General features: G+C 35.0%; 2 protein-coding genes and 5 long non-coding RNA genes across 15 annotated transcripts; 3 read left to right on the top strand and 4 right to left on the bottom strand.

The window, feature by feature from the left end:
- Nucleotides 1-23,566: 23,566 nt before the first annotated feature.
- On the bottom strand, nucleotides 23,567-29,887 carry LOC105830117. Of its 4 annotated transcripts, none has more exons than XR_003626513.2 (6): nucleotides 29,613-29,887; nucleotides 25,660-25,959; nucleotides 25,420-25,489; nucleotides 24,732-25,328; nucleotides 23,864-24,070; nucleotides 23,567-23,656 (listed from the first exon to the last, which is right to left on the bottom strand). It is a non-coding gene; the product is annotated as an uncharacterized LOC105830117 (long non-coding RNA). The 4 variants fall into 4 exon arrangements; XR_004962656.1 differs by having other exon boundaries at nucleotides 25,401-25,489; XR_004962655.1 differs by adding an exon at nucleotides 28,998-29,022 and having other exon boundaries at nucleotides 24,732-25,489.
- An 11,599-nt stretch (nucleotides 29,888-41,486) lies between these two features.
- LOC105830120 (homeotic protein Sex combs reduced) lies at nucleotides 41,487-66,315 on the bottom strand. Of its 3 annotated transcripts, none has more exons than XM_012669285.3 (3): nucleotides 65,925-66,315; nucleotides 63,112-64,187; nucleotides 41,487-44,988 (listed from the first exon to the last, which is right to left on the bottom strand). In XM_012669285.3, the coding sequence occupies exons 2-3, from the start codon at nucleotides 63,926-63,928 to the stop codon at nucleotides 44,684-44,686; spliced, it is 1,122 nt and encodes a 373-aa protein (XP_012524739.1). In that variant the 5' UTR covers nucleotides 63,929-64,187; nucleotides 65,925-66,315; the 3' UTR covers nucleotides 41,487-44,683. The 3 variants fall into 3 exon arrangements, with proteins under 3 accessions (XP_012524739.1, XP_012524738.1, XP_036140221.1); XM_012669284.3 differs by having other exon boundaries at nucleotides 65,895-66,315; XM_036284328.1 differs by lacking the exon at nucleotides 65,925-66,315 and having other exon boundaries at nucleotides 63,112-65,843.
- A 4,113-nt stretch (nucleotides 66,316-70,428) lies between these two features.
- Nucleotides 70,429-160,889, bottom strand: LOC105830123. 3 transcript variants are annotated; one of them, XR_004962558.1, is made up of 5 exons: nucleotides 160,545-160,889; nucleotides 160,199-160,464; nucleotides 155,362-156,453; nucleotides 154,892-154,970; nucleotides 100,914-102,878 (listed from the first exon to the last, which is right to left on the bottom strand). It is a non-coding gene; the product is annotated as a retinal homeobox protein Rax (long non-coding RNA). The 3 variants fall into 3 exon arrangements; XR_004962557.1 differs by lacking the exons at nucleotides 100,914-102,878; nucleotides 154,892-154,970; nucleotides 155,362-156,453; nucleotides 160,199-160,464; nucleotides 160,545-160,889 and adding exons at nucleotides 70,429-71,578; nucleotides 74,039-74,361; nucleotides 74,854-76,347; XR_004962556.1 differs by lacking the exons at nucleotides 100,914-102,878; nucleotides 154,892-154,970; nucleotides 155,362-156,453; nucleotides 160,199-160,464; nucleotides 160,545-160,889 and adding exons at nucleotides 73,792-74,361; nucleotides 74,854-76,346.
- LOC114254653 lies at nucleotides 102,876-105,244 on the top strand. The gene is made up of 2 exons (XR_003625956.1): nucleotides 102,876-104,041; nucleotides 104,644-105,244. It is a non-coding gene; the product is annotated as an uncharacterized LOC114254653 (long non-coding RNA).
- Nucleotides 160,890-161,809: 920 nt separating the features above from the next.
- Nucleotides 161,810-210,054, bottom strand: LOC105830119 (homeotic protein antennapedia). Of its 2 annotated transcripts, none has more exons than XM_012669282.3 (3): nucleotides 207,872-210,054; nucleotides 178,160-179,545; nucleotides 161,810-169,396 (listed from the first exon to the last, which is right to left on the bottom strand). In XM_012669282.3, exons 2-3 carry the CDS (start codon nucleotides 178,959-178,961, stop codon nucleotides 169,143-169,145), a joined length of 1,056 nt encoding a protein of 351 aa, XP_012524736.1. In that variant the 5' UTR covers nucleotides 178,962-179,545; nucleotides 207,872-210,054; the 3' UTR covers nucleotides 161,810-169,142. The 2 variants fall into 2 exon arrangements, with proteins under 2 accessions (XP_012524736.1, XP_036140730.1); XM_036284837.1 differs by lacking the exon at nucleotides 207,872-210,054 and adding an exon at nucleotides 197,464-198,198.
- LOC105830115 lies at nucleotides 198,338-201,671 on the top strand. The gene is made up of 3 exons (XR_003625612.2): nucleotides 198,338-200,210; nucleotides 200,651-200,819; nucleotides 200,889-201,671. It is a non-coding gene; the product is annotated as an uncharacterized LOC105830115 (long non-coding RNA).
- Nucleotides 210,055-243,615: 33,561 nt separating the features above from the next.
- LOC118644927 lies at nucleotides 243,616-249,725 on the top strand. The gene is made up of 4 exons (XR_004962708.1): nucleotides 243,616-244,640; nucleotides 245,139-245,276; nucleotides 246,870-247,011; nucleotides 247,354-249,725. It is a non-coding gene; the product is annotated as an uncharacterized LOC118644927 (long non-coding RNA).
- The last annotated feature ends 38,633 nt before the right edge of the window (nucleotides 249,726-288,358 follow it).

Genomic DNA, 288,358 nt, shown 5'->3' on the forward strand with positions numbered 1-288,358 from the left:
TGATACGACAATACAGCACGGTAAATTTAAGCTACATTGACTGTGTGCTGTATAAACGATCCAGGAAATAACAGTATATTGTAGAACGGTATTATAGAACAAAGGCAACGTGAGACCAAGATTTGTCTACATAAGGGTTAAATGAATTTTATTTTAAAATTCAAGCTTTTGATCGAAAAACTGTTTATTATTGAAAATACTCTAATTAATGTCAGTACGCATCACACGTAGAAGAAAATAGAAACGATTTAATATTGGACATTTTAGGAAGACACTGAAGACGCATCGTCCGTTTTTATGAGATCTCTCTCTTTCTCTCTTGAGTTAGTTCTTCGTTTACTTGGAAGCCGCGGCTTATTTCTATTTTTCTTATGGCCACTTCATGTCGCTCCAAGCAGGAGAGCGAAGCTTTGAGTGGAATCTGGAAGAGGTCCAGAGGGGTTGAAGGGGTCGCTGAATGACGTAGAGATGGCTAGAGGGGGTTGTCTCCTCGTTTTGCGACACAACCTCCTCGTCTTTATCAGCGACGACGCTCGGGAACTGCTGTCCTTCTCTCTTTCCTCATCCACCGCCATCTTACGCCATCTCTACTTTCGTCTCGCTCCTTTCCTCCGGTTCTGTCCCGAGTCTTCTGCTCTTGTCTTCCGACGAAACACGATCAATCACTTTTCCAGTCCGCCAGCATGACACCCCTTTTACACCCACGGCTATCCTCGAAGAGGGCCTGCTTCGTCAACGACGAGTCCTTTCGGCTACCGGACGAATGTGTGATCATCCAAGTGACGATTATCATGAGATCACACACGTAGGTCTGTCATATCGCTTCATGAATTTTGTTGTCTCGTAGGATTGTTGATGATTTGACATTTGAAACAAGTTGTATTCTTGAGAAGCTAGTATTAACACCTCATCAACCTTTCAAGTGATCAAATATTGTTAATATTAACAAATTTTTTAATTGTAGTTTTTGAATTTGTAGTAGGATAAAAAATTGATTTGTTGATTCCATAAATTCGACATATTAAACTATTTCGAAAAATCGTAATAAAAATGTAAAAATTGCAATGCGCTTTTTTAGTAATTGTAACGTGTAAATTATAACGTGTGCTACCTGTCTATAAAAACCCGCTTGGCAAGAATTCTTCGTGGATTCAAGATTTAAAGAGTTCAACGGACTTGCATCGTGATAATGATAAATGAGGACGAAACAGTTTACGATTTAATATCAATCTTGGCCAAGGCTGGTGCTTATTATTGCCCATTAGTAAAGTTTTAATAACGCAATACGGTGCTCGGACGGGGGTGGAACCGTTGCGATTTATCATTTTCATCGCTTTATTAACGGCGTTTCAGTTATATTCAACTTGTTGATCGCTTATGAAAGAGGAGCATCGTCTCTGATATTGAAACTGCGCGAATTTGCGTTTCCGGGATTATTTTTAGCGAGGTCCCAACTGATTAATCATCTCAACCAAAGGCAGATAACTGCAGTAATTTTTTGAGGGAAAATTGATATAATTAAACAACAATTGTAAAAATGTGATAATTATAGTTACATCTTTATAATTATCTTAAAATATGTATTTGTGAAAATAGGATACAAGAATATGTATAGTTGAATTATTACTTTTACTTCATAAAGTTAAAGAATAAGTCAGAAGCAAGAAAGTCACAATCTAATCTTTGTTATATTCTTCGGGGAATCATCGATCGACAATTTGTTCCAAATTCATACTATATTCAAAATATTTGTGAATCGCTATAATATTTTCTATGATTGAATCATGATCGATAGATCTTTTGGGGAAAATCATGCGCGATATATTTCATGCATAGCATTTCAGATTTTGAAATTTAGAAAATGTGAATGTTTTTTGCATTGGTTCTAGCTCAAGGTGTTGGCAGCGGATCTGTCCGAGGTGAGAAACATGAGTCTCTGGAGATTCGATTTCGCTGCTGAGTCACGGTCTCGAGCTTGCCGACATGAAAAGGGGTCCATGTCCCCTTGGGGACATCCAGTATACATCTGATGCCTTAGATGCCTTTCGAACGTTCTTCAAGACTGCTCCTTTTTCACGTACGCTCGATTAGACGGCATAAAAATATGCACGAGCATTTTGCAATTTTCTCTTGCACAAAGAGAAAAATTATAAGCAAAAAGTTTATTGTTTGAAAAAAAATTTGTAAGAAATTAGTCATATCATAATTTCTATTGATTAAATAAAAATATAAACGTTATAATCTTTATATATTATTTTAGACAATTTATTTACGAGTTGCATCTGAAAGACAATTTGTTGAAGGAAAAAATATTTCTATCAAAAAATGTAAAAAGCACCACGCAAGGCGACAATAACTTGACGAGCGGCATTGACGCAAAGTCACGTTGATGGCAATGAACATGACATCTTTCATCAGGCAACTGGACGAATACACCAAGTTCGATGTCTGAAGCAGCGTGTGAGTGAAAGTGTCAGCTGTAAGTCATTTCTTGGCCAACAGTAGCCCCACTTACAGGATGGGAGAAGATGAAGAGTCACTAGAGGCGCGATAATTATCGGCTGGGCATTGCAGTAAAGATGTTAACGCGACCTTCGATCCGTAACCTCGGACAATTACCACCTGACATCTTCGCTTGAAAGCAATTTGCATATACAACGCACTTTTCCAGCTTCCTTGAAAAGGTAGCGGAAAATAAAGAAGTGTCTGTAGCCGTTTATGTCGACGACGCATGAAGAGGTGCAAAAGTGGCTCGTTATCTTAGCAATTCGAAGCATCGTTAGCGCCAATCCCTCTTGACAATCTTGACACTCTTCCTCAAACAAATCCGGGGTCAGCCAACGCGAGGACATACGGAATGCGGGGCTTGCACAGACGTAGATAAAAGCATCAAAAACTGTGCTTGAGTGTTTTTAAAAACAATGCATATATTTTCAATACATGCGATAACAAACTTGTTGAGTAAATACTTGTAAATATTGTTGAAAACAAACTTGCTAAAAAATAAGACGTAGATGCATTGTCATTATACTAATTTATCGTAACTTCCTTTATGTATTATACATATATAGTTATATATATAATTGTATAATTTTACATACACATACACAATGTTGTAATTGTTTTAAATTTTATGGTGGCCTAAAAGTTTATAAATCAAATAAATTCTTAAATGTGTCATACACAATATTATGGATGGTGACGAGTGCATCTTGCGTTGGCATTGCTAGATGTTTTTATCTATAGCAGTAACAGCATCGCTTGCTGAAGAGGCGGCATTTACGGGAACATTTACACGTTCTGCAGGATGCTGTTGATTACTGCCTGAAGCAGAAGGAAAGAAGGAGGTAAGGAGGTTAAGGTCGTTTACTACCCATGACCTCGGCAATTATTCCCATTCGACACCCTCCGTTTCTCGTTTCAAAAGCAGTTTGCATACACTAAGAAATGTTTCAGCATTGTTCGGAAAGGATAGGTCGGGTTCTGATTGACAGATGATGACCTAAAATCTGTTTCACCCTAATTGTTTCCAAATGGTTTGTGTATACGAAATTTTATCTTTGCTTTGACGGATTTTTTGAATAAAGAGCATTAATACTATTGATTTGAATAATCTTGATGTTATTTTGGCCACAAAATATAAAGAAAAACTTTTTTATATTCTAACCATTTTTTTCTACGATAAAAAAGAAAAAAACGAAAATACAAATTGGATAAAAATTTTTAGTCTTTAAATTATGAAAACTAAATTCTGAAATTTTTGTACAAAAAACATTTCTATTATTATTTATATGTTTTGTATTATAAATTTAAAATTATATGATACTGAGGCAGCGAATTGGTTCAGCGGTCTTATGCTATACTTATGCAGTTTATGTCATTTTGTGTGTGATAGTTTTAATTCTTGTAGACGCTATTTAACACTATCGTCATTTACCGACGTTTTGTCGCTTTCGCAAATTTAATTTTGACTTGTCAATTTTCGAGAACCCAAAACAATTAGAGGACCACACATTGACGCACGGGTAACAAAAAATACGGTATGCAACACAAACGGTCTTTTGTGATCGAGTGAATGCATTCGACCACAAAAAATTGACTTTACGTTCTTATCACGTAATATACTATAATATAAATGCATAGTTTATAAATAATAAATTTATATGCACTTTGGACGGAATATATATATGCAGTTTTTTAATTTATTTATTGATAAGTTTAATTCTAGAATTAATATTCATTGCAAACCCCTTTCGAACACGATTGTGAATATCGCTTTTCTGAAAATCAAGAAACGGCACTCTGGAAAAGTGTTGTTGCAGAAGGTAAGTGCAAAGGGATGTCCCGAAGGCACGAAGGTTCCGAGGACGGGAGACGAAGAAAGAGCACGAGACAGCGCGAGGCCAAGATTAATGGATTCGTATTGTCGGCATTTTTTCAAGCGTTTTAGAAACACTTTTGAGACGAGGAGGGCATCTCATTTTTCAAAAATTCCAACATGCGTATGGGCCCCACAGAAGATCGCAATCGATTCGCCGCACACTATACTAATGGTTTCGAATTAAACCATGATTCTCTCGTACAAGTAAGTTACCAACACGTAATCCGTACATATTCATGCGTTAGATCATTTAAAAATAGGTATTGATAATCATGACGTCAATTTCTTGCGTACATGCAGCGTACAATGTTTACGGACTTACGTAATTTGCAATAGTAATTTAACCTTTATTAGATATTTTACACGGTACGCAATATGAAATGGCAGGCTTAGATTTCGTGCTTTACGTCCACACGCGGAAGAAAAGCTTATGTAGTTTAGGAGTTGGGGATTATCCTTCCAAATTTGCCGCAAGGGACCTATCTCAACGTCTATCTGCGCGTCAAAAACTTGCGAGATGAGCGATTTGTGCTACTTAGTAGTAATTTAAAGATTTATGACAAATCACGAAAACAGGATAGAATAGCCGATCGGCGTGAAAAGTGGCAAGAAACGCGACAAAAGCGGAATAGGATGAAGTTGGCGCCTTGGGACCTTCGATCCTTCTTACGAGAGGCGAAGATAGGAGTTACAGCAGCTGATGAGCCGTAACCGATGGACGCACAATAACCCTCCGTAAGCAGTACCGCTATCTTTCATTCCCCTTTTGATACTCCTAGCGACCTTTATCTTACCTCAACTACGCTTCCCAACTGTATAAGAAAATTCTCAACAACCCAATTGTGCGCCTTGCAATCTTACTATTCCCGATGCAATGTGTCAATCCGGCACACATACCCTACCTACATTCTTATACATATATTGTATATATTCGATCAATGAACCTTGGCATTCAGCGAGTTTGTTGCAATGTGCATATTTTTGCCGATAAAGTTCTTTGCCGCATTGATTGATATTATCACACATCTTGTACTTATTGTTGTGATGCAACGTTCTAAACACTATATCAGATAATAAGTCAATTTATATACATAAATAAATGTTTGAAGAAATGTTTAAAAAAATAGCATTGGTAAATTTTATTTTAATATTAGTTGCTTTGGATAAAAATATTTATCTGAGCACGTAATTTTGAACCGTTTGATGATAAAATTTGCACTTTAACAAAATATCTGCTTATTGGAACAATATCATTTGTAAATGTAAATATATCTATATATTTTATATAAGATATTTGAAAAGAGACATTCAAGTTTAATATTCTATGCTGCGGGAAAAGATTAAATATTTTACATTTTTGTTAAAATCTTTTTTAAAAAAGATCAGAAAAAGAAATTTTTTTCTTAAATAATAAAAATTTTACTTAAAAAAATATATTTAACTTGTAACTTGTTCTAAATGACATTTGTTTCGAGATGTTATAATACTTTGTAGAGTTTTTTTAAATTGTTGGATTAAACTTTTTGTATGTAATACATTTTAAATAAATTTAAAAATATTTTTTTTTATTGTTGGAGATATCATAACGTGTTTGTAGACTTTTAAAAGTTAATGACTCATCTTTCTTTGAATTTTATACAAAATCGATTTATCTCCAAAACTTTTGAATTTTTAGCATATTCTTTTGTAAGGAAAAAGGCATTTCATAATCATGATAAATTATTTTCACCTTTTTTATTTTTTTAACACCAAAGAATGCTGGACTCTTTCATTTCACGCAGCAGTATATTTGCCTACCACATAGTAACTGATTTGTTCTATTTTATTATATTTCTAATATGACAAGTATTCATTTTATGGTACAGTTATTTTTCAATTAATCTTTTTATTAAAAGGAAAATTTAAAGAAATTTGATGTCTGTTTAAAAGTTGCAAAGACTTTTATTGTGATTTTAATGATGTACCTTTCTTCTTTGACATGGATCTTTGACAGATTCCAACAAAACCTTTGGAAAACTAGTTTAATTTTCTTCGAAATATGACCACACAAGAAAATACGATAGAAATACAAATCCAAGAAATCATAGCTTTCATATGTGAGTCAATTAAAAAAAAATTGTTTAGTTAAAAAATTGTTTGTTCAAAAATTCTATTATTAAAATAATAGATTTATTTTAAAATATTTATCATAAAGCTTTGTTTTCACTGTGTACAATAAATTTATAATCCATCCATCCATAATAAAAAAAGGCCGTAGAAACACGAGAAGTTAGCTCGTGGTCGAGCGGTATTAATATTGCCGCTTTTCCGCGATACTGATTGGTTCTCTCGCTTGACTCACTTGTGTTGCGAGAGTTATAATTTGACAGTTTAGTTAATACAGGCGCGCGCGAGGCGCGTGCTGCATGCTAGTCCTGTTTTTTTTATCTTAAAAAAAAGATGGTTATCGATACTCAAAGTCTCGAAAGTATTGTTACCTATTTTCCGTGATGCTGATTGATTCACTCGTTTGGCTTATTTCGTGTTACAAAAGGTAAATGTGTAATTTGACAGCTCGTCTTGCAAGTGACAACAGTAAATAAATTTTGATTTATTTAAAAATAAAACTTTGAAAACATTATACATAAAATAGCAGTGAACAAAGAAAGACTTGTATTTTTACGGAAAGGAAAGAAAAGGAAAGAGAGAGAGAGAGAGAGAGAGAGAGAGAGAGAGAGAGAGAGAGAGAGAGAGAGAGAGAGACAGAGAAGATTAAAAATATTTAAGAAGAAATAAGAAAAAGAGTAAAATACAATAATTGATATTTACATGTAAAATTGTTATTGTCAAATTGTTTACAAATTTCTTAAATTTATATCTGACAGAGCATGAATATTATAAAATATAATGTTTATTTTTTTGCTAAAAAAGATCAAGAATATTATAAAGAAAAATTTGACTAGAAACAACAAGAGGAAAAAAAAGAGAGAAAGAAGGATTAAAAGAAAATTGATAGAAAAATAGAAAAAGGAAGAGGCTTCTGATAAAGGAAAGTTATAATGTGTGTGTGTATTTTATTTCTCTTTTTTTTCTTTGTATCTATAATGTTTTTCTATAGTATTTTACAATTAAAGTGTAATTCTAATTTATCTTGAAAGAGAGAAAAAGAAAGGAAAGAAAAAGGGAAAGGGGTATAATCAAGTAATTAATAGTATTAATATTAATATGTAAATCTAAAAATGAAAAAAGAATAGTTAATGTAAAAGAAAAAAAACACATTGTTTAAAGTTAAAAAATAACTAAAGCCAAATTAAGAAGTTGAGCGAGAAGAAAGAAAGAAATAGAGGAAGGAGGGAGAAGACCGAAAGAAAAAGGATTGCCCAGTAAGCAAAACGTTATTAATATAACATTATTACAATGATGTGATATTATAATATTTTACTTTTCTAAAAATGTATTTCTTAATTTTTTATACAACGTTATTATAAAAAACGTTTTTTTAAATTAAAAATTACAAAAGAGGAATAAAATCGATAGTCGCATCTATCGAAATGTTATCATCAATTTCCTGTAACCCTGATTGATAGTCTTACTGCGATAACTTTGTGAGAGCCTGTCATCACAGAGCTAGCAAATGATAATTTGTATAGATGATTATCTATGTAATCATTAATGCAATTTATTTTTAAAAAGTAAGAAGTTAAATAGCGCGCGCGTCTATAATGTTTTAGTATAATAAAAATATTTAAAAAAATATAAAACAATTATTTTGTAAACAAATAAGGAATTAAAATATAATGTAAAAATAAACACAAAACATTATTTAATTAAAAAATTCAATTTCTTGAAATAAATAATTACGACGTTCCATCCATTTGCTTTATTCAGAGAAAACTTTAATATTTTTCCTGAAAGTTTGATGAGTCTATCGAATGCTATGTTCACCTCCCCCCACTTTTCTGCCCTTTTTCGGCGTTCTTTAATCATTCAAAGTGAATCAATCACCTATCTAGAGGCTTGCAATCGCGCCAGTCACTCTCCAGCCGCCGTCACCCAGAAAACTTTGGTGTCCCTCATACCCAAGTTCACTCGTAGACCCGACACCAAATGACGTTATCAAAAGCGCACATTTTCCATCGCTCTTTCTTTCTTTTTTTTATTTCTTTAAGCTATAATAGTAAAAAAAAATGCAAGGTATAAAATAGGAAAATATTCTTTCTCATTATCTGAATCTCATAATGACATATAGGATTACTTTTTACTAAAAAAAAAATTTTGATCTTTGCTTAAAATCATTGACATTTGACAATAATTTAAATTTAATTTTATTAATTTTTAAACTTGTTGCTTACACTTTATATCATATAATTTATAGAATAACATTGATATTTATATAATATTTTATTGGATATTTCTTCATTACAAAAAACTGTTTTTATTTTTGTTAAAAAAGAATTTTAATACTTTACAGGATGGTTTACAGGATGCGTTATTTTGACATATTTTGAATTTCATTTAGGTTGACTTTTATTCGTTTAAGAACACGGGTGGCGTATGGAGTACGTCACGCGCTACAATTTTTGGTCTCCCGTCTTTGGTAATCTTTTTTTTAAGTTTATAGCCCTCATCTAACGTATATCTAGTTTATGTTTAGTTGTGTTAAAGCCATGGTACCAAACAAATTTTATCTCAGTGCTAAATTTCGCGATAATTGTGCACCTGTGTTGCGTGTGACGCAGTTCGTACGCCGCCCGTATTCTCACGTTATACTTTTTCCTCCCGTCATTTACCTCTTAGATTTATTGTCTAAGCTATAAAAATTTGAAAGTAAATGAATTTTCATTCAAAAATTATTAAAAATTTGTCATTTATATTTGTGAACAATGTGATTTTAATGCTTAAAACATTGTCTTGTCGGAATAAATCTCGTCAAAATATTTTAAAGAGTGTTATTTATGTTTATAGTATTATATTGTATTTCTTTTTATTAAAAATTTTTAATTATTTTAAGACTTAACTATTTTCTTATTATTTTATTTGTGTTAATTTTAAAAAGTTCTATTTATGTTCATACTATCCTATTTTTTTTACCACAAGTTCCTTACTATGTTAAGGTTTAACCATTTTTCGATTTTATTTATGTAAATTTTAAAAAATTCTACTTGTGTTCATAATATTTTTTATTACAAATTTCTAATTATTTTAAGACTTAACCATTTTTCCTCTTATTTTATTCATAAAATTATCTTTAAAATGTTCTGTATTTTTTAAAAATAAAGAAATATTCTAAACACATGCCTTTATTTATTAAATAAACATTTTGGGTATTTATTTTGAGCAATTATACATTTTTGGAATTGGCGTATACTATTAAAGGTTAATGAAACAAATATACATATATCAAAGATTTTATAGATAGAGTCCGTAAACTTAGTGTCAAGAATACAAAAAAAATGTGTTAAGAATATAAAAAATATTTAAAAATCCAGAAGTAAACAATTTTTGACAAATTAAAAAGTGTAAGAAATTAACTTAAGAATGCTTTGTCTCCACAATATCAGCTAAAAGTTACAGAAAATTAAAAAAGCTCTTCTAAAAGAGCTTCTTAATTTTATTTTTATTTTTTTCTTTTAAGTAAGCAAAAAATTAAACAACTTTTAAAATGCAATAAGAGAATTATGTCTAAATTTTACAGCGATATTTAGAAAAAATAACAGAACAGTCTGTAAAATTTTTTAATTTTTGATAATACTCTGAAATGTGACACATACATCCTTAAATTAAGTTTTTGTATATGTATAATACATTACTTAATTTATATTTATCATACATATAAATAAAGTATGTAAGGATATAGATCAAATATTGGGGATCGGTGAAAATTGTATTTCGGGTAATATCTACGCACGAGAACATTTGTGCATAAATGTGCATTTTATTAAAGGGCTATACTACTGAATAAGAGAATTGTGTATCCCTTTTGGATGAATAAGAAAGAGAAGGAGTCATGTACTTCGACGTTTTATCCCCATAGATCCCATGTTCACGAGGTTTCACATTCTCTCTCTTTCTCTCTCAGTCGATTTCGGTGGAGAGAACCAATCAGCGATCCCTCAAAACCCTCTTACACCCTGCAGCCCGCAGCCACGCCTGCCAATATAGGGTAGGTACCCTCGTCAGATCGACCCTTATCCTTTTTACCCGCCTTCCTTCTTTTCTCTTCTCTCGCTGGACCCAACTCATTTCGCAAAATGGATTCCGCCTGGTTGTTTTCAGTGGACCACCATGTTTGTAACATGATACTATAGGATGGACTTTATATGCAATAATAAGTTTATATTATTCAATATTATTAACTAAATAAAATTATGTTATTTATAACGAATAAATTGGCAACTTTAAATCAGACGAAACCAGTTGTTAATTTATAAAAATTTATAAAACTTGTGTAAATGTAATTGCTTTAATTACTGTTAATAGAGACATTTAAGCTAGCAAATCACATGTATGTACATAAACACTTTAATTATAAAATAACGTCATTTTACGTAAATGTACAATCATTTTCTTACTAATCGCAATATTTAATTATTTATAGAGTATAGATACAATTAAGTTGCAATAAAATTTTTTGTTACATTTAATGTAAAATTAGATAGCTTTTTATTCTCTATTTTTATTATAAATACTATACATTGCTTTACAAATATACTGATAGCATAGGACGTTAATGCACCGGTGTAATTATTGTACATAAATTTATATAAAAGATATCATACAATTTATTAAGTGTATATATGATGATAGTTTGGTCATGACTTTATAAGAGTTGACACAAATATATTTATAATAATAATTATCATCATTGTGTAAATAAAAAAGTATTCTAAAACACTTGTTTTTTCCAATTTCTACACTCAAAATTTTTGATAATAAATTTATTAAATTGTTATATATTTTTATATAAATATATGTACAATCTGAAAGCAACAACAAAGTTATTTCGTACGCATACTTGTTATTCGCTCTTGGAGAGTATAAAGTTAGGTCTCGAACCACCACGTAGATAAACGGACGTGACGATAACCGGTGACCATTTCGATGTCTACCGAACAGCCGATGAAGAAGGCAGATGAAACGTACGAGTTATAATAATCCGTGATAGCAACGGTGGCGATGTCGAGGAGCGGAGGAGCGGCTGTGCTGTCACAAAGGCATGCGCCACCCACCTCGACCTGGACGTTCACATCGTTAATCAACTGCAGCGGGACCCCGTAACTTTCGAGGTACCGATCCACAGGTATGGCTTCACCTCGTTCTTCCTCCGATCTCGATATCTCCACCCAAACGCAGTGTCAGATAGCTAAATATGATTTAGAGTTAAAGCGCGTTTTATTTCTGATTAAATTTCACTTGTTTCTGAAGGCAGACGATCAAGTTATTGCTTATATCATACTTAATCCATATGAAAATAAACTTTACCGCCACATTATAAAACCGTTTTCGTTCTTGTTTGATATGCAGATATGTGATGAGCAATGTAACAGACATTACGATGGCAGTTGCGATAAACGTGGCGTACGTGAAACGCCGCGTAGGATTAAAGGATTTACAATCTATTATTACGAAGAAAGCCTTCATAGAAAGCGCAGAAAGAAATGGCCCCAGTTGGCGTACAGTACTTTTAAGGGGCTAAGAAAAGTACGAAATACGAGGGTTTCCTTTTCTATAGTGGCACCCTTCCATGATATTCCCGTATAGCGGACCCTCTTCTTCTACGAAGGGGTGTACAGTGGGATCGAGCAAGATGGAAGCAGATTAGGGGACTGGGATGAGGGGTAAAAGCGAGCCAACCCCACCGCCGCTTAGCCAGCAACCCTCTTTCTTTCCCCCAGAAAGCTTCGAGGTTGGCTCAAGGAACGCGACGTAACAGGAACGAACCAGAGTGAAAAGGGGGAAGGGAAGCAGAGTGCACAGAGATGAGGGAGAAACAGAGAGAGAATATAAGAGGAATAAGGGGGAGAAAAGGGGAAGTGGGGGAGAGGAAAAGAGGGAGAAGGAAAGGGAGAGAGAGAGAGAGAGAGAGAGAGCCATGCCGACGCTGCTGCTAGTCAAACCAAAACTCGGCATGATTAATGATCGGTGAGAGGCAGAGCGCTGCTTCAAACAACAAACTTTTCCCAAGGAACGCTGGAGAATACAAGAAAAAATATATAAGAAAGAGGGAACTCTCTTTCTTCGCATCCACCCTTCAGACCGGCTAATACCCTCCTAGACCTCCGTCTCGCTCTCGTCTTCCAGTTTTCTCGCTCCCTTTCTGCAATCGCATCCTTTGCCCTTCTTCTCTCTCTTACTTTGCTCTCCGTAGCTCTGACAGCCTTTCATTTCTTTTCTCTTTTCTTTATTTCTTTCCTTTCCATCTAGATTTCTGTCCTTGTCTCCTCCATTTCTCGTCCTCGTCTCTTCTGCTGGCAACTCTCGAGAAATGGTCACCAGCGGCTCCACGTCTCCTTCCTTCTATTCGTATCTCCACTATTACGCGGCTCTGTGCGAATAGTTGAGATAATACCCAGTGATCTGGCTACCGTAGAATCACGTAGAGTCGTATAACGTGCTTGTCCCATACACACACACACACACATGCCCATTTCAATATGAGCACAAAGGAATAATATTGAGGAAATTTTTTCCATTGTGGTCATGGCAAATTTTCTATTATTTTCATATAAGGAACATTCTAATAATAGAATTACTATTCCATGTATTTTTGTATGCTTGGTACTTGGAACAATATGATACTTGGCAGTTACGAATACTCTTACATATAGGATTGCATGAAACCTACAATACCTCACACCAACGCCACGATGTTATGTCTATACAAATCGCCGTATATCGAACTTGCAATGATTAGAAATAGAATTTATTATTCGATTGGGCATAATAGTAGAAATTAATAACACTGGGTACATTCGAGCATCGTAGTGAAAAATCCAAATGCCGCACAGCGAAACTGGACAGCCAAAGCCGGCAATGTGCGTGGATAACCATTCAACCGTGGTTCAGGGCAACCTGGACTGTTGCATGACCAGCGGTCTGCCCGAGTCTAGACTTGGGCGCGAATATGCTTGGTCATCGGCGGCTGGACGAGGGAGTTCAGTGCCTAACAGTAACTTTCTCTCTCTTTCGTCCGTATCGACGTAACAGTACCTCCTTCTCTCATTTCTTCCTCTCCTCTTCCGTATTTACGTACCTAGTATCACGTGCATATAACCGTCACGGCAACGGAATAATAGCACTTATTAGCCCGCTACTATTTGCTGCTGATTCACTTGATGAGCGGCATCCTCAGTCGACACCTCTTATTGTGGTACCAATCATTTGCCTTTCCGCGGCGGCTAAGATGCAAGGTAAAGCCTCAATAATATTTTTTTTTTCGGTTCCTCTTGGTTACCCCTCTGCGATCTGAGTTTATAAACAAATAGCGAAGAGTGGTAGAAATGAGCACGCGAATGTATCGCTGGGTGGTCCAATTCTTTCTTGGTTAATTTTTACGGGTAAAAAAAAATTTTGCTTTTCTTAGTTTTTTTCTTTTACGTTAGTGTAGTTACTTATGTTAAAACGAGGAAAATATATGAGAGAAAATGAAAGAAATATAAATAATAACATTAGAATTTACTCGAATTGTCAATTGCTTGATCAGTAGCTAGTAAAAGATAACAACAATATATAACTTGGCTATTTACATACTATTCATTTGATGATGTTCATTCTTGCACAGTACCGAGAGCGATGTCGATCTAAGCGAAGTAAGAAGCTCCTTATTCCACTACTCATAGTTGATTCTTCGTGGAGACGCAGAGAGAAGAAGCCGACTATAAAGCGCGTACTGCACGATGACTAAGGGCAGGCACCGTAAGTCACTCACAAATTGAATTAAACGCAACTCTAAAACCGTGACATGGCGCAAACAATCAATGTCTATTCATTGTCGGTAGTCGGGAAAGCTAAATCACTGTCTCGCACGAAAATCGAGGACTGTGATTTATGCAATTTACCATGCTTAATAACTCGTCACCTCGAACATTTCGATATATATATCCTTCGTTTATTAATTATTAAGTATATTGTTATATTGATTACATCATTTTATCTCTTTTACTGTGTCCCATATTCAATATTTTTTTTAATATTTTGCTTTTACCATAATATAACAATATCAAGCAGATAAATTACAGTATTTAGAAAAAGATATAATACTATACTAACTTTATCCAATTTTGAAAAGCAAAGAATGCTATATGTAATCATAATAATTATAAAATTAATAATAAAACAAAAAATTATTCTAAATAATTTTTATTACAAAATCCTATTTTTATTTTAATAAATAATATTTTTAATAAATATATTATCTTATATTTAAATTTTGATTACTATTTATTATGTATAAAAATTTATTAATTTTATACAGTTTAAAATATTGTTAAAAATAGTACTAACAAATTATAATGCATGTTTATAAATACATCATTAAAATATTATAACTGTTAATAAAATATTTTTTATATATTTAAACAATATCTCATCTAAGAGTTATGTAAGAATTATAAAGACGCTGATAATATTTTAAGCCTTATTACAAGTAAACGAAGATATTCGGTTATCTTTTTTTGGATATGTTTTGCTTATTTATAATCGGATTTCTCTTATACTTAATCAAACGACTTAAAAAAACTTAAGATCTTTCTTTTTATAACATTTAAAATAATTTATAAAACATCAAAATTTTAAGTATTTTAGAATTTAAAGGACACGAATTAACTTTCTTTATAATCAATATCATTCTTTATAATCATATCCAATTTTAAGGCAACACAAGATTGAAATCCTTTAGCAATTTTTTCTATGCTGAAAAAGCATAACATTAATCATAAGAGCTTTCTGAGATTTGTGAAATAACTCACTTAAAGTTCTATCAAAACACATTCAATTGTCCCTTGCAAGCGGTTCTACAAATTTTCATAACTTTTAAGTGATCTCTAATTTTACAAAAAAAATATCCAGGTTTTTTAACTCTAGTATGTATGTACGTAAATTTTATGCAATCTCTGTATATTCTATTTTTTCACCTGTCTTAATCTATCTTAGTAAATGTTGTTTTTAAATGCTAAACCATTAGACATTGATACCTAATTTTTACGTTTTACGTAGAATTTTTGCAGTTCAACCCACACACACACACACACACGTGCGCGCGCGCGTGTACACAAAATAAGTTAATAATTAAATTATTTATGTTTATAAAGATGGAATTATTAATATTTTGTTAATAAAAGTGTAAAAATGTATAAACATTTTTGTTACATGGTTTATTTTTTAGACGTAAAATTTACATATACTATATACAATACTAATACTATATATCATTCAATAGCGTTAGCATTTTGAGATTAAGTAAAACTTCTGATTGAATAAAATCTGAGTAATGGGCGAGATATAATCAATAGAAAAAAATGTTTAGCTGGATTATTCAATTTCAATAAAATTGGCGGTAATTATTATATATACTTAATAATAATTATACTATTTTTTCTTATTTTTTAAATATCTCATACATACGCAACTGCTGTACGCAACATACATGATGTACGGATTGTTTCTCTGCCCAACCGGATGTTCCGGTATTGGTAACAGCATATACTGTCAATCTACTCTTTATTTTCGATCGATGATGTATTATATTAGACGACGATGTATAGTGTTTTAGTACACCTACAATGCTCGGCAGACGGGACGATCCATCGTCAATGAACATCGGGATTACATGGTTAAATGAGATTCTAGCGGCGGAATCAAAGAGGCAGCAGGTGGTCAGGGCCACAGCTATCTTTCCCCGCGGGATATGCTTTACCGTCTGTGGTCTATATTCTTCAAATTACTATGATCTTCCGCAATATTTAAAGAATGATACTGAGGATTAAAAAATTAAGTATTTTGTTAAAAATTACGTAAAAGGTAAAATTTTTGCGATAAAAAATTTTCTAAACTATTATGTTTATATAAAGAGTTTTATTTAAAAGCTGTTATTTGCAGAAATTATATTTTTTTTAATTATATAAATTTTATTTTAAATTGAAAAAGCTGTACATATCCGTACAGCTTTACGTATACGGCAATAAAAAAGTACAGAAGGAAAAAAATTTTTAAATAAAAAGTACATTACGTAAATTATATGAATAATTCGTAAAATTAATAGATTTTCCAGAAACTGCGAGCAGTAAGTAACCTTGTACATCGGTCTAATGTAATTTAAAATACAATTTGACAGATGGTATATGCAGAAAATATAATCAAGGAATTCGATTAACTAGTTATGTTAAAAGATAATTAATAAAAACCGGGAGCGCCATTGCATCGGGTACATATGTAAAAGAAAAAAATTCGGTACAAATTGTAAGTTTATCACAGCGTCAGACAAATTAATAGATGTATGTGCGTAAACCGATTATGAAGAAAGTGCATCCGTGCCTGAAGAAAAAGGACATTGCAGGACAGACCAAGTAGACAGCCTCTTCCAAGGGGCGAGCGAGTCATCATTAATATTATACTGCAGCGGCGCTCATCGCGGGCGTCAGATCTATGCCGACCTCTTTCTGTCCGCGTCCGATACAAGATGCACGACTGGACCGAAGGCCAGAGGCATCAAAGGCTGTCTTCCTCTTCACCGTACGTCTACCAGACTAGACCTACGCCACGGCGCGCCTTATCGACCACAGATTCGTTATACCCTCTAGATCACAATTTTGAATTGATGAACGTGCCAACCTTACAATTTTGTAATATCAGGTTCAAATAACTGCCACTCAAACGTACCATTCGTGATCTCAGGATGGAGGGCTATCTCAAATTTATTATTGATCGTGTCGTCAATAATTCTCTCGTGCGGAACGAGTTCTCACATACCTTGTATTAATCTGACAGCTTCGACGAGAGTCATGAACAAGATTATAGTAAACTCGGTGATACGGAACATTAATATGGAACAGTCGGTGTTCAATTGGGCGATGACCTTTGGTAATTTTGCGCGGGAATATTAAATCGACGGTTAATATGAAATGTATCGAACGTGCCTGTGCATATCTAATGTCTTTTTTTCATTTCCTGAGATGCAACGATGTTTGAAGCGCCGTCAAAGACCCCCCTCGTGATCGAGGAGATCTCATCAGTCATAGAGACATGAATCTGTCCGGGCAAATGCCCCACGTTTGCATTGTTTGTGCAAACGACTCGTTTAACCCCTTCCACATTTCTCCGTTTTGATTCCGCTAAAACCCGACTTGAAGATACTTAAGTACAGCTGGCGTCTACGACGTCCACGTTATCCTTTTCGTGTCAAGATTCCGGGAGTTGTAGGATTAACGCAACTTAGTGTTACTCAAAAAGGGAAGAATTTTGAGTAAAACAATGCAATTACTTAGGAGTGTGAATACTCTCGATCGTATCAAAGAGAAAACGCATTCGATCTATTGCTAATACAAGTTAAAGGTTCGTATTTTTATACACCGCACAATCCCGGCAGCTAATGAATGCCTCGTGTCAAGCTGGAATGTTAATCGGCTAGAATTCATCAATCACTACTACGAAGAAAATGTGGAACGATGTAATTTACGAAAACTAATCAGATAACCGTGCATTAGAAGCCGAAGAAGGATAGATATAACTCATAATTGACATAATTAGCATATTGCAAAAAGCGACGAAGATATTGTTTCCTCTGACGTTTTCTTGTTCTTATTCGTGTAATCGATAGGTCTGGCTTCCTCCAGCTGATGAAATTGGTAATTGCACCCGATATATATCTGACGTTTCAGGCGAACGCGAAAACGATTCCTTCACGTTATCTTAATCAGTATATCGTCTGAAAACGATTATCTCGTCGTTATAAATTGAATATTACGTATGCGCAGAGAGAGAGAGAGAGAGAGAGAGAGAGAGAGAGAGAGAGAGAGAGAGAGAGAGAGCAGAGTGCGTGCTTTCTCGTTAAAAATAAAAACTAATTGTTCCTGTACACGAAACGAGATAAGAACAGATCACATAAGATATATTTTAACTTTCCCGAGACCAATCAATCCCTCTCTCCCTCCGTCCACTATTCGATCAATCGAGGGACGTCGCTTCAAGTGGTGCGGAATTCATGGAATCGGGTCAATAGTTTCGTAATCCGCGGCTTGCTGCCGCGTGACGAAGAAATACGGACAATGCGCTGTGAGAAAAGCTATTGCCGCTTAGTTCACGTTCAGTTTTCTCGCGGTACCGCAGCTGTAGTTGCAGTTGCAGTCGCCGTCACCGCTGCCGCCGTCGCCGCCGCCGCCGTCGGCGAATGATCAGGCTGGCTGGCAGGCAGGCAGGCAGGCAGGCAGGCAAGCAGGAAGGCTGCTTGGCTGGATGGCTGGCTGGCTGGCGGTCTGCGCACCCTCTCCCTCCGTGTCACACAAAATCATTAATCTTGCTATGTTTTCTCGCACATTCGAATGTGGATTTAGACTCGAGACGAGACTCCGCACGAGGATCCCTAGAAACGTACGTAAACGTGTCCAACCGTATCTACGCCGTGCAGCCGTTTGTCTCCATCCGAGCGACTCCGAGGCACTCTGCCACTCGAACCAGAATGGCGAGTCTGGTGACGTGAATGTCCGGCGAACATCGCGATCCGATGTTTGCGGCGATAACTCTCGGTGCAGAGTATGCCTCGCATGTAGTTAAGTATACTGATACCGATGCTTCCTGCACCAGGAAGAATATGTAAGCGTGATTGGATCTTTCACATCAGCTCTATGTACATCGTGTTATTAGTAATTCTAAAGTAGAAGTTGCTAAAATGACGCTTAATTGAATATTTCTTAGTAGAAACAATTTGTTATATACATATGTAATTGAATTCGTTGAAAAAGAGATTAATTACAATAGTTGCTAATGTTATTTTAAAGCATTGTAATTGATTTATTATATGTTGTTTACAAAACTATGAAATTCTTTTCTACGAAAACCATTATTTTTATATAAAACATACATACACACACATACTTGTATATTAGGTTATAATAAAACAATTAATGAAATAATTATGAAAAGTTGTTAGAAAATGTAAATGACAAATTATCAATTAATTATCTTATATTATTAACATAATTGCTTTACCATAACTATATACGTTTTATTTGACATATTTTGAATTAAATTAAATATTAAAAAGTATTCCATATTGATTACATATTCAATGTATTTCAAATGAAGACAAACTTGTTTCGTAGAAAGTATTAAATGTGTTAACCTTAATATGTAGATGCTCTGTTAATTTGCACATTTTGATATACTTTTTACATAATTTTACAAACAATACTTACATATTTTAAATATCTCTCTTCTAATTTATTTGATTAAACACACACACACACACACACACACACACACACACACACACACACACACACACACACACACACACACAGATCAGTAAATAAAAAATTAAACATACTCTAAAGAGCTATATGAAGATAAAATTTTTTTATCTTATACATATAGTTACATTTTTTTATATTACACTATCATATTTAATTGTGTTTTACTATTAAATTATTTATATTTGCATGTTTGATAAAAATTTTAATTAATTAATTTCTAAGTATGGTATATATATTTTAATATATTCTTACATGTAAAAGTTCTTGTTTGAATTAAAAATTTTTTGAATTTTTACTGTAAATTATTAAAAACTAAAAATATAATAATTTTTTTTGTGTAAAAATATATATATTACGTACCATCTCAAAAACGTACAAAGATTTATGTTTATAATACTTATTGTTAGAGAAATTTTAATGAATATTTACCGAGAATCAGTTGGGAATCGCTGATTTACGTGAGGCGGTAGCGTTTTTCCTCGTCATATCATTATGAAACACTCTTTTTTTATCCACTAGATTATGCTAGGAGTGAAAAGTGGGCAGTCCACTCGATTGGTAATTACACCTGTGTATGCACTTCATTAGCACTTATGAGTAGTTGCGTAACGACTGGCATGTCGTTTTAATATGAACACGATCAGAGATTAATGGATTTGCTTCAGCCTTTACAAAAAGATTCAAGAAATCGTGCATCCGCATGTGATGTCTATTCAATGAATAGTCATTGCAAAGATATAAGATGATAAAATTATGTGATGTAAAAGTATAAAAGAAAATTGTGTCGCACTTTAGATTGGAATATTAAACGATATTTATGCCATATTTATCACAGAAGATTACAGTTGAAATTACAAAATAATGTGTAACTATTTAAATTTTATAAAAAATAAATTTTTTAAAATATTATATGACTTTAAATTATTCCGTTTAACTGTAACTTTACCGTTATTAACTGTATTAAAATTGCTTTTAACATAGAATATAGAATGTTAGAATTTAAATAATATATACGTTTGTGTTTCTATACATATTTTAAAATATAATTAAAAGTAAAAGGCAATGTTTCTATATGTAAATTACATTATTAAAATACATAATTATTTATAATAATTATAATTATACATATGTAATACATATATGTATATATAATAACTATAATAAGTAAAAAATATAAAATAAGTTAAAAATAACCTAAAAATGTAAATAATTAAAAGAGTAAAGTTACAAATGTAAAAGTAGTAAAGTTTGTTTAGTTATTAAATAAATTTTACTGAATAACATGTTTTTAAAGCAATATGACATAAATATCTAAACATAATTTTTATGAAATTACCTATTTCTAAATTTAAATTTTACACATACTGTACAAATATTTTACTTTATTTTAATATTATTTATCAATATTGTAGAATTTGAATCTATCTGTATAAAGGACGAAGAGAATGTACAGTTTAATATGATGGTGAGTGAACTTATGTGCAACAGGTCACGCTAGGTGTAGCAGTTCATCATCGACAGTACGCTACATGCAACCAAGTCGATGCGTAATAACGTTCATTAATTCTTTTTTACATTTGTCATTTTTCCGTCGTCATTAATAATTCGTTCGTGATACGCACGAGCGAATTCAAAAGTATCTTTTGTGACCTAATTGTAGCTATCTAATTATGTAGTCACGTAACATATATCTAAACTCGACATACGAATATATGTATAATTATAACGCTCTTATAATTTTTAATTAATTTATATTATAAATTCCGTTATAATTACTAATTAGATTTCATGTCTCATGCAAGCCTACATTATATACTCATTACATAGAAAAAATTCTTTGAGAACATAATAATATTGACCGTAATAAAATAAATTTAAAAATATTTATCCACAGTATTTCCGTATATACTGTGCCTAAATTAATAATTTTTTTTAAATTTATATATTTAATTTGAGTTAATATCCTCTCTCATTTAAAGATCACCGTTGCTTTGTATGCACCACACAAACCTCTCTAGAACCGAATTTGTCGCCTCTTATCAAACAAATTCGGATCTACAGGGTAGATGTAGAGCATTAACTGGGCTTTCTTGTACGGCACATTGTTATTTATCGGCACATGTTTATTTTCTTATATATTAAAAATACTTAACATATACGTGCCGGTCTTAACTTCTTTGTCCGCCCAGTATGTGATCTTCAGTAGACTTCGCAGGTACTATTTTATAGGAACCTGAAAATATTTTCCTATTAATATCAATTTCTACACTTTAACTGTGAAATATAGACTTAATAAATACAACAAATTTGGTTATTGGACAGATCTTCGACTTAATGATATAATTTGTGAATTACAAATACTATTGCTATAAAATTAATTTAAATTTTTTAAAAATTGTAGTACAAATTTTTATACTTTTTTGTATTTTCTGTGTCCGTTTCTATCCTAACTTCTATAACAACTTCTAATGTAAAATATTATTATAAAGACTTCAGTTCCGTTAGGAATGCATGTATATTATATTATGTATTTTTTCAATGTTCTAACGCAATCGATTATACATGTGAATGTACTTTTTTTTCAACAATCTATGTTGCGTTAGAGATGTTTACGTTTCTAGGATTGAATGTCATTGAAATTATAGAATATAGTTAATTTTAAATTAATGCTCGCAACGGTTTATGAAATGCGCAGTCGTACAGAAATAGATAACATATGCTAAGTCATTCTTCAAGAAAGCAAGACAGAGCCTGCTTTTAATGCTAATTGCGTAAATTCAAATAAATATCAAATTAACAAAATTTCTTTACTTTAATATAATATAATACACAATGTTCTTTTTAAATTAATATATTTAAATTAAAACTTCCTTTTTAAATTGATATATTTCAATTAAACAAAATTTAAAAAGTATTCAAATAAATACATATGAAAAATGTATACCAATCTCAATCGTAATTGTCACTGAAAGCAAATTTCTCATCAATTATGTATTTGGCTCTCTCTCTTGTATGATTTAGTTTCTGAAATTAATATATTAACAAGAGAAATAAATTTATTGTTTTTATATAATTTTTATATAATTTTAATTTTATTACCGTTTCATTTTAATATTACTAATGTTTAATAGTGCTAGTATTATTTCTATTTTTTCTTACGTTTTTTTCTTTTCCTCTTTTTCTTCTTCTTCTTATTATTATTATTAATGCTTATTATTAATGCTATTATTATAAATGCCATATTCTACGTTGTATGTAATTATAATACTGTTTTTGTAAAATGCAATTTTATGTAAGAAATAATTTACAGTTTATTTAATATCTATATCTAATATCCAAATGTTAGATATTGATATTAAATACGTAAATTAATTAACAGCATATAAATATATATAATCTCAAATTTGCAACGTGTAAGCAACTGGTTACGTGATAACTTTTATGTTTAAAGATTTAACGAATTTTATTTAGTCAAGGATTAAATATAGTAGCTATTTCTTTTAATATTTAGATACGCTGTTATAGATAAACTTTGTTATGTCATTTGACACGCTTCGTAAGTGAATATCGTACTGGGTTATCTCAGTGACAATGATCACATTACACCTGCACTACCAATGATGATTGATGCTCGTCCCTGGGATCGAAACCACCTGAGCGTTAACGGCTCAAGGATGACACAGCTGAATGTAGCAAGGTCGCGTTCTCCTTGGTTTTCTTCTTCTTCTCCTTCTTCTTCTTCTTCTTCTTCTTCTTAGCGGTACAGCTTCTTTTATTCCTGCACGCGTGTCGACGTACCTTTCATTTCCAGGTTACTTGGTCATGTTGCATACTGGTTGTTCGCACATGTAATTAACGAAAAAAAGAAAATATTGTAATATTTATGAAAGTATATAATGTTATAAAAAGTATATGCAAAATATAAAAGTATATATTAATATTAGTAAAATAATTAAGATGATATAGTATTTAAAAAATATATATTTTAGAATATTTTATAGTAAAAAAATAAAAATATTTAAATATCAAATATACATACATAGCAAAGAGTGTAAAAATAAGAAATGATCATATTATGGAGGAAATGTCACACGTCAAATGTCATTTTGACAAATTAGTTTTCCTATGTCAAAGAAAATGAAGGATGTTGAATCCTTAGAGATATATTAGGTATCCCAGTAAAATCGGTTGATGATGTTAATCCTTTTAAACGGCGATTTTCAGGTTTTGATCCGGATTAAGAAATCTGAAAATAACCCGAATTACTCAAAATATTTTGCACCCTTCAGCTTATAACACGAGCTTAGCTACTGTTAGCTTAGAAACTGTATCTCCTTTAAGGATTAAGTTATTAGTAGTCTCAAGTATAAAACATCGAAGGAATAGGAATACAAATTTGTCTCGAAAGAAAAATAATATTACACATACAAATTTTAATAACACAATCTTTTTACTAATATGTATCATGTTCTTAATAGAAATATATATTTAATTTAATATTAATGTGTCAAATCAAATATTATATTAAAAAGAAAACAATGTTGTAGAATAAAATTTATCAATCTTATCAATATCCTTAGATTTTACACAGTTTAATTTACAGTTAATTAAATTAATTTCAAAATATAAAATTCAACAAAGTTTTTAAAATCTTTTAAGAATTTATTTCAAATTTTGTATTTTAAACTGTTTTTATAAATAAATAGTTATTAATGATATGTCGTTCGTTATACGTTATAGTATTGCGACTGACTTTACCGACACATGACGTAATACAAGAATATTAAAATTCCCTAGCTGAAAACTGTTATTTTGTTATTTTATAATTCTCTTGTATTTCTTCTGTTTATTTTCATCTTTTACAAATGTTTGGGTCTAATTAAGAGTTTAAAATTGTATGCACTTACTTTCCACGGATATAATCAATTGTATTTCGAGTCATGTTGGTGACATCCCTGGGGATAAGCCACAGAAAAGTCCATTGTAAGTAGGGATCATCGACAATAAGACGAGAGTGTATTTGAGTTTCGTAGGCAAGCAACCTTCCTTCTATCGACCCGAGCATTTCGTCCGCCCCCAGGACGCCATTACTGAATATCATCTATATAACGCGTACATTTGCACCCCGCGGCAGAGCTCTCGCCCACCAAAATCGCTGTTATTCCCTTGCTATTGTGCATATTTTTGGTATAGAAAAATTTATTATACTAATTCCATTCAAAGTTTCTAATTAACTATTAAATAAATTAGGATAATAAAGAGTCAGATATTTTTAAAGATACATATACATGTTAGAAATAAGTTGCATAAATAAAGAAAAACAATATACTCTAAATTTATTCAAAATTTACTCAAAACAATTAATTATTTATTTTTCTTTGTTTCTTTAAATATATGAATGAAAAGAAGTTTTATGTTAAATTACTTTTATAATAAAATATTGCTTATGCACAATGGCAGCAAATGTAATGTGTGGAGAAGTATTTATTAGCATAATATTATTTCTGTAACAGATAGAAAAACAATAAAATATATGTTTAATAGGCACCAATTTGAAAGATTCTTTCATTACTTACAGAATTTATAGTCTTTTACCTCTTATAGATGTACAGTATATAAATTCATCACGTCAGAAACAATAACCGGTTGCGAAATTTCAAATAATCTGCAAAATAGTAAAGATTAGTTGGTGAAAAATATAGCGTTATCAATTATAAGGACTATAAAAACGTATAAATACAATAGTAAACATTTTCCACGTGAGCTTATTATCGAGAATAATTGTTGATTTTAAATCACGTTTATTATAACTTGTGTTGACGATTACTTACGTACCACGCGAATAAAAGTAGCTCGCGGATGCGTTTTAATAGGAATAGCAGTTGTAGCCTTGTTGCTTGATACTCTCTAACACAAGGAGAGTCTCCGGTTTATTTCATGGCCGGACGGAACGTCATGGCTGAATCAACGAATAAACCAATAAACGGGGCAACCATCTGCTTACCAGCCGGCATCTTTCCCTTCCTCCTCACTCCCTTGGCCGCTTCACAGCTCCATTCTTCTCCCCCTCGTGTTTCTTCCCCTGCGCCCCTTTCTCTCCTCCTCCTGCCCCCTTCAACACCATTTTATGCGATCCTGAAATGAAATCCACGTGAGGGCTTGCAGCATCCGTAAGAAACTCACGCGGCTTTTGTGCCGCGATAATATGCGAATCCACCTACAATAGCGGGTCTTTATCGGAGCAACTCGATACAGTTAAGAATAACAATATCAGAATAAGAACAATTTTTAATTAATGCAATAAAAATCTTTTTGAATATTACAATTACTACAAGTTTATAATTAATGCGGAAACTTGGAATAATATAAGCAGCATTTATTCTGCATTATAATAGTTATAAATCCAAAAAAATATTAATAAATTTTAGTAGTTTATTTTAAAACAGAAAATAATATGTAAATAAAATCAGAATTGTTTTACCTATCGTATTCAATAAAAATTGTTGTGGCTAATAGCAACAAAATAATTACATGCATTTTATTAATGTAAAAAATATTATAAATATTTTGACATTAAGATTATATAAAACATTAATTTTAATATCATCAAAATTATAAAATAATTACGGTGAAATTTGTCATATAATATAATGTAAGACTCGGATTAGGAAACACGTATTCAGCGTGCAGAAGTTATATAGAATCTTGAAGACAAAAACTTCGAAGAAGTTGGAAATACGCAGCAGGCGGGCTACGAAACCGAAGGTCAAATAGGTCGCCATTATCCAAGACCTATTACCTACAACGGACCGTGATACCTGTTCCGATACCGAAAAAAAGAAAAACGTCAGGAGAGCAGAACTGCTCCCTATAAAGAAATTTCAAATAACTCTTATGAGTCACACAACTTGAATGTACATTTTTGGAAGAATATAAAAATCATTTGCCTTTCTAATTCATAATGAAATAATAATGTTTGATATCCGTTTTACATGTATTAAAAAAAAAATTCAGTCATAATTATGCAACGCAATAAACGCACCCAGATGATGCGATATAATAATTTGAAGGAATGGAGTTGACTGCGTGGACGCCTGTAAAAAGATTAATAAGACCTTTGTTGTATCTTCCATGCACAGCATGACATCATTTCTTGCGGAAATGTGTTAATTTATGACATTGATGCTTTAATTTAATTGTACTAAGAGTTAGAAAATTGGTTGGACCGTTAATAAACTTATATTGAAAATTATACAATGTATATCAAGTGATTTTAATTTTTAAATTATCAATAAATCTTAATACATTACTTTTAAAGAGTTTTATATCAAATTTATATAAATTTTAAAATAATTTATTTGTTTATACATATATTTTAAGTTACATTTAATTATCATTGATTCTAATATACATTTGATTACATACTATTACAATTATTTTTGATAATATAGAATGATTAAGAAATTAATACGTGTGCCCGACACGTGTTGTTTGGCGATAACATCCCCATTAAATATATAACAATCATGGTGGCCATATTTTTCATAAGATAGACATCGATCACTTAACACTTGTCGTGTCACGCTATCTCTTGTTTCATTATGTGCCGCTTTATGATCACACAAACATATGCACATACATACACATTTTTTTTCTCGATATCTTATATCATACGTAATCTTACATATCTAAAGAATATTGTTTATTTTTAAAACTTTGTTTTTTTTACAAATTAATGTAAATAAATATAAGTAGAAAAGAAATGAAAACCTAAATTTAGTCTCTAATTAATACTTTAAGGTAGAAATGGTAATACTGAAGATAGAAAATTAAAAGAAACTAATTAATTTGTAATCACATATTTTATATTTGAATAATACGTTATTTCCTTAAAAATTGTTAGAAGATATAAACTGCTATGTTTTGGAGATGAACCTTTTTGGTAAGATACTCAACAAGTATTTAAAGATTGGAAGGTTAGATATGTGGAATGTGGACTCTGTAAGTCGTTGATTGGATTCACAGCCGGTTTATTCTCATGCACACATGCTCGCCTCAAATTTTACACGCTTTTGTGAGGAACTGTGAGAAAATATTCATCAAATGTATGTTCCGCGAAAAACTGTAAACACAATACTTACAAATTAGCATTTATATATAATTTATAAGTATGCAAAGGGAATTTTGATTTTATTTTCAAACTTTTTACTTTACAATTAATATTTAACAAAATTTTTAATAAACGTTTATTACACTGATGTGTAAATTAACATTCTTGTCGAAACAAAATGAAAACAGATGGTATATATTTATATTATATTAATAATATTAATAAATTTAGCAAAAACCGTGTAAAACTGATGTATTAAATCGATAATTTACTGATATCTATCGATATCTTCGAGCGTTTACACAGTGCATAGAATCTAAACGAGCAGATAGTAACGTACAGAGTAGTCCTTTCTCTTTAAATGACTAAGCCAGTTATAATCAATTCCATTAATTTTAAGCTTTTCTTATTCGGGGAAATAAGACAACATTCCTACTCCGAACCAGTTATAAATTTCGAGTGAAAGTCCACACGGATTTCTAATAATTTTCCTTTTGCAACTACGTGCATATTTGTACTATCATTGCGAGTTATGAAATGAACTGAAATGGAACCGTGTTGAGGGTGAGGAACACTGTGCAAATCGATCGGCATCCCGCCAGATTGCGAGGCTATATGGGAATCGTGAAATTCGCCACCGTCGGCGCCACCGCGGCGCGGCGGTGCCTTATACGTGCTGGAGTGTATTTCGTTGGCTATTGATATCACTCAAATGATATCTTTTTTCCCGTTTAAAATAATGCAAACGATATATCAAAATATCATATAAAAAGAAAAACTATAACTTATATCAGATTTTTTTTTGTAATCTCATACGATTGAGATTATTCTAAGCAAAGGCTAATGGAATAATTGTGAATTTGGTTTCTTTTATGAAACGTTTAAGCTATTGCTTTAATTAAACAGAATTACTTTTTTATAATATTAAATTATCTAATAGAAAAGTACATAATATACTATACAATTAATATAATATTGTATACTTTTAATAATATTTTAATATTTATCGTATATGAGTGCAAGAATAAAGATTATTCAGTTTGGATAAGAAAGTTCTAATTACCGGTTTTTTTTTCAAGAAGATGTACCTGAAAAAATATTTTTATTGTAAATATATTATGATAAACAAAACTAAGATGCTGTTATTTTTATATTAATTTGTAAAAGGACAATAACAAATTTGCTTGATTTTCATTTTTGGGTTTTTACAATAAATTTCATATTGCACGTATTAAAAATATTATGTAAAAACAGAAGAGAGAGAGAGAGAGAGAGAGAGAGAGAGAGAGAGAGAGTAAACTTCTTTTTACAAATTTTAGAAGAAATGCATCAAGCAAACAACATTCGTAATTATTGTCTACGATTTGTAATTTCGTGGGCCGTGTGAAGCAGATATGTAGCCATTTTTAGTTCTCGTTCGATAAAAATAGATAGTATCAAGAATATGTAGAATACCATAGATATATACATCTAAATCTTTTCTCTCCTCCTTTAATGCCGGAGTTAAACTGACATCTTCATAAGAAAATCAATAGATATCATATTTATTTTACAGATTTTAAGTCTGACTTTCTAGTATTCCTATACTTTACTACGACCTTAAGTTTGGACACGCTGTCTCTCTCACAGATAATAAAGATAGGTTCTAACAATAAAAGAAATCGAAACGAAAACTTACCAATAATTGCTTATAAAAGTATCCTCAACAGAACACTAATTTTATATTGATACACTGATTTATCACACAACAATTTTCATTCGATAAGCGCACAGGCGTCCATAGAAGAACGAATCTCCGAGCTGGGGATGAAAATGCGCACGAATCGACGCTGGGCGTCGCCATCGTAGGGATGGAACAGTCAGGAGGCGGCAAGGTGGTGAATTCAGGGTGAGTGGGGAGTATTCGAAAGTCGAGCAAAGAGCTTCGTGTCCGACCGCTGCTACGGCAACCTGCAGACTGTTCTGTCGAGCGACCTCGGCTCTCCTCGGTTACGAACAGTCATTAACATAAATTGTCTTCGGTGACAGTTACCACCACTACCTCTCTATAGTATCGGACAAAATATAGCAGATACAACCAAAATACTATAGCTATCATGAAGATGATCTATTCTGTATACATTTAATAATGTTTAGAAGAGTATATTCTAATCACTTTTTTATTCTAATTATATTAGTAGCAATATTTCTAAAGTAGTACCTTTTTAAATTATATATATTTTATACATGTAATCAAATTTTATTTTTATATACAAAACAGCCGTATTTAATATATTTGAAATAATAGTTTTAAAGGAAACAAATTGTATCATTTGACGATAAAAAGAAATTATGTTACTAAGTATATTTAGTTTTTGTATAGCAAACAAGCTTTATTTAATAAATTTAAACTTCTCATATTTTTTTATTATTTTATAATAATTAACTATTGTAAAATAAAATGTATTATAAAGTTTAGCGAATAAAATTTTACATTTGTTTGTATTTCTACCATTGTTATGAAAAAATATAATTTTTATAGTGTTCTTTTCACTATTATTCTCGAAAAGCTTTTTAAGATCTTTTTTAGATATGCTAGGTTGTGCGTTTTTTACTGTGAATCGGGTTTATGATGCGGTTCAGAAAAAAAAAAGTTTCATGCTGAGAGTTGGGTTGTACGCGTAACATAAAGAAATATATACCTGTATGTTTGTTAATAGTAATGATAATATTAGTGGTAAAATTAGTAATAGTGTCTTATTATAAAATTACTTCTAATATACTTGCTAAATTAAACTTTGCAAACTTACAATTGCAAATTTATATTATTAAAGATATTATTAGTTGTAAAATTACAAAGTTACTTGCTATTTAAAGGGAAGGTTACAAAATTTTTGTTGCTATTAATACATCTAAATAAAATAAATTTATATACCAATTAAATTTGGTAATACTATTGCTATATATTTAAAACTTAGTTAATATTTTTAATGCTAAAAACAAGTTATTTTAAGAAGCAAGGATAAAAGTCACAAAATACTTAATTCTATTCATTTATAACAGTTTATGTATAGCTTTGTTATTTATAATCTATAACTTTAAATTTAAGTGAATAATTACACATATGGGTAAGTAAAAGATATTTAAAAATTATAATGTTACAAATTACACACTTTAATAGAATTGTTCTCAAAAATAATTTTTTATTAAAATAAATAATATTTCTATACTTGATGCACATAATTAAACAACATGATTAAACAGGCTATAAATATATTAATAATACATTAATAAATAAATGATTTATATATAAAAGTTATCAGTTATACCTATTAAAATAAATTATATAGTTTAACAAATTTACATTATTCATACACAGATACGAAATATATACAATATAAAATTAACATTTTTTAATATTTAATTTTTTTAAACACAAGTTAATATAATTATATATGTATATCTAATATATATATGTATATACAAACAAATTTTATAATTTTAAAAATTTCTGAAAACAACTTTTAATACATCTTTACTTCTCGAAACCACCCTTTTATGGAAAAATGTAATAAAATAAAAATTGTAGTAATTAGATTTCATTCTTTTTGGCGTGAAAAAAAACAGTGTGGTTCAAAAACAATTAAAAAAATTTTTTTTTATTTTTTTGCATATTACTATTAGATTTATATTATTTTTAATTTAAAAAATGTGCAATTTAAAGATAAAGATTTAATGATAATGTGTATATACAGATTTATCTAAAGACTGCATGCATGCTTTAATATTAAAAACTATAAAGTCTACACAATTTGATGATTCAATTACTGGTTGCAGATATAGAAGAAAAAATTTATATCCAAAACAACATAAATATCTAAAATTATTATAACACGTCTGTTAGATTATTTCTGTGTCTTCAAGATGTTTTTTTATCAATTTTAGACTGTGTTATGAGATTACAGTAAAACTTTAAATTAATTCTTTTCATTTAAGACGATTACTTTACAATGATATATTATCGACATACTAAATTTAAGTTTTCCTTTGTTTATTAATAACAATTTTCAAGTTTAATTATAATATGTATATTATATGTAACTATTATATGTATAATATGAATTTGGTTAATTATATTAAAAGTTTATAATAAATTAATAAACATATATATTACATTAAGATAAATTACTTTATGTCGATATAATAGAATGCTCTGAGAAACATTGATTGAGCATCGGTATAATAAAGTCTCACTAAAATTTAACTTAATTACAAAGTCATTAAAATTAATTTATTATTATTAAATATTAAATTGTATGTGTATATAAATAATTAAATAAAATATTTATACTTTTTTCATTTTACAATATATGATTTAAATACAATTTACTAACATAATATATATTTTCGTTGTTGTTAATTTGTTGTTGCTCTCATGTTTAAATATATTATAGAATTATCACATCAGGTTTTATTTAAAAACTTTAAAAAAGAAATTATTTTTTATAAAATATACAAGTTTAGGAAAAAATAAAAATATTTAGTTGAATTAATTTTTAATTATTTAAGATAAAACTATAATTATTTTACAATAAAATTGATTATTTATAATTTTGTAATTAAAAATTAGCAGACTATACAAAAATTATATTCTAGACAGATGCATGCGTATATCTCTCCCTAGCAAAATAGTATATGGCAGTATATTGGCTAATATTGGTTAAATATTGGTTATATTGGGAATGCATTGGCCAATATTTTCCCAATGTTTCCCAATGTAACGCCGATATTGGTTATAAAATATTGGCTCCAAATTAAAATGCAATTAATGTCCAATATGAAAAATCGATTGGTTCAATATTGGCCCAATGCTGAACCAATATTGAACTAATATTTCTTTTTAGACAAATTGGCTAAATAAGATAAAGTGTCCACTTTACAATATTGGATCAATATTGAGAATATTGTCTTTATACTACTTTCCAAAATTGCGCTAATGTTTTTTGCTACTAGGGTTAGATCAGAACACAAGATTTACATAGTGTATTTTTAAATATTATTTGGTTTATTTGCGAAGAAAAATATTATTAATTGTTCTAAACGTGATTCATAAGTAAAATAAGTTTTCTAAAAAATATTAATAGACATGTAAAAATATTAATAGACATGTAAATTAAAGTAAGTGTATAAACGATATAAATGAAATAAACTTATGCCAAGTTGAAGATACATTTGGACAAAAAGATAAGAATGAATTAAATATGTATATACATATAATGTATATACATATTATTATTGTAATCAAATGCTACATAAACTTATGCTCTACGCCAATGCTGCAACTGCACGTAGGTTGCATGTGGCAAACTCCACCCTTTGAGTGGTAGGCTTAACCAACAAAGGACCACCTCTCGTCACCATCATCTCCCACTTCTGTTCGACACAATTTGATTCATGATGGCTGCGTTCAGCTCATATTGCCATCTTTGAGACACTCCGTGAACTATTGTGAGTTTTGTGGACTGGTACTAAAAGTAATATCTTCGAGAAATTGTTACCGACTATCTATTAGAGAAGTTTTAGAGGTAAACTGTTCAGCCTTTTATCGTAGATGGCACTATTTCTGATTTCTAGAAACAAAAACGAATCGTGATATCCGACGATCTAATCATACTTTTTAAACTTGATTCGAGATGATATTATTCATGACAATACACACATAACTGGCATACCAAAAAGAAGCTATAATAATTTTTTTCTACACACATGATCTACAAGCACAATGTATTACATAATAAAAATAATAAATAAAACATTCCTTTTTATATCATAATATATCCTGACTTTCTAGTGTCTCGAATGTCTGCATAGCGCATATCTACTAGATCGTATTATAATAATTCCTCTCGACCTACTGCGTGTAGACGTCACATCGCATTTGAAGGTGCTATGGCGCACAACCTCGCTGTCTGTCTTACATAACCGTTGAATTCCCATGAGTCCAGTATTCTGAAATATGAAACTGATATTGGTCAAAGAAAGACGGTTCTTTCTTTATGGAAGATGACATCAACTGAATTCACAACGTCTATATACAAAATGCCTAAAAAACGAATTTATGTAAAGAGGAAAAGTATTGATTTATTTTACTTTTATTTAAAAATTTATATTTATAAGTGTCTTACTTTATATTTTAAACACTTAGTACAATAAGTATAAAAATGGTATAAAAATGTATTACAAGAATTATTTATAACTTATTGTAAAACTTATTATTATAATAATTAGTATATACCAATGTAAGTAACTACGCGTTAATCTCATAGAGATAATAAGCATTCGTAAAAAAGAGAGCTCGTATTGATACGTTGATAGCTTGTGAATCAATAGTGAGCTTCTCAGAAAAATAATGATGGAATAGACGGAGTTGTTTGCGGGTAGAACTTCCCTCACTGCTACTCCTCAACTTGGAAGCTGCTACCAAATCTCAGCCCGTCACTACCCGTGTGATTGATATCTGCCTTCCTCTTTTCTTCATCTGTACAATTCGCATCACGAAGAGAGAAAACTATTTCGTTCGCGCTTTTTTCGCGATCAAATTCCCATTTTACTAGATCGTAAAATATTCAGTTATCTTACCTTTATTAAAAATAACTTATTTCAATTAAATATAATTAATAGAATGATAATAGCATTATGCAGTCAAAGCGTTTATGCATATGAGTAAAAATAAACTAATTACAATAATATTATTCGTCAATATGTTAAATGGTATCGTGACGAAACTGTTTTTGCAAGCGTTTTATAAGCATTTCGTGAAACGGCATCGCGAAAACTAGCACGCTTCAACGACCAACACCAGTTTCAGGTAGCGCAAGCAGCAACGTTGGCAGGTTAGGTGAGTAGGCGATGGAGTACCAGCCGAGTTCTGCGGCCGTCACGTCGGAGTGACGAGTGCCTTCCCCTCCAACCTACCAAACCCATCCACCCGTCGGCCGCCCAACGTCACCCAATACCACCGCCGCCAGCCACATACCCTCAGAGGGCTCTCCAGGTTCTCCGGAACCGCGGAGCACCCCCTTTCACTCTTTGCTTCTCTTCGGCCTCTCTTCCTTCAACTACGGCCGACTAGTAGTCGAGGAATTCGAGTTGCTATAAATCTCCCTTGACGGGCGCGATGCCAACATGGCGAGGAAGGGGCCGGGACATGGGTTGCGGGGAACTGCGAGAACGAAGAAGGGAGGTGGCGTAGATAGGCGGCGGGATGGGGATGCTAGAAAGGAGGGAAACGCGCTTCGCCATACCAGGAATTGTAATAGTTTTGCTAGTGGGGTTAACGCGATGTGCGAGTGCGCCCCCGCGAGAATAGAAAGAACCCCAAGATCGGATGATGTGGCTCTGTCTTGGTCCACACCATTCCGGACCAAGGGATACTTCTGCTTTTGTTAAGGCCTGTCACTCAAGATTCGCGTTATGCGGGGACGCGAACAAACCCTTCCGTCGCGGTTTGAAAACTGTGGAAGCAATTTTCCCTGCTCGTCGCGATATTTTCTTACAAAAAAGAAAACTATGCAAAAATGCTCGTTAAATTAAACAAAATTAAAATAATTATCTCTTAATCCTATTGTAAACAGCAATTCCTTTTGTTGTCAAAATGTATAATAATATAGAAATTGAGATCTCTCTTTGGAAAACTCAAGTAGTTATTCTTTTTTACTGAGCAATAAAATTTTAATACTTCTCTGCTATTTATGAAAAAGAATATTATTAATGACTTAGTAAAATTACTTTTTCTCAAATGAGTTCTTAATCTTGACGCAATAAAAGAAATAAAGCACAAACAAATTACGATAAAAGAAACTGGAAGTAGACATTCTTAGGAAGCAACAAAAAGATCTAAAACTTTTCAGGTGTCGACTGCATCGTCGTCGCACGTGAACTATGAACTCGTCGGTGAGTTCATCAAGTAAGTTGGATTGAGGCAAGTCTTGTTTTCTTTGCCGCGATTTAGAAGCACGATAAGACGCTCATGATTCGACTAGCGTTCTATATCTATCTCCTAATGATCCGTCGCGAATGGCGACCTTTAATTTACCGATGTTACATCGATAAAGATGTTATCAGCTACGTACATTAAGTAATGCTATATAATGCTATATAAAATTAGATTTTTTTTTTAAATTTTCTGTTTTATGTTTGCACTAGATTAAAGGAAGTAAAAATTATTTTTAATAGATTTTTAATATATGTAACGTAATATATACCTTTACATTCTTCTATATAAACGTAACTAATTAAAAAAATTGTCGTTGAATATTTACAAAGAAAAGAAGTTTAAATTTACGACGTGTGATATCCATTGCGAATTCCAACAATAAAAACGTTTATACCTCTTTTAAGTGATTGATGTATGAAAGAAACCCTTTTAAAGTTGTCACGATTATGTCAATATTCAAGGTTTAGGGCAAAAAGATGCATCCGTCTCACTGACAGTTTTTTGACGTCAAGGTCAACAGTTTTAGAAATGTCAATTTTACGTCACAAAAATCTGTACTCTAATAAATCTTACTTGAAACCCTTCTGGAAAAATATGTATTGCAATTGTAACACATGTACTGTATTAAAATACAATAAGTTGTTAAAAAGGCTATTTTTATTGTCGATTTTATTTAAGTTAAATTATTATTATATTACGGATTTTTATATTTTTAATATTTTATAGAAAGTTTGTAAAACAATGATTAAAACATATGGGGTATTCAGAATTAGAGACATGTTAGAAGGTTAACAATAATATGCAAAATATGACGGCAAATTGAATCTGCAATGAAACTATTATACGTCGATATATATACGTCGATGAATGAAATGATGCATTTCTCGAAAGCAGTGTCTCGAGACTGAGAGAAGCATGCTTGGGGGCATAAATCAATTAAATTATAAATTACTATACAGAAGTTGAGCAAAACGACCACCTGTTGAGGATAGGACAAGGAAAGTAGGATGAAGGGATGAAGTGGGGTAGCTATCTCGTAAATTCCGTGCTGCTACCACCCTGCATCTATGTATAGAAGCGCTTACTTCTTATTTTCGCTCACTTCTTTTATCATAACCTGTTTCTAAAATATAATTTCCAAGTTATCTCTCTATAATTAAATAAATATATCTGTATATTTAAATCTATTTGTCAAAGCATATTCTCTTGTAATTGTAACATAAGGCAATAAATTAAATCTTTAGAATAGGTGCAATATTTAATTTGTAAATACATAGATTCCTAACTTTGTGTGCGTTGTTCATAGGCGTAGTATTTAACATACTCATTAAATTGTTTTCAAAACTTTATTTTTACTGATTGCAGTTGTAAATTTATTTATATTATAATTTAATATAATTTTAAAAATATTAATCGATGTATCAGTTTTTATCATTATATGATACATCTTTTCTGTCTGGTTATTTTGTTATATAAAAATTAATAATACAAGACAGTAAACTTAATTTTTAAAATAGGTGCTACACTTAATTTATAAGTATGTAAAATAATAATTTCAATTATACTCTAATCACTAGTGATTCGTGGCAATCCACATCGTTTGCGAGAAAGTTGTTAATATTTCAGCTCTAAAGCGGATTTGGTAGATAAGCGTATAATTGGGAATGCGAAGAAAGTAGTAGGTAGGGACATTGAGAGCTGCCAGGGATGATTAATTCTTGTCGGAAAGCGCTAGACCCTTTGGAACTCGGTTGTAGCGTCCCCGCCACCCTCGCCTTTCCCATTCCACACTGGCCCTCCTCGCTCTTCATACAACCACCTCATTCCTCTCGCGCACTCAACCCTCTGAACCTCTCTTACCACCGGCAGACTTTCTCGTTTCGTTTGTTCTCCGCCCGTGTCATTCGTTATTACATCGTAGAAACTCGCGGATATTTGGAATTCCAAGTGACGTCTAAAGGGAGCCGGTGCTTTAACCGATAACTCGGTTTCTTACCTTAAAGAAAACTATGTCCGACGCTGTTTTTGTTAATATTCTTACATGGACACTAGCATATTGAAAAATTAATGTTGTAAAAAAATCAATCGGCATACTCGCTGTCTTAATTCTCTTTTATTAAGGAGAAACGTTCAATCAGCAATGTGACGCTATCAATGCATATATCCCGATATAATCGTGAAAAATACATATGTGAAATAATATTACAGAATACGTGCTACGCAAACGTTATACGAAAATTATACGAATCGTAAGTAATAATCAAGAGTTGTACTATACATATATCCATTGCAATCTTAAAAGTAGTTCCAGAATTCGATTCATCTCAAATTCGAACTCATCCGGTGGCCCCATCTTGCAAGGGCCAAGAAGCGCACGCGTCCGATATCGGTTGCATTTGCATAAGGCTATCGTCTTCCCTTTGTTGCGGACTCGCCTCCCACGTACGTGGCGAGGCTGTCACTCAGAGTTTCAGGACTCTCCTCAGTCTTCTCTCACATCAGCCGCGGATCAGTACTCCTCTCTATCTCCCTCGGTATTTCTTCCTCCTTTCTCCTTTTTTCTCGATTTCAAACCTCCCCACAGCACACAGCAAGCACCTACACCCTGTCTTCGCTACCTTGCCTGCATTCCTGCATACTATTACACACGGAGCTGCGCTTACATACATTTCGTTTGTAACGCATGTATTACTTGTTTCAAGTAAAACCATGCTGGATACTATTCCATAGACTTCTGAAGTGTGAAATTTTTCACAAGGTACCATTGACGGGCGTCGACAGCTATTTACGACGGGCTACGCAAATAGATTTCTGATATTAAAAAAAGACTTGTTAAAATGTCAAGCACTACAAATAATACGAAAATAATCGTCTCGTTAGTCATCAAGTTAATAAGATTCTAGCATTCAATTTGACTTTTTAATTTTTTCTTTCTTCTATTTTTATTTCTTCTCAAATATGTTATACTTTATATTTGTTTTGTATTTTAATATATTAAATTAATAATGCTGATAATATCTTACTTAAAAAAACTATTTTTTATGATTAAATAATTTCATAACTCAACAATTCAAAAATTTATAATTTGTAACTTCAACTTCAATAGTCACAATTCAACGTTTATCTCTTTTGTCTCATATTTGCCGCCGTGCCAATATCAGAGAATTTACTGGGTGTCAAGATGGGAATCTTGATATCGCAGCGCGATAGTCGACCAAAACATTTCGGACGGTCACGAACGGACAGCGAAGACAAAACGTATAAAACGCAAAGGCAGAGATCCCGAGGCCGGGGTGTTCCGCTAACGCGATACTCTGCACACTCTTCGAATAGTTCTCTTCTTGCCCACGAAGTGCGGAGGTCTTCGGTGGTTCCACCGAACCACCTAACTGAAGATGGGACGAAACGTACTTGGTGGATACGGGACGAGAATGGTAACCGCATTAATAAAACATTAAGGTTTTGTAGACGATGTATCGATGTAGTGTTTATATTATCTTCTTTGATGTCGACATGTGAATTGGACAGATTTGTTATTCAGACTCCGTACATAAAAGTGCTGAAGTCTTGCTCTGCTCCGTTTGTGGACAGGGCGGGTATCGACAACTCGGACATCGATGGACGGACGGACGGACGGACGGACGAACAGACGGAACGTACGAACGTGAGCGCAGATAGATAAACGTGAACGGCCTGTGTTTCAAGTTTGCGCTCTGGGTCCCTGCCCTGCTTGTCAGACGGCCAATACGTAGAAGAGGGGTCTTATCCATACGCAGATAGCTTACTGCTCTCTTAACTTGTTACTGTACGTATTTTCAAAGTTATTTCCCGGGCAGCTGATACGTTTTCCTATGAGAGAGGATATATTATAAAACAGACATAGAACAAAATTAATTTTTGTCATAAAGTGTCTCAAAATGCATTTTATCAGAATCGACACAACGTAAAGGCAGATATTTCGACGACAGGTCGCTTTTATGAATGGAAAGGGATAAATTCATATAAGCAACCGAGTTTTCTTTTATGATTATCTTCGACCAGGTCTTTCGTTACTAAACGTTTCCATGTCGAATTACACTCGACATGATTGCTCGATAAATCCCACACCTTGAACAAGACTTAATTTCACAATAGACGACCTACGCGCACTCATTTCTCGAAGCCGCGTGGTATCGACATTCTTCGCGATGTCGTGCCCGGGACTCCGCGCGGTCCCCCTCCACTCGCCACACGGTACTGTGATCCCGAACCTTGACTCTTCATTAATCACCCCGTGGTATCAATGACTGACTGAGTGACTGACGGCAGGCGAGAGGTATTATATACCTACGGTGTTCGCGCGAAAGCTGATGCTCGTCGTGGGGATCTTTCTCGTCTCTGATAGACTGACGAGAGCCTTGTCTGAAAACTTTCCTATGCTTTCCCCTTTCCATTTCGCATACAGCGTAATAGCTTATTCGAGAAAATTGCGTTTTCTTGTATAATTTTCTTTATATCAACTCACAATGCGAAACGATACACGCATATTGATATCGAGCGAGGATAAGATTGCTCTAATGCGATTGTTTAAATTTGTTGCCGTGTCCAATTATGTGCAAGGATAGGAGGCAAGTTAATTACCGCGATGCCGAAGAACATTCAACTCGGGAATTTCAGTCCATACTTATACTTTCCGATAGAAGAGCAGTCTGATTTAATGGAGGGGTCACGACCTTACGGTAGGCTGGCGCCATAGCGCCTCTTTATGGCAGTATTCCGTTACGGACTATACACCGAAAGTCACGGTTACCTTGCCGCAGTCCCTAACAAAGGTGCACCTACGAAGCCAATCGAATACGCGTCGTCATCGTCGGTAGCTTAGACGATCTTAGTCGTTTGAGTCTTGTGACGGATCGTGACTCGCGTGTAAGTCTTGTTTCTTCTCTTGTTTTCTTGTTACACGACTCCTGTCCGCTTCGGTAGTTTTCGAGGGTGTGACTCTGCTTTATCACACACGGCTCTCTGCTGCCGATACGCGATTCTTATCGGTGATCCTTTCAGGCTGAATAAAATGTGAACTGTCCGTGGCCGAGCGTGCATATACTTATGAATGTAAATTGATGATGGTTAAATTTTGCAATTAGCCCCGCAGGGCTAATTAATTTTATAATTAATACGATTTGAGGTCAGCACCGCTAATTGAAATTTGTCTAACAATCCGATTTACCGCGGACGATTTAGTCCAATATGTTTGCCTAATTAAAATAATGAGATGCGCTACTCTGTATCACGGTTAGATAACCTCGCCTGGTCATCGTGCAATTCTTCAACATGTACGTTATCATGTTTCACGTTTGAGCAATAAAGCGAACGCGTTTAAGTATCAGCAATTATAAACATAATAATTATCGTCGTGCGTCATAATTATAACATTGCCGTCGAATTCTTTTTATTACACATAGATGTTAATATGCTTAATTTATAAAATAATTACGTACTTAATAATTTTATGCACGCCTTATATCGAGAGCGCTATCGAAACGGCGGCATTAATTCTTCCGGTTTTATAGGTGCGAGAAAAGAAATGGACATCGATGATTTCTGTACGTCATACCATTTAATAATTACAATTTAAATTATATTTATAATTATACGGATCTTACACGTACGGTGCTCTAGGTTACGTAGATGTAATAAGTAAATATTTTTAGTTAGGCTATTTTACGTATATTACATGGAATGAAATAACATTTGAGTGACGCTACGCGAACGTAATACTTGAGCTTAATTTAACTTGGAGAGAACGCATTTCTTTGCACCTGACGAATAAATAGTAAATATCTGCAGTTTCCATTCCGTCTCTTATTTCGCCACACCGCGGGCATTGGCTACGAACGACTCTGAATCGATTTTCGATAAGCATCGAGATAGCACGTATCCCGCAATGGATCTCGTGTAAAAGAGTAATGCAAATCTTGCATTATTTGTGCACATCATTCATAGGTACGGGACGTGTTGTACGACACGTGGCGTAAACAACAAAAAAAATAATAATAACGAAACAAATAAAATACAATATTAACACTCGACCAAATCATAAGTAACAGATTCACTCTCAATACAATAATAAAGATAATATCAAGAATTTCAATAATGATAATGATCATAATAATAATATTAATAATAATAATATAATAATGCTCACTATGCTTTATTTAAATATCCATATAACGTACCAGGCGATAACGAAAAAGAATTACTCCTGACACAGCATTCTTGTAAGACACAAATAATTTTTTATATGTTCTATATGACAAATTCAAATATAGTTCCAAAGTTATTTTATTTATTTCAAATTAATTAAATGCAAAATGTATATTACCAGTCCGTGAGTGGTTTTGTTTAAATATAAATGTGTAACATTAGATAATGTAATTTATCAATTTATGAATCAATGCGACAAAAGAAAAGTTCTTTCGTTAACGCCTCGCACAATGATAACGTCTCGTTCGATATCGCGTTATATATTTAATAATTATGTACAATTCAATGCTAGCCTAGCTAGAAGGTCTCTTCTTTATTTGTTTCTTCTCTCGCTTGTACCGCTTAGAATCTCGAACAACATACACACATACTAAATTCCCTGTATTCTTCCGAATTTGCATCGCGTAACGCGCGGTTATGACAATTCAATTAAGCATTAGAGCGACTGCTTTTCTTCTTTGTCGTATCACAAGATAATTACTCGAATACTAGCTAATTAGTTTACACATTTGCGCTCGTTTCCCGGTTAACTAATCGATATCAAATCGTTTTTCTTGGATCCTTTTTATTGAGTCATGCGGGGTAATACGGTTTCTCTTGTAACATTCAACCACACATTTATGTATATCCTGCGCCGATAAATACGCGTAATCAGGCAGCACGTGCATGTAATTTTGCGTTAGATATTCAGCGCTACATGCACATACATTGCACCATCAAAGTCAGACATACTCATAATGCATCCGGGGTCACTTATCCCGTTCGACCGCACAAAACATTTCCTTTTCTTTTTTTCTTTTTATTTAATAGCTCGGACTTTTTAAAACTATGGTTATGGAAACTAATAAGTTCTTATGTGGATTAAAGTTATTATAGTCGATGCGCGAGAAACAATAGTAGTCCATTTGTTGTATCAATCTTCGCGATAAAATGCTTGATGCGGTAGAATAAAATGAATATAATAAGTTTTCGCGCGAGATTTTTCTACGTATCGACAATATAGGAACAACGTGGCTGCTCCAGAGAGACATTGGTTACATTATGCTGCAAATTATGTACAAAAAGATGCAGGGTCGTAGCTGTCCACCGTTTCATTAATAAAATAATATTCTAAAACAAAATGGATGCAACTCGCGTGACACGGAAAATTAATTTTCAGAAATGATTTACTTCACAGAATATCATCCTTTTCATTAATTTTTAGCATTGTGTAACGACATGGAATATAACAGGAACAAGAATGAAGATGAAATAATACGATATTCAGGCATTTGACAAAAAAAATATTACAATATTACAAAATGTCAATCATATTATATTATAATATTATAATATTTTTTTAATTTTATGAATATTTTATAAATACACAGATGTAAAAATTTTTCGCTACGATTAATTCTGTAGGTATCAACTACAATAATCGTACTATTTTCATCACATGCAAATTATGCTGTATGAATATCTCGTTGTTAATCTATTAATGTAGTTGCCGCGTCTCAACCATTTCTTATTTTCTAAGAATACTTCATAAAGCCAGCATAATTTATACGCAATCAACACGGATTTCTAAAGGTCACTTCTCCCTTCAAGACCAATGAAGAATAATTTGAGTATTAATAGGCATCTTACGAACTATGATACAGAGATTTTTTACGTGAAAATATGTTTCTTTTGAAATTACTTCGAGTCTTTCGCAAAGCCTTTTCCCTCGAATACGTTCGAAAAAGGGCCAAGTAAGAGAATGAGACGCACAGAAGAGGAAACAATAAATAAATACACAAGCGCATTCTCCAATTTCGTTTCTATTCAATCGGTGATCGATTTCACGTGAAACAGTGTGCAGCCAAGACAAGATAATTAATTCGTTATTTGATTAATTAATTACTTAGATCGTTGATTTCTACACCTTAAACTAGAGATTCGGTTTTATCTCACCCGCTGAGGTGGCCTCTCATCCGTATTATCATTAATATCTTATAAATCACGTACATGAGAGTCCCTCGGAGCGCGTCCAGTCTATTAAGTTGGGCATACGGCGCTATATATGCAGAAAATTTTGGCTTTTCTTCAACTTCGAAGTCGCGCAGTGACAGTATTTGCGTGTCCGCAGGCCGAAGGCGTGCGAGAACGGATTGTTTCTGCTTAGCTTCAGGAAGGAAACATTTTCTTCACGTGTGTGTGTGTGCCTCGATAGATTTTTCTCCTTCTGATAGCTAAGCTGAACGAACGCACGAACCGGCAACAAACGCGTAAATAATTTAAGTACGTTATCGACAAAGACGAAAGAAGGATGCGATCTTTCGCTCCTCCGGCGAACAATCCAAACCATCGGCACATTGCGGAATCAGCGGAACGCACCACGTGTCCTACTGGAAGTGAAGTCTCCCTCGACCCCGCCGAGTCCACAAGTGGACAGCGTCACGACGTGGCGCGGGGTCTAAGGCGGAAAAAGCCTTTTAGAAGTTCTGCTCGCCGTACATCCCGGGGAACCGGACAGCGTGTGCTCCGAGCTCGGCGGGCGAGAACTCGTCCTATGTGGCCAAGTGAGCGAACTGGCCGGGGTGGGGCGCGAACTGGTAAGGGTGCCCGTACGGCGACATGTGGTACGGCACGATATTCATGCTCGCCATCTTGTGCTCCTTCTTCCACTTCATACGCCGATTCTGGAACCAGATCTTTATCTGACGTTCCGTAAGACAGAGAGCATGCGCGATCTCAATGCGACGCCGCCTCGTCAGATAGCGGTTGAAGTGAAACTCTTTCTCCAGCTCCAACGTCTGATACCTGGTGTACGAGGTCCTTTGTCGTTTGGTCTCGCCATTCGCGTTTACCGTGCCTGAAAATCAAAAACTTTCGTTATTCCGTGAGAAGGACACAAATGCTGATGATACAAGTGATGTAAACTTTGTACCAGAAATTGATAAATCGATAAACTGTTACATTTATTTGTTGCATACGTTGCAGGTATCAAATATCTTTAAGTAGTAATTTGCATACATGGTATAAAATGTAAATTTTAAAATCAACCGCGTTTTTCCAACCGCGGATCTTATCGTGGACAGACTACGAATGGAAAAGTGCGGGGGGATTGAATAAAAAGCGCAGACGACGCATATGACTAAAGATCCAAGCGCGTATAACGCGTGACGATCTCGTTAATTATTTCAACGAGTTGTAGTTAATGCCTCCGCCAGCGCTACTGGATTGCGAACTGGTCAACTTGGCAGCTGTTTTACCTATTTGCTTTGCACGCCTCGGCCATAAATAATTTTGCAACGCTATTATTACGATACTCCGTCTGTTACACCTACTTCCTTTACAAAAATTGCCACTGACTGCACCGAACAACGCCAGAAATGAGCTTTGATTTAGCCTCAATGTCATTTGCAGTATAACCGCAACATGAATCATTATGCCAACTTGATGTACAGCCATCATATAATTTTATGTATTTACTTATATTTTATCGTTACGTAAATTATTTCTTCAATCTAAGATGGCGATTTATTATGTGTATTTTTTATTTAACGCAATGGCAAACACATAATATAATTAGCTTTAAAAATTAAAAAAAAATAAAGTAATAAATATATCTTACATATCACGATTTTTTAAAATTAAATGCAAAAAATATAGTTTTTAATTAATTGCCGTAAATGGTCCTTTATTACTTTACGATATTCTTGGAAATTTCGTGTAATTTGCGTGTAGCAAACGTATCATATTTGGATATGTATAATCGATAATTAGTAACTTCTACCCTTTCTACGCAGCATTAACATAAACTTCGGTTCGTTGCTTCAGCAGGTGTTACACGAGTAAGGGTGCTATATACTTTATACGTTTTTAGGTTCATTGTGAGCACGGGTCATTGCGGATATTAAAGAGTCGCCTCATTTACAACTATAATAGATAGTCATTAATAGCGCAGAACAAGAAGGAGAAATTGACGAGACGACCATACAAATACAGATACAATTAAGGAAGAAGTACGAGTAGCCATAATCGCGCAATAAATGAGCCACTTAAATAAATGTTGATTCGTACTCGTGTGTGCGTACGAGTAAAAATACACGATAATAAAAAGTATGATAAGTCGATGAAGAAGAAAAATATTCTTCATCTAAGAATAAATATTTTTCATTGTTCAGAAAGTATATAGTTCTTTTGCATGTGTGATTATCCAGTTCGAGCGTTTACGCATAACATTGATAACAGTACGTTTAAAGATTCGTTCCATGGCTCTGAACAGCATGGACTGGGCACTTTCACGAGAGTGAAAAGCATTTTCGCAGAGGACGGCAACCAGCGAGCGTTGAACAACGAATCTCCTACCGGGCTTAATGACAGGACCCTTCGTCCGGTGTTATCGCTTTCCTCCCGATGTAACACGTCGCTGGGTCGTGTGGCCTGACTTTTTAATAAATAGTGTTCTGGTTGTCTGGACACGGACTCGTTCAGGTCTGCATATCGTTTATCCGGCGTACCTACCCATTTTGTAACAGACAAACGGAATTCCTTTTTCGGTCACTCACATTATTATAGAATACTTTTGTTCGCGAACTAAAAATAACGCTAGTTAAAAAAAAAACGTTTTTTAAATTATATTCAATCAGACGGGATGTTATATAAATTTTTGAATGCTAAAAATGCACATGCCAATTTTCAACACATCAGATTTTTGAAATAATTAAGGTTTAATATGCCAAAAATAATTCTTGGTAATATTTAAATCCTTTTTTAAAATTAATATTATCATAAAATTCTGATTAAAAATTATAAATGTATTGTACCTTCTCTATAAGAAGATGCATTTTTCTTTATTTCGATTATTTCTTATTTTTTAGTTACGTTATTAAAAATTTACATGCTGGGATAAATTTTTTTTAGGACGATGAAATCATAATTTGTAATTAGTCATTATTGTAGCGTTCATAACTTCTGATAAAAAATTAATAATAACGTTAATTTTATTTACAAAAAAAGTTAAATAATTATTTGTTATACATTATATTTTATTTATTTGTAAAACCTGATGTGTGCTAAATTATGTGAAAAAATTTGGTTTGCGATATTATTTCAGCATTCCAGAAAATTATAGGTTCGTTTTTATTTCAGCACTAATGTACTAGTGTAATAAATTAGAATGAGAAAAAATATATTTGTCTTATTCTAACTTATTGCACCAGTGTAGTAGCGCAAACATAAAAAACAAACTTGATAAGAAACTATAATTCTTAAGAAGCAACTTGTCCGTTCAAAATAATTTTGATTGTAAATTTGTGTAGTCTAGCAACAAGAGTGCAATTTTTTCAGTTTTCTTATTTCTTTAAAATTCCTCAATTTTTCATATGTTTTTTTTATTAACTTTTATTAAGTTTATTATTATTACAGTTATTATAATTCTTGTAATTTATTTTATTGTCTTATTATATATTTCTGGATTCCGATAACGTTTTAAATAATTATTATCATTAATTAAATAATTGATTTACATAATAGTATATACTTATCTCTTTTTTTGTGTGTTTGTTGTATTTTTATTAAATAAAATTATTATAAAATTTTGTGAAAAATTATAAGAATAGATGCTTTTTTGAAACATGCATTCCTGTCTTTTCTGGTGATAAATTGTGCTATTGGTGTATCTCGCCGACATTCATATACAGTATACGTTGGTGTATAAAGGAATGTACTCGGTGAAGGTTGGTGAGAAAGCTCTCAACGATGCTTATATGCGATTGAAATATGTTTCTTAGGCGCGCCATGTTAATTCTCCCAACTAATACCACAAGAGAGATCTCGATACGCTCACAACGCGTTGCTTGATGTTTATAACAGGTTCGTAGTTTTTATCATCCCTAAAGAACATGCGCAGGAGTAATAATCTCAGAATGATATAATTGTGTGTGTGTGTATGTGTGTGTGTGTTAAATCACAGAATATTATTTTATCTTTGAAGTACTTATGATTTATTATTTTTAATGATCATACCTTTTAATGCATTAAAGTACCGCGATAATCGCTGACCCGATTAAATTTCACGCGTGTCAAGCACACCTGTTTAATTAGCATTTAGATTCTATCTGGCGCGATCTCAGTAGTTATTCTAGCACTATAAATTCTAAAGCATCAAGGGGAGTACGAGCCAATATGTTATTGTAACTTGAATTTCCGTAATCATACGCATGACTTGCTTTATATATCTCTTGGTAATAAATTTCGTAATCGCATTGAATCTTAAGCAGATGCAATGGGAACATTTCGTACATTTATTTGTCAATTCACTTCAATAAGGATGTGGAGAAGATTCTCTTATAATTTGTGTAAAAATTTTACTTTCTTTAGAAAATAATTAATTAGAAAAATAAGATACAATTATAAATACAGCCTTAATCAAAATTATTAGGCAATTATATATTTTATATTTATTCAGAATTCTTTTAGCCATATTATTTTCTATACGACTATATGTTTTAATTATAGAAAACAGTAATTAGATCTTAAATACCCAAATTTATACGATACACTAGAAGAAATAATACACACAAATATCACTGTAATAAAATAAACGTATCTTATATATTATCCATATGGCGATTAAGTTAATTATATGAAGCTTTCAAGTTTCTCATTGAGGCGCACAAGTAGCTATAGCAAACGGATAAAGATCGAAATAAAAACGTTTGGCGCGTCTATCACGCAATGAGAGATGTGTAGGCCAAAGAGGTGCGCATAGTTGACGTCGTTGTAAGACTGAGGCGGGCTAAGCGCAGGGCCGTGTCGTGTCACCCATCTCGATGTCACCTCGTGTCGTCTAGCCTTTTCGTGCTTCGCTCTTAATAGAACGCGGAGTGCGCGTGTATTTGCACCGAACCCTGTACCAAACGTGTCACCGACTGCCAGTCTGACGACTGCTCTGTCTGCCTGACTGACAGATCGGCTGGTTAAGGCTGAGTAACACGTGACTGGGATAAAATCCCGCGCGACTCCATAGCGTGTTCCCAGTACGTCTGATTTCGATCTTGGTTTTTAATATACACTCAAGCTCTTCTTTGTCGCGATTTCTCCGAATCTTGAATGCACAAGTTTTACTTACTAGGTAATATATAAATTCTTTCAAATAATGTAAAGAAATAATATGAAAGAAAAATGATGTATATGAAACAAATTTCTTGTTAATTGTAAAACATAAACACTTTTGAAAATATAATTACTTAAATATTCTATAATTGTATATATGTATATTAAGCTTGAGAGAATACACACTTGAAAAAATTAGGATATATTAACACACTATACATTTAAAAGTTTTTTTATTGCAAATAAGTTTTATATTTAAAAAATATATAATTAAATAAAAATAAAAAGTATTAGTTGAAGAGTTATATACATAAAAGTACTTTTTGTATTTTAAGCATCTATACTATATATTCTATATGTAATTCAGATAAAGAAATTTAGTTACCACTTTTCTTTTTGTCTATTTGCTTGTTTATAAAGTAAGGTGTGGGTATTTAATACGTCCTTAATTGTATAGATCAGAAGTATTATAATCTACCACTATTCTGTCTCTCTCTCTCTCGTGATAGATTATAGATTAGGTGCTGAGAAAGGAATCAAAATATCTCGTAATCGCAACTGCATTGTATTGCATTCCACAAGTATGAGTAGATAGGTATGTGACATGCATTTGTGTATACGTATCGATATACGTTCAGTATGTTGGTCGGGAGCAAGTTCCACGAAAGTATATATAGAACTCTTGTGCTACCCCCAACCCCCGGCATATATCTGAATGGTTATCTGATACGAGAGCTCAAGTACGGCCGTATCAATTCTTTCCATCTCTACGATCGATTTAAGAATCCCAAAGAAACCAATAAAAATTTGTAAGTTTCGCGACGTAATGAACAGCGGGAATTGTTTCAAATCTCGTTACCATTAGATATATCAGACGCCAGACATCTCACGATATTAATGAATCACCTTTAAGTGAGTTTAATCACGTACAAGTTCGATTGTCTATGCCTTACTTTGCACTCTCTAAATTTCTACGTGCAAGCGCATCCAAGGGAGTTTCAGAAATTTTCTAAAATTGTCTTATGTAATTCTCAGCATACTATTGCCTTTTCAATTCAAAATCATCAGAATTATCAGAATTAGTATTCGTGTGACTAATATAAGTATCGCTACTTTTAAAGCATCAATACGAGAGGATAGAATGCTTTTAAAAAAAATCTTTAAACTTTATTTAAATACTTTAAATAGAAATGTTAATTGAAAACGAAAACAAAATAATTCCATTTACAATGCAAATTGTGTGATAGAGCGTGCGATGTTTAAAATTACAATATCCAACACCGTCTGGATCCAAACAGCATCGACACTACTGACAAAAGAAAATGAGAGATTCATAAATAACCCGAGCAGTTCACCGCGGCTATTATGCAATTACGATTGCATCTCTATAGCATAGGTGGTCTAAGGCTTCAAGATCTCATGTTCGACCGTACGAGATAGTGTCCCCTTAAAAGTTGTCACTGTTTCAGCTGAGACATTCAGCTAGTGGTATCGCGTGGCTGGCACATCCTGTCTTCGTTTTCTGCTCTGTCCGAGTTCTGCGTTACTAATGACAGGCTTGTAGTCAGTGTTCTTTTTAATTCGTTTATTTCATTCTGCGAATTCTACAGAATAATAACCAGAAGAAAACTTGTTATTTGTATATTCCTGTTACATACACGTATATATATTTTTAAAATTTAATGTAACTCTACACAATTTCTCGTGACACAAGTTTTCATGGCACAAGTTTTACCTTTATTCTGCTGAAACTTTGAGATTTTCTAATCTGTTCCAACAAATTGTATGCAAAATGTTATTTATAAAATAATCTTTTACTTTATATAAAAATTGCAAACAAAAGAAATAAATTGTATTATTTAATTATATGATATAATAAAAAATTTAATGTCTTCACAAAAAATCGAGTCTTTGTAGTCGTATGTATGTACATACTACTGTCGGGTAATTAAAACTAAGATAAAATCTAAAATAAATATACAAATTCATTCTTGTAACAATTTGTTGCATAATTGTTATCTTATCTAGAACATAGATTCGTGCTGATTTATATAGGAGATAAAGACTCTAGTTATGTGTAAGGCCCACCAATGTCGGAGCAATGATAGGAGATTATCCGATACGCACGCCTCCGTCTGGCTTGCCGCCAGTATGAATAGCCAGTGGCGCTCATGAATTTTCGTCGAAACGTTGCGTCGAGTCAAGCAATATATAGCAAATGTAATCCACGCACAATTTAAATTTATCTACACGCGGCTCCGCGCGCTCTGTCAGTCAGCCTCTGTTCGGAGCTGATTTGTGACCCATCCGTACTTGCGCAGCTGACGACCAATCGCACGCCGAAGATCGGCCTTCCTCGAGCGGAATCAACGGTCCAACATTCCACAACGAGGAAGGCGACCGAGGAACGGCGTTAGATGATGGTGAGTTGATCGAGCTTCTAGGTGTCTACGATCCACCTGTTACCAAACGTTCGGACAGCGAGACCTGTCGCCTCGGAGCTCAGACCGGAATCCGCGGGATCTATTTCGATCGGTATACAGCTGACACGCCCGGACCACACCGCGGAAAGTTGCCGGTTATAAATCTCCGGCGATACACGAAGTTAGTCGCTCTTTCAAAAGGATCTATTAATTTCTGCTCTACTCGCGGAGCATGGAAATCCTTTTATTGGCGACTGTTACGCTCAATCATAGTTCCGGGGATTTCCTTCGTACGTTAATGAGGGTGTCACATGTTTGTTATTTTTACGTGGCGACGTTTTATAACTGTCGCTAAAATTAAAAGATAAACGCGCGATGTAAGTAGGTCGGGCGGACGTGCTCTGTCACGAAGAATAGCGATGATAGAACTGGTAGGAATTCTCTTACAGTGGAAAATTCATTTACAGAAAGAAGGATGCGATATTCGAATTGGGTCAACGGCGCCTTCCACAAGACGCATCCGTGTGTACGTATCAGACAGTTATAAATAGATTCAAAAACTATTGCTTTTCAATTCAAATGGGGGTAGCAAGTGGTTTTCAAGGGCTGGATTCAGTTGGAAGAGATCCTGGAAACGAGGTGACGAAAGAACGAAGGGTGTGAAAGTGGAGGAGGAAGGGGAATGCAGAAAAGGGGAGAAAGAGAGTGGCAGCCTTGCTGAAGCTTTTATGCCGAAGTTTGCGCAGCGGACGTTCCGCGGATCATTTGTTATCTTCCACGAGAAAGCTCTCTGACGCAAATAGGTTTGTTTCTGGCCGCTTTAAACGCTTCACAATAATCCGCGCGGACTCAAATTCAATTAACGCCTCGCCGTCCCCACCGTCGTGCACGTCTACCTCCCTTCCTTCATTTTGCACTTTGTACTCGCTGACAGCATACAAAAGCCAGTACAGTCTTTCTTTCGTCTCTTTTATACATAGCGCATGAACCATGAGAATATTGAGGTACGTGCCTCGAAGTCCTGATGACCTTGAACTCCGGAATGTCCTGCCGAATACGAAACAGCGAGTATTCATTGCGCGAACTCGATGCTGCACGGAGTGTCTAAGTCGAGGTGCGCGTACAAGGTTCCACTGGTTTAAATATTACTCAACGGCAGCCGAAAGTATGCTGATCTCTATCGTTTTTCGATAAATCTCTCGTATCAAAGCGTACTCTTCGCTAAACCGTCATTCGGCTAAATTTAGATCCTCCTCTTTCACACTAGGTCATCTCCGTGAGATTGATAGAACCGAGAATAACATATTATCCATTATCTCGCCGCATAGATTGAATCCGCGCATACATATTGCTGTTGGTGTATGTGTGTGCGTGTGTGTACGTGCGCGCGCGCGAGTCCACTCGCGCAAGAAACTGTCGTCTCTCCGAGGGGGTTACTTTATACACAGGCGAATGAAAGAGAGGCACAAGACGTGATCGCGCGCGTATATATCGGAGGAGGGACCGAGCCCTCGGATTGAGGAAGAATAGGGATAGAGGCTGCGCGTCTCCATCCATCAGGCGACGGTCCGACCGCCGCGTCCGACACACGCGACTCAAACCTACCGACAACCTTCCGAATGCATTATCTTCCTTCGAGGGTACACACGCATATCATTTGGACCGATGGTCCTCTTCTTGTCCGATTTCGGATAATCCCTCATGGACATTGTTTCATCTTACTGTCGCATTTGTCTGCGATACTACTATCTCTCTCACACAAAACACTCCGAAACACCGGAAACAAATTTCTTAAAATTATTTGAGATGCAGCTTTGATTAATAATAATTAAGAGAGGTAAGGATTCTCCATCAATCCCCCCTACCAACATGGACCGATAAAGGATCGAAGTTTAAAGTCGATAAAGGTCTTTTAAACTTCGATGGTCCCCTGAGACTTTAACAATAGGCCATCTTAAAGACTTTTAAACTGTTAATTGACAATAATCGTGCGCAGAAAGAGAGAGGAGCGCAATACACCGCTATCACCGCGCGAAGTAGGCATCGGCGTTCCATAAATATTTGTATGGCCATTCGGACACACGTACACGTGTGTCCGCGACGTACGTGTATTGGACCACGTAGAGCGTTCCTGCCGCTGAGAAAATTAATGACTTACCTTCAGCGGGAACAATACAGTCAGCTGCGACTCTCTACGTGTCTGAGTACAGTGCGTCGCGGTGATGCGAGCTGCCTAAGGTCGAACAGAAACACGCGCAAAGTCGCACACGCGTGTACGTGCGTGGATATACATGTATACGTATATTTTGTGCGTGTCACCTACACGCGAATTGATTTATTCTCATCGAGAGCTAGGAGAAAATGCAAATGTGTAATTTTCACTGACCCGTGTATTTATGTATTTCTTTCGATGACATGTCGAGTCTTTCATTTTACGCTGTAGGAAATCGCGAATAGAGTAAAAGCGGCAAATAATCAGACTATACCTCGACAATGATGCACTTATAACTTTTTTATCTTTTGATGATATACGTACGCAACATTATTATTTGCGCGGGTGTAACGTTTCGTCCACCAAAAGTGTCATAAAATCCAATCCCGATCATCGACAGCTGCGACAAACGCCATTTGTCCCTCGTTTCGCGTAACATTCGTCGTGTCGGGCGGATAAATCTCATCGGAAACGCGTGTCCCTTTTCGGACTCTGCACCACGTCCTCTATGAATCATGCAGTATCTATGCTCCTATGTTAGGTTGCTCCTCTTAGGAGGCTGTCCGTTCTGATCGTCCATGGCGTTCCTCCTAGTTACCCCACACGAGTGGTGCCGCAAGCCCTCAGAACGCCTCGTGCTAGTACATAAGCCTCGCGCAAGCATTTATTTATGGTCTCGAGTCGCTGGGGTGTACGTAGGACCGCCTCTACACCACCCAAACACGCTTTATCCAGTGCATCGCCGCGAAATAAAGCTGTTCCCGTCCAAAATCTATCTTCGCCCATTTCCTTACAACATAACATTGAAAAGAGATCGCAATTATTGCATTTTTAAGTAATAATCCCATTTCTTTCTCATAATTACAGATTTGTCAAAAAAAATGTCCCTCAGAAATATTTTTTTAACAGCGATAAATAGTCATATAAGTTATATATTTTTATTTTAAATTTTATTAACTGTTGTACACACAGTTTAATAACTATTAATCCAGCGTATTCTTTTTCTTTGAGAGACAAAGGATTGTAATTATTTATGTACATATTTACATAATTTTTTAAATAAACAGTTATTCAAATACTTTTTAGAAGAATGTATAATATGATGCAGTAAGAATTAAAGAAATTTATATACTATAGTAATACTAAAAATTAATTTATTATTAAAAATATTATGACTCAACGTGTGTAAAGAAGCTGGCAAAAAACAATGTATAGAGGGTTAAAACAAATTTAAATATATAGTTAATATTTTTTAGTTCAAATATATATAATATTAGAGATATTGATAGTTATATATATTTTAAGAGTCTAAGATTTTTCTATTAATTTTTTTTTAAAAAGCTTTTTAAGAAGAGGATATTTTTCCTCCGTGTTACTTTCGATGAGTTGAATGAGTCGGACCGAAATAGTTGCACCAGAAGCAAAAAAGGGAGTTGTGTGCTGAGCGTGATTCCGTGCAAGCCACTTGCCATGACAAAATACACATTTATACTTTCATGAATTGAAGCATCAGAGTAATTAAGTAATTAAGGCGTGGAAAAAGTCTGTGTTACTTCTTGAAAAAATAAATTTCAAGGGAAAGAAGTATATTAATGGTGGCGATGTTCCTATTCAACACAAAATGGTGTAATAATTATATATACCATTTTATGAAGAAATTACTCAACGTTAACTAATTTTTTAATAAGATTTTAATATAAAAGTTAATAGTACATTTGTAAAATTTACTAGGTAAAATATATTATGTGGCATCCGACATACAACAACAGATTATATGTATTATAATAAAAATATTATTCTAACTGATAAATAAAACTAGCATATTTCCAAAACAATGTAAAAATAAGTATGCCAAAGATTAAGCAAAAATTAAGAAGTTAAAAAATGAATTTTAACAAGAATATTAAATAGATGTTTTTTTATATTATTTTATTATAATTAATAATATATTAATTATATAATTTTTATTTTAATTTAAACTAAAATTATTTTTAACTATGACATAAAATTTTATGAATACAATCATATAAAACACGAAATAATTTTGAAAAAATTAAATAAATTTGTGTGTGTGTGTGTGTGTGTGTGTGTGTGTGTGTGTGTGTGTGGGTCGTATGATGTGCGTCCAAGGTCGAAACATACAGGCGTGCAAAGTTGTATGCGTAGATATATACATTTTATACGTGTCATCTATATGAATTAATTTATTCTCCGCGAAAGCTAGTAAATGTAAATACGTACACTGAGAAAAAAAGTTGTTAATTTGACTAAATTTTTCAGTTTGATTAAATTTCTTTAATTCATATATTTAACTGAAATATATAAATAGTTAAATTAAAGTTGAACTATTTTATGTATTTAAGTTAAATAGATAAATACTTGAACTGAAAAAATTTAATCAAGTTGAAAAATTTAGTCAAATTAATAACATTTTTTTTTCAGTGTAATTTTTATTTAAGAAGCTCGCGCATTTATGTATTTACTTTTAGTATGCTATATATAATACGTTGTTTATTTATTAAAAATGTAAAAATTATTTAGTTTAGATATAATTACTTGAACTTACTTCGTCACATGTATGTATAAAAGAGGGGACGTCTGAGTATCTTAACTAATAGCAACGAATGACAAATACCTACATCTGATTTACGTGGGATATATTTCACAGTAGAGTTTGTTTCACGGCGGTCAGAGCAAAACGGCCGAGAATTTGATTACATCACATTAGGCTGTACATTTTAAAAGGATGATGTAAGTGCACAGAACCGTTGATCTTCGCGTGATTTATTTATTACTGGCATGGTCGGTCTCTGTATATATGTGACTATTATACATTGCATGCAACTTGTGTGTATCTTCTAAATCGAGTTGTCGCGACGGACGATGACGCTTTCTGCACGATTCTTGCATTACCGCAGGCCGCAATAATCGCCCGTCGCTAAACGAGCGTTGTTAATAATCATTAGTGAAACTCATAAAAGGTGTGGAAATGTTATCGCGATATACATATATTAATAATGTATGTGGAAATGCATAAAATTATATTACTATAGATACGTGATGTTTAATGTAGTTACGTCTCGCTGTAATCTAATATAAAGAACAATCATGATATTAATTTTAAAGGCTAGTTAAATCAAATTTCATCGTTTTTAATTCATAACAATGCAATTCCGTTATCTAACAATGTTTCAAGTCCTCCATTCTTCTTCTACGCTCCCTACTAGCGTAAATATTAATGCGAATGTAATCAGTGCGATGTTAGGTAGCGTGAAATGTTCCTTTGAAATCTGGAAGAAATCTCGTGATATATGATGAAGAAAAACAAAATACTCTTGTGGTATTTTTGCAGGGCATTTTTGATTCACGCGTCGTGACAAAACCACGAAATGTGTGTACCGGCGGCATCGCCCTTTACTACGCCATTCAGCGTTAGCTCGTAAATTTTCAGAAGAGGGAATCTTCTCCTCGGGGAGGGATTGTCGGCCGAAAGGGCGACTGCAGGAGCATAAGGATCAAGGATCCCCGTGGCGACCGGGCCACGCAGCAACAGGCGGCCCACTTCGCCCCCGGCACACATCCATTACCCCATCGGCTCATCCCGTTTGCACTAGGCGCTTGCAATGAAAATTTATGTCCTAATAAGTGATTCGCGCTCTTCCCGCGGTTATACGCAAACTGCAGTACGGTGGTAACTTTCTTCTCTTTGTGCGACACATTTTGTTTTGATTGATTCTACACAGTTGTAATTGAGAACGAGGAATAACAGAATTATCAATGAGCGAAACTGTTAAATATATAGTATGATTCACTTTGATTTAAAGAGCATAACATTATATACTGTACTTGCAGTATTTATGTATAATAATTGTAAGAAACAAATTGTACTAATAATTTAATGTTCAATTATCATTATTTTTCAGGCCTCTATTCTACGTTGTAATGATTGTTTAGATCCCATCATTATAAGTTTAATAAAAATAAAAGTAACAAACGTAACATATTCTTTTTTTATATTATTCCTTATTGCTTATGTGTATTTTATTACATCTGTAAAATTAACAACTAACTTTACAAGCGATATTTATGTACGCAAGAAAAAATAAGTTAAACTTAAATTTTCTAAAGAAATATGATCGTGAAATTATTTTTAGATGATGATAATCCTAGATTTTGCTAATCTTAATGTCTTAGAACAGTCGTACGTATGGCGTGGATTGATTAAGCATCTCGGAATAAAAACATTTTCGTCGGCGTAAAAATGCAGTATGCTATGTGGTTAGTAAAACCAGTTCTTTGAAGCGCGTCTTCGTATCTCCCTCTTCGGTTAGTGCGTCGTAACCGTACATACATGCGTGCATATGTTTGCTTAAGGCACTACAGCACTTATTTTAGCTGCACCAATATCAAAATGCAGTACGTAGAATGCAATAAAAAGTGTTTTCTACTTCTTTCTTATTAGCATAAATATATAGAGGGACTTTAGCGCACGTAGAATTATGACAAATTAATCGAATAAAATGGCAATCAAGAAAGCTTGACATAATATCATGGTTCATTTAAATCATTTGTAGACGCCATTTCTCGACAGGAAAATTGTTCCGCCAACTATCACATATTTATGACGTGTAAATGTGCTAAGGGCATTAAGTGAGATCCAGTTCCACTGGTTCGACTGTCTACCCTTCCGGCGTGGGGGATTCGTACGTTGGGAATCACGTTGGTAGCCATCTATCAATCGGGACACAGAAACGTGCCTTTCCTCGCGGCGTTCCGCACATCCTTATTTATGGCGGAATGATCGGCCCATAATTACAGACTCCATGACGAAAACGACCTTCTGCTTATCTAAACAGGGGCTGCGGCACCCACTCACATGCACGCAGGTCGATATTTCGGAAATGAACTGCAGAACTGTTCATTTCACGCATCAATTGCATGTTTATTCGCGTTTGCTGTTTGTCAGATGATAGCTACTTATCTCGGGTGTATCTCGGACTTGCTACTTATCCCGAAGATGACCCACATGCTTATGTCTGTGTGATTTTGCCAATAGCAAGGACGGCAATTCCGGATAATTTTTACATCTGCCAAAATCTAATAATTTGTAAAAAATACAAAAAATTGTTTTAGTTTTATAAATATACTTTTCAATTTTTCAATTTTTATTTTAAAACCTTCTGATAATATTACTAATAACCACGTAATTTAATCAGACAGTGTAATTACTTTTTGCTATTATAATAAAATAATTTTACAAAGATATCTTTTTTTGACGACTCTCTTTTACATCAACTTTATTTATGGGAGAATATTTGTCTGTAATTATAAATCTCTATAATGTAAATTTGTCTTCTACTTGCCTAATATCATTCTTTGTACCTTTTAAAATATTCTTTCTTTTTTTCTCATTTTCCCTAAATTACTTACACGTTAGTCAACAATCCACAAATAATTATGCTGTCATTTGCGTAACGAGTAACGACAATCTTTTTAAATTTGGATTCTTCTAATACAATGTAAAAAACTTTACCTTACAGTACAAATGGGGATATTTTAACTCTGACAATTGTTTTATCCATTTAAAGAGTAAAAAACATTTTTTCTAATCCAATTCATAATCTAATTCATAATCTAAAAATTTATAAACGTACTTTTAATTACTTATTTACAGTTCTTTTAGAAAAGAAAGATCTTAAAGATACTTCTGAGCATTGATACTAGTAACTGTGTTTCAAGACAAAATTGTCTTGGGGCGCAATTTATATATAAGCTAAGAATTTTAAAGTAATAAAAAATATATACATATACAGAATTAAGATTCACTGCAGATCAAATAAGCATCTTAACTTTATCTTTATGTTTAAAACATTTATGGTTGAATAATTAATTTAACATACTTTTAAGTTTGTAGAATAAATGTTTGTACCTTATTTTAAAGAAAGATAAAATGTAGTATAATTTAATTACAAAAGTTTAATTAAAGACTGGATAAAAATATGGATACAAATATCCCTTGAAATATTTCCGTTTGTACGGAAAGGGTTAATTATCACAATCGTATACGCTCTAAATATATCATTTATAAAACTGTAAATAATATTTTATGTAAGTTTTGATGTTATTGAAACATTTGTGTCTAAATTTTACGTCATAATTTTATACTTAATTTTAGAAAAAGTGTTTTTTATTAAAATATTCTTATCGTGAAAAGAAAGGTTATAATAACAATATTTTACAAGAATATAATAAGTATATTATAATATAATAATATATTTATATTTTTTTTAATGATGTAAGAGAGAACAATGTCTTTTTCTCACGTAGAACAAAGTAGTAACATTATACATGAATTGATGATATATTATTTCTAGTAATCTAAATTCTCTTATTCGTTCTTTTGGCTATTAATAAAAGTTTATTTTTTCAACTTTAGTGTTTAAATGTTTATACATCAGAAAGAGCAGCCGGTTCAAAAGCGTCGGAACGGCTGGATAAAGTCTAAACGAAATGTCTTATGATAGTGAGTATTAAGCTCGACAAATTAATTATTTTCTTAATGTGCATATGAATTATTTATTTATTTTTATTTTTAACTAATCTTTATTAGTCCGTAATTTTGATTTCTATCTGTTTTTTTAAATAGTTTTCTCTTTCATACTTACGAGAAGTAATCATTAAATCTCTTATTTAACGTACAAATTTATAACAATAAGCTTTAATCTACTTTAAATTTAAAATAAGTTTTAGCAATTTTGTTTACAAAGGAAAATGTCCTTAGTTTTTATTTTAATCAAGATACAAATTAAAAAAGTTAATTTTGACATTAAATAAATGCTAAGAGTTTAAACAAAGGATTTGTATTGAAGATATATATTAAAAGACAGATTTAACAGGTCAATAATGTATTTGATAACTATTTCAAACGTGCTTCTCAAAACCACTGCATTCCACGCATTTGCAGAAGATTTATGATTTTACTTCACTGTTACTCTTTGTTACGCAGTAATTATTCTCGTGTTAGTAGAATTCATAATGGTTTTACTCTCACTATAGGCCATACTATTTACCTAATGTTTTTTACATTTTTTTAAAGTTGTTCTATTTGTTTAACATATGAATATTTTTTAATTATTTTTATAAATTATTAGTGTAAATTATAATTAACTGTCATCATAATTAATTATAATTTACCAGCAATCTTGGATTTTTACGTTACTATTAAACATATATCGCAGTTTAATCGTAGTTAAAATTATATTGAAGTTGAAAATTGTTCAGGGGTTGTTGAGAGTCATATCATGCTAAATATATACATACACATAAAACTTGGTTTTCACAATATGATATTACTATGACCGGTATAAGGTGGGTAGAGTCCACTCATATCTTCCGCGTCTCGCGAAGCACACGCGAAATAATCGCGCGGGAGACGTAAGCCGAGGTAAAAGGATGGTACATTAACCAGGCGGGCATGATACGAACGATTGGGAGAGGAAGCCGAAACTTGTACAAGAAAGATCTGAGCCGCGTATCCCGTTTGGGGGCCGAGCCGAACGATCTGAGGCCCTCGTTCGAGCTAACCCGAGAGAACTAGAAGGAGAAGGCAACCCCCCGCGCCTTACAATGCAGCCTGATTTATGGCCCGGGCGCACATACATAGAGTTACACACGATATCATAATACCATTAATTCTTCGTCAAATTCCCCGCTGACTGAATCATACTGGCCGCGCAGTAAATCACGCGGGGCGACTAATGTGAGCGCGACCAGCGCGCTGGGCTGTTTTATCTTCTTTGAACCACGGGGGCAGGTGAATCTAGTCTTGGTCCCCGCTGAATTACTGTTACCCGTTTTGACCGCACCCCCATACTGCTTTTCGTTCGTATCTCAAACCACGAGCTCATTTCCGCATATATAATATATATACTCGGCTGATCCTAGATAGAGAGCACGAGTCGCGATGTTTTGTGCCGGCGATTTTGATACGTTTATTGAGTATTTATTCTGAAGTTGCGTTTATGTATTCGCTTATTTGCCTGCTCGTATTATTAACTGTCTTTGCTTTTTTGCCTCTTCTCTTGTTTGTTTTCTATTGATATATAGAAAACTTTATATTTCGCACTTAGTGCTAATAGCTATTTTAATTTTGTTCAATTACAGTATTTATAACAATTGTACTTGAAGATGTAAATTATTTTTTATATTTCTCAATTAAAATTAGAAAGCTGTTAAAAAAATTCAATTTTTTAATGGAATAATGTCAAATTTGATTATATCTATTTTCCATTGATAACTTCATTTTTAGAACATATAAAAAATTTGCCAATTGTTAACAATTACATTATCCCATTAGTTAATGCTTTTTCAGATATTTCTTGCAGTATCCATGTTGATAAAATTTACACATTATTTTGAAGATATTTATACGGTAAGAAAGTTCATATGATATATGAAGTATAATATCTTTTTAATATGTATACATAATACGATGTATACATAATTTGTCTTTTGACGTCAGATACTGTAATTTATTGTCGTTTTACTATTTTTATGCAATACCTATTTAACTTTAAACATATTGAATACTAATTATTTGTAGAATCTATTTAACATAAGTTATTCGTAATGCAATATCTTTTCCCTAATCTTTTTTTAAGTTTCTTGCACAAAATTACATTACAGAAGACCGCATTAGGCAAATTAATGCGTTGTTACGTTTTAAAAAATGTTAAAAAATGATAAAAAGCAAGTAAGTATCTACAAATAAATGGATATTGACGTTTTAAATTAAGTGATATTTTCCGAATGACAAAATTTATATATTACTGTGTTTACCGTTAAAATACGAAAGATCGTTTGAGTAAAGATTGCTATCAAAATAAAATGTAGAAATTAAAAAATGTAGAATCATATATTTTACGTTTAATTTAGTATGTACACGTTTTTGACAGATAGATGGCATTTCAAAAGTAAAAAAAGATAGATATATGCGTTCATATATATTAATGTATGTTAAATAAAACATTAAATCGTATGTCACATTTAAACGTTTAATGTAAAACAATATACTCGGACTTTTTAATTCCTAGTTGTAATTCTTATGTATTAAATCAAATAATTTAATTATTAATAATTCTCCTTTCTCAATAAGATAAAAAACAAGGTCTGTGTGCCTTGAAAAATCGCACGATTTTTAGCGACAACAGGATTTAAAAGATACAATAGATGAACGACTTACTCTGACCAATGTGAACCCTTTTCATCCATGGATATATTTGAGGCGGATTAGAGCCAGAAGCGTTCCCCTTGTTGGACGAATTGTTACCCGTGCTAGAGGTGCTGGATGTGGAAGAAGCGGGCGACGAAGCGGAAGATGCTGTTGTCAGCGTTGAATTTCCCTCGCCGACGCCCCTCGAACTACCGCTGGGTGGTGAGGCAGCGGACGCAGCCACAGACGACCTTGACGAGCTACCAGGCGGTGAAGTCAATCCTGATGCGGCTTTACTAGTACCGGGTGCCACTAAGGGTGTTGGGCTATTTCTCGAAGTGGATGTGGTTAAATCTTGAGGGGACGCCACACTGGTGGACGACGTCGAATCAGCATATTTGCAGCTGGACGTTGAGGGTGCTGATGGTGCTGAGGCACCCTGTAGAAGAGGCGTCGTCGGATCCGCGTGAAGTTGTTGCTGAGGATGATGCGGTTGCTGATGATGTTGCGATTGTTGAGCGTGCATACCGTGTTGCTGCGACGTCGTGGTCGCATTTAGCCGAGGCTGCGGTTGCAGTTGAGTATAGTCTATCATCCCAGTGGGTGCTGCATGCTGCATACCCGACGCCGGTGTAGCATAAGGGTGCTGAGGATAATGTTGTTGAGGCGAGTAACAAGGCGCGGGGTAGCTGGTAGACGCTGCATTCGGATTGTAATAATCGCCACCGGCCGGCGATGCGGCCTGCATCGGTTCTCCAGGCGAATTCGCGGTTGGTCTTGGTTGTTGCTGTGGTTGTTGTCCCGCGTAGCATGATGCGAGCGAGTTTACAAACTGATAGGAACTCATTCTTCACGTACCTTCACCTGCCGTCAACGTCACTATAGCAATGATTTTGCACGTCTACGTTCCGTCATTCACGAAAACACTGACGTTGTGCTCGGTCAGCTGAGGCGGTTGAACAACGAGCGTCGTCATTAAGTATAGAAACCTGTCATCGTGCCGCAATGACGAGAATCGCAATGCCAAGAGTCACGCGACACACGTGCTCCGACTGCTCCGCGACAAGCTTCACCTTGTTCGTCGAACGATTCACAGCTATCACGACCTGTTACACGCGAGAGAAACACGTCTCTAAGCGATTCGATAATGAACGAGGGGTTCAGGACTAATAGAGAGAGATAGAGAGAGAGAGAGAGAGAGAGAGAGAGAAAGAGAGAGAGAGAGAGAGATAGAGATAGAGAGGCAGACGTCTGGCGGCAGGCGGCAGGTCGAGCCTGAATTCGAACCGACCTGCGAGTCAAGTTTATGAGGGCCACGTGGGCCTGGGCTATAAAACTGTCTTCTACTTCTTTACGACCTCAGGAGTCGCGATTACCTACAGAGAACTCGTGGGCCCACCGTGCAGTAGCGCGTAACGAACAGCTTATCGGGGTGCCCCATTGAAGATGACCTTGCGAAGTCTCTCCTCAATGAAATAACATGCGAGGTAACACATATGTGCGCGCATAAAAATTATTCACGCGGTGATTAATTGCGCTTAAACGTTGTCACAGGTGTTGCACTTAACAGACGGTGTTATATCGCGGCAACGGCAGAGACTCGAGCACGGCAAAGGGTGAAGAGTGTGAACCCGCGCGAGTTTGCCGTTCCTGTTGCGTGCGCGAAGGGTGGTTGGTATCGTACTGAAGGCCTCGCTGCGATCCAACGGAAGGCCGGTGTATGCGGTAGCTTGTCACGTGCCCGCGCTCTCTGCGTGTCAGAGGAGCGCTTCGACCAATCCCTGCCGTTCGTCAAACCTTGATTGGTCTCTCCGTCGGCGTACGATTCTTCAACCCCGTTCCTTGCGTCTCCGTCGAGTCTCCGCTGCCGCTGGCGCTCGTCGTGTGGTAGTGTTGCCCGGCTGCTACCCGACGTGACAGGAACCGATGAGAGGGGTGTGCGTAAGAGAGAGAGAGAGAAAGAGGGCGAGAGAGGGGTCAAGGAGAGGGGATAGCACCGTCAGGGGGGCTAATGGAGAGATATTCGGGAGCCCTGAAACCGTTGGTGGGGGAGAAGTATCTCGATCGCTCTCTCGTTCTCCTCTGCAGCCTTCTAGCCGCGACGTCACCAAGAAGCAGTCTTCCGTCCGCTTTGCGAGGGGGGCTACACGCGCACGCGCCCCCTACTGTATAACCTCGCGGTGAAGACAGATGAAAAAGAAAAGGGGTTGTACGGCACACGAAGGCGCGATTGTTCCTTACTGATCGACCGAAAACGATTCACCCATTAATATCACCGTATCTTCGCTGATTTCATCCGTCGCGAATCCATTTTAGCTCGATCATACGTATCGCATCTCCTCCTGATCAGAAGGCGGAAGAAAAGTATGTTTTACAAGTGCGAATTGCTGTACTGGCATATTGCATAACGCGGAATCGTGAGTCAAAGGTGCGATCGGGCTTCAGCTTCCGACCGATCTTTTCCTAATCCGCGGAGATCGTCCGTCTGATCTTTCGTTAAGAAGTTTGCGATGGGAGATCGCGTTTGTCGCGCGAGAGGTGCAGATTTAACCTGAAAGCGTGTGGTTCTCCAACCGCGGTTAAGGAAGGGGCGCGCATAAGTCAGCCCGGTGGCCGCGGCTGACAGTTTTATGAGAGTTTGATAGTCTTCGCTGCTCACTCCTCTTTTCACAACGAAAGGACAAGAGAGAAAGGGCGGCCTAGAGCAGGAAAGAAATGCGTAAAGGAAAGAAAAGAGAAAAAACCGAGAGGAAGAGAGAGAGAGAGAGAGAGAGAGAGAGAGAGAGAGAGAGAGAGACACGCGCACTACGCACCACACTCTTTATTGTCCCATAAATTCAAACCTGTTGCCTGTAGCTGAGAAAGACAAGGAGAGAAGAGCGTGCACGAGGTAGAATCCTCTCCCAATCGCAATTCGATTGACGCCCCCGTTATCGCTCGTACGGCGAACCCGGACGCAACTCGTAACTCACTGAGCCGGCCTGAGAGGAGAGCCTTCGGAGTTGGCGGCTCTAAGCAGAAGCATGTGTGACGTAGTAGCCAGTTGGTCAAACGGGGGGCATTCCGGGGTAGCATCAGGGCGGAGGGGACGGTTGAGGAGGCGGAGCTCTCTTTACTCGCAGATAAGATTTTAAACGAGTCCTTTATTTTTTATGCAAAATTTCTTCAATTTTTTGACAATATATTCGTTGTACCTTATTTGCATGTAATTAATTTATAAAGTGTATTGTTGAGTTTATTATTAGTTTTTCTCAATATATTTTTTTTTAATTTAAAATTTTTTTTACTCTCTTATTACAATCGGTTAAAATTTTTTCTTTTTATTAAAATAATGAAATTTAGTATATAAATTAAATTTAGTACACAAACAACAATTTTTAAGCTGTTACAATAAAATTATAAGGCTTAATTTTAGATTTGTGTCAATTATCTGTATGATATCTTTCATTTATTTTATGTATCTATCATATACAAGTCTACTTAACTCGTGGCATTAGTAATTCCAAAAGAAGAATAGAATTTTGAATATAGGCCGATAGTATGGCAGTTGCTCGCCAGATGTGGCGAGTGCGGCTGTTCTCGTTGAATTGTGGCGCGCGCCCGCCCCCGGTCGTCCTTCCCTTTCCTCTTCTTCTCCCCACTACTTAATCGTCTACCCCACTGCTCAGTCGCAAAACTGGCTATCTCTTCTACTTCGAGTCGTCGCATCTGTAGTATACGGTCGTGTATCCCCACTATTTCCATAGCATTCACCACTTCAGAATCGACTGTTTGTCCTACACCAACTATTACTTTAGGCCTCTTCTTTCACGTGGCTGATCAAAACTTGAGATCCAAAGACTGGTAAATAGTAGTTCAAAATTTTATTCTATCGCTTAATGAGCAATGCTTAATTAACTTTCCATTATTGCTGTTATTTTAAAGAAATTTAATTTACACATCAGAGATTTATTTTAATAACACAAATATATATAAATGTATTTTTGATCAAGTATGTCTGAAAAAAAGAGGAAGAAAGAGAGAAAAATACTTGAAAATTATTATGTGCATGCGTACGTGCGTGCATGCGTGTGTGTGTCTCTCTGTGTGTGTGTGTAGTGTGCGTGCGCGCGCGCGCACGTGTGTATATGTATGAGTACATACATACAATTTAGGATAAATAAATATAAATATAAATAATGATAGGATAAATATTATAAATGAAAATATAATATGCTTGTCGTCTAGATTATAGACCTAATAATCAGTTTAAAATTGTGAAGTTTAGAAATTTTATACACGCACACACACATTTCCTTATAATTTTGTTATTATTATTGCAGATTTATGATCGTTTTAGTCATTATATTATTAATATAAAAAAAGAAATGTGAATTGTAAATAATTATTATAAAAAAATTATGTGTAATGCAGTTCTTATTTAAATTTTTTTATATTTAATCGCCAAAAGATAATCTTATTCTTCGCTGGCGCACGCGTGCGCATGTCAACGGGTCAATGTATTTCAACTTAACGCAATTACCTGATGATGGCAAAATTTTATGGTAAGAAAAAAAATCTGACCGGCCTATTTTAGGTCTATCCAAGGTGCACTGCCTTGAGATCTCGTGTCACTCTTCACAGTGGACCCTCTCCATTAGAATTTCCAATAAAGCTGTTGCAGGTGTAAAAAACGTATCAAGACCCCTATGAATCATGTGTCGCAAAGCGGAGCCGCCAAGACACGTGTATCTGTAATGCTTTCTGTTAGTAATTCGCGGGATGGTTTATGCACCCGTTCGTCTGTTCCCTCTACTTCTCGTTCTACCCCGCTATAATCTACCATCCCATCATCTATCCAATGTCGACGGTTTGATGACTTCGCCAAAGCAATTATTATTATCATTGAAATTAAGTTTCAATCGTATATATAAAGAATGATTCAAGTCATCTGTAAATATTCAACCTCCGGCCAATTGCGAATCAATGGTATGACGTCATAAATAAATAATAAATTGAAGGGAGAGAGAGAGGGAGAGAAAGAGAGAGAGAGAGAGAGAGAGAGAGAGAGAGAGAGAGAGAATTCTAGTTAGCAATTCTAGTTGAGTGATATAATCACTGCGTTACTTTATATCAATGTGACGCATTGGTTTATTGAGGCTTTCCGTGTGGAAGACCTTTCCGTCGGAGAGCCCTATAATCAGTATCATCATCCATTTGACATGTACGAATTTTACAGATCACCATCAAATTAATTATAACTATCACGTTAAGATTGGATTTTCCGAAGTATTGTAACCGGTTTAAAAGTAGTTTTGAGTTAATGCGCTATATGAACTGATAAGTCGTTGTACTTCTAATATAGAGAGATGTAAATTATATCTTTAATTTTCATATAAACTAAAAAATGTTAAGAAATAATTGTTCATGGTTAGAGATTAGATTAATAAAAAAGTAATAGAAATTTTCGCTATTTTTAAAATGATCATTGTAAAAATGTGTTTAATACTAATTAAATTATAATTGATAAATTACATATTTCTATAGTTTCAAACTTTATGTTTTACGAATATAGTGTTTTATCAAATACTCAAATATTTTTATTACTTTTGGATCAATAACATAATAATGATAATATTTTAAAATAAAATATACCTATGCAATGCTATATAACTGTACACACACATTTATATGTGTGTGTAATATGTATTGTATAACTTGTATATATAATTATTTATTACATTAAAAATTATATTTATTTTATTATAAACATATAATATAACTAAAAATATCTTGTTTTTGTAAATTAAAACAAATAACATAATTGTGCTATTTATATGTTATAAATAATTAATATAAACTTACAAAATTTATATATTTATTTACACTAAAAAAATAACTATTTAAATTATTAAAGCATTTTTGAATATAATTAATTTATTTTGGATATTTAAATATTTTGGGTAATATATGTATGCCTGAAATCTCCTATTAAAAGTATGTAACAGGTTATGAATTTACGAATGAAATAAAATGCAAAATATTTTGTAACATTTTTCCAGAAAAAAAGTACACTTTTTATAAATTAAGATCTGTATGAAAATGTAAATAAATTTAGAATAAAGATTTTAATTATATACGTATATTTTTATATTATGTTAAACTTCCGCACTGCACGCAAAAACAAATTTTACGCAAGAGGATTGGCAGAGAAAAAAATATATTCAATTCGAGGTTCACAGCTAAGACGCGTTGCACAAAAACCAATACGTATCCGCGTGCCGGCCATGATGGATTGTTGGAGCTATGGGAAACTATCTGTCAAGCACAATATCGACCCTCGCCCTCTCTGTCCAACCCCTGCAAACTCAGGGTTCACTCTCGTTGCCGCCGTCCCTCCTGGGGGTGCGTTCTGCAATGTAGGTTTACCTACACATTGCCATACAAACCTTTCTCAGCCCCCTGTTTCCATCCTCTTCCCCTTCTTTTTCCGTTTTTGCCTAAATCTTCGACCATTTCGCGAACAACCTATCTCCTCTTTCATAGATTTTATTTGCCTGAAGATGCCTGAAGAATAACTTAATATATGCACATATATATATATTTTATTTTTATTCTGCTTTATACATATGTCTTTTTACATGAAGATACAAGTGATTAGTTACTAAAATATTAACAAAAATATATGATGTCTTAAAGTAATAGTTAAATATATTATAATTTTCTAATATACAAATCTTAAAAAAATACTGTCTTTACATTTTTAACTCTTACAGAATATGAATACCTTATATATCTTATATACATAAAATTAATATATAATATGTATGTTTATATACATTTTTTTATTCTAGATACAAGAGATGCATGTTTAATATTTTTATTTAATTATAATATTATCAATAAACATTACGATCACAATATTTATAATTAATTACATTTATTTTAGATTTGTCGGAGGTAAAAAAGATACATAATTTATAAGTATTTATATAATATTGTATCAATTATAATTATAATTTCTTAAAATAATTGTAAAATAAATAGTATAAATAAAAAATAATTATTTTTATATTTTAAACAGGATCTTAATTCTCTTTTTAGCATTTTTTTAAGTTACAAAATAATTTATGTTTGATAGATTAATTTTTTTACCTTAATAAATCGAGCAATAAATAAATAAAAAATTATTAATGTAATCTTTTACATTTATATTGTGTCACAAAAATAAATTAATGAATTATAATGAATTAATAAATTTATTTGAGTCCAGTGTCAATGTAAAACGTAAACGTCAATATAAACGATAAATATAGAAGAATAATAATGTTAACTTAACTTTATAATAAAATGTTTAATATAATATGTGTTTTTTTATTTTTTTACCTGTAAAGTATTATAAATAAATAATTAAGTATAAAAATGCAAAATATAAAAAAAAAGACACCAAATTTGAAACACCACTTTGTTTTTGGACAACATTTCTTAAATAATGATTAGAAACTCTTTTAAAAACACAAATTTAAATTTGAAAGTATCTTCTATCTATGAAATAATATAGCAATTTTTATAATACTGTTTCATATTTTTTAAATAATTAATGTTTTCATATCAAAAAGCACATCTGACGAAATAGGTGCCTAATTTGGAATCCGTATACAATCGAAATATTAATTTTGTATTTTATTGACTTATATATCTTACCTAAATTATGTAGTTCTACAGATTCTATGTTATTCTATTAGGTTCGCCTAAGAAGCATATTTTTTAATAGGCATGCTTTTTCGACTCGTCTATTGTCTCTTTATGTAAATTGTGAAATCTTGTCTTGAAACATTTAAGTTATTATATATGTATATAGATTATATATTAAAGTTACGGTCGCGGCCTAGCTATACTACAGTCACGCGTAACAGTTGTTATCATTAGACTTCTGATCTCACAGAGTGTTCCAATTTACGCACACATAGCAACTTTAAGTTTAAAACTGTACTACAAAATATACATAAGAGAGAAAAATAAAAAGAAACATTTTTAGGAACTTAAAAACATGTGAAATGATGTTATCGATAATACATTCACTATTGTTTAAATTGTGCAATTTGCAAAAGAAAATCGTGCAAATAAAACTCTTGCTTTTGTCGAATTTATTTTTAGCAGATTTTATATAGAGAAGGGCATGGTTGTATAAAATATTGGTTCTTATTTCTTTAATTAACCAAGTGAATCATGTTTTTATCGGTATTCATACGGTGCGATGTTTAGTTTATAAGAAATAAGGGGGTTCCAATTTAGGAAATTGTTGCAAATTTGGTATCTTTTTTCTATTAATTGTAAGTATAAAATTACTTCAATTCCTTTGTCTACAATTTTTTAAGCTATGAAACATAAAAAGATATAAAAAGTATCTGGCACAAATGTCTTAAAGAATATATAAGATGTAATATTAATATTTATATTCTTTGAAGGTCTTAAATGTTCTGTCATAAGTTTTATTGTTTATTCTTGATGATATTACCTAAAATTTTAATTTATGTGTTGTATTTATCAGAATTAAATTATTAAGCATAAACTATTTTATACAATTTAAAGAATACTAGAAAAAGTATAAAAATTATATTGTATTAAAATTTTATACATTTATATTGAATAAACGTATAAAAATTTTATTACATTATTTTATTAAAATGTTTAAATATTATCTTTGGTTATTTGAAGTTTAATTTACAATTATTCAGCCGTTTAAATATATATTTAATTTGGTAGAGAAATAAACTTCAATTAAAATTATATGTAATAAATTAAAATATATATAGTGTTTTACACAATAAAATTGTAGAATTTGAGAAATTTTTATATTTATAACTTCTCAGTCAGAAAATATTAGTAAATTTTATATACACAAATATTAATAAATTTTAATAATTAATTCTATTAATAATATAATAAATTTATTTATAATAAATTTTATAAAATTTTTTGTAACTATTTTTTACATTTTGATTAAATTACTGAAATTGATTTATTTGTTTATTTTTATTTATGAATTTATTTGTATTACTTAATTTAATAACTCTTTTTTATAACGTAACACATAAAAGTCACATTACAAAAGTTTTCTTTTATTATTAGACTATAAAATCTATACTGTCAACTTATAGCCGATGAAACTTAATGTCCACACTCACTTGTAATGTCTCATTATTTATTTTTTTAAAACACTGTATGTTAAAATTGAAGAAAAAAAATTTTTGCATTAAAAAACACTAAAAACGTTAAAAAATAAGAATAAAAGAAGAACACTCATTCACGCACGCTTATGCTTTCAACCATCTTGTTTCGTGTGAACAGCGCAGCTGCATACCTATCCTCCCCACTCTATCTAGTCATCCCCTAAATTCTAACGTTCTAAGCTTGTCAAATGGCTTCAAGTTAACACTGCTTATAACACGCTGTATAAATATACACAAATGCTTTCTTTTATAATTATGTGTATGATATAAACATTTTTTACAAATTTATTATGGAAGACTGTGAAAATAATAAAAGATAATATTTAAATTGTATAAGTTGTAAGTTTAATAAATGGTACTTACATTTATAAATGTAAGTTTTAATTTTTAATTTTCTTTCCTGTTTCGTAGACACAAAACAATGTGTATGTGTTCTCTCTCTCTCTCTCTCTCTCTCTCTCTCTCTGTCCCTCTCTTGCTCTTTAAACACACAGACACAAGCTTTATACATATATATGTATATATAAAGTTTTATATGTGTGTATATATTTATATATGTATGCCATTGCATAATTATTGTTGTGTGCAATATTAGAATATGTAGTCAAAGAAAGATATTATTCAATATAAAATGTTGTAAACAACTATGTAAATAATTATTACATAAACAACTATGTAAATAATTATTATTACAAATTAATTTTACTTTATATGTATCCTTATGAAATGTTAATAAAGTTAACTTAGAAAAAAATACAAATCTAGAAAATGTTAACAATGTTTTGACTAACAACATGTGCATACGTGCGTGAGTGCGTGCGTGAGTGCGTGCGTGAGTGCGTGCGCGTGTGAGTATGAATACTATCATTAATCAGATTGTATATGAATTTTGCTATGTATGTCAAAATATTTTTGGATGACGTTGCAATATTCATGGGCAAAATCTACTATCGAAACGCAAAGTTAGGAAAAGAATGTTCAGAAGAAAATGCGATGTGAACGGCCGAGCTTTCGTGTACCTGAGCTATAGGATGCTCGTTGTTTAGCTCGGCCATAAATCATAGTGGTTGCAAGGTCAGCTGCCCCGATCTCGGCCGTGGCGGCATTCTCTCTTTACAAACCAGCGTGAAGGACCAACTTTGTCCTGAGTTTGCTATAAGTTTGTTTCTTAAAACTATTTCGATTAATTTTAAAACGCCGATGTAGGTCTGATCTGAATGACGAGGCTAGGTAGATTAACATTCATCACATACACTTGTTAAGTTGTATATGTATATTTGCATTAAGTTTAATTAATATGCAAATAATTATAATTATCATTATAATATTAATTTTAATATCAATGTGCAAGATATTTAAAAATAATTAGATCATCCAAAAATATATCGACGTTTCTTAATTTTTTTCTTTACATTTCTTAATATCTTAATGATGGAAAGTATTAAAATTTCAGTATTAATGTTTTAATAACAAATACTACTTATTAAAGAATATAAATAAAAATTAATTAAAAATTTCACTTTTTGAAATATTTTCTAACAAACTTTACTCTCTGCAATATCTTTTGATGTTGTAGAACAATTGTAAATGGTATCAAAATCAGCAAATGAATACTGTCTTGCCATTGTATTTTCGTAATCATAAGTATTTTGAAAATTATTTAAATAATGCATTGGTGACATATTTTGATGATTATGTAAATGCAATTGTTGTTTGTAATATTGTTGTTGCGATTGTAATTGCACCTGTTCCTCTGGATTCAGTAAGTCTTGTCTTCCGTGACACATTATTTGGGTATTGGATTTTGGCATGACTGGTTCCGATGTTGTTGATGTGGTTGTGGTTAAGGAAGAGTCTTTTGATAACAAACTTTTTTCCTTTTTCTTCTTCATTCGTCGATTTTGAAACCAAATCTTAATTTGACGCTCAGTCAAAGCAATCTTCGTAGATAGTTCTTGACGTTGATTTCTTCCAATATATGGACATAAATGAAATTCTTTTTCCAGTTCCAATGTTTGGAATTTTGAATAGGTTTCTCTCTTGCGTTTGATTCCATCCTTTTGATTAGCTGTAATCAATAATTTTCTTATTAATAAACGATACATTATAATACATTAAAAGTTAATTTAGTAAATTTAAGAATTTACAGATTTTCTATTTATTTGATAAAACCATTATAACAATTAATACAATTAAATATGTATTATTTTTTATTACATAATGTATACCATCATGTATAGTTAATTATTTGTTAACATAACATGTAACTGTATATGAAATTAATTTGCAGGCGGCGAATTCTAGATTCGATCCTGATTATTTCATATATATCTTAATTTTATATAAAATAAATGGCTAACTAAAAACTGTCAGATATAATTACTTGTTAAAAATATTATAAATAATGTTAAATTATATGTGTGAAGTATTTATTAGTTAGCTATAAAAGATATAATGTGAATAAAAATGTCACATGTTTATTTGAATAATTCTTTAATTACTATTATATATATGTACATATACGTAATTCTACTATGATATATTAATTAAAATAACTAACCTTCCATCTTGTGAAGCCAATCTACAGTTATTTTATGTGCATAATGGACGTTGGAAGATTGACGTTTTGTAGTGCTACTTTCGTCAGACATTTTAATATACTTCTTTTGTTTTATGTTGTTTAAATTATAATTATTATAATTATTATTATTACTAATATTATTATTATTATTACTAATATAGTTACACATATTGTTACGCGATTGTTGTTGTATATCAAATATGGCTTGTTGCTTTGGTTTGTTCTGTTCACATTGCGTTGAAATATTGGACGGGCCAGGTTGAAGTAAAGCGTAACAATGCGATTGCACAATATATTCTTCGGTAGGTACGTAATTTTGCGATTGCACAGTGTGTTCTCCGGTGTGTGTGTAATTTTGCGATTGCACAATATGTTGTTCAGTGCGTGTATAATTTTTGTAATATTTATTGTATTCTTGTGATTGATATTGACTTGTGGGTGGATTCAATTGGTCCAAAATTTCCTGACATTCCTTCAGTTTAGTACAGTTTTCAGAAGAAAATAAATTATGCGAAACAATCGGACTGTTTGGTGCTGTTTGTTCTAGGTAAAGGATCATATCTGCGCTTTTGTGTAAACAGGTATATGCTGAATAATTTTGTTTCGCTATTTTCGTGCCATTTTGTAGAGCATCCTTCAATAAACTGGATTGAATTGAAGACATGTTGTATTTCTCAGGTAGCCGCGCCATCGAACATTCTAACGGGTAGCTTGATGATATATTCATTTGGCTACTCTGACAGTTATTTGGCCTCATATCCATATTACTATGATTCCATATCATATTATTACAAACTTATGTTTAGTTTATTATCACACACAGTCACTTCAAATAACTATATACAAATTGATTACATTATTGCGCGGTCAATCAACTGGCTATAAATTTACGTAAAATGTCGAATTTTCGCACTCGTATACGAATATAAGACATCACAACTCAACATAGCAGAACGTTCTTGATCGTTTCTGAGTATGAAATCAGAGCTTACAGTTGTAAGGCTAACGAAGTTACTGTGCTGTGAATTCCACATAGACTGCTTTTCCAATATTCTTCAAGGGTATCTTTTGGTATAATGGGAAGAGGGGGAAGAGAGGGAAGGGGAAAGCTTTCCTATTGAAAATCCTAACAGAGTTATTGGCACAGTATGTGACCAGAGGTCTTCGGAAAAGTGGAGGGGATGTGCCCTTAGCGAAATTTTCTATAGGCGCCTTTTGCTAAACCGAGGTACCGCAGGGGGGGCTCTGTCTTTGTCAGCTGCTCTCCATTCACTCTAAGGCCACCCCCGATATACATTCGATTTTTGATCTGCTGTTCGTGCCGCAGTCCCCTCCCACTATTAACACTACTGGCACAAACCCCATGCGATTTTCCCCCTTCTCTTTTCAACCCGACCTCACACAATACGCACCACCATGTGTACGTTACTACGGGGTATCTTTGCTACAAAATTGTTGACCATTTAATTCCTAATATAAATTTATTTGTAAAAGCAATATATTAAAACTATCATAATAAATTTAATTACGCAAGTTAAAGGAAAAATAAATGTTATTTTATTTGTTATTATTACAATTAATTAAGAACAGCAATGAGATATATTAATAATTATATAAAATATGACAACAATGCAATAAAAAACGATAAAACGTATATAATTTAAGAATAACGGAAGTTAATTTCTTTAAAAATTGATTAATGATTAATGGTTTTAAGTTCTTTTCTTTATTTTTTTTCTATTTAATGAATTCTAAAAAACATTAAACTTTTTTTTCAATTTTTATACTTTGTAATTTATTAAATTTTGTTTTTTAAGGAAAGATAAATAAAAACAAATAATGGAAAATTAAAATAATAAATTCCTTCTCAAGCGTCTTTTTTTCCTTCCTAATTTTTTTTTTTTAAATCTGGCTGATTACTTTTGTTATTAGTTTCTTATTAAGTAAGAATAGAATTAAATAAAAGTATATGTTTCTATTTATTGTGTGTATGTGTGTGTGTGTGTGTGTGTGTGTGTGTGTGTGTGTGTGTGTGTGTGTGTGTGTGTGTGTGTGGCTGGCGTATTAATTGGACAAAGTCGCAGAATAATCCATTCTCTTAGTACTACCAGTAAACATATTTACACGGTAATTTCCGTCGGGTAACTAACTGTTATCGATCACAAAAGAGAGCTAAGAGATGATCTTAAGTGAGACATAGTGATTAAACATGATGGACAAGGCGTCAACGATAGAGAGAGCTAGGGTTAAAAGAAAACAATTATCCTTAACAGAAGATAATTGACGGCCTTGCGGACAAACTATTAATAGTAAAACACGACCAAAAAAATGATTGATAGATGGGTTCAAAATGGTGACCAATCCTACGGGCGGAGATTCTAAACGGCTGATCGGGCCGATTCAAACGGACACGCGTCTGCATGCGTGCACACGCGCGCGCATACACACACACACGCGCGCGCGCGCGCGTGCGCATGTATATTCACGCGTGCGTAGCCAAATTTAGGTATATATGGTGAATCAAACGATGTTAGAAGAATGCTTCCACGCTCTCACGCGTGTGGATGTGAAATGCATTTTATGTTAGCTGACTGGCATGATAGCAATAAATAATAATCCTCGACGGGCGATACTTGTGGGAAGGGTCGAGGGTTCCGGAGTTGGGAGCATTTCGTTAATGATTTTTGCTACTGACTTTATTTGCGCAGGGTTGTATCGTTAACGTACAATATTACACTCTGGAAAAGAAATTTCTTTTGCGTTCTAAAAATTAAAAAAAAGCCTAATTATGCACACCGCATGTTAATAATTATTTAACTTCTCTCAATAGTTTTAAACAACTGCAATTATTTATTCTTTTGTTTATACGAGTGTATATTTAATTCTACATTTTTTTATTTTAGAAAAGATTACTTACTATGTCGTTTTACTACTGTACGGTGACATTTGTTTATGATTAATAAGTCATTAAGTTAACTAATAAAAGATTGTAAGTAATGTTTAGATTAAAATATTTTTAAAAAATTTGTTTTACAATTTTTTTAAATAATAACATTAAATTGTAATTAGTGTTATATAGTATATGTTTTTCTTTAATTCAACAAAAAATGTCTTTAATTTTTTTCAAATACTTTTTAAGCAAAATAATAGAAAACACAATGTCTTTGAAGTTTTGTTTTAGTAAATACACATAGAATCTAGAATAAAATTGAAAGAGAGACAGAGAGAGAGAGAGAGAGAGAGAGAGAGAGAGAGAGAGAGAGAGAGAGAGAGAGAGAGAGAGAAAGAGAAAGAGAAAAAGAAAGAGAAAGAAAAAGAGAAAGAAAAAGAGAAAGAGAAAGAAAAAGAGAGGGTCACTATTTTCATGAAATTTTTAAATAGCAATAAATTATAGAGTTGTTTCTAAGAAAAACAACTGTAACTGAGTAGAAGAATGAATACATTGAAATATTGCTGCAACTTTCACTTTTTTCCAACAATTAAACAAAGAAGAATGCTATTTTTCAGTCAAGACTGATATAGTGTCTCATATTTTTGTGTGAACTTTTACAATTTGTAGTTTATGCACTTTTATTTTTTTCTACCGTCTTGTCATCTATGTACAAGTCTGCAAGTAATTAAATTGATAAGTTATAAAATAGGCACGCTACTAATAATAAATTATAAGAATCTAGTGAAAAGTTATATGATTTGAAATGGACCACTTTTTAATCTTTAAATCGCTATATGTTACAAAAATATTACGTACAAAAATTTAATTTACGGAAACCGTACAAAATATGAAATATATATTAGACATACAAAATACATTTATATTTAATAATTAGTCAATGTAGCAGATTGTGTAGGTTCACGTTGTTAAAACGACGTAACATCTCATAGAGTAACATATGTGCCCATATAATCCCTATTCTGTGCCATGTGAGCGAAACTCGAAATAAAGAATTTTCGCAAAACCAGAGAGGGAGAGAAAAGAGAGAGGGAAATAAGGAGAGAGAAAGATATTTATAGCCATTTGGGAAAATTGGAAGAATCGAAATGAAGCCAGACGGTATCCATTGTTACTACATTTTATGAAAAGCAATTATTTTGTTATTTAGAGTATTTTATTAAAATTAAATGTATATATCTTAAGAAAAACATTAATAGAGTTAAATAACTTTATTTAATAATATTAAATCTAATTTCTTTATTATAAACCTTTAATTACGTTAGAAAAAAGACAGTATTTTACATACTTCTTCGTGTATAATTTTCCTTCCTTCGACTAGTAACTTCTAAAAAGTTGAATGATAGACCATGCTGAAATATGTTGGGACAGAACGTGCCTTTTCAGGCAAAAAATAGAAACTTTCCAATAGTTGCCCAACCTTGAACGTTCTTCGTAATTTTACGCAAAGGATGCCGAAAAATCTAGGAAGAAATATGTCTTTGTGTCTTCTGCTCTGTTATTCACACAGTTCTCCAAGAAAAATCTCGGAAATAGCAAAGAATACCTGATAAAATTATTTTGTCAAAAATGTTCAAAGTGTTATGACAAGAAATAATTAAAAATAATTCTATTGTTAAATTATATATAAATAAATTGTAAGAATTTGGTGATATTTGTTTTTTACGAAATGTTTAGTCAAGGCGTAAAAAAACATCAAATCAAGTGTGTAAGAACAGGATAATACAGATATTTTATGAAATATCTATACATATAGTTACATAATATATTTTCTATTATATATTTTGAAAAGCTATTTTTTATAAAAAATGATTTATTTTATAGCAATAAGTTTTTGTTACTTAATTCTTACAATATTATATACATATGTATGTTTTTTGAAAGTATCACACATTTTAATGTAGAAGAAATATAAAGATCTCAGGTTATCATGAGCATAAATTTTATGGCTCAAGAATACTTAGGACTTATTTTTTGTTTATCACAAAAAACGAGAAAACAAAATTATACCTCATAAAGTATTGAAAATGCAAATTATAAGCGCCTAATTTTTCAGATTTTACAGCGTACACTTGTATCGCTTAGTTCATTTCTACTAATGGAGATTAACTTTAATCTTGGTTTAACTTGCGTTTTATCTTTTTCTAATTTTTGAGATTAGAATAAGATAACAAGTAAGTTAATCAAAAATTATCTAATTTGGTAAATACAGCCTTGGTGTCCTAAAGGTTTTTGTACCGAAGAGTCCCGGAGAGCTGGTTAATCGAGAGTGGCTTTCAATAAAGAAAGAAATATTCGTGTCAGATATATTTTTAAAAATCTCATATATGAAGTGTACTTTGAAGAAGGGAGGGATTTATCGATCCAGCGTTTGTTTGCGTAACGTGTTTACTTCTCGCCGCGAATATCTTCCCTCCTCGCTACTCGGTCTGCTCGGTCGGGGCACCCTCGTGCCGAGCCGAACTCAGCGGGGATGGATCCGCAGTGGTACGAGGGAGGAAGGAGAGCGGGAGCGGGGGGGAGTAGGACGTTGGAAATATCATTTATCACGGCCAGGACTGTCAATCTCCGCCGCATTGATACGATGATAGTCCACCGACGTCACGATGCTTCGCTAGCTGTTCATCCGCCGTAGAATCGTCGACGTTTCTCATCGCGGCGTGCGTAGGATGCTCCGTCATAACGTTGTAAATTAAAGCGACACACGCTTGATCATTGGTATACGTGACGTTAACCTATTACATGTACATTAGCATAATTTTAATCGATAATTTATATCGCGGAGAAATCCATGAATTAGATTATACGTAGGAAATGAAAAAAATAAAACCGGATTTGTTTGCAATCAGTTATAAATGATACAACAGATCTTGAATTCAAATGACTTACCTACGACACTTGCTATTAATCTTTGAATACTTGCAAAACAGTAAACTTTATATTGACCTTTTATTGCAGCCACATTAACCTTTATTGTGCACAAATATATTCTTTGCCGGTTACCGTACTTTTCACTGTTTCTGGTCGATGAACAACAGTAGATCCATTTTAAAACGGGATAGTATATCGGGTGGCGAAAGTTAATGAGACTTTCGCGTGTACCGGAAACCAGTGGATTCTTCTGCTGCTGGGGAAGACAACTTCCACCCTCTCCTGTAAGCTGCGTATCGTGTGTAACGGCCACTCCCAAATTTTGCACGCACATTAAATACTTCATGCATTCAAGAAACTGCCATCTGACCGCCAAAAAATAATTTCACACGATTAAGATACTGATAATAATCTAATTACGATATTTAATTTTATTTTGTCAATATTTTCGGAACTCTTTACAAAAGATATTATCTTATTGTGTATAACAATATATTGTCTATAACAAACGAATCGACTATTGAGCCAAATACGTGGAAAAAAAGAATATAAAAAAAAATACTTTTATTTAAAAAATGTTAAAAATTGATATATAAGATTATATAACGTTAAATAGATGTAATGTGTTTATATAAAGAAATTGTATATAATTTCAACAAAAAGAATGTATTTTTATTCTTTAATAATAATTTTTATGAGTTGAGAAGAAAAAATATCTGATGAAAAATAATATCTTTAACTCAAGAATTAGAATTTTTTAATACTATTATTATCAAAATAACTGTGTATATGTTGTAATCTTTAAATAACTATTACAATATTAAAATAAAATATAATATTATGCTGAAATTTAATGTTATTGAATTCTTCAAACAAGATTAATTATATATATATCAAGATTATTATTGTTTCTTAATTAAGCAAGAACACAATTTCTTGTTTATATATAAAACAAAAATTGCCAAATAAAATATATTGAATATGATTTGCGTTAATGTTTAATATTATTTTTTCTGTGTAATATTATAAATGTTTTAGAATTTGATGACAAAGTATAATCTCTATTAAAACAATTGCTATAAATATGTTATATCAAAATAATTATCCAAAAATAATATTTATCACAATTTTATTTTTACCTTATGCTATTTATAACATTTTATCCACCGTTTTATGTGGCGTTTAAAGTTTCGTGTCAGAAAACTGCAGCGTAAATGAATGCAAAAATAACGCCTAAGGGAATATATGATGTAAGCGCGTTGGAAAAACCATTACATAAACCATACGCTTGAACGACCGGATATGGTCACTGAAGAATAATAGTGATCATTGATCGATATTTTTACACGAAATATATTCTCGTTAAATAAAGTCATTTTGACGTGCGCTCGCGGGATCAACTGTATCTAGATTGTCGTGACTTAGTACTTCAAGGTTGACGAAACATTCTATTAAACTTACTTACCTATGCCTGCGTTCGTAATTATCATTACACAGCTCGCTTACCTGAGCACCAAACGCTTGTTAACGGGGGCCCGATCAATCGGCGCGGACAGTCGCTCCGGGCTAAAATCCTGCGGGATCGACAAAACGATTTAATTGATCTGAATAAAACCCGCGCGCCAGGAAAGTCCTGGCTGCAACAGCTAGACGATGGCGTTCAATGTACCATTAGGTAGTTATTGCGATCACCGGGTGGAATGGCGTAGGTTGTACCGGCACGCCGACTACACCGGCTCGCACACGCGCGCGCAAATACGCATGTAGGTATACGCGGGTAAGCCATCGTTGGCTTCATTCACGTCAGATGTGAGGCGACCACGTCATTTATCTGCCAGCCAGTCGGGCTAACGATGCATTGCCGGTTTGTTGGCCGAAGTCATGGCATTACCATACAGACACCGCGAATGCATTCGTACGAAATGCAGATGCAAGTTCTTGAGGGTTGAAATAAGCGGTTTGCGCGAGCGGTACCGGCATTTAGCGAGTTATCATCACCGAACGGGCTCATTAACATCCCAATTCACGCATTCGGCTACGCGTTATACGACGATATACGACGTACGAGCTGTTCGATATTTACGTCCGAGATTAAGGCCGATTGACACCGGCCGCTCGTGACCGTTGTGACGTTCGTTATTATTACGCGTCTTCGTCGCGGTCATTACATATAATTATCCGATTATTTGTAGTCATATGTTATCGAGAAAAATAGTTTTACAAGACAATAAACATTGTCGGCATTGGTCGACAAATACGCGATAATTATAATCGGTTATTGACTGCAAAAAAAGCGTTACTTGTTTCATGCGATATAACATCAATGACACGACATTTGCTAAGACGAATGACGCATACGAACAAAAGTGGCACGATTATAAATCCAGACATGCATTATTGTTGTATCATTATACTCTGTTAAGGACACACATCCAATGCTAACATGTGCACAGATCTATACATCTATGTGTGGTTATCTCACGCCAGTTTACAATCACTTTTATTAAGTGTTCCAAGATAGCAAATTTTACAATGCTATCTGTTTGTCCGTTCATTTAAAAGATTTTTCAGAAAAAGGTTAATTTTTTCTAACTTTGATTTCGTCAAAAATACCTAAGAATCTTAGCTTTACCAAAAGAGTTTTACCATATAAATCAAATCAGCTGATATATAAAGATTAATGATACCTTTCTATCAAGTCTTTTTTTTTCAATTACAACAATTTTTAGCTGAATTAATTATTAATGCCCGTTATAAAGAATTTATTTAAATATTAAATAAACTCTAATATTTTAAATATTACATATAAATGTATATAATATATTATATATATTATATATTACATATAAATGTATATAATATATTATATGTATACAGCTAAATAAGTATACTGCTGGATCTACATATTTAATATCTTCTAATTTTTTGAAATGTATATATCGTTAAGTTTATGTAATTAAATATTAAAGACCAAAAGAGAGAAAATAGATAAATTATTACAAAATATTATTACTAATGTGAATGTATTAGAAAATATTTATACAAAGAACCAATAATTTTAAGAAATAACAATATTTTTGATATATAAAAAAATTTTCAAGTGTTTTATTCCTAATTTTTTAAAATAATTTTTTTCAATTTTATTTCACATTAATAAATACTTAATTTAACTGACGTAAAACCGGCGACAAAAAAGTTATATGATTATCAGTACTTGCATCGTGCATCTGTGCGGTGTCCATGAAGGTAATTAGACAGTTCCTGCCGAAGTCATTTATTATTACTCAGAGACAGTAAAAGAAGAATGACCCTATGTTGCTATTGCATGTGTAAAAAATTAAGAGGACCACCGTTGTCAAATCCGTTGTTATACAACTACTTTCACACTAAAGAGTTTGCCATTTGTAATTTATTTGAAATGTGATGCAAATAAATATTATACCTGTATAAAAAACCGTATATCAGATGCAATATTGTTTATTACCTATAAATTGTTTGCTGTTGTAAAAGAGACCGAGAAATCTGTCGTAGAGTATAGGCTGAAAAAGAATTAGACGTTAACGCTCGTGTGGAGAGGAGGGGGAAGGGGTACCTATAGCGGAGGGCTCGGTTACGTCCAAATAGAAATTCAATTGATCTTGTCCGGTAGTGTCAGGTAATCCATCTTGTTCCTTCCGCCATGTCTGGAGCCGTGTCTAAGTTGGACTGTGAGGAGGTTTCCGCGTTTCTCTTTCTCGTTCTCCACTTTTCGGTTGCTGCGACGTTCCGTCGGCTATACGATTCCCGTCCGTCGCCATAGAAAAAAGAGGACAGCTGTCCAGCCGACCGCCAAACTACCCATTAATTACGATCCTGGACACACTCACACTTATCCATTTGTTTGTCTTTCCATCTCGTTCCCCCCGCGGTTTTCTCAGTTACCACCACCCGTTGTGAATAAAAATCGCTCTGCCAAACTACAAGTCAAGCCCTGGTCCCTTCGTCCCGTGTGCCCTGAGTACTTCCGCATTCTTTTTTCGGGCTGCGACCGAGCGGCGCGATGAGTGAATTTTTGCGCCGGGATAGCCACTGTACAATTATTGCGCATCATTGTGCAACGAGGAAATTGGCCCCCGGTTTCCATTTAATATTCACGGTGACTAAGTTCGCGATTTGCATTCATCTGCCGATCGTGACGGCGCGGCGTGCACTTGCGTCCGAAACAAGTGCTCTGTTTCGCAAGATAACAATGATTACCCCCCTTTCAGATCGCCGATTTTATCCTTCTCGCGAGATCGAAACGAGGCAGCGCAACGATCGCAACTACGATAAGCTACCAACTATCGGCGCGAGCTGTTCATGCGCGTGCTTGTACGGGATGGGCTAATTGGTAATACAACTTTATTACTCTCCGTTAAGTAATGACGGTCTGTGTTAAGTATGCCCGGTCCGAAGGGCATGGAAGGGAATACGTATCGATACCGGATCGAGATATAAAGACGCGCTTGTACGAGAGATAAGCCATTGTAAAGTATAAAGTACGGGGAGTGCATCCTTTAATAAGGCGATAAGGGTCACCTACCAAACGATTTCTGACTGCCTTGAGCGAGTCTCAAGTCGGTGATCTAGCGCGAATCGGTGATCGGGGAGCAAACTGGAAATCTTCGGGACGCCTACATCCGCTAGTCGGATATACGCCGCGTTGCGTGCAAATTATTTTAATAATAATATTACATTGAAAAGAGAAAGATTCGTTCCAAGATTCATATATTATGTTTAAATTTTAATATTTCGCACAGAGATGCTTGAAGTGGATATATAATACGAGTAAGCATTAGGCTAGTTTAAATTAAATTAGCCAGAAATCAGCTGATGCCAATGAACCCGTCAAATCGGGGGTTTAGATGATTTACGAAATTCAGATGGACGGGAAAAGATCCGTACGTTCGCAGCTACTTGCGGATAATTAATAACGCTGAGATCAAAAGTGCGGCCATTGAATGTTCGCTCATTCACAAACGATCTCTCCGCCCAGATGAATGCGAACCAGATCGTTACAAGGGTATTCTACGGGCGTGCCACGTATGGGTGTCTTCAGGTCAATACTGGCGGTTTGGTGAATACAATTATTAATGCCATCATTAAGAGCATTTACCATTTTTTAATACCTGCGATCAGGAAGGAATATAATCCATTACTCAACCGTCGGTTGTTGGACGTCCGTTTTTTTACGCCCTTTTGGCCCGTTGCCAATAGAGTAGTAATGGAAAGTTGCATCCTTTTTTTGTATCGGCTATTTCATAAAGTTTATATTAAGCTTTGATGTCTGAATAACGTTTTTGTTAACGTTGTTTGCGAATTTCATCAGGAGGTTTCCAAAGTTTGTAAGTAAAATAAAACTCCACGTGTGTCTAATGTATAAATATATAGAAAAGTAGATGTGCAATAAATATTTAGTCTGTAAGATATGTCACTTTTATTTTTTACAAAAATTAATAATTAATAATTAAGCTTTTTTTCTATCATAAAATCGTTTAGATATTACATAAAAAAATATCCATAAAAACTTAAGCAACTAGATCGTTCTAGCCTCAAATATATTTTTTAATCGCAGTTAAGAGAGGGGAGTCACGAAGAAACAAAATATCCGACAGAGACACGTGTCAGCGTAATAAATCGTAAAGATGTCCGACATACGGGTTGTTTTAGATGGCAGATTCGAATATATGATTATGAATTGCACACGGATAGCGATTATGAAAATATTTATGTACCGTTAAAATTCTTTTCATCTAAAACTCTTTAACTCTTAAATTCTTAAAATATCAATTTCGCTTTGTTCAAATATAATTTAATTATCGATAAAAAGAAGTCTAAATATAAAGATATAAATTAGTAATACTAAAAATACGTTTGTCCACTACAAAATTTGTTAATAAAATTTTTATTTGTCGTAAAAATGTTACGCTGAATTATCATGACAATTTCTTATAAATTCTCTTGAATAAACTGTTTATAGACTTATAAATCCGTCTAATGTGGAAAAAATGTTTTTTTATGTCTATGAGATCTGTCCCACGTTTATGGAAATCACGTGCAACGAAACGCAATGACAGGCATTCGTAGCAGCATGAAAATGACTCCGCAACGCAGATCAAGGATGATATCTAAGGCGGGGAGAAGACTAGAGAAGCATCGTCGGGATTATATGGGGCGCGTCCACGTATACACTCTAAGCGCACTCAGAATATTTCCATCTCTTCCTGTCTCTTCCGATCTTCGCCTGCATCCATTCCCATCCTCTTTCCTTCTGCTATTTCTTTCTCCCCCCGTATGACGAGCGCGTCGCGCACAGTTTACATCCACACCTCCGACCGATTATTTGTTGCTTCCGTTCCGAAAGACTATTTTCAACCGACGACATTCGTATTCAAATCTGTTGTACGTTAAACGAAGCTGTCGAAAATGTAATACCTATTTTGTTCTTAAGAAGTACCTATCAGTTGTCGACAGAGACTAACAAATCGCATTATTTTTTAAAAGAGGCATATATTTATATTTTATTTTGCTTTTATATTAAGATCGTAGTAACTTTAATCCTTCAAAATGGAAACAGTTTTTGAAAGCATTTTTTAAGAGAAACATGGAAAAAAAACCATATCAAAAGACCAAAATTATCGTAATCATCCCTTTGTATTGCAAAATTTTCTTTCTTCATTTTCTTCATTTCACGCGTTTTAAACAAATATGTGTAATTAAATTTTTTGAGAAATTGCGAATATACATCTATTATTGCACGCTATAAATAATAGCTACATATAACTAGAAAGGAAGAGGTCGCACTTCCTATCTTCAAATTTTCATAGTTGAAAACCACACAGGCCTAGGTTCAAAAGAGTTAATAAACGTCTAAACGTTATAAACGTATATTTTTCTCTTCGAAATCTTAGAAAAATGTACCTTTGTGTAATTCGAATGTCCTTGTGTTTCATTCCGAGAATAATTTTGCGGCACGCGTGTTGCAGAGATAAAAAAAAAATAGCGTGAAAAAAGGGTTTGTTCCAGGTAGGCGGTCGTAGTTTCTTTAGCAACACGGTCGACTCTTCCTCTATACAGTTTTTCTAAAGCCGTAACGCGGCTTACAACTAGGGAGTTATGGCGCCGGCTGGTGGTACGCGAACAAGATTTGAGCTCGAAAGGGAGTTATCAGGCGACTTAATCGAACGATTAATGGTACGGCACGTGTAAAAGTCCTACCGAGACGAAGAAGCGCACGAAAGAGGAAAGGATAGGGACCAAGGGGGAAAGAATCAGCCAGTGATTCGGATCGGCCATGAAATCGCCTGTTAGATGCTGGATCTTAAACGTCGTTCTCCTGTACATTTAAATAAAATCCAGCGCTGAGTGATTAACTAATTATTTTGTGATCCAATGAGATCAATCGCTTTAATCACAACCCGTTCGGTCTGCGCACAAAATCCACTGTACTCTTCTCATAAGATAATATAAAAAACGGTATGTAGAAATGTTTAGTACATATTTCTATTGCTTCTATTAAGATGGATATCGCAGTTATAAAAGAATAGTGTCACGTATGTAGAGATATAAATTTTAGTATAAAATTATATGCAACAAATTTATTTCAAATTCAAAGGGGTATATATAGTTATGAAGCAAATATGTCTTTCAATCGATTTATGTGTCATCACACGAACAGCCGAAGTTTAAGATAACTGAAGATAAAGCTATCCAAACTTATGTCATGAGTCACATTAAAAAAATATAAATATGATTTCTCTTGAATTATTTGCAACTGGCAGGAAGCTTGCTTTTGGTACGTAACTTACAGCTGACTTTTAAAACCTGTTTACAAATACGATCTAATCCTCCCCGTCTCCGGATTGGAGAAATATCAGCGGTGATGGAACGATTCGAGACGCGTTAAATATTAAGCCGACCACGAGGCACACTCGAGGCTGCCTCATAATGAGGGCGTTTTCTGTATCTTGGAGATAAAACCTATGCATCTCTACTACTGATCAGGACCGCTCATTAGCGGTAGATTAATATGATCCGGTCGATGGAATGACCAAACAAATACACGGTAGCCATGTTCACGACAACGTCCCCATTCGTTTGGCTGCTTCAAGCGTTTGGATTTCAACACTTATGTACAGAGAGTAATCCAGCGTAAACCAGAGAGACTTCAATATGTGATAAATGTACACAGAAGAAAAAAAGTAATGTAGCCAATAACATATGTGATTGCGGGCTGCCAACTACATAAAGTACTCAATACAATAATATTTGCTATTAATGCAAGTACAATGTTGATACTGCAATAGCATATATTATTGTATAGAGTATATCTGTAGTTGGCAGCCCGCAACTACATACCTTATTGAATATATTAAAAGAAAGTAATATATACTTTATTGAATATATTACTTTCTTTTTCAGTGTAATAGAATTACCAATTTGAAATTGCATTAATAACAATTAGAGTACTTAATTACGAAAATGTCAACGAATTGAAAGATGTAACTAGGAAACGAAAGAAATGCAAGATGACCGGTCCGCACAAATATTTTCGAATTAATTGCTTGAGTTGAATCAAATATCATCATAAATCTCAGCAGTTACGCGTATTTTCTATCATCTTAATCTTTTAACTACGACAGCAGCATTACTTTACGGATCTCGGCAAAACCACATAAATATGTGAGACACATTTTTTACATTTTGTCGCGAGAGACGATCTGCAATAATATTGCAGCTCGTAGATTGAAAGTTACGAGGGAGTAAGTAAAGAAAACCGTAGCCTTACATGGAACTTCGCGCGAAATCAAGATCTCGGTTAAGGTGGGGACACGAGGGTAATGGCGTGTGCATTATTCTGATAAATCGCTCCGACTGGCGTCAATCCTGACTTCGAGCTGACTGGAAATCTTGCCCGGCAAAATCTATACCTACCTACACAGGATGCTTGAAGTCAAATCGTGGTATCATCGAACGAGTATGCCAGACGAAAAATATGTCGCGCGATTGACACCGTACGTTTTATCTCTGAAGAAAATTACATAAAATATCTTTATATCTTGTTTACACATAGTGACAAATGTACATATTATTATGTACAAATTATACTTAAGAGAACTCGTAGATAATGACTAATCCGACAATAATTTATTAGTACAAAAAAACTCATAACGTTTCGGCCAGACGCTTTCTGGCCCTTTTCAAGTGAATCTTATGTAAATTACAATAAATACATTGAATGTCTATCGAGTTAAATTCACAAACGAAAGATCAGTATTGTTTCGAGAGACATGTTAGAAAGCACGTCTGTACTCCGCAAGCTTTGTCAGTGGAAAAAGCCAAATTATATTTATACAAGAGAGGTGTAATTGGGACTATATTATAATAAACAGATTGTGTAAATTAAATATTTTTATAAAATAAATTTTTTCTTGAAACAAATTTAAAAATTCGGATAAACATAAAAATAAGAGTCAAAATTATGTACCTATAATAATATTGCACTTTACGTCGTAAGATAAAATTCTTGTAAAATTAGCGCAATGTAATGGTATTATTTATAGTTATTAAATTGATAATAATATAACTTAGTAATATTACAGTAAAATTTAATTTTTAACTCTTTTCAATATTATGTTTTACATTTAAACAGAATTATGTCTTAATATAAACTGTTTTATATATTTAAAAAATAATATAAATTTTTGTTCTTATTATTTAGATCATAAAAGAGATTTACAGCTTATTGCATAATATAATTTTAACGATATAACTATTACATTTGATTTATATTCCAGTACTTATAAGCCACATATTTATTACAATTACTGCATTGACGCTAATTACCAATTAACAGATAATAACCATAAAATTAATATTTTCGCGATAAGAAGCATCTTCCGTATTAATATATTAAACGAATATGTGTAAATAGTTAAGTGTATTAAACATAATTTTAAAAAGATAAAGATATTTAAGCAATTATTTCCTTTTAACTTAATTTATGATTTCTGTTAGCCTGAAACACATAGATGTTACTAGATTTAACAAATATAACGAATAGTAAATATCGCATATTTCATAAATTTAATATCATTCGACAGAATATATTTGAGAAGGTATCGATAAGCAAGTGACACGAATCTGCACCGTACCTGGAGACCTGAAAAGGGCCTTCTACCCTGACTGCCAAGATTTATCGTTTAAACGTGCACTTATGGGTTCAAGAGAGGGTATTGCGTCACATACGCGAGGCTATAAATCATCAAAATATGAGTCGATGATAGAACGCAAAGGAATAACGTTTAGTACCTGAATTAACGTCATCTAAGGCATTTATGTGAATAAATGATTGTGGATACAGCATCCATTTAAAACGACAAGTTCATCAATACTACAAGACTGAGAAAAAATTTAAGCCTTGAAAAAAAAAAAATTCATTGTTTTGTATGACATAACAGCGCCGAAGCCCGGATTTTGAAAGATAAAATTTAAGGATTGCACATGCGAAGGCGTAAAAAGATGCGGGCAAGTCAAGAAAAATCAAGTTCATCCCCGCATATGCTGCTACACTCGGCGAGATCTTCGCCCGAATGGAATTATAGCACGTGCTTTGAAACGTTGAACCCTCTCTCCGTTTATCTTCCAACTGTGTAAAAAGAACATCTTCTGATACTCGCCCGTCATTCATACGTACCGAGAATTAATGGCTTGTGCAGCCCTGGAATTCCGTTATTTACGTTCCAACATTGAATATTAATTTAATTAGTTTGTGAATGAAAAGAATAATTGTTTTTTTCTTCTTTATTATTATTGCCATTTAAATAATTTATTTCAAGTAAAAATAAATAGCATATCCGTTATATACGTGACAAACTAATTAAGATTCAAGTTATTTAAATCTCAGAATAATGCAATTAATAGTTTATATATATATATATATATATATATATATATATATAATCAATTTTACATATATACATATAACATTATTTTATTTAACGTATTACGTTAAATAATAAAACATAATAAAAATATTCGTATATCTATCTCTTTACAAGCTAATGATGCAGATATTTAGATAAAAAATATTTTCCTAATTACTGTAAAATGGAACATCTGCCGCTTGTAAACATATATAATTTAGTTATTAAGATTTACCGTGGAAACTTAATTCATAGCAATCATCATCGCTACTATCATCGTTCATTCCCGCGCTGACCCCAGGCATAACAAACGAACGAACCAACGAACGATTCGCAACGACGACGATATTATCTATTATATTTAATGCGAACCTCTTTAGCCTTCGCTAATTGATAGCTGGGCATTAGCGTAATTGTAATGAGTCAAAATTACGGCAATCATGCGGTCTAGCGCCTTGGGGGAGGAGTTAAAGTCTTTGGCTTTCGGTGGATCTTCAAAGAAATTCGCCGTCGTATTCTTCCACCAATCTGAGACCAACTATCTGAATATTTAATGCGTGAGAAAATAATATTTCTTTGTGTCGTATTAAAAAATAAAGTAGAATATCGACAAAGCATGTAACCGGTATATACATTTACTGAAATGTATTCTTCAAAGCGTATGTTTTCTCTCCACATAAGATTACGATAATATCAGAGAGTATTTAATCAACATCGAAGGCTTATTATCTTCGAAATAACCTTCAAACAAACTCAAACATGATCTTCATAGCACTAAAATGAAATTCGAAATAATACTACGTTACTCAGCAACTGTTTTGTCAAATGCAAACATTTGAATTTTTTAACGTTGAATATAGTACTGGAGATTATAATACCGAAATAATGGTCTTACGAAGATGTTCAAGAAACAGTATAAATAAATTCTAAGAAAATATGAATATTTATGCAAAGAAATAAGTTACAATGTCTTCTTTTTTTTATTATACAGTGTTATTATTCTAAATATATTATTACGATATTTTAATATTGGCGCAAGATATACGCAGCTATAAAATGATTACAGACACAAGTACGGATAAGATGTAAAAGCAGTGATGGGATTTTGAGTCCGGAAGCACACTTCACACATACGAAATGCTGTATGTACGTGATGATATATGTGTGTGTGGTGCTTGCGGATCCGAAATGCCATCATTGTGTAAGAACAAGTTGGATCGAAAAAAAAGCACTTCTCTCTGACAGTAATGGGAGGATAGAGGAGGCGTAATGTGGTACATGTTTATTTAGATGAGCAGCCATGAGGTTTATCCCCTCATCTTTGCGCCGCGTCGGTAATTCATCCAGCGCACGTCCAATTGAGACCCACAAGACAGGCCAGAGGAGAATGGTCCGTTACGAGGACGTAGCTTAGAGGGTTGAAACGACGATGGCCTAATCGATGGCCATCTGTCGGGCATAGCGTGAAACTGCTATCAAACGTTTCAGCATGTCCCGTGGCTGGTAAAACATTGTCACAGATTGTATATCGGTGGGTGGTTAATGAGAGTCATAGGATTACACGAGCGTTTGATAACGATCGATATACGGCATCTTTGTGTATACGTATTTATCGGATTGTTCGTTGACAACCCAACACGTTAGATTGAACACATGTTTAAGAGAGATCATTAATCATTTTTTACCATAAGATGACGTGTTCGAATAAATAAAAGAAATATTATACATAACTTTTATTGTTACCGTAAAGAAGAAATACAAAAGAGAGGGAACATATAGCGTAAGGGATGCTTAATCTTCATTGCAAGTCGAGCGAATTGTATGATACGAGGAATCTCGTAGTTTCATTCGACGGAATCGAGTTTGGTTCAATATAATCGGTTATAGTTGATGTCTATTTAATTAATATTCGTTAGAGAGCCGCGAAAGAGCGAATTTATTATAATGTCTGACGCTAGCGTGGCTGCCCGATCTTTCATCTCATAAGCACGCTCTGATTATTTATGAACGTGCAAACGCACGCGGTACAATCGATTTCACGGAGGCAAATTAGCCGGGGCCGGTCGGCAGACACGGACGTTAAAATAATAACGCTCATCGCTTTAATGGTCAATAATAATTAGGGAAATTCTTGCCGTCGGAAATTGGTCCTCATTGCAAGTAAGCTTCTCCCGTTGCCGATCTCGCTTTATTTCATCGAATTATGCGGCTTAACGCCGCTCGATGATGGCCAAAATTCTTGGATGTGAAACTTTGGAATTAAGGAAGAAACTCTGTTCCAATAGTTTTACGTATAATGTTTTCGTCGTAACGGTCAAAGTTTTTAAATATTCTCAGGAACACTCGAACATCTTAGCAACGAAGTTTTAATGACAATTCAAATGTTATTGATTGTGTTTTGTGTTATCATTTTCCAATTATAATTAAAACCTGTAAAACAAATAATTGTATAATACTTTACAACATTATTCATATTACTTTGAAGCGGATTTATTCCATTTTAATTGTACATTTGCGAGATCTACATTGCTAATGTATCTTCTTTGGAATCGATGATTAAGATTCTGGAAGAAGATTACCGAACAATTAGATATACAGCAAGGAACCAATAACCATGAACTATTGCAAGAAATGAGAGCACCTTTCTTGTCCGATTCTCCCATTATTGCGAGCCGGGAAAGTTCGCTTGGTCTTTGAGGTTTAGAAAGTTAGGACATTACAACCAAGATTAAGGCGAGAAAATTTGCGGGGAAGCGGCGGTAAACTCATGGTTTCAGGAGCGGAAGAAGGGCGTTTTAATGGGCCACGATTAGCAAAGCGAGGCGCCAGGGAGCCGTAGACAGCAGAATCTCGAGAAACCACTTTTCACATATCCTTCGCGGTTCTGTTTCTTGATCGAGCGACGTTACCAATACTCTTGGGAGTACAAAGTTTCCCCCGTAGATTCTTAGAATCTCTAATGTGCCAGCTTCCACTTGCTACGTTAATGATCAGTACTTCTTCTACTATGCGGAACATGTCAGTCAAATGCGCAATCTTCTTGAGAATTTTACATTACTGTACATATCTTTCATTAGATGTACGCATCAAAACATAATGTTGCAAAGTAACGTTACATGGATATTTCTAATTGCATAAATTTCTTCGTATAAAAGTATCTGTAATCATATGCCGTTATATGTATAGACAACTTTTATTTAATAAAACAGTTAAAATGTACAAATCTACGTTGGATATTTTTAAATATTATAATATAGTCTTTTGAAAAATTTTAATAAATATGTGTTATTAATCTTGTTTATTTCAGCCAAATCTATTATCAGATACATATTACTAGAAGTAGAATGTAAATGCGTATTAGCGCATTAATTTTCAACGGAATCAATGTAAAATATTCAACGTCGATTTAATTAAAACTTGATCACAGCTTGTCATACCGTGCGACTCTTTCCGTGGAGTCGAATCAAATCCAAACATGCGGTATCGTCGCTTGGGCCCGGTTAAAATTGCGCGGATTCACGATCGGTGATTACAAGTGGGACGCGAGAGCGCTCAGTTCAGTTCGCGCGGGCTGATACCATTTGCATTCTCGCGGGCTGATGCGGATCCTCGTACGTATTATTTCGCAGGACTGAGGGAAATGTGTAATTCAAATGAGTTACGAGCGGTATCGCACTCCTGGGAAGTAGGTGCTAAGCGGTCGGATATGTTGATAGAGCGCCAGTGATACGTCGGACCGGAGGTGGAATCGCGATGGGGTTGAAACACAGACCCGAACAAGTCGTGGTGCGACGGAGAAAGAGGGCACGGCGGAATTGGGTACGGCGGAGCGAGAGGGCGAGGTGCAAAAGGGAGCTCTGTTTGTAATAGTCCGCGATGGTGCGAGGCGATGAGATGTGATCGCTCGGCGATGAGCTGTGGGCGACCTGATGGTCCCGCAGCGGTACCATGCCCGCCTGAACTGTCTGCCCGACACTATACCGGATCCAGTTACCGCCTATGCTTATTCCGCGTTAACCTCCAGGATATCCGTCGCGCGTTCAAAGTGTTAAATTTCACGAATTTTAATAATGGCGAATAAAGCGAAAGATTGACGGAATAATATTATAGCGTTTGAGAAATTTTCCCTCTCATCGTCCTGCGGTTACTGCGATTTGATTTGATTAAAGCTCCATTGTTTTATCGGGTGCACGTCGCGCGGTAATGGAGTTATTATAAATCAGCATTGTTCTCGATTGCGGAATGGAACAGGTAAGAATATAAAGCGTATAATTAATATTCTTCAGATATTTAAAACTGTGTTCCGATCTACGTTTACGAGTAGCAAATCTTTATGGCCGTGATGGACGGTACCTTCAGCCGGTGCGGTAAAAGAACGGGCGATGCAAAGTGATAACATAATCAGGTGATAATGTGGCAGTCATATCTCAACGCGAGAAATGCAGCGCGTGGTACGAGGGAAAGAGACGGAGAACGGGAGGGAGAGAAAGAGAGGCGTAGCGCAGCGTAGGAGAAATTGCGGTGTAGGAGGAAGAAAGCGAGAAGTACCACGAGAGGGTCTCTCTCATTGGCTAGTTTACTTGGCATCTAGAGACCCTCTAGAAACTCAGACATCGGTGTAGGGAGTAAGCGACGAATGACAACACCATTCAAGGAGAGTGACTGTAGAGAACAGCTATCGTTATCTCTTAAATAAGGGGAATGTCAGGGAGATCCGACGGTGATAATACTTGTTGAGATGCACTCTCATTATTCTACTAGATAATCATCGCGGCCAAATTAATTGAATTTTAAGCGGGAGAATATAGCTTCGGCTACGAAGGTATTCTCGAGGCGTATCCGTGTTTCGATTCGCTCGAAGGAGAGCCGCTTACGCCCACGCGTTTTTCCAAATCGATCGGAATCACGTGTAAAAGATTCCATTTCGGGGATCAAAGGTATTCTAAGAATAACGAACGTTAAAATACAAGTTTAACCAAATGAAATCGACGTCTTTAACGTGAAAAATGATTACATGTTGCACTAGACTAGGAACAAGCGTTTTGCCTCGCGTGTACCGGAGTAACCTTAAGCTTCCTCTCGGAGATGAGGTATCGCGAGAATATGTAAGAAGTCGCGACTTACACGTGCCTTTGAAATCCGGCGTCTCGGGGAGATACATTGGCTTGTCTCGCAACATGTCGCGCGAAGGCTGGAATGATGCCGGAATCATTCGTTCCTGACCAATCGCGAATCATAATGATGTTATGACGTGACGTGGGTGAGAGTTACTGTAGCCGGAGTCGGCAACAGGAGCAACGCTCCGCAAGATGGGAATGCATCAAGTCCGAGTTAGGGCCCGAGCGGACCGAGCCGAGCCGTGCCGCGCGCGCGAGCGATGCGCAGTCTCCTCTTCTTCTTCTTCTTCTTCCCCCGACTTATTATTTGTAGCCACAGTGCGGTGGTTGCCGGCGCGCACCAGCATCCATTTAATCTCTCTCAGTGAGGAGCGTTTCTTTGATCAGCGCGCGACCGCATCTGCCTGGTAATATCTCAAGCCGGTCCTGCAACCGGCGTCCCGGGCGCGAGCTCCCCGTCTTGCCTGCACCGAGGCATTTGTTGCTGTCAACCAGCACCTCGGATAGTCTCTGTAGTCGTTGACTGCGTGCCCCGTTGCCTTCCCTTCCTCTTCCACCTTCTCCTCATCCTTATTTTCCTTCGGCCGCCTTCCTCCGTTCCGACCGTGCCGAAGAAGTCGCGTGCGTAATGCAAACGCGACTTCACGAGAAAGCCTTAATCCTTTTTACTTTTTCTCCCCCCTCTTCTGTTTCTTCGAGAACGCCCGGTATATGGCTCTTTTTATATAAAATCTTTGAACAAAAACCTAAGTGAAATAAGACAGGAAACGTTTATTTTTATTATTTGATTTTAGAATTTAATTACTAATGAATTTTACATTGGTCAATGTAATAAAAGGCACAGTAAAAAGAGTTGTGTAAAGAAGGACTTGTGTAAGAAAGTGATCATTTTTGAATTAAACAGCTCTCTTTTTCGCACTTCCTTTATAAAATAAAAAGATTGTAATGTAGAGGGGGGGAGAGAATGGAGGACGCGGCAAAAAAAATCTGTGTTTTGTAACAACCCGGAAGTAATCAATCCAAGTAATAATTTTTAATGCTTGATTCCGCGATATGGTATATAAACCCTGAGCGCTCCTGCAGTTCCGCGAATCAATTAAGGCGTAGAAATTCCTAGCATAATTACTCGCGCACCTAGAAATAATTTCCTGCTTGTATAATTCGTTAAGAGTGCATAATTATTAACTGATTACAGGCACATTAATTATGGACAATTAAGTAAATTTTAAAGGTAACTGTATGTGACGGGTGCATCACAAAAAGCTGCATTGAAACGTGCGCAAGTATGGTTAACAATGATTAACTCAATGCCACTATATTAATGACGTTCTTGCGCTAAATACATTTTTATACAAAGAGGTATAAATAAATACTCAACATATTCTAATGGTTCTCAAATAATGTGGTTAAGTCTATATTGTTTATGGATTAAGAATTGATCATAAAGAATTTATTCTAAATAAATTTATTACTAGTTGTTTTATTTTTGTATAATATGATCAAGTTGTGTGTGTGTGTGTGTGTGTGTGTGTGTGTGTGTGTGTCGCACATGCCGGAAAAGGTTTATCTTTACATTTTTCCGATTGGAAAATATATATTAGTGGGGGGTCACTGAAGAAAACGGGAAACAAAATGTAATATCATGTTAGAGCGACTTGTTGGAAGAACATGTTGCGTAGCTTACACGAGCGAAAATACAAATACATATATATGGTAGTAATATGTAACGCACTTTGGAGTAATGTTACGTCAAACCCAGCGCCACCGAAAATATGAGCCGGCTGCCGAGCGCTTCGCTAATGCCCGGCCATTTATTATGCTTACATTATTTCGAGATTATTAGTCTTCTCCACCTCTTCCCAAAAACTTTGTGTAATGTTTTGACTCGCGCATGGTCCCGCTAATGTCGCTGCAAATAAGCGCCATGCAAACACGCAATTTTATAATTCTGTTTGGATTTTTGAGGCAGTAAGATTGACTATAAGGTATGTTTTAATATATGTTATAATTTTTTTAGATTATTCAACAGAGATTTATTACGTACTTAAACTTATCTTTCTTCTTCACATAAGTGCACAAATTAAATCGTTTTATAAGGTACTTGAGCCAACGAGGCCCGACGCAAAATAAAGCTCACTTTGGAATTCACCACTTAAAAACTGCTTCATGCTTACAGTATATGCTTAAAGAAAGTGTTATAGGAAGTAAGTAAAGAGAGGCTGCGGAATTGGAACCAACAGCAACGCATCCGTTTCGTGCAACAAAAACGTGTGACGCGTGTAAATATATGTTATTTTTATTAAAAATTCGCAGCAAGCTTTATTAAGTATACATTATTTTATGTTTTAGTAAAAAATAAAGTAAATTGCGTAGGTCTTATTCGACTTATTAGATACCTTATATAAGAATAACTTGTGTGCATAAGTTGCAAAAAATTCTACAAATTCTATTTATGAAATAGACATTCTATAATGCAGTATTAAATAATTGTAGTACTTGCGGCGAACAGACAATACCTCGTGCTTTCTAAAGCTCAATGGCTTACAATTTATTTCGGAACATTTGCAACAAAGCCCGAGAACCATAAATGTTTAAATGCTGATAACAAACAATAATCGAAACCGATAAGACCTCTCATTGGCAAAGGTCGGACCAGGGGTTGAAGAGAATTTCGAGTGAAGTAGGGTGGCGAACGCCATAAGAAAGCTGGGAGCTTTCAATGCGGGAAGGATAAGAAATTACAGCAGAACGGCAAAGTCGATTTAGCGAACTACCCCTTAAAAAGGGGGACTTTAAAAATACTGGCTCTCTTTTCTACCATTGTTCCACCTTTTATTTGTTAACTTGTGACGAATCAAAACTGTCGATGTAGGGTATCAGAATATAATCTATAGCGGGGAACATTTTTTACCTCCACCAGGTATTTGAAAGTGCCCTATTTCTTACAGAGCAAATATAGATTTCACGGTATATTACCCACGTCGTTTTGATTGGATACTACTTCGATTCGCCTCATGGATTTGGGTGAACTGTATTCATCTCGGGTCACCTATGAAGAGGCCTGCTACCGAAATATCTTTTCCAGTAAGAGAGATTGTAACCGATAGTGATCTATAGCCGCTTTGACAATTAGATTTTTTATTTTGATAATAATGTTAGCAGTTGTCTTCTTTTAAATTAAATAAAATCACAAGCCAATTATAATTTTCTCTTAAATCTTGTCTCAAAATTATAAATATCTTAAATTTCTTTTAATAAAAAAAAGAAAATGTAAGGCAGATGGATAATTTATCAAATTAAAATTTATTAAATTAAAATTTATTAAATTAAAATTGCTGCTTTATACAAATTCGCTTCTATGCGACATCTGAAATGGGTATGTCATATACATTGTACGATTGCTCTGCCACGGGAGTAAAATTCAATCAAAATATGTCGAAAAGTTTTTGTTTCAAAAATAAGTTTGTAACCTTTCTTGTGTGGTAGATCGAAATGCCTGAAAGCCGGCCGCGGGTGGGAAATACACGAGGAAATTCGCATACCCAGGTAACCGTATGCGAAACGTGAATTAGACAGCTGTCAAAGTCCTCTGTAGGAGAAGATGGAGTACTCATATATGTGGTGCGCGAAAGGGCATCAGAGAGCTTACGGAAGAGAGGAAAGAGGGGTTTGGCAGCCGAGCGAATGGATTTGGATATAGAATGGAAGCAAGGTAATAGTAGGAGAGACGGACGAGGATGGCAAGATCGGTAGAGAGAAACGGAGGGCCGATGGAAAAGGGGACAAAAGGGTATAGAGGGGGTGAGCACTGATAAATACCTCGCCATTTCTCTTTGTGCTCCCCGGCGAGAGCACAAACACAAGGCGGCTCCCTCCGTTTCAACCCGAGAGTAGCTACCTAAACCTTACTCTCTTCTTATTCCACGTCTCTGTTCCTTATCCCTCCTCATCTCTCTTGTACTCGACTATACGCTTCCTTTTCCTCTATCATCGATTTTCTTCGTTGCTCCTTAATATTTCACGATCGACCTTACCGGTTATTAAAGTGGGTAACTAGCTGGATGCGCACAGGTGTTAACGAATCGATAAAATCCATGAAAAACTTTTACCTCAATGTTACGTTATTATATTTTATTATATATCTAATAATAGTGTTTCTTTTTTTTCAAGATAATTCCTTTCTTTAAAGACAAACATTGAAATAACATTTTCAATAATTAATGCACAATCACATAATTTCTATAGAGGTATTTGATGTTTTATTTGATTTTTCCGTTCATGTAGTAAAGGTATGAAAAATCAATTTTTTTTCGTAAGGACACGTTTTTTATCTACGCGTGTTCAAACGATGCAATCAATGAGATAATCTAATTTTGGAAATTAGAGTCGATCTAATTTCTTGACTCAAGTGAATAGCTTGTTTCCGAAAGGTGAGAGATAAAACGATCGAGCAATTAAGGCGGCTCTTCTTTTGGAAGATTTTCTCCTCATCGTGGACTCGCACGAATGATAACCAATGCCCGATTTCTCTTTCAGGATTGGTTTTAAAATTAATGCTGTTTCTCCGTTTCGGCTCCTAATGGCTTCTGGGAGGAGCCCTGCGAGAACCAATCGCCTTCTGCAGTCAAACTGCCTTGAAGTGAAAGCACGACACCCACGAAACGATGTCGGTCGTGTGTAAGATTAGGCCGCGTTCGATCTTTCGTGGCCTTCCTCCTTATCCCTTTTTTCTTTTTATCCATCCGATTACTGAATAATCCTCATTACAGCGACAGTTCTCGTTAAAAAAAAGCCTTTAATTAAAAATCCATATTTACATTCTTTAATATGTCACAATTAAGGCAATCCATTTATTAGGATTTACTCATTCACATACTTGTCTCGTAAACAAGCCTTTTATGAACAGCATGTCGGGTCAAGTTTCGCCGAACATATAGACATTAATATACAACAACCGATCGCACGCACACACGTACAAAATTTATTTTTACTTAACATATTAATCTCACGGACATAGGGACAGTCAAACTCATTACCGCGAAGATCGAGAAAGTGCGTTTGCACGCATATTTTTAATCATTTCTCGAATCCGCACGGGGGATAACTGTTCTTCGCCATCCAGCAATGAATACTCTCCTCTCGCCGTACACTCGGCCGTTCCATTCCACGCGAATATCGATATCGCGCCGATTATTCATCTGCCATGCAACTTTGTATTCACCGCGGAATCCCGTTACATGCGCACGTTGTTACAACCGATCTCACGACAAGAACCTTACGTCCTGACAAAGGCCGCATCGTGGACGTACCTGGCGTTTAGTACATACATAGAATCGTGGGCGTGCAGGATGTTGCGTAGGCCACCGAGGATTAAGCAGATTAAGACGTCAGGCGCCCGCGGCGCTTGATTAATGCACGGCATTCACAGAAACGAAAAGATTCCCCGCTCTTTGTACGTTGTTGCGGTGGAAGACGATGCGCCGGAAATTGCGCTCGCCTTTTCTACCGTAGCGATGGCAAAGTGTTAGGAATCGTCACCGTGACTCGCGTATCGGCACACCGTTCACCGTGACGCTTCTTGATATACCCACACTTTTTGTTTGCTTATTTTTTTAATTTAAAGAACAATATTTAGATATAATGTTTAACATATTCGCCAATAATACAGGATCTTTTATTATTATGAAATAAATCAAATTTTCATATTTTTGTCGTGAGATTAGACATTGGTGCAGAAAATCTTACAGTCGGTAACGATAAATAGCCGTTAATTAGACAGTGCGCAATAATAATAACAATGCGACACGTAGACGTAATACGACTTCATAAATAACAAGTGCATAAATTGTGAGAAGCTATAATCAATATAAGATTGTTTTTCTCGATAAAGAAAAATTTCAGCCTTCAACCGCTCCAGTTTTATATACTTGACAACTCACTTACTTTACTGCTTGTATATAATTATTGCGCGAGTAGTAAAAAGAAAACAACAAAGTTGTGAGATTATTACCTGCTTATAGTTAGTTGCTGTAATGAGGCAATCACCTTCTTTCACCGAGACGAAATCACCTGTCAGCTAGTCGTCGACGGCAGCTGCGCCAAGTTGATCCGCAGACTGCTGTTCTGCGAAATAAGAAGAGCGTTATAATGACGATCTAAATAGTATATCAGGATTCTAATGGATAATTAATGCATCGTCAAACAAACACAACCGTAATGACTATCGATTATTATCAAATCTGTAAATTATATTTTTAGACAAATGTATTATAAAATTGAAAAAAAAATGTCATAACCTAGGATAGTAAATTTGATAATGAAAATTGATCGATACTTTCTTTTTTTAATATGACATTTTGAAAGAATTCTGAAAACAGACAAAAAATTGCTCACTTTACTAACTCTCATCAGATTATGAGTCATCCAGGTAAGATTTGACGAGGGTTTTGTATCTTTTCAAAAATTCGTAGTGCGTTCGAAGTGAGTAATTTTAAAGGAGTGAATACAATTGATCTCTATCTTTGTCTCCCGACTGACCAAAGACCCACCTGAAAATTGAAATGTCTTGAAAATGGATCACTCGTTGTCAGTTTGGAAGTGGACTATTAATAGCTACAAGCGCTTCGACCTTCGGGAAAAGGATGAGCCTTACATGATGAATGACGTTCAAGGAATGACAAGTAAATGTAATATCTTTCACGTGGAAAAATATAATACTTTATCATATAACTTTAATTTAACTCGATAATGCATTTTTTTTTTAAATTTATAAATATGAAATTAAAACTTGATAAAAATTGTTCTAAAAAATACTTTAAATATTAAAACGTAAATGTTTAATAATTATATAACTTTTTTTATTCAAGAATATATTTTGCGTTAGCCTAAAAGATACAATTCTAAAACAACCCTTAAATCATAAAAGCACTTCTTAATAGACTTATTTAAAAGTGATTTCTGTGCAGATTTATCGTCTCAAGTGCCCGAAGAACATCCAATTGAAACGTCCAAGAGCGAGGGATGGATAGTTGTCACTCATACGAGGTAGGTCCGGCCGAGCCTAAAGTTGCCATTTTGAATTCCTCCGTGGTCAATCTCGGGGCCGAGTTTGAGGAATCGTAGGCGGAGATGAAGGCTTCACGCGGCGCGGTGGAACGAGAGATCGGAGCTACTCGCTGGTAGGATGGATGCCATCGTACGTTGGTACAGGCGCAGAGGAACCGTGCAGTACGCCGACCTGTACCCCGTACATGGATACACCCTATTCTGACTGGTGGATAAACGCGGTAAGAGAGAGGCGCGGCCCACGGTATCATTTATCATTGCGGGAGCTCATTAAGGCCGAATCTGCCGCACGCTGATCGTTTGGGATTACACTTTCCTTCTCCCTTCGGCGTTTAGCCCCCTACGCAACCCCGTTTGCTGACCACCTTTTCCCTCCTTTCTTTTCCAATCACCCGCTGTCTTCTTCTTCGCGAATAACGCGTGGTATCAACTTATCTCTCTATTGTCGAAGAAAAACGTCCAAAAACAACCCGTACGCACCCACACATGCATTGAAATCTTGCCGTCACGCGCTTGTATCAATGGGAAAAATATTCTACTTTTCCTAAGCCTTATCACAGATTTGTATTCTTTTACATACAAAAGCGTAAAAGTACACAAATAAGAATAAATTTCAATGTAAAACTAAAAATATTTGTAAAACAATCGCAAAGTTCGCTTTATCTACAATATCTACATGTTTGAGTATTTATAATTATTATTGTTTTACATCTACATAGCTATACGATAAGCTCATTTTTATTTGAATCTTACGTTCTGAAATTGAGAATTCCTTTCAATACGGAGTCATCGTAGGAATCTCTAAGTCTGGCAACTTTTACAGACGCCATTTACGCGCTCATCGTTCTTCATGCTGGACTTACATGCTGACCTCACTCGGTTTTTCCAAAGGCCTCCGGCGAAATCCGACGGATGGTGCATTAGCTCGCTCGGACCAGCCTAATGACGCCACCACATCCCCATAGGGAACCTTCGTTCGCTTGTGATTTCTTCCTCTCTTCTTTCTGTTACACCAGTTCGGCCACGAGCGATCCATCACCAGGTGAAAAAAGTCTCTTTATATCGTGCTAGTAGAGATGCCGCTTGCTTCTTTCTACGTTGTCATCTATTACCGGTACTTTCTTCGGCTTCTTCTCGTATTCGAAACTTTATAACGCGTGTTTTAAAACAAATTATCGTTAAAAGTTATATATTTTAGATGCTATGTAATTACTTATTTAGATAATATGGATGCAATCAAAATTCTAACGAAATATCGTTTTTATATACAATTTTACCAATAATGTGTGAAATATGTATCCAAAATTGATTAAAAAATAATAAATTAAAGTCAAGAAAAAGGACTGCGTTTGTAAAATCGAAAATAAAAGGCAATAACAGAACATTTCTCATGTATAAGGCAAATACACATGAAGTTATCAACATCTCTAAAGTTTCGTTCAGACTTTCTTCGGTTAAGTTGTCGGGCTACTCTATCGTTTTTTAGTTTTTGCAACGATACTCTTCTTACCGCGCCGGATAGCAGGCACTCGAAGTTCGTTCGTACTAGTGAGAAATGCCGCTAGTTTTATTTTGCCAGTTCCCTACGTTAGCGATTTTTCCATCACCGCGGCGAGATATTTCACCGACAATCTAAGAGTCGCAAATGGAGTCCACAATGAGGCAGAAATGGCTTGGTGCTCTGATGGCCCTCGCATTTGTCTTCACTCTGTTCCTTTCCCGTTCTCCTTCTTTCGATCTCCGAACACGCGCCTTTCACTCCCGCCTTTGCCTTTCTTGCCACCCCTGGGGAAAAAGCGCGATCGACTGCTGCTGGAGTCACGATCGCTGCTCAACTAACCCCCATGCATTAAATTTCAGACGATCGTTCGGACATTAAAAAGCGCTTTCCTCGGAAGCGCGAAAATTACTCGAAATGGACAAAGTCTTTATCGATATTAGGCGTATCGTCGGTCTCGCTAACATTACACGTGTCCATAAAAAGAGGAGATGACAATCCAGTCTGGGAGACAAAATAGACGACATGTAAGTCGCGCTCATGCCACCACCGTAGCAGCCATAGTAAGCAACGTTTCCGCAATTATAAGCCCATCAGCGGCAAACGAAGCTTCGTGTTTTTGTGACGGCTGGCACGGAGTCGACTGGAAATAAGGCGGACAGGGAGGACGAAAGCAACGGAAGATAACGCTCACGTACTTGATGGTGTGGTACACATAGACGGACACGTACACCGATCACGCTGGCTACTCAAGAGGCACAGCGACGCGGTAACGCGGGTATTTCGTGCATCAAGGACGGTCTGATGCGATTTTAATCATGGACACCCCTCACGCTTTTTCTCCGCCCGCGGCCGAGGCCCTGGCTGCCAACAACATTTCCAAGTCCAACCCCCTCGCCACGCCGGTGTAAAACCGATTAATTTCATTGCTCTACCCTGCGCGTAGTCGCCTATCAAAAGAACTCTTGAAAGCTGGGTGACAACCCACACATTCATATTTCATGACTTTTTGCTTGGACGCGCGGTCTCTCTGTTAATCTTTTATTATCCGCAATTAGGGGTAAAGTAGTAAATTAATTAAGAGCGTTGAGCTTCTTGTTTCTTTGTTTATAAACTAATTGCTCGATCGTTACTTCGTTACTTATCATTTTCAACTAGTCTTATCGTTTGAGATGGTTTCTTTACGTGCCACGTGTTGTAGTTTCGATTTCAAGAAAAACTTGTCGCAAAAGAGGATCTTTATGCGTTATAACAGTCGATAACACATTGAACATTAATCCTCGATCTAAAGTAACTGCTTCTGGATCTGTCTCGAGCACATTGACCGCGACAGTTGCACAACTACCATTGTTTGCGCGCGGCGGAAGAGTTCAGGAAGGACAAGCCGAGTGTCACCGGCGGCCTTAGAATACAGGCAGGCGACATAAATATGCATGTCTCCGCGGGCCCATGGCTCATGTGCCGGTGATCGTTATATCTCCATCTGACCGGAGACTGGAAGGGATGGAGAGGGTTAGTGGCGGTCCGGTAATACATTCAAAGTTGGACGTAGGGACTGCAGGGACAGAAAGGGGGACGCGGCGACTCTCCTCGGATGGTGTTGGAAAGAGGAGGAGATAGGAGAGTGGTGAAGTAGGTGGACATGGACGGAGGAGGGAAGGGGGAGAGGGGAAAGGCCGCGGGAGGCGGAGAGGGAGGTTTCTCGTGTTTCATTTCCTGAGCTCCTATATAACTTTGTGCTCAACTCGACACCAGATTAATAACGGCCCCACCTATCCTATTCTATCCCAACCCGAACAAGTTCGTGCTGTGTGTACACTCCGTGTGCTGTGCGCACGATGCCTGCTCGTATCACTTCTCTACTCTCCCTCTGTCTCACACACACTCACACCCTCTCTCTTTTGCTTCATCTCGCACCCTCTCACGTTCGTCCTCTTTCTCCGTTCCTCTGCTGGCCTTTTTCTCCTTCTCTCTCTCTCTCTCTCTCTCTCTCTCTCTCTCTGTCTTCCTCTCTTTCTCTCTTTCTCTCTGTTTCTGTCTGTCGCTGGATGCGCGACACGGTTGAAAATTCTGAACGTGTTACCGATCCATCCATGGACACCGGCACGCCCTGACAAACCGACACGCTGAAAACTCCAACGCGGCTGACCAATGCGATCCGTACGCCGAACCGGAGTAATCATATTTCATATCGCGATGGCTAACCTGTTATTTGTTGTTCGAGCACGCCGTTGTGTTGTTAGCTGATAGGCAGTATTTGAAGAAAGAAAGAATGCAAGCAATGCTTGTGAATCTTATTCCGTCAGAGGAAGAAATAGGAGGGAAAAGGGAGAAGAAACAATTCTTATCTTTAATCAATCCTTTGTGCGTGCTCTGTGTATTGAAATTGAACATAATTATTAGTCTAATTTACGTTAAGATACGTTATCGTCGATAAACCGTTTTATAAATACTTTTACAGTACGCTGCATAATAAAATTGCTTATTAAATATGTAGAAAATATTACAAGGCAGCTTAATAACAGTTCTCATTATACTTGCACATTGTTAAGTAGCAGCATAAAGAAAAGGTGCTCCATAAGTCTAAGTTACGAAGCACATCATCAGAATAATTTCTAAGGGGGATAGCAAAATTAATCGCGAAATCGCCGGATTGGCCGAATCTTTTCCTGCGTGAAATAATTACAGCCTAACTTTCCACGCGATCGTACCCCACCGCGCTTCAACAACATCTAGTTTTGTTTTTATAATCAACCCTTATAATTCGGAAAATGCGTTGGTCCCAAATACGGTATATAATGACTACTCAGCAAAGACATTTTGTTTTATATTTAGCAATATATACTGAATTTTAGTTAATTCTAAAGATATATCATGGTAATAATGATATATGTAAATATAGACAAAAACAGAAATTTTTTAAAGCTTTTTAAAAAATTTTATATGATAGTTTTCGAGCAGTTAACATTTTCTTTTTCGAAATTTTAACAAACAAAGTAAAAAGAACAAACAAAATTTGTACCGTTTCTTCCTGTATCGAAAGAAATTAGTTTTATGTAAAAAATAAGAAATATTTGAAAAAATTTAAATCTGTCTTAGATCTTCTAAATGTAGCAACATCATACGTTTTGTGCTCGATATATCTAGAACACTCAACGATTTTATAGCATGTAACCTTTTCCATTCTTCGCTGAAAATATTTTATCACGTTTCTTTCGACGCTTCACGTCTGATCTAAGTTCACGATGATAATGGCTACTTCGCGTGCAACAATTTATGTACTGTAGACACGTTATCGTGTATTGGTATATGGCGCCAATTCAATGAAACACGCCGTATTGTGGATAGACATATGAAACCGGTGCTTAGGAGAAAATATTCAGCATTTTGATATCAGTATTATCTAATCAATCTATTAAATTATAATATTTTCAGTGGCATTTGTAAATAAAATTATATAATTCTTTTTGCGACTTATCTCTTAAGATGTCTTCAAATAATGGATTATAACTTTTTAAATATTTTTGGCAAATACGTATAATTAATTTTTAAAAATTTGATCGAATTTACACACATAACAGTGATAGCTGACTTGCACGCTAAGATTTATATACCGTAGACACGTTATTACCTATTGGTATACGACACCAGTTCGCGTCGTATCGTAGACAGACATATAAAAGCGGTACTCAAGTAATACCTGTACGTATTTACCATATGCGAGTTGCGTTACAGGAACATAGGGTAGAATGGAGAAGGTTATAGGCACGCGACGTGGAGAGGATATTCTGGTAATGTGCATTTGATTACAGCGCTTGGAACCATAATTTCACGAGACCAGCCATTTTATTCGATTTCCGTAGACTGTATGTTTTATAAATTTAATAAATTTGGTGAAAGAAAAAGATTATTTTACATTTTGTAATTATAATATTTTGACAGTAAACAGTTTTTTATATAAAGTATGTAAAATATATTTTTTATATATAAAATTATTCAAGTTAATCCGTTTTAAGAATATAATTTATTTTTATTTTATTATCCTATTGTACTATATGCTACGTTTACTATATGTATAATATATGTTTATTAATTTCGTAATGGTCCATTCTTATAAATATCGATCTAATAACATTAGAAAATATTAGATTTTTAAATTTGATCAATTTCTTACCGCTCAGTAGCCGTGACCGCGAACAACGTGTGATGTTCCTACTAGACGGGATGAAGCGAAATGGGACAAGAGAAGGAGCGATAATGATGATAATGTTGATGATCGTTACCATGGCGGCGCATCATCCATGTTAACTCGTCGCGATTTCCGCGGCTACAACTTGAAAAAGGAGACATTACGCGCGAGGAATTTCGCTAATGCGCGTCTATGATTTATTATATACGCAGCAAAATATTTGATATAATGTTATGTGGTGGGATATTATATCATTTTCGTTCTTATATTACGCCATATAATTATATTGGCATTACAAGACGCCGCAGAGCACGCGGGCGTGAGTTTTTTTTTGTGGCGTTTTAAGTCTCTAATATTACTTAGTTTGTCATCTAGAATGAACGCGCTATTTGCGCCGTATAATAGAATTTGTCGGTGGCAAGATCGAATGCTAAATGCGTATACCACTTTAATAGAACAGCCAAGATTTATCTGTACATTAGTCTAGGGCATTTCTCTCCGTCGTTGAGCTGCCAATATTAACACGTACGAAAGTGAATTACTGCGCATCAACATGCATTCCCAAACACATTCCCCGTGACGTATAAAAGATGATCGTCCATTAACAGGTAAATCGTACCTTGAATCTGAATGGCTCCTCTTCCCACCTGATTGTTGTAACTCGGGCCCGCGAGCGTATAATCGTTCGTCCGCGAATGGAACCGGAACATTTTTGCATCGGCCGCGTGTCAGTGGACGAGCGAAGAGGAAACGATTTAAAGTAAGGGACATTATTTTACGAAGTCGGTTATGTATACGGCTCCAAAGCGATCCAAGACGGTAGCACGTTAAGATAGATGGCGAACATTATTTTGGATATACTAACGGATGCCTGTTCTTATTAATTTAATTGCTCGCCATTACAGCGTGCAATATACACACACATACACACACACACACACACAGCTAATTAAACTCGAATGAAAATAAATGTACTTCGACATCGGGGTATCCGACCGTGGGGCTGTTCAAGAGTGATGATATTATAATTGCTGCCTAGACTGGACGAAATGTATGTATGCGCGTGTGGCACTCGTACATACGTATATGCGTATTTGTGTATTTATTAAACTTAGTTAGAGTGACGTAAGCGCATATTGATAAGTACTTTTATTCCTTTATATAAATTGAGGTTCTTAAGCGTATCGTTTATAAGCGCTTAACACCGATATCGAGTACGTAAAGTGATAATATAATTTCCCGATTACGTTAGTAATTGAAATTTTTATTACTTTTGTTACTTTAATTTTTATTCGTCATTTTTCTATTGTTGTAAGATAATTTTTTACGTATACGTCAAGATGAAAAATTCTTGGAGCTCATGGTCTTGCATTGGTTTTAATCCCTGTTTCAAGCAATGCTCAGGTATGCCACGTGTATGTCGCGGGACCGTCGTTAAAACGTCCCGACCGCGCGAGCTCACCTAGATCTGCATACTGCCGGTAGCAGTCTAGTACCTAAACTCTGGCAAACCTCTGACAAGGGCCTCGGTAATGAATTCGGAAAGAGCAATCAGTAGCGCACGCCGGCAGGGATGTCTTCAGAGTCGGAAAGCAGCGCCCTGCTCTCCGGCGGCGCTCACGGAACGAGGAGGGTAAAGTAGCTCCGTTTCAGAGGCAGAGAGGAAGCAGGAAGGAAAGGGGGGGACGAAAGAGGGCGGATGTGACGCGGAATGATGGAGCGCGGACCGTGGAGAAAAATGAGAGTGGCGGAAAGGCGAGGGTGGAGGGACGCTGATGGATCGGTGCTCCTCCCTCCGTTGCACCCCCTCGCGGCTCCCTCTCGTTTCCAACCCCCGCCGACTTCCACCCCTGTGAGCCACCCTCCACGTTCAGGCTCGCGCTCCCAGGGGTGGAAAAGCCCCGCAATATTACTCATAGTCGGTGGGCCTCGCTTTTCTCTCTGCTTCTCCCTTCCCCCCCCTCCCCCTCGTCTCCGTTGCTCCTGCGTAGCGCATTACGTTCGCCATACCTCCAACCATCGTCGTCGCCGCCGTGGAGAACAGGGAGCTCTAGCTCCAGATTATTTATTCATAGTCGATTTTCTCAAAATAACATCCAATTTTGTGATTCTTCGGATTGTTATTTGAAACTTTTTATAAAAGCGCGAGAGAACATATTCTTTATAAAAACGTAAAGTGTCATCTCGCGCTCCTCGTAGCTGTGCGTTCATAGATACAAAGTTAAACAGAGAGACATCCGTCAATAAAAAATTAATTCATTACCGCATTACCGTTAACGCATTAACGTTGTACATGATAAGTCGTTTATTCACTTAATCGATCTGTTAGACAATGACGGGCGCTTTATTTATATTCATCCGTGCTCACGTCTTCAGTTAAAATCTCGATGACATTGATAAAATTCTTTTATACGTTATTGTTATAAAAATGTTTGCCTCGTCGTGCAATCTTGCGCGTTATACGACAAATCTGTTAGCCAACGAGTCACCAACAAATCCCTATATTTATTTGTTGTCTGATGCAAAACCCATACGTTTTACACCTACCTTTTTTGATCCGATAAATTATAAGCTTGCGTTGCAGCGGATTCCCGTCATCCATCTGACACGTTTGCCAAACGTATGATTGGACAACGAGCACTGATCGGAATTACGCATCGCTTTTACGGTTCTGACTTTTCACTCGATCAGTAAATTTGGAAAGTATTGAACGACAGCTTAAACGTAATCCTAACTAGGAATACAAGATTTATGATACATCTGCAGTAATCCAAAACTGATCGTCATAATATCATTGAACCATTTAGCATGCATGTACGGAATATTCACAGTTCTCTTCTCTCAGATTTGAGCAAATGAAATATGTCATTAAAAAATTAGAGTTTAGAAAAATTATAGACGTACATATAACGCGTTGTTTTATTTTATTAAAAAACTGCACTAAAGAAACAGCAATAATAAATACTTCTTATTATAAAGTTACTTGATAATTATCGTCAGATAAAGAGACGTAGTATTTCTTGGAATACTTGGAACAGTAATCATTATGCGGATGGCTTTAGCCAAAATTACTCTCATGACGGAACTCGTGGGGGAGGATAGTCTGACTATCGGCTGGCAGTGAGACTGAGCTTTTGCATCGTCCGCGCGATTCGGGTGGTGGCAGCACCGACCGCCATTACTCAACTATTCACTCGGTAACGCAATCATACGTCACAAAGGCCTTTCATTTGCAAGCGCATTGTGGAAACCCGGCGATATTAATTGCCGCGGCTCGTTACCCTCTCCAGTCCCCCCCGTGGGAGTTCTCGACCGCCCCCGCAGCCCACATTCAGCACCTCCACCCACCAACTGCCCCCCGCGGCCCCCACGGATCCCTTTTCCACGAACCAGAGCTCCGAATATTCCCCGTATTACGTATTCCGCTCTCATACGGTTCTGTCCTGTGTTGGCAGCAGAGCACCCCTCGATTTCGCCCCCGTGTCCCCTATGCAAACTCGTCGCACAAGCGGCTGCTTCCAAACACTCTTGCGCACGGCAAACACAACCCCAAAAGAGCGTCTAAAATGTTCGCGGGTACAGGAGATGTTTTTTAAACACGTCATTTGTCAGATGACTCTGAATGTCGCGAAACAATGATACGGTAGTAGCAGATGACAAATACTATGCGGTACCATATTTTTGTATACGGCAAAGATAAAATCAAAATTAAATTGTCACAGTATCTATATTATAATATTTATGATAATAATTTATATATGTAATTTCTTTCACAATTTTTAGATAGCAGTTCCAATTTAAGTCACCGCAGTTTTTAAGACATGTATAACATTTCACAATTTTTAAAATATGAGCGTTATAAGTTAAAGGAAAAATGCTAAGTGTTATCAAAGTACTTTAACATTCAAAATAGATATAAAAATACTATTTATTTTTGATTGCAATGATTTAGTGAATGTTTATATTAAAAAAATTTGCCTCCTGGTAGAATAAATCTTTGCTACTTTTACTATTCGCTTGGAGGAACATGACCTTATTGGGTAGACAAGCGTGAAAGGTTCTCAAAGCATTCTTGCGTGTGACAAATACAAACATTTACAAACGCCGCTCCAGTCGTCATTGCAGATTAATCTTGCCGTAGCGGACAAGAGAATATTGCTATCTCTTATAAATAAAAAGAGCAAAGCTAAAATTAGTTTGTTTCTATATCCTATATTTTATAAATCAATAAATAATGACAATTTCAAAAGTTACGGTAAAAACAAAAGAAGTATATCAATTATGGTCATTTTTTATTATTTATTATTATGATTATTATAATTATTATTATTATTATTATTATTATTATATTATTTCTTTCTTTCTTTACATATTCTTCCATAATTATTTCCATAATTATTTATAATATATTCCCATAATAAAAATATATAGCCTAAAAGTTATTTAAAAATTACAAAGTTTATATATATTTAATTATAATCATAATAAAGACTTTTTTGCATAAATATTGTTTAAAATAATTTAATTTAGCCCAACAGTCATGATATGTCTCATGTTATGCATGAACATGTTTATACTGAATCCATCCCTATTGTGTCGGTGCACTTCATAAACGTATCAAAGCTATCATGCCGGATGACTTTTGAAAAATGGCGGTTGCCTACAGATATACCATGAAGATTGAAGCGACACGACAGATTCCAACGCGTTTACCTTTGAGTCTGTCGATCCTCGTCAAAGTTCGTAAGATTTCGTATAAAGCTCCATCACACAGCTGCCTGAAGGAACGAAAGATAAAGGTCGAATGAGGAGAAGGTTGCCGCAGCTGGCTCGAAAACAGCATATTCGTAGCGACGTGATCTCGAGCGCGAGCTGTTGAAAAAAACCAATGCGTGACATTTGACAGATCGTCACCACAATGAAGGAATGCCTCTGTTTTTCCACGCTGCTCTTTCAACCTTCGGCCGACTTGACTTAAGTTGGTCTATTCCTTGCGTCATAACCAAAGAACAAAGATATCAAATTGATGGATACGTATATTGGGCAACTTTTGACTCATATTTATTTAATGAGTATAACTATTTATTAAAAAATATATTAAAAGTTTTATTTTATATGTAATAAAATAATAAATCTGCCAATTTAATAGAAAAAAGGTAGATTTCCTTATCTTTTCTTTTCCAGTTAAAATAATATAACATTAAATGAACATTTTACTCGGACCAAAAGAAAATTATTAATCATTTTCTGCGATGGTATTTCGACTAAAGAAAAGTAATTACAATGTTCTGAAATGCCGTCACAGACTTTTAACTAGAGACATATAGCGAGTACCAAGATAAAAACTTTTTAAAAGACTTTTCACAATCTACGAGTCTACTTTAACATTTATCTCTAGCATATTTCAGATTCTTCTTTCCATGGTAATTCCAGATGAGTATATTTCATTATTTATATTATCCAGTTTTCATAATATGCATTTGCCAATCGCTGGGATTGCAAAACAATTCCATTTCTTACATCCTTATATCTGCCGCCTCTTTAGATTTGATAACTGAAATTTAGTAACCAGTTGTTTTACTTGCGCCTGCTTTGGGCATGAACAAAATGGGCTCTTTTCACATTATGTATCCGGCATATTATGTATCCGGCCTTACCTACCTATCCACGCAGGAGCAAACCGGTCATCATCATTACGTTGCCAAGAATCGCAATATTATGCTTTATCTCAGTAGCACTTCTTATATAGTAGTTATACGCGCGGTACAAAGGGGGTACAGTGCGTCATTAAATATGCAAGGGTCGAATTTGAATAATGAGATCTTAATGATACTGTTGTAATTCGGCCGAAAGTAGAAGCTGCATTCGCAATAAGCCCGAGAAATGACATCGCAAATATTTGACGGTCAATGTTTTATAAAGACAATAGTAAAAGCGCTCGATTAACTGAAAAATAGCGGACGCTGCAAGTCAACCGAGACATTGAAAATAATCGATTATTACGTTTACCGTAGGCCAAATCATGAAAAAATAACGATAAAATGGACAAATTAACTTTAAATATATAGCAAGCTATTTACGTTAAAAATTGATAGCGGTATATTATTGTATGCCACAGACGGTAGATTATATGTATATGTGTGCGTAGTTTATATAATATATAATCTAATGCATTTTTTAAAGAATTTTCTTTGGCCCATTTTGTTTTATTTATTTTTTGCTGCTGCGTATATAAAGTAACGGCAAGCCGAAAGATGTTAATAATGACTGTCAACCGGTAAAATACAAGTTGACAAACGGGAAAATGCCGACAGGATAGTCAGTGAACCGATTATTAATCGCGCATGTGCCACCTGTAATCTCCGCCGAAATTAAAAACGTGTCATGTACTGTCCGTGAAAAAGCCAAAATAGGCGCTGTAATTCAGCATCGGATTGATGAAGATGGGCCTGATTACATTATTTGCTCTCGCGTTTGTTTCTACAGAGGGATAACGGTAAAGTCTGAAAATTGAAGAGCATTAATAACGGTTGGATTGCCCGGTCGAACTCGCGCGCTCTAGTGGGAGGCTGGAGGTGAAAGTGGGATGAGGAACGATCCGCGGGTGGGTGAGTGTCACGGAGGGAGCTCGGATGAACCATGAAGAAGGACGAAGGGAAAGCGACGCGGGGAGAATCTTGCCGAGGCCTCGGGAGGGTGAGCGGGTAGACGTAGCCGCTGGACGCCGCCGTGTAATTTATTTCCCTTCGCTTCCGCGTCGCGGACGAACGTTGAATCGACGGGGGGTTTCCCCGCGCGCTGTACGCCCCGATGAACCAATCCTATACTACCACCATCGTCTTTCATCCGCGAACCACCCTCGGAAGAGCGGTGAAAATTTTAAGAAAATCGCAAACCATGATAAATCATTCTGGCGCTCCCATACAGCAAGTGGAACAGAGTCGAGTAAAAAAATATTTGATATAATTTCTTACTCTTTGTTTCAATTTAATTTCATTATGTACGTGCTACATTTCCTATTTGGACAAAAATATATTTTGTACAAAAATTTCTAATTTATATTACAAATTTTAAAAACGCTTTTCATTTAAAAAAGAAAACGCAATTACTTCTCGTTAAAGTAGCAAAATCTGTTTGCAAAAGAACAAAAATTTATCTTTTCTTTTATCAGAAAAATGGACTAGTCGAATGATCATTTACCTTTCATCCATGAAATGCTCGAGCAATTAATGTTCGGTCGAAAGTTGTTACCGATAAAATGTTTTTTTCCTCTTTTTTTTTTATCGGCCTGTGCGTAAACCATTCTTGCTGAAATTCGACGAAACGAGAATGATACTTTGATAAAGGAGTTGGTGTTGCACAATGTCAGGTGTTGGTGCGCTGCCGGCTCTAATTAAAAAGCCGTGTCGGCAGCGGGCATCATGGAAGACCCCAGGACGTAACCTTTTTTTTGTTATTTTTTTTCATTTTTGAAATGGCCGCTCGTCGAGCACGCTTATATAATACCAACAAGCTGCAGAACCATCCCCAACCCTTCTCGTCTGTACCACACGAGCTCTCTGGCGTTAACGCCCACACGTTGGTGCTTTCACAATAATTCTCCGCACCTTTCGCAATTCGGACACAATAAAAACTCTAGCGAGACAGTTTGGCGTGCAAGTGTGATGTAGGAGTCCTCGTAATTTTTTTTTCCCTTTTTCAGAAGGTACCGCACTGCGGAAATTTCAGCCTATAACTCGCATAAAAACCCTGTACAGAGACTCGGATCTAATGCGTATCTTGATCCCGGTGGATAAAGGTCTGAAGGGACATTCCGAAAAGGAGGGAAAGAAATCCACACTTCAACCGAGAAGATACGGAACATCATTCGCATCAACGACATCGGCCAAGTTGGACACGGAGACTTGCGCGCCATGATGGTCCAATATGAGTGACATCCCCTTAAATAGCATGCCCTTCCAATCCGTCGCAGCGACCCCTTAAACTGAACTGAATTGAACGGAACACCACCCCTACCCAGATCCAACAGCTACAACAGCCCAAGTGCGGAGACCTACTCGTATTATCCACAGTGACAGAATGGCGGAGTTATTAATGGCCACGACAGTGACAAATGACGAACTGTCGGCGCAAGCAAGACTGATATCATGGCGGCCTTCGTTCCTCTCTTCGTTCCCTCCGCTTGTGTTTCCCGTCTCCCTGTTCTCTGCTCCCTCGTGGCTGTCGCACGGACCGTCTCTGTTCATCCCCTTGCCCTCGATTCGACCTTCTCTCGCATCTCCTTCGTCAAACCGTCCTTGCGGGAACTACGGGTGCACAGTGTCCGCGCAAATGTGGAATGGCGGACGATAAATCTGGCGTTCCTTTGATTAGCGCCTATGATCGAGAATCAGTTTATGGAGAGCATACCGCAAATGGTTTTAGATGTTATCCATTTATATAAACGATTGATTTCGATAAAAAGAGATAAACTTTCAGGAATAATTGAACATTTCTTCAAATTTTATAAATTAAATATTAACAATTATTAAAAGATGATTGCTTTTTACTTTTCTTCTCTACAAGATTTAGTTTATAACTAGATATTTAATTTTTTAAACTGAAAAATTATTAACTTTACTATTGTTAAATTCACTAGCGTCTGAAAATTTATTTTATAATTTTAAATTTAAATCTGTATATATTTTTTAAGAAAAAATTTTTTTAATTTAGTACCTCTTGTAACTTCTTAAATATGGAAAGGTGATAAAATTACTTTTTAAATTTTGCAAAAAGAAACAAAAGCAAGATCTGTGTCCTCATTCTTTTTCTTCTCCAAAGTAGATTAAAGAGAAAAAAGTGTGCAACGTACGAGACGACGAAATAAAATCATGTTGTGTACAAAATCAAAATAAATATATTTACAGATTATCCACGGTGGTAAATCACATGCGGTTTGAATAGACAGCAGGAGGTCTGGTCTTTGGGAAGGCGCTCTGGGCTCTCTGTGCACCCTCTCCACCTTCTCTCGTCCCTCTACCACTCTTCCCTCCTCTTACCCGATAGTTCCTCGGCCGCTGCTTTGTATTCCGCGTTGCTTGCGCCTTCCCCTTTCCTTCCTCAACGTCGTCTCAAACTCCACGATTCTCTCATCCCTTTCCACTGATCGCCCCTTCTACCCCTCTAGTGTCCCTCTCACCAAAAATCCTCGTCTTATACTCGCGTCCTTCTTTCCTCCTTCGCTCTTTCGTTTTTCTTCTTCGTTGTCTTCGTCTTCGTCCAGCTCTTCCGTTGGAGATGCCTGAAGCTTCATCCTAAGGCGACTTGATCCACCCCCTTTCCATCCCTCAGACATTGCCACGCCAAGTTCTTTGATCCCTGTCGAGCGCGCAACTTCGAAGGATCACCACCAAGATTTTCGAAAGAATTCATAACTTTGACGGAGTCTTAGTGAGGAAGATTTCGCGCCTCGCGTGTAGTGGTGTCTTGGGGATAAAATGGGTTATGTGTTGCTCAGCGCAGGAAGAAAAATGCCACGAAAAAGTCGACAAGCAGTTTTAGACGACTTTTGATTATATTATGATTCATATTCAAGAAAATACAAAATTTGTCAAAAATTGCCCGTCGTATTCAGAGAACACTGTGATATTACTATAATTCTATAAAAAATGTTTACAAAAATTTACCATAGATGCAGATTCTGTTATTGTAAAATTTTGGAAACTAAATTAACAAAATTATTCGAAAAAATATGTCAACACAAATTATGTCAATGTATACAATAAAAAGTAACAATAAAAAGATACATTGTTCATGTTACTTCATTGATCGAATAAAGTCGAACAAAGAGGGAACGCTCTAAGGATTACGGAAACAAGCAAAAGAGGAAGAAGGAGCGCACAAGCCTGATCTGTTCATGAACACAGAAATCCCTCGTGGCAGCCTTGGGGTTCCGAAACATCAGCGTGATTGCGTTCCTTCGCGAAGGTATTCCATTACCGGGTTGAGCGAGTACCCTCATCCCTGTTCCACCCTCCTGAACTGCCGGACGTCGAGCTACGTTGTTCCCGACCCAGACTCGCCCATACACGCGACCAGACATCGACATGCAAACTAGAATTTGCAATCTTTGGTCCAGCAAAGATAAATGTTAGACCTATATCTCTTGAATTCATATCTAAATTAGTATCTACAAATTGCGTAGGTGGTGTGTTACATTCAAATTTTTTATCACTATTCTTAAATTGTTTTTATGATTAAAAATTTTATTTCAAATAATTCTATAAGATAATGCTCTTATTGCAAATGGCGCAATCTCTCGTCTTATATATGTTATGTATATATATTTCATTCTAAAAATTAATTCTATAATTTTCAATATTAATGTATCAATCAATTAGAAAGATAATTATACCAGTTTTATGATAAAGTTAGAGACCTACATGTGTTTATGTATTAAGCATGTGATATAATTTCGCGAAGAAAAAAGTTGCCCGTTAAAAATTGCCAACTTTTTTCTTCGCGCTACAGCCTTCAATGTTCAGTTCGCTCCAAAGTTTAATCAGAAATTGGTAAAGGGATGCCTGTCCTGTTTTCATTAACATTCCACAAATCCTGCAACAAATTAAATTACTTCACCATTGCTGGGAGTAATGAATATCGGTGGGATGGCAGGAAGTGGTAGAGGATCCTGAACGACAAGCATTGCGGGGAGCGGGCAGATAATCGATTGGTCTCGAAAGTTGAGTTTATTCATGCATATAATGAGTTGTGTCGTTTGCAATTACTTCCACTACGTATTGTATACTTCATTTACGAAAAAAAAAACTTTAAAGTTGCTTTAATTTCGCTAAAATGTATAGCTAAAATTTAACTTCTGATTTATGTTTCGTATGACTTGACTACCTATGTATGTATATTTGCAACAACAACACAGATATTGCATTCAAAATTAAGATACATTTATAATAAAAATTTTCACAAATTGAAAAATAATCATTTTAACTAAATAAGTCTTATCTAAAGAACAATGTAAAATAAACATTTAAAACGGTATTAGTATCAACAGTATTATAATCAATTCCTCTTTTTTTCTCGTAACTGTCTGTCCATGTGTGTGGCAATGACATAATTCGTATGTACATTAGGTGGATGTGGATACTGTGCCGGGCTGCGTAGGAGGCTAGATTCCACGACACTGAACGGGATAGAAATGGCGGTACGGCAGAGGCGAGGGATCGGGTAATGGGGTTTGCTGGGAGTGACGCGGGAGCTAACCGAGCGGAATCACGAGCTCCCAGAAATCGAATCCATGCGTCACCCAAGCCTGCCAACACCATCTGCAGCTAGCGAGTTTCCACCGACCCTAAGTTTCGGTGGCAGACTTAGAACGGAATGTCATCCACCAGAAAGTAACAATCGGCAATTGATTGATAAATAAAATCAAAATTTCTTTCTGTAATTTATTATAATTGCATTTTGCGTAATAGTAATATCGTAGAAATAGCAAATCTGCTTTAATTCTCTGTATTAAGTACATATACATTTACGTATCGTTTTGTCCCTTGCATATTGATATAATTAATAATAAAAATTACTAAAGATCAAATAAGATGGTATAGAGATTATTCTTAAATTGAAATAACATATGTTGAATGGCCATTGCGTATTACTTTTAACAAAACAAAGAAATCTCAGTGGCAAAACAAACAGGCAATTGCTGGAGCGAAATTCCAGGCAACCCCCTGGACAACTTAAGCAACGTCTCGCTCTTGTCCGCTTGGTGCTCCAACGTAAATGATGGCGCCCAGTATTATCTATTGTGCGCCCATTCCATTTAATATTGTATTCCATAACGCAAACAAAGGTAAAATGCGAATTAATGTACTCGATTTATCACGCTTTTGTTACGCGCTGGGACGCGAGCGAACAACGCCGGGGAACTCGCTGGCTTTACTTCGCTCTTTCCCCATCACTGCTATAACTACCACGAAAACGTAGCTGCGACGTGGCAGATACGCCACTTTGTAAGTTTCGACGCGAACCCGAGAAATATTCCTGTAAATGCACATTGTGCTTTAATCATCGCGATTGCATCTTTTTTAAATATTTTCACAAACATCTCGAATTGTACATTTGTCAACTATACTTATTAAGGTTTGTTTTTCATGTGTTACCGTAGATGGTTTTGCAGATAAACATCAGAATGCAATTTAGACAACTTTTGATTAGTCCATAATGTTCAAAACACTTCAGATAATAAGATAGATGCGTTAGAGGGAATGAAATCCCTAGATGCATTTATTTCCTACAGATGTATCTATTTTATTTTATCTCAAGCGTTTGTACGCCATATTTAGGACGTGAATGTCCAATCGCTTACTTAAATATTTTTTACTCAGAGTTTATAAATCTATAAAAAAATGTTCACTTAATTATGAACATTGTAAATGTACATTATAAAAGTGTATCGCACACAAGTTTACTTTTATTTTACATAAGAAAAATAAAAGATTGCCATTATTAAAATGTTGATAAATGCTCGCAACAATTTTAAATATTGCTAGGATATTTGAATTGCTAGTATGAAATAAAAAGTTTCATAATTTTAGAGTGTTTTCAGAGTATTGTAAAACTGTGAACATAACAAAGCATTTACGATGAAAACTGGTTGAACGGAGGTAAACGTAAGAGGGGATAGAGTCTAACTGGTCGAATATCCAGGAGGACCATTTTTCTTTCCTGCTCGCGGAGACTGCGGCCGAAAAAGGATTGGGAACCACCACAGATGACGCTTTCTTCCCTCATCTTTTTCTACCTCCGGTTCCCATCTTCCTCTGACGTATTCTCCCTTCAGAGCTTCGTTCTACGAACGTTTGTAATCCTCACATAGAATACGCTATAACTAAAAGAAAATAACAGTAGTTCTTTGACGTTAAAAAGAGCAGATGTATATGTATAAACTATAGAAAGCATAATAAAAAAGATTAAAAATAATTTGTCAAAATTTGATTAATGTTATTAAAAATAACAAAAATATATATTTATAAAATAAAACAAAAAACCATAAAATATATATTTTATACTCTCTATCTGCTTTGTGACTTTTGTAATTATGCGCAGAAAAAGAACAAGAAAATATTTTACGTATATCTAAAGATTTTATCACAAACTTGCAAAGCATTCCCGACTTGTCGCATCTATCATCGTTCTTGCTTTGACTTCCACGCTCTTTCACTCGAGGGACGTAGTTTCTCTGATATCCTTTATGCCACTCCGATAAATATAACTATAAATTTGTAAGGCATTGACGCAAAAATCGAAATACTAAGAGAAAACTTCAAGTTTTTCAAATCATACGCTCTTTCTGTTGCTTCAGAACCGTAATGAGACAATTGTATTTGACATCAAATAAATTTGAAAATAATGACAATAAGCAAATCTTTTAAATTTGTTCTTCTTATTTTGTGCATAAAGAATGTTGCAAAAATAAATATTACGTTATTAATGATTAATTTTTTTCAAGGTTTACTAGATGTTTACTCAATGTTAATACTTAACATGTTAACTAGTATTCTGGCGGTTTTGAAGAAACTAATGTGGGAAGCGTGTCAAGGAGATGACGACAGAAAAGAAATAGAAACAAAAGAGAATGAATATTCGAAAGATGAGCAGAGGCGGAGTTTGAGCGTATAGCAGAGAAGATCAGAGGGTTTTCGTGGCAGAGTGATTGGTAGCACCCGTTAGTTTAATCATCACGCATTAGCCGAACTACCCCTTACCCTGAATTCTAGCCCACTTTCACCCTCGAATTCCGCGCTACTCATTCTGCTCGCTCTACGCCATTCTGTGTTTGCTCCATTCTCATTCATTTTCTCTTACGTTTTGGTATACTCGCCGCCGTTTGTTACGCAACGTTTCAACTTCCGTCAGTGTCCCACTTTATCTTATTTAAACAATTCAGATTTACATAGCTCGCCTTTTACACGCCCAATATATGAAATATGTGTCAAACAATTTTTAGAAACGTTGTAATTTCAGAAAACAACGAAAAAAATTTTTATTACATAAAAACGTAAAACTAGAAAAGAATCCGTGTGATTAAAATCTGTGAAATGTATAGAATACAATAATACAAAGCTAGATATTTTTGTATATCTTTGTTACATGGCAACTAACTATTTGTTCGACAATATATGTACATAAAAATATAGCAACTTTTTAATATAAGTATAATTTGATATAAATGATATAAATGAATATAAATATGTATACGTTGGTATATAAATGGTATGATAGTCCTTTAACATATGGACCTTTAATAAAACCGAAACAGTTATTTATTTGCAATGCTTAAATACCCATAACATATAAATGGCATAACATAAAGCAGACCATGACGTGAGCTTTACGACTACAACATTTATTTATGGTGTATTTGTTGCTGGCATGTGTAAATTCTTCACCATCATGGGCAGCCGCAGAGATAGGGAAGCATTTTGACATTTGTCATGATTGATTCGTCAGCCGGTTGATCATTGTAAAATTACATCGATTTCTGCGTGACTCTACAAATATATTCATCAAGTGCGCCACGTAAGAGGGGATTTTTGCAAGTTGTATCGATTTGCGCGAAAGCATTTTTTCAACGAGTTATATCTAGATGCCAGTTTGTGAATGCGTCGCGATATACCGCGACTGTTCCATTTCGACACATCGATTGCCCGCAGATAGTTATCGGTGTGAAAATAACGTGGTTTATCCTTAATGACATGCACACGGTGACTTGTAGTAGGTGCCACTCAGTTGCAGATTAAAATTGGATAACAGTCAACCACCTGCTATGCCTAACTTTAACAATCGCGTGGATACTGACAATTATTTAGTGCCTTTACTTCCTTATATCAGTGGCTGTAAAAATATTTGATATCTAACAAAGAAAAAAACACACTTGCAAATTATGAAACATAGTTTCAAACAAATGTTTAAGTATTTTATATTAAAAAATACTGTTATACGAATTGTAATAATATAAGCGTAACAGAATAATATAAGTGATAATATAAATAACTATGTAGTAATATGAATAATAAAAGGTACAGTTTCTTATTACAATTAAACATATTAAAAATATTTTGTTAAATTATAATTAATTTAATGCAGTTGCATACTCATACACACACACACACACACACACACACATACACACACACACACACACATATATATATATATATATATATTTATTTATTTAAAAAAAGAGACAGTATCTTTGCAGATTCAATTCGAAAACTTGAATTTGAAATTGCTGAAACTGTTTATCCCGTACAGAACTCGTATAATCAGATATGATTTATAACTCGATAAGATGTTGCTTCTCAAGTGCACGCATCTTCTTCGTAGAATTCGTATTTGTTTGCTCGGAGCTGAAGAATCGTATTATTAGACGTAAGAACAGTTGTATTTTGACGAAATTATACGTCGTCGTAGAAATTTATCATAACTACTTTTACGCCTTGCGCGGTTTGTGTCAAAAATTAAACGCCAGGCACAACAGTGGTGTAAACAAGAGGGATATGCTTCTAATGGACAAAGCAGGGTGATTTTCACCAGGTACAAAAACACAAAGACTATAGAAAACCATTAATCAAATTGAATCAATGAGACCAAAAGGAACTCATTCTGCTACTTATTCATTTATCATTATTAAAGCTTGGGACCATCTGTTGCGATGATCGCCACTATCTGCTAACAGTTTATCTTTTCACACAACGGAATCTTTTCTTTAGGCTACCAGACTTCGCCGCCCTCTCAAGGCTACCGGAGTAATAATTCCCTTTTTTTTAAATTTAAATAAAAGTACGAGAAGGAAGAATTTAAAATTATATCTCGTTTTACCACACGATATAATTACGATGCGCAAAGTACGCGGGCGATATTGAGCAATTAGCGAGAGACCAAAATAAGACGTTACAGCTTTTTAAAAATGTAGATACGCAATAATATATCTCTCTCGTTTCATGAAAATTATAGCCCGCTGCGCACTCGTGCAGTAACGAGCGTGTTGTTAAAAAGGCGAGGAAATACTTTATCTACGCGCGATACGCGCAATATGCAATTTTTTCACGAGCCATACATGACACGCAACTTTCCATTGGATGGTTCAACGGATAATGGGCATTAAACCCCTTTTTTAACACGACACTTTGACATAAGCGATATCTTAGGTACAGAAGAAATATACATATATAAAAGTATATAAATATATTTTTTATATTCAAAGGCGCAATTTAGGCTTTATTAAGAATCAGCTTTTGTACAAAAATTAACAATTTTAAAACTAATTGCATGTTTCTAGAGTATAAGTTAATGAATTTTTAAGTAAGCCCCAAAAGATTTCTTTGCGCGAAACACATCAAATCTAATGTAGCATTCGTGGAAACTTAATCACTTCCATGACATTTGTAAAAACACAAGAAAACAGTTTCGTTTTCGCGATGCATTTCACGTAGATCTCGAAATACATCACATCCGCAAATCTTTCCTCAAGAATTACGTATCACTGTTCGCTGAGCCCGAATCCGCAAAAGCTTCCGACGGCCTTCGACATTCATCGTAACTGAAGCAGAGCGAATCCTACGATCGGGTTTTACGACTCGAGAATCTGCAGGGTGCCGATGAAGCGAAAGCGGAGCAGTCTCACGGACCGTTCCACTTGCTTTCGTGACCCGAGGTCGCAACAGCTCGAGGCGGTTGACTCCTGAAGCTAAGAAGGGTTTGCTTATAAGGGGTTAGACAGTTATGCAAAACAAATGTAGGAGAGTACCTGCTCTGGTCCAGTTTTGCTTAAACAGTGTGACGGTCGACTAGAAATCGAGAGAACGAACAGGTTGTTCGTCTCCCTGTTTCGTTCACGCTGCCCCTTTCATGTACACCTCGAACCGTCAAAATGGGCAGATTTGCACGCGCTGATTTACTGCCGGATACCCAAAAAGGCTTATCGGAATTCCAAATACGCAATTTCAAGGTCCCGTCTCCTTGTGAATTTTACGCTACATCTAAAGAGACAGGGTTACGTAGAACATGTTAAACTATTTTGCATTAGCAGATTAAATATTAAAAAATTTGGCCTGCAATTCATTATAGATTTAAGAATCAATTAATTACTAATAAATTAATTCATAAAAATTTTAGATAATTTTGTTAAAACAATATCTTCTAATTTTGATTAAAAGTTAGTTGTGTTAAATTAAATTAGTTAAATTAAATTAGTTTGATCCTACAGTTAAAAATGGTCTTTCTTTAATAAGCACAGTTATTAAATATAAACTTTCCTTCATTTTTGCGTTTAAGATTCTTATGCAAATATTCACAAATGCAATTTTTCATTTTTATATTAGCACAATTTATAAAATCGATTTCCAATTTTTATTCAATTGTTTATTTTTGTCCTCGAAAATGTAGGCTGTCTATAAATGTTATTTATATCATCTTTTAATTCAACCTCTTTAATATCTGCACTGTTTACTTCGATTTCTCTCCTTGCTTCTGCTTGACTTCATCTTATTTCTACTCTTTGTTCCTCTTTATTTCTCCTACTCTTTGTTAGAGTTTTAGACCATACAAATACACGAATTTGTCCACATTTTGATTTATCGCTGGTCAATTCTAATAAAAGGTTTGTCCATTGTATCTTTCAATAGTTCGACAACACGAATTACGAAATTCAAGGTTACTAAGACTAAAAGTTTCACCTCGAAACTAAGGGAAGCGGGCATACCTGACTCAGTAGTCAGTTAAATTCGCAGGTGAACGGATGTTTAGTTCGATCTACATATATTTATAATAATCTTTTATTTTATCAAACAATATTACAATGTGACGTGTATAAACTTTTGATCGGAGACTGAAATTGTGCAAGACATTGCTTTCTCTCTCTCTTTTTCTTTAAATTATGTTAACTATTTCATCAAAAAGTGACACTGACAAGATTATCGGGTATCAATTACAATAAACTGAAAAGTATATATATTTCGTATCGCGTATCTTATGTTAGTAGAGAATGTGTCAAAAGACGATCGAAACCGGCAGAATGGCGTCGGCAGTTAATTTTCATTCGAAATACGAACGATTAGAGTTTCAGTGTTAGGTATCGATGCGGTACCGATAATGGCGATATCTATGGAGTACCTATGTATACACATGATGTACGGGAAGTAATATTTTGGGAGGCACGAGGCAATATATCTTCCAGCGGCGTTGGTTCATGATACTGATATCAGTATCACAGGTTATCGAAAATATTTTAAAAACTATGTGTATCTACGATCAGAATCTTTCATACTTCTTCAGCTTGGGCAAACCGAATTTACCTGTAAGTTAAACGAATTATAACTTCGAATTTTCTTTTAGAAACGTTGTACAAAAGTAGTCTACCAACTAACGTGTATTATTATTTAATTATTTTATGTTTATTGCTTTTTATTTAATAGGGAAGTGCACTTTTGCTTATGTTACGTGGCTTAGAATCGTGACGAATTTAAATGTGTCAAATATTTGACGAGAATAAGTAAGTAATTTAAATTTAACACACAGACATACGTTTGTATAATGGTATAATGTTAAAAGTTACGTAGCATAAAATGTTAAGTGAAATATATTACGATACATCGAAGAAATACCGAATCTCTACAGTGAACATTTGTCAAGATCGCATAGAGCACAAGCAAAAAAATATATACAAAAGAATATTATTATGTGCCAAAATAAGAAAACTAGAAAGAAAAGCAATTACGAGAAATGTTTTGACATTCTCAGTAAACCATTTATTTACTCGTACTAATCTTTCGCTCGTATGGAATTCTTCTGTCGGCCCTTTTTGCGCGTTTTTTTCGTTTCGGTCGTGAAGAAAAAGGCAAAGTTATCACAAGAAAACTCACTGTTACTCTGCCCTCTGGCATTAAATGCGCGACGATGCGATAGCGGCGATAGTCATACTTATAATTAGAGGAGTCAGCGAAATGATTTATGACGCACACGTGGTACGCACTGCTTTCGTAAATACACTTTCTTTATTCGTTTTCGCTCAGGCATATACATTTGTTGAGGGGCTTGGTCTTGATTAATATTTTGAAACACTGTATTTGGTCTCTATTCTCGTCGAAGCGCTTACAAAATTATTAGCGAAGCGACATTGTACTTTGTAAAGTAAGATGAGTGGTCAAATTATTATTATTGTTGCACCGGCGTTCTTGTACTTGACGCAATCGCGAATGAAGAATATCTCATTGTTTCAATGTCTTTTCCACATTATTTCCATTATAATACAATATTAATTCCACATTAATACAATACTACTAAATATTATTATTAGATACTAATACAAAATACTAATGTAATGTTTTATAAACAGTATGCTTATTTTTATTCTTGCTGTTTCTTTCATAGTAATATTGGAAAACACATGAGACGCATTTTATACATATAATTCTTCTTATTACTCATTTTCATTGTTTCTTTTTTACTATTATAGATACAATTTAATAAATAGCATGCATTTATTAAATTTCATGCTTTTATAAATAATAGAACTATATTAACAATCTCATAAAAATAATAGCGCTTTCATATTTTTCGATAAAATTCTGCAAGATTTTTCAATAGGTAATAAAAATCATTTAATAGAGTTATAAAATTATGAATACTAATATTTTATTTTTTTCTACAAAACACTTATTATTTGTTTATATAAATTCTTCAAACATCTTTCTAAAGACACATTATATGTATGAGACAACATGTTACCCGACGGAACGCGTAAGCAGTATTAGTATCAAGAATTCGTGCAGCTTTCAAAAATAAACAAAATAATGATTAAAAATGATTTTATTTATCTTATCTTAATGACCTATTTACAGGTTTATTGTATTATTCTTTCCATTAAAAATAAAACTGAAGATTAATAATGTTAATACAATATAATATTAGTTAAAACGTATAATATGATTATACAACTTGTAGAAATTGTTAATATAGATAATTACAAAAAATTTCAGCAGTCGTATAATCTTTCAAAATATAATATAAATGATTTCTTTATATTATCACTTTTATTATCGTCTACTACTATTACATACTTTTATTAAACATTAGATTTTAGTCGATTTTGAAACAAAAAATCTTGAAATCAAAAAATAACGATACAAAAATATAAAATTAATAATTTTAATATTCGTATCTAGGAATATTAATTATGAGACAAAAATCCTTCCATTAAAAATATAACTAAAGGTTAATAATGGTAATACAATATAATATTAGTTAAAACTGTGTAATAAAGTTATACAACTTGTAGAAATTATTAATATAGATAATTATAAAAAATTTCAGCAGTCATATAATCTTTTAAAATATAGTATAAATTATTTCTTTATATTTTTGATTCTGTTAATTAAAAGCAAATCTACTACATGTATATCATTAAAAAAATGTATTATTTGAAACATTCTAATACTAAATACACTCAAAAATGTATCAGCTAAAAAATAAACTGGCGAAAAGGTTTTCTATTTACTAAAAGATTTGACAAAAACGTTTTAAAGATGATATTAATGAACGTCTGTAGAGAGAGATCTCTTACAGTTGGAAAGAATCATACCAACCACAAGCTTTTGACACTTTCAAGCTCACATAAGAATATACGTTTTCGGTCGGAAATTGTTGACACATCTCGCAATATTTATCCTTTGACGAATATTAATAGTTATTTTCGTAAAAAAAAAGGGTCCAGGTCTACTACCTGCGTCTGACAAGCGAGTCCCATGCAATCGGTTAGACGAGATTGGATTGGAGTAACAGGGTTCCAACATGGCGTACCGTCGGCCGTCGGAACATGGCGACGGCGGGCCAAAGCGGCCGGCGCGCGTTTTATCGCTTCAGCGCTCGCATTCGGTGGATTGCTTTCGAAAAATCATTCCGTATCAACGATCCCCCCCCCCCCGGCCCGTTCGGAGGATCACTTAATAGTTGACGACAACAACTAACCGTCGGGCTGTTTCTATTAATATCAGTACGTTTCTCCCGGTATCGACATCGCGCCGGGCGCGTATGTACGTACACATGCCCGCGAATACATATTTTTCGGTATACACAAACATTGCCTGACGGCCGGCAACAACTCTATGTCGAACTACGCTTCTATTAATACCGACTCGCTCTGTCTGGCCGCGTGGACCTGTGTGCGCGTAAACGTACGCGGGTATGTGACATCGGTCACGCTCGCGGTGTACGTGCGATACAAGTCGCGCTTCGATGTGTTACATTTTGTGCCTTCGACGCGTGTTTCGATGACTGGCGTACTGCGGTTCTGATTTAACTATCCCGAAATGAATCGTCGCGCCGACACCGCGTCGCACGGATGAGCGGATTTTCGTTATTTTTCCTCGCCCGTCCGCCGCCGCCGCCGCCGCCGTTCCGATGGGATGCGTTGCCAACTATGAGAGATTGCACGCGGGAATCACGCAGATAGCAACATTGTTTGAGATACCGGGTTCGCGATGTGTCCGATCGCGCAATTAGATTTGCGCCAAGTCTATCGCGCCTTCTGATAACCCTTGTTAAAAATGTAATTCTGAGCAGCATTAAGTTGGCCAGTAATTAATATTTATTTTGATGATTACAATCCGCCGCTAGTATTTTTAATACTCAAAATAATGTGGTAACTACTGCCAATTTAACACTGCCCAGTATTACATTTTTGTACGCGACAGTTCTGTGAGAGCTTATCTTTAATTATAAAAAATGAGAGCCTTGCCATATATTACGTCTGCAATACATTGCGGATTTAATGAAAAATAAGATAATAGCAAGATGAGACTCTTTGTTCAATATCTACGTACGTTTTACTATAATATGTGTCTTTACTGAATTAATATAGAGACTTAAAGTTGGCAAACTGAGGTTAAAACAAGACTAAAAAAAATAACAAATTAAATTTTACAAAGCTGTATTTTAAAATATACGTATCTCACAAACAAGCATAAAGAATTGGAGTAGAATTAGACTCGTGCTGTAAAGCCCTCCGTAAACTTTAATCTGACCATAAGATCATAAGACTTTCATTTCGATAGGAATATTGAGATAACACTCGCGTGCTCGTTACGAGTACAAAACAGAGTTAAATGGTCACACCTAACAAAATGTGCGAGCCGCCTGGCCGAAATCTCCGGTTATGACACGGGCCGTCGGATATAACGCGCAAAGACGATTTAGTATCGTTCAACAATTATAAATACATTTGCATTCGTTGCGGCCGTTTTAAATATGCGTTCACGTATTCGAGCCTTATTCGGCGCTAAGCTGTTGACTTAGAGCAATTACACAAAGAGTCAAATAGCCGTGGAAAAAGGTAATTTGCGCGCACAGTGTATCTATATTTGCATAATGCACGTAAGAGTATAGTACCATAACGTTGCATGCAACTATAATTCTTTCGTGAATCGTTACTCAACGCCTCGGATAAGATCTCAGTTATCTACGATCAATCAAATATTTTACGTTCGTCGGGAAGTGCTAATTATGCCGTGCTTCTCGTTGAACGTGTGATGCTCGGTCATTACGATGGCTGGTAGTAAACTGTTTATCGCTGAAGAAACGGCTGTTTTCATTCGGTTTGAATTCTCTCGCATCAAAGGCGTCGCGCCGTCTAAAAAAGATTTATAAAAGATTCACGGCGACACGCAAACCCGCGAGCTTACACAACGCGGCGCGTCAAAGAGGGAGAAAGAGAGAGAGAGAATAGAAATGTAGAAAAAAACCGTGTACAGGAGAAAAATTATTTTCATCCTTCTCGAACGTCATATCTTATCGACGTTTTTCGCCGCGTATTTTCCATCGCGTCAGGGGGACATAGAAATAGAGAAAAAGAGAGAAAGAGAAAGAGAGAGAAAGAGAGAAGAGAAAAAGCGAAAAAGAAAGAGAAGCGGGGTGAGAAAGGGATAGGGTAGAAAGGGGAGAGAGAGCAGGCACATTCGCATCTTGCTGCCTTTATAAATGCTTCTACATTTATTAAGGCTACTCCCCGGACCCTGGACGCACCGGTATACGTATTTCGAAATGAATGCCTCGTGACGTGGCACCGCGACGCTGTCGTCGGGGCGCGTGAACGCTACGAAAAGTGAAATATTCCTCTGTCGTATTTTCACATGCGCGCACACGACAAATGACCGCCGTGCGTCTGACGGTCGCTGGCCTCAGCAAAAAAGCGTATGTACATATGTAAATAGATATATATGTACGTAATATCGCGAAAAGTATTCGTCTTTCGTCGATTAAACATGGCTACGGGTCGGAAAGACGTGGAAACTTCGTCGCGCGAGGATACCATTAGTATCGACCGTGCCGCTTATTGTCGAATTAATTATGACAAGTTTAAACATTATGATGGCACATTTGGAAAATGTCGCGGATCTTTCTCACGATTCGATGCATTCTTTATGGCGCTTATACATTCCACGGGAATATAAGTAAATTGACTCACGTTGAGCCACATTATGTTCTCACGAACGCACACATCGGGGAATTAAAAAAGAAATTATATATACGTGAAGACAATTTGCGCTACGAAGCGTACGTTAGCAGCACAAGTGATACAAAGTAGCCAGAATTAAGCAATAACGATGCATCGCGTCGCGCGTTTCGAGCCACGCCTTATCGCATTATAATATCGCATTTTAATATATAATATAACCGTGATTTTATATACGTAGTCGGTTAAACAACTCCTGACAAGGAAGCGATTTGTCGCGCGGGATACTTTATTCCAGATAATCATACGCCGTGTTAGAGGTAGGTCGTTCAGCGTGACAATGTATGTACATTGATTAATGGCACCGTCTTCATGCCCGAATAAGGAAGATCTTGACGTCCGTTAAACCGCGCGCGTAAATCTTGCGTCCCCCCCCCCTTTTTTTTTTTTATTCAACGCACCGCAAAGCGATATGGATCACGTGCTATCACAGGCTCACGCTGCACTCTCCGCATTTCAGGCGCATCCGCGCGCGCGGTCTGCTATTAATGCATTTATCAGAAACAAGCCAATTGCATTTCGCGTGTAAAACAGTAGCGCTTATTTACCACAAGAAGGGGTGCTTCAAAATACGCAACGATACGATCGTTGCAACCCTCGAAGGAACGTCGAACGATGAAAGGACTGAAGAGTTCGTTCTCGCAAAAGGGGGGAAAAAGGGAAAAAATAAAATACAATGTCCGAGGCATCGGCTACAATGGTTCGGTACCGAAATAGAGACATTCGCTGGCAGTCTCATGTATCGGCTAATCATGTCAATGGCCAGAAGCGTCGGATTGGGGCAATCACCCTCCCGATAAAATCAGCACGATACCTCCTCGAGACGAGAGAAGGTGCGCGATAAAGCGTGGCAAGAGAAGTATATATGCCCGGGGTACGATCTACTACTACTTAATATCGTCTACACGGCTCGCGTTCGGTCTGAGCACGTACTAACAGCCACTTGCGGCGGCAGGCACTCCGGACGAGAATTAATCATCGAAATCAACCGGACGCCGATTAAGGGCGATCACCTAGGCAAATCGTTAAGCGTGCTTTTTGGCGGTCGATGTCGGTTCTACCTGTTGTCGGGGCGGCCAATCGGCGGAAGGCTCGAAAAAAAATTTCCCACCTGGTAATTTCTGCGTGGCGGCGACGGGGCGGGAGAAAATTGCAAGACATTGTAGAGGCACGGTCGGCGAAATTTTCTTATCCGGGACCAATCCATTTTGCAAAATTGCAGCCCACGTAATAATCTGCACTTTGTAGCTCAGGCTTGGTCTACCACGCGTGTGTCTCGCGACAGGCCAGGGGTCTATTGATTACTCAGGGGATCGTTTGATATTTTGAACGCTCGAAGATAATTTCGGCGTCTTGTAAACGAACGGTCAACTTTTCACGGCTCGATTCTTCTTAACGCATAAATATTTCATGACTCGGCGTCTGATGAAAACAACAAAGTTATGGAAATATATTATGCAGATTCAGCTAGACATTTCCAAGGTCATATAAAATTGAAATAAGATTTTGCAGCGTGTGTGATACGTTGTTCTTTTGAAGCTGACCGTCGTGGATGCAACTCCGCTAAGCTTCAGGCTTGTAAGCTTCGGAGTTGTTTCTCGTAAAAAAAAACAAAACAAAATAACAAGCGGTAAGAATACAGCATCCCGCATGACCGGTCTGTACCTTCTATAGCGATCCGGCAGTTAACCGGCTCTGTACGATGCACGACTTGATCAGTCTGCCGAAGTGAGATCTGATGAAACGTAGATTGTACTTCATAGAAATTCGTTACTAACATTATAGACACTTTAATAATACGAAATAGCATATGATAATCATTAATTTTATATTAAAACACCTAATATGTTGCAGAAGATAATAAAACTACCTACTAAATTTATAGATATTTTGGAATTTATATTTACGTGATAGAATATATTTTGTTTAGCATACATGATAAAAGAAACATGTAAAACACTTTGCACGTAATTGTATGTAATCAATTTCGTTTTAAATGTAATATCAGAAATTAAGTTATAGAATATTTTCAGATTGGTATATTTTCCATCGGAGAAATATATTATCAAAACGTGCTATGCATAACTTTGATCGAGCCTTTGATTCCCGATATCGGAATGAACGTCAAAGGAATAAATACATCACCACTACGCGAGTAAATCATCGAGTTAATGTCATGAAGTAGAAAGCGAAGATATGGCGTAGGACGCGAAATCGATGTCGCGGTCTTAGAAAAAGAGCCACCGGGAAATATCTTGATAAATATTACGGAAATTTATCATAGAAGGATTAATCCAATCTATCCTCAGACACAAGTCTAAACAATTTTGTGCTCTAATGAAAATGCCAAATGTGCACGATGGCGCAGAGTCTGGAGAACGTTTTCTTATATTCCCGGGGTCTAGAGCCACGGAGAGAAATAACAGTTCCACCGATCGAGAATATGGTACATGTCATCTTCGGCTTAGTGTCCAGTCCGGTCTCGGTGCTGGTCTCGAGACGCGCTAAGGGAAGAGATGGATCATTCATAGCGGCGGCGATGAATCATGAGATGGCTAGGACAGCTTACTAGAAAACCGACGTTACGGGAGACGAAGAGAAACGAACGAGGAGTGAGATATGACGGATAGATACAAAACAAACTGAGAAAGAAACATAGCGAGAGATTCTGTGTGGAAAAAGTGATGTTGCTTGCGATAAAGATAAATTAATTGCTTAATTATCAATTGATACGACACAAAATAGCAAACTATGCTAAACAAGCTCTTAGATGGAAATGAAATACTTTTCAATAAAATACTTGTTTTTGAAAAATATTAATAAATTACAAGCTGCGAGTTGCGAGGTCAATAAATAATATCTCAATCTTCAATTCAATGGAAAATATCTGATTAAAAAAAAGTATAAAAATTTTATTAACATTGAAATAAAATTCTATTAGTATTGAAGTAAAAAGGCAAGCGTGTGTGTAATAATTCAAGTGTAACATGATCTATAATTAAAAGAGAGATAATTTGACACCGCGTAAAAATTAATATTATTATACAAAAAGGAAGAGTGCAAGTGCAAGATAAAATAGAAGGAAGATACGATGATGAATAGCGAGGGATGAAACAGGAAAAAGCGGAGGACGAAGATATGGGAACGGAGGTTGGAATCTTCCGGAAGTACGTCCGACGTACCATCCGCGTTTCTCCATTTTTCAAAAAAATAAAAGCGACCACAGTGTTCGCGGCTCATTGTTTGGCTCTTCCGACTGTTTGCGTAGACGCGTAGCTTGTGAATAGGCTTACGCCGAGGGGTGGATGATACGATATATATATACATGTACACATGTACGCGTGGGTGTACGTGTGCCTCGGTTGACTTTCCGTTAGAAGAACGTCGCTATCGAACGAAAGAAAATATTATCACTTTTGTCTCACCCCTGCGATGTTCCCGCTGTTTTCACGAGGATCCGCGTAACGCAGGAGTGAATCAATCGTCCGTATTTCTTTTCGATTTATCAGTGCCGGGGAAAGAAAAAGCCCGTTTCATCGACATTTCACTTTGACGGTCCCTTTCTTTCTCGACCCTTCATTGTCATAAATCTGGTAACGAGATCAACTCGATGAAACTGTAACCTCGCGAGATTGCTCGTGCTATCCGTTTTACGTTCTTCCATCAGTCGTGATCGATCCTAATAATTAAGAAGCCCACGAGTAAGTAATTCTACTAATCGAATAATGACGGAATAAGGAGCAGCACTTGTGCGGGAACGCCACGTCGCGCCGCGTCGCGTTCTCTATTCTCATCAAGCTTAATCGACCATATCGCAAATCATTATAATGCAAGAGAGACAACCAGGTCTTAATATACGCATTTGCGTTGGACAAGTACCGACATTTATAAAATAGCGCACAGCGACGATAATGCGTTTACATGACCCAGTAGGTTGAGACGCGTCGTTGAACAAAAGATACACTTTTAAGAAAGCTTTTCACGTTTCATGTTTTAATGTTAGGAGAAGTCTTCGGGGGTAGATAACACCGTGCGATGTGACGAGAATGATGACGTCACGCGTCGGATGGTTAAACAGCGAGAAGGTAATTAACGTTGAGGATGCTTCATCAGTCAAGAAACTAACCCCTCGGCACCCGCCATATCCAACGACACAACCTGTCGTATCTTTATTTGAGTCAAACAAGGACGGTTGACATGGTGGAGTGATTATTAATTTAACTATGCCGCGCACTAATGACAACTAGTTATCCCGACATGATAATTACGTATCGCGTTTGCTATTATGCTGACGACAATAACGATCGACTTAGACTACTTTGTATGGCTAATTAATTAATTAATTAATAATATGATACAAAGGTATATACTCATACAGTGTATAAAGGTATATACTCAGTTACACGGAACGTTGTAAGATCAATACCTTCAAATCTTTACAGAATTTCAGTAATTTAAATTTATTTACAAGTTTGTTAAGACCTGAAAAGTTTAGAAAAAGTAATCTTAATTGATATTATTATTGAAAATAAAATATACTAGAGAATTTGAACATCAGTTCATCGTAGAGACAGCAGTAACGGAGCAGCAACCATATTTTAGCAATATGGCGCTAAGCCAAGTCCATCCCTGATCCTGAGGTATTTACTCCTGTTTGCCATCATTTTAGCCGCATGAGAATGTGTACATGATTTCGAGCAACTTTCTTGTTTTTGTTTGGGTGACTACTGGTGATAAATTTTACTGGAGCGGCACGCTCCAGTAAAGGAAATAATAAAGGCGGAAGGTGCGTAACATGTGCTGCTGTTCTCTGTTGCGGGGTATACCTAGCCCCGGTAGGTAGGCCCACAATTCTGACTTGGTTACGTTACAGCATGTCTTATAAAACTGCTATGCAGAGCACAGGGTAAGGCAATAAGATGCTCTTTCCCTAGGCCATAAATCGCTCAAATTTGAGCATAGTGGCGCAGACCGGTTACAAAGATATATTTCTCTCGAGGCTAGTTTCCCTTAAATCTGGCTTCTTTCTTCTACTTGTCTTTGTACTGCAGATCGAACACTCGAAAGTGCTTTATGGGATTCAGCGATGCAGCATAAACAGGGAAAATTTATATTGAAATAAGCTTCTCGCCGGAAGCCACGTGGCAAATGTATGAAGCGAAAATGACACGTTGAAGTGATGTCTTCAACTCTCAAATCAAACAAGCGGCGATAATGCGACCGGAATTCAATGCGGTAACAATAAAATCGCTATCCGTTCCGGAGATCAGAAGCGAAAACGATGGCGAAACGCTGAAGCGTGAGCTCGAGCAATGAAAGCAAGAGAGCAGCAAGTGGCTCGTACGTCAGCCGGTGGCTCGTAAACGTCAGCGGTGGTGCTCGTAAACGTAAACGCGATGCTATAAGGGGATGTACAGCGGCGCAGCGCCGGGGAGTCACCATAGCATAACAGTTAAAGAGATACATGTATATGTATAGAGAGAGAGACGATCCATTTAGCGGTTTAAACGGGGTCGTTATATCGCCGTTTACAACGAAACAATCTGCTCCTGAATATCTGGACACGTGTCGTGAGATTTAGAACGGGCGGAGCGAAATGTTAGATTACCGCGGTAAATGGCTTTGAGTGCGTACGTGTGTGTATTAATCCTCTATTCTGTATTAAATATACATTAGGATTAATACTAATTCTCCTCCCCCCCCCTATAATTATTGTTTCAACTTGGACTGAGATAAAATATTTTCTCTCTGCGCTACGTTCATGCTGTTATTTAATTGTTTCTGAAAGAGTACGTTTAAATTTTGAAATTAGCTATATATTCTGAAAACAATGTAAAAGTTCAAGCAAAATAAAAAATAATTATCAAAATGGTATAAATTATATAATTTATTATTATTATAAACAAAACAACACATAATAATATATAAGATATACATATTTAAAATGCTAAATATTTAAGATCTTAGACACATAGTACAAAATTGATAAAAAAAAAATATTTAAACATTAAGAAAAATTAACTCGTTAGGAATTATCAATTTAATATTTACAGAAATTGTTTTCCTTATTATTATATCGGCAATTTCATAAAATTGTATTTATAATATTTTGTGACATCTACATAAATCTCATAACTTCCGTCGTTGGAACGAACAATAAATCACTGCTAGGTACATTTATCTGATAACTTAACTTGTTATATAATAATCATTACTAAAGACAAAGATTTATCAATAAGCAGCCACCAACTGAAGGATAGCAATTAAGGGGTGCGATGAGAAATACTGGATGAAATCAAAAGTCAACAGAATAAATTCACATCGAGAGACGGACGCTGGAAAATTTAATAAAAGCGAGAAAGTTAGGGAATGACTAAAGGCATTATTGAATGGCAGAAAAGACGAAGCCATCGAGTTTTCGGGGTTAGTGATTAAGTTGGGGGATTGAATCCTAGAGATCGAGTGAGTATGCCGCTGAATCCTGCCGTGGTATTTGTGGGATAGTCGAAGGAAGGGGTTGAAACAACAGCGTTCTGTGTTTAATCATGTCTGATCGAGCAAGGGGACCGTCTGATGGAAATGGAATTTGCATCAGTTGGGGCTTACGTGTTCATAGACCTTATTGTTATACAAAAAGAAGACGTTTGCATTAAATTAAATTTGTTAACTTGCTTTGAACATTAATTGTAATATAAAAATATAAAATTATTCCAAAGTAATGTTTAATTTTGTTTATTTTCATAAATATGTCGACGTAGATCCTATTTTCCCATAATTATACATAGGGAAGGTATGTGTAGAGGAAATGTAAACTCGATGTGAGAGAAAAATCGTAACAATAATCCATTTCGCGTGAGCGGAACGTACAATTATAAATTAATGTTTAACTAAAGAGTAAATAATATAAATTATGCAGATTACAATAAAACAATGATATTGTTCAATATATAATGCAATTGTTACATAATATTATGATAAAATATATATAAGTATGATGTATGGAAAAATTAAGTAATTCATCCATGATGAGTGATTATTCTAATAACGAAAACATTTTGATAAATCTATCAAATATTACATAAAAAGTTATGATAATAAACACAAATTTTTACGTACTTTGTATGAAATTAGAATTAAAAGGTGCGACATAAAAACACAGCATAAGAGCGTATGTAACAAAGTTGCAACATAAAGACGTTCCACCTGAAAAAGAAAATATGCACGATATCTCAATCGCCGATAAAAACAGCAATAACTTGCAACACCACCCAGAAGGAAGATTGCGGGTGCGGCCGCGAAAATAAGAACGACAGGAAATGCCAAAATTATGATAATGATTCAGAGCCGTTTTCAGTTAAGACATTAGGCGACGTGTATAATTTAGACGAAAGCCAGACCAGTAAGTAAAGACCGCGTAGCATCGACTCTCGTAATAATAAACTTTAATATATATTATGCAGATTGCAGTTAAACTGGTGCAACACATTTTTATCTATATCTTTCTTTCCGATATAATTTTGCCAATAAATAATCGCGTGTGTGTAGCATAAAATTGAAGATCCCTGCTTACGTTAATCGCTCAAAGTACTCTGTCTGGGTATATATATTATTTTCATTATTGTTATTATTACCTTCTTAAGATCTATATATTTTATAAACTGTAAAACAAAATATTCCATTGTAGAAAATAATTATCGTTGTAAAATATATATTAAACAAAAATATGAATAATATTAAGTAAAAAATTGAAGTGAGTTCTCCACGCATTTCATAATTTATTCAACATATATTTTTTGTTTTGACAGACTACTTTGAATAAACAGCTGGTTGAAGTATGATGTGTCGTGAACGGCGCATGTTACATTCTTGAGCAGTGAATGCGCCCCTGAAGAAAAATTAAACGCGTGCAATGTGCGGAAAGATTGGTAGGGTGCGGATGAGTATCGGGTAGAAAGGCGGAAAAAGGTAAGATGATGGTACAAGAAGGATAATAATCCGTAGTTTCGATCAAGATTATAGCCGCGGTAAATGAATAGTTTACGAGCAGCGAAAATGAGACGGGTAAAATGTTAAGCCCTTCGCCGGGATCGAGTGGTGGAGCCTCTTTTATACACCATTCACCTGTAATAAACTTCAATGTTAAATGTCTTTATTGCGTTTCTGAAGCTAGTCCTCTGCGTGTATGAGATAATTGATATGAGCAAACCGAAAGGCGTAGTGCGCTAGTCGTGTCCCGTCTGCGAATTACACGCAAGATATCCGTGCTAAAAGGACAGATAAGTATTTAATGACTAGTTTTGTAACGGCTTGATTCGCGGTCAAAGAATCTCATCCGTCGCTTGAATCTTGAATCTTAATCTCCCACGGAAGCAAAAGTGTCAGTCACATCATTATAGTGAATTCTCGATCTACTTAAAATACAAGATAATAATGACTGAATTGAGGACCGTAAGACAAAAACAACATCAAGTTAAAAAATTCTCTCTTATTTATTTATTTAACCAATCATCATGTTATCTATTCTAATTGGAATTACAAAATCTTAAAAAAAATTGAAACGTTATTCTTAAAATAAAATTATATATACTACATACTATTATTTAAGAAATAAATATCCTTTTACTCTTTCAGACATTTCGTGTGATCTAGACGAAGCCGTTGAAACCTAGTTTTGGGCAAAGCCACCACTCATCTTCTGACGAGACAAGTCGTCAATCAAATGCATGTCTGTCCCTAACTAAAGGTTCGGTAAAGATTTAAATCAAGAAATCAAACAAAATGAATGCTGTATACCGTCAGTAGACAGGTTAGGCGTCAACCCAGCAGGTCTATCTGGCACGTAAGTACACGCTGCGAGTATGTTCGGGACTACAGAATGCACGAATCGATACATATCTCCCGTATGCATATATACTATCTATGCCCGCGCTTGTGCGCGAGTGTGTGTGTATACACACGAATGTGAGCGTGTATCCGAAATGAATTGACCGGTGCGTAGTTGATGGACGTAGCGGGTGGCTCGTTATGCTTACAGCCCGCCCAGCAATCAAGAAGAATTCATACGCCTGACGTGTCGCTCATGATGGAGGTCCAAGCCACGTATCATCTATCTTTCGGAGTCTTCGCAACAGTATGTGATGCGGCACATGGCGAAAACTTCAGTTCCGTTCTCTGAACTTTTTGCTCGAAGTTAATTTATGAAATTTAACCAGAAAAAAGGCAATACTCGTTAGTTTATAAAAATGATGGTAATCTAACGAATTAGAGTATAAGAAAAACTAGCGGTTCTTATTTATAGAAATGTTGACGAATATTCCCATAATAATTGAGTTCTTTTGCACTTAAGTCATTAGGCTTAGATGTTTAGACATGTGAAATATATCAATAGTATTATTTAATGTTATGTAATCTTTTAGAATTCATTAAATATGTGTTTCTCCTCCATGAGACACAAACAAGTTAATTATTATAATGTAAATGCAAAGGAAAGTATTCGTGATAACATCTATACATGTTCATGCGGAATATTCTCGACCGACTGATTGCTATTAATTAATGACCCACTACTGTAGAGATAAGGTATAACGCAGATTCTTTCCCTTCGAAGTTTCTTTCTTCGTGCTCGGAGATGGTTCGTCGCGGAAAAGGTGGATGAAAGCATCGGCTAGGTCGGTGTTGGCCATAGTGTGAGTTGAAAGGAGAGAAAGAAGGACGATGGAAAAGCGAGGAAGAGGATGGGGCAGGAGGGGGTGGTCGACGTGGCTTGGGGGAGTTTTTCTCGTTCCCGGCTTCCGTCTCCTGGGACGCGAAGCGCGAGGATCTTTTTGCTCGCCTCGGCGGAGGATCAGACGTCCCACTTTATCTCCGACGACCCGTTCAACCCCTATTCCTCCCCCTCCGTCACCCTCGTTCTACCTCTCTTCGACCCACGTTCTATCCTACTGCAACCCCCGTTGCGCCCCGGTTTCTACCCCAACGTCATCCCCCTACCCTTCTCACGTCACCCAGAGCTATGGTTGATCACGTATAGGAGGAGCCTCTAGCAGCGTCTAGAGTGACGCGCCGTGGAGGAGCCATTTGTCATCCATCAGCACACGGTCCTATCTACGCAAGATTGCACAAGAGAGTCTGATCCAACTTGGCCTTATTGCGTTGCTTATCATTCTTCTACCGCTATTCAACATTATAAAACACTCTTGAAAATAATTAAATTTTTTTCTGGTGTTTGTAACAAGTTATGTATACATTATAAATTATAAAAATCACGTCGAGAAAAAAGTTATGTTGCAATTGTGCACCTTTCATTATTGTATACATACACAATCAATAAATTTTATAAACTATCGCCAGAAAAATTGACATGTTTAACGTGTGTGTAGAATGGTGATTGTCAAAGGTATCGTTTATACAGGACGATTAACAGTAAATGGGGAGAAAGAACGACTTCAAGTCCCAAGAAATAAATCTTATAAGTAGGCAGTTCACGATACAAGCGGCGGTCACAAATCCGCGGATAAGCCATTGGAAACGAAAGTCCTGTTGTCGAGGTTGGTGTTGACCAGAATGCAGTATACATTGGGGATAAGCTGAAGGGTAGAAAGCTGCAAGGAGAACGAACGGTCTGATCGAATCATCATTACAAACGACCCGACAATTTGAGGCATGCGCCGTTGTATATATATTGCTTGTTATATATCGATTGCCGTACTTGTTCGTGGTACCATCCTCAGCCTGCTGATAACTCAGATATTTTCCACGTCCGCGCGCGTCAGAAATTACACCAATCACGTAGCCGCTTAAAGTTAGTATTACAGGCAACAAACTTCTAATTTATTTTACGAGAGTCATGTTAGATACCGAAAGCATAAATTCATATAACATTATTTAATATGTTTCCTATAACCAGTATCAAGTGAGATAATATTATCTTTTTCACCCCGGTAATTAAATCGTCAGTTAATGCTGTTTTGTCAACAATAAAACAATAGCGTATAAGAATAAATAATTCTAATTTGTCGTAGAATACTATATAAGAAAGGGTTTTGCCGATACAAGCGCGAGCAATTAGTTAAATACATAGGTTCTTTTACGCGATACGCTTCGTCGTGGTAGAAAAGAGAGGGAGAAAGAAACACAATGGATGATATAGGTATCGCCAATTTTTCTCCCGTCCGCTAGATTTTTCAATGTAACTTGAGAGCCGCTCCCTCGCGAGGTCCCAGGGCACAGGAATGGATGAACAGGCAAGGAGAGAGGGTAGCACGGGGGTCGCGGCGACAAGAACACAGCGGAGGATAAGAGAAAAGAAGGACAATTGTGAGGGGCGCGGGAGATGAGATAGACACGGAAAGAGAAAAGGCCAGGCCCTATTCTCCTGCGGGGAAATACAATAATGCTCAAAAAAAAAAGGAAAAAGGAAAGGGAAAAAGGAATGCGAGAGATGGGAGAAAACGAACGAATCTCGGCGCTATCGTGACTGCATCCATGACTGCGGCGGAAAACCTGGCGGCGAACAAGGGGTTGTGGAGGGTGTTGGCGGAGGGAGATGCCTCGGGCAACGGTGTCATTAATAAAAGTGTCAATGATGTCAGTGGACTAATGTTGGTAGTCACTCGCTACGCCCGCCCGGTGGATTGGGGCGGTAGCATCACTCGACGTCCTATCGAAGAATTTCACCCTCTCCCCGAAGGTTGAATCGTTTTCGACCGGGTCGCTGTTTGATTCGCTCCTTTCCGATACTAATAAGAGAATCCCATCTACCACCGTTCGCAGCATGTTCTTATTTCTCACGTGCGTAAGATGACTTCTTCAAGTTCATCTTATACTTTTCGGTCGCCAAAAGTGTTTATTTACGAAAAAAACTATTTTCTTTAATTAATTATGTTTAAATAATGTTGTTAAGTTAGATTTTTCATTCCACATGACTATAACGTTTAGAGGTAAGGTATATCAACTTCGTAAAAGACATAAAGAACTTTCCCACAAAGTAGCTACATTTCTTATTGGAACACACATTAAAAGTGCATTAATGTTCTAACTATAGCTCACTACACAATCCCTGACTCTTGCTCCCTGCTTCGTTTCTACCTCACGGAAGCTTTACATTAATTTTGCCGAAATTGCGTGCCCTACCTCTTCGTTTCAACTCGCATTCATAGCAACTCCGAGAAATTCTCTTGTTTCCGTACGTTCATGAAAACTAAAATATTTTATTTTTATTTTGCTAGTAACGAACCAACGCTCCATAAATATATCTAACAAAATCGACGTCAATATCTAGCTCGGTAAAGAGCTTTCTCTCAACTTTTTCAACCAACATACACATAAGGTGTATACGTAAGATGTAAGGTAGAGATAAATTAGTATTTGTCTTCATGTGTCTTCGACACAATGACGCAAAAGCGGATCTGCGATAATATGCCGCCATTGCTCGGGAACGAAATGCAATTTTGCATTCAATTACATATTGCTTATAGTAAAAAGAAACGTCTTTTCTTGGCAAGGATATAATATGTATCGATATAGAGCGATAGAACAGGTTTGTAGATTGGAGATTGGTGCGCGAGAATATCTAATAAGAACCTAGAACTCATCCATCCTACCACGGAGCACTCCAGGGGCTGTCACCGTGAGTGTCAGCATACCATAGAGAAGGGATGATTTACATAGTAATAATATCGAGACTCTAAGCCACGGTATGAAAATTTTTTATTATGTACGAAAACTAATACCAAGTATCAAGGATCTACATACTTGATTCTTAATAGTTAATATTAGTTTTCGTACATAATAAAAAAAATTTTATGCCGTAATTCGGAATCTTGACAAAGTTTTTCACGAAAATTATTTCTAAATAATTTGGTTCTGCTTTATGATAATATTTTGCAAAAGAAAGAGATGTAAGAACAATGTTGTACAATTCGCACAAGGGATCTATCTAAATTTATTTCCGACAATCTTTCGTCAAAACGTTCCATCTGATATTTTAATAACCACTCCAAGTACATAATAGGAACCATCAGCAAAAATAACATTATCGATTTCTTGCATCCATTTTATCCTCGCGATTGTTGAGAGGAGGAATTTCTCTCATTCCTACATGAAAGAATCGGCCCTCCAACAGCAGAACAGTATTTCTTCCGGACGTTCTGCCGACGGCGTTGCGCTTCTTTCATCTTGCAGGAATTTAAGAGTTATCGTCGATGTCAGGAATTCCGGGAATCTCCGGCTAGACGCCGGGTAAACGACAAGAGGGGGAAGTGACAAGAGACGTAGATGAGAATTGGCCGATTAGAATATCAAGAGGTTAGTACAGCTTGGTGGTATGACGCTGACATAATAAGTAGGCGGGATAAACAATAAAAGGGGTAAGAGAGCACGAGGGTTGTTCAGTGTCTCCCTGCGGACAAAGGGGATTCAGAATCTGAATCTACCAGGGACTTTTGACGTCTCCTTTTGCGCGTGTGGAGCACAATGTTAATTAACGAGAAGAAGAATGGCTTGGCTATATTCACGATTCTCGATCAACGGACAGCATTCACGAGTTTGTCCAAGTCTCACAACAAAAGAAACATATTGATGCTTCAATTGTGTTGTGTAAATTGCTCATAAGCTCTTTGGTGCAATCCCAAAAATAAAAGTTTAATTTCAGAGAAAATAAAATTTCTTCAAGAAATAAAGTAAAGTAATAATTAACTCAGTACGCACTGAGCAAGTCATGGAAATAAATCATCGACTGGCATCGACCGGTGACAGAGCTGAATCCTAATACACTAATATCCCGTACCTTCTTTATCCAATCTTTTTGCGGGCAGATATTTTTTGCATAACTCTACCATACGACTATTCCCCTCTCGTCGCCGCCATCAGCACCTCCCTCTCCGAGCTTTCTCTCCCTTGCTTCCCCCGCCGTTCAACGAGCCAGCCTAGATCCCCACTCGTCCCGACCACACGTCCCTTTTCCCTCCACTCTGACCAACTTCCACGACCTCTCCTACCGACACCTCATCTCTCGGCTCTCTCCCTTCTCTGCCCCTACCTCACCGCCGCGGTTCCAAACGTTGTACACGAGGCTGCGGCTAAGAGCAGAGCGACGTCGGCGACGCCACGCACCCCGACGTCGCCCTGACGCGCTCTACTGACGCTGCGGAGCGGAGATTAATGGCTTCGGACTCTGAAATCCTGGAAAATAAATAGCGAGACCCCGGTGGCGAGAGAGGGAGTCCTGCGGAGCAAGATGCGGTCCCTCCTTCTACGTGGCTCCGTGGCTCGCCTTCCCGTTTGCTGTATGAAGGAGCGAGAGAGAGGAAGGATCGTAGCTTCCCGAGGGACCTACCTACCACTACCATCGCCGTTGCTGCCCATTTCTTTGTAAGACAGTGCCGGGCTGTCGATGAGATGAGGGGAACAATGTGCGTTGTTCTATTGAAATTCCCTATCATAATGCGAATTACTTAGTGAGCGAAATAACAAAAGGAAGTTAACCTGAGCAATTAATTTGTAACGTATATGGTTTATAATGATATACAAATATCTAAATATACACATATACATATATATTGTCAAAATATGTATTACGTGTTGTGAGAAACCAAAAGGTAAATTGTATTAAGCGCTGTAATAACCGGTAGAAAACCACGCTCTAATTGTAGTGTCGTTTGCATAATATGTGGTCAGTAAGTCTTTCCCCTATGCTCCTGCTTGTCCGCTCTTTCTTTCGTTTCTCTCTTTATTACGTTCTTCTCGTGTTCCACCTTTGCGCCCAGATCGTTTTCCATCCCCATTCGTAACACCAACCAAAAGATTAATTGCTAATTCTTGCTACTGCAACCAGTTGCTACTAAACACGTATGGAGGCTCCGTAAAGGTCAAGGGACCGCCTTGCGTATACGCGTTGAGTAAGAAATATACATGCGTTAATGAGATTCCTCTCGCAAACTTGCATGATGATTAAAAGCATAATAGGGACAGACTATAAGGAATCATCTGGTTCGTGCTATACAATCTTTTTGAAAAATATATACTTTAAGAATAGATCACAATATAATCTGTTTCCCCTCTATTATAAGTGTATGTGGTGAATCAAAACATATTTTTCTCTATCTTTTTAAATTATACTAATGCTAGCTTTGCACAAAATTCCAGGAAGTTATTAAAAACGTACCAATGTTTTTATTGTGTAAGTAATTGTTTTCTGCATTGCAAGTTAGAATTACAAACCAATGAAGTACGAATGTAATATGGCTATTAGCAGTACATAAAAACATCATTACTTTTTTAAAGTATAATAATAAAAATATAAAAAACACAAACCACACAAGGTTTTATAAAAAAATATATATATGTAATGACCACAAATTATAACATTACACAAGAATACACTTCTCATCAATACCTGTGTTTTCAAACTTTAATTAAATGATTTTATCTAGTTATTTTTCAGAATAATTATATTCAAGATCTTACAGATTAAAAATAAGATTTTATTTCACAATTACGTCATTGCTTTTTGCAGCTGCCAATCGATTTGTTTTGTCATCTAATAGTTGATAATAAAATCTTAATTAGAGTGTTTGGTTATTTATTAACTTTGAAAAAACTAGTTTATGATACAATTATGAATACTATAGTGTCCTTAAATTTATAAATAGGCTATTAATTATTATATTTTAATACACAATTATTTCGAGCATTTCTATTATTATATGCTACATCTAAATATATTAAAATAACATATCCTTTTTATATCAGATTTAAACGTACACTTTAGCACAAATAAAAATATTTTTCAAGACGTACATTATTTTATTCTTTCATTTGTTAATTAATTAAAACTAAGTAGAAAAGTACAGCTAGCAATTTTGTTCCACATTCTTCAAAAATAATTTTAATTTTTAGCATAACGAAGAGAGGAGAGTAGAGGTGAAGGGCGATTTGATTCATGGAAGGAGAGGAATAGAATAGATCGGTATGGTGTCTCTATAGACACGAAAGTGGGAGGCAGGGGGAATCGTAGCGTGCAGGGCCGTGCCAAGGCAATATCCATAGGAACACCCCGTCAGAGGGAGAGACGTAGAGACGTGTAATCAATCACAAGGGACCCTGCTGCCATGCTCGTGGCCCTCATATCAGCCGTAATACACAGTAAACATTTTTAACTTTGCCACGTTATTAATATTAGTTGCACGTCCCGTACGTCTTACAACTTTTTCCTCATATAATATATATGTATATAAATTTTTTGCCATACATACGTATATGAAAAATTTACATAATATCGAGCACGATGTAACGTCTTGTTGAGTACAAATTTAGTAAGAATTGCTTAAAAAACTTTGTTTGAATTGTTTAAACTTAAGTTCTCTCTCATGTATGGATAAAACGCAATTTTAACATTAAAATGTCAGATGCAATGTTAAAGTACGAAGCAGTGTTCAAAATTATACCGTCGTTACGATCGTGAGTTTCATATGAATTGCAATCCGCAGCGAACATTTTTAACTTTGCTAGGTTATAAATAGTGGCAGCCCTTCGTGCAGCTTATTCTCTTTTTCGTATAAACAAATAAAAAGGAATATAAATTGTGAAATATCAAGTAATACAGTTAACGAGCCTTCGGAGAAAATAGAATGTATGTCGCGCGGCATTATTTCATGATGGTATCATTAAATATTTAAAATTGCATCGTTATCGCGCTATCTACATTTACGGTAAAAGTCTGTACATATTTTGATGTTTATGGTATTACGGATATCAGTTGCTATCTCTCTACATTGCGTTACGTTTCGTAATTTCCCTATGTCAGCAAACATTATAAAAATAAATATCATATAGGATATTAGAATTGTGTTCATTTTCCTAATGTCCTCTACCAAAAACGTTAATTCAGTAAAACACTTTGTCATTTCATATTAATGTGAATATCATGGTGTCCCATTCCTATGTTTCCTATGAACCAAATGTTCCCTTCTGTGCATAGCACGAATGAAATTCATCGTCAAGGAATGCGACTGGATTTATTTGTCTGCAGTAGCTTTGATATCCCCAGCAGGCAAAAGAGTATCGTGCATAAATTTTGTCTTAAACTGATCTTCCATTAATCATATCACATTTGCCACCATATATTTTGCCAGCACAGCTCAATCATTCAATTTTAGCCAAACAAATAAAAAAATTAATATGTTTAAAAAAATTTTTATTCTATTTTTAATCATAAAAATGGTATAACGGTAATGTTTAGATAAATATAATATAGTATAATAATGTGATATACTAATAGATTAAATTATAAAATTATTTATAAGACTGTCAAAAATAAATAAATAATACACTAAAAAAAATTTAATAGCTATATAGTACCAATTAAATTTGGTTAATATATAATTAAAAAATAATTGTACTTTTCTAAATATTTAGTAACCATAATCAAGCTTAGTAATATTTACTAAATATTAAGAAAAACAAAATTATTTTTGATTATATTAACTAATATTTAATTGGCATTATTTCATTCAATATTTGGTTGTTAACAAACTCTTTTTTTTCAGTTAACAATTAAATTGTAATATGTATAACAATAATGCAGCAAAAAAACATATAAAATGGTTTTTTTTTCCCCAGATTATTCCTTGATGAGAACATCCAGAGTTCAATTATCTACTATTGTATCTGCAGCAGGATATCAATTGATATTTCTCAAGAAAAATCTATAAATATTTGATAAATTTTATATTCTCAGTTTAAACAGTGAATTCCAAACAATTCTTAATTTAAAAATATAATAACATTACACAAATATAACATTTATAAAATTTTAACTATATTATTCCTACTTTATAGATATGTTATAGGATTATTAATTTACTTACGGGTGATTTTCCTAATAATAGGCCGATCGAATATCACAAAGTATAATTACTCAATGAATTTAATTAAAACATGTAATTAAAATATTATTGAAAAATGTACTTTAAATGTACATTAGAATGTCAATACAAATCTTTCAGTGAATGAAGCAGAAATAACTTCTAATTATGGTTAGATTTTTATCGTTTAATGAGGTACAGACTGAATACTAAAAGAAGAAAGTAAATATGATCGAAGTTACATAATGTTCCAGTACTTTCGCTAAACATTGATTAATGGATACGGAAGAAACATAACAAGATCGATACACGAATATAAACGAATCAATCATGCAGAACCGATCCATTTTAATATCGTAGAAGAAGAAATTATTCTTAATAAGAGGCAATAATGATCGTAGCATAAACAAGACTATTTCATGGAACATTTATATCATTGTAATATTTTTCCATATATTCGTATTCATTGCTCATTAATACTTTAAAATTGTATAATTAACTATAAATATATCAATATCTCAATCAAAACATTGCTCTTAATACTATTGTAATTACGTGTTCCTAAGTATTTTGATATTTGTTATGGATACTGTTCTAATTTATAGATTATAATTTTATATATGCAGAATAGGCGTTGCAAGTAATTTTAAATAATTTTTATTTAGTGACGTTTTAAATGCCTTTCTCTTAGAAAACTTATAATTTAATTATTTAATATGCAGGATTTTTTATCGAGAAATATGTGAGCCGCAAAAGAAATTTTTCTTTGTAATATTTTTTAAGTGTAATGCATATTTAAATTAATATATAAATTATATCACTTTCTATAGAAACTGTTCTCCATATGCTGTTGTACGTGCACCCATGTGCTCATTATTTTATAATAACAGTAATTAGAAATATGTGGACGTAAATAAATGCGATTTAGTTTTATGTTTATCAGGTATTTCGGTTTCGTTAATTACTGAGAATTGCGTCGTTTCCCCTTTTACAGTTTACCCTACGAAGGTTTCAATGGATTTCAAACACACGATAATTCGATTCAGAAACTTGGAAAGTTTCTATCTCGATTTCACACTTGATCAAACCAGCTACCATTCTATGGTGCTTTTAGGGCTTTCGTGAGTCCGAAACTATTTCATATAGTAAACGTAAAGAGAGTAGAATTCTGAACAAATATTATTGACAGATTTAAAATCTTTACTACATAATAAAATATATAAATAATATTTCAACAGCAATATGCTAATTACTTAAAATTACAATACTATGAAATTGTATTAACGAAAATAATTTTTATAGCTATTTCTGTTGGGACGATATCATACACACGTAACATTTCCATGCGACGGATACCGTATATAAGAATATAAAGGAACACGATTAACTAATTTTCTTTCTCTCCTTCCTTAATCTGTAATCGGCTATAAAATTAGCATGATATCTTGATATTCCTACCATTTCAGAAAGCAAAATCTTCAAGGAATGAACGTAATGACAAGAATATATGCACAAAAATTTAAGCATCAACGGAGAGAGAGCAAGATTTAAGATTGCTCATAAACCATGTTATCCGATCACATATCTGCGCACGTATGTATTTAGACACGCAACATCCCGCAATCAGATTTCTGAAATATTCATTAGAGGTTCGTGTAAAGCTGAGAGTTACAGTTGCTGAGATACTATGTATTCTCCCCCAATAATATGCATAATGACTAATCCTGGAGTTTTTTTAAAAGTAACTTAATGAGATATCACAGACGTATTCAAATTTACAAGGTGTCACCAATATTATCTCTTTTCACATTTTAACACGGCACAATATACTCATGCAAAATCTATTTTAATTTTATTTTAATATCAAACATATTCTATCTTTTAATGCATTTTTCACGTCATCTAAATATATATAAACATACTATTAAACGTGCGTTGTCTATTATAAACACTATCTATTTTCTAACTTCGTGATTTAGTTATTGGATGACTTCATTACAAGTATGTACGAGGTTTACTTAATCAATATATTAGAGAATAATCTGTCAGCACATTTATGAAAATCGGTTTTTGAAACCATTCAGTTCTATGAGATGTAAAAGGGCACTAATATCCATCATATGAAATTGAGTTATATTTTAGCAGGCAGTCATGCTTCAAACGGTTCGTATAGTCATTAAGGTATCATTAATCTTGTGCTTTTCTTATGCGTACGACAATAAAGTCACTGTTAGAACAGGTGCTCTATCTAGATGTGCCTACGTTATTAACTCATCCATAGAACAATAAAGCTCAATAATATGTATAAGAATTCATATAGCAGATCCAAAATTATGCAGAATTTTGTCATATATTTCAAAAACGTTATTACCGAGTAATTATTATAACAAAATAATTTAATAAATAAACATCTCTGAGTTTACATCTTGATTAAATAAAAATTTTTTAAAGGTATCTTTTCATTCTTTATGATGCAACACGCTTATATAACGCAAATAACGCAATCAAAACGTTCTCTCAATTTGAAACTTCGACATCGCTTGAGCATAAAAGAAACTTGCGTGTACCCGTACGACAACTTTTCACATCATTTTAACAAGCATTTTGCGAAATATAACGAAAAAGATGTGGTAAAAACGATGTAGTAAAAATGGAAGATTTACAAAAAATCTTGATTGAAACAGCAGCAAAATGTTTGCGTAATTTAAATACCGTTCGATAAAAAAGGAATAATATTCACGCCTATAAATATGTAAAAGGCACACATAAAATCTCAGCATCAAGAAAACTTCTCATTATCTCGAAATGATTCTCACATAATTTATAGGTGATGCAATTTACATAGAATTAAAATTTGTCAAATATCATCTTCGAAACTCACTACTTCGTATTATTTTGTAGAACATTCGAAAATAATCGATATAACTCGTACGATATTTTGTAACCTTGACCTGCAAAAACGTTTTACCTGCGCTTTTCGCATGGTTAGTCTCGAGTCTTTTCGGTCTCAAACAATACCAATACTCCACATTTTGTAACGGTATTCTCGCAATAAAGAAAACTTCCCATGTGCCTTCCATGCGTATGCACATGTGCCAATTTTCTTCCAAAAACTAGGGCAATTTATGGCCTCCAAAATTGACGCAATATTCGACCTAGGCGCCTGCCTCACTTACATCTGACTTTTCTTTACAAAACGTAGCCCACCGATACGTTTCCGTTTGCACCAGATTTCAGACTTTACGTCACGTATTTTTAAATGAAACGAAAATTTATTACAAAGCAATAAATATTCGGAAAGATAGCGTACGGCGACACCAAGGAAAAAGCAGCGTGCAAAATCTTTACCATAAAATAACTGTACCATTTGGTACAAGTTAGCAATTGTATGTGACAAATTGTAGAACAATAGCGAGAATACAATGGGACCAGCCATTAACTTTTCTGAGCTTTCACATTTGGTTTTTGGGTTACATTTATTTATAAATTGCTCATGTTTAATTTCTGTTAATATTAACCCTTACAAAAAAATATTTAATCGAGTATAAAGTTAAAATATATTTTTAAAACATAAATTTTATTCAACTCGAGAAAAACTTAAGTAATAAAATATAACTTTGTATAACAAAAGTTTGTACTATAAAATCCGTACTATCACACTGAGACAAAAATGTTGTTAATTTGACTAAATTTTTCAACTAGATTAAATTTCTTTAGTTCAAATATTTATGTAATTAACTTGAATACATAAAATACTTCAATTTCAATTTAAGTATTTATACATTTGACTGAAATACACAAATAGTTAAATTAAAGAAATTTAATCAAGTTGAAAAATTTAATCAAATTAACAACTTCTTTTCTCAGTGTATTAATTTTAAACAGTTATAGATTTATCGGTAGATTTATACAGTTATAGAGTTATAGATATATAGACATGCATTTTGAATTACTTACCTTAATCTCACAGATCTCCTACATCTGCATTGTCTCTAGCTTCTCGACCTCATAACGGTGAACCAATGATGGAAACTAACTGTAACAACATGCTCTAGTTAAATAATAAAACCAATTTTGAGATTTGAACTTCTTGGTATTTAATATTAAATAATTTTCAATCCCTATTACTTCAACTTCACTAAGCTAGCTCAAAAATTTTTTCAGACTGTACTCATAACGGTTGAAAGAATTTGTGTAACATTTTTCATCAACTTACGGCTAAATATTTAAATAATACAGTTATTTTAATCGAGATAGGCGATATTATTTTTGCGATATACAAACAATTTTTGTACATATAAGATCCATTTTTAAATAAGATTTCTAAATTATAACACAAACAGCAGAGCTTTTAATATAAACTTACATTATTACTATATTAAACTATTATTCTTTCTACATGTATTAGTGAAATAATGTCTTCTTACCTATCATTTTGGTCCAGGCAATCAGGAAGAAGAAACTCTCGATTCTGGCCGGCGCGAATAGGTAGGACCGTGAATTACGAAGTCGTAGTAAAAGATATTAACCCTAACGGTACACGAATAATGAAATCGAACTACTAGTCAAAATGAGAGCGTGATAACGTTGCTTGCGGGGAAAAAAAATCAATTCGACAGCCGATCAACCTCTCGATCCTACCAGTAAGGTGGCAGCACCTCGCCACGATTTCTCTCGTCAGTGGCAACGTCGATGGCCGTATTTTTTTTTCTTCGTTCACGTTGCTGGCAGATTAGGCTAATGCGATGGACCAGATGAGATATGGGCCAGCGAATAGGAGTACAGTACTCGCATGGCAGGGGCGTGACTGTACCCTGGAAACGGCCGTGCCCGGGGCCGCAATCGCGACGTAAACTAAGTGCTGGGTGGAGCCCCGTCTAGGCACTACCTACTCGATGGAACCATCATACTCTACCTCGAATGTCACGGGGGCAGTCTAATGGTTGCCGGTATCCTCGAAAAGGCGCCAGTTTTAAATTGTAGTTCAAGTTAACAAACATATGAAAGCTTTGTTTAATTACGGCGTTGCTTTCTATGCCTGGCAATTCCAGTCCTCGATTGGGTCCACCATCGATGTGCACCATACCCATTACGTTATCCGATAACATTTGAGTGACTGATGAGACTCCTCGATTTCTAGATAAATTATAACATTATCTGAATTTTTTATTAATTTTATCTTATATTCCCTAACATTTTTTTTTAAAAAAAAATTTCTTGTTTGTAATTATACACTTTGGTATCAGAGGAGTGATTGATTTCTATTCATTTCTGTTGCGCTTTAGATGCAAATTATTAACGCCAAATTTTATGTTTTCATCAATTTCAAGTCGTTGTCCATTCACTTAAATCTCAAATAGCGTCACTAAATCTTCATTATTCGTGTTGATTGATTCGTATAATGTGATGATTGTAATGATGATATATGTGATGAAGGAGTATCCGTTTTCAGAGATAGAGCCGAACAATTTTGTTGAAATCCGTAATAGTATATCCGTGATAGATGATGCGTAATTAATCTGAAAAAAAAAACAAGAAAAATATTTTATTATTATTAGAAATATAATTTCTAATTATTATATAAAACATTTAAAAAAAGAGATTTAAAAATATATAATATATATAAGATAAGTGTCACATGCAATATAAATTATTGCTAAAAATTTAAAATAATTAAAAGAACAAAAGAGGAAAGACATGTGTGTGCAATAAATAATTGTATAGTATAGTAAGGTGAGAAAAAATATAAGTAGGATCTTTTCAATTGATTTGACAGGCGGTACACTGGGCAATACTACTTACGTCACCCTACGGTCGTGAAAGTTTATTGAATCCACGAGGTCGCGATATTTTTAACGGGGAACAATGAGGCGAACGTATTTGCGCCAATCTCACGTACAATGCATTCCAATGACCTCGGGTGAGAAAGGGCAGCAAAAGATTTTAAAAAAACGTCCGTCCGTCGAACAAACACTTTTCAGTCTATCAGCCCTCGCACGGTAGTTTTTCATGTCGCGCTTACTCGTTTCCAACCCCTTGCTCATTCCCACGCCATTCGTCCGTCTACCTATATTCGTCGGTAGGGCCATATCTCCCGGCTACTTTTCAATTTCATTCGACAAGAACACCTCCCCCTCCCCTCCCACGCTTCCGCCGCGTGCCTCTCCTACGCCATTCCTGTACAATTCTGGACGACATAAATCCGATAAGTTTTTATTATTTAGCATATCTGTAGCCGGTGAGCAACGGCTACAGTTGTCACCTAGAATCCCGTCGAGAGGCCGCGGACGGTCGGTTGGTAGGAGCAACACAACTGGTGGAGAGCAGTAGGGGACCGAAGTCGGCGGTGTGGCGCAGCGGCGAAATTTCTGTCGCGAGGCTACGTAGCATGGTTGGCGGTCCTGGGGGATGCCCCGTTGATGTCATCGGGACATCCGGCTAATTGCGAGGATGTTTTGTTAGTTTCTCCGAGTACGCGAGTCTCTCCCCTTACAAGGTTTTGCATTTAGCCTTTCTATACATCGGCGACGTGAACCCGGACCCAAACTTCCCAAAACACCTGGAAATACACCCCACTCGAAATAAATTCGCATTAAATTCAGCAAATGTCAACTTGTATCTCATTATCCAGCATAAAAAAAATTACATAAATCTGACCAGACCGCACATATATGTCCATCTAAATTTTATATATTCACGCATTTTTCGATCAACAATGTATAAGCATGCAAGAATATTCTACTCATATGAGGTAATAATAGTACATTAAAAATCTTAATAATGTCAAAGAATTCTATAATCAAGATCTTCAAATATTCTTATACGCACATGTAAAAAAACTTCATAAACTTCGATTTGGATACTTGATTTATGTAACGTAATTATTATTCGTATCATCTTAAGGAAGTACCAAGCAGTTGTTTTTTATCGAGCAATTATATTGGAAAATACTTTACATTATCGAGCCAAAACAAATGAATAAGCTAATTGAGCAAGTCATAAAGTTTGTGATGAACTTATCGTCGAGTATTAGAGAACATATATTGTTTGTGATGTTTTAGACATGAACATTGATTGCGGAAGAGACGCCGACTTCGCTTGGCGGCTTGCAGAGCAGTAACGGTGCTCGGGGATAGAATGAGGTATCCTAGGGAGGGAAGAAAAGAGAGGGGGTAGCGATATTATTGATTTATGTCCCGTTATACGTTATGTATCCAACGGCGTCCTCCGCAGCATACAATGATCCACCTAAAGCACAACATTGTTTACACCCGAGAATCGACTACACGATAGAATTTTATTCAAATTCTTCCTTTGACAAAAAATAATAATAATATGCCTATTTACATACTTTTTTTAAATATAATCCTAGGATTTGGAATAAAAAGAACTGAAACATTTAATGACAGTTATGTTGTATCATATCTGAACTTTGTTAGAAATTTTCTTATAGATCTCTCATAATGTATATTATCTTTTAGAAAGATTATAAGAACTACAGTAACTATAGAATTATTAGTGTCAAGTAAAGCGTGTCGAATAATCTAAAAAAAATGCAAGAAATAATAGTGCAAAATTGTTCAATTTGAGAATTGCAAAGCCATTGAAACCTAATGTCCCTATATCGCGAACGGCTCGAACCTCCATAAACTCCTGGTAATTGTCCACATTATCGGACATCTCTATCGCGCAAATCGAAACTGATCATCACCAACGGAAACAAACGCCGCGGAAGCAGCCGGGACAGGCGAGCAACCATCGCGTACGGGCATTTCCAGGGAAGTAGGCGTTTGTGATATCAATTATCTTCGCTACGATTTACATTGTACGAAGTGCAGGGTATACGAGAATTGTGTCGTTGTGATGCGCGACGGAAATTGGGTGGGGATGGCCAGCTAGGCGGAGTGAGCGCGGCGAGGAGACAAAATCGTCGAAGGTGGCAATAGTGGGGGGTCAGCGAGAGAGCGGGAAGCGCCGAAAATTGATGCATTCTCTATGCAAAATAGCAGAAGCACGAGGCTAATAGTAGCCGGGCAGCACGCAACCAGAATTCCTCTATGGCAACCGCTTACCATTCTCTCCTCTCCCCCCTGTCAAGCTTCTACCTACATCACCACCTCCGTCACCTACGTCCTGGACAGAATCGAGAGCGGCATAGAAGCCGTTAACACTCTATTAACACTAACGACGCTCATACATAACAACAGTGCCGCGGGGATAGAATTTATGATCTATTAATGGGGGTTACTTTATGCGTTATGTAGTTGTAGTCATCATGCCGACAGGTAGTATGACGTAAATTTTACGAGGCCCCGCGCGGAGCGTCCGTGTATGCAATAAGTTACTCGTGAGACCCGTTATTAATGTGTTTACACTAGATATTCGTGGATTCGGTCGGCGCCACTTTTCCTGTTAAGCACCGGAACAATTCCCCTCGGGTTGGACCAAGTAAATTAAAATCTGACCGTTAAACGCCCATAAGTATAATGAAGCATGCGAGCACAGCCGAAGAGTTAGCACGCACCAACTGTATAAAGACATAAATTTAGACCGTGGACATGGGGATAGCAGGCTCTTCTCAGATTAGAAGGCCAAGTCTCTTATCTTCGCCTTCTGCTATCTTCCTGAATCTAGGCGATTCTATATTAATTTACATGACCAAAAAGTTCATTGTCTAAACGTGTTATGTTTCCAACTTCAAGATATGATCGTTTAATAAAAATTGATTAATAAAACTGATTTTTTTCCGTAAAGTTTCGTTATGACAATTTAATTCGCATTCGCCAATGTAATTTCTTTTGTTGGGTGCTTATCTCTTCCGAGTATTTTTCATTATAAAAAATTCTAGAATATGTATAGCTATACTTTACACACACACACACACACACACACACACACACACACACACACACACACACACACACACACACACACACACACACACACACACACAAGTTAATATTGACATATGATCCAAATTCAAAATTCAAATATATATGAAATTAAATTTCATAAAATACAAAATCGGTTTTCAGATCAAAAAATATTTTTTCTCCCTAAACAGTAGAACGTGTTTTATATAATATGTTATTGCGTTGAAAAAAAAAGAAAAAGCGAAGAGACAAAAATGGGAGAGAGAAAGAAAGAGAGAGAGAGAGAGAGAGAGAGAGAGAGAGAGAGAGAGAGAGAGAGAGAGAGAGAGAAAACAGGTGTACTTGTAATCTCTCGCGAAATGCGAGTAAACAAGAAAGTTAACGGGCTCACCGCTCGTCGAGTGCAGCGTAGTCGAGTGCCAAAGTTCATCGTGAGATCCTGCCCTCCTCACAGGCTAAAGGAGACGCGGCAAGGCCGGTAAAGTGATAAAGCGGCCATAAATTCTAACCGCCATCCTCCCACCGGCTCCTCTATCTTGCCGGGTCTCTACTCCGCCGACTCTTCGCTCGCTCCCATCCTCGGCTATCTCACTCTCTCCGTTCGTCCTGCCTACGGATTCCCTCCTCGCCTCGAATGCATTTGCAGTGTGGGTGCACCTGCAACAACCGAATTGGCAAAGGTCACCGTTGCTTTAAATCGTAAACACGTAATCCACTATATGTATACATGTACTCACTTGACGAGAAATTCTTCTGCTTCTCTATCTCTCGCATGACCCGGATTAGTTACCCAGTTCCGGAAGTGCGATAGCATTACGAGAGTTCCGCCGATTATACTCACCTTTCGTCGCGTCAACAAATGCGATAGCATCGCGTCAATTCATTGATTTCTTCGTAGCAAGATTTCAGAATTAGCGGATGTATATATAAATGTTAATTTGATCGTTTTAATTTATGTTTAACGTTCCTAATTATAAATTAACATTGATTAAATTGATGTAAAAAAAAAGTTTCGATATTGATCAAATATGCATTAACAAAGTACGTGTAAATCAATATTAAATTAGGCATAATTTAGATTTTAAGTAACATTCGAATTTGTTTTTGTTTTGAATATCATCGAACACATATTAGAAAAAAATATTTGTGTTCTTTTATATTAATCTATTTTAACTTTATTTATAAAATAATTATTTATATTACATGTTCTACGCTAATATTATAATCGAATTTATTGCCTGTTGCATAATGTAATTTTAATCCAACAGGTATACGTTGATCTTTGCGCAAGCTTTGGCAACCGAAAAGACATTTCGAAAACCGATCGTTGCGGTATTAAAATAAAGGAAAATAGAAAATACCAAGCGTGAATAATCGAAAAGGGGCGAGATAAAGCTCGCGATATCTGAAATTGAATCTGATATTGACACTTGAGGCATGCCGGACTGCACGTGGACACGTAGAACGAAGACGTCTGTCCGTCGTGGAAGAATGGTTGCAGCTGCACTCGGTCGAGATGTCGAAATCCAATATCGCAAATCCGAGCATACCTACCGTCTAGGCGAGCTAGGCATGGTGTGTTCGTTGCAGCGCAGGGGCGAACAGACAGAAATCCCAATAAATCATCCCGTCACGAGCCGTGAGCCAAGGCGGGGCCTCTTGCTTCGTATTAGCCAATAATAATCCTCTCCGAGGTGGAGGCCATCTTGGATTATACAATGGTTCCTTCCGCTGCAATTCGTATAAACGCAACCTCCGGGTATGCTGGACTACTCTCTCGAAAGGAAGCCAGTGGCGTACTAATCGCGATATCCTCGCACGAGTATAGAAATCATGATTTCACGCTGGGAATTTGCGAATCCGACCTGGGAATCTAGTCTACACCGCCGATTGACCACCGCGCGAGAAGTAGATTCTCGAATTTGCATAGCGTCGTGATGCGATGTATTAATGATAAGGGGGACACGACACATCCGTTTTTTTTTTTTTTACCACACCCTAGTTCATATTCAACCACAATTTATTTCTCGTTTCCAAACACAGCTATTATAATTAATATAATAATTATTATTATTAATATGGACAGACTCTTATATAATATAATACAATACGGTTTAGACTCGTCGACATGATAGCATGTAATACTATTATCCATCTCGTCGTCGTCTTCATCATTATACATAATACATACTTCACTCGCGTAAGACATCGTTTACCATTGCAATCATCATCAACATCGTCACTGTCGTACTCTTTATGTATACATATAGTTTACATAATGCGAGACACTACAAAATAACTATATACGTTTGTTGTAGCTGTAATAATTATCGTATATTTATATTTAAATATATATATTTATATATATAATTTATGTATATATATTTATATATATAGATTCATTTATTTATATTTTTTTTTCTTCGATTTATCGTTCGATAAAGCAGTGTTGCCCATGTTTGTTTTCGGCTGCTAGGCACACCTGTACTTAAGTATTTTCTTCCGCACAATCGTTGAAACGAATGCATTGTACCCGGTCTTTTGTAAATAGGCAATGTTTATATATTGTATGTTGAATTTGTATTTATGTATGTATATGTGTATATGTGTGCGTATATAATATGTAGAATATATGATACATATACAGTTTGTGTTTTCGGTCGGGGCAATGCGTAACCATGGTGACTCAAGTGTGTAGCTGAGAGATAGCAAACCTAATCGCAGATTGTACGTCATGTTTCAGGAAAACATAGTAACGCAAATTTTTATGGAACGGCAACGTAGCGTTCCTTCTACCAAAATAAATCGCGGCTTGTCTCCTAAATTGTTGTCTCGCATGTATAGCATATCCAAAACTTGCTTCTCACTTTGTAGGTCGCGATTCCTAGTGACCTTGGCACGGTTGCGTATCATAAAAAAATCGCACAAACGTAGACATTAAACTATTGTATGTACAACCAGAAATGCCGAGATTACTAGATTTATTTATTGTTAGTAGTTTCTAAAACACTCGTAAAAACTTGCAATACCGTTTCTCTTTCAATTCCAATAACTTTAAAACATTCGAGAATCACTTGACAATAATAGTAAAATCAAGAATCTCCATATGAAATTTTGACAACGAATTCTTTTGTAATAAAAATACATGGAGTGCGACACACTGGAGAAACCGTAAGTTCATCAGCGGACGACAACGTGGCGGCTCTCGAAATATTGTCATCCTCTTACTCTAGTTATATTTTCGTCGAGTCACTGAGTAATGGAGTTACTCGCGGAACTCAACCATGTGAATATCGTTACTATATCGTATCAATAAATAGTGATTAATTAGACCTCTGCTACCGTTACTTTGTAAGGTTTTTTTTTAATCTAGTAAACAGGTACCTACTTTACCTACGCGGTATCGTATACAGGGTCGCGGCTCGCGATTCGATACCGCGACGTCAGACGTCGCCTTTCACATTGCCCTGCCGATAATTTTAAAAAGAAACTTTCATCCACAATAAATTTTTCATGACTAATTATATACAAATGCATCTTATTTGTTTGTTCCGTGTCCGCATCAAAATGAAAGTTGTATATATATATATTTATATATATATATATATGTATATATAGAATATAGAGCAACTTCGACAATTTTTATTGCTCGTATTTGGATGTTAGCTCGACTTACAAAAGAAGATTTTACAAGTACAGTTCCGAAGTCGCTCTAAATTCAACCTCAATCCGAGAAATTCTTTTGGAATAATTAGTTAATTTAAATATTAATAACGCACAGTTAAATAATTATTTCTATCGACAAATAATTATATCGGTCTGGATGTCTGCTTGTTTATTAGCGACTATTGTATACAATATTCTTGTCTCGCGCTACGGAGTCTATCAGTCTTCACATGGCGGAACCTATAATCGATGAGACCGCATATCTCACGAAACGTTCGAAATAGCAAAAAATCGGAAATTTCTTGTATATAGTTATGGCAATCTTCTTTAGCTGCATTACATATAAGCAATACATTTATAATGCCTTGATTTTTTTTTTTTACATTTACAAGTATATCGAAGTGATGATTTAATAAATGAAGTATATATATTAATCAATTTAGTGCACTACAAAATTCAATTTTTAGAAAGAGATAAAATCAATGTATTCCAATGCATACTAATATCTTTTAAGTGATACTGAGATTTTATCTGTACCGTCTCACGTTTTTTTTTAGAGAAAGAATATAAATCAAATATTTCACAACGAATTAAACGAATTCGATGGACGATTATGGAGCGAGGGACTTGCTTATTTATACATTTTACGTATTTAGTTAGAAATACGATACCTAACAGGTAATATGAAACTAATGACATTTTCCTGAAATGCGACAGGAAATCAGGAACTCTTCGGCGCATACACGTACGAAGACGACGTTTTGTAGCTTGCTTATTTGTATAATGTTTGTATAATAAAAAATGGATCAGACTAAAAAATCGAAATTGTGAAGGATAAATCAACGAAATACGCGGAACATGTCGTTTCTTTTAAACGTCGTTTTGTATTTACACGCGTCATCCGATAAAAATGATTGGATATGCGAGAGTACAACATCAGCATAAGGATTTCGTAATCTCTACCGATCCATGTCATTTTGTAGAGATACTCAAGGAAGTGTTAGAATAATGGTACATACAAATACCTACAACTTTATCTAGTACATTATAAAAAATATTTATTGTATAATCAATTAAACAAACAGAAAGATCCATTTTGCGGTATATATAACATGTATCAATAAATATTACCGGACTAAATAATATTACTGTCTGAAAGTTATTCGTTCAATGACAGATATTACTTTTCCTTATATTTCTTCATTTCTCTTTGTTCTACTTATCTGGTAGCGTTTCTTTCTTTTGCGGATAGCCTAGTTAAAAAGATCGGACTTATGTACAATTTTTTTTTTGTAAATGCCGCCGCTCTCTCGCGTATCGTGAATAATAATAAATAAAATTTTCATTGCGCGTTTTTGCCGTGGTGTACGCTTAATGGCGGGTGCCGTTCTTTATTTAGACGAAAATCCAATAAAAATTTCACGATCGCCACCACCACTCGTTGCGACCGACACATACCCGTTTACTTAACGCTATTTCTTTATTTTTTTTTTTTTACGAATTAGATTTTAGATGACACTCTTATCGAATACGGACTATCTTAGTGACATACTTCGTACGTACACGCTGTTGCATTTATGTTCAGTTTTTTTTACGTTCTACTTTTGCATACACTCACGGTACTTGGTTTAATTTACGTATATCTTGTAATTTAATGCGCATATATACGAATAAAGATAAAATATATATTTTGCATTTTATTCCTCCCAGTTAATACTATGAATTTTTCCCTTCTCGCGTTATATATAATATACGTATATATTTTTAATTTATAAGTAATAGGTCCTCTCTATCCGATAGATACAAAAGTTTATTTTCTTTTTAATTGCGTACATATTCACGGCGATCGCTCACCACAATTACTTTTACAGCACCGAAGTCCACCGTATCTTTCATTTAAACATATTTTATTGCACTATTCAACTTTTGTACATATTACAATCAAATTAGATGTTTGCAAATAATCTTCGATAGATATCTTTGACACATCGGTACTGCATCTTAAAGTTCAATTTTCATTTCTTGTATAGTATATTATTACAATTGAAAAATTTAAATGTATATATATATACGATAATTTCAATAGTTATTAAAATAATGCGCAAATCATAAGAATCTCATCTCATAATTTATTATCATTCTTTCTTTAGCAACTTGGAAAAAAAGTATTATTCTGGTCTCTAGAAATTGGATACACGAAGGTTTTTTTTATCATAACATTAAAACAAATATGGTCAAGAGTATAGAATTTTTCCTTACCAGAGATGATAAGAAGTCATGTTTCGCGAACCGCACATTCTCCTTTATCATTAAAAAATATTATTATTTGATTAATGCTTAGAACTAGTCGTGCAATTTGTTCGCAATAAAATATATAAAAATCCATGTAAAATATCATGCAAAGTTGTATGTCGTACGTCTACGTAAATAATTCATCAATAATACAACTGTTGTACTTCAGAAGCATAAAAATAAAACGTAAATGTTGTTAGTACAACTTGTGATAAAAAAAATTTCAGTAATAATTTCGATATATCCAAATTACATAAAAACCAAATAACAAAACAAAAATGTAGAAAAAGATAGATTCTTTCATAAAAGCATGATTGGCTAGATAGACGGGCATTTCAAAAACACGCGCGATAGCGAGCGAGCGCCGCGGATTTTCCGCTTCGTACAGTTCGTTGCTCCTCAAGGACAAAGAATTTTACATAAATAAATTTCTCGAGAAGGAAAGGCTGGTCACACATTGCTCTATCGACGCATGAGCGCGAGCTGGACCATACGTTACGTATATCGATTACACGTTTCGTGCCACTCTCTTCGTCACTTTATCCTATTTTCAGTGAAGAGATGATTAGGAGCCGAATTCTGCAGCGAGTTAGAAGATTGACCACCTTTACAGGCGCATTTTTGATCGCTGTTCATAATTAGCACGCGGTTATTAATATCGATTATTACGTATATCGTTAATTATGGTGTATACAAGATATACACTAAATAATTATGTCGAATCTAAGTTTACAACACAGCACAAGAATTCACCGCGGCGGAATATATGGGCTCGCCTGGCTACAACGTGGCCGGGCTTTCCTGGATCTCCCGATACGGCATAATCGAAACAATTCATCGAACCAGATCAGACGATCGAGTTGACGATCGTGTGCTCTGATACCGCTTGCCACGCTTAACACGCTTGTTTCAATATAAATGTAACAAATTGGATTCTTGCTAATCACGCATTTCTCACATATAGAGAGGGTGTTTTATTATGTAAAAACTTAAATAAAAATATTATAATTCCCATATAAATAGTAGTAGAAAATAATTCACAAAAAATGAACAATATATCACTCGCAATCAGTTAAAAAAAAACTGAAATAAAGATTGGTTACATTTAATTAATTATATATAAATATTGTATGGTATAAAACTTAAATTCGTTTCATACTATACAAAAAATCGAATATAATGATTTGGAATGATAATAAAAATTATTGTATATACATAATAAAAAATTTTTTGGTTAAGTTAGCTCTGAGCCACTATTAAGGTGCCAAGCGGTTTCATGCCGAAAGCATCCTATTCCGAAAATACGCTATGTATTATAACACTTGGTAACTTGGCGTCATGTCGCGCGGAGCAAGAGCAAATTTTCGATAGCTACTAATGCAAATAAACTTTCGTTCCTTGAGATATCTTCTTTCAATATTTACAGAAAAAAAAAGGGAGAATTGTAACGCTATTACGAGTATAATTATAGCATTTGCTCTTTAAAAAAAATTCTAAAGAAAATAATTTATTCGAGATCACATTACATGTCCGACATTGTAAAAAAGACATATTACACTATATACATTTATTATTCAATATCAAATGTCATTAGATATTACCGAATATCTTAATATCAAATAGCTGTTTTCTTTTCTTAAATCATTTGTACTATTTCGAGTACAAATCAAAAGTTCTTGATCCAAATAATAAATAATAATATAAAACACATTTCTTACACATAAATACATTTCTAAATTATTGAAAATAATGCCGAAAATTTGTAATTTGAACATCCTTTTCCAAGCGGACACAATCTTTTTTTTAGCTAGGAAAGAACTGCTTATGTACATTATATATTCGTCATTTTGAGCAATATGCGTGATAGGAACAAATTTGTCCAACTATCGGTCAGTAAACGGATAAGCTACAGTTTTATGCATCATCAATTACATAAAAATGTAAACTTATTCCGTTGGAGTTCAAAACTTACTGTTCTTATCAAATGCGCGATGATTCAACGAGAAACAAAGTAATATAACCGATAACTGCATATCATTAGCAATCTTTATAAGACTGACCTTGAGATGACGCTGATGAAGAAATGCTAAGTCCATTTGACTCTGCTCCGCCGAGGGGCGCTGTTTTTTTTTTTGCATATTCACTTTATCATTCAACACTATTCTGTCCCATTCACGGTCGCCTCTTCCGTACAACATTCCAAAAACAATATGCCATGACCTTTATATTTATACATCCGAATTCACTGATCTTCCGTTGGAATTAGTTTTGCACACACTTGTATCACTGTTCTCAAGACAAGACGCAAACTCGATGATTTTCTTCTTCCGCTTATGCTCTTTCTGTCCACCTGTTGTATCTCGTCGTAATCCTCTCTCGAATTTTATCAAAACACATTCTCGAAGATCACACTTGGCACGAATCATAAATATCCTCGTTAGAGCCACCGCGCGGCGGTATTAGAGAAAAAAAAAATCTATCTAAACAATCCTCTAAGGACTCTAAACCGCTTACCTAACTCGCTAAATACAGACGCGACGGACATCTTCGTACGACTATTCTACTAATCGCCCTACAATTCTACTTTATGATGTAAGAGAATAAATAATAAAATGCTCTTCTAAGATTTCAATACGATCTTTCTTTCTACCATACTCGCAATCAGATTCGCGCATGTCATTCTCGGCTAATTTAATTCTTAATACTCTATCATTCTGAATCACGTCTTCTACGTGCGTCAGTACCGGTCATCGGTCACTCGCTCTCACGATTTTACATTAAACTACATACATCCTCATCCATATATATATTATATATGTATGTAAGTATGTATGTATGTATATGTATGTATATATATATTTATTATATATATATACATATATAGGCTTTTTTAGTATACAATAATCGATTAAACGTAATAGAGGTTAACGCGGTTCTGATTAGCATGTGATCCAGTTTTATTTACTCCTTTCGATCAATAAATCTTGATCCACCTTATTCGCGCGTATTCCCGCAAAATCCTCTGCTGACTCGTTTGTGCGTCTCTGCTTCTCATTTTGCTTCGTCTTCTTCTTCTTCTCGCTTTCCTCGTACCTTCGTGTCTCTGAGTTTATCGTAAGTTCCCTTCTCTTATCGTCTATACGTCATCGAGCGCTCTTACGGGTCTCTCTACAACTTCCTCGCCTTCATCGTTATCTGTTTCGTTTTTGGTACAAGCAACATGATTAACACGACAAAATAAGCGTCATTGCTTAGAGGGATCATTTGGAGGTCATCGATGGGGGATTAGGGTTTGGGTGGGGAGGAGGTAGTGCTGGAAACAAGGTATTAACGACCCTGAGAGAGGTGGAAAAGAAGTTCCACTCCTCGTAGCTCTTTTAACCCTGCGGCGACGTCTGCGGCGAGATTTCAGTGTCGCCATCAGCTGAACCCGGCTCGCCTTTCGTCTTGTTCTCTTTCTTCCACTTCATCCGTCTGTTTTGAAACCAGATCTTTATCTGCCGTTCCGTCAGACATAGCGCGTGTGCAATTTCGATGCGTCGCCGCCTAGTAAGATATCGGTTGAAGTGAAATTCCTTCTCCAGTTCTAACGTTTGGTATCGCGTATAGGTCTGTCGACCCCGTTTCCTTTCTGAAACAAAAATTAAAAATCTCAAATTAATATAAATTGTTACACGTTCTAAAATTATTGTTATGTTTATATCGAAATAGTCTATACTGTACAAGATGTTTCAAATATTGCGCGCGCCGAATAGTAATACATTATAAAATATTGGAATGTATTCTTTGAGGAATAAAGATTTCGCTTCCACAGATGAAGCACAGCCATATAACGGATAAGACACGCAGATACTTCGCCATCTTATCTTTAAGCTACAGGCGGCTACAGTTAACTAATTCATTTAACAAATACCACAACTTGCGATTGGCTTAACTCAGTCGGTAGAGGTTTCTGTAAACTTTAACGAAATCAAAAAATACCGTCACGAATGAAAAAAAAAACTGGGGATCGTAAATGCAGTTCCGCATGTGATAGATACCTTAGCGATATTCGCGATATGATCTGGCGGTCGGTGCGCGGTACACGAATCCCGAACAAGAATATTAATTATGGTTGCCAAGAGAGCGAGAGAGACAGAAAAAAAAGGGGGAAGATACTAAGGACACAGAGCGAGTTTGACTCTGTGTGAGAAGTCTCGCAACTTTACAAGGTATAAACCTCAAAGGGTTTGGTTCGGTTAACCCGCCATACGAGTGTGAGAGAGTAAAACAAAAATGCTTCAGAATGGGTATGAGAAGAAGGAAGAAGAGGTGCAGGGATGAGAACTGGAAAGTAGAGAGGAGAGAGGTGAAGAAGGTAGAGAAGAAGAAGCAGAAGAAGAAGAAGACGAAGAAGAAAACTCCTTGGCGAGCATTCGAGGCAAACGCCGCCCGTCGCGCTGTCGGCCGATGAAGATGGATGGCGGTTCTGCTCCGGAGAGAGATGGAGAGACCGCGTAGGTTCCTGAATCGTTCGACTAGACGAAGAGGACGAGATATAAAGAAGGAGAAAAAAAACGCACGTTAGAGAAAGAGAGGGAAAAGGAGAGGATAGAGAAAGTTGGGAACATGCCCTCTTATTCCCTCCCTTGGGCTACGCTCTCAAATTAACAACATACCAATCTCTAGCGCTCTCTTATAAGCTTTAACGATTTAGGCAATTTCCTTGGCTCTCTTTCTTTCCGTTTTAAGAAAATAGCTATTTACTATATTTCGCTAAAAATATAACAGATATTATAAGAAAATAATTATACCAATTATTTCATAAATAAATATGATAAAAAAATTTCATAAATGCTTTTTTAGCATCACGTATTGCATGTAAATAAAATATTATCATAATTGATTGTAAAGCGTAAAGTTACTGTCAACCGTTCTATGAAAGCTGTATCCCATTAATATTTATTCGTCACACCGTTAATGAAGATCATATTCTAGATCTAAGGCTAAATCATCAAAGCGTTGGAGAAATGCATGAAACGCATTCAAGTAAACTCATAAAATTTCAATTTATTTACGAATTATTTATATGTTTATAATTTTATTTATAGTGTTTTAGTCTATAATTTTTACAAATAAATAAATTGTATTTGGAATCAAATTTGTTTGTAATAAAAGACTGATTAAAATCTTCAACGTAGCAACCGTAATCATACATTATTTTTAAACTGCTACTAAATTTTCAGGCGCACAATGTACATTTATATTTAGAACTTATGTATTTATCTTAAATACGTCTATACAATGAATTTAAATAAAAATAATCCTGAGTTGATGCGGCGTAATAATCAGGTTTGTTTCAAAAGGTCACTTTGCCCATAAATCTTCTCATGCCACTAGATGTTGCAGAGCAAAGAAATGAATTATTAAACGCTGCATCGAGACGAGTCTGTATTATTTATGAGCTAAAACCTAAAGTTTCCGAGCCGATCGATGTGATCATTGAAGACTAAAATCTCGATTAGATGTATCCGATTATGAGAATTAGACGTTAGAGTTGAGTGGGGTTAATTAAAGGGACAGCAATATTTTGTGTTCTCAGACTATGTCCCAATATGATTACACGTTTTTATATAATACAGCATAGAAAAAGTTGAATCAATATTGCATATCGCAAGATTGAAAAAAACATATACCTTAAAAAAATATATACTGAAAAACGTTAAACTTTTAATGTTAAAAACAAATGTTTTTATATAAATTTAAATATTAAAAATTAGTTTTTAATTTTAAGGAAATAATGTTATTACATATTTCTTATATATTATTTATTGTAATGTAATTCCATATTTCTAAGTACTGCGTGACACATACATGTAAACACGCACGCGCGCGCATGGAAAGAAGTCCCGTGTAATAAGAAAGTCATACCCATAGCCTAAGTTTGTGGCAGACCGGCGTACCAACGCTGCCACGGCTTTCGCGGACGGAGGTGACTTTAAACGCGGAGCAATAAATTAACGGCGTTGGGTTACGCAAGGATCAAATGTCCCCTGGAGTATGCCCGAGAGATTTATGGGTCTGCCTTCACTGGCGCAGCATGAAGGAACGAAACAGAACAGAACGTACACAACCATGCGGCTTATTATAGGCTAGTTGCTCCGCATCTCCACTTCCCCTCCTTGCCTGACTAGTCTTTCAGGCCCGCCGCAGGATACACGCAGGACTTTTCAGATTAACAGCTAGCCGGATGTTGTAACCCGCTAATAAGGTGCGGCCACCACTCGCTGCCCAATTAAGCTAAGCTTTACGTGGGCACTATAAGGCCAGGCCTTGAAATGCTCTTCGATTAGATATCCTAGATGTATTTTATCATTCGTTCATGGTCAGCCTTGAATTATATATTTATATCGTTGATAGACACCACTATTAATTGTGCAAAATTATTCCAATTTCATCTAAATATTTATTTTTTTTTAATGTCTAGATACAACAAAGTCGACACTTAAAATCTCGTTTGTTATATAGTCATTTTTTATGACAAATACAATTAACAAATTTCTAAATGTTGAGGATTTGAATATTTTCGAAAAATATTTGAAATAATTTATATACAAAACTATAGAAAAATAACAATAATAATAAGAAGAATAAAAAGAAGAAAAAGAAGATACGATCAAATGATGACATATCACAACTCTAAGTACTTCATATCCATTTTTGAACAGTTAATTTATAAGGAAAAGGGAAGTAAGATAAGGATCGTAAAGTTTGCTGATTTTTCCTAATTTATTATGAAAACATAAAAAATTGATCTTCAGATTCACTATAGTTTTGCTTTTTATCTATAAAAATTAAATTAAATTAATTTTTTTTAATTTAGATTTTTTTTTAGGACATGTCGATTTCGTCATTTTGCCTCCACGCGCGGATAAATTGACTTTCAAGGTAAAATAACGAATAGTCAAGATATGTTAAAAATGTACTTCTTTATAAATAAAAAATAATAATATAATTAAAAAAATAAAAGTATTTATATATAAAACATTAAAATAACTACTTATAGTGCGTGCATAACAAAAAAAAATTAACTATAGATAAAATTAAATATTATATAAATATAAAAAATAAAATAACATTTTTCAATAAACTTAAAGAGTTTAAATTGCTGTATATCTAATATGTAAAACACATATTTTTTTATATATATTTCATAAATATAATACAACTATTTCTTTTATTTCAAAAATTCAGAAACAAAAATATGTGATATATAATAAAATATTCGTATAAGAGCAACCTAAAATATACTTTTTATTATATTATCCACTTTCACGGGCAGAATAAAATCAAATAACAAAATATTTAGTATTATTTAAGGTCTAATAAGCATCAACTCGTTATCTGTCATTAATTTAAAACAATTAGAAAAATTATTTTGTTATATTATCCACTTCATCATCTTATCTTTCCCTTATCCTTACTTAACGCATATTTTTTACTTTTATGTTTCTTGTATTTCTACTTTTATCTTTCTATGTATCAGATAAGAGAAATTTTATTCTAATTTGACATTTTTAATCAAACAATTTATCTTTCTTTTTACTAGCAATTCTTATAAATTTGCCAACAATCCTTATAAAATAAATTAAATTTTAAAATGTTTGATTTTATCGTGTCTTTCAATGTGCACTTATGTATTTAGTAAAACTATAACTTTTTTAATGTAAAAATATAGCAATTTAATATTTTACATAGTTGAAATAAGATTAATTGAATTTCATGGTTGTCAGCAAAAGAGAAAAACATTAAACCTACTAACATTCATAGAAAAAATTTAGAAAGCCTCCAGAAAATTGGAGTATCTGATAGGCGGTTTTTCCTTCTTATTTTCGCTTTCTTTTTTTTTTATCTTCCGGGCAGACGAGCAGACAAGCGGACAAGAAGATGGAGTCTGAAAGAGCCTCGAGGTAGAAGAAGGTTGAGATAATGAGAAGCGAGAACGACTTGCTGCGACATATGCATCTTTACTGGTATCACTTGAAGCATTAAAATTTACTTTTTCTTACACCTGTTATTCTAGATATGAACAGTATGGCTGTCCCGTAAAACTTAAGATTGAATTGTGATAAATAGAAATTTTTACTTTATTCAATCTAAATCAATCGTTGAATGTAACGTAAACGAATAAATCAAATGGTATGAAATAAAAGTAGAGACAATTTTGTTTTTCAAATATGGAATCAAACCACGACTTCCATATCGTTCACGATTGCCTCCATGGCGGAGCTCCAAAAGAAAACGGTCCAGGATTTCTGTGGATTCATTCATCATCATCATCCGTCCCTTCTTCCTCCTCCTACCGGCACTATTTTTCTCTTTCTTTCTTCCTCTCCTTCTCCTTTTCTCTAACATATGTTCATATATGAGTGCATATACATATACGCGTGCACATGTTCTCTCTTCTTTCACCTTTTTTTAGCTCCTCCTTTCCTGCCCCTTTTGAACTCCATCGCTTTTCGAATATCTCACGAAGCCGCCATCATTATGGCCACCAATCTGTTCAGCGGCTAGTTGGATTATAATAAAATGCATATCGGATTTGGAATGCTGATTTTTCTGACTTGTTCTATCTGCTGATTCATTCCTCGAATAACAACTACAAAGTTTATATATATCTAACGCATAGAATTAAAATTGAAATAGTATTTAGTTTTTAACACTCTACAAAATTTTATTACGTGGCTTCGAACTTGTAATGTATTTGTAGTAAATACATAAAATAATTATCGTAAATACATAAAAAGTGCATCTTATAGTATTAAAATCTGTTCGTTTAATTGAATTGTTTTTTCTCTTTTGTCAATAACATATGTTTCATATGGCGACAATTTATTTGCAGCATATCTGTTCTAAATTTCTTTTACACGTTACATAAGGAATGTAATATATGAGCGTGCACTCACGTATGCAATAACGGAAGCTTTGTAACTGTATCACGCCATGCTTATTTGCCGATTGAGAATATATGAGATTGGGAAGGAGTCGAGATGTCATAAATCTTTTCACACAGAGAGTCGCAATTATCTTATGCATTAAAAGCATCGATGGTCGGTCTCCTTTTCTCGGATCAACACTTAGGATCGGAATGCCGAATGTTAAGCGCTGTTGCAGTACAGCAAAAATATTGTTTAATGCGAAAAAAATTATGTCGAGATTTTCAAATTTTATAAAATTGACGTAGCACAATATTTCCGTTTCTTCTTTTATACAAGAATTATTTAAAACTTTTCAAACCGCATTATAATAATAAAATTTTCTTCATATAATAATTCTGTTATAAAATCCAAACATGTTCTAATGAAAAAAATAAAAAATTTCTGTAGTGTTATGTATATTTAACAATACAGATTGAAATCTAATATACACAAGAAATATATGCGTATTCGCGCACCTTTACTAATATACCGCAATTATGCCGAAATTTCTTGGTTTATAACGCTGCAAAAATGCCAAAAGAAATCTAAATAATTTCACCAATTGCAAACGTTTAAATAATTTATAAAATAAAACTACACATAAATACAGACACGAAAGTTTGGTTGTAACATATTTAATTCAAATTTCATAGCACGTAGAAAATGTAGAATATATAGTGTATTAAAATTAATTGAATGTAAGAAATTCTATTAACTTATGTGAATTTTATAAAATCAACAAAACAAAAATACAAATTTAAAAAATGCAAAAGAATTTTTTTAAGAAATAATAGTATAATACGTTTATATAATATGTTAAATAAAAATAAAATTAAATAAAATTCTCTTTCAAAACTATAAATTATATATTTTTTAAATATTTTTTCCGTTAAAATTTTTTAATTTTTTATTGAAATATTGCGACAAGCCAAGTAAACTTCTATACGTTTTTTAATGCAAATTATTAAATTATAGAGAAATAGAAGAAGCTTAATAGAAAAAAAATTTTTTTATTCTTTTAACAAATTGGATAAAATTAGTTTTATAATGGCAGTGAGATGAGAGAATGAGATGAAACATTCTTAAATGTGCCGACATCTGTGAGCACGTTCAGGGACTTGAGCCATTTTCTTCGTTTAACAGGCAGTAAACTACAAGTCCTGGCGTCGTCATAAGCGTAGTGTTTATCGGCCACTCCCGAAGGGACTTGGTATATGCTTCTGAATTCAACCGAAAGATGGTACAAGAAATCATATGCATCAAAAAATATGCATAATTATGATTAAAGAGATAAAACATTTTTTTCTTCTCATAATCTTTAATTTAAATAATTTTATTAAAATTTAATGTACTAGAGTTGTTAGAATAATCTCAGATTTTTATGCTATTCTAAAAAGCTCACTGAAAAATCTTACTGTTTATTTTTACTTTAATTTTATGCAACGATTATATGCATATTATAAAACAAAAGTTTTTAATCAAAAATAAAATTTTATCTTAAAAACGGAAAAAAATAAATAAAGTGATAAACATAATAAAAAATATTTCCAAATATAATGTCAATAATTCACATTTAATATTTTCAATTAATATTTTAATTAAAATGTGGAATTCTTTTAACGTGCTTTAAAAATATGTATAGAATTGAATAGTTATAATAATAATTAATATATATAAAATTGAAGTGTATAACACAATTAAAATCAAAGAAAGAGGTCAACAGTCATAATAGATCTTACTGCTCAAATAAACATTTGTATAATTTTATGCACATTATCTAATTTTTCGAATTGCGTACCTTTACTTTCGGTCTTGAGACATGCCTCTCAAATTAAATCAGAATAATAATATTACAATATTAAATTAATAATCAATTTGATAATACTGATGTTAACAAGCATTTATTAGAGAATTTAAAACAGGATAAAACTTATAATATATTATATAAAAAAGAAAAGACATAACATTTTAAACATTTAAAATGTTTTGACACATACTTTTAATTATTTTTTGCTGTTTTGTGAATATGTATAAAACATAATTTAAAAAATTGTTTGGTAAAAAAAATTTAATTACTTATACTATCCCAACCAGTACTTATACTACCCTTAAATCTCGAATAAGGAAAATAAAGAGAGAAACTGCTTCTAAAAGAAACTGAAGACGAGTGACTGAAGAGAAAGAAAAGTGAGAAGCTTTATTTCAAACATATGCTACCTTGCAGAATTAGGTAATACAGAGATACCGTTCTCTCACCGAGGGAGGGTTGAACTGTGAGTCAATAAAGAAACGGAGAAGTGTGGAATGTGGAATGATTTGTTTAGCAGGATTCCATAACTTATTCAATTGTACGCCTCCAAGATTTCTTCTACCTAAATAACGGGTCGGACCTTATTGTTATTCCTTTATAGCAATGACATATATAGATGTACTATCTAAAAAGTGTTGAATACCGTAAAACATGAAAGATTTGTTAAACTGTTCACGAATCTTATTGAAGCGCATTATTTAATTCTATGAATATTAATGCACTGGATAGATACACGTAATAAATGTATTCTTTTTAATAAAAAAAATCTAGTAATTAAATAATTTTATAAATTAATTTATTTTAAATTAAATTGTTATTCTAAGTTTTTTAAAAACATATTAACTTTGTTATATTAAAATGTAACACGTATAAAAGAATGATCCACCAGTTAGATCTGTTAGATTAATGAGACAAATTGCAACATTATAAATTATGTTAATAAAACAAATATATATATCGATTTGGCAACCTCAAGTGGCAGCCATATGACAAAAGAACAAGAGATAATGCTTATTGGGATCTGATAAACGAGCGGTGAAACTAACAGACAGGTTAACAGGTCACCGCAATAAATAACTCTGTTCGCGACGTATCTAGAGACATTGTGCCAATCCTGAGTCGGCTACCGTACGGATTGGGTTTAGTTTTGTGCTCCGTTGCATAAATACAAAAGTTGGCTACCTGCTACCTGAGAAACTGTTTACTAGAAACTCGACTTTCTATAAGATTTTGGTCACGTATTAAATGAAACGTTAATTTTATTCTTGAAAGCGGTGTCACGTCCTTTTAATTTACTGTACTATTCCGTTCCATTTTCATTTAATTTACGAGAGTAAGTGTCATGTGTAAAATATTTAAAAAAAGAATTTTTAATGTAATATATTGAAGTTAAATATATAATAGCTCTGAGAATTGCATATACGTATATTATACGCAATTTTCAGAGCTAAAATTTTAATAAATTATAAACTTAGTTATACGTTTGATTTGTATTATAAATTGTTTTTATTTTTTCTCAACTGACATCATTGCGTGTATTAATTCAGATGTTAGAATGTCACAATTTCAAAATTTTAAGAAAAAAAAGACGCATTTAAAACGTGATTAAAAAAAATGTTACACTTACCAAACTGGCTCCTCATCCAAGGGTACAATGGACTCGGTAAGTTCGAAGTCGCCGCACCCTGAGGGGTGCCTTGCGGTTGTTGACTGAGCGACGATGCAACGACGCCTTGATGCTGTTGAGCTTGTTGCTGCTGTTGCGGGTGCATTCCACCTTGTCCCTGTTGCGATGGAGTTTGAGATTGTGGTTGCTGCTGGTACATCATATGCTGCTGCGCCTGCAGATGCTGATGCTGCGATTGCTGCTGTGGATGCTGCGACTGCTGTGTCTGCATATGCGGATGCTGGCTATGCATTTGGTGGTGTATCTGCGATTCGACGAGAGGCGGGCTATCCGGTCCATCGAGAACACTGCCTTGATGATCGACAGCAGCCGCCTGAAGTTTGCAACTGGCATAGACGATGGGAGTGGACGGATGTCCATTGGGGGTAGGAGTGTGTCCCATGTGACCCATACCGGTGTTCGGAGACGTCGACCTGTAACCGGCCATGCCGTCCATACTTCCGTGTTCTTGCTGATGCTGATAGTAGGCCGCGTTCCGCATGTCAATCCGGTTGTACGGGGGAAACCTCGGATAAGGCATATCCTGCTGACCTCCCGCGGTTCCATAGTGATGGGCGGATACTCCTTGACGTAACAAACTTGGGTCGCAGGGGTCACCGGCTTGCTGGGACTGTTGCTGGACCGATTGTGTTTGCTGAGGTACCTGTACGGCCGCACCGTAGTGCTGCTGATGCTGATGCGGGTGTTCCACCCCGCCATTTCGCAGGTCCGGGATATACGAATTCGCAAAGTACGAACTCATGCTACTGTCCCACCTGTCCCACCTGCTTATGTCACTTTTCTACGTTGCTGTCTGACTTTCCTTTGGTTATCTTCAGCTGATCTATGATTCTTCTCTCTATCCTTTTATCTTCGTAAATTTATTTTGTTTTGTACTTTTCCTGTGCGGACACACTGGCACACGTCTTTACATAGATACAGATTTATCACTTCAGCATTGCATTTCTTCGCGAATTTTTGTTATTTCTTCTCACTCGATCTTTGTCATCTCACGCACTCTTGAGCAGCACAAGCACACACACATATACATATATATATTTTTATCAAATTACCATCATTTTGGATCACATGTACATCATTTGACTTTTTATCACACTGAGCTCACTACCAAAAGGGGGTAAAATTATAAACTGGAGCACTACAGAACCTTTTTAATTAGCAAGTGGAGAAAGAAGAGATAGTATACCACGCATACACAAGGTGGTAGCGGAAGATAGTAATCAAAGTCCTTCGTCTTCCCCGGTGTGACACTTTCGTTCAAAGCGCCAAGCCACTCCAGACCCGTTTCGTTCCTCTGTCCACCCTATAATCGAAATTACGCCGCACCTGTAACACAAAGAAAATGAGTGTGTTACATTACGTTACATTTGCAATATTACAATACTAATATATTATATTAATTATGCTCACATATTATAAATGGCAGGCATGACGCAAAGTACATTAGAGTATATAACAATTATGCCAAATTTACAATCTAGAATATTGATAAATTATTAAATCAAAATTACATTGATAATAATTTATAACTGTCGTTTTACAATTAGCAAGAAAATGTTTAAACAAATACCATTATTGAAAGATTTTATGATATTTAAATATATAGTGCAACAGACGCAACTGAAACTTTGCATGATTCTTGTCAAGCGAACTGAATGAACTGAGCAGAGTTTAGTTGGTGAATGACAGAAGGCGAGTTACACATGTGCTCGTCACGGTGACGGCCATCGCACAGACGCCAAACTTATTACAGTGTTCTGTGTGGGCGGGCTAAGCGATCGTTAAATTTGGAAAAATTTCCATCCATTAGGCAGCTTGGCCACTTCCCACCAAAAACTTTCTCCCTCACATCAATCTCTTTTTCGGAAGCTTTGTAAAGGATGCGTATGAAATCAGTAGGACGTACGCAAATCATTCATATATGTAACTTTACATGCATGTCAATTTAATTATTTAAAATAAATACAAGAGAATTATATCAAAAAGAAACAATAGCAACTAATTTTATAATGTATCTCATTAATTTTTCTAAATAAATATCTTCATTTAAACAAATCATGACACACATTTATTTTTTAGACCTTTATTTATGTATAACCTCATATTCACAAACAAAATTAACTCCATTATTCAAACATCTTGTGAATTTTACTACATTTATTAAATATAAAAATATAAGAAAATAATGAAAATACATACATTAAATTAAACATAGTATTAAATTATATATATTTTACAACAATAAAAATATTAAAAAATTACCCAAATAATATCAAGTTAATAATGTTAATATTAAAAATCAATGCAATCAATATATATAATGATTAATAATATATAATTAATCTTATTTTTTGTACAAAAGTATGACAAACATATAAAAATTAAATTAAAACAATTAAATATTTAATTCACATAAATCTTTTGTACAAAAATTAAAATAAGATTAATATAAGATTAATATAATTTAAAGCTTAAACAATAAATCTGACTTTTTTTCCTTTTTCAAAGTAGTCATTATTTGCATGTGACAGCGATATCTTAGAAGTATTGTTTTATTAATAAAATAATAATACACTCTACTTTCTTATCGACTGAAATGAAAAGGATTTTTGTTTTTATGAGACATGTTGATCTGCCGATTCAAGATCGAAACCTTCTATACCGATCTAAGGTCCTAAAAATCGTAATTTCTTCAAATACAAATCGTCTTTTTACAATTCTCTAATTTTTTAGCTCTTAAATTTCTTTATTTTAAATTTTAATATGAATTAAATAGAAATATAAAATTTTTAATTACAGATAAAAGAATTTCTATAAAATATTGAATTACAATTTTCTTAAAGCAGAAACGTTAATTCTTTGTAAATACAAGTAATAAAAAAATTAAAATATTAATAAATAATAAATAAGAAAATATAGCCTATTGCAATTAATAATAACATATTTTTAGCTTTTACATCGTAAAAAAATTGTTTCATTACGAAGGAATAAATGAAAATATACATGTGAATGTACATATGGTATTGTTGCGGGTGGCATGGCAGTGTGGATGGTGCTAAACACGGAGTTAGGAGCGGGTTTGAATGTGCAACGAGCAGCATAGCAGGGTGAAGGGTGCGAGAGAAGGTGAGAGGTGCGGCCCTTGGGAGTTTGCTGTACATGAGAACGGGTCGGACGCGGGACGATCGCGATTAACATTCCGGCCGCTAGCTTGCTGTTCGCGCGGCGCTTTCATTAATTCCAGCGTATTGATTCCACGGATTGATGAATGGCCGCCGATAGCGATTCCACGCGCTCGCCACCCCCTTCCCCAGCACCTCTCCTTCCTCGTCCCTCGCGTATAAATTCAACCTCTCGCAGGATTTGAACTCAATTCCCGCCCCGTAAATTCCCCTTTATGTATCCTCCTCTGAAGTGCAAGTATCCCTATCCTATTGACGTGAACGGCGTATTTTTCGCAGCTTTGCACCCTCTTCCACCTTGCGTCTCTTTAATTTAATAGTAGCAAAGTATGCAAAATCAGTTATTGTTAAAGTTTAATTTCTCTCAAATCATTCTACGAATTTCCAAATCTTTACAAACCGTTTAAAAAATTTAGACAACACAAAAAGAAGAAAAGACTATATCATGTTATTTGTAGAATAGTTAGGCCTGTGGCACACGCTTTCCATAAAGGGCCATCTACAATGGAGTGTTTTAGTCGTAACAACGCTAAATCTACGACCATGCTGTCAATAATATAAACGACGTAACAATAATATACAAGCCGGCTATCATAGAGAGGTGACTAAAAACTAACCCCGAACACCTAAACGCTCATCGTAAGCACCCACTGAATTGGCTCAATGTCTGTTGTAGGCCGTAATCAGTAAAACAGTACGTAATGAAAATATTGTCTACGACTACTGCTACGGCCTACAACTCTCCATTGTAGATGGCCCTTAAGACGTCTTACGTACGTAACAGTAAGGTTTCGACGCATTGGATTGGACGACCGTAACCGTAACTGGCTAAATCGAGTATGTGATTGGTCAAAACCTTACTGTTACGTCTTACGGAAAGCGTGTGCCACAGGCCTTAGTCTCTTTTCTTCTTTTTGATGAGATACAACATACACGTAAATACGCCAAATCTAAGATATACTATACATATACCTAGATGAATATATTTAGTCCTCGTTTAGTAGTGACATCGACCGGAAAGATCATAAACCAACTGATTATTTAAGGGTCTAAGAAGTGCATAATTTTGTCGACAGATGGCGATAGTGATAGCACGGAAGAAGAGGAAAAAACGGGGTGGAGCATGTCTGACAGCTGGGTGGGTTCGGGGCCAAGGTGATTGAAAACAGGGTGGAGCGTCATGTGACGCCATGGTTGGATATGGAAGTGACGTCATATAACTACGATGGCCTCTAGTTAGCAAAATGGCCTCTGGCTAGGAGTTTCTTTGTCCCACACAGTCTCTTATCTATTATCTCGATGTAATCAACAGAAAACAGAATTCGGATGCTGATCATGTTCTGTCAGCCGTTCATCCCGGAAGAAGCGAATTCATTATGTCACACTCCCTGGATTTTAAGAAGTGGCTAGAAGAGGACAGAGAAACGTTGAAATAAAAAAATAATAAAATATATAATCGGATATGAAAAATGACACAATTGATACTTATTGTTGTTATCTATACAAGACGATATAAGAAAGTCAACAAAAAAGTGTTGAGCAATCTGTTTATGCCATCTATATATCATCGGCTGATGTAGATGGAACGGGCGGATAAAATAAACGACGTCGTTGCTAGCAGTCGTATCCCTAAAGATTGAGCCATAAATGGCACTTGGATTTGACAGTTATGGAACTCGTAGCTCGTGTCGGTCGTTCGCACCTCATAAAACAGTCGTAAACTAAACGCGTTGTAAACTAAACGTATTTCTGATGCCACATACAGCAGCGGAGTTATATTAAAAAGTTACGAGCTCCTGACCTTGTACTATGTAACACTTAGTGCGTATCAGTTGCAGCTCTTCTCACACTTCTCTCAGGTGTTCACGCTCAAGTGGCATACTACGATATTTTAAAAAGATAAATAAAAATCTGTGCATACTTAATGCCGACGCATTGAATAAGTACATAAAATTAGAGGAGTGGCAACTGTAACAAGTAATATCTAATTAACAGTAGCTACTGTTAAAATTACTAAGATCAATTTACATTCTGGCTGACATCATTCATCGTTCATTTTTTATTCCACGAATAATAATATGTTAATATGATGATTGATTGCTTTCAATATGATGATTGATTGCTAATATGGGCTATACTGCAAGCAATTATATAAAATGGGCGCGAAGCGGACGCAGTAATAGCTATCATTATATATAACATATAATTTGGAACAAAAGAGAAAAAGAGCTAACTCGCAAAGAAACAAGACGATCCATGCAAGGTTATTAGATAAAAATCAATGTGTATTCATGAGATCATGATTTTGGGTACTTTGTTATGTAAAACGATCCATCCTACAGAAACAGGGAGACAATATCTTTTTAACTAAAAATTACACCATAATCGAATTTATTATATGCATTCGATATTGCTGTCATATGATTTATTTGCCTCGGCGGAAGTTCTCGGACATTAAACCTGTCTGGGCTAGCGACCATTGTACAATGAATTTACGTTTTAACGCACTATTATACATATATCATAATTTTTCATAATGTTGAGAATTACACATGTAACAATAATAAAAGATTTAATTAGATCGGTTAACGTTTCGTTTCGCATTGTTCTAAAATGCAATATTAATTTGCTATTAATTATATGAAATACGAATGAAGAATCCACAGATTTCGCACAAATATCGTATTAAAACTTCAATTTTACAAATCGTCTCGTCGTTCCTTTCTTTTTTACTAAATAATAAATAATAAATATGATATTTTCGTTCTGCAATGTAGAAACTATAAACGTTGAAAATGCAGTACGTTAAATAATATACAATATGTGAGGATTGTGGAAGAAATATGCCATCGAACGGCCACATTAGATTTAGCAAGAAACGCGATCACGGTGGAACACCTCGGAGATACCGTTACGCGCGATAAAGGATGCCCGGTTGGCGGGAGGTCGAGACGGCATTAAAAGGTGTTCGCGATCAAGGATTCCGACACACGTATGTACACGTATACAGTCGGGCGATTCGGTATCCTGATTCTTAGAGTTAGCCGTGCGCAACGCGTATGCGTGCATTCGCTTCCGCGATCGTGTGTGTAAGGACGGTGCAATGATAAATACACGGGCCACGCGCACCGTGTATGCATGCGTAGTGTGTGTGTGTGTATTTGTGTAAGTATGCGAGTGGATCAGTCGAATGCTAACACGTATGTGCGATTAGCATAATCGAGTCGGGCTGCAGGGAACCAGTTTGCAAGGCCACTGAAAAGCCGGCCGGTCGACCGACCGCCCGGCCGATCGTTTATGCCGTTCTCTGTCTCTACCGGCGAACGCACGATCCATCCGTAACATCGATAACGTCAGCTGAACGCGAGACCGAGGATGGTGACGATGTATCGTCCACTACGAATTCCAGCTGTGCGCGAGTGTTACGTGAACTTTCTCTCGAATTACGAGACTTCGATAAGAACCCGACCCTATAACTGCCATTTAATGTCGCATAACGATCGGCTATCTACGTAAATGAATATAATTTAAATGTTATCACCAAGTTTTAAGAGTGATAAAATAAAGGTCTTAAAAATTGGACATATTCCTAAAATATTAAATCGCGTGTGATAAGTGCATTTTAATAATTCATGGTTAAAATAGTTTGTGATTTAATTACGTTCGTAAATAAAGAAATGTATACAAAAACTCAATTGTCATCTTAATAAATATTGATATAATTATCAATAAAAATTTAAATTATTTTATATAATTTATGTACCGTACAATATATTAATTATATAATAAATATAACTGATTTGCATATTACGTTAATCTTGAATGGGAATAAAAATTAATTGTTGGGTTGTTGACATAAAAATGTGAATAACAAACTGATAATAAAATAAGAAAAGAGGTGTTGAAAACGTGACAACATGTTTTTTTCAAACAAAGAAATATCCCATCTATTTCAATCTTGAGCCAAATCCATCAAACGAAGGGATTCTTAAGTCCACAATCGTTTATGCAGCCATTAGTCTTAATGATAACAGCTAAGTAACTATACACATAATTGTGAGAAAGATACAAGTAAAGAAAAAAATGTTTGTATAATTATTTATCAGTTCAAGTGGAAAATACTAATACGCATTCTGAAAACACATATTTATCACATTTTCAACGATCAAAAGATTGTATTCATGTAACCACTGATAAGAAGAATACATTCAAGTACGAACAAAAGCGAAACTATTTCAATGGTAACATGATATGTGAAAATTAAAAGTGCCTTCTGTAAACACTAAGTAATTTTGATTATTTTAAAGCGCATTTACTAATATAAAGTATATATCTAAACCGAATAAAGTTCATTTAATTTGTTTTTTTTTAACTTATTAAGAAAGATGTTAAAAACTAACAAGTAACACTACCCAAGTGCCACTCACCGATTTTGATATGCTTAGAATATGTTGTAGTCTAGGTCAAAATAAAAGGGAACATATTTTTTTATACGTGTCCATACGGCCGTTAAAGTGGTGAAAACCCTGTTGAAGAAAAATCGGTTTTTATTTTTCTAAGCAAATATCGTCGAAACAGTAGGAGATATAAAAAAAATTTCAAACAAAAATGTTGGTTTCTAATGTACTTTAAAACTATGCAATCAAATTTTTCGAAATTTTATGTTTTTTAAAATCTTTCTCTCCCCTCTCAATTTTTGAAAATTAAATAAATTTGTTTATAGCAAAAATTATAGTATATTTAACAACAAATTTAATCATATATGATAAAGTAGTTTTAAAGTACATTAGAAACCATAAAAATTTTGTTTGAAATTGTTTTTATATCTCCCTTAGAAAGATAAAAACCGATTTTTCTTCAAGAGGGTTTTCACCATTTCAACGGCCGTATGGACACGTATAAAAAAATAGGCGTCTCTTATTTTGACCTAGACTACACTATTCTAAGCATGTCAAAATCGATGAGTGGCATTTGGGTAGTGTTACTTGTAAGTAAAAGATAAATAAATATGATAAAGGTTTTACTTATTAATCACTAAAACAAAATATATCTTCCATGTAGAATTTATAAATAAACAAAAAATATTTTAATTCTGATAGTTGGCCTTACTTACATACTTATTTTTATAAACAAAAAATATAAAATAAAAATAAAAAAACTAAACATTATCTCCTAAATCAGTTTTAAAATAAAGAATAATCACGAATACTCTTTGGCTTTATTCTAATATCACATTAATCTTTAATTTAATCTTTAATTTTTGGAAATTTCTAGTCATTTAAGTGTATATAATTTTAGCTTCTCAAAAATTAGCACCATGAAAATCGTTATTCTCTTATGTAAATATCATTCATAAATCAAAATTAATAAAATCTGATTTTCAATATTATACTTATAAATATATTAATTAGTGTGGTTTATGCACTATTTGTCAATACTTTTCTCTTAATTAGAATCACTGAAAAGCAGTAAGAGTAAAGTCATTGAACAGAGATATAAACAAAGCACTGTAAATTTGTGAAAAATACGCTAATTCTAATTCAGAGAGTAACTAACAAATAACAATAATTATAACAGTAGTCACGTAAGTGAATCTTACTTGATGAGTGTGTCGTATCTAAAATAATATAACGTAATAGTTAAAAAAATTGACATATAAAAGTTTGTACAATTAAGAAGTTGAATCAAATTGCCATAATATTTACACTTATATTTATATAATTCTGTGAAATTTCTACTCATACACTTACTATCGTCATATAAATTTTTAATAGAAAATTATCTCCGTGTATTTTAAACGTAAAGCGTGTTTTTAAATAATAAATTTAAAAGTAGGTTTTAATACTGGATTTTATTCGTAGGTACCTTATGTGATGCACATATAGATCGCTTTAAAGACATTTTAACGTTTAAAATTCATTTACATTAATCGCGCACTGTTTGATGTATAATATGACATACACATGTACTGCAATATTCTGCAGTATAAATATATTCATTCTGTTGAATATTTAATTTCCATATAAGTATGTTAACTCATGTAATGTTGTATTAATTATGTCCATATTGCAAATTTACACGTATATATACACGTGAAGACGAACACAAACGAGTAATTTAAGAATGCAAGAGGCGATGTGATAAACGAGCTTCGATAACTTGGTTTCCGTATTTAACATACAGTGCTGTTTTAATTACGTGGAATTTATTAACCTATTAAAAGCAATTAGCAGTATGTAATTTAAGAGATCAGAATCATGTTCACTGAGTAATTGCAAATGTTTGTAAATTTTATACATATATAAAGTTATATAAATATTGGGTAAGTTATTCATAGATACTTACACAATTACAATTATTAAAATTTTAACTAAATTTAATTTATTTGTTAATAAATAATCGGTTAACTAATCGTTTAACAGACGTTTCGCGTAAAACTTTCAATAGACATTATACACTGAGAGAAAAGTGTTTAGTATTTGCAACTACAATTGCATAGTAAAATAATTATAGTTGCAAATATCATTTTTATAGTTATTATTGTGTATAATGTTAGTGTAAATAACCATATATGTATAGTTGTGCCAAACAGAGAAAAAAAATTTACTATAAATTATAATAATTTCTACCATACATATTCTACTATACAAATATTCTACCATACATAAATAACAATTATGGCACATTTAACCATACATATGGTTGTATAAACAAATGCTATAGTTATTGTAACAATAATATAGTGTTTAGTTAATTATAATTTATACTGTTAATTTAACTATAAAAATATTGTTACGACCAAAAATAACTATAAATTATAGTTAAATTATGGTAAATGCAACTATTTTTTTCTCTCAGTGTAGCTTTAAAAGTTACTATCTTCTGATTGAATTTAATATTTCCTTTATAAAGTTATTTACTACAATTTACCGAAAGAGTCATTAAAAAACTTGGAAAAATCTATGATCTCTAATTAGTATCAAATTTATTAATTTATTAAAAACAATTAGTAGCATATAATAGAAAAAATCAGAATCATATTCATTGAATAATTGTAAATGCTTGTAAATTGTAAAAAAGAAAATATACAAATATACGATAAATTAATATACAAATATTAGATAAATTCTTTATAAATAGACATACAATTATAATTATTACAATTTAAACTATCATATCAGCCATATTAAATAATTAATTTATAACAAAAATACCCGCTTATCTTTATGTGTTGTATCTTTATCCATTAATTATTATTGTGACAAGAAACATTATAAAGAGCAATAAATCATAACACTGATAAATACTGGAATTCTATTAAAAAGCACTTTCGCAATTTCTTTCCCCGTGGAACACTAAACACCTTCTACGGTGTTCTACTAGTCTCGGAGGATTCCAATTCATCTAATTTTTGCCAATAGGTGTCATAAATTCCAGGAGCATCCCGTTAGACAATTTCGCATACTTTCACTTTTTGTGGCATTGAAACATTCTTTGACTGTTTACTAGAATCCGATAAAAGTTGAGATTCAACTTTCTCTTTTAGACCAAAGTCTGAAAGGGACAATGGTCAATTGTTACGTAAAATTGATGCGCTAAAGGTGGACGAAAAAGTTTCTACTTTCGAGATTATTTCCGTTATGCAAGGTAGAATCTCTAGTGATGTCGCTGCTTTGAACGTAAATGCGTCAAAAGATCACGTATAGTTTCAGACCAGCAAAAGTTAAATGCTCCCGAGATCTTACGACACGCTTCTTAGTATAAAGTAAAAATAAGATTGTTAACGATTGTTAACATATGATAACGAATGGGAACAGATTGTTACTGATACACTACATAAGAAGTGTCATCATAAGCCTACAAATGTTCCCGATTTGAGGTGCGTTGAGTCAGAAGAAGGTTAATCACTCCAGATTTCACTTAATTAACGGTAGATTTAACGCAGGTTGCATTATCTCGCAACCAGATGCTATCATAAGGTGGTAAAAGTTCCTTAAAAGAACTTCGTAAAAGTTTCGCCGGGCGAAATGTAGATAATCATATGTCCATATGACGGAACTAAATTAAATTTTTAAGTGAACCGTTTTGCGCAATGTAACATAAAAGATATTTAGTCTAATAATAATATAAATTAATTTTGCACATACAAAAATACAATTTTATTGCAATGTCTGAAAAATTAAATGCACAGCTCAAAAACAATTTTATATTGAATTATCATAATAATTACGTAAATAACTTGAACATGCAATATGGCTGCAAAAAGTTTTGACATTCTAACAACCAGCTTAAGCGTCCAATAGAAGGTATATGTACCCAATATGGCCATGTACCCAATTTAGCTCATCCCCCATTTTTAAATAGTTACACAGATTGATTTCACAGATAACGCTAATATATCGCTTAGGAAGTCGGTGTGTGATGTATTTATGATAGTTAACTCAATATCTCCTTTCTACAGCTTATAATCACAATTTATTCAAATTGTGTTCTTCGGAATCTAAAATTTTAAAGGTAAGTTGTGTAACTATCATGTAACAATTATAAATATCCACAATTCATATTATTGTAGCTCTTTATTTAGGCTTTTCAACATTGTATTTATTTTATGTTTTTTTTTAAACATCTTGTTTATAATTAAAGAAAGAAAGCTCTTTGTATTGTAATACCATTATTTAAGAACCATTAGTTAAGATTCTGTTTTTTTATTTTAATGTTATTTTAATTTTTTATTAATATTTCTTGTCTTTCTCTAGTTAGTTGAAGCTTTTTGACAGGTAAAAGATAAGATAACGCCCCTTGTTGTAAATAAACACAGTTTTATTATTTAATGAATAGCTGCACGTGTAATTTTTTCTATTATGTTAACAAGTGCTTAATTAAACATGTTGATTCTGTTATTACGCATTTTTTCAAAAATATTTACGAAAAATAGAAAAATACATAGCTGGGCCACATTGGGTATATACACTGAGAGAAAAATATCGAAGTTTTGAGAACCAAATGTTTATTATAACGTCTTCTTCGATATTTATTTGTTATAAAAAAATTTATTTATAAAAACAAAATATATATTTATAGGAAATACGTCTCATTTTTCTTCTTAATTGGCTTATTTTTTAGGAATAACATTTTTGGAGTAAAATATATAATACTTCTCATTAAAAAATTTTAATTATTTTTCTCTAATCAATGGTTTATTTAAATAGGACGAATTAAATGTTTTATTTCTAGAAAATAAATTATTTATTTTTACGCACACTGGATGTTCTCTTTAAATAAGATATATTTACAGAAATATACAATATTTCAGAGGTATATGTCACAGAATATTTTACCAAAATGTATATTTTGTTTTTACAAATAAATTTTTTTATAACAAATAAATATTAAAGAAAACGTAACAAGAAATATTTGATTCTCAATACATTGACATTTTTCTCTCAGTGTATGTAATCAACATGACCTAAGTGCTATCTTTTTTGAAAATCTTTACTATACTTATACTATAAATAATTCATATATTTCTTTTAGTTTCAGAAATGTTTCCTATTTCAAATCTGACCCTTATTTTTCAATTTCGTATTCATCAAAAATTTGAAAAATCTCCAAAGCTTAGGGAGGGCATATTGGTACATGTACCTTAATTATTTTAATCCAACATAATTATTTTTATATCTATATTTCAACAAAACTTTTCGTTCCGTATGTATAATAAATTTATTTTAAAGTTATTGTGCAGTATAATTTTAATATTAAGTTGTTTAAATAATATGTAAATTTTTTAAACATTTTAATTGATCTTCTAAAAAAAACTAAGAAAGTCTATATCTTTAATTTAAAAGATTAAATATTTTTGCTCGAAATTCAATATAACAATTCAATACATTTTTAGTTATTTTAGAAGAACTAACAAATAAATTGTAATATATAAAAATATATGTATAATAAATACTTCTTTAATATCATAAAACAATGTCTTGTGATCGACCGTTACACAATTTATTGAATAATATAAACTATTTTTTTCCACTTATTACTAACCATCATACTTTCTCTTGATTTAAATTAGATAATTAAGATTCATGATAGAAACTAGTTATTTTCCTGGACACCATGGGAAAAGTAGACGCACGGATAATTCATAATTTACGCGTATGTGGGTGAGACGATGAGATGAGAGTTGCACGTGACTACATAACATCAAGGGAATCCTTTGTTATAACACGGTTTTAAAGTTTGTGCATTATACGATATCAAAAGATAAAATAAAGATTTTTTGTAAAAATATGCAGCCATAGAACGGTTTAATGATTCTCAAAATTTAACTGTACTTATGAACTGTTACCTTTAACATAAATTATCCTATCGAGATAAAACAGAAAAGCGTATATGCACATACATACACATATACATACAAACTAGGTGTGTCTTTATGCACAATAGCGACAGCAAACTCGAAATTACGAAGCCGAGCCTTTATTTCGTCGCAAGCGCGAGGGGGTATCTATAAGGCTGCCGAGACACGGCGGAGAGTACAAAGTTTTGACGTCACCCTATAAATCAACCAACACACTCGTTCAAGACGTTGCGCGAACACATCCTGGGTTGAAGTTTTGTTCACCGTATGTCTCCTCTGCTCTCAACACAGACAACTTGTACGTGGCACGTCAGAAATTTCGGCAATGCTTTGTACATCCTTAAAATCCCATTCACACCAAAAACTATTAGAGCATCGTTTAAAGAGCCTATTGTGAAATGACTAGTAATTATTGAGGAATTATAATCAGCACATGGAATATCTTACACTAACATAATAATAATCGGATTAAAATATATATTTCGTACAAAGTATTTTTTTATTTTTTGTAGATTATTAAACCGGATTCTTGTTAAAATTTTATATTGAATTTTTAACATATCCAAACGTTAATGCGATTATATTGTTCAAATATCTTGTGTTAAATTGATATTCAAGATTCCTTAGAAATAATTCAATTTATAAAAGAAACAAACAAATAACATAAAAATAATGCATAGTTTTAAAACACAAATTTTATAATAAATGAATAAATTAAATTCGTAAACATATTATACTAAAACTAAATATAAATTTTCCGAAAGAAATATACACTCACAATTTTGTTTGCGTTACATGTAACATGCATTTTTTGTGTTAATTTTTTATATAACATTTGTATTATTTTTTAACATATTTATCTTTGTTAAATTAACAAAAATTTAAGGACTTTTTAGAATGTGCAATATACTTTAAATTTGACACAAATTTTAACTTTGTAATAAAAAGCGAGAAAACAAACATTATAAATTTTAATAAACATTTAGTCAGTTTTCCTCTCGCAATAAGTTGAGGCAAATTGACAATTTCTTGGGATAATTTATAATACTGTTAGAGATTTGAGGAAAACGTTGATTTAAGATGACATGCTTAGATATGCGAACTTAGAGCACGACATGATGAGTGTAGAAATAAACTGTGGCACGTATACAGCTAGAACGTCGGAATGTCAAAATAAACAGCAGCATGGGAGTTGACCGTGTCTACTGAAAAATTTTGGCATCGTCGACCACGGCACCCGACGCTGTCGGCACAACTTTGAAATTATCTCGGGGTAATTTATATTACGGCTGCGAGCCGAGAAAATACGCGATGTACTTTCGAATTAAAATTGTCGGCGCGACAACGAATCGGAATTAATGAACTTTGAAATGGGAAAAATTAGCTAAAACATGACTTCTATTTAATTCTGGGAGTCATTTTTGAGTCGAAATTCATTAATTTGTCAAATTTATGCTTGCAATATACAAATGAAAAATACATATAAAAAAGTTTCGGAATCTTTAAGTAAAAAAATTATAATAATTACTTTGAAGACATTACTGTACTGAAATAGTAATTTCTCACATAAACTATAAAAAAACACAATAAAGAAAGCAATAAGAAAAATGGAATAAAGATGCAAAACTACTCGATAGAAATTATATTTTTCTGCAAGTCTGTAAAATGTAATACTACAGCTGTTGCATCAGATAAAATGATATTGATAATAATAATTATTACAAACAAAGTGTTTAAACTGTGTTTTCGTATGTATCTACTTTTGTCCTTGTGTGTGTGCATTTTTTTCGCGATAAGCTAAAAATAGCAGTATAAAAATAAATATTATACAATTAGGAAATAAAAAGTCGGCTTTTATCACAAATCTTGATCACACATAGATATCGCGCATCCGCATAGAAAGCATAATCAGTCTGTTTCGGAATTGTGCTGTGAATCTTTATAAGTACATAATTACCGATGATAATAGCCAGCTATTAGTAAGAACTTGGGATTATCATATGTAAAAGATTATAAAACCACCGTGTTTACGTATATTAATGTACTAAGATTCGACTCGAGAATTTTTTTCACTCCATTTTGCACTTCATGAAATCGTAATGTCACGTGTATGTTATTGTTTGTAAATGACTTATATAAATATTAACAATTATTGAAACAGATGTTGTCTCTGTTCGTTTGAAAAAAAAGAGATATAAAAATAGAGATTTGTACGTAATGCTCAATGGATGTCTCACAACTTGTGAGTAAAAACTCGGTACGGCTGTTGGGAGACACTGTTGTAGAGAACGCCTTAAAAGGCGGAAATTGCAGCTGCTCTTACCTCGCACGGTCGATGTCTCGAAAGCAAAAATCAAACGGCAGGCAAAGAAAAAACAAGCAAAGAGGCAGAAAGAGAGAAGAAAGAAGGCACCGGGTAGGGTGACCGTCCTAAGAGGGTGAGATCGAGGATTTGGCCAGAGGTGTAGAGGGGCGGCGGTACGGACATGGTATTGGATGCTATCGGGGATGGGGGTCCGCGGTAGGGGTAGTTTGACAAGTTGACAAGAGCACAAAGGCCGTGGCAGACACCCTCGAGCGAACGGCAAGAAGGGTAGGGGCAAACGCACGGAGAGTGGGCAGGATAGAGCGATGGGTGGTAGGGAGCGTCGCGACGCTCAGCGACGGAGGATTGCCGGATGGCGGGGTGCCTGAAAGCCCGGTAGATCCGACGCCGTGAACAAAGGGTGGCTCACCCCCCTGGAGACCCCGGAGTTTGGGAACGAGATCGCCTATACCGATTTACCCGGAGTCGCGAAGATGCGCGCGCGATATATGTGCACCGTATATGCGTGTGTGGGCGAGAGTTTGGTTCTACTCGGACGATCTGGTAGATACGCCGCGGGCCTAATATCGAAAGTTAAGGGCGAAGCTAAAGCTCGTGCTTAATTAAATCGGAAGACCGTGGGAGATAATCGCTGCTCCCTGAGCGGCAAAGGTCAATATATGTGGTGCCGGGCAATTTGATTTTCGCACGGCAATTGAAAATAAATGGCAATTTAAACTTGCGCAGCCGATCTTACAATCAAATTAATCAAATTATCAATAAATAATATATGAGTTACTTATTGACTGATCAGAATTTTCGGCGGAAATTTCCCTCAAGATTATTTCCAGCTTACAATTAAATGTGTTCATTTATACATGTAATTATTCATATTCGTAAAACATGTAATTTTCGTGACATTTTCAAAACATTTTTTGGGGGAAATTACATGGAGCTTGAAGACTTATCTCACGTATCTCTGACGTGGTTGCATAGAATACCATCCTCGCCTCGAGCTTGAAAAAGAAACGGGAAGCGAAAAGAATACGGTCCGTGCCCGTGAAAGCGCTGACAATTTTTCACAATGGAATGCTGTACGGCGTACCGATAACCGTTCAAAGGGTAATAAATATCTTCGCTAACCACCTTCTATAAGGCAGCCTCCGCAAAAGCGCTCCATTCATACCGCAGTATAACGTTAGCGTGGGCATCGACTCTTCCCGTTTCCGTACCCCCTTCATCATCGCACCTCGGCCCACATTGATACACATATCGACTCCCTTATGGTTTACGAGCCGCCGTTGTGATTTATCGCGCTTGAAAATACCGCACGGCGTCATTAGAAACATCATTCGTATCGCGTAACGTCTATCATTCTGCACCCGAAGTAATTCAATGATCCACGCGTCGCTCCCCGTTCGACCCTTTCGTCCTGCGCATAGTTAATTTGCGTTATTGAGATACGCATTATGCAGTTCTGCAAAAGTTTCGAGGGAAAAGTGAAGTTCAAAACTTGTTGGATTTTGGAAGATGTGTTGTGCTATTTCTAAAAATAGTATAATGTTATTTTTAAATATATAATGTCATATATACAACTTTGCATGTGTTTTGTTTCAATTAAAAATTATTTAAACTAATAAATGCATAGAAGCTTATATATGTGCACGTCGCACTTTAACTATATTTTAAGCATTCATCAGAGCTTTCGAAGTTTGTTTTAATACTTGCTCCTTATTTTTTAAGAAAAAGTTCTCCTAATATTTTTTTTAATTTTTGACTTCTTTAATTTTTTAATAACTCATAATATAACTGCAATATAACTGTATTTTAATCGATAAAGAACCAGTTTTAGATTTGTAGAATTTTAATTTAAAGTGGAAACTATTGTAGCGGTAATAGCAATATTTTTGTATCAAAAGCAACATTAATATGCACATGTTAAAATTATAGAATATACGACAAACGATATATATTACAAAAATAGCAAAAACGAGATGGTACAACCGTTTTAAACCGTATGACATCAACGCGTCCGTCCGTGTAGGATTACCCCTTTTGCTTTCTGCTCTTCTTCACGCTTGTACCAAGCTTCTCTTTTACACTATATGTCGCTAACCTCATACCTGCGCAGCCAGTAAATCAGAAACGCAGCGAAGCGTCTTTCGTTCCCGTCGCGTCGCGGTACCGCGAATCATCCCTCTATACTATACTTGCTATCTAAAAAGGTAGACAGGATAAATATATGGAACTTAATTCAGAAAAGGAAATAACATCCTGACACATTTTACAAACGCAGTAAAAATATAGACTATCTAAACTATATATATATAAATACGAAAGTTCACGTTTTATTCATTTGACATAGATTAGTATTGAGAAACTGTGAATAAAAAAATTTAAAAATCAATTTTTTATTAAAAAAATAAGGAGCAAGTGTAATAAATTAAATTGTATCCGTGACTATGGTTCAAAAAAATTTTAGTATAGAGATATTTTTTTCTAATAAAATAAGACCATCGTGATTTATATATAAAGAAAAAAAATTATCCTATTACCTAATTCCTCGTAATCGTGTATGAACCTTTCTTACTACAATGGAAGATGATTACCTATGATAAGCTTAATCCTTTGTCGGTGACCCTCGTCAAATCGAAGGGTTCGTGGCTCATTAAATATTCGTAGGGTCCTGATACCATATCGAAACGTCCCGTATTGCTGTACGTAATTGTACATCAGTTATAACAAGAACCATTTAGCGAAACTTGACGTTCTTCGATCGATAATTTTTACTTATAACGTATTCGCGACCACCTAGCTTTTATCGTTCGATCGCCATCGTGTTCCCTGATAGAACGACGAGAGGATCGCGTGCGTGACGAAACGAAAAACCGGAAAGCCGGACCCGGTCGACTCGACGAGATGACTCTCTTATCTCTTCAGGTAACCGAGTGACCTGTCATGCCTCTTCCTACCAAGTCTCACCTGTGCGTTCCCCCGCCTCCACTAACTAAATCGGTTACTGGATCCGGGAAGAGTTTAAGATCTTAATCCGTGATAATACGAGGGCATCGTATTTAGTAGGACATTTATTTTCACATTCCACATGTTTCAAATTAACCGTCTAACGTAACTGTGACGGGACGACTATATATCACACGGGTTTTTGGAAAACTCTGAAGGTTAAATAATTGCAAACTAGAGCGTCAAGAGTGGTCCATTAGGCACTACATTGGACTGATCGATAAACTGCTCGCAACAGTCCATCCTTCAATTGTCGAAGAAAGATCGGAGCACAGATTATGAAACGGTCAAGTAGCCGTGGTTTAAGTGGACTTTTGTAGCTATACGCGAGATCTTTCATGAACAATTCTAACACTAGCGCACGAAGCAAACATACCTTTCTCCACATGATCCGTCTCTCCGCATCGAGTTCCCGCGGCTAAGATCGGCGATTCACGCGTTTACGACTTACGCACACCATCGTCTACCGACGCGTACTCCCGCGCGCGCGGCAAGCCTCTTCCCGCGCCAGCTATCAGCTAATTAACATTACTGGCGGCACAAGTAACAAGCAGGCTGGCAATTACGCGCACACCGGACGCGATCGTCGCGGCCGGAGCGTCCTTATCGGTCCCGCCGTTGTCGTTGTCAACCGCGAAAAACCGACAGGCGGCTGCCGGCAGACTGTGCAAACGGTGCCAATTACGTGTACACAGGTGTCAATTTGTCGGTGTCTTTCGTCACGCTTTTCGTATCGCGGCCGGCGAGGATCGAGGAATCTCTGGATGGAGAGGAATCGGCCGGCTGAATTTTGCGCCAGCATTTAGGTGATTCACATCGCGATGCAGCCGCGTGACGACGATAATTAGTCCTAGTGCACACGCTGATATAACGGATAATCAGCGAGCCGACTGTGCGCGGCGTGCTTGCTCCGGAACGGCGTGCTTGCCGACCGAAATCCAGGAAGTGTACGAGCTTCTTAATAAAAACGCTTATCCGCTTTACGATCTTCGCGCGATGCTGATTCAAAGCGAGTAATCGCCGGGGAGCTGAGTGCGATCGATCCAGCGATTCCGTAATTTTCATACGCCGCTAGCTGGATGAAAAGAAGAATATCGTGATCGTCTACGGAATAGTCCAATCCATTTCTCTTTACTCCCGTACGCGGTGCGTAATCGTAAAGTTGTATCTTGGAAAATATGAAATTCCTCGCGCGGTTAGAATTCCCAAGTACTTGAATGTAGATCGTGGCTCGCGATCCGTGACACGTGCGTAAATCTTAAAGCACATCAGTTCCACTGTATTCAACGCGTCGTATACGCGTGGAACACGTTTTGACTTCACATTTGCATGTATACTGTTCAAATTTGGCGCGCGTTCTCTTTCTTCGCTTCTCTTCTCACACGAAGAGGCACTGTTCGCGTTGCGTGATTACAGAGTCAACGGTGGATCTCTCGTACACGTGTGTTACGCGTGAAAAGGAAAAAAAGAGACCATTGACGTAATCTGATTGCACTAGTTTTCGTTTCGACGACGACGACGAACGACTGCGATTCCCCGACGAACTTTTACTTCGCGTTAACACGCGAGGACTTTTTCGCGTTCTCGATCGCGGCGACAGATGACAGCGAAATGCACGTCTCGAGTGTGTCGCTTACGCGCGATACGGCCCGCCACGAGTCGACGTGTGTCAGGGCCTTCGACTCCGCAGGAGCACAGACGGAAACGAAAGACTACACAACATGACTAACGCGGCAGTTCGAGAAGCGAACAGCAGACGTGAACTATGCGTGTGCGTGTTCACGTGCACGCGTGCCGGGGAGAGGGGAGATGAGAATGGAGGAACCGACAGAGAAGGCGAGATAGAGAGAGAGAGAGAGAGAGAGAGAGAGAGAGAGAGAGAGAGAAAAGAGGGACAGAACGGCGACGGAACGCCTGGATATCCACCACGCGTTAACCAATTCCGCGAGCATCGCGCGTGCGTGTGCGCGCGTGTACGGGCGGACGTGAATGTGTGCAGAGAAGCGTATCCTCCCGTCGAGCGTGGAACGGACGAAAGCGTCGAGCTGTCAGCGCACCCCACCCCGAAAGCCCCTTTGAAACCAACCCCACCCATCGTGACGAAACCCCCGCCTTCCCTCTCCGTGTCGCAGGCTCTTTCCCTTGACTAGTCGTTTCTCCATCCCTCTTCGGACGATCCCCCCTAACCGTGACAACATCGTGGAACTGTGTGTGCCTTGCACGAAAGCGAAAGTAACACGAGCTCGTATCGACGCGGATAGAAATTACCTCAAGGAATATCGCTATAAATGAAATCCGATTCATAAGCTGTATTTTCGTATTGGAATTGGACGCTTATCTTAATTTTCGCGCGATATGAAATAGAAAACGAGAGAGAGAGAGAGAGAGAGAGAGAGAGAGAGAGAGAGAGAGAGAGAGAGAGAGAGAAAGAGAGAGAGAGATAATGAGGAGAATGGAAATAAAAGGGATAAGAAGAAATATCGGGGAGAAATACGAAAATACGAGAAGTACGTACGAATGTCAGAAAAGCAACTTGGTCCCTTTCGTTTCCACCGACGCGAACGAATCATAATTCTTATTCACCACCGGCTCGAAATCGTCCCCTCTGCGGTACTTTGTCCGGTCTTCTACTTCGGCTTCAGTTTTGCCCATTTCCTTTCCGACCCATTCCCCGCCCCTTCCCCCTTTCGCAACGAAGCGTAAAGACAGATCGGAACAACCGCAGTAACAAGAAGATCTAGCAAAATTGTTGCTTTTCAATTGTCGCATTAAAATCAAATTTTGCAAAAGGAGTCAAGTTTGTTAAATCATTAAATAAAAAATATTACATTTCCCAAAATATTTAAATGCTCTTCGTGTCCTTTTGGTTTCATTTTCCCTGCTATCGACGCGTGACCAAGTCTCGGCTTCTTGAAATGTAAGAATGTCAGCCGGCGGTCGAAGGGCCGGCTCTATAATAGCTTAGGAACAGGTATCGTGATGAAACGCGCGCGTGTGTGCGTGTGCCCGTGAATGAAGGAGTGTATCTACGGCTAACACGTTCGAAAATCCGAGGGTTTATCATTGACGGCCAACGAACAGTCCGCCATTGTCCACGGCTGACATCCAGAGGCTGACATTTTGGTGAGCGAGGAACGAAGAATGTGACTTTACTAACATGGCCGTCACTTTTGACCTTATGTGCGAAACGTCTAGACTTTAAAATCGAACAATTTATCTCTCATATTAATACCAATCAATTGTAATTATAATCTTAACGAATTGCAATTTTTCACACTAAAAAGGATATGTACTCGTAAAAAAGATAATAAATTTAATTAAATTGTACATAACAAAGAAAAATATAAAAATATCCAGAAATTCGATCTGTTAAGGTTACTTTCTATATATTTCTTAATGTAATTTTATACGAATATAATTATGCAAATAACGTCAAGATAAGCGTTCAGCTAACTCAACTACGTTAAAGATATTTATCATTTTAATGCAACAAAATGTGAAGTACCGATTTTGTTTCATAATTTGTAACATTTATTAATAGAAATCTTTCGTATCGTTCCCAGATTTGTCCGAGATCCTACGAGAGTGGAAATTTTTTTCGAAGAAAATGGAGTTGGCCTGCGTCCGAGCGGCGAAGTGATGACTTTATCCAATCGACTCCATTTCTCATCCGCATTCGTTCTCTACCCGCAGGCTGACCCGCAGTCCCAACCAGGGAAGAGAAGGAACCGGGTGAGGGAGAGAAGCGCCCATGACTTATGATCGCCATTACGGTACCGATAATTATATGCTGTTCCGTAGCCGCTCCCTCCTGTACGTTGCACGAGAGGAACGAGAGGTACCGTAGATGATATCCTGCCTGCCGACGAACTTCGAACAGCCGACCTCTAACGTAACCGCACGCACATCAACCATACGTTCCTTCTGACTCGTTGATCGACCCGATCGATACCTGTTCCGGTATTTCAGAAGAGTTGGAAAATAATTGCCCCTTGATCGAGGGTCGATCGTTAATGTGTGCAATCTTTTTGTACCGCACGTTGGTGAGTCTCTATAGAAAGTGTTTTATATATTTTACCATCGATTTTGTTAACGATAATTAATATCAATAATTAAACAATTGTAGAAGATTTAATCCCGTTTTTGTGTGTAGATCATAAAAATTTCATGATTATATATTTTAAAAATAAAGTTAATAATAAATTAAAATTGATTTTGATACATTTATGTAATATATCAACACACATATACACATATGCGTTGCAATAAATTAAGAAGAATAATGAAGAGTTTACTAATCTAATAAAATATGCATGGGAAACCGATTGACGAGAAATCTGAGAAATAAATGATTTACAATTACACACGAGCACGTAGAGTAACCGGAAGCACCCTTGTTAGAAATGGTAGTCGTATATATGTCGAAGAAAGGACTTAGTAGTGTATCCTTACGACTCCCCACGGCCCACTTATTACGCTGATTCTCTTACGAGGCACAATCATCTAAAGTATTTTGATCATTACCGTATCAAACTGATTCGATTAATAATAGAACTAAGGATATTCTACAAAGACAAAAATTAATTAAAAAGCACTTTGTTAATAACTTTTGTCTAATTTTTGCAAAAACATAATTAAAAATTATTTAACATTTTTTAATTATCGTTAATAATATTGTACGACGTATATAAGTTTTTACTATATTTTGATAAAAGATCTATTTAAGTTTTTTTAATTATTTATGATTAATCATACACAATATGGATACATTTATAATAATACCACATTTAAAGCGTATTTATAATAATCTTCTATTAGACAAATTAATAAAAGAAAACTGCAAAGATTTTTTGACGCGTCTCGTTAAAGAAACATAATTGCCGAATCATATTTCGGTCGCCAATTGAGATCGCGTAACTTATTGAGACATCGTTGTGTTTAATGCGCCGTTACGTCACGCTTCGTGACTTTTGTAGTAACAAATCGGGACGGCATTGTGTCCGTGCATGAGTTTCCACCATGGTACTACAGCCCACATGCGTGCGAATGCCATTAGCATAACCAACAAGCTCAACACGGCGCCCCGCGCAGGATCCAGACGCGCCAAACACAGAACGTTGTTAGCTACATGTGTAAAGTTTGGGAGGGGAGAAGAGATGCGCGAGGAACGGCAACGAATTCATGAGAACACACCAGGTGTATTCCACCAGTTCTTGATCTTCCGAGAGCCACGTGCTCTGACATATTCTTAACCCGAGAATACTCGCACTTCGCCATATTTCTTCATTTCTCATTTATATTTTTCAATCTGTTGACATTCTCGCCAGTTCTTCTCTTACAATACAAATGTCCTTTAGTACTCCTTTAATACAATCGAGGAGACACTTGTTCTGTTTATATGGTTGATTTACATAATAAGTGTCAAATGATGAGATATTTAATACCATAAATTTCTCGTCAATTTATTCAGTCGATTTGTATATCTTAATCTCTGTGATGCAATAAAATTATGCAACTCAATTTTGTATACACGGAAAAAAATATAACTAATTTTTTTAGAATAGAGCAATGTTGTTGTTTCTGCTATTGCGAAAAAGTTAAACAAATATAATTAAAAAAAAATATTTTCTTTAATTTATTGCAACATACATGTAATACGCATACACATATGTACAAATGCAAAACATGGTTTCGCTTAAAATGATAAGAGCGTTAGTTCTAAAGCAGGGTTGGGAAAGTTACTTTTTAAAAGTAACTCGTTACCGTTACCGTTACTCTTGATAAAAAGTAACTCGTTACTGTTACTCGTTACCGGTCGTAAAAAGTAACGCGTTACCGTTACTTTAAAAATAACGAAAAATCGTTACTTTTCGTTACTTTTTTCTTAATGATAAGACAGATTTATAAAATAGGATACTAAGACGTATAGAATATATAATTGGAAGATATTTATCTTTAAATACTTTTATATATTTTTAGTACATATCTATATTACATATTACATTTTTTATATACTTTGTACACTTTAAACGTTTATTTCGTATACCTATTATACAAATAGCACAAAGAATCCAAAATAATTCTTTTAGTAATTTTTTTTATCACCAATTATGAATTCTTCTTTAGATGCAAAAAGAAATCTTTTTCTAAGATGAATTCTTTTTTTAGATGCAAAAAATTCTTTTTCTCTCCTGTTCTCCAGTCTTCTTGCTTTCTACCAGACGGCAAGTATTTCCACGTTTATGTACCGGCCATATATTTAAAAGTAACGATAAAAGTAATTGCGTTTCGTTACTCGTTACAAAAGAAAATATAACGTCGTTACTTTTTCGTTACTAAAAAAAAAAGTAACGGCGTTACCAAATCGTTACAGAAAAAAAGTAACGGTAACGACGTTACAAGTAACGCGTTACTTCCTAACCCTGTTCTAAAGTTACTTGAAGACAACGTTAAAATCAATGACTTAAAACACGTGCTGCAATTTGCATTTACACTACATATGTGAAAATTACGAGAATATGTGGGTAACTATCAACAAATATATCTTAAATGTTTCCATTGTTCTACGCGACGGGAAATAACAGTAATAACTGAGTTTCGGGAACTAATTGAGTTTCCCTAGAAGAGAAAGATATCACTTTCTGACATAGACAGTTTCTTCATTCTAGACGGTGTTATTATGTAACGGGAGCGCACATCCCCTTTATTGTTTACGAGCGTGAGCTTCTTAAATTCGTGTTATTTTCGTCCGATGTCGCAAGATGAATGGCGTGCGGGTTTTCTGGCAACAACGGCGCATCCGAGAAGAAACTAGAGTAGAGAAATCGAGAAAGGAGATGAAGCGACGGAGCAAGGATATGAGGGGAGACCTTTATCCTCCACTCTCCTTCTCCCCTCTCCTCGACCGAGAAAAAGTTAGGAGTTGTTCCTGAAGAACGTCGTTCGAGACGATGAGCGGCACGTCGCTGCCATTTCGCCCCCCCTTATGTCGCCCTCCTCTTTTGTTCCCACTGTCTTCTCTCTTTTTTTTCCGCGCGTTCCACGCGACGCCTTCGGGGCGCCGTGTCTTGTTATCCGCGTGATATATGGTGCACTAATTGCACTACAGCGAATAGCGACCGAGTTGCGATGAAATCGATCACATAACTATCCGCGCACACTTGCTTACAGCGATTAAAATTTGCTAGAAAATCGCTCCATAAATCGCACTTAATGTGAACGTTTCTAATAATAGACCGACGTGCGCAACCGAAAACTTGATTAGCTTTTTTTTTCTTCGTTCAAATTTATATTCGAGAATTTGTAAAATTAATAAAAATAGGCAAATTTTTTAATTTAAAATGTTGCCTTCTATAAATCGCCGGGAATGTTGACATTCTCCGCCGTTATGGTTTTGGTTTTGCGTCCGGCAACGTGATCCCCTCCCTCTCCCTGTTGGCCCTACTTCCTTAGTCCGTCCGTCGGCATTCGTGATTTATCGCAACGGAAAATAGAAGAAATAACAAGGGATGTCGGCTACGTTATACGCCTCGCTCTCTATCCCAGAATAAAAATGTACTTTGGACTCGCAAATCCGCTATAACTAGACGGTTTTTGAACATAAGAATCAAACATTTGCTTCGGAAAGTTAAAAATATTTTTTAATAAATTAGAAAAATGAGTTTTTTTGCAACTATTTAAATATTTAACCCTTTTATTTCTTTGTAAATTAAAAATTTGGTATTGTAAATTGTAAAAAATAATAAAATATATATATGCATATGTAATAGGTTATAACAAAACCTTTAACACACATTTTATCATTTAATTTAGGTAATTTATGTAATACATTTATTAAGAAATATATATAGTAATATATTTCGCAAAAATCAATTCACTCTATTTTCTTTGTAAAACTTTTAACGTAACGTAAAATAAATTCTATCTTTGATTAAAAGGATAAAAATGTTATTACGCTTTACTTTATGCATTTATAACAATATTTATCAGTATGTAGGTTAATTAACGTTATTTTTTCTCAAAACTCAACATTTTTACTAATCGTTAGTTAATAACGGACAAATTTACAAAATTTGTATTCATATTCTCATCGAACGCAATAGCGCAAAGTACGGAAGTGAAATAAGAAGCGAGGTCAAGGAATAGGTAGAAAGTTTGTCCTCCCGCCGTATTATCTTCATCCTTTGTATTCCTATTTGTATGAGGAAATCGGGAAAATTTTTCGTCATTGTGAACCAAAAAAAGAAAGTGAAAATCTTATGAAAGTATTGTTGATTGCGTCAACGTTGCGAGCTATTCCTTTTCGGTCTTTTCCTTTTTCCCAGCTAACCAAGGCATCCTATATACTATCAAAATTTATGACTTAGGCAGGTATTCATACAGTTCTAAACTTTTTGTTTTCAGCACTTCTTGTCTCTTCTTTTTTCCTTTTGCAATTTATTACTTTTTGTATCCTTTTACGAATCTTACGGATATTTCGCATTGTTTCACGCGCTTCTTTGAAATATTATACACATCTCTTTTTATTCCAATATTAATTGTCCGGTTTTCGTTATTCGACTAGATAATTTATTGCCAGGAAGACAGAAACTTATATTTACATTTTAAGCAACCGATCAACACGTTACACGGAAGTTATCTCAATAGAAGTGGTTCGTCTCATCCGATCGATCGTCGATGTCCCGATATCGAAAGTTAAACCGTGCTTATTAATAACAGACTCATGAGAACGACCACACATGCGGAGTAGTTTGCGTGCTGCGGTAATCAGTATAATGATCAGCGGCCGAATTGACGTATCGCCAGGATAATATATATGACGGCATATGGCGGCAGATGCATTGCGCAGCGTGACGTGCTCTAACGCGTCATTGATAGCCCTCCGCTCCTCTCCTCCCATCCCCTTCCCGCCCCTCCCCTCCTCCTGTCACTCTGCCACCCTCCATCAAATTTTCCTATCACCCCAGACTACTCCCTTCATTTCCTGCCTCGACGTTCCCCCCTGCCTGCCGCTGTACTGGCTGCCTCTTCCTCCTCCCTTCAGTCGCGAACGGAAGGGACGTAATACGAGTGAGGGGGACCACGGCCAACCGCGTCGCTGCTTTTAGGGATAAGAATTCTATCGGCGTCGTACCCCAAGCCTTTTTTTCGACGCCGATGTTTCGGCGCAAAAAAATAATATAATGAAAGAAATGTCGCAATGTCGACAGTTGAAGATAAAGAGACTTGCGTTAACTTCGTATATTATTATTTATGTTTCTTTTTCGTTCCTGGGCCGATTAAAATTAACAAACAGATAAAATGTGCATAACAATAAAATTAAATATTCATGCCAATAAAACAGATATCTCAAATAGTTCTTAATATTTTTAAAATTAATAATTTCTTCATAATTTTGGAAAATTTATTAATAATTTATAAACACTTAAAAAATAAAGAGAGAAGCTAATAAATTGTAACACATCGACATATCATAATAGCATTAAAAAGCTATCGTGGCCTCCTTGGTTAGGCCGATTAAAAGATGAAAGAAAATATCTTGGACTTTTTTTGAGAAATTTCTCACGTACTACGTATTGAAAGTATTTGATCGGCATGTCAATGAAATTTGCTGACGTATCAGAAGAAAAACGAAATTGCAGCGCATTGTAGAATGTCAGGACTAAGTGGTTAAAGGACCACCGGCAACCGGCCTGTTATAAGAAGCTGGATAAATTGCACTTAATATTGGAATCTGTGTTTTTGCATCAACCGCACAAGCCGCCTTGAAATCTACTGTATCATAAATTACAATTAAGAGCGATTAGCAAATTGCCAAACGTTTCAAGCATCCGCGGTGCAGATATATTCCACGCTTCATGCGTGACATGATAAGAGTTTTCGTGGAAAACGTAATTTTACGTCATTAATCTTGTTAAAAACCTAATATTCAACCACTAGTAAACAACCTTGCTTACAAATTGCTTCGGTGCATTTTACTTGACGTAATGTATGAAAATTGGTTGTTACCGATAAGAGTGTTTTCGCCTTAGTGAATATTATATGAAAATTATATCGATAACGGGATATTTTATAATATTGGAGATTTCTATATAATTAAGAAATGTCTCTCTTTCTTATAAACATTCATTATAAAACTATAATTTTAAAATTAGAATCAATCATATACTTATCTATATACACTTAACATCACATGTTCTAAGAAACAAAATATTTTCTCTTTTATCTAATCTAATACAAAATGATTAAGTGAAAAGGAAATGGAGATTTCACGAAAAAACTGTGATAAACATTACTTTGTCGATTGTCAATGTGCGCTTTATCAATAGTTACGCAAATTTTGACGATAAGTGAAAAGTGAATAACGAATTGTGACAGAATCATTAATCAACCGTTGAGTTTTGTAATAAGGCGGTTTATTTTTTACGGACTATGCCATTAATTGAAATATCACTGTTATTTCTCACATGTTTTGCGATTTACCGTAATTTTGTTACTTGCATTTTATAGAAAATTTAGAAACACTTTTTAAGTAAGCATATTTAAATAGTCTTGATTTTAAATTGTTAAGTAACAAAACTATTGTGTCTCAACAGCTAATACCGTATATGTTTCGTAAGTTTTGTGTGACAGAACACAGTTATATAAATTGCACCCTCTATTCATTAAATTTCATTGGAATTCAATTCATGTTTAATAAAATGGTTTCCTATGTTAAAGTATACTATCATTAATATTTAATAACGCTACAAGATAAAGTTGTAGCCAATTGATCATCCGCTCACCTCCGTCGCTTCTTTTTCCGTCGCCTCCGTCGGCGAGGTCGCCTTCTAGTTTCCCCCCTGTTCAAGGGGGTAGTTGTTCTCCCCTGTAGTTTCAGGGCCGTTGCTGCTACGCTAAACTCGACTTCTTCCCCTGCCTCGCTTCTTCCCTGCACCGGGGGCCTTGTCTCCGCCCCGGCGCTGGGCCCCGTCGTGGCTGGTACTTCCCTTCACACACCACCTTCCTGGAAGTCTTTGTCCACGAAGAGCGAACAGATTCGCCAACAGTCACCGAGCCAGGTACGACAGGAAATTGCGTGGGATCAGAAAAATCCAACACCGTCGACGAACCATGTGTCCTTCGAGCAGAGTCACTGTCTATTGGATAGAGTAACCATGTGAGTCCATTCACCATCACCCTTTTCCTCACTTTGCCTTCGCGATACCCTCGCACACAATCCAACAAACTGGAGGAGTCGCACAAAATACTTGGAACGCTTATTGTACTTGGTACTCTGACTTGATTCGAATAATACTGCTTCAAGCGAGTTCTCTCGTGATTATTCAGATTGTCTTAAAAGGATATTGCTAAATCGCAATAGGTTTTTCGCTGATAGAGTTGCTTGCCGATGAATAATGATAAAAAATAAGCGAGCAACTGACTTAGCGCAACATAAGACGGATCAGGTCATTCGAAATTATCCGAATCCGTTTCTCCTTTATTTGGATGAAATTGTTTGGACAAAAGCTTGAATTACCGAGTAGACTTCTTCAAGACATAACGAGAATAATGCTCGCACGAGGTCGATGAACAGCGCACTGTATTTAATGAGCCGTAACTTAACATTGACCTACAAGATTTATGACGCCCAAGAATCTGCAAAACGTAATCTGGAACGCTCCTTTACGAGAACAAGCTACGTTTTCCAAATTAAATCTCCTCGGCCTCTTATTATTGTGTTTAAAGCACAATGCAGAAATCAATGATGAAGTAATATCGATGAAGCGAATCGTCAATAGAAGAGAATGTTTTCCATCTGCTAGGAGCTTCCCACGATATCACACTTTCCTCCCGGTCATTCGATGATTTCGTTAATACGTCGGTTCAGCTTGCGCTAAAGTACAATAATCTTCCTGGAGGCTTCCTCAAGAGAGTACCAAGAAAATAAATATATCGACCCTTCAGGCTCTGTTAACTGGAACTCGATCGTCGTGCCGATTCGGGGTTGGATTGTCTCGCCACTGTAGGTCCTTCGGATTCGTTGTCCTCGCACTTCAAGGCGTACCGCACGTGTGTCGCGTCGCACGAAAGACCGTAATTTCGGGGGATATCATTCGTCACCGAGCGTACCCCGAGCGCAGCATCCCGTCGACGATTGACAGCCCTTACCGGAGCTCGGTGCGTGTCGGCCAGCGTCGGGACGGCTCTCGGCTCGCCGATACCCATGGAAAACCGCGGACGCGGTGCCGCGGTGATGTATATCTTAAGCGAGAGATGCGACGACTCTGATCCGCGAATTCCGCCCGCTCGGTTTCGCAGCCTCCGACCGGCGGGACCGGAGCGCCGCGACGCGAAGCGCCCTGTGCACATGCGTTAAGCTTCACTCCCCCGATACACCCGTATCCCTCTTGGCCTACCTCCTGCTCTCTCGCTTCTCTTGACGCCCCCGTGATCCAGCATCGGTGGTGGTTGTGTACAGCACCGCACGAGAGTCTGTCCCTTCTCCCCTGCGTCCGTCTTCGCGACACGGGGAGGCTCGAGGGGGCACCGCGGGACACTCTCGAGGCGTCTACCTTATATACTGTCACGCCGCGCCGTTTCTCTTTGCGTCAACAAGGACAGCAATCCGCGTCTCATCGGCGTTCCTCCTCGTTCCTTCGTCATGGAATTTTACTTATTGTTAGATAATTTTCATAATAATAATCGGAATTAAATGTTCCATGAGCTCTCAAATGTTTCGACATTTTTTTTCCTTTGAAACGAGTGACAAGTCTGTTCTAAATTGGAACCGCGACGGTAGACTTGAGATAAATTAATGGCGGTAACGATGACAACTAATGTGTATTAAAATTGGGACATAATATATTTCGCCTTCTGTCTTCATATTATAAAGTGATATACGATGGTTGTTTTCGTCAAAGTATTGAATTACGCTTAATCATTTAATTTATTGTAGATGTATTCAGTTGAAGGTGAGCCAACTCAAAGAACCACATCTATCACGAATCTATTTCTTCGTTCAACTAATTTTAATCCCCCAGAAATGCTTAAAATAGCATTGCTGACGTTAACGAAACCGCCGTGCTCGCGCGCATCGCATCCACGTGCCACTCATTCAAGCTTTCATCAACCGCAAGTGTACGCGATTCGAATTGAATGCCGAGCTTTCGAGCCTCGGAACGTGCACGGCCTACAGTGCCGAAGGCCGCGGAGAAAATTGCAGAAAATCCCGAGTCCGTCCCGAGTCCGCTGTAGAAAGCGGCTGACGGATTCGACCGTCAATCTTTCAACGATAGCCGTAATCCTATCAGACATCTACCAGTATCGAATCGCGTAACTCGGATAGAACGCTCGAATACTTCTTCCGAGAGGATAATGCGTCGTAGACGCAGTGGCAGAGAATCATACACCAGTTCGATTATGCTTCCATCTATCAATTAATATTTGTTATCGTCAAAATATGTCGGGTACATTTGTCATTATTAGATATGTAAAATTTCTTTTGCTTTCTAAAATTTTCAAACTGATATTCTGAAAATTAATGTCTATTTTCATTCACGGATCATGAAACCATAAAGGTAGTTCGTTAATAAGAACAAATCCGACTGAAATCTGACGAATCTCATTATTCAATTACGACTTATTACGGAACACAGTAATTGGTGGTGTTACGCGGTCTGAACAGCTATTGCGCGCTGCAATGAAATATACGGAGCATGTTACACGTACACAAACAGTACTACGTTACATTATAAATATTAATTATGGTTTTTGTTTCGTTTCGTGGAAATATCATTTATTATTAGCATATGCTATTTCCAAAGATATTATTACGTAGTTATTAATAAATTTTAAAACTTATACCGTCATCACAATTTATACATGTAATCGTGAGATCAAATCGACTGCTGTTGCAAAAGGAATGTTTCATTGATTTATTGTTTAAAATTTATTATATACAGCTTAAGAACGAATGATGTGTCAATTTTTTTTAATTACATTCCCGAATAAGAATTACGTGTAAGAAAAAAACATAAACCTATGTATGTAACAAAGCGTATTTTCGAAATGCTGAGTTGCTATTGTAAGTTTAACTCACTGCGAGAGATTTAAGGGACACCGAAAGCGCTAAATTTTCGGACAAGTGCGGTAATCGTCTTGCGAATCGCAAGAAATTAACGGGACACTAAGTTGTAGAGAGTGCCGAGAGCGTAGGGAGGTAGCATCGAGAAATCACAAAGTAGGCAGCTACCAAGGCAGCAAAAGTTCGCACGTCGGTAGGAAAGAAAAGAAAAACAAGGAGAGAAATTTAAAGAACGGCAGCGAAGTAGATAAAGAGAGGGAAGGCATAAACCAGCGGCCGTGAAACAAAGCAGGAGTTGCCGGCCGTGTAATTGGACTTTTTGTTACTTGATATTCTTTTTAAAAGCAGCAAGTAAAGCAAGATTTTCTTGGTTATTAATCGAAATCATGAGCTACTTATTGAACATCGTTTATATCGTAACACATACGTGACAAATTTGATTCAGAGACCGACATTTATTTGACGAGTTGAGAATTATAAAATATTATCAAATAATAATAACTTTTTAAACATTCTAAATATTATTACAATGGTAAAAATATTATATTTCAATAGAAATTTAAATTATTATATTTCAGTGGAAATTTGAAAGTATACATGTATGTACATTTTCAATGTTATATGATGAAGTCGCCATTGCATCAACAGCGGAGACGATATCGTCAGCAGTAAGAAGCAGCCAACCGTTTATTTGTCCAGTTAGCTCTCGATTGTAGACGCATTGGGGCTACTACCGTACCCTCGTCTTGGGCAGTCGCACACATGCAGACGCCCATACGCGGGCCCCTTCTCACAATCAGTAATCTCTTCCTCCTTCTACTTCTTTCATAGGCCAGGCAGTCAGTTGTACGGTCTCACGATCGTAGATACGCTCAACATTCGTTTGCAAATGGTTCGAGGATGGTCGCGCGAGTATATGCCATCAGAACTACGTGACCCAGTTTGTTGATGAAGCGCGTAATGTCCGCGTGAAATAGAGTTGTAATAAACTGAAGAATCGAAGTTTCGATTGCTATCTTGTATTATCTGATAATTGAGCCTCCACTGATATTTTCTTTCATGTTGCATTCTAGCACAAAAAAAGTAGAATTCTTATTTTGCATTTAATTTTAACAAAATTAAATAATAAGATAATAGGCAACAACATTCTAAAAACGTATTTTACATACATCTCATTGAAAATAAAGATGTCATTGTATTTTATAAATAATTATTAATCCTTATAATGTAAGACTTCAATTTTTCTTGTGTGTGTATGTGTGTGCAATAAAGTTGCAGTTAATGCAAAATATTTTGTCCCTAACAAAATATTAAAGAATATAAAATTGTTAGAATTTCCATCGTTTTCAAGTAGTCGTGAATTAAAATTCCATGCAAGTATCTTTTTGGATCTGTAGTCTACGTGCCAACGCGGCGATATCGCTTTTCCGTTATCCGTGCAGAGTGAAGCTCGTCGACAGTCGCTTCTAAAATATTTTACGAGAATCGTATTTTAAAATTACAAAATTTAAAACCTTAATGTATAGTTCGTAATTTATATATGTATATTTAAGTATTATATTTAATTGTTAAAAAATCAGAAATTGTTAAAATGTTTTAAAAATCAATATATATATAAACAAAATAATTTTTTCTCATTTTTGTTTGACAAAAATATATAACTCTATAGAGAAATAATATGACTGTGAAGATATTATTGAACGTCTAATGTTCTGCTTTTCTAAAAAAATGTTTAATATAATTATTTAAGATTAAAAGACGTTAATTTAAAAATACTGAGAAATAAAAATTCGCCGTTATTTGTGAATCCTCATCGGAAGAAAATAATAAACAAAAAAAATCTGCAAATGCGTATAAATGTACATTTTTTCACGCGTCACCGACATCTCGTGAACAGCGGGTAGATTATACTGACGCATAAGGGAGAATTCAGCCCTATGGTAGAGGAAACTCTCTGCGGGAGTAGCCCATGGAAGCGGAGCCAGAGAAGTTTCGCTTCGAGAGCGTGACGGGGGTGGAACGAAGGGTGGTGTGGAACGAACGGAACCGAGAAACGCTGGTGAAGGAGGACGCCGGGAGAGAGAAGCGGGCTGACGACTCGGGGGTGGGCTAAGGGGGTAGGCGAGGGGATGAGCCAGAGTTGGAGCGATGGCAGAGTATTGATTTAGTGGGTTTCACCGTCTCCTTCTATTTGTCTCTCTCGTTCTATATCTCCACGTCTCTACCATCTACAGCCACGGAGAGCGCATCAGCTCATTGTTTCGGTGCTGCCATTTCTTAGCTGGCGAGGCACACGCTCTATTTTTGCGAAATAAATAATCTCATTCAAGGACGGATACTCTCGCTAATGAATATTATTTATGAATATTATTTAATTATTTTTATCATTTCCCCCCTTCGAGGAACATTGTTCTTACATACATTCAAAAAATTATTAATTATAGAAAGATTAATGTTTTAAGACATGTTGATTGATATACATATGTATAGTAAATACATATGTTGCAATATAGCGATTATGTTAAATCTGTTATATGTCTATACATTAACACATTATCAATAAATTGATGTTATATTTTTCCCAGTTGAGCCTTAATCGATAAATCACATTTAAAAGTATCGCTGAAAGTTCAGTGGATATATGTATAAATTCAGAAACAGTTATCGATTGAATAATCCGTGGTCAAGCGAGATAGAACGCGAAAACCGGTTTTGAAAACGAGTCAAGTTCAGGACACATAAATCGCGATGTATCTCGATACATGTACAAAACGTCACATTTTCACGGTGGACAAGAACCCGCCATACCGCAACTTGCCGCAAGGCAAGGTCATTTAAATGTGAAATTTCTTTGCCGTGCGACAAATGTTGACCCAAGCATTGATGAATATGTAAACCGTTTGTTCAGGTGAACGCTAAATTACAAGCAGGCGGCAGGGTATCGATCGGTGTCGTTCTAGCGTTAACAAATATAACATACACGATATGCAAATTAAATAGCAGAAAATCGATCTAGCAACAGTGTTGTAGTTTAATTTAAAATGATTATTACGATACACAATGCGTACGCTTTAACTATGGTATTTCGTGTTCGATGCAATTATCATGGTGTATCATTGGTTTATAACAAAAATGTAATAGCTGCTTCCGGCCGTTCGCGAGTTAATTTATTTATATGAATTATATTTAGTTTTAAGACACGTGGATTAAGAAAAATTATTATGTTGCAATCATATGATGATCTAATTAATGATAGTCGCAACACCTACGTAACAGTTTAGGGCACACGAGGAGGGAAACCGAGATACTATCTCCATATAGTTAAGAGGTGTTTACAACTTCAGGCAGTGAATCTGTGGGTAAGTGGTGGAGAAGATGGCAGTAAATATTCCTTGGATGCTACTCCTCCCTACTCTTCTCTATCCTTTTTTTATCGTCGGTTTCCTTCTTCTTCCGCGCTCCGGCATACCCTCCTCACCCCGGCCAAGCGGGGGCAGCATCATCCTCCGCATCGCGGAATTCCAATTTACCCTTCTCGTGCTTTCTTTCATCCTCGATCGTGGAGCACTGTTCAAAACGAAAACACCCAATTGATTGTGTCCCCAGTGCCTGCGCGTGTTATTTCCCTTTGAATGAATTACAAAAGATTTACCTCCCAAAAACGTTTTCAAACAATTAGAAGTTTATCATTTTATTCGTCTACAAGATATAAAATAATAAAAATTCAATGTGAACATAATTAAACATTTTTCTTTCTTCTAATTAAAAATTAATCAGTATATACATATATAAATTCAAATTAATTATATTTAACCAATATACATTTAAGTATTTATTTAGTGCGTACCGTATTCAAAATTTATAACAATATTCTAAAAATAGGTGATTAAATAAGAATTTAAATGGTTACATTTAACATTATAACAAAAAGGAATAATCCAATTTAGAAATACGTTTGTACAAATTTAACTAAGAAAACAATATGGTATAAAATCCAGTCAAGAGCTTACATTTTTAATATTTTGTGTATATTTGACTTTTTTGGAAAAATAAATATTAAAATAAAAATTGTTTTATTTGACGAATTTTGCCCTTTATCTGAGCTATTCTCAAAGGAATTGAGAATCTCCAGACGAATTTCAAAGCAGAAAATTGGTTTTACGTCGTAGATCGGAAAAATAATTAGAAAGTCTTCCACATAATACAATTATGTAATTTAAATGCACCAATCAAATCAATAATTGTATTAATAAGGCCGCATATTCAATATGTGTATATTTGTAATTACAAATATTTTTTAATTTAGAATTAAAATAAAATATTGAAATTTTGAAATATGTATGGAAATAACGTAATTGTACGTGTGCGAGTTATCGTTTTATTTCAAGACCATATTATAATACAATTATCAAATTTAATGTAGAATTGTTGATAATAACGCTAATCATACGAATTGTTAATTTTAAGTCATCAACTGTCAAAAATTTTGCAAAAGTTAAAAATTTAAGTAAAAAAATTCACACATAATTTTTTTGGAAGGTGTTACTAACAACAGGAAGTATAAGTAATAGCAATAATTATTCTAAAATAATTATAAAATACATATAACAGATAATATAGAAATTATTCAAGCACATAAAAGGGGTAGAAAAACAAAAAACGATACGATATATCTCTGATGAAAATTGAAAAAGAAAACGGTGAGAGGAATAGAGGGAGGTATCGCAGAGGGATGAGAAAAAAGCGTTGCTGTCTGCAGCCTCGGCCGATACGGAAGAGAGAAAAGGATGGGACTACCGCGTAGACTGGAAATGAAAGAGCTCAGCCCCGAACGGGCGATAATTCATTCCTGAACCGAACGAGGCAGCTGAATCCGGCGTTGCACACGTGCACGATTTCGTGGAATGGGCGGCGCTTTACGTGAAAACTCGCGACTAGTGATATCAATGGCTGTGGAATCCACGCTAGATTCGCAAAATAGAAAAACAATCCTATTTTTTTTTTTTAGAGAGAGAGAATCCATATCGCAAATTGTGTTTAGAACACAATGTGTGAGTGAGTATGTGTGCGCCATTTTTCTAATTTTTATTACTAATTATAGATTTTGCTACGTGTATATATATCGTCCGAATTTTAAATAAACAAATTTACAATCCATTAATCAACTTTTTAATAATATAATATGCGCACGCATCGAATGTAACAACGTTAAAGATCAATAAACCTCTTACATCACACAGTCATTAACATTTTTGTTTTTTAGAAAAATCCTAAATTTGTTAGGAGAAAAATTATATTGATTTTAATGGAGAGAATTAGTATCACGTTTCTAAATTTTCTCCATGACATTTGCTGGGTAAAGAATCAGTCTGTATGAAACGATTGTGGAGGGCAAAAGTGAAACTGGCCGGATTCGTTTTTCCGACTTTCGGTGAAACTTAAGGGGATACCTTCACGGTCTCGACCCTTGTAGTCAACTTTCACCGCCATAAAAATATACAAGCGTTGTCTTTTCAACATATTACGTAAAACGGAATCCAAGCAGACATGTCGTGTAAACTAAACATGTAAACATTAATTTAAATTTTGTGATACCACTGCAACAGTACAAAATTGTAATGTCTACCTAGGTTATTACTTTAATAATGATGGATTAATTCTGTTCTGCTTCTGGCAAAGTAGATAGTATATTGTTGCAATTCTTACAACATCAGAAGATCTCTTTAGCTTGTTGACAATATTCATGTCGTATGAAGACACACCTTTAAGTATATATGACATTTTCAATTTGCAAATTTCGTCACTGCGCAGACAATATGATCAAAGTATGTCTATTTGGTACGAATAATATGATTCATATCTTTCAAGCAAAAATCTACATTCTTCCGTAAATCATGCTTTTGGTTATCTCCCTAAATTAAATCAAAATTTAGAAATAAAAAATATTCAATCCTTTTATATAATATTTTAAAAATATTGTTTAAAAAAAATAACGTTACAAGTATAACGTTAGTTATATTAAAAAAGAGTAACACATTGTTGTTATTATGTTACATGAGATAGGCTCTTAAAGATTAATTATAGATATTTGTTAATTTTTGGTGTGGAGTGTACTCTTGAGGATCCACCCCTTCGAAGACTAAAGGGAAGAAAGGGAATTTTAGATCTAAGCATAGCCGGCCAAAAGGGCGGGCAGTCAGAATGAAACGAAAAGCAAGATTTAGATGTCATCCTCATGACGTGCTTTTCTCCTACTCCTCCCGCACGGTACCAATCCCTCTTCTTGTAAGACAACCAAATGCTTCTCCGCCCAATCTTCTAAAACATCTCGTCAAATGACTTATTTAAGAAAGGTACACATTATAGAAAGTACAACGTTCTGATGAAGTTATTATAATTTTCCAAAAAATCTATCATAATAGAAACTTTAAAAAATGTAGATTTTAAGTAATATACACAAAGAGAATTTTTTCTTAAAATTTACCCTCAAAATCTGGTAATTGTGGAACAATGTGTGACCTCGAGAAATTTTACTATATTTTTTAGTAAAATTTACTATATTTTTAGTAAAATTTACTATATTTTTAGTAAATTTTATTGAAGGTATAGTATATTTTACTATACATTTAATAAATTTTATTAAAAAGTATAGTAAAATTCTTTGAGATCACACATTATCCTACAATTACCAGATTTTGAGAGTAAATTTTAAGTAAGAATTCTCTCCGTGTACACTTTAACATAATGAGTGTTTTTTAAACTTGAGATTATTTTTAAAAAACTTTTATAATATATAATAGGTGTATACGGTCGAGAACAGCGTCTTAAAAATTTTCTTTTCTTAAAGTATATATTGGAGAAAAAGTTGACATTTGTATAAGACAAAATTATATAATATTGGATCAATTTCATTATCTTTGATTAACTTAATTAGCCAATTGAATTTAAAAATATTCAATTGCAAAACTTAAAACTGTTTGTATAATTTTATTTACCTTATTCATTTAATGCAAATTATACTTTAAATTAATAATCAAATAATTCTTTATTTAAAATAAATAAAAAACTAAGTTAGGAATAATCAGTTTAAAGTTTCAAAATTAACAATTAATAAATTTAATCGCTTAAGTTAATTGAAGTTAGAAAAATCGGACCACATTATTGTTTTATAAAATAAATATTTTGTTTTCTACAACAATGAAGCTATATATTTGCGGCTATATAAAGCGTTATAATTTTCCCACTAAGCTGTGAAAAAATTTTTACGTCCTTTCAAGGGTTTGAAACCCTAAATTTTCTACAAATGGGATTAGCTCATCCAATCAGACGCAACATTGGAAGGGCGGGTTTAATTAAAATCTTCTTGGAGTCAGGCTATACTAAGTCCACGACTTGAAGATGCTACAAGACGTAAGAATAAAACATGAAGAGGTTTCCATACAACTAGAACTTCTACATGATTTGCCAAATTAGTGAAAAGTATGTTATATAATAACAAAAATTTTTAATTTGTCCTAATTTATAATCATTAAATAATTATAAAAATTATAAATTCAGTACATCAATAGACGTATTCAATTACTTCATTTATAATAATTTTATATTTTAATATTTAAAAAGTAAAGAAATATGTCAAATTATTTATTTAAAAATACTAAAAATTAACATCTAATTTGTAATAATTTTTAAATTTTTAAGTATTTTTCATAGGTCAGTAGCAAAAAGAAAATAAATTTGCATGTCATTTGTTATTTAAATAATGATTTATGTTTCTGGCTTTTATATATTCTTGATTTTAATGAGAGAAACGACATTGACATATTTAAATGAGGTAATGACGCATTTAACACATTTAATATACGGCAATGAAATAAAATTTTGTTACATCTTACTTATTAATATATTAATTATTATATTGAACCATAATTAAAAGTCACCAAAAAATTTGATTTAATTAATGTAAAAATTATGTGTAAAACATCATACAGATACACACACTAAGAAAAAAAGTAATTGATTCAACAAAACGTTTAGTTGCGGGCTGCCAACAAAAGATATACTTAATACAATAATATTTGTTGGTAATGCAAGTGCAATAACGTTGATTGGACTTTGTATTTATATTACAATACCATATATTGTTGTATTGAATATATCTTTTGTTGGCAGCCCGCAACTAAAAAATTTTGTTGAACCAATTACTTTTTTCTTCTCAGTGCATACATAAAATATATATAGATAAAGAAATAAAAGTAATCTACAAAAATAGAAAAGCTATCTGAAACAATTTAATGATAAAGTTAAAATATTTCTTCTTTAATTTCCTTAATTCTTAAAAAAGTTTTCAATATTAGAGTGCACTTTAGATTTTTATTTCATATCCTAAATTGTTCTATTTATAATTTTTCAGAACTCCCATAAAATGCATTAGCACTATATTCATCATAAATTTTATTTCTTTTTTATTTGAACACATTTATTCTTTATATATACAAATTATATTTCATTTATGTTGAAAAGTATAATTTCGGAAAAATTTTTCAAAAATCATGTTTGCAAACACGAATTCAAGGTTAAATGCTGCCAGTCAGCTAATTCAAAATCTTCATAAGTGGAGCTATAAATTTATCATGGTCTGAACACCAAGCCTATATTTACTCTATTATACAGGCTCGTTTTTATAAGCCGTTTACATTTAACGGCAAATAATCGTTTAGATGCCGCGCCATGATACGGGTCATAAATTTGCCGGCACCCATGGCGTTCGAGCAGTTATGATGGTGCGGGATATGCGCAGGTCAGTACCACCTTCATTTTGAGCGGGGTGCAAAAGGTGGCAGCACCACAGAAACAGCTGCCGCACGAGCAGCGGCCTTGGGATAGAATTACACCGCCATCTGCTGTACTTTGCTGGAAGGTCGAGTACCTTCAGGTTCCAACAAAATTGGGTAGAGGGCTTTATTCTATTTGGCGGGAAACATAATAATTTCTGAATTTTTTAGATTATATATTGGAAAGCAACAGAGAGATAATGAGAGATATTGTATTTAATTGTATAATATAATAAATGTGTCTTTAGTAAAAAATCTAACAAGCAACAAACAAATGTATATATATATATATATATATATATATATATATATATATATATACACACACACACAAATATATGTATAAAACAGATTGTATAAAATGTATATATACATATATATACATATATGTATAAAATAGATTTCCATTGATTCATGCAATAAGAAACTCTATTGTTGTTATAATTATGTATAATATATTATGTGTATATATATATATATATATATATATATAATGTGTAATGTTATAAATTTTATATGTATGATATGTTAATGAAATGTACGTAAAAATGCTAATATATTATCATTCATTCTATATCGTCTGCAAGTTCTAAGTAGTAATCAATTTTTGCTCACAAACAATTTTATAACATTTACGTAAGAAATAGTGATTAGCCATGTAATTATTTATAACATTCAAATTTTTTGTTATAAATACTATGAATATAAATTAACATTTTTCACACTTTTTATAATACATTCTTGTATATTTTTTAAAACAACTGTAAAATTACATAAAAACATACGTTTTTATATTAATGTTTATTGTAATTTGCATTATTTTAAAATGTAATTTATTTTTCAATGCTTATTGACGTTCAAATAATATATTTAAATTTTACTTGTCCTGTAATGAGGTCTTTTTGACACAAGAATAATTTAGTTTTCTTTGCTTCAGAATACTAAAGTCATTATATAAAAACTAATAGCAAATTCAATTGGACATACTAGTATTGGTGCACAAATCAATATAAAAATAAGTGATATGTGATGTGTCATTTTTACACTTAGGTAGATTAGATTAATGTACAGTGGCTTTAATATGGACCAGTGTGCATTAGTGCAATTCAGTCGAATTCGTTACAAAAATAACAAATCGAATTATACTTTTACTGGTTGTACTTGTAAATTCAATGTAAATACATATAAAAAATACTAAATATTTAATAAAAAATGTTATGCTTACCTAATATTTATATATGTACGTAACATTAATTTTTTAGAAGAGATTAATTATTTTAAATAGAAACCAAAAATGAAAAAAATTTATTCTAGAGAAAACAATTAATAAGATTTAATATATAATTACTTGATATGTATATTTAAACAAAGAATATCGTATAGCTGCGACTAACAGTAAAGGATAGATGTAAGTGACCGGTCGCGAGTTCGAATTCACAGCTTCCATATATACGGATTTTAAGTTTAAGAGTGACTTTAGCGAGAAATTCTTTACAGAAATTCTTTAGATCAAGATAACATACAGAATTGACAATTTCATCCGCTCCCATTACCCGCTACTACTATACGTATATAATTCTGTAATTTTGTTTGAAAAAAAAGAGACAATCGGAAATTAAGTATGCGACACGTAGTATCCAAAGACGGTCTTGTCGCGATTATACTGCGAACTGGCACGTGGCATTGCTTATCAATCACTCAGATCAACCTACTGTTTGATTTGTGCGTCCATGTCTATCGTTCTTGTAATACTAATCAACCCTTGGCAATGCCCGCTAACACCGATCCTTTCGCCTCGTGCGTGATCGTTTGGGTGGTCCTCGAACAGAGCCAGCGCGGTGCCAAGGTCTATTATTAGCGATGGGGTAGGGTAACGAACACGTTGGATTCTCGCTAAGAAACCTCGGGCCACATGGCGATCGGTCAAATATCGATTGGTCCGATTCGCCGAGCAACTTGTTCCGTAAGCAGGTGTATACGGACTGTTTCGTAAGAAGTTGCAGGTTCACCAATGTATTTTTTGACAAATCTAGCACATCACCTTTTCTTTAGAAATATTTAAAGCACTGTAAGCTAATTTAACATTAACAAATTAAACTTTTAAGGAAATTTTTAGTTATTGGTTATAAATTAATAGAATTTATTATCATAAATGGCAGAAAAGACTAACAAAAATAAAATTTTGCGATAATATAACAATTAAAGTTATTTGATATTTGTTCTTTTTCATATCTCGTATTATCAAAATATAAATGGAAAAACTGCATATTTGACACTCAAAGATAAAATGCTCTCAAAGAGGCAAAAGAGTGTATGACTAGCAAAAATATATTTACTGGGTGTTTTCAGTGTTCGCATTTGGTTGACTATAAAATGAGATGATAAATGGCAGACTAGAGCCTGAGCATGCGAGTTTGGCCGGACAGGTAGTAATACTCTTCGTAAAGGCTGTAACTCATGCCCATCGAACCTCGAGGAAATTGTGATATGACGATCAAGAGCAATAATCTGGAGTAAAACGTTGGGAAAGAATTAAGGTGAAAGGCAGAGATCGACGACGACCAATTAGCCTACATAACCATTTTACAAGTATATCCGTCCCAGTCGTGGAAAAGTAAGATTTAATCACGCTACGAGAAGGATGTATGTCTGTTTTCTCACGCATAGTGAACTTCCTCCCGAAACGAGCAGCCGGTCTATTACTCACGTGCGCGATGATAAACCCGTGCAATCGTCTTAATTAGTTTGCTAAAATACATTAGATCATCCACTCACGCAAACTATGCTATGCTAATCAAGATAATACAAGTTAATCTACTTTTCCCTAATATTATTATTTAATTATATTACTTTTTATAGCACAAATAATTTATATACTATTTATATATCGTTATTTAGAATATTTAGATAATGCAACCTCGCGTCATGAAATAATTTACAAAATGTAAAATGTAATTTTTTAATCCATGTATTAATTTTTTTTTAATGTTTCTTTGTATAACATACATATGATAATTTTAACTGTGTTAAATGTCAGCGACTAAAGAAAATTACAAATTTCGTGCGGACGAAGTAGGAAACTACGTAGAATACGACCGGTTTTCTGGTTTCACGCAGTTGAGATCCCTGGAATATTCGAGCACCACGCAGTAGTTCGCGCAATCACGTTGCGCAGTAGATCGCAGAATAGATAAACACGACACCAGCGCTCGTGCTGTGGTTTTAACATCCAGCACGAAGAAATACAGAAACTACACTTAGCTGTTTCGCGCATCGTTCCTAGATCCACATCTCCTTGGCGAGAGGATAGCTTATCTCGAGCTATGCATCGAAGCGTTACGCTGCGACAAGAGTTACGTCTTAGATGCTCATTCTACGTTTCATATAAAGAACCGCGTTAAAATGGTGATTATTACGATATTATCTCGCTATCTACCTTTTAACAAAGATATGTACATGCAGATATACTAGAATTGTCATTTTTTAAATATACTGGTTCGTATAAATTAAGAACCGATGAATCACAATCAGATAAAGTAGTATTAATTTCTTCATTTGACATATGAGATAAAAGATGAAAGATTTATGTAAAGAGTGTTAAAAAAAAAACAAAAGTTAGAAAGTATGTACTATATTCACACTTGAGATAATTTAATAAATCCAATCACACAATTTATGTTATGTCATACAATAAATTATCAAATTTTTCAAGTTTAGTTAATTAATTAGGTATTTTGTTGAACTATAACTTATAAATAAAAAAAAAATTAATTGCATTTTATACTATATTTACTTAATTTTTAAAGATAAGATAATTAATTTCTATACTTCTCAAATTAACAAATAAAAAATAAAATTTAATTATGATGTGTACGTATATACATATAGTATTGGGTTTAAGTATATTTTTATCTCCTTTACTAAAAATTCTAAATCTCATAATAATGGACGAGAACTACACACACCTAAAGTACCATAGAATAATTTCTGGTCAACCCACAGGAAGAACGGTGGAATAAAGAATGGGTGGAAAAAAAAACCAAAGATGTATGACGTATGTGCCTATTTCAGCTAATAATCCCGTTATGCCCGGTTCGACTTTGCCTCGCGGCAGATAATGGACGCGGCAGAAACCGAACCCGGGACTAAATCAGCACGTTGGAGGCGTAAAAGGGGGAACGAAAGGGGAACTGAAAGGCCGCCTCATCATCCGTCAACTGTCAAACGTCCAACCAATCCTGTACGGCAGAATCAAGAACCAAGCAACCACCCACGGGGCCTCAAGGGTAAATTACACCTAGCCTTCTATCCAATCTCGCTTCTTCCTTCTTTTCTCTCTCTCTCTCTCTCTCTCTCTCTCTCTCCCCCTTCTCTCTCTCTTTTTCTTTATCTACCAAAGAGAATTTTTTCGTTCTCTTTACCATTTTCGATTTATGCAAATTTATCCAAAAAAACCAAATTGACATAACATTAGACAATCATATAAAATTATTTAATTGTTATTTATTTATACTGACAAATTTGTATATATTTTTTCTGAATAAAAGAAAGTAGAGAAAGAAAGAAAGAATAGTAAAAAATTATAATTAATAAAGAATTATGGGAGATATCTATATCTAATAATTTAGACAAAAATTTGTCATACAGAATAAAATTGAACACGAAATTATTTAAAATATTTTTGAATGTATAATTCTAATGCCATCGCATAGAGTATCATTCTGTTCTTAAAAAATCAATATTTAACAAATTTAAAAAAATTATGAAGTCTCTGATAATAATTCTTGAAAGAGATCAATTAGTTAAGAGATTTATGACATTAAAGATCAATTGTGCCACAAATTTTTTCTCAAAATATAAATAAATGGCGTCACATATAGTTATGTGCAAAAATAGAAGATCAAATCTTGATCTAAACACTGACACAATTTATTAATGTTTATACATATGTACAACTAATATATTACTTAAATGTACTTTTTATTGAAATATTATTTTACAAATAAATAATTATATAGACAAAATAATACGTGCGAGTATAACATACAAAGTACAAAATAAAATTATGAACTTACCAATTTAACTCCTTTTTTTTTAAGCAGCAATTATTTAAAAAGTTCGACACACATTTCGAGTTCAATGAGATTTTTTACAGTAATTAACATCCTAAGGTGTTTGATTTAGTATTGCAGTGGAGTGATAAGAAATTGCTTAGCCATGTTGAGGAAATGCAAATGCTAATACATGAAGTAAGAAAGAAAGAAATATGTAAAACGTAAATGGTCAAAGAAAAGCTCACATTGGTTTATACAGTTGCCAATAACATACTGCCATTAATTAAATCTATATGCAAAGTATTAACTTATCCAATGCAATGCAAGAAACCAGTTTAAGTCACTTTGTCAGTGATTACAGATATCTTTCACACGTATCGATTTCCACATTGGAATACATTGATAGAATGAACGCGAAGAATTATTGAGAGAATTATTACGAAAAAAACATAACATGATATTATGTATTATCAATGCCGTTAGAATTATATAGAAATTGTAACACAAATTTTATGGAAAAGTATCTCTAAAAAGTTTATTATGACTCGAAAAGAGCTTCAGTAGCACAGGAACCAGATGGTATCGTGACGCAAACATATTTAATTTCCACAAAACAAAAGTCGGACGTTCACGGACGGAAGCGTAAGGCCACAATTGTTCGAAATCACTACGGAGTAAAAATTTGACGCATGAGAGTAATGACATCCGGTATCTGTTACTAACTTTTGAAACTGGCAACGGAAAAAAAAACCTAATTTTGTAATTAATAATAATTATAATTATACCCCTTTTTGGAAATATCACAAAATAGATATTATTAGAATAGAGGAACGAGCCGATTGAGTAAGTTAACGGATCGAGACGCGCAGAAACACTGCCAGGATTATGAAGTGCGATGTTGATGGCAAGCAGCGCCGCTGAAGGAGGAAGGAGCGCGCGCGAGAAACAGCACGCGCACCTATACGACCTGCCGGATGCCGCAAGACACACAAGCGCTCACGTCTACTTATCGCTACATATCGTCGAGCATCGAAACTAGGGGTACGCCTTGGAATATTTTTCAAGGATCAAAATTATCGCCCATTAATGTTCATGATAGCTATTATAAAATTGGCAAATATACTGTCCCGAAAGATCCAAATATGATAATTTATAACTTCTTAAATTTGCGTACTATTATATATTAATTAATTGTATAAAAATATTAATTGTCTTTTTCAAATAATTATATTTTGCGTGAATTTATTTTTCGCAAAAATTCTTGTATACACATACAATTTTAGATTAAAAAATCATTATAAACTAATTATAACACAAACATGTTTCGGCAAAGCTTTCTTCTTTCTGATATTTGAGCGGAAATAACTTTCCTGCCTATTACAATACCTCGATGCCAAATTGCGGCGCGTTTTTGGCAGTTCCGCAATTCTCATCGTAGACTGTATATATCCGCAATTACTTTGATGGCGAGGAAAGCTTTTAACGTAGCCCACCATGACCGCCGACGAACGAATCAAACATAGCTTACTAACATGTACGAAGCTACTAGCCATGTTGAGAAGGGAAGCCGAAGTAATACCTGGGATGTGGACGTAACGTAATGTATCGCCGCAGGAACAAGCGTGTTACAATGGTAACGCGTTCTGTCACGGTACGTGATATACTACATGGTGATGTAGACTAGAAACGCCCATGCGTATAGTCGTAAGGTCCGAAAATACGTAATCAGCGATTTTTCTCTCTATATCCTCATATAGAGACAAAAAAAGTATATAGTATTATGGAAAAAATAATTTTAGTTCTAATATCTCATAAATTTCGTATTCATACCGTTTCTATAAACATATGCAGTAATAAAAACGATATAATTTATTAAGAAATTTTATCCTTTTAGATTTAAACTTTTTTGAGAAATAGGACATATATTGTCGAGTTATTTTTAAAGATTTAAGAACTCGTTGAATATAAACATAAAATCAAAACATAATTCAACATGGCAAATCTAATATGAAGAAACAAAATATTATTAAATCGTAATAAAATTCCTTATTATGGATGTAATTAAGTGTACTTCATCGTTTAGTTAGCACCAGTGAGAAGAAATGATTTATTGTAGGAGCTTTTTCCTTGCATTTATAAATACTATTCAATAGTATTTCTCTATCAACAATTCTTTTTTCTATAGAATACATATTTTTTATAGAAATTAACAATATATTAAACAAATTAGAGAATTTTATATTTAAAATGTTATTCAAATTCATGTTAGTATAATACAATTATCGTAGATCAGACTCTATTTTACTTTGTAATCGCACAATGTGTATTTATACATTTTCCTCTAAGAAATTAAAATCATTTAACATTTTTAACTCTGTTAATGGTAAGGTTATATAGATAAAATTGATTTCTTTATCAAATAAATAGAATATGATTGTAGTTTTCGTATTCTAGATATTATCCAAAAATTCATAGAAACAAATTATATTTAAATTCTCATCAAGGTTCGACGTTAGGTCTCGCCGAGTTAGAATAGAATCGATGTTTATGGATTTCCATCCACATGTGCAGGTAGAAATCGCCACGTGAAATCGTGTAGTTGATAGTAGCAATTACAAATCGCGTGATTTGTGGTCATAACTCGTCGCGACGGCGGCGTCGTGACGCTCCCAGGTTACCTGCAGGTGGCCGGCACGAAGTTACCTTCGCCTTCAGCACGGCACTGCTTTTTGAATGACGGAATATTACATCGGGTTCTACATCCCCTCGCGAAATTAGTGATGTGTTCGTTCAAAACGGCAAACTCCATCATACATCAGAAACTGGCAATTTGAAATATAGTTTCTAAATTGGATACGAAAAGTATCATATTTGAACTTTTTCTTACATTTTTACTTTTATTACACTTTACACATAAAAGTCAACTTGTAATAATCGTTAAACTTGAAATAATTTTATGAAATAATTTATATTAATGGATAACTATAATTTTTAACAATTTTTTATTGTAAAATAAATATTATAGACAAACTTTTTCAAAATTTGAAGATTATTTTCATAATAACTTCGTAGATGTACATAATGCGTGATATTTAAAAGAAGGTAACTCCGTAATATTTTGTTTCATCAGTAGACAGTAATTTAAAATACGATCAGTGGCACGGCATCGACAATTCAACCGGCAGGAGTCGGCACACGTGGCGAATTTAGAAAGTCACAAAGGCGGACTGCGACCGTCGCCGACACTCAATTTATTTGCTGCCGCCGAACTCGTTCGGTCGCTAATTGAAAAGCGGACAAATTAACACAGTGAACGGATCGCTGCAATTTATAATATCGCGTCTGCAACAATAGATAAACGAATGCAATATGAATACCAGAACGTAGGCACATACCGATTATTAACGATGACGGATAAAGATAATTAATTAAGCAATCAAAATTTATAATAAAATTCGCAATATCTTTCTCATATCATCTCAACATATAAAAAAAATTTAATTACAACTTTTCTTATTTGAAATAAAGATTTTAAAGAAAAGAAGTTTCTGATTTCAGTTATGCTCATTTTTTTCATTTTATTTTAATTTGGTATTACATCTCACAATAATTAAAAATTATATTAAGATTATTATATCCGCTTTGATACGTGTCATTACCTTTTTATTGTATTACTTTTAGTATTTAAATATTTCAGATATTTATCTAGAAGTTAAATTATATTAAAATTACGTAACAGATCACATGTAATAAGATATTACATAGTACAGACGCCTACCAAAGTGTTGAAATTTGAGTAATTTGTTGACCTGTTTGGGAAAAGTGACTCGACACAGTTCGAAGAAATCATCCCTCAGTTCTACGAATATAGTAGAGCCAATGAGCAACGGGTAACAAATACAAACGATTATTATCGAGCCCCATTTGAAGGGGAGACAGTAATTATAATGATTATATTGGAGTTGGGTGGTACGCGGCCGTCGAGGAATAAATTACAGGTTTGCTTGCTGTGTGCGGTCGACATAGCACCATAGGCTCGTTCGATAGATGCGTATCACAGTATTTCATGCGACAGAGAGAGCCACTGCAACTGCAGGTTTCCGCAATTTCTTATCGCCGCTAATATGGCCGTCATACAAATTAGAATCTCGAAATTCTGATCTGATCCTTAAAAAATTAAAAAATCATGCATTTGCCTTGCGGTGAAAGGCGGCACTGCAAATTGCGGATGGTGTCAAGGTCTCATTACAATCTTAAAAGAAATTAGACACTATCGCACTTGGATCATAAAATGATTCATTGGATTGAATGATAATAACTAACAATTAATAATTCCAGTGAAGCAGCAATCTTTTGCATATGCATCAATTATTCAATTGAAACCTGTAAATTATGAATGTTATAAAAGATACGAGTATAAAATTTAATAGATGTGAATGACAACTCTTAATGAAAATCAGTTAATTTATGACGCTTCTTTGTGTAAAATAAGCGCATTTCTTACAAACCTCTTTTATAAAACTATCATAATCGTTAATGCATAGCTATTTTGAAAAAAAAATTTATTTCATATAATGGCTCAATTTCTACATATTACTACTTTTAATGTCTCGTTTTACTAAATGTTGCTACTTGTAATATACAGTCTTATACAAAAAGAATCTATTTGCTAGAGAATTAAAAAATTCAGTTTAATGTGAATCTGAAAATAATTTTATTGACTCCTTAAATAAGCCGTACGACGCTCAATAATTATATACGTATATAATTATTTTGATAGACTAACAAAATTATTTTCAAATCTGTATCTTGATATTATAAATTTTTAGACATTTTAGCAGGACTTCTCGTACACGTATTTCTTCTTGCAGCGTGCATTATTATAGATATATAATTTTTATCATTATGATATATTTTTTTTTAATGCATTTTTTTCCCGTATGTTCAGATTTTAGTGTATCATATGTTTAAGCGTTTTATTTCTCTTTTTTAATTTTGTTATACTGGATATTTCCGTATTCCTCCACTTTTATTTATTTAATCCTCCTTTATTTCGTTTTTTAAAAAAACACTACAGAATCCACTTCTTTATTCTCAATCTTCTTGTCCTTATCTTCTTTCGTCTGTATTCTTCTTCACACTTTCCTTGTTTGTGACACCATCTTTCTCCTCCACTCCTTGCTTCCTTTGCAAGGCACATCGAGTACAGCGATACATGCGATTTTCTTCTTCTCGTCCTCCTTCTTATTCCTCTCTTCTCACTAGAGTGAAGATTGTCGCGCGATTAGTGTAGGTTCCGATGTCACGCGGAAGATGTATTGCCCTCGTGCCTTGGACCGCATTATATGTATCCATGGTGTATGCATATCTGCGGCGGCTTATACGGGCACCGTTTATATACGGTAACACTGTAAGTGTATAATCGCCGATCGCATTTGCTTGCACTTTGTGTCAAACCACGGCACCTTGCATGTCACCAAGCATCAACGATGTGACGTATCCCGTGTAAACGAAGTGATATGTTGTACTGACATGTGACATGTGATTTCAAGCGATAAACGCCATCATTAACACAGTTTTCCATATCGAGTTCACGTATGATCTGTTAAAGTATAACGTGTTTTTCAGCACTTTTAAATTTTAAAGCTTGCTGCATCAAAATATAATAATTCTTAATCTTGTACATATCCTTAGAATAAACTACATTCACTGATAATTTTAATACAGATTATTTTTATGTGTTGTAGCGCGTAAACGGAATAAATGACATAAGTGAAATATTTAGAAAAAAGGGAGTATATTGTCGAAGAAGAGATTGTATACTAAAGTAAAATAATAATATTTTTAATAGTATTTGTCGATTGCAAGTATTGCAAATTTTATTTTTTTTAACAACAAAAGTATTAATTTAAAAAATTTTAAATTCCGACAATTGCGTCCAGACACACGATCATCCCTTCCCCTATTTAATCCATTCACTTTCAATTTCCTGGCTTGTCAAATCAATTCAATTAACAGACAAGATTGAAAATTTATTGATTTTGTTCCCTAAATTAATTAAACAATTATCATATATTATATATACAATATACATATATTATATACATATATATAAGTTTAGTTTTTAATATAATTTTTATAATATACTATTTAATGGAACTTATTATTCGCATATCAATTGTTGAAAAATATATAGTATATATTCCGTGCCCTTTTTATTATTTTTTATTTTTTCTTGTAGAAAATTATAAAAATGTAAATGTAAAGTTATAAAAATAAAAGTATTATCCATAGAGCTGCAGAATAATGCACCGGTTTCGTGAACTCGACCATCCAATGATTCACTGTCGCTCGTTACTCAAGCAGCTTTTTACTTTAATCATATTAATGAAGCATTTAATCTTGCGGCGTGTTTTACAAGCCGCCGGGTGTGTGGGCCTATCCTGATTCCGTTGTTGACGAAGATTTCTCAGCACTACTTTTGTGGGCATTTTTCTAACCTTCAGTCGTATTCACTGTGTTCTCTTCTTATTTTTCATCCTTTCTCATTCATTTTTAACTGATTATTTTATTTTTCATCGTCCAATAATGTTCGCTAATAAATCTTCCTTAGACTTCCATTTACACCTTACGACGATATATGTATGCTCATATCATTAATTATTCCGACATCATTACAATGATGTAATACAATGTAATACATGTACTTAGATTCATGATATATTTATGTGAAATTACAATATAAAAAATAATTGAACTTATGAGTGATTCTTTCACATTAATGCCACATGTTATTACTGTATTCTCGATTATATGCTTGCATTTTCTGATAAAATATTTTGAATAAAAGTATATTTTTGACAGCTATACATAATTTAGTTAAAATGATCAAAACTAATTACAAATAAATATGATAAACAGTGAAATTTTTTAACTTTTATGTTTTTTTGCGTTTCTTAATAAATTATTTATTTGTGTGCCGTAATCAGTACTAATAAACATTTCGAGAATGATGAATTTAATTTTTATATAAAAATATATAATATTTTAGTTCTATATTCTTGTTTTATAACATTAATATTATAACACAAAAAGTTATTATCTTAAAATGTTTATTGTATTATTATATCCGCGAGCACCTTTCATGAATTCACTAACGACAAAATGCAGCATTTGCATAAATAAAAGAAACTGATTAAAAAATTTTACTATTTAATATAAAATTTAATACACTATAACAAAATGTTATACAACGTAAAATATGAGAATTAATAAATGAATTACGAGAGCTGTTCATAGTACACCGAAAAATAGCCTTTGACTCAGATTTCAAGATGTCTCCTGATTTATCATCTGATAGTTCTAGAGATAATCTTTGTGTCGATTGTCTCATATCGATCGGGTATAACGGATTATAAATATTGTACCAACTTATAGGAACGTAATATTAATAAATAAGTAATATTTACTGTATGCGTATGCACTAACTATGTAGATATAATTAAAATAATATAAATAAATATTAAAAGCAGAAAGTAATAGAATAAAAAGTAGAATTATATTAATTCTACCTTTATTATGTCATTCGCGCAACCAAACAATTTTGATAAAATTATGATAAATATGTAAGTTGCTTACATTATACCAAGCAAGTTACACGGGCATGCTCCATAAGGCTCGAGGCGTTGCAATGTCACTTACCTGAAACAATAAATTACATACTGTTAGATATGGATTGTACATATGCACATGTATACATATACATATGTATACATACATGTATACTCTGGTAATATTCGATACGTTGTTTGATTTTCTATGTTTTCATTTCATACCCTATATATTATCCATATTATATACATGTATAGTTTATAATACAATAATGACAATATCTGCTAGTTTGTGTATAAAAATTAAATATTAATGCTAATATTTTATCAAATTATAAAAAGTAAATTTTATAATAATTGTTTTGTATACAAACGTCATTATGAGATTGACGTATAAAATTTATTTAAACTTGATAACTTCGATAAAACATGGTAATATGATATTATATAAACCAATATTATGTTATATTAATAATACTCCAATAAAACAGTACGTTAAATCCATTGTTTTTACGTAGAATCCACGTTTCTATTTGGATTCTACGTGAATTCAACGTGGATTTCATGTACTGTTTTATTGGGGTGGTAACTTAATATATTATGGCCAATAAATAATATGTAAAAAAATATACGATTGTAATTTAATAATGGTGAAAAAGTCATCAAAATCATTTACCGATTAAATCGAAATATGTTCCTCCCAATATACGTGCGATAAGATCACGGCATAACAATGTGATATCTGAACGGTCCAACATCTTTACATTCTTATTGGCTTCTACTCGGCGCGCACATTTATTGGTCTTAACCGACACGTGGTGTCATCCAACCAACACTTCCCTATCCCTTAAATACCCACAGGGTGACGCGCACAGTCAGACACCAACAAATTCTGAATATTTCTCAAATTTTAATCACGTACACTATTTAAAATATTTTGACACGGTTTTATTTAACCAATAACTGTGGGTAATAACACAAATTTGTGACATAATGTGATCGGCGCAGCCTGTAGAATAATTTCAGGCTGAAGACGTATATAAAGGAAGCAGAGGAATTATGAAAAAGAAAAAAAGGAGCAGCACGAGATAGAGTGGAGACACCACATAAACCTTTCAGACCGCAAGCCACCACATAAATATAATAGAGAAGGTAAGGCCTCGTGATGGTCGGCCGGCATTGCCCGCCGAACCGTCACGGACTCAGCACGTCGTACAGGAAGGGGGAATTTGCGCGGGGTGGGGTAGATGGGTGGACGTGTCAGAGACAAAGTGGTGGTCGCGCGGGGTCGAAGGGGGCATCGGTGGCCGACTCCTCTCTCTACGCCGCGCAATACACAGCGGCGTGAAACACGGGGAAACGGCACGAATGATCGATGGGATTCTGCGCCGTTGCCGGCATGGCATAGGTACGTACCCCCACTATTCTCGGCACTCACACACACGAAAAGCAGTGAAGAACCCCTTCCCCCCACTCCTATAGCATTGACAGTCGTGCTACGCCGCCTGGTGGGCGCGGTACACGTGGTTTTCGACAAGTTTTGAACACAATCTCGTAGATGGCGCACTGTACGTTTGGCGCCAGAAGCGCCATCCTACAGCGCATTGATGAACATTGTCGATGTAAAAAATCAGACTGATTGGAAAGCCGATAAGTCGGCAAAAAAGAAAAGTATAGCATATTTATGACACAAACTATATACAATGGTAGATGTATATTAATAAAATTATTAATATAATATGTACATATGCAGATACAAAGTAAACAGATTATTATTAAAAAATTAGTAAATAATTTTAAAAACTACATATTTATTGTTGCACTTGTCTATCTGTAAAAAAGATAATAAAACAACATATTTCTATTATTTTAAGAAATTAGAATAGATAACTGTCTGTGTATAACATTAAAAAATTTAGAACATCTACGTACAATATTTAGAAATTTAGAACACTAAATTGAAAACACTAAAATTTAGAACACTTTAAATAACAAATACTAAAAGAATATTCCAAAAAATATTATCTTGATTTTTCAAAAGAAATAAAAACTGTTTCTATAGAGACATTATTCTCAGAGCAAAATATTCGTCCCTTAAATTTTTTCATCTAAAATTTGAATTATATTCAGAAACATAATAGTTATTAATTTATAAATAGTTATCAGTTATTAATTTATAAAGATATTATTGCTTTATAAAAAACTTGATGTTATATATTTAATAAGTTTTGTGAAACTTAAATAATTCGTACTAGTTTATAAATATTAATGTGTTTATGCGATGCATTTGTTATTTGTTGATGCATGTCACAACACATCAACTTAATTGTCGCATTGATAAGTCATTCACGATCGGCCACCGTGCATGCGTGGAGTAATGCAACTACCGCCCGGTTAGAACTGATCGGCTTAGGCGATTTGTTAAAACCTCAAGGTGAAACTTAGTTACGCGATACCTCACGCGCACGTGCCCATAAACTGAGAACGCGTGACGCATTTGTGAAATACAACCATCAGACCACCCATACCTTTGAGCTCTTTCTACACGTCCATTGACGTGAGTATTGTTTTCATGATCGCGCACAGAGATAAAAATTGTTGAATGAAGGAAAACAACTCGTTCAACAAGGAAAGCTGATAACTGCAGAATGAATAAGCTAATACTTATAATTTTATTCGTATGTTCAAAACTATCAACTCAAAAATAACATGATGTAATGACTCCACAAAAATTTAGTTTATCAAATAACAATATAGCAGTAATAGATGCAAAATGCGCGAAATAACTTATACAATTTAAAATGTTGTGAAAAATATTAATTACATTATGAAAGCAATGTAATTAATGTTATCATTTATGTTTTGAATAGCTGCAATGATACTCTTTAATAAAAATAAGAAATCGGATGTCATGGTGTTTTAGGGAAGAGTCATATAATTAGTCGCACTCAGCTTCACAGCGGGCTATCGCGCCTCCAAGAGTATTGTACTTTATATCATGAAAGTAGCGCGAAGCACGGTAAAGCAATTGATCAATATAGCGCCAACAATCCCTTGTAGCTACCCCTCCGCAGCTTCCAAGCTCCGTCTGCCCCCTCCGCCTTCTTTCGTCCAAGTCCCAACGGCGCGGAGAGAACGCACCCCCATAACAAGTTTCTTACTCATCTTTTTCGTTCAATAACTCTCCATCCAAGATGGCCACCGCGGTCGTCCCTCATTGGCTGGGGGAAGGGTCGCAGGGGTCTGTACGGGGTTTGGGTGGTTGACCCGTAGTGGTGCGGTGCGGGGCGCAGGAGGGGGTTGGAAGCAGTGACGCTATCTATCTTCCGTTGCCTTGGCTCGGCGTAACATAAGGCAAGATAAATTGCGGGATCTCCCGGGTTCTTGAACCTTTCTGGCAAATTGCATAAGAATATCCACCCTCCACCCTACAGGCTGCCTCTTCTCTGCTCCTCCCCCCTGACTGCCCCCGCAGCTCCAATGGAATTGGAATTAACTCGAATAAATCACCTCCGCGCGGCTCTGTACGGATACGCAAGAGCTTTGACCGTGTTTCCGCTCCACGAAGTTAAAATTTCTTTTAGTACAATACAATGTTATAGTATTGTAAACATTCATATTTTTTTAATTCTTTATAATAAAGACGAGATAAAATATAAGAGTGTTGTCAAATACGCAAACAACAGATATTATTTAATATTTTTATAAATATTAAAACATTTTCCTTTTTTTATGCTACAGTTATAATAAGATCTTTTGTTTCGACGAAAATTTTGTGAAATTATAGATAATTGATAATTATGTTGTTAATTAAAACCAAAAGTTATAATGTACACTTCAAAAAATACATTGATACATTAATTATCACAAATTTTTGTAAAGTTTTCTAATTAATATGCTAAAAGTATTAATTTCTTCATGTATCTTCGAAATTCATTATAATAAAAGTATGAGAATACAATCGTATGGACGTTGCATAAATTGAAGATCTTAATTTAACTGTTTATTTACTTAGAAAATCTACAAAACACTGCTAAGATCAATATTTGTATGAGAATGAATGAAATAGGAGACATAATATATGATATTTCATACACGCATTATATACTAATGTACATATATTATACCGTCATATTAGAAGTTAAATATTTGAAAGTCGAATGCTTTGTTATATATCATAGCTTAGAACTATGTGTTTCATAGTGTTAAATTTAATTTGATGTAAGAGTGATGCATGGAACAAATTAAATCTAAAATTAAACAATAAATGTTTTTAAAAATTCTGTTCTTTTACGTCATTAAAATAAACTATTTCATATTAATAAGTTAAATATCTGAACTGATATCGATTCGAAAATATTTTATAACGTGAAGACACATATGACACTGACTGTACATGCGCGCGCACATCATGACCAATTGATCAGAAGAACGTATCTATTGCGTAAAATAATAGAGAGAGAGAGAGAGAGAAAGAGAGAAATAATCATGTAATATCACATTTATTCATCAAGTTATATTTTATAAGTATGTCATGTGAAAGCAGTTTTATTAGTAAACAGTAATATCACATAAAAGATAATATGTGATATTATTCGTAAATTGTTTGGTATACAAAATTATTCAAGGCGCACTGATAAGAAAGGCACGAGCCAGCGCATAAACCAAAATGCGCCTCTTTAGTCAATAACCTAATACGGTTTATCTCGAGCTATTATCTACTTCATTTGTCACAATTACGGGGCTCGTAACCCTTTTGCGCGCATGCTTGTTGCGATATCTCGATCGCATGCCATCAGCATGACAGTTCCCCTCTTACTCAGGCAGAGAACCGAAGAGGGGAAGTGGCTGGTTATCACTGCCTGCCGGCTGGCTGGCTAGCTGACTCTCCGTATCGCTTTCCGTGTATTGCGGCAGGTCAGTAAATCCGAAAACGAGCTTTACGATTTGTTTACTCCGTACTGGGTTATGGGACCCAGTTATATAGCCATAGGTATGCGCGGGCTATGTGATCGCGGCCATAAACGCGTCTGTTATGCGCTCGTAAACCGTGAGAGCCCCACTCAACGTTCGGCGCTATAGCGGTGTTTCCCCTTCTGCAGTCGAGCATCGTAAAACACTTGTTTTACGATTGCCTATCGTTGACGATGCTGCCACCGTTCGCGTGGTGAAAGTATTCAATGTGTTATCTGGATCGTCATTCTATCCCGTTTCCCGATCCTTTCCCTTTCCGTTCTCGTGCTCAATCGAATTTGAAGGACATCGACACATATTCGACCTTGATGACGAACAAGGCAATTAGGTCAACTTTGCTGTATATCTCTATAAGTATCTTCTATCAAAATTTTTTTATGGTAGATTTTTAAAAACTTTAAAATATAACTTAAAAAAAAAGAATATTTATGTGTTTTATATTTATTGAATATTTCTTATTTAAATAAACAAATTAGAGTTTAATTAGCTTTTTTATGAACTAGGATACAAGAAAAGAGAATTAAACAAAATGATACCTTCATATGCTCATGCACTTATAGCTTTCTACTGTAAATAAAGTTACATTTTACTTCAGGATTATTTCGTATTATCTTATCGTCTTATTTTAACTATCGTCAGGCAGAATTCTTATTGATACATCAAGCTTACTAATTCATCTCGTATGTTCCGTACGAACATGCAAATCGCATGGTGGAGTAATGGTTTCGTGTCACGATCAGCGCGCTCTAGCGGTCGACGTTTTATCGACGACTGCTCTATCGGTGATGACGCCACGCTTCTACGTCACGAGGTTGACGTCATCAACGGTATAGAGAAAGAGGGACGACAGAGTGAATGTGACGTAACTGGATCTAAAGGGAGAGAAAGAGACGGGTTGCGCCAGCCATGCTGCTGTAGGTAGGGGAAGGAAGAAAAGGGAGCCATTATAGAAGGGGCGCGACTAGGCTGAATCCTCCCCACCGTCCTGGTCGGCCCACCGAGGAAACAGCTGTCAGCTGCGTGGAGTTGCGGACCCGCAACTCTCACCCACCAACCCTCCTACATTCTATTCTGTGTGCATGTGTGCGTTAGTACATGTGTCCCGTGTCCCAACCTAAACTCATCCAGGCACAGAATCAGCCGGGCTGCCACCCACCCTTGATGTTAAAATATTCTGGTGGGCGAGCGAGCGAGCAAGCAAGCGGGCGGGCGAGCGAGCGAGCGAGCGAGCGCGCGCAGGACGGGAATAGCCCGGGAGAATTATGGCTGCCTCTGAGAATCAAATAACTCTTTAATCCGCGGGCGCGTGTACGTTGCTCACGCTTCTTTCTACCGTATGTCGTTTGTCTCACTTCCGCTCTCTTGCGCACGTTGTAATTTTCTCGTCGCTGTCATTGATCCGATTATCCACGATCGATGACACGTTAGCACTTAAATCAACTTATTGATTCGCAAGATTTTTGTAATTCACAGAAAAGTTATGTATATATTTTAGATTTTGTGACAAAAAATAAGTACTTTATATCTAAAAATAATAAAATTGGAATAATTAAAATTTTAACTTTATAGTAAAAAATTTGCCATATATGACATTATATCTAACATAATTAAACTATAATTAAAAGACAAAAAAGGATAGAAATATAAAAGATTGTTAATAATATGAATTTCACGCTAAATATTATAATAATTTAATTAATATTTAGGAATTAAATTTATTGTAAGTGTAATTTAAATCGAGAAATTTTTATGAACTAAGTAATGAATCAAATATTACATTACATATTTTTTGATATTGCATTGCATAAAAGTAAATAACTCACTTTAAAAGTGTTATATTACTCACTTAAATATTTTATTCAAATATATAAAAGATAAAAAGCAAACAAGAAAGAGAGAGAGAGAGAGAGAGAGAAAAAATAAAATGGGAAATTACGATTCAATTTAAAGTTAACAAATTCTATCACGTTTGTTAAATAAGAATTTTGTGGAATGCGTATGTAATAATGCACTCGAGGACAATTAAAATGCACGATGTATTTTTATCCCACTTATACAGAAATCTCGAGCAAGTACATCGCTCATAGCGTGTATGCACGCAGATTAAATATCGGACAATCGTTTATGTGTAAGAACATACGCATTTGCAAGGGGCGCCAGGAAGATATATCGTTCCGCTAATTTGTTCTTCGTGAGCAAATCCATTATTAGGCGGAACACGAACTTTTGCGACTAATTGTAAGTAACGTGTGCACGCTTGAGCGACTATTACAGAAACTTGTATCAAACATGCTTCCGGCCACGTGAGAAAATTCTACTATTATGTTCACCAATTCAATTAAATGTGGTATACAAAAAAAATATTCTATATTGTTTTTAAAAAAACAATTTTTTGAATTGTGTTTAAATGTAGAAAATGTTTAAAAATGTTTAAAAAAGAAGTCTCAGAAACATATAAAAATAATCTCTTATTCTTATTTTATTAGTATTATAAGTATAACAAAAAAAATTTTAATTGTAGTATATATTAATTACGAGATTATTCAATATTGAAAAAAAATTTAGTAAACATATTTGCAACTTACATTCGAATCGTTTTTGGAAACTTATGTTTCAAGATGCGTTACAGGCACTGTACAAAAAAAAAACGCAGCGATCCAGGACTTATTGTTAGTATGGGTATAAACATCAACATATGTAGCACAAAAAAAAATTGTATTGTTACCGAAAAACGAACATGTCCTAAATTAGAAGACGAACAAAAAGTTTCCAAAAGGGACACCCTTCGGTGGTCTTTTCATTCAGTGCAAGATTTAAGACCATAACTAATAAACTGTAAACCCATTGACTTTTCTGTTTTTTTTTGCCCATAGACATATTGAGACAAGAAGCAAAACACAAGTGTAAAAAATGAAATGCTACATAATGTTTTTTTTAGAATTATTCAATGTGAAACATTCTCGATTCTGAAAGACTGTACGTATTTATATATTATTATTTTTCTTTTGATTATATATATTCTTAAGTAATTTCTTATTAATTATTCTGAACACTTTCAGAATTTTATAAAATTTAATGAAATTATGTTTTTTTCTAAATCAAAACTTCAAAAGGATCGTTCCGTGGCCATTGGTCTCTCCAAGGTCGGGCAAGTACGTAGTCATAAGAGGATGTGGACAACAGTCGGTCATCGGTGGGGCTATAAATCGGCGGGTGACGTTTTTTGTCTGTATCGGAGGTACCGAACACAAAAAGGCGAAGAAGAAAAAAAGAGGCGTCGTAGCAAAAAACTTCAACGTTCAGCTTGTTATAAGCGGTCCCCGGTTAGGCAGACGCCAGTAGGATGACGTGGGACCTAAGGGGACTAAAGAGGGGAAAGAGGGACTAGAGATCCAGAAGGAACAATGCCTAAAGTCCACCAGGAAGAATGTGGTCCGTCGGGCTACGAAAACGGACTCTGTTCGTCCCTCCGAAGACCATCGATACTCTTTGCAGCTCTTTTCTGTAGCTGAAGGCAATAGATATACGAAAGAATTTAATACGTCGCTCGTTGTCAGCGTCACAATTTGTTAGCTAAATTCGTGATTTAATTTCATGAAAATTAAAAATTTAACAAGTTTCTTAAAATTTTTAAAATAACTGATAAATATTTATAAAGCTTGATTTCGAATAATCATAATTTAAATTGGAACAATATAAATATTATTAAATTGAGTATTGCAGATATTAATGCCAGTAATATTTCTTTTACTGCTCCAGAAAATCAATGTTATCAAATAACTCGTACCTATTCACAATTCCATTTGCGATATATTTATATTTAGTGCGTTAATGTCGGCGAGCATTGTAATTCTTATGAAGCAATCAAAAAATATCTCAATTCACGATCAATGAGTCTCTTGCTAATGACAGTGAAACGAATCTAGATGAAAAAAACTAAAATGTCTGCAGGCAACGCTGCTATGGAGGGTTCCATTATCGACGTCCGTAATCGCATAGATGTAATCTCATGATTTATTGCAAAACTATATTTATGTCGAATATTTTATATGCATAAGCGGATCATGAGAATTAATTATAAATAAATATATGCAATCGTTAAGATATTTTTATGTTATTTTCAATTAATTTAAATAAAAATTGTGAAAAATATAATGCGTCTTAAACAATCAATATTTAAAATGGAGAAATTATGTACTAAGATATTATACGCATAAGTATACGCTGCATGAATTTGTGCTAATAGTTCCAAAAATTACATTACCTCCTCATATGAGATATATTTATTTTCAAAGTAAAGTTTATCCAAAACGACGAATATTTTTGTCGGTGAACGAACAATTTATCGCAATATGGCTCGCCAGTTACAAAAAGAAATTGCTTTTCTTTCGATTTTTCGCGCGTTTTTCTTATAACACAACTTTGCTGTGATGCCCGGCCCCACCCCTTCCTTGTCGCCGAGAAAGTTTCCGCCGGTTGCGCAGCCGGCGCCTATGAGCACTCGCAGATAGGAAAAAGCGAGCTGGGTGGCTGTAAGACGGAGAAAGAGGTGGTGGAGGTACGCGAATAATAAAAATCGGCCTCATAACTCACACCATGTGCCTCAGCGTGGGGTGGAAGAAAAGCAGAAGGGAGTGGGAGAGTTGCCTGAGCTTCTTATCTCAACGCTGGGGTGACATTAGCGCTACTACAGCAATTCTCTCTACACTGCTCTTCAAGGCACCGCACCTCGTCTTCACTCGCTTTTACTGATATTATGAAACACGGATATAAAATGTGAATATTAATGATGTTATAGATTTACATATAATAGACAAATTTTTCCGCAGAATTTTGAAATATCAACTTAATATATGTATATACAGGGTGTCCCAAAACATGTGGGTCAACGCTCGTGAAAAGATGGAAGGGATTGAGATGAACATAAAAGTCCAGTATTGTCTTGGGTTAGGTCCACCAATAATCGAAATATTAACGTATGAAATCTACAAATAATCTAATTAATTTCCATCGTAATTGTGAACAGTAAATTAATAAAAGCTTATCGTACATTTACGATAGATTTTTTCCGTGTTATAGCTCGAGCAAATCAAGCTCTTCCCTCGGCGCGCTCTTCGCATAATTTGAAAAATGAATACCTCGATTATTAGTGGACCTAATCCAAGACAATATTGGACTTTTATGTTCATCTCGATCCCTTCTACCTTTTTACGAGCGTTGACCTACATGTTTTGGGACACCCTGTATATCCATATAGATACATCAATTTTAATAGTGTTAATACAAAACTACGTGTTAATTTCTATACAAATATTTATTGACGAGTAAACCTGGAAGCTCAATATATAGACGAACAATTAAACAACCGCAATTCACGGAACATCCGTTCGTATCGTGCAACGGATTCCGTTGCTGGTTCGTACATGATGAAGTGAAATGGGCCGGCCGCTAATCGGCAATGGCCCGAAAGACTGGCGGGCTATCGTAAACAACGTCACTATAATGTACCCCACGTGCTCTTGTACTCTTCATCGTTCTCTTCATACGCGAATAAGATTATCAAGCTGGATCATTCACAAAGTGTGTAATAAATGATTCATAAATATTAATTTAATATTGTTTGCAGTATGTTGAACTAGATACATGTAACAATTTTTACGAAACCATCAAATCATAATATAAATGTAATAATATCAAATACAGTATATTGATAATATCGGAATGTACAATGCAATTAATTATTAGTAGCGCAATTTATTATACCGACTGTACTGGGTGTGTACAAAAATAAGTGGAAAGAAAAATACAAATTTTAATATTTGAGCATCTATATAGAATCTGAAAGTCAACGAAGCAGGATCAGATCAGTTGGGAATGTGTGTAAAACTGAAATTAAGAATCGTTCGCGAGGATTATCCGATAGAAAAATGGAGAGTTCGAAAGACCTCTCGGTAAATTCCGCGCGCAATAGTACATACTCGTCCGTCACTGCCGGCGAACGTGCACAAGCGCGTTATTTCCAACGCGCTTGTACAGAGCAGAGATGAGTGAGGGAGCGCCGGGGTGTGCGGTGGTGGTGGTGGTGATGGTGGAGGCGGAGGTGGTTGGAACCGCGGGAGGCGAGAGGGATACAGACAGGGGATGAGACACACACGGAGAGAGTTATGACGCCGCACAATTAGCAGTTCGTGTGAGAGAGATCGATCGCCGCCGAGAACATACATCAACGATGTAAACTCAGAACGCGTATCGTCTCTACGTGTACAATCCCGCGGATCCCGCGTAACGCGGGTATACGCGCAAATGCCGGTGGGCTGTTTCGCTATTTTCGTCGATTTAACCCGCCTCGCCGCGCCGCGCCGCTCTGCCGGGGAATAATGCATTTTCGTTTTAGTTTAAATTGCAGCCGACGGGAGCGCGGCACGAAAATTGGACGTTTGTTTAGCACGCGTCGCGTCGACCAGGTCGGCCTGCGCCAGACGAGAGACGCCGTAGTGTTTTGTCAATAGCGGGAGATTTAGTTTTGGATAACGTCCCGTGTGTGCGTTGCGCCTCGGCGCGACGCGACGCGACGCGACGCGACGCTCACGCCGGCGGGGGTGCACCACCGACGCTCGCGCCGATTCGTCATGTTATCGCTACTTCCGTTTATGCTTCATTAATTTTAATTAATTTCAGTGTCGTTCGTTACCGCCGCTTGCACTCTCCGAGCGTGATTAATTAAAGTCGGGGTATTATCAATGTTTTTAATTAATCCGTTGTAAATTGACTTTGTAAATTATGTTTGGGACCCGCGAGCCGTTATCGGGATCTGAAGTTATGATTCGCTATTCAGCCCCGTTAGGAAACCGATATTTTCCGTTTGTGTCACACGCCGCCGTTAAGCCGAATATTTACTTTTAAAAGATTTCACCTGCACAAGTGGTAGTTGACTTGAAAGCCAGTTTTATAAACGGTATATAGCTTTCCCGCTATTTACCGTTTACTTTTACAACTGTTTGCTGATATTATTACACGAGGTATAACTTCAACTTATTATTGACAAAACTGATTAACGTTTTTATATCGCAAACATTTATCCACACTAGATGTACAAACTTGTTTACGCTGAAAGCTCGATTTACGAAAGAAAATCGGGACCGGTAATAATGCGTTATTATTAGCCAAGTATTTTTCGTCGCGGCATGAAAATTTACAAGAGTAAAGGTAAAAACGTTGCTGGATTACCTGCAATTTTTCCATCTGACAAGGAAGCCCTCCATAGCCCCAGTAGCGTATAATTAGCTGAAAGACGAATATTGTCCGCAGCCGCGTTGTCGTCAATCAGAGTAAATTCACTTTCGCGCCACTTCAACAAGACGAAGTCATCTTTCCTCGAGCACCATGGACGGAAATTGTACGGCAGTATTTCTCGAGGGGCGCGTGCCACCGCGCTAAGTTACGAGGCGTTTATGAGCCATAAGCGATTCTACGAGCTAGATAGAGTTACTTAGAGGAGTTATTTCACTACTTTCAAGATGGAGAGAGTGGGACGGGCTAACTTTGATGCGTCTCGCAGCACCTCCGCCACGGATAGATCAGAAGGACCGCCTGCGACTGCCTGATTTACTATGGTGGACCGTACGTTCCTAGGGATCAGGTCTACCCTGCCTGCGGTACGACAGGATTTTGTGACGGGGGTAAAAGGGGGACGGGCTAGGGCAGAGGAGAACGTGAGGTGGGGCTTGTGAAGAGCGACTTTAGGGAACTTCCTACTCCAATGTGTCAATGTGCCCTTGTCTCACTCGTTTTACTATCATTCCTTGTTTGAACGACGAAAATCTTAATTAAGCCGCGTCTCACCTAGATATCTGTCATTCACCATTTATATCCACTGCTATAAAAACGTTCAGAAATTTTTGCACTGAATTTAGTTTCATATTTAGCTCGTATGTTAATTAGGGAGCACAATAATAAATAAAATTCGACGTGTGGTCTGCCCGGAGAAATTTTCTTTAAAATATAAAATGCTCCGTTTTTTATGTGAGCGATTATCCCCTGTTCAGAAAATTGCAACTTCTGAACAGAGTTTACGCTTAAACCATAAATGCGACGGCCATACGCGTACAATCGTAAATTCTTGTCTGCGTTTTCGTAGTATACCTGCATTTCGCACTGCATTGCGATGCGTATAACTTGAAATGCAACATTCCTACACTTATGCGCGGCATCTCTTTTAAATTTTTTTTCAAATTTTTATTTTTGTTCGAAACTATGTTCACGAGTATTTATCTATGTCCGTTTAAGGAAAAATTCGATGTAGAATTAAAGAGAAAAATTTTATACTTCCTTATTAGAGACTGCAGTTTATTTTTTATATCCATGATTTTAGAATTAATAGAGAAACTTTATATAATATAGATATATGATTATAAATATATATAAATACATTCTTGTATCCTACGTATGCTTATATTCATAAATACTGCATTTAATAAATCAGATAGTATTTCAATCAGCTTTGCCTTTTAGATCATGTTTATCTGTTATGGAAAGCTTGTGCAACAATAGTCCTTAGGGTGCGACCCTACAGTTCGTATGCGAACGTCGCGTGGCATAATTTTCCTTTCTATTTTTTATTTTTGATAGACTTTTTCACGGGCCAGTGAATTCTGTTGGACAAGAATTAATATGGCATTTTTATGCCAGCACTATTTCCTTCACGGTGACATGACTTATGAAACTTTTTTTAGTCAAAAGGATATAAACATATGCAATGTTTTGTGATATGATTTCTTAAAAAGTATCATAGAACATTAATTTAGAGGCTTGAATCGCGACTAAATACTTAATCGCTTGGAAATTCGAGACATAAATAGAAGAATCGAAATAATAACAGTTGAATGTATAACATGATACATGGAAATCAAATTTAAACAAAACTTTTAACATTAATCAAGCGACAGATATAAAATAGAAAAAATTGTACGTCAATGTCGTTTGTCAATTGAAGCTGAGAAATTTAAAATGATTACCAAAAGCATACATACATACATTATAATCATGCAATAATTAGCATTTAAGTTTAATTAAAATAATTCTATTAATCTCTGTATATTTTATCAAATTTGTGCATCGTATAAAGTAGTATAATTATTATTATAGCTTATATCATGAATACATTAACAGCAAGTTAAAATTTTAATTGTTACTATTCACGTTTATAATAGTGATTTGCTTTTGAGAGTTGCTATCACTAACGTTCGTAGGGGAGTCAAACATGCAGCGAAGAGGGGATGACAAACGACATCATCGGCTGGCATGGCGCTACGATGGCGAAATCCATAACTGTCATCACTTCTAAACTAGATCTGGGCGAATTCAGATTGCCTCCCCGTTTCGCGTCGACAGGTTAGGAAATTCGTGAAACGTGCTGAGTGATTGAAGCATGCGTTTCATGATGCAATTAACAGTCAATTTTACTTGGTATTGAACGAATTCATAAACGAATCAATAAGTCTTTTGCAAACATATAGTAAAAGAAAAATTATATAACACTATATTTTATATCTTTTAACAAGAGTTAAAATATATATTATTCTTTATATAAATGTATAAAAAAATTTATAAATATTTTCAACATTTATGTAAAACTAAAGATTATGCTTTTTAGTTTTTTTTTTTTTTTTCAAATCGGATAGATAAATTTTTATGTGAGAAACACAAATTAATTTTAGATTCTTTTAATGATAGCGTAAGAACAGGTAAGAATTGGTCGGCCAAAAGGGTAATGGGACGCGACTGTCTGTGCACTCGAAAGAGTGAGGAGGGTATAGTCAAGTGCGACCGCAAGGCCACAACCGCAGTGTGGGAAGTGAAACGAGCCGAGTGGCGTAGCTTTTAATGGAGTGAGGGAAACAACATTAAGTTAAGAGCAAAGCAGGGTGTGAGAATTACACAGAAATAACTGTAGCTGCCAGTAGAAACGGCGCGAAAGGGAGTGGAGAATACGATTCATAAACCAGCAATTACCCTGTTGCCCATCCACAAAACAGCGTGCGATCTTCAAGATGTCGCGCGATTATATATTCTCCAAGTGTAGAAGCCAACAATTCCAGATACAAAACATCACATCGTACGATATTTCACTTTGCGATTATTTTAACCGATGAAACGGAATACACGGTATGAAATTTAAACGCTGTGATATATATTTTGTAAAACGTTCACATCTGTAAAAAAATTTTACAAACGATTTCATTCACATTAATCACGGTAAAGTTTAAAAACTGCAAATATACTATTTTTAAGCTATGAAAGAATCTAAAAACGCAACCAGGTTTTGTATTTTTATCAGATTATATTTATAAATTATATATATTATAGATAACTTTATGGATTCTTTTCCAAGATTTATGTTCAAAATTAAAATTATTTGTTGAAATTATTGTTATCTTTTCTAAAATAACAAAATGTTTTATTTTATTTATAGAAATCATTGCGTAACTAATAATAAACGGAACTTCTGAAGTATTGATAGAATAAGGGTTAGGAAGTTCTCGATGTATTACGTGGGGGATGCAATTTATCGAATGATAAATTTCAAGGAGATAGGATCGCGCGCGGTTAGATTAAACGACGATTCCTTCTCTTCTCTTCTTCTCGTTTCCACCTATTCCATCCACTGACTCCCCAAAGTAGTGAAATTAAATATAGGAGTCGAATTGCAGTCTACGGTGATATAAGTTTCTCTTAGTCCTTAATTTCTTTTTCTTCTCCTTTCTCCTTTTTGTCTTCTTTTTTCGACATAAGAGAGTGTTTTTGCTATATTTCTATCTTTTACTCTAGCCATCTTTCCATATCCTTATCTGTAACCGCAGACTTTTCTCTCCATCTTGACAAACACCCGCCCTCTTGTATCTGAAAGCTACTAAGCTGGCATCCCTCCGATTTAGATACTGCTATAGCTTACCAACCACTATCATGTGAAAGGGACGCGCAAAATGAGTTTTGGTCCTAAAGCATCGATATGCTTTTTTCAAGCTTACGAAAACTTGTAAAAAATATTAAAGTTTATACCTTAGATATATCAAATAATGTTATTGAATATTCAAATTTCCAAGTATAAGATCTAAAAAATAGAGATACTTATAAATTTAAATGTTTCTTATATATTCTTTCTGTTAAAATAGAAATCATTAACGACCTATTATGTCTATAATATAGTAAGTCTCAATAGGTGTAGTAAATCTTAACCTACAAGAAATTGACCAATTGCAATAGAATGTGAAACGAATAATCGACTATGATTGGTCAATTTCTTACGGTTTATGATTTGCTACACCTATTGTAGGCGGCCCCTTAGAATTGCACGCTTACTCAAAATAGACACAAATAGATTGCCAAGGAACAGTTAAATAGAGGTCTTCTTCAAATTTGCCGGCTTTACATCAGCTTACGGTTATATTTTTTCTCGGTGATGCGACTTAGTTTCTTTACGAGCCGAGCATACTTCGGGAATCCGCGAAGGTGATGGGACAGATAAGACTAATTCCGGGTATTTCGCACCCCGCCGCGATACGTTGAAGCGCCGACCATGCCTCGGCAGAGACAAACCCCTTGCTACAGCAGCCCCTATCGAGGGAGTAAAGGGCGGTGGTAGAGGGCGGACGAGTGTGTGGGTGAGTGGAGAGCAGGGCAGAGCAGCAGCGTGCTGCCCGCACCAGGCGCCCCTTCGCATATTTCACCGGGAATTTACGAGCCTCGATACGACAGGGAAATTGCAAGAATGGCGGAGTAATCTATCTCTCCTTGCCTCTATGGGCTCTCTCTTCTTTTCCCAGGTTCCCTTTCCCGAGCGCCCTTCTTCTCTCACACACACACACACACACACACACATATGCAGACACATAGATACTTATATGCGCACTCAAACTCGTTTCGAGAAAGAAGGAAACTCGTAGTTTTTCCATATAGATAAAAAGGATTTGTCCTTTCGTTTCAAGTCGCCGTTATCTCTTAATTGTGTTATTGTGATAAGAAACCAATCTGTTAGGTGCTACTGTGAATTCTTAATAAATTACGTTTCCCTCTTATTCGTGTATTACGCGCGCGCGCGCGAGAAAGAGAGAGAGAGAGAGAGAGAGAGAGAGAGAGAGAGAGAGAGAGAGAAAGAGGAAGAAGGCAAGAGAGTCAGAGATTATTATATCTTTGATATAAAATATAATTTATTATTATTAGCAAATTAATTAGTTACGAATCGATTATGTAAATCATAAGATAGTACAAAACAATAGCGTTTCGACCCTCTTATTGCGTAATAATTATGCGGAAGATTGCCACGACCATTCATCCGACTTGTTTATCGCCATTTTCCATCCACATCTTTCACTCCGTGAAGGGGTGAATAACGGCCGATACGCATGTGTTACAATTACGGAACATATATCAGAGTATTCAAAAGCACTCCTCGATCGTATTCAGAAAGAAAATAACGCGGGACAATAAACGATTCATTTAAAACATTTGAAAAAAATAAGTTCGTTATATAACGTTCGAATAACGTTCAGTTAAGTAAAACTTATCCTAATCCGTTTTGAAAATCACGTGACGTTTTATCGAAACTTAATTGAAATGCAGAATTATGATTCGCGGGAAATTGTGCTACACTTGTCCACTCGCGTTTCACCGTTATGTTCGCCGCGTTGTTTAAACAGCGAAAAGAGTCACGGCCGACATGTTGCTGGACACGATTATGTGTAATGTACCACGTTTTGCAGAGAGAAGGACACTCGTACTCAACGAGTCAGCACAGAGAGAGAGAGAGAGAGAGAGAGAGGGGGGGGGTGAGGGAGAGAATGAGTGGAAGCACCATAGGTAACTGTACTTGCTATACATGGATAATACATATACACGGAGGAAGAGAACCCCCTGTGTCACGGCTCGGGTGTGTGTGCACCTATATCCACATAACGTACTGTATCGTACCCGCGGCCGGCGGCCAGTTTAATTTAACACAGCAGCTGTAATCCCATCCATTACGCTCGCGGTAATATACGATCGCTCGAGATTCATAGTCCGTTTTTTCACTAATTAACAGACGGGACAAATCGCTCCAGCGATCCGCGCCCCTCCCACCCCCCGCCGCCCACCCCCCTGCCGCCCCTCACGCCCCACTGCCGTCACTCTCCTCCGCCTCGCGCGCGGACTCTTCATTCTCTTCTCGTCCACCGACGAACGCATTGTTTCTTCACGCTCAAATTTACACACCGTTCCGCGCAAATCCGAGTATGTTTCATTCACGCTATTGGCTCGCAATCCGTTCAATTGTCAGATATCAAATTCCTTGCTTTTTCGCTGTTCGGAATCATTACACCTGGCGTGAAATGGGTTCGCTAACGATGATACATTCGTTGTGTTTGCCATATAGAATCGTCGCATGATGTAATTTTTCTCGTCGTTGAAACGCTTTTTTTCCAGAGAGGGTGTTAAACGGTAATTAAGAGAATCGATTGATCATTCCGCGCAAGCATCATATAGCAAGTACAACGTGTTCGAAATGCTTCAAGTAGTAATAACTCTTCCGTCGATATGGGAGGTGTGACGAACCTGCCGTAACACTTGAGCGTAAAAACACTTTAAAAGAGATAATTAACACGTGTATCAGAGTGACTTTGATCGATAAATTGAATATAAAAACATATACAGACGAATCAAAAGATTGCTCGATTAAAATAAAACAAAAAATTACGAAAGAAAAACAAACAGCTTTAGGCATTGAAAGTTATAGTTTTCATTTATTATAAAAGTTTTTAAAAATTTTCGCAGAGAGATTAACAAAATTTATTAAACGTGAAATATTAAATATTATTTCTTTAAAATAATAAATACTAATAAAAAAAAGTATATATATAAATATATATTTTATGTGATGAATTATGAAATATTAATAAAATATTAAAAACAGTATAAAAAACAATAAAAATTTTTTGCTTCATAATTAATCTAAAATTCAGAACATGAAGTACCAAATGACAAAAAAAAAAAACGTCGAAAACGACAGGTGAGTGCCGTAGCAATAGACGGGAGAGAGGCGAGGGCTAAACAGAGAAGATGAAAATGCGAAAAGCAGGGAGGAAGAGGAATGAGTTAAGAGAAGGGAGAGATGTGCCACGGTAGTTCTCGGTAACATGAATCGCTCTCTTAGACGTCGCGCCTGCGCACTCGTAGACAGGGTGAGCGGATTTAATTGGATAGACGCCATCTCACGATGCTTAATTATCTAATTAATTTCACACAGTGTAAAAACGAAGAGATACCGCTTGCCGGTCTTAAATGACATAGCAATAGCTGCCATTCGTGACTTATAAAGTTTCGCGTCAAGAAAAAAAGAGAAAGATAAAGTATGAAGTGGTGTTTAAAAAGCCATAACTTTCATCGATAAATTTCTTTTAGTTCGCATTGCATTACTGCGATAAATTTCAGTGTCAACTCGCTATGAAAACATTCGTTCTGCTAGTTATGTCGTTTATCAACGATTTCGCATAAACTAAATCTCGAAATGTCCGCATGTGTAAGTTCGTCATAGTTTTTACTAGATCATTTCTCGCAATTATATGCACATAATGATGTATAAACTAATACATCAATAATAATGAAATGAAAAAGAATGTTGTTCCATATCTAAGGACTCGGGCGCAACTAAGGATAGCGTAAGGAGCGAAAGGAAAATGGCCGAGGCAGACAAGATTTGCATTCCATAAAACATATGCCCATGCCGTATGGAATAAGAAAGCTGCTTGCTCAGCACCGCCGAGAATACGTACCCGATCTCAGGGTTAGAAAAACCTACAAGCATAAGGGTTGAATGGGAGTGAACTTCAAACGAAAAAAATCAGCAGAAGAAATGCATCTTTTTTGCAAATATTCAGTTACGCTGAATATGTAAAAATTAATGTCAATGTAATAATATTATTAAATAATAAAAATAATCCAACAAGTTTCATGTCAACATTATAATAAAATAATTACTAAATAAAAAATTAATTGTATTTAAAAAATGTAAAAACATGTTTATATTTTAGTTTATTAAAGTTTTTTCTTCAAAATATTTGTTAATAATAACAGGAAGATAATCCAGGTCGTAAAGTTGAAAACTTCATCTTGTATGCTAAACATAATTAAACATAATAAAATTACATGCGCATGTATCCCGAAGTAAACCGCACATTTAAAATAGTCATAAAGAATAAGAACGCAGAGACATGAATATGTAATGGCGGGCCGGGACTTCGCGATGAAAAAGGTTTACAATCGATAAACAGCAAATGAGGGCGCGCGTATACTTAACTTGAGTTATAGGAGTCATTTTCAGATAGATGCTCGAATATTCTCGGCTATGTAAGCATCTCGCGGGGAAGGAGGGAGGGGGGGTCAACGGAAGCCGGGAGAAGGTAGCGGCGGATAGTCGAAAAAAAGAAAGCGAAGAAAGCGGCGTTGTAGGGAAACAAATCAACTCGTCTGTTGGCTCGTCCCGAGTTTTTAGTGGCGAGGCTCCAAATATTTGCTTTGGTCGTTCGAGCTTGATTCGTGCGCGGGATGTATATATACCGACAACCGCGAGTCTAGCGGCATAGGCAGCCTCTCGCCCGACTTCTCCACTACCGATCTTACGGGTCCGTGAGGTTGAGCCAACAACCCACGCCATCCCGCCGTTAATATTGTTGCTTGTACGAATGCAACCCCTCGTCGACCCCGGAGAGCATCCCACCCTCTACTCTCTCTCTATTCGATATCGTTCTAGGTTCGCGAAGCCGCTGCCAAGAATAAGCTGAAAACGCGTTCGTCATGCCCATTATTATATGAATGCCATAATATCACTACCACGTCGTTCTCATCGTCGTTTCCATCGTCACTACGTTTCCCTAAACCACTTTCGTCTTCCTCTCTCCGCCTCCTTTCCTTTGTAAGTACGCTTTTTCAGGCTATACTTTCGGCTATTATCCTTGTCACATTTCCCATTCTTTCCTTTGTGTTTTCACATTATTTCAAGAATTGGCACATAAAATATTCAAGCTGATTTCTGATTATGTCAAATCTTATAATTCGATCACATTGCATGAATCGTATGATCAATCCAGAAAATAATAAGAAATCTATTTACGGCATTATTTTTATTGCAATATACATATCTTGAATTTGCTTATTCCCTTTTAGTCGCGTATTAAAATTTCAAAGCATATATTGGCATAAAATCTTTGCGTTTCTGTCATCTCATTCTAATAGGACAATAGAGTTGTATACGTAATGTTAATTTGGACCTGATATTAAACTAGTGTATCTTATTAATAAATCCGCAGTATGCTCTCCTCAGCAGTTATCTAGGCAAACAGGGATGAATTATTAAAACATGTATGCAAAGTTATGGAAATATACTCGCGACGACACAGCGCAACGTCTCACAATTGCACTATTATAATGCAAGTTTTCACGAAAACTACATTGATACTAAACTTATTTTTAGACAATTTTAGTGTAATGACTTTATCATGCAACTACTTCCCTTCTACAGAAATTTATAAAATTATTAATTTGTTTTTAGTCAATATTTGCAAAAATATCCCATTTTTAATAACTTACTGATATAAATTAGTTTACTATAATTTGATGTATCTCCCTCTCTCTCTCTCTCTCTCTCTCTCTCTCTCTTCTACAATATTGTAAAAATAATTGAGATAAAATATTATACATACATAGATATTTATATTATTTTTAAGTATTTACACATAGCAATATCTTCTGTACAGACATGAATAATAATTTTGTTGGTCTCTCTAATAAACTACAGTTAAAGATTCTAAGACAAAAAATAAAACCAAAATAAGTTTTCAAAGTTGTTTGTAATTACTGTAAATTTAACTTTAACAATGTAGTCCTTATTAAATTTTCTGTTTGTTATTTAGATTATTATACGTATAATTTAATTGAAATTACTTCTTAAAACAGTAGAGTATATAAAATAATATCAGTAACACCAGAGAGAAAGAAAGAGAGGGGGGGGGGGAGAGCGAAATTCTTGACGTAGAAAGTAGAGAGGCAATAAAAATGAAGAGCGCGGCATCTTTCCCCAGAGATATCTCGCAAGTTGACCGAGTATCGGTAACTGAAAGTTATCGTCTATAAAATACACATGATTTCATACCGTTTCATACATATAAGTATGAGCGAACATGTTGGATTTGTAACTGTAGATCATAGTCCATAACGTCAAATAGAAAACCGTGAATTGGCAAAAGTATAGAGGGCGACGTACAGAGATAGAGGGCAATTAAACGTACAATTACCTATTCGTAAACATTGTTAAAAAAGATAAATGTGAATGCTCTTTCGATATTAAATGCTCTTCATTTATATAGGTTGTCCGACAACATGTTCCGGCATCATTCAAAAGCGGGAGGGTGATTTCGTCTCTGTTCTCACTGACGGCGACAGCATATTTATTAACGCTTGGCATCCTGACAGCTACTTCTAGAATGGGCTGTTCGGATACCGAGCGTTTGTCTTTAACGAGTCAACTGATGAACGAGCCTGTTTTACGCCGAAATAGATTCGCGGCAACGAGAATTCCGTCCGTTCAGAAGCAAACAAAAAAGACTTCATACCTCTCAAAGCTATCTCCGTAAATAGCTTCTAATATCGTAAGAAATTCTATTAATAATAATTAATACACGATTTAAAAAATTAAGAAAGTTTTCCGAATTTGTATAGCCTCATATATGTCGTCAATATTTCTTGCCGATGCTAAAAATTCATCGAAATGAGAATTTGTTCTCGCGTGGCTTTTACAAAACTTCCATCGCGTAAGGCGTTTAACTGAATTGTAAAAGACTATGCATTAAGGAATTTGTAATTCTAGGTGAGACAACGTGATATACGTCACGCTAAGTAGCGTGTCCTGCGGCGTGTGTTAGGCGGATATGCCAGTGGTAGTTGGATGCACCCCGATATGCACAGTTTACTAATAATGCACGTTGGAATAGGAGATTTCCAGCCGCAAGAAGATGCCTTAAGGAGGCAGCTACATAGTCGCGCTAGCGATCAATCAATGTTGCCCGTCAGACGGTAAAACAATACGATGTTACCACCATAATTGATGGAAATCTATCATCCGCAATTCGCGTGTTCTTCTACCACGCGCCTTAAGATCTCAATACTTGGAGAGAGCTGGCCTATATGTCTAACTCGTTGCAATATGCCTATATATTTTGCTTATGCTGCTTTTTATTTTTAATAAAATATTTCCAAGTAAATAAACTGTATTAAAAATTTAATGTTTTATGCTTTACAAAAATATTTTATTTTACAAAATTTATACTATACTTTTTTATAGCTCATGTTTAACTTAATTGATGTTAACAAGTCTATTATTATTATCGACAATAGCAATGTATTAGAAAAAAAATTTTTTTTATATTAAAAAAAATATTCAACAAAAATTAATTCAATAAATTTATGTAAATCTTCTTGAATTTAAAAGAGAAATTACATAACTTTCAATATTTCTCCTTAAAGACTTTCGATAAAGGATAAAAATGAAGGGACGAAAGAAGAAAGGTTACATGATAATGCGAAAGTACTGATGGTGGAAACGTGAGCGTGAAAGAGGGTAGGAGATTGGTAAGCCCCAAATCCTTGAGCTTAACTAATTCCCGCATGAGTTATGAGCAAGCCACGGCTAATTCCAAATAAATATTCGGAATACAGATTATGTTAATCGCAGTGGATGCAAATTAGATGATTAGCAAAAGATGTACGTACCCTCGATATTAGTGATATGCTTAAGATCGTCCTTTCATTCTTATCAGATATTTAATAAATACATTTTTATCGTATTAACTCCGTTTAGCTTCGTGATATTCTAAAGATCCTCTCATATATTTTCATATTATCGCACATAAAATCTATTCAGCATGATTTATTTCTCATTTATCATTTCTTTGAAATAAAAAGAAATGTTGATTAATATCATAGCGACATAATTGGTGATCATAAAGAACTCTTTACAAAGGGGATTTGTGCTTGAATCCAGCATTGTGAGCTTGACAGTGAATTACTGGTGAAGTCTGGTAGGCACTGGTCGGGAATCTAAGTGGCAAGTAGGTAAGTAACTTGGAAGTTAGGGGGTTATATTCCCTTGCATGGACCCGATACACGTGCGGAACGCGTAAATGTGCATGGAACCTGTGATGTTCGCTATGTGTGCGTTTGCATGTACACGTAATGCGGAATATATCTACCTGTGGCCACAGTTTACCTCCGTGGTAAACTCTAGTAGGTGCCTACGGCAACTCTGCTCTAATGCAGAGTAATGTTGATTTATATCTGCATTAGTTTCATTTCATTCCCTTCATTTCTCTAATATAGCTACCATTTGCCTATATAATGGCGAAAATAGTTTCGCCATTATATTTTGTTACACTTTTATCAAATTAAATATCATACACGGACTTGTTCAGACATACCTATGCAAAATTATAATGATACAAACTCTTAAATTACGTGTACATATATTTTCATGTGTTTTCCAAATAAGTAAACACAATATTTCAAAGATGCGTATGTACAAACTTTTGTTTAAGCAATATATACGCGTATCATTCTGTAACAGTGAGGTCCAATTTAACGAGTGCGTCAGAACAAAACTATTAGTTTTTCCTGTTATTTATATATCCACATTTTTCATATTTACATAATGCCTAACAAATAGTATGCGCTGTAGTTGGTTGACAGTTTGAGAATAAGTATGGCCAAATTATATCGGATTGTTCGCTCGTATGGATTTATGGTACGCAATATAAATATCAACATCGTTTTAAACTATGCATCATGCGGATCTTAGAAGAATCAGTAACTCTTCGAAGGACGAAGGAGAGTGAAGTAATCTTCGTTATGAAACCGGTACGCGTGTACCCACCGTTCCCACGTGCGCGCAATCTCCGACGTGAATACTCCAATGCGTAATTTCTAAATATGTGATGTCCTCTCTCCACCTTCTGCCTCCATAAATGGAAAAGATTTGTATATCTTACACATAAGTTAACGTTCGCGATAATGTCAAGTAAAAAATGAGAAACGAAAATATGCGATACAATTGTATCACAAACGATAATGCAATATTTTGATTTTATAAGTTTTTTGGAAAAATCTATTATGAAGCAGATGGTGTAAAAAAAAAAAACAATTTTATATTATAATGAGCATTTGTTATATCTTGATGTACAATAATATTTTTTATTACAGTTCTAGTCGTTCTCATTCGTTATCGTGTAGCCTTATAAAAAAAAATCAAATAAATGGCGAAACTCTATTGTGATAATACTGTCGGTCTTCTACACTGCAAACCCAAGTGTGTAGTTTAACATACTTTAAGTGTGTAAACTCATGTAGTCACTTTTTACGCGTCCGTACGTGTATTCGTCTTTATCTGTGTAATTGTACACACTTTACTGTATATTTTTACACAAGTACAATTACATAGATAAAGACAAATACACACGTAGAAACGCGTAAAAAGTGACTACATGAGTTTTCACACTTAAAGTGTGTAAAACTACACACTTGGGTTTGCAGTGTACTAAGTTGAAACAAGTAAATATATTTAATAATATGTTCAAATAATTATTTTAATAACATCTTTCTAATCAAATATTATATTTGCATGCTTATGAATATAATTCGAATTTTCGTAGTTTAATATTTATTGCTTTTCCTTATCTGCCGTTAATTATCCGCGATTATATGACAGAATAATCGAATTAAGGTAATAGAATTCGCAAAAAGAAACTGAAAAAAGTAGACATCAGTCGCAATACGGTACACTGGCATTATACGCGAATGACACACATGCACGCCGTATAAGCATACGGTATACAGGCAATGCAACTGCCGCCTATAGCTATCGAACGACGCGGAACGGCGTGCTGAGTCTCTGTTAGTGGTGGGTTATGTTCACCTGCCTCAGCGGTCGGTCAGGCCCCGACCGACCGACGCGGCCCGTAACCGGCTCGGCAGCATGTCACCCTCTTGCGCGGGTGACTCTATGCCTGGTTCCTTTTACTTTGCAGTCTCGTCACGCCGTCCCTTCCACTATAGCAAAGCGGAGGTGCGCGGGCACGCAGCCTTAGGGCACGTTCACAGCGCTCGGTGGTGTCGTTCGCACCCTGCTTGCGATTCTTGCGCGTACATCCGCGCGCGATTGCCGAAGATAATTCTAAACGGGAGAATCCCAACACCGATCAATCAAGCAACGTGATAGCGGCGGGACGTCAAGTATATTAAAAATGTATCGATTGACTGCGTGATGTGATTACGTCACTGCGTAAATGTCGTGGCGCTACCAAGCTTATAAAAATTCGTATGTTAAACGAAGTTTTGGTCGAAATATCTCAAAAACTAAAATTATTATCAAAAATTTAATTTTTCTTATATAATCCTTATATATATCGATGCATATTTTTCCATTGTGACCAGTCCGAATAAAATTAGTACATATCAAAATCTCGAGATCTGTAAAAATTGATTTAGATCTTTTCAGTCACACATCGCACGCAAAACAATTTGTCCGTCAAGGCGGAGCTTTCACTTAAATTGATCAACAGAACATTTAAAGGATGATTATTACGAAGTTGATTACAATGTTAGCTGTTGAATAAAATACGCTGTTGATTGTGATACATCATTTGTTATAATCAAAATCGAGACAAAAGCATAAAGATAAAAAATAAAAGATATTTAATAATGCAAAAAATATAAATACATACAGTATTAATAAATATAGAATTTTAATTTCTACAGAGAAATGTAATAACAGATAGATTTTAAGAATTAGTTGATCTAAATACAAAATAATGCGATATGTATTTTGCACAATTATACGAACGTATTAAATAATAGAAAAATAATCCTAAAAGATACCTTTAAAAAAAGAAAAATGTTTACCAAGTAAATAAAAAATATTTAAAAGTGTATGTGTTATTAAATAATACGTACACCTTTCAATATCATAATTAAATAATAAATTAATTGTTTAAAAATAAACACGTAATACGCGACAAACTTAAATCTTAAAAAATTACACTTTTAAAGATACATGTTTTATTCATAGAATTTTTTTTTCTGGCTTGAGTTGATTCATTATATTTCACTAAATCACAAAATAAAAATTTAAAAATTTAGCGTGTCCGGATCGCATTTTGATATTTTTGTTCCTATATATTTACTTTTTTGTATTTTAATAAGTTGCAATGTTTAATTTTTTATATTATTTGCAATATCAGTAATATATAATTTTACACACAGAAAGTTTTTATGTAAGTTTGATAATATTTAAACATATTCATAAATATTTATCAGAACACTAGTAAAATATTAATATCCAGTGCTGGCTCTCAATGGCAAATTATTTTTTCTTTCAACGTTTTATATTAATATTTCTGTTATTTACTTATAGCAAATAATGTATACAATAACCTTTTGATGTGATTAAATACGATCCGGGTAGTTAAGTTTTCATATTTATTTTCAATTTTAAGTTTAATTTTAAGTTTGTTTTGTATGCGACTTAGCATTTGCAAAATATAATCATGCAATTCAGAAAAATAAGTCAGAAATTAAATACTATTAATTATACATATGTATATAATGTAATCTTCAAAAATTTATTGTTGAAGATTTAAGATTTTATTTCAGTTAGTAATACTAATTAAATTGATTTCAGATCTATTTTTAAATAATTTATATAATTTATTATTATTCAATGTTACATAATTTTTTAAATATTTTTTATGTACTTGACATACGCTTTTTTTAAAATAATATTTCTTTATTTATTTTCTCTTAAAAATTAATATAAATTTAACATCAGCAGCAGATTTTGAAAAGTAGACTTTATCATAGCAGCGTGAATATTTTCTGATAGATTAATATTTGAAATATGTTTCAAAAATTTATTGTTTAGTTATGCTAACTTGTAAAAATAGATAATTAACGTAGCAGTTTTAGCAATTTTAATATAATACTACATTAGAATTATCTTTATAATTATTAAACACATTCTTTCACTTGATGAGTTTAACAAATATGTCATAAATTATTCAAACAAAGCATCAGAGCGGTTCCAATAAATTTCGTATCATGATGCTTCACAAGGTTACCATTTTATAGAATTTTATTCAACGCATTCGTTCCTGTTCCACCGGTTTCAGAGAATTCTTACGCAAATGTCTGTGCTTCAAGTAGTGATAATATATTGCGAAGACTAGTGCGCGACCTAGAAAACCTTTAGTTAGAATAGGCATTCAGTCTTTCGTCATCGATACTGATTTATGCGCATCGGGCCCTGATTTGCCTCTTGATCCGTTATATAATTGTGCGACAAACACGAGCGTGTACAATTGTAACAAATGAATTTCTTGATGGAAAAGATATATACAAGGGAAAGAGAAAATAACAAGAGATTAATAAGAAATTTAACAGAAAGTAAAATTTATTCTACATTAAAGAATTCGCGATAATTTTGCGCAAGTCGCCTCGTGTAACTTTATTTCGTGTCCAGTATATTAGTTTGCGCGTACGAACCAGTTACGGTAGACGAAATTCTGTAATGAATATTTCATTACTCGAGAGAGGAATGGATTAAAACGAAATATTAAAACCGGCGGCACGTGTTATTAATGTAGGTAGAATGTATAGTATCACGGCTCGTGAAAAAGCGTGAAAAAAAATCACACGCCTCTTCTTTCTTACCCGGTAAACCCCGTTAAACACTTGAGTTCGTATACACTTTTTACGTCAACTTAAGAGATCGTGAGTAATCCCGCGAGCCTACGTCAGGCCATTTACGCTGAAACATCGCCCGGCGTGTAAATCTGGTAACCTTTAGCGGGCGGCGATTTGCGTACAGAAACAGCGGGGACAATGGGAAATCGACGCTGAAGGATCGCAGAGGAGCGCATGTGAAAAGCAGAATAAATATCGTACAGGAGAATGTCATAAAGAGAAAGAAAAAGGGACGACAGCCCATTTCGTAGCATCGAGGAACGATGGCGAGACCCATGACCCCACCTCGTCGTCATGGCACGTCCAATGCACGGCCAAGGGAGAAGGAGAAGTATTTTCGGCTAGGAGTAGGCCCGTCCCCCTCTCAACGCGCCGCGTCCAGGGAAAGACGAAAAGAAAAAAAAAAGATCTCATAAGCGGGACTCTCGTGTGGAGAGTGGGTCTCGGAGAGTAGAAAGGTGGGCATATAGCGAGCAGGTTCTCACGCGAGGCGAAAGAGACGGATGAGAGGGGAAGATGGCGGCAGCCAAAGTCGCTAACCGGTTGGTCCGTCTTTCTAAATTCCCCTAAGTTCACGACGGCGCCCCAGTACTGTAAATCCAGTTTGGACCGAGTGTATCCGTCTTTTGCAATTTACGCTCGTTATCACGCAATCGCTGCTGCTCCTTCGGATTAAAAATATATGCGGCAAGTTTATATGGGATTTTCAGAACTTTGTGAACTTTGCTTCCACGAAACTTTCTCGTGCAGTGTTTCATTTTTACGTTAGGCGGTTTTTAGGATTTTGCAATTAAAAACGCTACGACCATCATCTGTCAACGGCTGTACCTCTGTGTATTCGATCCGACTGCATGATTGCTCACACAATACAACGGAAATTGCTCGTACATCTATTATACATACAATTTTGCGTGCCGCATTATTTTTGCAAGGGTTTTGCAATGCATTTTCGTTCGCGTTATATACTTTGCCGGCAGCGTAATAAATCTGTCAGCTGTAAACCGGTATCCCAAAATTTATCGACGTTATCACTTGAATGTAACGCTGAAATTTGTGCTGCGTCTGCAAAACGGGATATACCGCGTGTCGACGCAGCGACCTTTTAGATTTCGCGAAATCTTCGTTGGCCGCGCCATCGCGCTCTGGCCCAACGCCTTGTCCTGCGAGAGTTCTTAATCCTACAAATACCCAGTAAGCGCTGCATCGTCACTGACTGGGCAAAGCCCACTCTTACAAAAGCTCTCCTTGCTTTGAGAGCGCAACGAAAATCTCGCAAGAATGAAAACGCGAGAGATATAAACGCTACGAAAATGCGAACAGAAGGAAAAAGGAGAAGAAGAAAGAACGAAAACGAGAGAGAGAGAGAGAGAGAGAGAGAGAGAGAGAGAGAGCAAGAAGAGATCAGTCCGTAAGCTTGGGGTACTTACGGCGTTGCAGCAGTAGTCCCATTGTGCCATAACGACACAAGTCTCCCCCCCCCCCCTCTCTGCTTTCCGGTACCCTCATCGTCTCTCTTTACAATCTCGATGCCACACTCTTGTTCACACATATACATAGAGATACCAATGGCAAGAAATACTATTGTCGACGCCACTGCTAGGCCGATTGGCCGCAATCTCGAGTGCGAACGTTCATTTGCACCACGGGTTTTTTACGGAGGGTCTTATGTTTGAAACGGTAGCATGTTTGAAAGAGTACACCGATCTATATGATGACCAAGGAAACTAAAGCAAAGAACCTTACTGAACAACTATAATGCACGACGGAGATGCAGAAAGGAATAGGCATAAAGTTACAACACCACCACTCTCCCTTTAGTACCACTCGCTCCATCACACGGTCGCACGATCAAAATCGCTTTACATTTACATTACAACTTGTCAACTCCTACTTATCCTTCTTGTTCACCAGCATACGTTCTTCTTAACACCAATAACAAAAAATATTGAAAAGTACAATCCTAATAATCTCTTAATTAATTTTTTTTTACTTCTTGTATATTTCTTGGACAAGTTAAAGGTTAAATTATTTTCAATGTAGAAAGAACAGAGTTCTTTATTTCTGAAATGCATTATAAAAGATTCTTTGAATACATAGAAATTTTGTAAATCAATATCGACATGTAGACAGAAATGCCACGAGATAAAATAGCTTTTAATTATTTATTAGTACATTAATATAATTATTGATCAGTGCATTCATGCATGATTTTATGTGAATTATCAGATGCATCGTACTTTAATGCAATTGTGATTACGGTCGAAATAATATTTTATTGTTCTCTAACTCCCTCATTCCTAATCACCTCGTATAACACTTCTACGCGAGTGCCTAGTCAATTCGTAATTTTCAATATTAACATATTTTTAATTTAGCAATCAACTTACGGCTAAGAATACAACAAAACGCTATTATGTTAACATCGCATAAATATGATTTTTATCAAATCTCATTCCTTCAAAAAAACAAATTAAAAGTTTAGAGCACAATTGCATTGTAATAAATGCATTTTGAGGAAGAGTGACAAAGAAGATACAGTCAGTTTCTTAAACGCTTAATTAAGCCCGCCCAAAGGAGGGATATGTAAATCCGAATGACACGAACGAAGCACGATAGTTACCATGAAAAGAACGACATCGATATGTGTACGCGTATGTGCATATGAGGTATACGTGTAGGCAGTGAACTGTGTCTTTTACCTTTGAATCCATACATTTCGATTTATCGTTAACGGCTCTATCGTATATGTAGTCTTCAAACCAGTTTCTCCTTTTATCACGGTCACCGCAGGTAATACGCAATCGAGTAGCGGAGTAATTATTGTACCAGCGGTACCTGTTTGTAGAACGGTTCACAAATGTTCCTCAATACACAATAAAAACTTGCTTTTAAAAAAATTAGATTCCCATAAAAATAATAACATTTCTAAGTTTACAAAATATCTTAAATTTATATACATATATATATATATATATATTTATACATTGTTTATCTATAAATTTTTTCGCCAATATAAAATCAATTTCTTTCTTAACATGTATATTAAAAGATGATTAATGGACTTTCAAGTAAATTATTAGCAACCACAAATGAATAAATAAGTAAAAGACTTTCCAAAAATTTAAATTTGCAAAATTACACGTATACATAATAAATCAATTAAAAATATGATTTTGTACTGTTTGTAAGTGCTTCAATTATATCCAAACGTTATATTTTTAATCAAATTTTACAGAAAAACATTGGAAAAATTTACAATGCAATATGGTTCACTGATTTAAAACAAGAAACTGTTACAACATACGGTTCAATCTACCAATCTAAAAGTTATGCATATCAGTACTTCGTATGTATTGCATTCGTACAATCCATAATTCATGATTCTCATCGTATTGATATATCACTGTACGATCTAATAATTAGCAGACTGTTTCCAAGCAATTCTAGATGTGATAACACCGATGTATACTGGATGTGTGATTACCAGCACAAGATTTGGAAAGTTCATGTAAATGTAATAAATCAATATACATATGCATATATACACACACACATATATATATATATATATTAATATATAAGATTATATTTTATGAAAATTTATATTTATGTAATTTGCCCATATTAATTTGCGTAAATAGTATGTTGTTACATTTGATAATTGTAGAATCTTTATATTAAAAAAATCAATGTATAATTATATAAAATTATGTAAAATAACCAATAACACTACACACATAGAGAAATCATCGAGAAATATTTGTCCAATAATCAAATAATTATATTTTTATTTATTTATTTATTTATATCGTGCAGTGATATTTTTATATAAAAAAATAAGAAAGAGAATAATATTTATCAATAATTTTACAAATGTCGCAAACCGAAGGAATAAATAATTATACGGGTATCAAGGCACAGGTGTTTCAGGCTTTTCATGTTAATCAGACACTGTGTGTTCTGTTTATACACACGCGCAACGTGTGCGCGCGTACGTACATGTGTATAGCGATACATAGCAAAGGAATATGCAAAATAAGTTTCCACGTGCTCGCACATACATTCCCTGCAATATTTCATGCATCAGAAGTAGACGGTATATGTTTCATTATGCGATTCTTTTCCTTCTGTGTTTAAAGCAAGTGCTATCAATGAAACAATTATAATTAGCCACAGCTTGGTGTTACTTAATTCAACTTTTAAAATAGATATCGCATATAAGCATGTAAGTTTCATAATGAGTCTGCATATGCCGCTGCACCTTGAATGTATTATCATGATGGTGTTTCATCATTATTATTACGTTTATACAAATTGGTTTGTATCTCTATAGTTCGTTGTGCTCTCTCTTATTATTATCATAATTAAATGCTTGCTTTTACTACGAATAGTACAAATCTACATCAATCACGTATATATCAAATTTAATATTATTTGTATTATAAAGTTAATTATATTAATAAACTTTTATAGATTAATATCATATATTTTATAGATTAAGTATTCTTTTATAGATTGTTATCGAAATATTGCACAGCGGCTTGCGAATTAACTGTTTATATCAGTATCAGACTAAATGGCAATTCGTGCGTTAAGAAGCAATCCGACAAGCCTGATGTATCTAGGAGCTGTTGGCGATACCTTAAGTATATTCCACGGTGTATCGTGTAATCTCTGTGTGCCATCGCGACAACCCAACTTAAACTAGGCACCGTGTAGTCGATGTCCGGTACGCCGTACGGACCTGTCTCTCTCTTTCTTTCTTTTGCCTGCTAAGGGAGTGACATCATCAGCCACCTATGTCCAGCTCACACCCATCCGACAGTCCACGCACGTACTTTCGTCCAAAAGAACCATTAAAATAAAAATATTGATCTGTCTGAAGTTGAACTTATAAATCAACCGTTATCAACAATAATGACACAAACATTATTCTTCACGATCATTTTGCGCCACAAGTGAGAATTTTCTTACATTGTGTCATTTGATTGAAGTCAGATTAAGATAATTACAAATAAATAAATTGTAATCGTTATTTCAACACATACTGTCACATTCAAATGTGTATTTATTATTAATTGATAAAGCATTTATTTTTAATTAAATTTTAAAATTGACTCAATAATTAACGCTAAAACATATAAGGCTATCTTGCCATCTTTTATGAAAGAAAGAGGAAAGCAAAAAAAAGAGAAATATAAGTATATGCTTAAATTTTAATTAAAAAAAAAAATAAATATAAATTACATTATAAAAAACAAAAGTTTTTGCTCGCTAATTTATGCTTTCAGTTTGATATATAATTACAGTCATCTATTTCGAACCAGAGATACAAATTATGCACGATTCATCACACATATATTTACCGGTTACGAGATCATTACTCGAGACTGACCGTGATCTTACATCATCTTATTACCAAGACGCGAACATGTTTATCTTCCAGAAAGTGTCCCAATTAATCTTAATCGCCAACGATGACAGTGAGACAAGAATGAGAATGAGTGACATTAGTCATCATTCAACAAAGCTAAATCTAAGTCAGTGAAATGAAGTTTCGCGAAACAGCTAAGATGCGAGGCTTACTTGATCTAGCAAAATAATTCATAACTTTCTATTTGAAAGAAAAATAATCTTAACATTGTATATATTTCTCATAATCAGCGTTCTAATTATGATACGTTTAAAATTTTTCACGAAATAAAAAAAATCTTTTAAAATTTATAATAAAAATGTTTAAAAGTAGATATATTAGAAATAAAATATTTACTTGATACGATTTTTCATTCTTTACATAGTGAAATCATTAACAAGTTTTTAATGCTAATATATTTTCATTATTATCATAGCAACAAGTGCTTTATAACTAAATTGCAGTAAAAATCAAATATATACTCGTATAATGAGAAACTTATCTATTTTAATTAAATGCCACATTTAAAAAATATAGACAAAACTTTTTCATTCTTAATAGATTTTTTATTAAAATCTTTTTATACTACGATAATTCTGAATTGCTTGGCAAAATATATGTTCAATTATATATTTTATTTAAAATTATTATTTTATATAAAACATAAGAAAATAATTTGTTAGATAACGTTAATTATTATTTAAGCTTTAAAATAAACTTTAAAAATTTTTAAGTACTTAAAAACTTCTTATAATTTCAAAGTAACAGTAACGGAAATCAGAAATTTGCATCAACCCTGAAGCCAACGACCTTCAACTGCGAAAACAGCGAGACGTGTTACCGTTAAATTCATTTTACTTGCGTGACATTTTTTATGACTAGTCTAATTTACGGGGTAGTCATGGAAAAGGTCATTTTAGTTAATACACCAGGTAAGAAAGGAATCGTACAGGTGACGCAATAGCTTTTTTGACCTTGCTCCAAAAACATTTTAACACCCTCGCTCGCATGATATATACTTTGTATGCTCGTCACACTTCTTTAATTGGTCAAGCTCCCGTTACATTCCAAAAAAAGTAACGATCTCAACATTTCTTATGGTTCAGATTATTTCGCAATATGGTAAGTTTTATTTCACCTAAAAGATAGTGCAAATTTATAGCGTAAAAAGATAGAAGTTTCTACAAATTATGAATACTTGATTCATCAATCTGAACCACTTGGGAAGAGCAGGGGATGTAATTTATTTTTTAGTATGCATGGTATTTAAAGTACAATTACAAATTTAAATTTTTTAAAGCAATCAGAAATAATTATTCTTATGATTAGAGTATATATTAGTGGACAATATTTATGGACGTATCTAAAGTTAATCCATAAGATGTACTTAATGCGTTGCACAATGATCACACGAGTCACGTGCGTGTCGCTATCCGACGGTAACTATGGCGTAATATAGAACTCTATATGTAAGAATTTCTGTTAAATTTAACACATTAAATATACGTTTAATTTTTTTAAGTTACTACTATAGCAATAAAAAAATTGATTTAATGTTTATTAACATTTTATTAATATATTTTCAAATATAGAAAGTATAAACTAAATACTAAAATTAATCAATATCGATATACAATGCATAATATAATTTAGCAATTTAACTTTTGTTTAATAATATATCTAATTAAAAATAAAAGTCAAAGAAATTATTATTTTCTGAGATATATAATTATAAAAATCATACGTATAAAAATCATTAAAATTTCTAAAATTATAATTAATAAAAGTTTATCAATCGCAAATTAATAAATTCTATAAAAGTTAATATATGACAACTCTGAACAAAATATAATACAATGTATAATAAAAGAATTATTTTCTTTTACAAATCATTAAGCAATATATGACATATTTATCGTGATTTTATTATATCAAACCAACTTGAGAGATATAATAATTTCAGATATGTTGCATTATCAAATAAAGACAAGAATAACTCATTTTTATTTCTGATGTATACAAACTGTTCTAAATTTTTGATGATATGTGTGTATCTGTAAGGTATGTGTTTATCTGTAAAGATGTTTTGATAAAAAAATAGAAGAAACATCAGTTTAAAGCGACTTCTGCTCAACTACAAATTACAGATAAGATACTTGGTCATGCGCCGTTCTTTCTTCCAAGATTCAAGACCTGGCAGGCCCTTTTATCATCTAAGGTTTGTTAAGTTTCGGGCGACACTTATCTTCAGGCCGCGGGCACTCGGCCGGCACTTTTGGGGGGTTGCGAAACCGAGAAAGGGCGCAGATCGTGGACCACAAGTAGAGACACGACAAAAGGGGGTTTCTTCGGTCGAAGAGGGAGGACCGCTAAGGTGTCGCAGAGTTAGAAGAGGGATGGAAGACCCAGGGTCGAGCAAGAACGCAAGAGGGCAAGAGGCATCGGATGACATCGCGACGCCCGAGGCTCCCTGAGCAAGTTCTCGAAAGTGTCGGCTAAACTGATATGAGAAATGGTCGCTTCGTGCTGCCCGTAGGGGATGAAGCAGCCAAGCTATACCTATTCGTTATATGGTCGGGAAACGCTCAAGCACCTCGAGTATTCGTAAACCCCTTCATCCGATACAAGGACAAGCGATGCGCAACTACTCTACATATTTCTTCTAATATAAAGAAAAACCGCCGTCTAGTGAATTTCGAGTATGTGTTTACGCTATTTTCAATATTATCGCCGAATATTACAGTATAATTACCGCATTTCTTGAATATTATAATTATAAATATTATTTTTCTGTAATATATACGGCTTAAGAATCGATTAAATCAAGCAATATTGTAGATACCAAGTAGCTTTTATTTTCACTTTATAGATGCGATACGTAATGTTAGAATAATGCGACAAAACGATAAGTTGATGAAGAGAAAATTACTGATTGTAAGATTTAGTCCCTCATATATCTCTACAACTAAAATAATTTAAAAAAAAACTTTATTTATATCGATTTTACGCGTTTTATGATGCAGTGTTTTACAGGCTTTATGACACTTCATCTCTTTACATTTTATTTTACGGATTATACTGCAATTATGCAAACTATATCGCATTTCGAAAATGGAGTCATTTAAATTCGCGAAAATTTCCAAGATTAAAAACGCAAAATAAACGAATAAATCTCATTTAAAAGCAACAAAATAGAAATTGATTTATTATATTTTTATACTACTTTTAATATTAACAAAATCCGTTATATAGCTACGTCTTGTTGACGTCCACAAGTTTCTCGATGTTGTCAGGTGGTTCAACATTTAATGTTTAACATATCCAACTGAACTACAGTTTGATAACTTTCTGCAACTTTCTGGGGTGTGCATAGATAGGCTTGGTAAGAGGAAGATGACGCACGAGAAAGTCTAAAGGATTGCATTGGTGGGGGTAAAGGAACGCTTATCACCGCCTGCAGCCGCGCCGACCGTCGGATCCTTATTTATGGCCTCCGTCAGGCGTCGGTGCGGTATACACTATACCTATTTTACCCTCAGGTTCTCCGATACTAAACTCACTTTATTTTTGGACGGATAGCTCTCCCTTCCTCACTTGAAAAATCAAAAACATCTACTAAGCGTCAGCTTTTGTAGGAAAATCAAAATAAATTTTTAGAAACTATTTCTTTGCAATCCATTAAAATTAGACAATCTAAACATCTTTTCATGAATAAAAAATTTGTTTTTATTCGTTATGCTTCGTAATGTCTAAATGTCGGTTTAAACAAAGTCTTTTGTTGGATACATTGTAGAAATCTATAGAATAGAGTGAGAAATTTGATTATTAACTTTCCAGGGCAAATGCGCATTTAATAATGCATTTTACACATAAATAAACGTTTTAAACATCATCTTACAGAAATAATTTTCCTTATGATTAAATCCATGTATTTATCTTGCACGCATGTATTATCAACGTGAAGAAATAACATACAATTCTAACTCATGACTATGTTGCGAAAGACTATTTGAGTTAACATGTATATTGTAAGGACTAAGTATGTGTTTGTATATGTTTAAGAAGGTTAACCTATTCAAATGACATGACGAATTCTTTGCATGTGTAACGTTTACGAACAGCTGGGTTGAAATAAACAGAATAAACTACATTTTTGTCGCATTAATAAACAAACAAACTTAGAAACGGGTATCCAAGTATATATACATATTGTATAATATGCTCATTTGTCAGAATAATTATTATAAAAACGTTTCAAATATCACGAGACGAGCATTCATGTAAATAAAGCAATATATAATGTGTATCGTGATGTAATCCAATTTAAAATCGATAAGAGAATAATCTAAAGGAATATCAAGTAGGAGTCAGCCCGTTATATAGCAGCTCTAACTGACTAACGGAGCATGTGCGCTGCGTAAAGTTTTGGCGGGAGGCCGATCTCTATAACCTTTGACAGCTTCAGCTTCTGGCACGCTTACATGTCCGCGTAGCTCTAGGAGTCGCGTGAACAAAACAACGCTTATTTCCGGGCTTTGTGACAATGTTAAACTATACTGACGACTTACCAGTAACGGCCCACACGAGATCAACGATCGATCGAAGTCTTTGCGGAAAAATAGTCCGCGCACGTTCCTTGCAGCTCATGATAGCGCCTGTTCGAGCTCGCTTTCCCCGATTTGTCGCAGCTCCATCCGCTTACTCCGAATTTTGACGTTTACTGCGTCGTCTTCGAGTCTCCTCTCGCGCCTCCTCGGTTTTTGTCGCTCGGTAGACGGGCGGAGTCGCCGCCAGAATATGATCCCGCGGTCGTCGTACCGCTGGTTACGAAACCGAGTCCTCCTCGTCCGACAGGGATCGCCCGATTGTACCCCCGGCGGAGAACGAAGGATGGAGACGTCGTCCTCGCACAGGATGAAAAACCGCGTGTGTCGCGGTGGATCTCATCCACCACCTCGCGCGGAGGTTTCGCGGAGGTTTCGCCTTCGAGGCTCGCCGACTCTCCGAGTTCTCGGGGACGCTCTTTCACCGACCAAAGCAAACTTGTTGGATGGCAATACGTGAGTTAAATGTTCACCGCGGATGGTTTACGGCCCGATAGTCCCCACCTCATGCCGCCACGCGGCGCTGCCTCCGTTCTCTCTCTCTCTCTTTCTGCCTCTCCTCGTGCTTCGGTCCCACTACTACTGCCGGCTACAGAGCTCTCTCTCTCTCTCTCTCTCTCTCTCTCGTCCTCTCCCTCTCGTACTGTTAATCTCTCTCTCTTTCTCCCTCCTATCTCTCGTATTCGTGTCGTCTCTTCCGTGTGCACAGTACTCCATCGTTGCGTCTTGCTTCGTTCCACGAGCCTCTGGTACTCCTCGCGCTTCTGCCCGCGCCAGTGCTGTCCTGCGGCCAGCGCAAAGGCGGGGTATTCGGACCGTGGAAGCGAGAGCACATTAGCGCAAGGGAGAGAATTGACTTTAGAAGGAGACAGTAACATCGCAAGATACACGAAATGAACGGAGACGAGAGATCACACACACACGCTTGCGATTTTGACTCTACATGTACAAGAGTCGGATTTATATGCAAGGGCGTTGTTAATGGCGGGAGGGTATACATTGCTGCCTCTCTTTCCCGCTTTATTCTGTCTCTAGCTTTTCTTTCTCTCTCTCTCTCTCTCTCTCTCTCTCTCTCTCTCTCTCTCTCTCTCTCTCTCTCTCTCTCTCTCTCTCTCTCTCTCTCTCTCTCTCTCTCCCTCCCGCTCCTTTCTTTCTCTCACTCTTTCTCTCTTTCGCGCTTATATGTTCTATATTGGTCTTCCTCTTCTCTCCTGCTTTAAGCATCGCTTTCCTTTCACGATATGTGTATAAACCATCCTTGTTTCTTGCGAGCAATATTTTCATCCCTTTCCGATATTGCGCTCGCGCTCTTCAAGGATAAGTCGATGTCTCTGTCGCGCGCGCGTGCGTCCTTCCCCTCTTTGCTTCCTCTACTTTTGATCGGTCTCTCACATTCTCTCTCTCTCTCTCTCTCTCTCTCTCTCTCTCTCTCTCTCTCTCTTTCTCTCTTTCTCTCTCGCTCTCCCCTCCCTTCATCTCTCCCTCTTGACCCCTCCTCGCCGCTGACTTTGTACACTCACAAGGATGGCCACGATGACGTAACGAAACACGTGACTATCGTTTAGCCAATGGCGGATAGTTAGTTCAAATCTCGCGGGCACCAAAGACCCCACCTAGCGCTTCATCTTCAGGACTGGTTATCATCGAATGTACATGCAGGATTGAGCCATTACCTGGTGCTTGGCGTTATAGGTATAATTATATAGCGTCGCGATACACATCGAGTAATGGTGATTTGTAGTCGCTTCTCCGCACATATACATACACAATTCTCTCTGTAACCACGTGGTGGACACGTTACATATGGTACGTTGTCTACTGCTATAGATTTTCCGACAAAGTATCGATGAGCACATTTTACTTTATCTTAATAAATTTTGTTTTCACAATCGCTTTCTTAATTATTTACAAATTTTCTTTTAAAAGTTATAGCAAGTTATTTTCAAACATATGTTAAAAGATGTAATAAATACAAAAAAAAGAAAAAAAAATACGAATCTGTTTCGAAAGTGTATTTTACATAGGCTGAAGAAAGCTATAGCAAGAAATGCCATGAATCAGTAAACGTGATGTCTACTGAAACCTCATTCGGCGCAGCTTGAATAATTTAGAAAAGTCAATTCGCACGACGTCCCATTAATTTGAATTCGCACGAGAATAAACTCTGCGCTGCGAAATTGCGTTTCGCCATGCGGCCAATTCCGCTTCTGGCGAAATTTAAATCGAGCCCACCTAAACTCGGCACCGAATTTAGAGTTGGAAGCGCCCGGTGGACCATGCGTGCGCTGCAGTCACCGTCGGCGCATACATCATCCGATATTTATTTGTCTCTCTTCCTGAAGAATTTAAAGCGTGTGGAAGCTCCTACTTTTTTCGTCCGGCCACAGCAATGAACAGTTTTGGAGAAGATACCGTTATTATGGCGTATGACGCAACGAATGGTATCGCGCGCGACAAGTCCGATATATTGAACAATAAATAATGCCGAGACATAAAATCGATGAATTGGAACCCGGGCTCCTTCGCTTTGTGTGTTTGTTTTTGCTAGACAACATTAAATCCACAAACCCTACAAGTACACAAAACAAATAAAACAGTATATTTGTAAAAAAAAAGAAAAATATAAACGTGACAGTTAAGATATATTCTGGAGATTATATCGCTTTCGTAAATATTATGAAGAATATTTTGCAAGCAACTTCATACAATACTCATAAATTTCGTGAATAGTTTATCACTAAAAGATTCAATACATCAGAATTAAAACCAATTTTTATTCATTCCGTTAAATAATTGTTAAAACGTAATAAACGTACCGTATATGGGAAACATTAATTTTTTATAACTTTTTCAATAGTAAAGATGATAAAGATAAATGGTTTCAGTAGCTATAAACAAATGTGATTAATGTAATAAATCGCGGAGCCACGTGGCTGCAGAGACGTTTCTGAGAGTTAAGATGGAGTTAGGAAATCCGAGTACGCATTTGCCGTTTGACGGAATGTTATTGCGGCCATAATCGCAGGCGCCAACAGGTGCGAGCCCAGCACAAGCCTATACGTGAGTGTATGTGTGAGCATGCAGTACTACGTCTGTGAGTCGGTATACCTATATTATCGCCATAGGGCAATAAAGACCCCCATCCCTATAATCTGTGGCGGAAACAATAACTAAACAGGCAGGCAAGCCAGCCAACCGGCACTGATCCAGTACCAGTCATTTATAATGCTAATGGTTATAGGACTGTCAATATTTTGACATTTTACTTCTTTAAACAATTTTTTTCATTTTTAAAATGTTTTTTATAAGTAATTATCGTTTATTATTATAATACTTTTAATTATATTAAAAATTTAATTATAAATACGACTTACATATGTTAGTGCTAAAATATGACGAAATCTATGAAGTTAATATTAACTGCGTTTGGAAAATGATATAATAAAACACATATGGTATAAAAAGATTCAAAATTAATTTCAAATTATATTCAGAGTAAATTTATATTTCGAAAGCCTCGTAAAATAAATAAATATATATATATATATAGTATGTTATAGGTTGGTTCTATAATTTCTATGAGTTTATATCACTAATCACTATTTATAAATCGATATTATTATAGTCTAAATCTTATAACTCCAATATTATAATCCATTCCAATATTATAACTCCAATAAATATTTTTAACATCCATATGTTAAAAATGGCAAGTATTACACTCTAATTTTAATATCACGCTCATTCATATACACTTTGTATTTTAAAAACATTTTGAATACAAAGAAAAATACGTAAAAAATATCGTATTATGTACGTATTACTCTCTTATATAATATGTATAATATATATATATTTCTTATATCATTTATATATATATATATATATATATGTTATAAAAAAATACATATTTATCTCACAAGATATTTCCACATATCTTCCACCTCGATCTACTTTCTTATCACAGGGAAATTGTCCCTCCCGTAGTGGCAAGACGCCCGACTCCCTCAGCGTTAGGAAGAAAGAGAGAAAAAAGGGAGTTAAGAGGGCATACTGGGGAAGAAACGGTGACGAGAGGAGGGAGGATGTTCACTCCTCTAAGGAACAGTCGTACATTACTGCCCGCGAAAAAAGACCATCCACAGGACGTTTAATTTCCAAAGCCCTTCCGCTCGCCAGCTCCATTCACCGCGTCCCTGAATCCACGAGCATTGCATGAATTCCGTCATTCAGAGCCCACCCTCTCTCACTGCTCTCTCTGTACCTCTTCAGACTTACGACTTCGAGGCACGACGACGAAAAGCGCCATCGTGTGCAATCTTCCCTATGATATCACCTCTGACCCTCCGACATATAGAATTACTAGGGTTAAAGAGGGTTCGTTCTAATATGGCGAATATTTATACTATCCTAAATATAATTATAAAAACATAATGCAAACTTTTAATAATGTTTAGCGCGTCTATGAAATATATGAAACACTTCTATAAGTAAACAAATATCATTATTTTAATTAAGTTATACATATCACGATATTATCTCTTATTATTGATTTCAAATACGCTTTTGCTAAAATTGTGAGTTAAAAATTAATATTTCTCTCAAATATTTTGATTGCACAAATATGCTAAAAATGTACATATATTAATAATGTAAACTGTTAAATAATAAATTTTTTTAAGCATATTTCCTTTTTTATTGTTAAGTGAAAAAGATATAATAATTTCTTTTGTTTTGTATCACGCAAGAGTGCATGATTAAATTAATTCATTGAAGCAATTCAGGAAGTATTACTTGTTGCTTTTACAACTACATAACAACTATATGACAAGTAATAGTTAAAGAGTTTAATCATAGAATATTTTAAACAAAATAAAGACAAACAAAAACAAAAATGGAGAATTAATAAAAAATTGTTGTAATAACATATTTTGATGTATCTGTTCTCTCAATATTTCCTTCCGTCAATCTTGGAATTAAATATCTGTGGATGCTAAAACATATTTACTTTCCGCGTCATTGAACGCTGCGATTTTTACCGCAAGCAATCATGTAAGTTTTGAAAATCGTCGGGTTAACCTAACGGCGCTATAAAATCTGGATTCTGGCGGCACGCGCACCCATCCCCCCGTTGCCACCCGCTCTATGGAATATAACCCTCCACGAGTCTCCACACCACGATAACCTAGCGACACTTCTTCCGCTACGTATATCCTCATTTGTCTACCGTGTTTTACAACTCGAGTCTCGCTTCACGACCGCTAAACGTGACGGATGCCTAGATTCACATTTTCCTACAAATCATGAGCTCACAACCTACGTGTGTTTTACAAAGAACTCGTTATTTAGCTAAATGTATTGGATTCACATTTACACACTTACGGCTCTCTCGCTTCTTCGTTTCAAAGGCCGCGCTGTAGAATAATAAGATATTTTATTATTGTATTAATTGTTTTAATTCAAGTAAAAACACAGAATTATAATCTTGCAATATTTATATTAATTAATTATTGCTTCATTTAAAGAAAATTTATCAGCCCATCGTAACAAATTTTTACATCACATAAAAGACATCTTCCGACAAAGAGAAAATGTGTTATCTTGTCATATATTGTATACTGTTTATAAAAAATTTTTATTTTAATGTTTTTTTGTAATAATGTATTTCAAGATTAAGAAAATTATGTCTCAATTACAATTATTTTTTGCGATGGCTATTATAAACCGATGTTATTAAAAAAAAATTAAGCAAATTTTTATGCAAACTTTTATAGAGGGTGAGAAGAAATGCAGTTTTAAGTACTTTAACCCGCGGCGACCAGGGAAAGGGTGTTTCTTGAGATGTTACCGGAACTGCCTCTTGTTTACAATGGGAAACAAAGTTTACGCGGTCGGGATTAATCTTCGAGCAAGGCGTCCGTGGGGTCTCCAAACGGCGTCAGGATCAGCAAGATCCCTAATGAATCTAGGCAAAGGACCCTCGAGAGTCGGGATCTTGACTTTTGAGAGGGCGCAGCCAACTTCGATGTTGGTCTCGTGGTAGCCAAGACTTGGTCCTGAGTTTCCAACGAGCCAAGGAATACCTTCCATGTTCCATGAACTTTCGAATACTCGCATTTACCCACGCATCTGCAACTGCATGGAAAGCAACTGCGGATACTCTATCGTATTCGCAGGCTAATACATTTCTCATGTTTTATTAACTACTTCCCACCTTTAGTTGGATGCCCATAGTACTTATATTTTTTATTGTACTTGTTAATTAATGTCATTAGCGCTAACAGGTTGATTTAACTTAGCTATATTTAACTTTAAATTGATTGATTTTTTTATGCTACGAATATTAAATAATATATACATATATAGTGGATTTTGATTTGTAGATACATATCTCTATTAATTTTGCAAACGTAGATAATGAAAATTATCATGCACATCTAGTCTCAGTTTAGAATGCTAATTGATAATGCTTTCGCGTACGCTTTATGCTTCGCATCCAACGTAATTATAGTTATACTTGTTGACCACGTCCATTTTCACCATGATGGTTACGAGTTGGTTGCATTATGGTTGACCAAATGATTTGATGTAGCAACCACAAATGTAACCACAGATTGATGTTAGTATCCATTCGGTTTTGCAATAGCTACTAACGCGTTCGCACAAAAAAGTAGCTACAAGCTATTTAAATGTAATTTTATATATAAATTTTTTTTTGTGAAAATATTGTGTTAACTTAATAAAAATATCAGCAGCATTAATAAGTGAATAAAAATCTTTTTTTTCTAGCATTTTAACGTAAACAGTATAAAGAGTATCAGAGACGATTGTAATGCTGCCTATAAATAAACGGAGCTACATGAAAGGTGACAAAGCGTGTGTGACGATCAAACTCACGGGAGTTTCTCGCGCGTAAATAAATGGTGGCGGAGCATGGAATTATCAGTTCCGTGCTGCCACCGCCAACACCGTAGGCAGATAGCGTATAGTCCACGGCCCTGGTCGCGAGGGTCTTCATCTTTCCTCCGTCTCGCCGCCCACTCGCGAAGACATGCTCAGGTACGTCGAAGTAACAGGGGGCGGGAGGATGGGTTAGAGACAGAGAAAGAGTATAAAGTTCTTTGGACACGCGGGAGCAGCGCATACGCAACCATGGTATCAGGTATAGCGCAGTGGCAAGCCAGCGTGTTGGCGATAAATCATGGGTTACCACATTGTAGCCCAGTAAATCATCGGACGCGGGGAACGCGAGAGCTTCCCAGCGTGAAATGAAACGAATTCATCTCTGTCATCCCCCACTACGTGCTTCCATCCACCTCTCTTTCCACTCCCTTTCCCTCTCTTACGCTCCCACTGTCGCTCTTTCTTCCACTTCCTCCCTCCAGTCCACCCTTCTCTGCACCTCATCTACTACCATCCCTCAATTCGCCCCCACCATGCCCCTCCCCGCGCGTCCGCGTGTTTTCTATCCTCCGCACGCAACTGGCTAGGGTAGATAGTTATATATAATATCGGTCCCACCCATCTACCCCCATTCACAGTCCTTTCGAGAGAATCGTCAGGAATCTTTCACATAAACGAATTTTTCTTTCGGCGGCATTTCGGGCATCGCGTCATATTTACTCGAGTATCCTTCCGTCAACCATCTTTGAACCATATAATTCCAACAACGCGCGCGCGCGCCTATAGAAAATTATTTAAACATTTCAGTTTATTGCACTTATTATTCTATTGAAATTATAATTAAAAAATTAATAATTAATATCTATAACGTTTTCAAAACACACGATATCACGAGCATTCTTGTCATGTTGCATGTACCATCGTTACATGATACATTTGTTTTTCTCTGTGTATGAAAATAAATTTCTTCTTTTATTTTTAATGATTTGCACAACATAGTCGAGCCCTGCCTTTATTATAAGCTTTTCATTTGTGTTGCCCTTAAAGAAAATCTTGAAATTGTTCTCTCTCTCTCTCTCTCTCTCTCTCTCTCACACATACACTTTCTCTATGTGATGTTAAGTCGTGGCGTTGCGAGTAGGCGCCCCTTACCGAGGTTCACGTCGGCACCGCAATATTTATCGTAATTTGATACAAGCGGACCACGAACAAAAAATTGCCGCTAGCTGGCGGAGTGGGAGGTCAGAAAGATGAGGTAAGGGTGGGACGAGAGGTGGTAGACCCATACATTGCGGGCAACTCAGACGCAGTCGCGCCTCCTCCTTCCTCAGCTTCCCAGCAGCCCCTATCGCCTGATACCGCTCATTTCTCCTACCACCTCTCGTACATTCCAACTTTTCACTTCCGTTTTCGTTTGTGTTATAGCCCTTTCTGATACAATCATCGATCACTAAATGTAAACCGCAATGATTTACAATAGCGTAATTTAACAATAGCATCATCATTGTTTTATAAAACGGATAATAATTATTTGTAATATTGAAATGTTATATAAAATATTATGAACATATGAAAATTGACATACATTTAAAATTTAATAATTTATATATATAAATTTCGTTAAACATATACGTATTTTAATTTTTGTTTAAATAATGCAAATATGGCGTACACGATTTATAGCACACACGAAATTATTTTTTTCCTTGATTTTGATTTAAAAAAATAATTTTATTTCAAAACACATTTAGTAGTAGAATATGTTAAATTATATAGTATAAAAACATGATAAGATTGTGGAAGAAATTGAGAGAAATAAATAATAATAACAGTACAATCCTCTGCGGTCAGGTATGAAGAAACTCGTTTCTACCCGTCGAATAGGTCTTAATTAACATCAGGTAGATTCTGGAACGCGCGCGTGTAGCTCCTATTTATCATTCCCAATTAAGCTATAATCCGATATGATAAATAATGCCGTTAACACAGTAAAGAGGCAACAGGATTTGATTTATTTAACAGAATAACTTGATCGCATTATGTAACGATGAGGAGTCAATGAGTCCTCAATGTATGAAGATAGCGCTACTCTTATCTATTGCAAAAAGATTCACATTTTAATGTTACTTCTTTATCCCAATTTTAAACTTTCTTTTGTATTCCAAGCGCAATAAGATATCTCCGAGGAAAAACGACAAATTCATGCGCGAATAAGCATCGCGCTTGCAATAAACGCACGACTGCAATTAATCCGGCGAAGGTCGTTGGTACGGCTAGCAGGAATGCAAGGAACTAGTGCACTAATTAGGAGTTACCTCCATTTGTTCTTTTATTTAATCAGTGCCGTGGGTGGTGAGCGTCAGTAGGGTGGATGTTGCAGAGTAGATGGCGAACAAGAAGGGGCGAGAAAGAGAGGGGCAATGTGGGGGAGGGAGGGTTTCTCGCGTTGCGGTGGCAGACTATTACGGGACTCCCACATAAATTGGATTGTCGCTCGGTCCAAATGTATGTAGCGATAAATCCACCCGGCGAAAATAATGGCGACTCATTTTGTAAATGGCGTAAAACTTAAAATTGTGCCGTCTCCGACAGTGAGTTTTATGGACGTGATGACAGCGTCGCTATTATAACCACTATCACATCTAAAAACTATCGACCAAAATATTAATGTAAATACAAAAAAATATTTATCAGCATGTGATTTCATTAAGTGTAAAGAAATTTCAGCATTGTACTGTAATTAAAAAACAATAAAGTATAAGCTAATGTATTTTAAAATACCTATATTTTTAAGATATATTTTAAATGATTTATTATTTAAGACAAACAGCATGTAACATTGTTTCGCGTGGTTTTCGTACGTATGATGTATCCCGAAAGAGTTAAAAGAATATACTGCAATTTCTAATTTTAATAAAATTTTAAATTTGGTTTACTTAATTAATTATGTCAATACATTTGTGAATTAAAGTACGTAAGATATGACGTAAATTTTTGGAATTTACTCATTCTGATAATAGATTTATCAATTTATCTATCTTTGACGCATACAATGCTCGTAACCTATTGGCCATCCACCAGTGACAAGAACCGAACCTGGGACTACCCTTATAGTCGACTTCATTGAACGCGGCGCTCGTTTATCTCCGAACGTGTATATCATCCCCTCTTCTCGCCTCACCAATGTGCCAACCCTGTTTTCGGTTTCGCCTTCTTTACCCCTTCCCCTTTCCCTACTAGACTCGACGCACGTTCAGTGGTTCAATAGGGAGAAATTGTAAACCTAAATACTTCGTCTTCATTTACCAATGTTCAACGTTGTTGATTCTCGTCTTTCTTGCTCATGTTATTGCAAAGAATTCTTTTATTTGTGACTCGATGTAATTTCGTAGTTTACATTTATTATTTATTTATCTACATACGTTTACCTATTACGTAAAATATAATGTGTGCTTTTCCATATGTAATATGGAAATGTATATATATTTGGATATTCGTAACTTATATTTATCTGATCAAACAAAAACAACTAGTGAGAAAAAAACCAAAATACCAAGATTAATAACATGATAAGATTCTTCGTCGGCGTAAGAACAGGCTGAGTTCGCAATGTGCGTCAGACAGATAGGGAATCTAATTTTCAAATACCGAGGGGTAGATCTAAAGGAATGGACCCTCCAGCATATTATTTATAATATATACGCAGATGAAATTGGTGTACAAACACGTTAGGCACGCGCTTCCAAGTCGTACGCTTTATACAAATATTTTATATTGTTAGTTATTTCCTATTTTTTAAATAGGAATAAATTTTCAATAAATGTACAAAATATTAGTAAATAATATTAAAGATGATATTTGTGTACAGGAAAGTACATAAAAATTGATAATTTCTCTTAAAATAATTAGAAGAAAAAAATAAAAGTTAAAAAATAAATATTTTATGACATTTAAGAGCATGAATTCAAGTTTAACAGATAATAAAATGGCATATATCTGGGCATATAAAATGGTGAGATAAAGCGATAGAAGAGCAATGATTGGAATGAAGCTTCCTCGGATCTCGTTTCACGGCTCGATTCTGTCACGAAGCAAGCAAGGAGTTTCGGTACCACATTCCCACCGAAGGGATAACTAGAAAACTTCTTTTCCGCTCAACCGCCTTCTCATCCAACACACACCGGGACTAACTCAGAGCTTCTACCCCCTTCTTAACAACACCCATGCCCTGCCCATCCGCGCCCCTGCCTTCTTTTTACCCTCCTTCTTTTTATCCTTTGTAGCAGTTGTGCAGTCGTAGAGTATCTTCGCGCTGCAGGGACGTGTTCACCCAAATGCGCTGTTAAAATTTTGGACACAATCTGACCATTTGTCTTGCGGGATCTGAGAATAAATCTTTGGCGGCTCAGGCGGGCCGAGAAAAACGCCTTGCCCTACGTTACTCACGTGAGCTGGTAAATATATATACGTGTGTGTGTGTGCGCGCGCGCGCGCATGTGTGTGTGTGTGTGTGTGTAAGTGGGTGGGTGTGTGTGTGTGTACGGATGCGTATACCTGTAGCCCCGCGCATGTGCACGCGCATGTATGTATATGTGTGCAACGGTACCCTCAGGGTTTCCACCTTCTTATTCTTCTTTTTCTTCATTTTGCCACCCTTACGGACACTGGCAGGCACGCTGAACAACCCCCGGAGTCTTACAGACCGATGTTCCATCAATAAATCATAATATTCGTATTAACATTCTTCGCACTTCTTTCGTGCTACGATGTTTTATCTCTACCCTGCCGTCACCAAAATGGATAACTTTTGTGACATATTAAAGCAGCAAAAAAATTTTTGATAAGACAAACAAAGAATTCGTATCACGTAAACATATGAAATCTCTACTAATATGTGACACACACACGCGCACGCGCGCGCGCACGCACGCACACACATCAAATAATTATCATAAATTGTTATTTATGTCGTACTGTCGCAATAGAATATCTAAGCAAAACTAAACCTTTTAAGAACATAAATTTCATAAATTTTTTAAATAAAAAAATCTATATTTTATTTGAAAATTATAACCACTTAACGATAGCATGACAGTCATCAATTTTGGCTACATTCTTTCAAACAGTTAAAAAATAATTGACATAATATATATGTTTATTAAAATTTATCATGTAAATATTAGTTTTCGCACATCAGTTTCGAATCAATATACTGCATGGAACAGAAAATCAATGATATCGTTCATCATATACCGATAGTGGGGTGTAGAGACAAGATGAGAAATAAAATTGACACCTGTGTGTATAGAAATTTATGAATACAAAACATTATTAAAATTAGCCTGTCACCTCCAAAAATGCAATTATACTCCGAATGTAGATATTACACACACCCACATTATTGTATAATATATTATTATAAAATAAAATTAAGGAAATCTGCTATATATAATGTAATTAAGAATTTTCAAAATTCTTTGTAATAATCTAAAGAAAAAAACACACACACAGTATAAAATAAATACAATTTATAATTACGTAATAATTTCCGGAGTGTAATTCAGCAATAATTCTTTATTAATTGACTTTTCTTTTTAAAGTTTAATTTAATTTTATGATTTAACAAAGAATAACATAATATAAATCTGCCGGTATATTCTGCAAAATATGTAATAAATAAAACAAATATATATTTGTTTTGATTAAAATCAAACAGCATTATTATATATTTGTTATTAAACTGCTAGCTTTCCATCATATTTGGCCTAAAATGAAAACTGCACGCTATATTCAACAATGGAATACCAAAGGCGGATGCATACACATTTTAGAGTACTACTTCATATAACGATAACTCAGAAACGCGACGTCGTCGTTCGCCGTGTACGCTTTGCCCCATCCGTGAAGAGCTCCGGCGTAAAATATGTGTCTGGTGTCTTATTCTTCACCCGGTCGGTTTCTCTCGAAGGCAACAGGAGAATCGAGAAATGGAAGAAAATAAGACAAGTAGAAAATAGAAAGCACGAGGGGTTTGAACGAGGATGGTCTTTCCACAACTCTTCCGAATCCTCATCATTGCTCCAGTGCTTTCCGCTGTGTCGTTGCTTACATTCACCATTTCCACGATTCTGCACAAACTTATTATTATTGTGGTCCCGCGTGGATGGTCGCGAAATACGCTGTCTGTCACATTAGCGGTTCAGAGAGAGATATCATATCGGATACTTTTGATAGTCGCGAGACATTGTCATCGCCATACTGGCGACTGCCCCCACAGTTTCATTCTATGGAGCGTGCAACGTTTATATCGGTACTTATCAATTGCTTCCTTTCCCGTTACTCCTTTCTCTTGATTAATATTTACCAAGTCGTTTAATCTCTACTTTTTATATAACGGTAGTTCCCGCGCTCCGTCACATTAAAATATTTGCGGTAATGGAAAGGCCTTAGACGGCAGACGTACGCTTCTATGGAGGCCGATGACATGAGTCAGTTCTTCATGACGATGAAAGGGAGATTACTTCGCAGTGGTTGCTTTAGGAGAAGGGCGGAACGTGTTCTTGCATACATTTAAAATATTCTGGTTGAGAACCTCCTCTCATAAACCTCCTCACGGCTGTATGTACTTAATACCTGTGAAAGTGTGTAAAGGAGTAATGTATGCGGTGCTGGTAATGCACTTAGGGAGATAAGAGTTTCCCACTTATCCAGGGACATTACCGGATCTAAAAAATCAACAGAGGTTGCAGAAGAACCGAAATTTAGCGAGAAAAATATTGTCATTGCAAGTAACCATAGGTTTACCGAAGGCGATAACCTTCTAGGAACATATATCACTTTCCCGTTGTGAGGTAATAAAACGCGTAATAAACTAATATCAAAATATCAACGATAATTAACATCTAATCAAAGAATGTACGATGCAAATAAATATATAACAATTATCAATAACTTCATGTAATATCGTTTTTTTCACAAATTGCCAAGCACGATCAAATTAAGGTAAAGTAAGTTTTACATAATGTCGTGCCTGATATCAGGACAGGGGGTTGAACCTTTCCCCTTAAAAGAAACGTGTATTAAATCACCGGTACTTCGTCCGTTGCTCTTCTCCTTTGTCCTCGGTCGATCGTAGAACCAGCAAGCCGTGGCAGGTTCTACTTATCTCGAGAAGGAAAAAGGGAGCACCTTCCTCTTTTTTTTTATCTAGTTACGAAGATGCGAAGGCGCGTCGCAAACCGACCGAGGGAGACTTTCTGCCGGTGGTACAAGGAGGTAGAGGGATGCCCGGGAGGATGGCGCGGGGTTGGGAGAGGGGGTTGAAAGCAAGGGTGTTATCTGGGTGGCGGAGGACCGGAGTAGCAACATAAATATTAGGCTCCTCGTTAATGCCTCTGGTAGCTACTGGCGTTACGTTTCGCAGTAAGTAAATTATGCGATATGAAATTATTAGCACCATTAAAGAAATTTATACTTTTTCGGTGCTACTCCATCCGACCCACCTACATCTACTCCAAGGACTCCAAAGGAGACGAAAGGAATGGTGACGATTTTTCCACTTTATCTGCCTGCCGGTGCTCGTTTCCTTGCCTTCTTGCCCGTTCTGGAATACCGCAACGATATCAGTCCGCCCATCCCACTTTTCGTTTTCCTCGTGCCTACCATTTCCCTTCCTCCTGTCTGATACACCGCTTAATGTTTTTGCAAGAGCCAATTCTCATTGTTATCCCTCGTATAAGCTACGGTTAAGATGTTTTGATTACTGGATATTTATTTTCATTATTTATGTCATATTGTAAAATAAGATATATGCTATAATGCTGATTTTTACAATTGCTATCGATTAAGTGAATTCTTTTAAAAAATCTGACTTTTGTTTCATCAATGTAGTTGTAGTGGTATCAATATAATACTGTGTGTAAATTTTACTTTTGGTGGCAGTTAAAATATCCTGAATTTGCCGAATTGTTTTTTTCGATACTTTGTCATTGAATCAACATGCTTAACGAATCCCGTGTTTCCCGAATTCTGTGCATTTAAGATACCTACAACGTTCTGCGCCTTCGTAAAATGCATTGTAAAATTTGAATATGCGTCCTTGTGAAATCTTTATGAAGAAATCGGACAAGCATGAAATATTCCGGCCGGACTAATCGCGTTGCGCAACACAGGTATGAATTTTGAAGCGGACTGTAGGCTACATTCTTGTGCCGCGGGCAAATAAAACGAACCAACGAAGACAACATTATTACGGAGCGCTGCCAGCCATTGCTCATGCCCTGCTTCCTTACGTATTTCCAGCCATATACATGCACAAGAGCGCGTGAACGCACACTCAACATATATCCGCGTACACATCCGCTTATGCACACAACGACGCGGTACAAGCACGATGGTTGAATTGAATCCGTTCTACACCTCTGTGGTGTATCGATAATAATTGAGTCTGCTCCCTAAATGAAGTAGATCCGTTAATTAGAAAGTACTCTCTCGTGTTTACGTCACATCCATCACATAATATATCTTCGCTATATGCAACACTGTATTATACAACGGAAAGTTATGTTGACAACGATACGGTAATTTTAGATTAAAAATTTTAGATAAAAAATTCGTTGGCCGATACTTAAGAAATAATCTTGATAAGATATTTTTTTATTTATACGTATTATGATAGATACAATTACGAAAAAAGTAAGGATATTGATACAACAATTGTGAAAAAATTGTATTTGCCAAACAATTAAAAAATTCAAAATACTATAATTTTAAGGATATCAAAGAAACAATTATCATACATTTAAATAAAAGATTCTAAAATTATAAAACAAATTTAGAAAATGAATTGTAAAATAAGAAAGAAAATTAAATTTCACACTATATAAAGAAATGGCAGCGGACATCGTTGTCATTAGATTGTACAGACCTTAAAGCCAAACTACTATGCTGAGATATATGAGTACGCGTTCAGTAGGAAAGAGAATAAGGGACTAAAATGGTGAAGAGCGTTACAATGGAGTTGGCACGCTCTGTGGTCATAGAATCATGGCTGTCTATTCAATGAGCTCGAAAATAGCCTTCTTCTACAGATATCTCGTGGGATTTCACGGAATGGCATATTTTATGAAGGTGCACCACCTGCTGTACTTCTAATGTCTCGTGTCTACGCTAATTTTACAGTGCATTGTCACGTCTAATTTAAAACATCAGATCATAGATTGTTAGCAACAATTTCACGAGCATAGCATTAGTAAAAATCCTGTAAAGTTCCTTTAAACCTTGAAGTTATACAGCAAATTAATTCTTTCATATCAATAACTAATTAATATAATATTCGATCTTTCTATTCATTCTGTTTTGCAAAATTGTCATGGGATCTAATCTTTTACATTAAAACTCAATTAAAATTTAAAAATAAACAAAAAACATAAAAAATATAGACAAGAAACTATATGGACATATAAGTTAAAGATCGTGGACGATTGGTGGAAGCTGTGGAAGGTAGGAACATGGTGGTAAAAGGGTCGTCCAAGAGGTCACTGCCGAAGGAGTCGTAAGAGGGCGAGGAAAGCGGATGGAGTAAGGAGGAAACACAGAAGGGGTAAAGGGGCAGGGGTGCTCAAGAGGGGCGAGCGGAGAAAGGGGCAAGAGGTTGCCCTCCATGAATCACGACACAGAGGCTGATTTAGAGGCCCAGAAGTTGCCGCTATAGGTACTAGCTGCCGCCTGTAACCCCCAGGTGAACTTGCTGCAGAGTGTATCCTAATGGATCTTATATGTGAAAATCTCGAATACAATTAATATTTTCAATCTTTCGTCACACATTGACCTTTCATTAATAATTATTGTCACCAAGATTATAAAGACACACATGCGCAGAACTAGAATTCGTAATTTAGTATCTCGTTTTTTAAGGATGTATTGCAAAATCTATCATTCTCCCAGTCTATTCGTACCTTTTGTAAAGCATGTATTCGTATGCATCGAGATTAACGGATAACTG

The sequence above is a fragment of the Monomorium pharaonis genome, chromosome 3 (genome assembly GCF_013373865.1).
Source record: "Monomorium pharaonis isolate MP-MQ-018 chromosome 3, ASM1337386v2, whole genome shotgun sequence".
In the NCBI taxonomy this organism is placed as follows: Eukaryota; Metazoa; Arthropoda; class Insecta; order Hymenoptera; family Formicidae; genus Monomorium; species Monomorium pharaonis.

What these genes read in the sequence shown, in the direction of transcription:
- LOC105830119 (XM_012669282.3), bottom strand. Translation starts at nt 178,961, where the DNA reads ATGAGTTCGTACTTTGCGAATTCGTATATCCCGGACCTGCGAAATGGC. An exon ending in TTGGATGAGGAGCCAGTTTG is followed by an intron (nt 169,397 to 178,159) that starts GTAAGTGTAACA and finishes TTTTTGTTTCAG; the next exon opens with AAAGGAAACGGGGTCGACAG.
- LOC105830120 (XM_012669285.3), bottom strand. Translation starts at nt 63,928, where the DNA reads ATGAGTTCCTATCAGTTTGTAAACTCGCTCGCATCATGCTACGCGGGA. An exon ending in AAGGGTTCACATTGGTCAGA is followed by an intron (nt 44,989 to 63,111) that starts GTAAGTCGTTCA and finishes TTTGATTTTCAG; the next exon opens with GCACGGTAAACGCGAATGGC.